This window comes from Nyctereutes procyonoides, unplaced genomic scaffold (genome assembly GCF_905146905.1).
Source record: "Nyctereutes procyonoides isolate TBG_1078 unplaced genomic scaffold, NYPRO_anot_genome, whole genome shotgun sequence".
NCBI classification, from domain to species: domain Eukaryota; kingdom Metazoa; phylum Chordata; class Mammalia; order Carnivora; family Canidae; genus Nyctereutes; species Nyctereutes procyonoides.
Genome location: NW_026575142.1, coordinates 49,909,143 through 50,197,500, shown reverse-complemented (window position 1 = coordinate 50,197,500; position 288,358 = coordinate 49,909,143). Strand labels below are relative to the sequence as shown.

The following is a 288,358-nucleotide window of genomic DNA, read 5'->3' as shown; positions in this document are numbered from 1 at the left end:
AAAAAGATTATATAGGAATCTTTTATATTTTTCTTATAACTTTTCTGTAAGTGTAAAATTATTTTTTTAGAAAAAGATTAGAAAAACATTTGAGGGCGCCTGGATGGCTCAGTTGGTTAAGTGTCTGACTCTTGGTTTCAGCTCAGGTCATGATCTCTGTCTGGGTCCTGGGATTGAGCCTGTGTTGGGCTCCCTGCTCAGCGGGGAGCCTGCTTCCTCCCTGCTCATGCTCATCTCTCTCTCTCTTTCTCTCTTCTCTGTGTCAAATAAATAAAATCTCTTAAAAAATAAAATATATTTAAAATTTAAAAAGCTTAGAAAAACATTTAAAAATCAAATACCCTTTAGGTGGGTAACAGGGTCATCAATCATTCACATCTTAGTGTGAATTCATCCAATAGTATCACTTTCTTCCTGAGGTCTCTGACAGCAACTGCTCTGAGGAAATGGAAGTTTGCAGGGTCGTGGGAAAAGATAGGCTGTTTGAGAACTTGATACACCGGGGAATAGAATAGTCAAGCAAAATAGAGGTACTTCCAGGGGGAACTTAAACATAAGAAAAACACAAAGGACGGAGGGACAAGGAGCCAGCGAGGTAAAAGAGGAATTCAGAAAATGAGGCAAGAGAGGGCAATAGCCCCAAATTCCTCTGGTGCTGAGAAGACTTCCTTTGCTCTGCATCATGGTATTCTCAGCTTGGTTGCACACTAGAATCACCTGGAGTGCCTAAACCCACTTCAGAACAATTAAATCAGGACCTCAGGGGGGAGGACTGAGCACCAGTTTTAAGAAGGTGACTCCGATGTGCAGTGGGAACAGAGCACCTCTGAGCTGCACTGGGCATGAGTAGGGCACTTGGTCATCTCACCAGCCTCCCATATGGCCCTCACACTTCTACCCTCTACCACTTTGATCCTGTCTTCCCTGGGCTGGAGCTTCATCAGGCTGATATTTTTAATGCACATTGCTACACTGGAGCATGCTGGAAAGAGATCTCTCCTCAGAAACTTACCCTAAATTTCTAACATCCTGACCCTGACATACATGGCTTCCTGTTGTCTAGCCCCAACCAGCCTTTCTCCCCCATGACCTTGATGCATAGTCCCACACCATTCTCTTCTTTAAACATTCATTCTTTTATTTTGATTGGTTTTAGTGACATCATATTGTTCTCAGCAATATGACAGGTACTATCTCCTGCCTCCATACCAGCATTCACCTTGCTCCCTTCCCTGACCAGGTCCTCCCTCTGGCTTCTAATCTGAGACCACTGAAATGGTCTCATTCTCCAAGACTCATGTCCAATGTCACTTCCTTCATGAAGTCCCAGATCTCTCCTTCCCTGGAACCTTCCATCAGAGCACACAATTACGGCCTGCTTTGTTTTACTATTACTTATTCCCAGACTATGTCATCAATAAATTGTACAGTTACCCAAGGGTGAGGGCAGGCGTAGAATGATGGACAGGCCAGGACTTTGTAAGTCACCAAACCTCAATTTGCCCTTGGGATAGGTTTAATGATGTGTCCACAAGTTCTTTGATACTCTTTCCTTCAAGAGATAGAGCTTCGGGCCATCTGGGTAGCTCAGTCAGTTAAGCGGGGTACTCTTGATTTTGGCTCAGGTCATGATCTCAGGGTCTGGGAGTCTGCTTGAAGATTCTCTCTCCCTCACCTGCTGCCTCTTCCCCTGCTCACACACATACTCTCTCTCTCTCAAATAAATACATCTTTAATTCCTATTCTACTGGGTCTTGAGTTATCAGTCTCATAAGCCCATGTGCAAGAATGAAAGAATTCTGGAAATCCTGACCCAACCCACTGGTATAGCCTGAAAATTGTCCAACTGATGCATCAGAAGGCTGTACCCAAGAGTCTATTCTTTGGAGTGCTAATACTTGGTAGTACCTGGCATAGTCCTTTTCCATGGGCTCTGAGATTGTTGTTTTTGTTGAAGACACACACTCAGCCTGTAGCTGATAGCAGAGTCTTTAGGTAAGTGTCAGGAAAAACAAAAAGCATCTTAGATCACAGGGAAAATGGCTGTGGCTAATTCATTACAGATAACTTTCAAATGTAAAGGTCTAATGGGAGTTAATAAGAGTAATATAACTGACAAGGAAATTTGATTGCTTCTTTGGCATGCAAAACAAATGATAAAGCCATTCCAAAGCAAATTTTAGACAACTTGTCTCTAAGAATAATGATAAAACCTAGTTTCAGAGAAGTCAGAGAATATCTGATTTATATAAATGGATAAACATAATTTTATAGAGGAAAAACCTAGAGACATAATAACACAATACTCTTGAGACATAATATACATAATATACTAAGATTATACCAAGCAGATACAAGAATATACCAAAAATATAAAGAGCTTCAGTAAATTTGGCATAGGTCCTAGACATCTGTATCTTTATAAAACTATAAAGGCAACTGTGATGTGCATCGTCAAATTGAAAACTAGTAAGGTAAAAGATACTAGATTCAAATTAAAGAAGACTATGACAAAGTTAACATTTTCAATTATAATGGAAATGAAAGCTAACATCAAATTGCTGCTGTCTAACATCGGTTGAGGCACCACCAGGATTCTGACAAATATAAGAAAACCGGGCAGAGTCTAGGCAATGTTTCCTCTGAAGACATATTATGAAAAGACATGTTATGAGAACACTGAAAATATCTAAGGACTTCCATGACTTATATAATTTCTGAAGTTTTTATATTTTTTTAAAGATTTTATTTATTTATCCATGAGAGACACAGAGAGAGAGGCAGAGATACAGGCAGAGGGAGAAGCAGGCTCCATGCAGGGAGTCTGATGTGAGACTCAATCCCAGGACTCCAGGATCTCATCCTGGGCCGAAGGCAAACACTCAACAGCTGAGCCACCCAGAAGTTCCATGAGGTCTTTATATTAATGTTTTACTTACTCAAAATGAAATTCAACTATATCTCTTCTGATTTGATAACATTTCCCATGAAACTACAATAGTGACATATAAGAAAAAAACCCTGATTGGGGCAGCCCCCGTAGCTCAGTGGTTTAGCGCTGCCTTCAGCCCAGGGTGTGATCCTGGAGACCCAGGATTGAGTCCCATGTTGGGCTCCCTGCATGGAGCCTGCTTCTCCCTCTGCCTGTGTCTCTGCCTCTGTCTCTCATGAATAAATAAATAAAATCTTAAAAAAAAAGAAAAAGAAAAAAACCCTGATTATTTCCAGCAACTTTCTTTTTATAAGGTAAAATAATAAATCTTTGTGTTTTTCCAAGGATCCTCTAAGAAATCTCAAGATAGATTTTGGTGTAAAAGATATCCTGAAAAATTCTTTTTTTATCTCCTGTATTTCTGGATTTGGAAGTGATTGGAGAGGGAAAAATCAAAAAACCTGTTAGAGGAGATTTGGACATTTGATTAAAATGGGATCATAGGCACTTGACAACATTTAGTTATCTATTTAATCAAGATAGCTATAAATTAAAATAAAACATAGGCATTAGCATGATCATAAAGAATATATAAGTTCTTTCATAACTAAGATTCTTTTCCTAAAAAATCAGAAATATAAAAAATTAAAATCAAGAATTTTTGCCATGTAGGCAGATTACACAGAAAGTAAAGAATAAACCTTCATATTGTTGGCAAAGGTTTTGATCAGTAAATTAAGAAGGCAAACCCATTAAAGTGGACCAAACTTTACTTAAGTTCTAACATATTTCTCAGTTTCTTTTAAGATTCAAGTATTATAAACCAAGAAAAGTGAAGTTCACTTGTCAAACTTTGATCTTTATCATCCTCCTTTGTATTCTGAAACGTTCTGACACTTTAGGATAGGCTTTAGGATTCCATGAGGTCAAAAGTAATTTCATAATAATTATACTAAGGTGTTATTTCCCTTAATGTCCAATGTGCTCCTCACAACTACCTTCAAATGAAAAGTATTTAAAAAGTTTCTCAGTTTTAATTTCTAATACAATATTGATAGTGATCACCCAAAAAAAAACAAAAGCTCTCTGAGGGTCCTCAATAATTTCTAAGTAAGGTGATCCTGAGAACCAAAATTTGAAAGGCATGAAACAGCTGCCACAACACGGGGCTGTCTCTTCTGTAGGTAGAATACATGAGTCCAGAAACTAAGAGACAAAATTAGGAATTGCCCTGTTCACCATCATTCCTAGTGACCCACTTGTGGAATTTGTGTTTCCCATCCCATAACTCTGAGCCTTACAGGTTTAGAGAGAAAATGCTTCCATCAGGAAGCAAGGTTCCCATTAAACTTTTAGCTATGGCTGTCAGGGGGCCAGTTTTGATTTCTTGTGCTGAGAGAACAGTAGAAAAGTAAAGGAGTCACTATCCTGGCAGGTAATTGGCTCAGGTATAAGGAGGGTTATAAGGAGCTAGTATTACTCAACGGGGACAGGAAGAAAATATTCAGCATCCAATTCTGGTAATAAATAGAAGCCAAGCTTTCTGCCCCTGGACGCCACCGAGTAAGCGTCGTTAAAGTCTCCCCTCCCACCACCATCATGTCTAAGTCAGAGTCTCCCAAAGAGCCTGAGCAGCTGCAGAAGCTCTTCATTGGAGGTTTGAGCTTCAAAACAACCGATGAGAGTCTGATGAGCTATTTTGAGCAATGGGGGACACTTACAGAGACTGTGTGGTAATGAGAGACCCCAACACCAAGTGCCCCAGAGGCTTTGGGTTGGCTGTGTACGCCACTGTGGAGGAGGTGGATGCAGCCATGAACGCAAGGCCACACAAGGTGGATGAAGAGTTGTGGAACCAAAGAGGGCTGTCTCCTGAGAAGATTCTCAAAGACCTGGTGCCCACTTAACTGTGAAAAAGATTTTTGTTGGTGGCATTAAAGAAGACACTGAAGATAATCATCTAAGAGATTATTTTGAACAGTATGGGAAAATTGAAGTGATTGAGGTCATGACTGACCGAGGCAGTGGCAAAAAGAGAGGTTTTGCTTTTGTGACCTTTGACGACCATGACTCCGTAGACAAGGTTGTCATTCAAAAATACCATACTGTGAATGGCCACAACTGTGAAGTAAGGAAAGCCCTATGGAAGCAAGAGATGGCTAGTGCTTCGTCCAGCCAAAGAGGCCGAAGTGGTTCTGGAAACTTTGGTGGTGGTCGTGGAGGCGGTTTTGGTGGGAATGACAACCTTGGTCATGGAGGGATCTTCAGTGGTCGAGGTGGCTTCGGTGGCAGTCAAGGTGGTGGTGGATACGGTGGCAGTAGGGATGTCTATAACAGATTTGGTAATAATGGAAGCAACTTTGGAGGTGGTGGAAGCTATAACGATTTTGGCAATTAAAACAATTAATCCTGAAATTTTGGACCCATGAATGGAGGAAATTTTGGAGGCAGAAGCTCTGGTCCCTATGGTGGTGTAGGCCAATACTTTGCCAAACCACGAAACCAAGGTGGCTATGGCGATTCCAGCAGCAGCAGCAGCTATGGCAGTGGCAGAAGGTTTTAATTACTGCCAGGAAACAAGGCTTAGCAGGAGAGGAGAGCCAGAGAAGTGACAGGGAAGCTACAGGTTACAATAGATTTGTGAACTCAGCCAAGCACAGTGGTGGCAGGGCCTCGCTGCTACAAGTAAGACATGTTATAGACAATACTCATGTGTATGGGCAGAAAACTCGAGGACTATATTAGTGACTAATTGTATAACAGGTTATTTTCATTTCTCTTCTGTGGAAAGTGTACAGCATTCCAACAAAGGATTTTAATGTAGATTTTCTTTTTTTTTTTTTTGCACCCATGCTGTTGATTGCTAAATGTAATAGTCTGATCATGACGCTGAAAATAAATAAATAAATAAATAAATAAATAAATGCCAAGCAGTCATGACTATGAGTCTCAGACCCCTCATGGGGTTTAGTCGCCAAATCAGGCAAACTACCTAGACCAACAGAGTGGCCAGTTTTGGAGAGGGGAGTCTGGAATGATCATCCAAGGAGACAATGAGTATCAGTTGCAACCTCTATATGAGTTTTATCAGTGGGGCTGTTGTTCCTATTTCCTTTCTCCTCTAAGTTTCCCCCAAATAAAAGGACCAACCCAAATTCTGGAGGAGCTGTTTCCAGAACTTACTGCACAAACCAAGTGGTGCAGAATAGGCTGTCATGGATGGTGCAATGCTCCCCCAGTTGCCTCCTTAGATTTGAAACACTCCATCTTCCAATTGCTGTGGATGGTCTAAGAATTGGAGACCCCAGCTGCATCCTTCTCCAAGAATTGCTCTCAACTGAAGAAAGCTGCCCAACCCAGGATCACGCTCCTGCTCACGAGGGGCATGAACACCAACCACCTTGTCTCAAGGTGAGACAACTTTGCGGGACCATCCCAGCTTCAGTGATTCCCTCTGTGATAGCATGAGGCCTTTGTGGTGACTACAAAATGGTTCAACTTCTCCCTCTGCCCATGTCTATGTCTTAACTCCCTAAAGGAGTTGATCCCAAGGACCTCACCCAGTGAACTTCCCACACTCAAGTCCTTGTTTTAGGATTTACTTCCTGAGGTCCTGATTTGAAGCAAGGTCTATATACTATATTCATTCATGAGTCCATTTCAGTCCTACACATTTTTCAAAATTATACCTTTGGCCTAAAGTTCACATAAATCAATATATCCTAACATTAGGATCTGGGGAAGCATGAGGCAAAATAAAAAACGTTTATGTGTTCAGGTAAATCTGGGAAATGCTTAGCTAACCAAAATAAATTTCTTTACAATGGAACTTCTCGGGCTTTAAATATTCTGCTTGGAGAGGGTGTGTCCAAGAGGAGGTGATCATCATACACAAATTCTTCCCAAAGTGTTTTGACCATGAATTTAAATTTTTTAATTTATTACTTATTTTTGCTGTGTGTCTATTAACATTTCCTAGACGTTGTTTTTACAGGGCAAGGTTTGGGAAATACTAGCTTGCATTTATAGATACTTAATTAGTAATCATTCTGTTTGGCACCTTTAAAAGTTAAGATGGCATTGGGGATGCTTTTGACAAGTTATTTACCAAAAGCATCATGAATCTCAGAGCTAATGTCTGCATTTGCTCTCAATTAATTGCTCAGTAACAGAGTTACTAAAAATCAATTCACTGAACTACAAACTGTCTCAAAGTTGGAATTGTTATTTGGGAAGTTAGCCCCACCATGACTTTAGTTGTTAGGGTTTGTAAAAATGTTCTCTGAAAATAACTGTACCAAACCGGTTGAGGGGATTCATTCACGAAGGCCTTCAATGACTGCCTGGCTGACTGGTTCTCTTTAGCAAAAAGGACTGGCACCGGCTCCTGTGCGCATCAGTTGCTGTGGTTCCTGCCAAGTGAATTGAGTGGCACAGTCCTGATGATTTCGCTCCATATGATGGGCCCATGGGCTGACTGATAAGGAAGGCTAAATGCTGTGGGGAGGGTTGGTATGAATCACTTCTCGGTAGAGGCCCTTCATTTGGATGGTGGCCATCTGACTCAGTCAAATTCTCTATTTTAGGAAGTTTCAATGCCAGGGCAGATCTCTCAAGTGAAGGTTGTAGCCCAAACAACCCTGGGCTTTTGTCCTGCTTCTGTATTGGGTGGGGTGGCACTTCTCACTCTCAGGAGCATCTGAACCCCAGTGCTGGGGCTGCCAGGGAGATGATCCCCTGTTGTTCCACCAGTCCCTGTACCAATAGGAATCTTTGCAATCACATAAAAACCTACTGGATACAGAAACTAGTATTGAGAGTGGAGTTGCAAGATGCCTCAGCATTGGCATGGACTGGATTAAAATGTCACTGCGTGGAGGAAAATAAGAATACCCACATTTTGCAGAGGAAGGCTGGCAGGTCTGTGGCTGATGGCAATGAAGCAGTCAATTAAGCTCTCATATTTTGGTCTCAGGATTCAGGTGAGGTGCCCACCAAAGATGAGGCTCTGAGGCAATGACAGAAGCCATTTCACAGACTAGGGAAAAGTTTGTAGGCAAGGACAGGTGGGTTGTTTCTAATGATTTGGAATAATCTCTGTTGGGAAAGGAATTGACTTGCCCCACATCGCACTACTCTAGGCAGAAAAACAAGCTGACCCCATTCAAGAAGTATTGTTTCCTTGTGATTTGTCTTCTTGTAGACAGCTGCAAAAGAATGAGATCAGAAACTGACTAGATTCAGAATTTGAGAAGCTAAATTCCTAGACATAAGTGTCTTAGTCAGTGTTATGGTCCACACTGGCAAAAATAGGAATTGTGAAAACTAGAGTGATATCTGAGAAGTCTTGGGTGACCGAAGAATTAGATTATCACCAACATTGCCGGAGTTACTTCATCCTATGAAGTGATACTCATCATCACTCCCATTTCCACTAGATGTAACAATCTGCCCTAATACGAGGTGTAACTTGTGTGACTATAAAGTAAGTCCAGATTCATCTTCAATGCTGTGTAGACTCAACCTTAGGAGAGAAAGATTAATTTGAAATTCACTGCAGGCCTGGAGAGAGAGAGAGAGAGAACGCACTAGATTTTAGGGAGGGGACCACGTGGAGCTGGGCATTAAGATCAAGGTAGAATGAGTAGATATTGAGCTGATTTTAAATGTCTAACACTGACAGCAAATGTTGACTTTAATGCTTGTTTGTCTGGCCAGAGTTTTGTGTATGTGGTTCATATCTATTAATATTTCCCATATTAGAAATTACTATAAACATGGTTTCAACCTGTGGACTCCAGTACAGGTTTCAGGGAACCCAAGGGATCTGCAGACCACACTTTGAGAACCACTGGGCTAAGGACATTTTGGGGTTTCCTGGAATACCCCCGAGGCTTTGTAAAATTCATATACTCATTTTAATGATAAACTAGAGTATGGGTAGGCAAACACATGGAGCGCCACAGTTGGAACAGAGCCATGTACCTTGGGGCCCATATTTATATTGTGTCCAGCTATGTTGGCACCTCATTTTGAAGTAGTAGTGACCGGAGAGTGCACAGAAGTACAGGGAGCTTGAACTAACTTACGAGAAGCTGGGCCATGGCAATCAGGGTCACATTCGTGGCAGAAGGGATTTATCTCGAGGATCTCAGTTTATAAGCAAGGGTATTTGAAAATAGTCAATGACAAAAATTTCCATTTCCAAATCTAGAAATATAATGGAATTAGCTGCCCATTTCGGTATCAATAATGCTGAAATGCAGCCCTTACCTACTTATAACCAGACAGCTAATGGAGTTAGCAAGAAGCACCTCATTAAAAGTGGTGCTCAAGGGCAGGACTTTGGCTAATCATGAGTCCCGATTCTTCTGAATTAAGAAATCAAATTTGTTTTTAATATGATTTTGCATAGGGCATTCTCTGTAGTATTAAATTTAAAATACAGAAACACAGTAAGTAAAAATCTGACACCAAGATAGAACTTTCTACTTTTGAAGTCAGCATTGGCAACTTAAGTTTCCGTAACACATTATTACATTAAATCAATGATGTTGGGTTTATTTTTATTGATTTTGCAGTTTTGTTTATATTTAATCTAGATAACCTATTTGAGCTTTGCAGTCAAATAAGTACTATAGGCATAAGGAGTTGATACTTTCTTACTTGTACATACCCATGTGAGATGATTATAAAAACAACTCAACTCTGGGAGTCCATGAGAATTTCTCACCCTTGCTAGAGAAAGGAGTGGTTGGTCACTATTTTGAGGGTCAGGACACTCCTGGACAATGCCCCAAGGGTGTTTCTCTTTCACTGACAGCACATACTGGGCAGGTGGGAAGGGTGCCAGCTCACAGTCAACTCTGGGCTTCAGGGGAGTGAAAGAGGGGCAGGCCCAGGTGATGGCTATTACCAGGAGAGGCTAAGCAGGGTAGTGTTCCCGGCGCTTGAGAGCAGTGACCTATGAATGCATGACAGTGCCTCTCTTGCAGGGTCAGGCAGGCCTAGCCCTGACATCTGTGAGAGGTACAGGCGAGTGTTCAAGCACAGGCCTCATATCATATGCCTACACTTAAATGTTATAAATCCCAAACAGTCGAACGACATACTGCACAACATACTTTCCATCTTCCTTTCTTGCCAAATATATCTTCATAATGATTGGATGGAAAAAATATGTGTAAAGCTGGAGGTTTCCATGTTGACAAAACATCAAAGATGACTGGACATAATTATCATCACATATGCTGGGAGTTCTGTTAAAGGGTGTTTGGATGAGGAACAGATAAGACATTCATACTTCATGAATTATTATTTTTAAATAAAATTTATTTTTTGCCTTTATTCTGGCAAACTCATTAATTGTATAGTTTTACTCAAGACTTTTATGTCATTGTCCAGGAGGACAGCCACCAGCTAAGTATATGGCTATTTAAATTTAAATTAATTAAAAGTATATAAAATGAAAAATTCAGTTCCTCAGTTGCACAGTCATATTTTAAGTGCTCACTAGTCACATGTAACTAATGGTTACCATACCAAACAGCAGGGCTATCGAATATTGCACCATTGTATCAAGTTCTATTAGACTGTACTGATCTAAAGGATTAAAGCCTAAAATGTAATCATATTGAAATTATTCAAAATGGAATGTATTTAATAAAATTATAATTAAAAGTAAACGTAAAAGATAAAAAGCTAAAATTACTCTCCATATATTTTTATTAAGTTATGTTTTCTAAATATTCAGAATTATTTAAGTTAAAAGAAAAAATAGGATTATAATCAACAGAATATGTGTTTTGAATACTTAATAAGGTATTTAAAATGTGTTTTCAATATTTAATAAAATAAAGTTGGAATATAGCTTATTTAATTTTAACATTTTAATTAAATATTTTTAAATTTTTTATACAAATAAAACTACTTGCAATTCTAATGTTCAATTTCCATACTGTTGCCAATGTAAAGAATCATTATCACTCTTCATACATATTATGCGCAGACACACAGCTACTTAGCAGTGATACGAAAGGTTTAATATCGCAAAATGTTCCTCAGGCATCTTACGCAATTGTTTTGAAGAGATTATTAACTTGTGGGAAACTCTGAAACTATGAATTGGAACCCAAAAAGAAGAACGAAAATGGGTGCTTAGCACTACTGGAATTAGGTACTTCATTATGCAAGATGCTCCAAAGGAAAAAAATTCACAATCAATGTGTCTTTTCCGCTTATATGAATGCTTCTCCCTTGCAAATGTTTCCCGCATTTCAAAGCAATGCCCATGATAGTGATAGCAATGACACAAGCCACCTCCATACCTTCCCAACATTTCCCCTTTTGTTTGAAGAACATAGGGGAAGAGAAGTAAAGACATGCTTCCTTATGTTAGTCCTTGGAATAGATGTTAAGGTTTTGTGTTATGCTGTGCTGGTAACAGAGGCAGTCATGTGTTTCTTTATGCTTGTGATATATGGGGCCCACTAACCCACGGACCAGGATGAAAGCCCTTTTGCCTGGTGTGAATGGCCAGGGAACTGTGATGGAGAGCTGGGCTTTTCCTTTCACAGTATGCTACTGAGCACTTTCAATGGTCCTCTGGTTCACCATACCCTGGCCCTGCTGGTTTGAAAAGCTTAGTGCCTGAAGAGTGGAAATTGCCTGGAAATCTAGAGTTTCAAAACTTAGTTATTCAATTATTTAAAAAATACTTATATACGGCTTACTAACAGTCAGGCACTGTACTTTATATGTATTAATTTACCTAATCCTCATAATAAGTCTGTGAAGTATGTGCTATTATTTTCCTAGTTGTATATATGAGGAAACCAAAGCACAGAAAGATCAAGGATCAATTATCTTGTTTGTGGTGAAACCAGGATTCAAACCCAAGCAGACCTGTCCTGAGTTCATGATCTTAACCACATTATGAACTTGCTCCTCTTTCTGCAAGGATTATATCCTTTCCACTTAAAAAACTTATTTAATTTTTGATAGTTAATATATTTCTCTAGTTTAAAAAAATCTAAATGATATTAAAAGATCTGCATTCAATGTTGGGACAACTGCACATGCAACTGTCCACATGCAAAAGAATGAACTTGGAAACCCCTACCTCACGCTATGTACAAAAATTAACCCAGAAAAAGAGTACCTGGGTGGCTCAGCGAGTTAAGTGTCTGACTCTTGATTTTGGCTCAGGTCATGATCTCAGGGTTGTGAGATGGAGCACTGTCAGGCTCTGCACTGAGCATGGAACCTCCTTAAGATTCTCTCTCTCTCCCTCTCCCTGTGCTCCCCCAACCCTATGCTCATGCTCTCTCTCTCTCTCAAAAAAAAAAAAAAAAAAAAAAAGAACCCAAAATGGATGAATGAACCAAATAAAAGAGCTAACTCTAAAACTGTTAGAAGAAAACAGAGGAAAATCTTCATGCCCTTGGATTTGGCAATAGATTCTTAGATATGACACAAACGCATGAGTAACAAAAGAAAAACAGACAAATTGAATCTCATCAAAATTAAAAACTTTTGCGTATCCAAAAGGATTATCAAGAAAGTGAAAGAAGTTCCGGTTTCTGAACCAGCATGTAAGAAGCTTGGAGGTCACTACTCTGTCCTAACAAGTAAAAAGTTGAATAAACTGAAAAAATCATCAATTCTTCGTATATCCAAAAGAGAAGTAAGGTCATGGGGCAAATTGCTGCCCCCCAAAACTAGAGGGACAAGCAGATGCAGGGAATTACAACTCACCAAAGCAGGAGCCCTCGAACAGAAACCTCCTTAGGAACCAGTGTGGGAATAGGAAAATCAGAATTGAAATGGACAGATTGCTGGAGGCTCAATGAGAACCATTCTGAGAATCAAAAGCTTCAGGGGTGCCCAGTCATGGAGGAAGCAGTGCCCATATTTTTGTGAGCTTTACCGCCAGGTGATTGACCCGGGTCCTCAAAGTGAATATTGGGAGAAAAATTCCCACATGCTTCTGGCAGGGGGAAAGGAAAGGAAGCATTTTGAAATACGCTAGTGCATTCTGTTTCTAACAAGACTCTTTTCTTAAGAAGATGCTCACTCATCACTTCCTGGCATCAAGGAAGACTACATTTCCCAGTCTCCCTTGCAGTTAGGTTGGGGCCATGTGACTAATCTGGTTGATATAATCGGGTGGATGTGATGAATAACAATTTCAGGCCTGGCCATAAGGCCCCAGTGTGAAGTCCATCTCCTTTCTACCCCTGGTCACATGGCTGGGTCAGTTCTGGTTTATGCCATAGTCCCGGGATCCTACCCAGTTAGCACCCTCTCTCTTCAGAGAGTGTCCTGGTTTGGATGATAACTTATATGGCTACCTATTTCTAAATTTAAAATGTGTACTATTATGTGTAATATTATTTTCCTCAAGTTATTTACTTTACATTGATGAACTGGTCTTGACTTAATCTCTGAACCATCGATCTTACTCTACAGCATGTTTTCCTGTTGACTAAAGATAGAATCATCGGAGGATAGAAGTTTAAAGGAGTAGAGGCTAGAGGATGAATAGTCACCAACAAAAAAAGAGATAAAGAGTAGATGAGTAGATATTTCTCACCCTACCCCACACATATCTCTAGAGGCTGCCATCTCTGTATTTACTGGTAGCTTATCTAAACCCATAGTGCAAATAGACAGGATGAGGATTCTGTATTTGGATGACTGGCACATTTTTCCAAATTCCTTTTTCCCCAGTTTTATTGAGACATAATTGATATACATTACTGTGTATGTTTAAGGTATACAGCATGATGATTTTATTTACATACATTGCGAAATGATTATCACAGTAGGTTCAGCTAACATCCATCATCTCAAATAGATATAATAAAAAGAATAAAAGAGAAAAATAATTTTTCTCCTCAGGATGAGAACTCTTATAATTTATCCTCTTAACAACTTTACTGAAGAAAAAAAAAACTTTCCTGTATATCATACAGCCTTAGCTGTAGTCCTCATGCTGTATATTATATCCCTACTACTCAATTTATCTTATAACTCCCAGTTTGTATCTTTTGACCATTTTTGTCCTATTCCTCCCTCCCTCTATCCTGTGACCCTAGTACCACATGTCTGATCTCTTTTTCTATGAGTTTGTTTGTTTTTGGTTCCACATATAAGCAAGATAATCCCTGTTTGACTTATTTCACTTAGCATAATGCCCTCAAAGCCCATTCAGGTTGTCACAAATGATAGATTTCCTCATTTTTTATGACTGAGTAACATTCTATTACACATATCTTTCTCACAACTTCTTTATCGATTCATCCATTGATGGACACTGAGGTTCTCTCCACGTCTTTGCTGTTGTAAATAGTGCTGCTATGAACATGGTGGGAGCAGATATCTTTTCAAGTTAGTGTTTCATTTCCTTTGGACATAGTCCCAGAAGAGGATTGCTGGATCATATGGTAAATTTATTTTCAATTTTGTGACAGTTTTCCATATTGTTTTCCCTTGTGGCTGTACCAAGTTACCATCCATGCCAGCATTTGTTACCTCGTCTTTTTGATGATGGTCATTCTAACGGGCATGAGGTGGCATCTCATTGTGTTTTTAAAATGTCTCCTCAGGTTCCTTTATCCATTTTTAAATTGAGTTATTTGGGGTTTTTTGTTTGTTTTCACTATTGAGTTATATGAATTCTTTATATATTTTGAATTTTAACCCCTTATCAGATATATGGTTTGGAAATATTTTTTTTCCCATTTCATAGGTAATGTTTTCATTTTGTTGATGGTTTCTTTTGCTATCCAGAGGTTTTAGTTTGGCGTGGTCCCACTCATTTATTTATTTATTTTTAAGATTTATTTATTTATTTTACAGAGAGTGTGAGTGGGGGGAAGGGCACAGGGAGACAGAAAAAGAGAGAATCTCCAGCAGACTCCTTACTGAATAACACAGACTCCAATGCAGGGCTCAGTCCCATGACCCTGAGATCATGATCTGAGCCAAAACCAAGAGGTGGACCCTTAAGTGACTGAGTCACCCAGGTGCCCCCCACTTGTTTTTTATTCTGTTGCTTGTACTTTATGTGTCATAACCAAAAAATCATTACCATGACCCATGTCAAGGGGCTTTATTCCTATGCTTTCTATTAGGAATTTCATGGTTTCAAGTCTTACTTTTAAGTCTTTAACCCATTTCTAGTTATTTTTTGTGAGTGGTATAAGATAAGGCTCTTTTTTCATTCTTTTATATATGTATATCCAATTGTCCCAGAACCACCTATGGAAGACTACCCTTTCTCCATTGAGTGTTCTTGGCTCTCTTGTCAAATATTAGTTGTCCATATATGCTTGGATTTATTTCTGGACTCTCAGTTCTGTTCTAGTGGTCTGTCTGTTTTTATGCCACTACCATAGTGTTTTGGTTACTATAGCTTTATAATATTGCTTGAAATCAGGTAGTGTGATGCCTCCCAGCTTGTTCTTTTTTTAGGATTTATTTGGCTATTTTGGAGTCTTTTGTGATTCCATATAAATTTTAGGAGCGTTTTTTCTGCTTCTGAAAAATGCCTATCTAATAGATAGGGATTGCATTGAATTCATAGATAGCTTTTGGTAGTATTGATATTTAAACAATATCAATTTTCACAATACATAGACACATTTATTTGTGTCTTTGATTTATTTCATCACTGTCTTATAGTTTTCAGAGTAGAGATCTTTCACAGCCTTGGTTAAATTTATTCCTAAGTATTTTATTGTTCTTGATGCTATTGTAAGTGGGATTAATTCTGTATTCTTCAGAAAATTTGTTGTTAGGGTATAGAAACACTACTGATTTTTGTATCCTGATTTTTTTTGTATCCTGATTTTTAAATTTTGTATCCTGCACCTTTACTGAACCCATTGATTACATCTAGCAGTTTTTTGGTTGAGTCTTTAGGATTTTCTACATATAAGATCATGTCATCTGAAAATAGAGATAATTTTACTTCTTTCCTTTCCAAGTCTGGTACCTTTTATTTCTTTTTCTTGTCTGATTGTTCTAGCTAGCTAGTACTTCCCATACTATGTTGAATAGGAGTGGCAAGAGTGGCATCTGTGAGCTGTTCCTTATCTTAGAGGAAAAGCTCCCAACCTTTCATCATTGAGTATGATGGTAGCTGTGGGCTTGTCATGAAAAATATGCTCTTGTGTTTTAAAAGTGTCAAAAGTAATTTGTTGGGGAAGCCCAGAATTCCATTTCTGTCTCCATGGAGATAACTGCCAAGTGCTCTCCTACGTAAAAAGTTGGGCTGAGCTCAACCTCCTTAGTCACAGGCTGAGGAAATATCAGGGCTGGGAATAAGGCTGCATGAAGAAAGGGCCAGTGGTAGCCAGGGGTTTGCTCTTAGGACAAAAATGCTTTTGCCTTCATGGGAAAAGAGAGAGGTAGGAACACAGTAAGACTCCAAATCCAAGGGTTGATTGACTTTGCCAAAATTTTCATTTTAGGTAGCTAGAAACAATGTAACAACTACATTCAACAGACATTTATTGAGGACTCCGTGTGTTCTTACTGAGCTAAGCTTTGTCTAGGATACAAAGGTGATCTTTGTCTCCAGGTGGCTTTTATGATTTCAGAAATTGGAAACTCAGTGGCTTCTAAGGATCAGACAGGTGGCATGAATAAAAAAGATTTGATGTATGAAAAATTATGAGGGCAACTTCCATTCAGCCTCAGAGTCTTAGAGATGGTAGGAAATGACGGGACTGTGAGCATCTGGAGAGACCGTGTCTTTCAAGAGGGATAGCCACTATTCAGATCCAGCAGGTTATTGCCAGGATGACCCAGTGCTGCCAGAATTTATGCTTTTCTAAGATAATCCAGAAATATAGGTTTTTATTCCAAATATGACTATTTTTAATTTTTTTTTTAAGTTTTTGCCCTTATAGCACTGTGAGCCAAACCATCTCTACAAGCTGGATACGGTCCTTGGGCCTCTGGCATGTGCTTGGATCCTAGATTTGAAGTTAATACTATGGTGAAGATTTCAGTGGGCAAGCAACTCTAAAATCCTAGAGCCAGAGGAGTCTTAGAGTTCATCAAGATTATTCTTCATTTTACAGGAAAAGTTGATGAAGTCAAAGCACAGAGAGTAGGTACTAAGGACCAGCCCAAGTGTTGAAATTTTGTTATCCAAGTCAAAGTCACCGTATGTAGTCAGAAGACACATAAGGCAATGAAGGCAGTCCAATGGCCGTCCACCTTGGTACACCTCAGCAGTACCATGTCCCGGCACCCTGGATACAGTGTCCATCTGGGCTTCTGATAGGGGAATGCCTGGCTATGGGGCCCTTGTTCATCCCTGAGCCCACTAGGAATGCTTTGCAGGCTAGTGTGGAGAGATTGGGTTTAAATGTGAAGAAGTTTTGACTGATGACAAGACCAGATCATAGAGAAGGTTCTGAGTAGCTCCCTCTGGGAAGTTTTTGAGCAAGTTGCCATTTAGTAGCGATTTGAATTTAGGAGCTAGGAAAGTCATTTGGTCTATCCCTCTGCCTCTAAAGAGACTTGCCTTTGATCTACATTCTCTGGGAATTTCCAAGGCTAAGGGAAGGCCACTTCTACCACTGGATTATTTTTCTGTCTTTATATGGATGTATCTAAGGGAAGAGCATACAACTTTCTCACCTTGGTAACAGGGACTTTTTAAAAATCACATTAGGACTTTTTAAAGCCCCTTATAGAAAACATGAAATATAAAGAAAAGCATAAAGGAGAAAAAAATTATTATAGTTGAACCATCCAGAAACAATCTGATACCATATTTGTATTTCTATATACATAGATAGTTATATATGTATATATTATTATGATATACATGTAATACATAAAGATATAATAGTTATATACATATATCTCATAACTTTAAAAATTAATATTTGCATACTCTTTGGTGACCTGTTTTTTACATTTTTATATGTTTTTAATTATTCTTTCATGATTTTTTTTTTATAGCTTTACCATATCCCACGAAGTAGAGTACCATAACTCATTTTGGTGGCATTTCTGAGGGGTCATAACTGCTTAACAAGGAAGTTTCTCACAGAGTTCCATGCAAGGGTCTTGAATCTTTTCCTGAAAAAGAACTGCTTTTGATTTATCCCAAAGCCTGGTAATGGTGAGGTACAGTTTCTTAAGCGGAGAAGGGAGAAATGTAGAAAAATCTAAACGATAGGAGCTTTCCGAGACACCCATCAAGTAATTTTTAAAATCAGTAGGTCAGTTTATTGGGACACTTGGCCTCAAACACTCATATGGAATAGGAAAAAGTTCATAAAGTTGGTCTAGCATCTACCTGGGGGTTTTGGCTGGGATTACCCCACATGGGGCATTTATGTATACATGGGGCAGCTCTTTTATGTTGACACCAAAAATGGGGATTCCTCTTGTGAAAAGATAATGAGGAAGTCACTGGCCTCAAGGTCAACAGTCTCATGTTCCTTCCACTGTAAATGGCCCTTCCCCTTAGAACTACTGTATCCACAAAGCCTGGTTTGCAAAAGCCTCCCTCCTCATGCAGGCAGAATGGTTGTCTGAACTTGAACACAGAGGCTTTCTTCTGCAGACTGTCAGTGTCCTCCTGGCTGCTGGCCCAAGGAGTAAACAGGGCCTTCTCCAGATGCAGCTGCATCCTTCCCAGAAAGAGCCCGTAGCAGACCTCGTGCAAAAAGGTTGTCCTCAAGGCAAGAAGCATAGTCAACCCAAGAGACGCTCCCAGTCCAGATCAAGCAGGATTCATTGCCTGTAGTTTTCCTGCAAAAGGCCACTGATCTTCATTCTTTCCCTGTACCACTCCCCCCCCCCCCCCCCCGCCTTATTTGGCTGCAGAAGCTATTTTTAAATCGCCCTAGCAACCAGAGGACATAGGCAGGGCCTCCTGTGATGCTGTAGTCACCAGACACTGATCAGAAACCTGGTGGCACATAAGACTGTTTCTTTCCTCTCCTGCCAGGAGTGATGCCCTCAGAGTATAGTATGCCCTGCCCTACCTCTGCCCCTTTTCCTAACTTGGCCATCATCAATTTATTCTGAGAAGACTTCTCAGGCTTTAGCTTTCAGAACAACGGTGATAGGTATCCAGAAACTTAAGACTCTGGTGAAGGGCTTAGCTGGACAGAGGACTGAGGGTAACCAGCTATGGGAGCGGCCCAATCCATGCAGTCAATAAAGATGCATGCTGTCTGCAGAGAATGTAGAATCAGTAATGAAAGCAATTTACAGCTGATCTTTTTCCTCTCATCATGGACCAGCAATTCTTTTGTCAGTGATAAATACTCCTTGATGGTCCCCCTCTCTTCCATACCCTGCTGCTTCGCTGGCTTCCCGGCCCTGGTGCTCCCCCTTTACTCATGTCCCATGATGACCCAGCTCACAGTGCCAATGCCTAGGAAAGCAAGACATTACTCAGTTGAAATTTTATCCAGTCCTGCTCTGGACTGAACAATTGTGCTCCCCTAAACTTCATATGTTGAAGGCCTAATCCTCACTGTGATGATGTTTGGAGATGGGGCCTAATATGTTTAGATGGGGTAATATGTCGTGATGAGATTAGTACCCTGATAGGAAGAAACTAGAGCTCGCTCTCTCTCCTTCCCCCCCTTCTCCCCCATATGAGGACCCAGCAGGAAGGCAGACATCTAAAGCCAGCAGGAAGACTCTCAGAAGAACCCAACCAAGCAGGCACCCTGATTCAGACTGCGAGCCCCCAGAACTGTGAGAAGTAAAGATATGTATTTAAGCCACCCACCTATGTATTTTTGTTACAGCAGCCCAAACTGATTAAGACCAATTCCTCATGCTGGTGCTTGGCTATGAGACGCAGAGACTTCCTGGCTGCCTGAATAACCACAATCACACCCCTAAAACAGAAAGTGTCCACTGGCTCAGAGCCTTTTCATGACAAACTCAGAAAAAATGAATTACAGTGAGCTGAACACCTCCAGTGCCCTCTCCCACACCTCAGGATGGTGCCCCAAAGCCTTCTGGTAGAGTTTCACTCCTCTGGGACCTGAATGGAATGTGAACTTCCTAATGTCTTTGTGAAAGGGATTACCCCTTAAACAAAAAAGCACTTGTCCCCCAGAAGGGCTTAGATGAATCACAGAAGGGAAAACAAGTAGAAAGGGGCAGGTGGAAGAAGTGATCACAATAAGGAAATCATGTGCTTGAAAGTTTTTTTTTTTGGGGGGGGGGATACTCCTGCATTTTTCAGTTCTGAAACCAAATTGTAAATACAATAAATACATGCTAAGTGAAATCTTGCATGGCCAAATTTTATACCATATTCCAAAGGGACATCTTGTGAGTGCAGTGGGCCCTGAGAGTGCATGTGCATGCACTGAACGGGGGCCTTTGGTACGAATTATATCTTCTTTCTGCATTTTTATCCTATGCTATCTAGAATTGTTCCCTTAACCTCCCTTATATGTCCCTCAGTCGAGCTAAATTCTCTCTTGCTTTGGTAAGAGCACCATTCACAACGAGGTACAGAAGAAACAGGCGTTCAGGACCTTGGCAGGCCGAAAATACACTTGTGGTTTGGATTAATTTTCTTTTTCTATTTTTAATCATCTTGCCTATTTACGTAGGACTTTCCTCCTCTGGGGTTCCTCCTGCTTCTCAACAGCGATTTGTTCTTCTTCCCAGCATCTCTTCAAGGCCGCAAATGGGTCCTGTTGTAACACTCAGGATGGAGGGAATCCTTCTCCTAGTCGACCCAAGAGCTCTCAGAACTAAGAGCCCCTTCTCACCGTGCCCAGGTGATCTCCCATCTCCACCCATCTCACTTGTCATCCTGCACTCAGTTACTTTTTAATAACGCCCTGGTTGGGTAGCCAGAGTCACTTATGACCACCACCTGAGAACAGACAGGGTCATTGAAATCTGTCACACTCAGTAGGGAGTGGGCGCTTGCATTGCTAGAGAAGCCCTTTCCTAGCCAAGCAGTCATCCTTTAGATGCTGCAGGGGGCAGGAGACTGGGTCCTCAGGGAAGAGCCAGGACGACTAGGGGAGCTGGCGGCGCCCAAGGTCACGCAGCAGTTCTGTGCCTAAGGGGTAAGAGATATTTCCAATACTTTTAACGAGGACAGCTTTGCCCATGTCTGGTGGCTGAATATCAGCCCCACCGAAGAATAAAGACTGGAATTCTCAGTAGATATCGCTTGAGGGAGAACAAAGCTAATTCAGTTCGTCGGTTTGCTGGGTATTATGCAGGTTGCGAGCAAATTAAAGGAATCTTACATAAGTTTCCCCCTTCAAAGAGGATCACAGCAGCCCTTCTTGCTCTCTCTGCCGTTGGCCCCAAAGTTATGTTAACCCTCCTGTGTCCTCTTTAGTGGAGCTCAGGGTGGATCTGCCTCCCCTGTCTTTTCTTCCTCTTCCCTGGGAACATAAGTAGCCAACCGAGAGTTAGACTCAGACATAGAACGGATAGTGTGGTGAGCAGACCTCCAGGAACTGAGCACATGCCAACAATGAAGACCCACTGAAGAACATACTTCGCTTCAGAAACTTCATTTTTTGAGAAAAATTATATAGAGACAGCTCTCAGGACAGCTGTATGTTGGGGTATAGACTTAAGGAAAACCAGCTGAGCAGAGCCACCAAGACGGCACCCCAGAGACCTCCTCTGCAGCCATTCCCACCACTGACCAACCATTGCCCACCCACCAATTCCTCAAGCCCTTCTGGGACCATCAGGGTTTTCTTAGGATTCCAGAGAAGGATTAGTTCGAAGACTAAACTCATTCAGTGAATCTAATCACACTAATCACGATTATGTTGCAGTAGCCTAATTATGCTGTGGGGTATTGTTACCATGTTTTAAGTGATTATACCACCAAACTGTTGGCATCTGGTGTCTTCTGTCCATGTAGCTTCATCATTACCTCACAGCATTTTTAAAAGTGAAATTTCAGGGGTGCCTGTGCAGCACAGTTGGTTGAGCATCAGACTCTCGGTTTCAGCTCCGCTTGTGATCTCAGAGTCACGAGATTGCACCCCACATCAGGCTCTGCACTCAGCACGGAGCCTGCTTGATATTCCCTCTCCATCTCTAAAATAGATGGATAAATCTATTTTAAAAAGATGAAATTTCAAATTTTACTTTTATTGTTAGTTACTTTTATTTCAGAACCTGAAACAATAATGATTCGCTTGGGTGCTTATTATGATTATATAAATATTGCAGAGGGGTCAAGAGGGTGATTAACACAGAAATGTCCAGCTACTGAACAGGATGCTTTAGATTTCCTTTTTTTCTAGAGAGATAGCCAAAACCACGACTGCAAGGGTAGGGTATTGTCTTGGGGAGCTGATTGCCTATTTTGTTAAGAGATTGGCATGGAAAAAGTCAATCTGCAGCAAGTTGTTTCCTCCAAATGTAAATTTTAGACTTGATAAACTGTAGCTGCTTTGATAGTATGAGATTCCTCAGACCCTAACATAAAATTTTGTACATTTTATGATCTGGTAAAATGTGAAAGAAATTTTGTTTGGCTCTTGACTTCCTGAGATCAAGATGACAAATAGCCCTTCTGTGATATCATTTCGAAATTATTTGAATCCTTAAAATCAATGGGTGATTGAGCCCAAAACTTATTAGCTAATACATGAAATTTTTGGAATTATCATCTTTAATCTCTTCTTGGGATAATGAGATTCATGGCATTGGGATCTACTCTGTTTATACTTTTAAGCTTCCCTGGTCTTCCTCTACATTCTGGCATTTTGCAAAAAGCACCAGCACATTCTCTTCAGAATGTTAACACTTCTCTCACTGATCATATTCTATGTCAAGCCTTTTTATTTCTAGATTGAGCCTCCTTTTTTTGTTTTTGTTCTTTGTTTTTTCAATCTGGCCTCCTGTGGCAGCATTTCTACCCCCTACATAAATCCTTCAGCTCAATTATATCTTCCTTAATAGAGCAGTCAGGATTTGGCTTACAGTTTCCTAGTCTGGAGGCCCCCATGGTTTTATAATGACAGGATAATGTTTCTGATCCATACTCCATTCAGAGGTAATCCACACCCCATCAGGGAGAAGTGATGTTGCCTGGCCTGTGTATTTTTTAACCGTACAAGCTTTTAGAATCTAAAGATCACTAGACTGTCCCACTGCATTTTGTGGGACGACCAAAGTCACTGTCTTTGGTCTTAACTTGTCCCTTAGCTACCCACCACCTTATAAATATAATTTTACTTACCTAAAACCTCCAGTTCTGTAAGGTTGCATGAGTTTGCTTCATTTGGATCAGCACTCACAAATCAGAGATGTTCGATATCAATTTCACTCTTTTCTGCATGACATATAAAAATGTTAACTAAGTCTAATCCCTGAATTGTATACTACTTTTTCTAATTTGTCATCCAGGAAAATGTCTTTTTTTCATGCCTTTTATGGTCTATATCTTATGCAAGTCCTTGGACATAATCAGGGAAAACTGATTTATCAGTGATATGGGAAAAATACTGCCATAACCTTTTTACAGAATCGTATTACAGTGTTATTGAAAATATCAATAATATCCACTAATTCATTTTCTCATGATTGCTCTTACACCTCTAAAAAATATGGTGTATAAGCTTGTCTTCATTTTATGAGTAATATCCATTTATTCCTTTACCACCCATATATTTTATTTGCCTAAGGGTTCATTATTTAATATTTTAGTCTAGCATCCACCAACCTACCTGATCTGATTACAGCCTTCCATGATTCAGTGCTGTAACACCAAACTTGCAATTTTTGCATTTTTTTCTCCCTGGAAGGAATACACAGAAAACTTGGTCCAACTACCTCACTTTAAAGATGTGGAAACTGAGGCCCGGAATACTGAAGTGGCTTGATTAAAGGTGCAGAATGAGTTGTCTCCAAGATCAGGTTTCTTACTAGCTCTCCAGTGCTTCAGTATGCCCATTTAGATTTAGATGCCTTTCATTTATAAGGAAGCATTCAAGCATTCTGACTTGTCATCTCTGCCATGTCCCTCATGGGCCAGTGTTCAAAAAGATGGGTCAGTTATTTGGCCATGTTCAAACTTATGACTTATAAGTCATAACTTATGACAGGTTATAACTTAACCTGTCATTTAGCTTCTTCCTGATATTCTAGTAGGCCCTTGGCAATGAATGATGAAATGATTCGGATTTTATGCTTGGGTAAGTGATATCCAGCTGTTTCTTTCTGCATCTTATCGTAGTTCTCATTTACCTGTGTTTCTCCTACACTAGATAATAAAAACTTTAAGGGCAGTAGTCATTCCTGATTAGTATCTTGGATTATGGCAGGTATTTGACAAAGACTTGAATGACTCAATGGTTAAAGGACTTACCAAGGACCCGTAGGTAAATAAATTATAATTAACTCTGTGTGTCCAATAACCTCTGTTACAGACCACTCAAAAGTGATTTTGGCAATCAGACAGCCAAATGTGAGACACTTGATCCATGCCTGGCATCATCTATGGAAAAAAAAAACCACCTCAAAATAGATCAGAGACCTAAATATAAAAATAAAACTACTAGAAAATATAGGATAAACCTTTGTGGCCTTAGGTTAGAGGAAGATTTCTTAAGTATGACACCAAAAGTAGCATTCATAAGAGAAATTCATAAGAAGCATTCATAATGATTAAATTGGACCTTAACCAAAATCAAAATATCTGTTCTTCAAAATTTTAAAAGAGAAGCCAGAGTGGAGAATATATCTGCAAAGCATTAGCTGTTAAAGTCCTTGATTCCGGAATATATAAAGAACTCTTCAAACAATAATTAAAAAGCAAACAATCTAATCTTTTTAATTGTCAGAAGATTTAGCAGACTGTTCGGCAGAGAAGAATGTGGCTAAAAGATAAGCACATGCAAACATGCTCAGTATCATTAGGTATGAGGGAAATACAAATGATGTGCACTTGAATAACCACAGGCTTGGTGTGTAAGCCTATTCCAATGAAGGAAAAACCCCGCCAACAATAGATCTCTTCTACATTTCAGGTGAGCATACAAAATGGTACAGCCACTTTTGAAAACAATTTGACTTTTTATAAATAAAGCTAAATATATACTAACCACATGACTCAGCAAATCCCAATCTCAAGCATAAGAGAGAGAGAGAGAAAACCTATGTTCACACAATAACCTGTACTGGAATGTGTATAGTAGCTTCATTCATAATTGCCAAAAACTAGAAACAATGTCCTTCAAGTGTTCTTCCATCAGTGATTGGATAAACAAAGCATGGTACATGCACCCAATTGCAGTACCCATCAGCAATGCCAAAGTACTGACACATGCAACAAAGTGGATGGATCTCAGATGGATTCTGGTAGGTGAAAGCATTCAGACTCAAAAGACCACTCAATAAGTGCTAGATGACATTAAGGAAAAGGTAAAACTTAGTAGAGAACTGATCAGTGTTTGACAAGGGCTGAGAATGGAGGCAGAGGCAGATTATAACGAGGCATGAAAGTATTCTGGGGGTAATAGAAATGGTTTGTTTCTTACTGTGAAGGTAGTTACATATTGTATGCATGTGTTAAAATTCACAGAACTGTACTCCCAAAAGGTGAATTTTACTCTAAATGACATCTCAGTAAACTTGACATTAAATACAGTATTTTGGAGTCTTCTTTTCTTTCCAGGTTCCTAAATTTTGAGAAGTTCACTTAGGTGTTGATGTGGGAAACAAAGGCAGAAAAAAATTATCCAAAGTCCTTACTACCTACAGTCTATTGACAAGTCCCTGAAAAAAGCAGAGTGGCCTTCCTCTAGGGACGCAACTGCCTCAATGTTGATACTTTGCTAAGGGCCAAAGGCAGCATTAGCCCGACCCTCAGGATCCTTGTAAGTCTCTTTTAACTTAACAAAAATTCCTTTGGAAATTTTCCTTTATCTCGAAACCCCACAAGATACGTGTTGGCAATCATCCCCCAAGCATATGACCCGTTGATATACATCTGAAAGGTCTCATGACTCAGGTTTTATTAGACAGTAAATAAATGACCTTTTCCCAGCAATAGCAGGTCCCTCGAGGTCCTGGAAACCTTGTTTCCAAATTCCTTAGAGACTTACCCTATCCCTAACCCCCTTCCCAACTTGAAGGTATATAATGGGCCACCCCTCATGACCCTGGTGCAGCTCTTCCTGCCCACGGGTCCTGTCCCTGTGCTTTACTAATGCCACCTTTTTGGACCAAAGATGTCCCAGGAATTCTTTCTTGGCTTTTGGCTTCGAACCCTAACATCTTTCCTACATCACATGTTATTACAACTGAGTGGATGTTCCTCCACACCCCACTGACTACCTACTTCAGACTTTGACAAGACCCTTCACCAGGCTCATAGTTATCCAAATATCTGTTAAATAATCCATACAGGAACTGTTTATGGTTTGGATAAGGCCAGGTAGTCTAGTCTTTAGTAGGAATGTAAATTATTGTAAAACATTTTGGTGGCACAATATCCTAAAACACTTCACAGCACACATTATCCTTAGCTTACAAAGACAAAACTGTTAAAGCTACTATCCGATACTGGTTGTGAACACAAAATGTAGCAAAAATACAGATATCCCTTATATGTCTAATAAGCTTTTTTTTGAAGATTTTATTTGAGACAGCATGAGAGAGAGAGAGAGAGAGAGAGAGAGAGAGACCAAGCAGGTGTGAGGAGCAGAGAGAGAAGCAGGCTCCCCAGTGAGCAGAGAGCCCTATGCGGGGCTCAATCTCAGGACTTTGGGATCATGACCTGAGCCACAGGCAGAAACCTAACTGACTAAGCCACCCAGGTGCCCTCTAATAAGCTTTTTGAATATAGTATGAACTTATGTTAATTTAAGGGTACAATAACGTTGTTATATGCAACTTTGAAAATGTTAATGTTTATGTCAAAGTGGTGAAATTATAGATGAACTTTTAAATATATGAAAACTATAAACATACATAAAAGAAAATTGTCTAATGAACTGTTAAAACTGCAATGGTTTCTATTTTGGTGTCTTTTATTACTTTTAATTTCCAGAAGTATAAATGTTTTTCATCTATTCCCCAAAATAATACACATTGGTCGTAGAGAGTATTTAAAATTATCGGAAAACCTATGCGGGCGCACACATAATGTATTTTCAAGCTGATCAATATCACCAGTTTAAACATTTGTGGCATCAAGTTCCACTTCTTTAAAAAAATGCATGGTATATAAATATTTTTTCACATTCTTTTACAAACACGAACTCATCCTACTTTACAACAAGCACTTTTCCACTTAATGATATTTTATTATCCCAGATTCCTCCCGGTGTGCACCCGCTGAAATGGACCCGGCCGCAGGAGACTAATGTTCACTGCTACAGCCTGATTTGATAAGTGGCCTGCACGCTAAGCAGACTGTCTTTTTCCAGCGAAAGTTTTCTAGGCTAATGCAGGGAAAATGTGTAATTGAGATAAATGCCCCCTAATGTTTTCCCAGAATGTCATAAAGCTTCCCAAAGGCTTGTTTGTGTGCCTGGGGTAAAGGGAGGGAGGCGGCTCCGTGCAGCCCGAGGCTTACCTTTACTGCCCCTGCTTCTTTTCTTATGGAAACCCAGGAGTTGAAGTTCTTGGAGACATTTGGGAACCTCCTGGCAAAGCTCCCTTCATTAAGGGAGGCTCTTCTATCTATATCCCTAAGTCACTGTGGGAGCCTCTGGGACATGACCAAAGGGAGCTATTCATAAAACTGCCACACTGAAAGGATGACCCAGGCCACCAGACTCCTGGGTACTCAGAACCGGCAGGGGAGCAGTGACTACAGAAACCCCCAGCATCACATACCTGCCTTTTGGGATTCCTGACCTCTCCCACCTGAGAAGTCAGCCTAGCACTGTGGCCCTGGAGAGGACCTGCCTGGGAAGGAGCTAGCTTGGGCAGTGACCTGATCAGATGGGTCTCTAAGCAGGTACATGATCTGAGCTATGCTTTAACCTAGCAGCTGTGTGCAGGACACACTGGAGCTGAAAGGGCTTCGAGGAAAGGGATTCCTGGGCAGGTACCAGAACAGTCCATTAGGGGTTTAGCACAGACTACCTAGGAAAAGAATGATGACAATGTGGTGACCGAAGGTAGAACCTTGGCTCCCTCTAGGACCTCAAGGTCTGGTAGAGGCAGGAGGGGCAGCAGAGGACACTGAGAAGGCAGAGCCAGCAATCTGAGGGATGGGGGAAATGTCAGGTGAGTGTGGGGCTCAAATAATCACCCCTATTTCAAGAAGGAGGCCATGGATTGCTGCATCCAAAGTTGCAGAGTGATTGAGTTTAAGAGGAGTTTTCTCTGGAGGGCTCACTAGAGGAGCCCCCGAACTGTTGAGTTGTTCAAGACCTTTAAAACATGATTCAACCTACAAAAATACAAAAATTCAATTTACCCACAACTTCTTGGTAACAAATCAACTCAGCACATATTGAGTTACTACCATGACTCACTTATTTGCTTAGAAATCATTGGAACAAAGGCAATTTTGTAAAGTGTCTTAAATTCAGCAGCCTATGCATGGGGGAGGGGATAGGGGAGCCAGACAATAATTTTCCCTTCCAGAACTGCAGAGATGGGGGGAGAAGCCAGTTTTTGATGCTCCGTGCCAATCAGAAACACATGGGCTAGGGATAATAGAACCTATCAATAACTACAAAATCCACAGATGAGGTCTTTCTAGGCAATGGTTTTCATCTCTTCCATCATTTAGATTTGAAATAAGAAATGATAAGAAAACTGCCTTAAATTGAGCTAATCTCCTTTTTTCCTTACTGCTCTTTGGAAGGGGAGATAATAGGAAAGAAAATGACCTCAGGGTACGGGGAAAGGAAATATGAGAGCAGAGGGCTTCTAGATGGTCAGCAGTCTGGTTCACAAGAACTGTCGGAAGTGAGGCCTCCCACTGCGCCCTGCAGGGCTGGGAAGGTACCCACCAGGTGTGCACCTGGCCCTGCTAAGACAGCTTTTCACATTTCCTGATTTGCATTCAAAAGACCGCTCTTTCTGACCTAATTTGGCTATGGGCACAGTCATCACTGCCTCTTGCCATGTCCCAGCTTCCCTTTCTTATTTTAATCCCCTCCCTTCCCTGAGTTCTCCATCCTGACCTGTGAAAAGCAGTTGGGCCTCCAGAGGCTGGCAGGTGCAGTGGGGAAGGGAGTACCCGTTCTATGAGAAGGATTATAAAGCCTTCCCCAGCTTTTGCCTCCAACAGTGAGCACAGTAAGGACCCTCAGGGATCAATGAGCTAAAAATAGCCCGAGGCTTGTAAATGAACTGGAACTGTTTCTGCTGCCTTCTTAGTCCTTCACAGTCCTGGGGACACAGGGGAGGCACACAGCTCAAGCACTGTTTATTTTCCCTGCCATGCCCAGTTGAGGCCTGCACCCCCGCCCCCTGCAGCTTGTGGATTAATGATGGCATTTCCACCCTCTGGCTTCCCGGTCTCCTGTGGAGGTACAACTTGTCCTGTTCTGGGAGCCACTTTGGCATTCCTTCTGGAGGAAGTGGATTCTGAGTTGCGTTTCAAACAATATGTAATGCCACACTGATGTGCTATAAATTAGCCATCCTGCCTGGCTGTCAGGGTAAGTCCCATTTCCCACAGCTCTGGCTCTTTCTCCCTCAGGGCTCTCCTTGCCTGGCATGGCACACCCAGGAGGCAGGGTATCCATCCATCCGTCCCCTAATATTTTTTGAACGCCTGCTGGGTGTTATGTACTATGCAAAATATTGCTGGGTACTAAGCCAGATGCTCAAAATCCACGGATGAATAAATGCAGTTCACTGGTAATCCCTCATTTGCCCTCGGAGGTATGGAGCAGAAAGCACGTTCTCAGGGTCTTGCAATACAGCAGAGAGCAGACAAGGTCAGAGCTACCTCCAGGGACTGGGGGAGGGAGACTATTGTCCTTAGGCTGGAAGCCCCTAGACATGGCCTTGGCTGCCATAATTATAGGGTGGTCTTATGCTCCATTTTGGCACCTAGTAGGCATGCAGCAAATAGGGAGAGTGGTTAAGACTGTGAGTTTGGGGATTAAACAGACCTACCTTAAGCCACTTACAGGCCACTTGTCACCTCTCCAGGCCTCAGTCTCCCCACCCAGAAAACAGGGATAATGATAAACTCTTCCCCTTAGGATGCTTTTGAGGCTTGAATGATGCAATGAGTCGAAATCAGTTGTCTTCCTGGCTGGCACAGAATAAATAAAGACTAAATAATATTGTTTTAAAATATAGAGTATTTGTACAAAAGTGAGGTCCAGTAAGGTCAACAGACCAGGAGGTGAGGGCCATTGGAAAGATTGTTTGTTACAATTCCTAAGAGGAAGGGGTACACTAGGCCATGGGGGCCACACAAGGAAGCACCAGGATGGAGCAGGAGGCAGAGGGAATGAGGGGGAAATGCAGACAAGAGCCTTTATTGTGGTTTCCACAGGAAGAAACAGGCAAGCCAGAGTTTAGGATGCACATGTTTGAGTAATTTCAGGGGCTCTAGGGCCCTGTTTAGTGCCCTGTTTTAGGGCCCTAATTGTCTGGTACCTAGCCCTGAGGTGATTAGGGCAAGTGGGTGGTGATGACCTAGAGTATGAGGACCAGGTAAAGGAGGTGGTGGGGTTGTGGTCTCTGATTGGTTGGTTTGCATTTGAAAGGTAAACTCTTGGGCAAGTTGTGGACTCTCTCAAGGAACTGACTAACCCTGGGAGGGCCAATTGCTCCAGTTCAACAAGGTTCCAGATGTCAAAACGTGTGAATACAGAAAATAAAATGCATGGTTAATACAGGTATATCTGGCATTTTCCTATACATACGTAGAGAGTATGAAGCTCAGTCCACAAAATGGGGAGAGTCATATTACTTTTCTTCTAATTAAATTAAGCCTAGGGATGCCTGGCTGGCTCCATGGGTAGCGCATGCAACTCTTGATCTCAGGATGGTGAGTCCAAGCCCCGGTTGGGCATGAAGCCTACTTAAAATAAATAAATAAATAAATAAATAAATAAATAAATAAATAAATAAATAAATAAAATTAGTTAATTAAGTCTGACTTGGAGACTTAATTCTTCTGGGTTGCAATGATCCATCCTGTTCCTGTTAGGGCTCTCTTCTGAACCCTACCTCCTGGAGATACAGCAGAAACCTCTGGATTCTTCAGCAGAGCAAAAAGTTCTGAGAGGTCTCCCTCTCCATCAAGCCACAGTGGTTCCTGCTAAAGTCCAGGAAGTCCAATGGGACAGCAGCTTTTGTGCCACTCGGGAATGAGTGCCATTGCCAAGACCAGGAGCCTCCCAAATGTACCATATGGTCATTAGTCCAAGGTCGGGAAAATGTAGGCAACTGAGTGATAGAAGCTCCCCAGAGGCAGAACCTAGATGGAGGTTTCAGCTCAAATGCACACATGGCTTGGCTTTGCCTTTTTTGGCTGCATCTTTCTCAACAGCTCTCAGAGTTGCTCCTCATTCTTCCATCTTCAACCCCTTTTACTTCTCTAGGTGGACAATGATGTTTTAGCCCTCCTCATTGTTCTCTTTGCCTAGAACTCACTTTTGTCTCTTCTTTGTTCTGAAAAAAATGTGCCACGCTGCCTCTTGCCAGTGTTAGCTCATCCAGGAAGCATTCCCAGATCTCTCTGTCAAGTTTGAACTAAAAGTCTATGAGGAAAGGCCAAATAGCTGCTCACTAAACTGTCTCCTCTTTTTTTTTTTTAAATATATATATTTATTTATTTTGGAGAGAGAGTGAAAGTAAGCACGAGGAGGGGGAGGGGCTAAGGGGCAGGAGAGAAGCAGACTCCCCTCTGAGCTCAGAGCCAGTCCTGGGGCTCAAGGTGGGGCCTGAGATGATGACCTGAGCCTAAGTCAAGAGTCAGACACTCAGCCGACTGAGCCACACAGGTGCACCTATCTCCTCTTTTATCTGTTCATGTAGCTAAACAATATTTATTCCCCAGCCTCCCTTGCAGTTAGGTGTGGTCATGTGACTAGGTTCTAGCTGCTGGAATATTAGAATGGTGAGGCCAGGCTCCCAGGCCTGGCTCATAAAAACCTCCCTTATGTATTCCACATGTGCTGGCTGGACGCCCCTTGCCCAGAGCAACCTTCAAGGCCACATAGTAAAGATGGCAGAGCATTGGTAGCCTGGGGTCACAAAGGACTGTGTGGATCAGATCACCCCTTTGCCAACCCTACCCCCACCAAGCATTGAACTACTGTGTGTGAGAAAAAACAACTCCTATTGTGTTAAGCCCCAGAGTTTAAGTTTATTTCCTCCTGAAGCTGGTGTTACCTTCACCAATAGCTTCCTTTGAGGCTTTCTTTTATCCACATGCTTCATAATGATCAATTTACACGGGACTTCATAGAAGTGAACTTAAGTAGATTCCACTGAATACAAAAGGCAGTTTTGAAGGGGAAAAACATTACAGAAGGCAGCCTGCAGGATGTATGTGTGGAGAGAAGAGAGGAGACTTTATAGGTGGATCAAATTTGTCCATTACACACCTTTGGCTTGTTGATGGCCTGATGGCCTCTGCTAGTCACAGCCTAACCCCACTCCCATTCCCATACCCACCCCCTGGCTGCTCTGGGGGCTGCCAAGCCACTACAGAATTCTAGAATATATCCAAATTACCTGGGGGCCTTGTTGTAAAACAGATTGCGGAGACCCCCTATCTCCAGATTCTAAATTATCCAGTTGCATGAGGAGGCTAGCCATCTACATTGGTGATAGTCTTCCACATGAGGCAAGTGGCTCACACACAGCCTGGACACTTGGATAAATGCTTCCCTAAGAGCCCCAGGTCTCCAACTCCTGCCAGGTAGCCTGGCTGGCAGTCAGGTCCCATGGGCATGGCTCATGGAACCAGGGGCTTAGACTACTATTTCAATTCTGGGCAGCTACTTTGGTGGGTGATGTGGCATTCCATATACTGGTCTGGAATTTAATTACCTTATATCCACGTGTTTAGAAAATGAGCTCCAGTTTAATTACAAACTAATTTTGGAAGTAAAACCCACTCTTAAGGAGAAATTCTCTACACTGATGAACAAGATGTAGTTGTTGGGACCTGGAGGCAAGTGTGAGACTTTCCTCAAGAACCTGAAATAAGAGGGTCCTCTAAGTGGCCACTCTAAAATCAGCACATGACAGATTCTCTGATGGGCAACAGGAAAATCCACTCGTAAGAGACAGTCCAGCACGTGGGTCTGCAGATTTAACTGGTATTCATTCACTACTCCCCAAGCTTCCATCCTTGTCTCATCTTCTCAATTCTTGAAATATCTGCCCACCCTCTGTACTATCATTATGTAATATTTCCCTTTAAATTGACAGCCACCTCCTGCATACTGTTTTAAAATTTGAAATATTGAAAAGGAAACCCCAGTGCAAGTGGGAAAGTCTGTATATGAAAATTAGGACAGATCCTGGATCCGGAAAAAAGGTGGCACCCTCCCACCCCCGAGCAGATGATGAGGACCTAGAGCCAGGAGGGCCTGCAGCTGGTGGAGGAGACAGGGAAAGGGTAGGGCGGTATAAGGCCTGGAGAGGAAGAAAGAACTCCAGCAGCAGAAGGAACACCACCAGCTCTGATTCAGGAAGACAGGGTGGGGAGGAGGGCTGGTGGAGGAAGGGACAGGTCAGCATGCCTGCATCTGGAGAAGGAACCTCAGGGACTGGTAGGGATGTGGGGCTTAGGGAGGGGGAGCCATGGGACCACCAAGGCCAGAGGAGGCATAGGTGGGTAGCGGAGATTTCACAACTTGGGGTTTACAGGGAGAGGATAAGATGGAGCACAGGGGCAAGCGAGGCCCAGGATGGGACACTGAGTGGGCGGGGGGGGGGTGTTAAGAAAAGGGACGCTGAGTTGGGGAGACACGGAGATGAGAAAGTCAGAGAGGCCACAGCAGGGCAATGTGGGCAGAAGTATTGGGGAACAGGAAGCTGAGTGCATCCTCAAAACACTGGGCTGCAGGGGTTGTAGCTTCCTGGGACGGGACTGGGGCGAGGTGGTGCTGCCCACAGCCAGGGACCTGGATTTGACCTTGCTGTCTAGAATTTGCTGATTATGTAGTTTTGGGCAAATCACCCCACTTCTTTGAGCCTCATTTTATTCAACTGTAAAATAATTGTAGCCACGTTTGCTCAACGAATGAATGAATCTTCTACCTCAACCTCCTTGCAGAAGTTAAGTCAAACAGTATAGACATCGACACTTTACAAAATATAAGGCACAGGATTATAATTATATCATAGTTCTGTGGCCTCACATTGCTGTTGAGATTGTTCAGACTGTAAGAGCACAGCACTGTCTTCTGGTTCTCTAAGCCCTGACTCGGGGCTTACCTTTCAAACAAGTGCCTGAGGGCAGTGGCTTTGTTTCAGTGAGGACTCCACCAGGGACCTGAGCCAAGCCTGATAAACAGGGAGGGACAGACTAGGGACAGGGAGGCAAGGAAGAAAGAGACGTCCGTTCTTCATCTAAAGCAAAGGTGAAGAAATCAAAAATCCTCTGAGAGGAGGAAATTCTTCAAGTATTTATGGGTGGCTGAGTGCCCTGGGGAGGCCTCTCCCTCACCTGACCTTAGCTCCAGATAAACCCACCTGCCTGGGTTAGGGGTCTTTCTGCTAAAGATATGGGCCATTCTGATTCCTCCTGCCTATAGTTGCTGGCTGAATAAGAGACCAAGCTGCTGCCTCCCCCTAGAACATCTCAGACCTGTTCTAGGTTCCTGGAGATGCTAAGGCTCAGAGTTGGATCTCAGATCCTGGCAACTTTTCCCAAGCTGGAAGCCTGTCCAGCCTCTGCTCAGCTCTTTTACATGCCCTCAGGGCCAGGGGAATCTGCACTGCTCCCTGAAAATCCCCAGGTCCTGATCCTTCTCTTTAGGGGGAAAGCCTCCTAGTGGGGTAGACATGGTCACCACCCCAGAGTGACACCTCGTGGGTTTGAGCAAAAACTTCAGGCTTCTTAGAAGCTTAATTTCAGCTAGTGACCTCTCTGTTTTTCTTTTTCCATTTAAAGGGCAAAGAAGTCTATTGCCAGGCTATTTTAGGTGAACTCACTGGAAAAAAAAAAAAAAGAAGGGAAAGAAGAAAATCAGTGTTGGGACGTCATGGCTATTTTTAGCTGGATCTTCTCTCCCTCCAGGACTCAGGCTCTATTTGGGAACCTTGTGTCTTGGTGGGCAGCCAACCTTGTGCTTTTTCACAGAGTAATCCCCTGGCATATGGCAAAGGCTCCTGGTCCTTGTCACTGTTTTTATGGGGAGGAGTTTATGGGGGACAACCTCCCCTCCTTCTGGCTCCTCACTCATGGGCCCTGCCTCCCACAGCTCAGGGTCTTTTACACCAGGCAAAGCACTTTGCAGTCAGGACCATTGTTTTGCCTTTCTGGGCTTCAGACATATCAGAATAGGGCAACTTTGAGTACATTAATGAATCTGTGTTCAGGTCCCATGTTGTTATGAAGAATGGTTCATTATTTGCTAGCTTAAGAATCCATATTAATCTAAGAACTAAAGTCAGGTGGAAATGTCTGATCTGGAATCCTTGCTCCGAAATACAAACCCAAAGAGTCACATGTACCTTTAATTCAAGTAGACGAAGCTTCTTTGGTTCTGGGACAGGTCACCATGAAAACTGGAGAAAACAAACATAAATAAACAGGATTGAAACCCCAGGCCAGGGACCAGATCTAGGAGTGTTGAGCTCCAGCACTGGCCAGGATGAAGTTCAGTGTTGGGGAACAACCAGGCATGACACAGAGCCCCAAAAAGTGGACCATAGGGAAACTTGATGCCTGGTTTCTCATCACCTAATCTCATTCCCAGAAAGAGCCATCAAGGATGATGAAGTCTTGGTTCCCAGTTTCTAGTTAGAGCTGTTAGAATTAGAAATGCCAGAGAATCAGATCTCCTTTATCAGGTGTGGGGGGCAGGGGAGAGTACTCGGAAGTGCTGAGTATTTAGCCAGAAGGGACGATATTTCTTGGGATACATGGACCATTTATTTTTCTTTTCCAAAACAGGAATGGCTTTGTGCTTTAAATATAAAAATAATTTACTTGCATTGTGAAAGTGAAAAGCATCCCAAACTCCACCACTCAGAAATAACCACAGTTACCATTTCAGGGAATATGCTCTTAGAAGCACACATATTCACTTGCATCCAAACAAGTTCATGCAATCCTTGAGGAATGGCCTTATTTTGACTATAGGAGACCCAGTTATCTGCTTTTAACTAAATAAAACAGAGCGAGGGACCTATGTTACCAGCAAGAGGCAGAGGAACAAGTTGCTTTTTCCTGACACATCTATCACAGTGCAGTCCTTGGGAAACTAGCCTGTTTATCTGCAGGGGGTCACTTGCCTTTGGAAACACACTATTTCCTTCTCAGGCCCTCTCAGAGTCCTGTACTCTTCAGCTGGGTGGAAGGTAGAACTTTTATCTAACTTTTCCAGTGGTGGCTCAGAATCCTCCCCTTACTCAGATGCTGCAACACGAGGTGGGTGCCACGCCAGAACTGGCCTGACGGGGCCAAGGACTTTGGAGCCAAGGAACCTAGGAGCAGCCATGATTTAAGGGGCTTATTTACCTCTTATTCTGCTGGCCCTAGTGATGGAGTGGCATTCCTGCTCCTAAGCAATGTTATGCTGGCTGCCTCAGCGGTGATGGAAATTATGGTTTACATAAGCAAATGCTTCTGGTTGACAAAAGTTGTATGCCTGCATGTGCCATTGTTCTCCCTTCATGACCACATCGCCTTGTCTGAACTGTTGGCTCTTGGGATAGGAGTCCTCTGATTTTAATGTTAGTTACTTTTACACACAGGCTCCTTTCTCCCATTTATTGACTGCCATTGGGTAAATAGATAAATTCCCTCTTTTCCTTAAATGATTATAACTTTACATTTTGTTTTTTTCAACCAGGATCCAGATGAAATTCATATGTGGCAATTAATTGATATTGTCTCTTAAGTTCCTTTTAATTTATAGATTTGTTTACTCCCTCACCCTCTTCTTGTTTGTTTGTTTTATTTTCTGTCAACTTACTTGTTGAAGAATCTGGTAGCATTCCTGTAGTCTGGGATTTGCTCACTGTCTGTGGTGTCATTATGCTATATTTCAATCTATTGAGTTAGTATCCTGCTGATGCTCACATTGGTTTTATCTTTTGTCAGTGAGAGTTTCTTCAGTTTGGCTCCTGAATCCTTCTGATACAACTTCAGTGGGTCTTTATTAGCTTCCTTGTTCTCTATATGGTAAGACATTGTAGGCTCCTCTTACATCATTCCTTCCGTAGACCTGTAATCAGTTATTTCTCCAAGAAGCCCTAGTCCCTTGTCAAGGGAACTAGGATTTAGGGGCCACAATTTGGGCATTAGGGATGCTCATTGAACCGATGGTCATTGTCTCTAGTCCTTTCGAATAGACTAGGAAATATGCATTTATACTGTGATGTGATAAACATCATGAATTCATACAGATACTTCAATTCAAATTCAAGGTTTTTACTTAATATAACTGTTCTTATATCTGTACTTCTTTCTCCCATGTCAAAATGCCCAGTTCTTAACAATATCCACACAACTATTCATTTCCTTTATCTCACATACAACAATCTTGAAATAATAATACCATCAGTACCACCAACAATACGATTACTGAGAATAGTTTAAGATATGAGTGTGTAGATTCTATGTAGATTCTATCTCTGTTCCTTCTTCATACCATAGGTAGCTTTACTATTACTATTATTATTATTTTAATGGCTCATCCATGCATATTTTTAATATAATCAAGTAGGTAAAATTGAATTGAGCTATATGATTGTAACATTTTTAAGTCAAAAATAGTCCATTTATGGGTAATTTCATTTGGTTCTACCTAATACCCTGGTATTCCTCTTCTTAAATAAATAGTAGTATACAATATATACTTTTCTCCACCTTGCCTCTTTTCACTTAATGTATCCTACAGGTCATTCTATAATATCAATACCATTTCTTGCTTTAAAACATTCGAAAGTACCTGGCTGGCTCAGTCGGAAGAGCTTGTGATTCTTAATTTCGGGGTTGTGAGTTCAAGCCCCACATTGGTTATAGAGATTCCCTAAAAATAAATTTTTTAAAAGATTAATAAATAGGGGTGCCTGGGGACTCAGTTGGTTAAGTATGAGACTTCTACTAGGGTTATGATCTCAGGGTCTTGGGATCCAGTCCAGGGTCAGGATTTCTGCTCAGCAAGGAGTCTGCTTCTCCCTCTCTCTGCCTCTCCCCACAACTCATGCTCTCTCTTTCTCTCTCTCTCTCTCAAATAAATAAAAATCTAAAAAAATAATAAAACACTCAGTAAAATTTATTTACTGGAAACTTCCCTAATATGATGAAATACAACAATTTGAGCCCGAGCCTACTACTTAAATGGCATTAGACATTTCCCATAAAGTTATGAAGAAGACAAGTCCATGTTTGCTACTACTTTTCTTTCTTTCTTTTTAAAATTTTATTGAGAGAGAGAGAGAGAGAGAATGTGTGTGTGTGTGTGTGTGTGTGTGTGTGTGGAGGGGAGGGGCAGAGGGAGATGGAGAGCACAGAGCCTGATGTGGGGCTCCATCTCATGGCCCTGAGATCATGACCTGGGCTGAAACTGAGAGTTGGAGGCACAACTGATTCAGCCACCCAGATACCCCACTACTGCTTTTCTTTAAATATTGTACTAGCCTAAGTCATGAGAAAAACACAAAGAAGTTAGAGCTATAAAAATTGGAAAGGATGAAACAATATTTATAAAATTTTCATTCTGTGTTCCGAGATAGAAAAATATTCAAGATGTATGAGATGAAAGCAAGAAGTTTCAAACTATAAGCGTACTCTAAAAACTTTTGTGTGAAAAATGGGGTAGGAGATAGAATATATATTTGAATTTGTTCATGTATGCTGAGGAAACTGGAAGGCTGTCCAAGAAATTGTCAGTGATTACCTGGAGCAGGAATGGGAACTGTGCAGATGAGGGACGAGGTACATAAGTGACATTTGACTGCATATACTTATACATTTTAAAACTTATAAACCATGTGAGTGTATTACATATTCAAAACTAGAAAACTTTTTAAAAGGTGAATTAAGAAGTTGAAAAAATAGAAGTCCCAACCCAGCTTCATTCCCACAGGCCTGTCATCATTGCCAGTCTCCAGTGGCCACCTCGTGAACGAAGCGCTGAGCTCCACAAACACCAGGCAACAAGCCATGCCATACCTAACTGACAGAAATAAATTTAGCTTGTAGCAAATAATAATGTAATTAGGAATGTGGAGGACCTGAAGCAGGTTTTTCCAAGGGAAACTTATAAGCTTATTAATTTTCACAAGTTATTAGAGTGTTAATTAAATATCCTGTTATTGAAATAAAGTTTATTTTTTGAAAGATAATTGACAAGTGGAGGAGAATAATGTTAGCCCAGCATTTTTCTCTGAACAGAACTCTCTGTGAAAATTTTCTTTTTCACTCTTTTTTTTTTTGAGAGTCAGAGAGAGTGTGTGTGGGGTGGGAGGGCAGACAGAGGCAGTGAGTCTCAAGCAGGCTCCATGCCTAGCAAGGAGCCCAACATGGGGCTAGATCCCATGACCCTGAGATCATGACCTGAACTGAAATCAAGAGTCAGACACCCGACAACAGCCACCCAGGCACCCCTTCCTTTTTTTTTTTTTAACTTTTTTGATATTCTATATTTTGATGAGCTCCAGGTAAGTCTCCAGCCTTTCTGCATAGCTTCAGACTCACAAGTTGTCTAGTTGCCTAATGGACAATTTCCCCAGATACCCCACGGGCACCTCAGCTCAACCTGTCCAAAGCTACACTCAGTACACAGCTCCAAAGCCTGTTCTACTTTACTGTGGGTGACACTGCTGTCTACCCAGTTCCCTTGTTAGGCAGCTGAGTGGGGGTCATTCATTCTTCCCTCTTCCCTTTCTTCACCAATTATAAAATCCTGAAGCTCTTTCCTCCTCAGTATGCTTTCATTCCTTGAGAAATATCTTTCTTCTTACCTTTCTCTACCACCAACCCATCCCCACTTCCTCTTACCCTAGTACAAGGCTCCTAAGTGGTCCTCCTCCTCCAGCATGGTCCCCTTCCAATCCATCCTCCATTTCTGTGTCCCAGTGGCCCTTAAAGAAAGTAGGTCTGATTTTGCCACCTCCCTATTAAAACCTTCAATGTGTCCTCATTGTGCATAGGCTGAGATCCAAATTCTGCAGCGTGGACTACAGATAAGAATGACTATACACCCCATGGGCCTCAGGACAGGTCTAGGTTCTTTCTCCTGTCTTGAGGTCCCAGCAGACTAGTGCTCTCTCTGCCTCTCAGAGTATCTTGGTTTAGACAACATGTTATTTGGTCTCCCTAGCCATAGGGCCTTCCACAGTCCAACTCCTGACTACCTCTCCAGCTTCGTCTCATACATAGGTCCCAGCAACACCAAACTGCTGGTCACCCACATCATAGATACATATCACTGTCTCTCCCCTTTATGTGCTTCCTTCCATCCATTGTCTCCTCTGCCTGGAATGTTCCAGGAATGTTCCCGTCCTGGAACATCACGACCTCTCCTCTCCTGAATACTCTTGTTCACTCCTGTTTGTTCTTTGCTTAGCATCAGCTTTCCATAAAGTATTTCCTGGCTATCTTCTTCTGTCTGTCTGTCTGTCTCTCTCTCATGCGCGCACACACACACACACACACGCAGCCAGTTGCATGTCCCTGTATTTCTATGTCTTTAGAGAGCTCTAGAAATGCATTTAGTCAGACTGTGTTATAATTATCTATCTGTGGTTGTGCCTAGATTGCAGATTCTTTATTTTTATGTATGTATGTATTTATGTATTTATTTATTTATTTATTTATTTAGAGCAGGGGGAGGAGCAGTGGAAGAGGGAGAGAGAGAACCTCAAGCAGACTCCCTGCTGAGAATGCAAAGCCCAATGTGAGGTTCCATCTCATGACCCTGAGATCATGACCTGAGCTGAAATCAAGAGTCAGACACTTAACCGACTGAGCCATCCAGGCACCCCTAGATTGCAGATTCTTAAGGGTAGGGATTGTCTCTTAAATATCTGCACACCCCCAGACCTAGCAGAGTTCTTACCTTCCTGGCACATCAGGCAACAAGAGCAAAAGCACATTCTCAGAAACAATCTGGGTGCATTTAAGGAACAGAAAGGAGGTCTGCATGGCTGGAGCACAGTGAGGTGGGAAGAGTAAAGTACAGGATGAAGCCACATGGGAGGCAGCCGCCAGAACATGTCAGGTCCCCAGAGCACTGTTAGGTGCCTTGGCCACCAGGACTGTCAAGCAGGGAAGATGGGGTTTGAAGTTCAACAGACTTGAGTTTGGCAATTGGCTTTCTTACTGGCTGGGTTGATGTGGATAATTTTTAAAAATATCCAAGCCTCGGGTGCCTGGGTGGCTCAGCCAGTGAAGCATCTGACTCTTGATTTCGGCTCAGGTCATGATCTCAGCATCTTGGGATCGAGCCCCGCATCAGACTCCGTGCTCAGTGGGAAGTCAACTTGAGATTCTCTCTCTCCCTCTCCCTCCTCTCCTCCCCCTGCTGGCGCATGCGTGCTCTCTCTCAATCACTCTAAAATAAATGATCTTTTTAAAAAAAATCCAAGCCTCAGTTTCCTTGTCTATAAAATGGTCATAATAATCTGTGGTGAAGAATAAATGAGATAAGGGATGTTAAACATTTGCCACGGTGTGAGGCATGTCAGAGTGATTTGTTAAATAGGAGATATTAGGGTTATTTCACAGCAGAAAGAAGGAAGGGAGCCAGTTTCCAGAAGTCTTGAGTGTGGAATCAATACCCCAGGCACTACAGAACTCCCTGTGTTCTGAGAAGGGCTGAGAGTTGGCAGCAGACAGTGACTCCCAAGGTCAGTAAAGTGTTGTAAGTTCACAAAGTCCTAGAAAAGCAATTCCTTTTTTTTAATGTATATTTTTTAATTGGAGTTCAATTTGCCAACATATAGCATGACACCCAGTGCTCATCCTGTCAAGTGCCCCCTCAGTGCCCGTCACCCAGTCGCCCCAACCCCCGCCCACCTCCCCTTCCACTACCCCTTGTTCGTTTCTCAGAGTTAGGAGTCTCTCATGTTCTGTCTCCCTCTCTATTTCCCACTCATTTTCTCTCCTTTCCCCTTTATTCCCTTTCACTGTTTTTTATATTCCCCAAATGAATGAGACCACATAGTGTTTGTCCAAAAGCAATTCCTTATTCCAACAATCAGCGTGTTCAGGCACGGTCTACCTCAAGCCCTGGCTCATCAGAAATGTGTCCTTCTGTCAATAATGGGCTAACTATTCTAGTGTAATTTTGATTTTTATCATGAAAATCAATAAGACAAAAGGGTTCATTTGAAGAATCTAATCACTTGTCCACTTTTGCAGGCCCCCATTTTCTCTGAATCACGAGGCACACTTGAGCAAAATTTCACTGGTGCTCAGAGCCTCTCACTCTGGTCACAAGTTATCAAGATACCTCTGAAGCTTTTAAGGCTTAAGCCAGAATCCAACTAGGCATTTCAGATATTGCTGGGTGTCCAAGAGTCTCCACTCCACAGCTTTCATTGGGTCAGAAAGGAGTGATGCTAACATTTACAACAATCAGTACAACATGGGCACAGATGGCCGGTCAGAATGGACAGTGACCACAGCCCTGGGGTGACCATGGTCCTGAGGTCCCTGAGATTCAAGCAATAATAACCCTTTAGCAACTGAACTATGAGGAAGTCCTGAGGGACCAGTCAGGGTGGCTGGGGTGCTGCAGAGTCACTCAGATGGCAATTTACCAACTGGTCAACATTTAAACAGTCAGCTCAGCCTTACCAGTGTGTATCTGCTGCACACCAGCGAGGCACAAGTGAGTTTGTTCACCTACAGAAACCCTATTCAGCAGTTATCATTGCCCTCTTTCCCATACATCCATGCCGTCTCCATCCAGAGTGGGCAAAATGAGCCCCCAAAGCAACATTGGTGTGGTTGCAAGGTGTCTGGAGTGGGTAGCAGGACCTCAGGTCCCGATCTGGGCTTTGCTTATTGCCACCTGTGTGACACTGGGCAAGTTAAGCTCCTCACCCATAAAATGGGATGGCCATGCTGCCTCAGAGACAGTATGAGAATCAAATAAAATAATGCATATAAAGTGCCAGGCATACGGCCTGGCACCTAGTAGGTGCTCAATAATGCCATCAGACCTCTGAAGGGAAGCAGAGACACCGAAGCTGCCCTCAGTGACTTTTATTCTGGAATGTCCAGTGCCATCTACTCCAAAGTTGATTGCCGGGTGGGTGGCTCTGGGGAGGGGTGATGGGTCAGGGCAGCTACTGGGATCTGGCTGGAGCAGTCTCCTGTGCCCCCCCCCCAGCCCCTCACCCCACCCCGTGCTCATAAAATCCAGCCTTTGCAGCCCATCTTGAAGAGGGATTGCAGATCAGGGGTGTCGAAGGAGGGAGAGCGATATGTGATGACTCTCATCAGGACCACAGGCACTAGGGAAACAGGGAAGGGTGGCAGGAGTTGGTACCCACCTTTCTCCATCCTGGTTTTCTTTCCTTCCTGCTCAGCACCCTTTGGGCAGTTTGGTAGGGTTGCCATGGGAACAACCTGCAAAAACCCTCAGGCTGAAGACAGTGGGTTTGACTCCTGGCTCTGCTGTTTCCTGGCTATATGACCTTGCCTGAGCTATTTCATGCCCACTACCCACCATCCATGACCTTTGTTCCCTGCAAAATAGAGGTCCTGTGCCTTCCCGCCCACCGCATAGAGTTGTTTTGTGCTTTGCAAAATATGTTGATGACAGCAATTGGTGTAATGTACTCTCCAAACACGATGTTCTGTAATGTGATTGTGTTTGCTTAATGTAAGTTGAATTTCCCCAGGCCTGCCAGCCAGTGAAGTGCCTGTAGAGCAGTTAGCAGTCACTACCCATGCTCCACTGGCCAATCCCTTTGCAGTGCAAGTTACGCCCTGGTGCCCACAAAGAGCCCCCCTGCTTTTTTGTAAGATTTTATTTATTTATTCATGAGAGACACACAGAGAGAGGCAGAGACACAGGCAGAGGGAGAAGCAGGCTCCATGCAGGGAACCTGACGTGGGACTCGATCCCAGGACTCCAGGATCACACCCTGGGCCGAAGGCAGATGCTCATCCGCTGAGCCACCCAGGCGTCCCTACAAAGAGCCCCTTGAGGACTTGTCCCATTCCCCAGGGGCATCCAGCAGGCACCCCAGACAATGTGATTCCACAGGCACAGCTTCCCCACGGCAGTTTCACCTGGGCATGCCTTGTTCCTCTCCTGCTCTGGGGCTGCCCCTGGGGGCATACTGCCAATGGCCAAGGACCCCCCCCCGCCCCCCACCCCCACCCCATGTCACATATAGTCCCTTGGGTGCCGACAGAGCCCCAAACAGGAGCAGCCCCTGCAGCCTACCCCCCACCCCCGCCACTCTCAAGGCCGGACAGGTGACAGTCACCACGTCTCTTCCTGTATCAAACCTGCCTTCTCACCCACCCGAGCCGAAAGGCCTTGGGCAAGTTACTTCACAGAAATGAACTCTTCTGGGACAGTCTACAAGTTAACCAGATATGCTTGGAGAAAGTTGGATCTCCTTTGGGGCTGTAGGTGGTATGCTTGCTACAATATTTATTACAAATCACCTTTTTTTTTTTTTCTGCAAGTAGCAACATCCCCATCTGTGATTCTTGAATTTGGGTGGAATTTTCCTGGTGCTGTGCTCACCGTATTCCCACACCCCAAACTACACACATGGCCCAGGAGGCAGCCCTTCCAGATACCTCTGAGGAGAATCCTCTGGCCAAAACAATGATGAAGAAGGATGTTTGTGTCTGAAAGCTCAACACAAGGGACTTAAACTGAAATTTAAAGGGAGCGAGAGAAACACTCCAGAGAAGCTCAGGTGCCAGAATGGTTTTGTGGAGGTCGTGCTTTCTCAGACCACAGGTCACGTCTCCTTAGTGTGTCATGAAATCAGCTTAGTCCGTTGTGATTAGCACTTGAAGAGATGGAGTAGAACAGAATGGAATTACCTGGGTGCATGATACATACTAAGGATGAGCATTGCTTTGTGATATTTTTGCATCTGTCACATTGTATGTGGAGATTGAACTGCAGGAACATGCCGTTGTAGGTCACAGCAGTCAGGCACCTGCAGTGCCATACGGTTCACCATAACAGGATACATACGTATTTGGCCACACATAAAAATTTCTTTGTGTAAACCACAATCTTAAACATTTGAAAAAAGACAATTGGATTTGGAGCTCGAGAATTTGCAACTAGATTCCAGCAGAGGTCTTTACTAGCTGTGCACTATTTTAGGCTTGTTTCCTTTCTGTGATCTCCCTAGTTGATGGGACTGATGTCGAGAACCATGGAAGAGAATGCATGTACTATGCAGTAAGTACCGTGTCAGTGAAATGTGGGGAGAACTGTGGATACCAAGGTGTGTTGTTCAGGACTCTTGAACTGCAAAGGCAAAAGCTAACACAGATCACCTAAAGTATCCCCCCTAAAAAATGGAAATCCAGATGTGGGGTGGCCACAGGCATAACTGGATAGAGGGACTCAAATGATGTCACAGGGTCTCTTGGTCTCTCCTTCCACTCCTCAGTTCTACTTGCCTTTAAGAATGGGGTTCTTTCAGCAGCAGGAGGAAAAAAAGCGCTGTTCCCCACAGTTCAGGCCTGTATCACCCCACCAATGATTTCATAGATGCTCCCAGAGGAAGACTGACACAGATTGGAACATGTGCCGTGTCTGTGATAGGGAGATGGGTTGAAACCACTGGGAGAGGATGGGGGAACTGCTCTCCCTTCCCTGTGACTGGAGGTAGGATGTTGCAGTTGATGGTTCCAGCAGATAGGAGGGGACCAGGGGACAGGAGGTGAGGGGGTGGAGGGCTTCAATTCCCAAAGTTAAGAGCAAGTCGTTATCTTCAGGAGAAGGAAAAGAAGCCTGAGTAGACTCCCACGGTGACAAGATGAGTAAGACGATCTGAGTTGCCTGCACTGGGCACCTGAATTCCTATTTCTCCTTACAGAGGTCCCAAGTGTCTATTCACACAACATAGAGAGGGCAGGGGCGGTGAACAAAGTGAAGCAGGTTGCCCACAGGGCAGCCCACATGCTCTCGTATGACTCTCTGGGTCACAGCAATATGGGCCTCGAGGCTGAAGCAGGACATTTGAAGGATGACAATCATAAAGAACATACCCACTACTGAGAGGCTAAAGAAACAATGGGAGCCAAGATGACTTAGTGCTCCAAAGCGTAGCACCAGCCAAAGGAGCAAGCGGGGAAGGTCAAGACAGGAACCCACAGAGTAGCACCTGGTTAGAGGAAATGGAGGCTGCCTTTCTGATACAGATCACGAAACTGGTTCCAGAGAAAATATACTCAGCTGGGGACTCAGACCATTCATATCTGTGGAAACATTATTTGGCTAAAAGCAGAGCATCTGACACACTCATAATTTGCCTCACTATTTTATCTCCCACTAAGTAGAGGAAATAGCAGATAAACGTTCCTAAACCAAATTCCAACCAATAAGGAAACTGTGAGGGTGCCGGGGGCGGGGGGGGCGGGTATCCTGGAGAGGAACTTTGAGGGAAAGCATCCAAGTAGTCTCACCGAGTTCACAATGACAGGGGGGAGACAGCTGGCCGCAGTCAAGGATCTACCCTGGACCCAGGACATGCAGATGTCAGAGCCTTCATGGACTAGGTGTCATTTTATGGTGAGAGGGAGGCTGGAGAGGATTGGTGAGCTCTCATAAGCCAGTTCTGCTGCTGTGAGTGCACAAGGTCCTAGTGAGGAAGACAGGGTGGGATCTCAAAAAAAAAAAAAAAAACAGAAATGGTGGAAAATTCACATAAATGGCTAGTTTTCTGTTTACAACGGAACCAAGTTTTTAAAAAATCATTTTTATCTTCCTGTGAGTTCCCTAGTTGTCATCAGCCAGTGACAGTGCCACCAGTTTCATATCTTTCCCTCCCTCACTCCCTGTCTCCCCCACCCCGCCCTCTCCTGTCCGGCTGGATCAGGGGCGCATGTGCAGACGCCTCTGCTGTGCAGGTTCTCCAACCACTAGAGTTCCCTATTTCCCTAACTTCCGCTTTTTCTATTATTGACAGAAAACTTGGGCAGTTACCCATTTTGTCATCATAGGCTTGCCATGCAATATTCGGAACATATCTACACTAAAAAATGGATTTCTCTGAAATTCAAATTTAACTGGTCCTCTGGTTTTCGTGGTTTTTTATCTATTTATTTTTTTTAGGAGGTGCTGCATCTGCAACCCAACCCCCTCTCACACCACCCCCTTCCTCTGGGAGCCTCTGGGCTGGAGAGGACACTTAGTGGGTAGGGTAATGGGCAGGAGCCTGCCTCCAGTTCCTTGGTTCACCAGCCAAGTAGGGGGTGCCCTGGCCTCCACCCTTTCTTCCCCACTGGCGGTTCCTCCCGTGTGCTAAGTGCAGCCACCCTGGGGAGGGAGTGCTCCTTGGTGCCACCTTTTAGCTACCCCATCCCAGTGGGGTTAATTTCCATGTTCATAAACAAATGAAAGCCGTGCATTTGCTCAGCTCACAGAGCAGAGCACCCTTCATCTCCCACCTGGAGCTATGTTCTCTGGGACCAACTGCCTCTTTCATTTCATAGAGCCTCTCAGGATTGTCCATGTCACACCTCACACCCATCTTTGCCTGATTGTGTGAATGCGTGTCACCTCACCCCTTCTACTGTCTCTAGGGGCTTACCATGGAGCCACTGTCTCCTTCATTTAGGCTTTTCTTATGGCCCTTCAAATAGTTATCATAGCTGCCCTCTGAACACACCCTAGTTTGCTGTGGCTTTCTGGAAATGACCTGTGCTCTACTGGACCTAGCATTCTAAGCTGCGCCTTTGCAGAGGGGGACCTCCAGGCAAATAGGGACAGGGACTACTGTTGACAATGAAGAGATTTTCCTAGTGGATAAAATACACTTCCTGACCTTGCTTTTAGGCTGCTGCTACTCTCTTTCACCCAGTATATCAACAGACTGATATTCTTTTATTTAAATTCTATCTCCTCCTTCCCCCAGTCAAATATCCCTTGATGAGAGTTGGTAGTTATCACTCTTTTCTGGGTATCTATGAGATTCTCATATACAAGTCCCATATTTGCATGGGCAGTTTTCCATTTCCTTCCTAAAACGAGTTTTTCTTATTCAGATCTAATCTAAATAAGAAAGAATTGATCCCATAAAAAAAGTCAAGGAGATTTCATTATATACCAGCTTAATGAAATTGAGAAAGTCATTTATTCTTAGAGAAAGCATTTTATATGTCTGGAAGAAATACTTTGATGATAATAAGTAAGGTTGGTGAAGTAGTGAGGATGGACTGGCTTATTTTAAGGCCTTTTCAAGCATCAAACAATTTGTCACTAAACTGCCTTCTACAGAAGGTAGGTGGGTCCAGGTGTTCAGAGACCCTTTGCTTCCCCAAGTCCCAAGAGGAGGATAAGGCTGTGAAGTTGAAGCTTTTATAACAACAGTTTAAAAAATATGATGGTGTTGGGGGAGTGTTATCTAGGAAGAAGGAAGGAAAAAACAAAAACAAGAAAACTGCTGGCTCTCTGGCCACATAGGGGCTTAGTATAAATCAGAAGTGTTTAAGGGATATGTTTGTTAAAATCATTTGCTGTAGGATATACAATGTAAAATCTTTCTTCTGTCTTCTCTGTGAAATCTTCAGTGAATGTTTATATTGCTCATGTTCATTGTGGCTCTGGAATGAACAAATCCTTCTTAGAGAGCTCGAAGAGATGCTGCTGAGTCCTGCAAATGGATTGTCCAGGGAACAAAGAAAATGAGATGGAGTTAAAGCACCAAGGGAAAGCCAACTCTGGATTATGCCTGTAAATCATTATTAATATTGGACTGAAGTGTGTTATGTAGCCACTAAAAATGATATTTATGGAGCATTTTTGGTGATATGAAAAATGGTTTATGCTAAATATTACATTTAGAAAGCAAGGTTTAAATTGCATATATTCTGTGATCTAAATTATGTAAGAATTATAGAAAAGTGACCGAATAGAAATATACCAGAATGTTAATGGTGACTGACCCTAAAAGGTGGAATTACGATGACTTTTTTTCTGATACTTTGTGCTTTTATGTACTTTCCAAGTTCTATGCAATGAGCATAGATGACTGTAGCAACCAATATAAAAGAAAAAAATCAGGCTTCTCAGATTCTGTTCCATCTATAGAAATGTTCGGTCCTCCCCTCCTCTCCCAAGCATATTTCTATTGGAATCTGGGGAAACCATGATGGGACCCCGGCAGCCCAGGTGAAAGAGGTAAGACCTGGTAGGAGGGGAGCCAGGGGACCCTAATTCTGTGCTGCTGGCCCGAGGTACAGATGGGCAGAGGAGTCTGTCAGAGTATAGGACAAAGAGGGTACTACCCTCTGGATGACCAGGACTGGCTGCTGCTGTACCTCTAGGACCTAATGCAGTGTTGGAAACCCATTACAGATAAGCAGGAGATCCAGGGGAGCACCATAGACTGCTTATTTATATTGGAAGCTCTTTGATGGGAGACTTGCAAGGATGTGTCCCAGCCAAGCTCAGAACAGAGATCCACATAGACAGTGTGAGACAGTGGAACTGAGGTTAAAACCCAATAGACAGGGATATAGACAGGGATAGTATTAGTGGACATGAGAATTTTGTGACTTGAAGGTTTTGTGGATGTTTAAGATTCATTTCCTTTCATTCACTCGTTCTTTCATTCATGCATGTATCCACTCATATATCAGTCCATTCCTTCATTCACCAGCAAACATTTACTGGGTCTTCCATGCTAGGCACTGGAGACATAAAGCAAATAAGACATTGTCCACAAGTTATCAGACTCATGCCAGGTCCTTTCACCTGGGTAGTGCAAAACTCATGAACACACCTAGGATTTTTATAGTCTTGACCAATCTGTGGATAAAGCACACCAGTGACTCTAGGTTAGGGGAGCTGGGAAAGGGTTTGCATCCATAAACCTTCCCTAGGATCATTCACACATTCTCCACTGTTTCCTGTCACACAGAATCAGGGAATAAGCATTGGGAAAGTTAGTCTGAACTAATAAGGGCCACAGAAGATTCTATCAACCTGACTCTTAGTTGTATTTCCTAAGGATTATGTATTGCTATTGCTAGAGGTCTTCCCAGGATTGTGCCCAGGAAGCAAGATTTAATGAAAAAACAAGAAGAGTACATGGATGGAGTTTTAAAGATGACACCTGTCTTTTAATTCATTCTATCTCATAGTCTTACCACGATGGAAGTGAGTAGTTAGGGATTACCATTTGAATTTTACAGACAAAAAAAAAAAAAACAAACACTAAAAAACAAAAAAAAAACAGGCTCAGAGAGGTGAAGACCTCTCCTACCATAAAGAGGTAACGAACTGGATCTCCATCTCAGGTCTCTCCATACCTCCCAGTCCGTGGCTTTTTCATTACAGCTCATCCAGAGAGTCCAGATGGCTCTATCACTCTGAGGGAACAGCAGGCCCAGGGCACACTCAGAACGCAGGGCATCCAAGCAGAACGTGTAGGGTTGGGGGAAGGAGGCGGCTGGGTGCATTTGTTTTCTATGGTTGATGTAATAAATTACCCCAAGTTTAATGCTTTAAAAAAAAACCAGAAATTAATTCCCTCAGTTTCGGAGGCCAGAAGTCCAAAATCAGTATTACTGGGCAGAAATGAATGTATTGAAGGGGCTGCACTCCCTCTTGAGGCTCTAGGGAAGAGAATCTGTTCTTGCCTCTTCCAGCTCCTGGTGGCTGCCGGCACTCCTTAGCTTGTGGTTCTTTTATTCACCTCAGTCTTCAAGGCCAGCATCTTCAAATGTACTTCTCTGTGTCAAATCTCCCCATCTCTCATTTCTAAGGATATATGTGATTGCATTTAGATCCTACCTGGATAATACAGGATAATCACCTCATCTCAAAAGCCTTAACTTAATCATAGCTGCAAAAACTTCTTCACCCCCCCCACCACCCGGTTAGGTAACTTTTCAGGTTCTAGTCTTCTGGACCTGGTATCTTCGAAGGATATAATTCAGCCTACTACCCTGGGGTAGAGGCTTACATATTAGTAACCTCTTCTGCCTCTGGGCTATTGCTCAGTAAAAGCTACAGCTACATGGGGAAAAGGAAACATGGGTAGGATGACAAAATAATTTTGAGAAAGCTATATGGATGAAGGTAGGACTAAGATTGCCTTCTTGATGTAGCAGTTTGTTTATTGATTCTGTCTTAAAGCTGCTGCTTCTTCCCATGCTCCTGCAGAGTTGGCTCAAGTCCCCAGGCTCTTAGTGTCCTCCCTCTCTAGCCAAGTTCAGGGAAGATGGGCTGGTCCTGAAATCCTGGAATGTCAGAGCTGGAAAGATCACCTCGCTGATTCCCGCACCCGTCCTTTACTGACGGAGAGCCTGAGGTTTGAGTGAAAACAGGCCTGCTGAGTTTCTTCCCCCAGAAACCAGTACTTCCAATACGTGAGTCTATATTTTTAAGGAGCCAGCACAGTGTCCCCCAAAGAGGCTGGGATACAAGGATGGAGGCAGGGGGAACTGGGATTGACCATGTGGACATCCTGCTTTTGTGTCCTTTTGAACCTGGCTATGGTTCTTCCTTCTCAACCTCTTTGGATCTTTCAACCATCTGCTCTTTCCTCTCTGTATCCTCTTGTTCCCAATTGATACTCTGCCTCCACTTCCCCTCTCTGCTCATCTGCTTATCCACTCACCTGTTAGGCCTAGGTCCTCACAGCCCCTGCAGGACTTCCTCCTGTCCCCTCTCCTCCATAGTCCCCAGTTATTCCTCCTTTCTCAGCCCACCCTCCTCCCTCCTCCTTGGGAGTAGGCTCTTTGTCAATTTCAAGGCCAACATGATGAAATCGAGAAGCACAGTGGCTTCTGGAGGCAAAAAAAAATTTTTTTGGTCAAGTTTTAAGACTTCTAAAACTGAGAAAGACAATGAGGAAGGAAGTGGGGATATGAAGGAGGAGGGTTCACCTTAGCTTCTCTGTTTGTGGGTTTCACTTGCATGAATTTTCCTGTCACCAGAATGATGCGTAGATATCCAGGCATCTACTCATATAATTGCACAGTTGAAGCTTGTGTGCATCAGCAAACTAGACCCTCAAAGGTAGGCCATCCAGGGTGGTCAGAGAGTTCTAATTGTACCAAAGCTCCAATATCGTTTATTAGCATGTGGCCTTTGGTCTTATATTTCCTCATCTTTGAAAATCACAGGGATGATACTATCTGCTTCACAGGGTTTTCGTAAAGTATAAATGAGATAATGCCTGTGAAATCCTTGAGCCCAGAAATTTGTGCCAGTTGATAGTAAATATTTGTGTGACTGATATCTGGGTCACTTCCTCTGTGACTCCTACTCCAAGGAGGACTGACCGCTCCTTTTTTAGTATGCCATTTATACCCTATTTGTACCCCTGTCTTAGAACCTGTCTTACTTTATTACCCTACTCAGCCTCCATCTGGTCCCCTTTCACCACTCTTTCCAGCTCTATGCATCTCCAAGACAGAGATACCTCTTCCTCATCTTTGCAACCCCAGTGCCTGGTCCATGCTGGCTCCTGGGAGATGCCCTGGGAATATTGGTTGTATTGATATGAAATGGTGAGGATTTTTGAACCTAAGCCTTCCAGGCCAGGATTGCTTTGGATTTCTCATGCCAGTTGCTGCCTCCTTGTATTTATTAAGATCAATGGCAAAACCTGTTGAAAGGCATCTGGTTCTAGTAGCCCTAGGAGATTCCATCGGCTCTGGTCCACCACAGGCAGATGGACCTTATGAAGAGAGATCAGACTGTTTGCTGTGCTGGCAGTGCCCAGACTTGCTTCTCTCCCAAGCTAGCATGACTTGCCATTCAATGCCGTCATATCAATGAATGGTGAAGGCTCGAGTGAGAGCCATGGGGATCTGCTTCATGGGTTCATTTGCCTGGGGACAGTCTTCTCTATCTCCAGAGTCTTTCAAAGGCTTTGGGATTGGTCCTATTAGATGTGATGGATAGGAGTGCAGCCCAGGGAGACACAGCTAGACAGGAAGGGTTCTGGGCCTGGCAGTGCCAGAGGCCAATCTTCAAGAATGTCTGTAGGACATTATCAGGGTGGAGTAACTCAGGAAAGAATGAGCTGTGTGTCAAATCTGAGAGTGACCTGGAAGCCCAACAGAAGAAAGAGCTGTAAAGACATAGTCAGGCATCTCTAAAAGGTAACAGAAGGAAGTGCCAAACTGGCCAAAGGGTTACTCATAACTAAAACTATCATGTATTGGGAAACTACTCTCGGGCACGGACTGTACTTCCTTAGCCTGACTGAAACATTTTCCACATGCCAACACCTGGACCAGTAACAGATGCCAGTGGAAGACCATGAGCTGGTAATGGGTGGGTGACTGAATAAAATCAGGACTCCATTGGGAAGTTCATTTGGCAACCAATACTATCTGTTGCAGAGAGCCTAGGTACTATTTTTATCAAGGAAAGTGACAGTTTCCTTAAAACTGGCCTTTGCTTCTGTAGCTGGCTAGGATTTGGGGGCCTATCCTTGCATTTGGGCTGGGAGCCAGGTGGGATGGCAGGGACATTGCTGCCAGGTACACACAGTGCCCCAGCCGATGTCCACAGATGAATTGTTGTTTAGGGCTAATCTATGAGTCACTGTCCAGAGTTTCAAGGGGGCTATAGCCAGCAAAGACTGACCCTGTCCTCACAGAGGTAACCAAGAAACAGAAGAAACCCTAAAAATTGGGCCTCTGGAGAACTGCCAGGTACCAGTGTGTGCCATTGTCTTGTATAAACCCATCCAGGAAGAGACTTTGCCTGCCAGCTGTCCTCACAGCCTGTGGCCCTAGGAAGTCCTGGGAAGCTGTTTGTGGTCTGGTGACGTTCAGTTGAGCCCTCTGCTTTCTGAAGGCTGTTGAAGCTTTGAGCGGACTCTTCCCTGCATGGCAGTTACCATGGCCTTGAAAAACTGAAGAGCTTCCACATCTGTGCCCCTCAGCCCTTCTTCCCACCAGTGAATGCTCATTTTCTAAGCACCTCCCACGAACGAGGCACCAAGAAGGAATGGTATTTGCATGTCCTCCCACAGCCTTGCCCTCGCAATTATTACTCACCCATGTGAGGAAGTAAGGGATCATATTAGAAGAGGCAATTTAGTGAGTCTGTGATTGGGATGGTACTGCTGGGAGAATGGGGGTGATGGATAGAGGAGCGCACAGAATGTGAACTGCACCTGCTTTTGTGGGGAAGTAGTGCTATGAAGCACGATAATGATGGGAGTCATTGTGGGTCAAGGCTACACTGAATCAGCCTTAAAAATATTTACTCACCAATAAATCACATCAGTTAATCTAGACAATACAGAGTGGGGACTTCCTCTGTCAAGTACCACTATGTCCCTCCTGATAGGTGAGAGAGATGCTAAAACTCACCAGAAGCCATTTGGGGACCATGGATAGCTGCTGTCAGGGCCACCCTTTGTGACTCTTCATCTGGTGCGCTCTCATTTCAGAGAGGGAAACAACATATTGGTTTTCTTCACTAGTGGTGTCTCAGTGACTGAGTCAGTAGCAAAGCTGCCAGCACTGTGAAACCAGCCCTGATCAGGATGGTGGAGGTGGGCATGTGGCACACTCCATTCTGTATCTGCTGGCTTTTGAAGATAAATAGCAGGAGCTTCTGCAGAGACTGTGTATGAGTGTGAGTGTGGGTGAGTATGTGTGGTGTGTATGAGTGTGTATGTACTTATCAGAGGACCTAATGATGGCTCCATCATAACCAATTCTCCAGAGGCCATGAACTCTGCTAGGCCTCAGAGCCCCGTTGTCTGGCTGCCTGGGAATGGAGGACACTGGTTACATCCAGGCAGGTTCAAGTCTGAGCAGCCACCAGAGCCAGATAGATAGCACCCTGAGTTGGACAGGCCAGGTGAGAGCTGTGGAATTTTCATTCTCCTCACAGCAATGAGCCACATGGAGGCAATTGAGGCAGTTGTTTGGTGTCCTGGGAAGGAGCTGGCCCTCTACCAATGCTGGGTCCACAGCTCCCCCTCTGTGCACTCGCTCCTCAGGCTTTGGGGAGCTCAACTTACCCTAAATCTTAGAGGGCAGAACACTGTTCCCTCCAAGACCACTACCACTAGCACTTCCACCTGTATCCTTGTCTTTTCCTCTAGAGATACTTTCCCTCCATTTGTAACCGCCATCGCTACTGCCACCACCACCCTATCACCTCCACCTCTCCTCCGCCACCACCTTCAGCTCCAACCACATTCCACCAATTCCTCCATCACTGGGCACCATCACTGCTTCGGCCAACATTGCTTCAACCACCACCCTTACTGCTACCACTTCCACTGCCACCATCAATGCCACCAAGGCTATTACCACCACCTCCTCTGCCACTACAGTCATCAGCACTGCCACCACCTGCATCACAACCACCATCACTGCCACCACTATTACTGACACCACATCATCTCCATCATGACCACTACCACCACAGAATCTGAGTGCTTACAACATAAGCCTGTGTATTGTTGGGGCCACACATCTCTTGTTACTATTTCTTATAATAGTTTCCCCTTTTGTAAAAACTCTTAGTCCATAAATCTCCAAGCATAGACTAGAAAACTAGCTAGTTTCATTCCTGGAATTTTAGTTCATGAGTCAGGGATTTGCATTAGATGACCTACAAATTCTCTTCCAGTTCCAAGATTCCTTGGTAGGTGCGTGTGTTTGTGTCTGATTATGCTCACACCTGTCCATGCCCATAGGCATGGAGGCTGCCAATTAGGTCTGGGATTCATCTGACTTTCCATAAAATTTCTGATAGAATCTAGATCCAGAGTGCATAGAAGGAGACAAGGCACAATGACCCACTATGCGTGTGTGAGCCCCTCCAAGCACACACTATTCATCATTGCTTTATAAATCAGTGGTGCTTCCCAGAAACCCTGGCTTTCACATGGATTGTAGGTGTACAACATTAGGAAGAGTTATCATAGAGAATTAGAAGACTGGTATAAAGGATCATTTAGGCCTCTATCCATTGAGTGACCTTAGGTGAGTCTCTTTGATCTCTCTTAGCTTCAATTTCATCTCCCTAGAAATGGGACAATTTTACCCACTTCCTAGTATTACTGAGGAGATGAAAAGAAAAGACAGTATGTGACAATACCTGATCCCAGGCCTGGAGCACAAAGGGCGTTGGTTCCTTCCTTCCTCTCCCTCACTGCCCTGAGATCCTGCAGCCTTCAGGTACTTGGGGAGCACCATTGTTGATCCAGTCCTCTGAGACAGTGGGCTTCCTGTTCCCAGTTCTATCTCAAATGGCTCTGAAGAAAGAACACAGTGATCCTGTAAAATGTCACTGAATCAGAAGCTCAGTGGCTTTGCCAACAATCTGGGGAAGAGGACTCTAGAGCAGCTATAGGGAGAGAAGGAGAGGACACGGTCTTGGGCTTGAACTCCTAGATGAGGATGGACCCTAGGACTTCCATCTTTTTTGCCTCTTCAATATGGAAATGCCACACACACACACACACACACACACACACAGGCACACGCACCAATCCCATTGTTGGGGCAGAAGACAGAGACAAGTAGGGAGTGGTATCAGAGCCCCCAGAAGTCCAGAACTGGTACCCATGAGCTTTGATTGATTCATGGCCCACATCCAAATGACTGCCCAGACAGTGCCCTCTGCCACAGAACATACAGATGAAAAGGGGGTGGCCGCCCTGCCAGCCCCTTGTAGCAGGTTTCCTTGCTCCAAATTTCTTGCTTCTAACTGTATGAGTCTCTTACTAGCCTTAGCCCAGGTCCCTTTCTCCATACCATTGGCCTCAGCAAGACTAGCAGGGTCTCTGGATAAGGACTGGCTGGTAAGGAGACAATGGACTTGCAGGCTGGGGTTGGTGACAGTAACCTCACCTCTGTCCCAGATGTAGCACTGTCCTAGAAAGGCCAGGGTCAGTTCTGGAATCAGAGCAGGAGGCCAACTGGGTCTGCCTCTTCAGTAGTCATTATGCTTCCTGGAAGGTGCCTTCTTATTTCCATCTTGGCTCATAATATTTTTTGAGATGGGAAGAGATTCCAACAGACCATAGGGTTCATGTGTAGGCATTCACTGGGGGTGGAGACTTCATTAAGCCCTGAGGCCTAGATTTCACCCCTATTATTCCACATACCAGTTAGATGACTTTGGACAAGTGACTTATCCTCTTTCTTTTTGCCTTGCTATCTTAATCTGTAAAAATGGAAATAAATAATGATATCTATTTAAGAGGCTTGTGAATTTAAATGAGATTATTTAAATGAGTTATTTCTGGCACTTGAAGACTTTCTAGTGTTCTAAAAATGTTAGTGAATGCTGCTTTTACTACAACTACCTCCACCACTACAACAATCACTGCCACTATCAGCAAAGCCAGTTGGAAGAGTTAACACCACAACTCAAACTTACAATCAGCTTTAGTTACCATTTTAATCAGTGCCACCTATGTGAGCACTCTGCTGGGTACCTTCCTGACACTGACTAGTCTAGTTCTAACAATTAGCCTCTCCCTATAGCTGCTCTGTCAGATATGTAATTTTATAGCCATTTATAGATGGGAAATGGGGAGGCTTTCCTCAGGTCCCAAGGAAAATGGGGTTAACAAGGGAACCTTGCATATCCTTGATTTGGTATTTATCTAATTATTTCTGCCTTGCTTCATTCAAAAAGAGTTGAGGGCATCTGCAAGCCATCCATGTACCAGGTAACAAAATACCCTAAAAATTACAAAGGCAACAGAATCAATGAGCCCTGGGTTGGAATCCAGCCCCATCACTTACTAGCCAAGTGACTTGGAAGTGTTTCATAAAACCTCTGAGAACTCCAGCTTCCTCCACCCACAGACTAGCTAGGCAAACTGAAAGATATTCGTCATTATCCCCATTTTTCTGCTGAGTAAATCAAGATTCAAAGATATTGCAACTTTACAAGTTTCCAAAGCTATCAGGTAAGTTAATAACAGAGGCAGGCAGACATTGGCCCCAGGTTGATGTGATTTCAAATTCCAGAGCTCTTCCCAGTGCTCTGAGCTATCTCAGTGGTGCCCTTCCCAAGTGCAAAGCCGGGATGTGAACACAGCACAGTGCTTCCTGTCACGTGGTGGTGCTGTCCATTTTCCTAGGGGCACTGAACTCAAGGAGGAAAAACAGACATTCTGACTCCCCCGTTGGTGCTTGCCCTGTCCCAAGTGACTAAATATCTCGACTCTGTCTTTCAAAAGTAATTAAAAATCATACCTCCTTCAAGGTAAGGAGGGAGAGGATGGGCTAGTGGAAAGTGAGGCAAGCCAGACTGGGCTGAGATCACTGGTTTGTTTTCCCTTTGTCCCCTATTCTGTGCACTGTTGCAGCCTGGCATTGGCCTCAACACACCACGGGAAGGTGCTCTCCTAAGGACCTCTGTGATCTCCTGGTGCTGAGACCCTGGGCCTTTAAAAACTTTTCCATCACTCGTACCAGATATATACTAACAATCTGCTACACAAAGGCTTGGTGGTAGATGATTCAACATTTATAAAGGTTCCAGGCCTCAAAGGGATTTCAGTCTGAGGCAAGGAATGACAAGACGAAATAAAATACAACGCAAGGCCGAGGAGGAGACACAGAGGCAGAGACAGCTCTGAGCACCATCCTCACCCACCATCTCTCCCTCCTCCTTCTCCACACCTTACCCTTCTTCTCTTGTGGTCTCCATTTCTATGACTGAAGCTACCTCCCGCTTTGGTGTCTCTGGCCCAGGCCTCCCTCTCTCCTGATCAAGTCCTAATCATTCAGCTGCCATTTTGATGGCCTTTGGAGACCAACATGGTCAAAGTTCTAGTCACCGTCTTCCTGCCACCAGCAGTCCCTTCCTGAGGAAAGGCATTGTTGTTCACCCTTAACACCTTTCTCTCCCTCATCCCCCCAATTTAATCAGTCTCCACATATTTTCGGAGCTTCTTCCTGCACAGTCCTTGAACATACCTGCTTTTCTCCATCTATAGTCACCTGGTTTGACTCAGGCCTCCACATCTCGTGCCTCCACCTCAGCACACTGCTCAGCCGCCATCCACGCTGCATCTGAATGATCTTGTAAAAAGCCAAACCTGATCTTGTACTTTCCTTTGCCTTTAGCATAAAATCAGAACTCCTCAGCCTGACCCACAAGGCTCTTCAAGGCCTGCCCCCAGTCTTCTCTCTCCTCCCTTACCTTCCCCGCCTTCACATCCCATTATGATCCATAATTAGAGTGACTATTTTTTTCATCCAAACCAGAATACTTGTGAGAGTGAAAGGAGGCCCTATTCATAAGGATACTGGGATAAACTGGGATTCCCCGGGACACACTCAGATGTAGGGTCCTCTAATCCGTAACGGCCATCCCAGACCCCAAATGTATATGAGTTTTTCTCTGTCTTCCCCAGAACCTAACTAGCAACTTCCCTCTGTGCCTCCAGGCTCAGGTTTTCAGAGATTATGTTTGTCCCAGCTCCCCTTTACAAGGGTAAACCCAAGTTGTAGCCTCTGGCCAGCCTCCAGATTGGTTGGCTGCCGTTATGTCAGGTGACTGGGATCGGCTGGTGTCAATATGGCTATCCCAGGCTGCTCACTGAAGCAAGGCCCGTGAATGGGGACTCTCTTGGTGGGATAAGGGGCACTGGTCTCTAAGTCACCCTGTCTTTATCAATACTTCAAAAACCTCCTCCCTTCCTTGGGATCATCTGCTAGGAGGTGATAGACTGGGCCCAGGCTCCACCAAAGTCCCAGTTCCTCTGCCATTTCCTAGCTACTCTGCCCCACCTCCCCCAGTACAGCCAATCCTTCTAGCTGGCTAACTTGGAGGATGTCCTTTTCCCCCAGCTGAATTTTCTTCTTTCTCCCTTTCAAATCCTGCTGTGCTATTACCCAGTAATGGAAACAGCAGAAATCACTTTAGAAAGGAAGCCAGCTGGTTCATTAGTCTGATTAAACTCAAGCAATGGAATCTGAGCACAGTTCACATGATGAATGGTATGCCTTCTCCTTGGCCACAGTGAATTTTGCAGTGATTTTTAATCATGGGGCTCAGTCACCCCTCACCTCTGCAAAATCGTGTGAGGCAGAGAGACAGGACAGGGTTACAGTTAGAAAATGTCAGGGCTTTCTGAGCAGAAGTGGTCCAACCTCCCCCTTTTCCCTCATGGCAGGCCTGGTGGACTCCACAAGGTATGTCAGGCTACCTGAGTCTGTCAGGAAGACCCTGGTCTTCAGAGACAGCAAGATTCATCTTTAAACTCAGGTTTTGTCACTTACCAGCTGTGTGTTTCAAGGCTCACATTTTTCACCTAAAAGAGGGTGTAAAAATATATATCGCAGAGTACTGTATTATAAGGACTTAAAGCTCCAAATGCAGTGGTTCAGAATGTCTGAAGGATAGGCAGGAATGGGGAAAAGTGAAAAATGAGTCAGGGCCAAGTCACAAAAGGTTGGGCAAAGAAGTTTATGGTTTTATATAGAAAGAATGGGGCAGGTTGTAAAAAGATAAAATTGTAGAACAGTGGTAAGATCAACTCTACATCTGGGGAAGCTGATTCTGGCTATAGGGCAGAAGGTATGGATTAGACTGGAAGGGAGAATGATCTGGACAGTTACCCCACAAGAGTCTAAATGAAGGCCCAGAGTGGAGTAACAAAGAACCTGCCTCTCGCAGCAGATTTGGAAATCAGTGAGGAAGCAAACCAAATTGTCCTTGCTGAGGATCTGAAAAGCAACACGAGGAGACAAGTTGAGTGTGGGACACATTGAATTGGAGGTAATATTGCCAATGTTCCTTTTGATGGCATAGAATCCAACTGTTGGGGTGCACAATTAGACAGACCCTGTCTGAAGGGGTCATCTCCCCAGGCTCTATTTCCAGGAAGATGAACAGCCACACTAGCTAACACCCAGCTGAAATTTTCCCTGGAAATTCCTTTTGGAAGCTGTAAGCAACCAGGGCTGGGTCTGAAAATGCTTCTAAGTTTTCTAGCAAGAAATCTCACTCGCTCTGCAGAACACCAAAACCTACTATTTATTTTGCCTTCTTTGTGAATATGCCTTTTCTCTGCTGGTTCCCTGTATGGGAGAGATATGGCAGCTGCTTCAATTAGAGGATATAGCAACAGGTTTGTGGTCCTAAGAAACTGGTCAAAAATGACTCAGAGGATTGCTACCACCTCGGGGGAAAGTCACAGTGGTGGGAGGACTGGCAGGAAAAAGCAGAAGGATCAATAGAAAGAATGAGACAGGACAAAAGATGAACAACCTGTATATAAAGGAGGCCCCAGAGGGATCTACAATGGGAGAGAAAAAGAAAGTAGAGCTCATGGTTGCCTGCAGAAGACGGCCTGGTGTAAAAGAAAGCACGTGGGTTTGGTTTTGGAACTCCACTGCCTTAGGTTCGAATTTTAGGTGTAAGCCTGGCTTTGTGACATTGGCCAGGTCATGGAAGCTCTCTTAGGCTCAGTTTTTTAATCTGTAGAATTTTTGGGATAATACCTTCCTTGCAGGGTCAGGCTGAGGATTGGCCCAGCAAAGAGACAGTGGTGGGGAGGTACTGGGTTAATTTCAGTAGTTCTTACCTGGTACCGTCACTGCCACCCCAGCCCTGTGACCTTGGGCAACTCACCTCATGCCCATAAACTTCTGGATCCTTGTCCCTTCCTTGATGGGTATTGTAAGAGTGAAGTGCCATAACCTAGAAGAGAGTGCTGTCACATGTGGCACTCCTCCTTTCTCTTCTTCTCTCAAGATCCTTGAGATCCTAGAGAAGATTAGAAATTAAGTAGGAAACTGCACAGGGCTAAATGATACGGATCATTCTCTTAAATTACTATTAAATGTAAGTGTCAGCAGAGAGAACAGAAAAACAAGCATCCAGAATCCAACAAAATAAGCTGACTCTGATTTTGGAGATTGATGGCAAACTGGCCCAGTTCCTGCTCCTCCCTTTTTCTGAGGCTGCAGAGATGAGGTAACACCAATGCCCAGGCTGCAGAAGAAAATGTCTCCATGTATTTATGTTTTGAGTGTGATCTTTTAAAATATAAGAAGCAGACGGTCTTCTAGAACAAAGTAGCCCAATGATGCTTCCCACTTATATAGTAACTCAGCTTCTGCAGCTCAGTTGAGGACTCTTCTCTATCCTCCCTGACTGTCCAAAAGCCAGGGGATAAACAGCATATTTCTGTTTATTTATGCATTAAATATCATGAAGGGGCACTGGGTGGCTCAGTCAGTTAAGCGCCTGACTCTTGATTTTGGCTCAGGTCACTATCTTAGGACTGTGAGATTGGGCCCTGCATCTGGGCTCCATACTCAGCAAGGAATTTCTCTCTCTCTCTCTCTCACTCTCTCTCTCTCAAATAAAGAAATAAATCTTTTTAAAAATCATGAAAAGGTCATGGAGGGAGCTGAAGTCCAAGTTTATATATATTTTAATGACCAAACATGGGGACAGTGAAGAAATCCAAAGCTTGCAGTGATGTGTTTCAGGCTTTGCCTTGGGACCTGAGGAGAAAGACACAAGTCTACACTCCAACAACAGTGATATTTCTGGGGGAAATGTTTGCCAAGAATTGTGTGGCCTAGAGTCTCTACCTTCTTCATTACCCTTAGACCCACCGTCAAAAACCAGCTCATGGATTTGCATCACAGTGGTACAGTCCATGACTCCCAGAGACTCAGTTGGGCTCCTGTTGAGGGATCCAGTGAAGGGAAGTGGTCACTGTGAGTGTCCCCAGGAAATGTTTACCTGGGAGCCAGGGAGAGATAGGAGTGGGCAGGCAGGCAGACCATTCACTTATTAGAACCAGAGACTAAGTTAATATCGCTTCCTTTTTTCTGTGACAGTTTCTCCCACGACATGAGGTATGGGGTGGTATGATAGGACTAATGACATGCTAGTAAATATTTGGCAACCAGCTCTAATGGGAGTAGAGTGGGGAGACCTGATTTATAGCATTTGCACATTGCAGTGGTGTAAATGCTCCCACCATGCCTGATTTCAAACTGCCAACATGATGTCATGCAATGCAGAATTGGGAAGAGATGCACACCATTGTATCTAGCACCTCACTGGGTAGGGTTCTGAGACCGCCACTGCCTGCAGTGTCAATAGGCCCCACGTGGAAGGCCCTGACTACCTTTGAAATACAGATAAGGGATTGTCACTGCCTCTGAGAAGTCTCTTGCAGTTCCCCTCCACCGACCCGCCCCAGCTGGATCCCCTGTGCCTCTCTCTCCCAGATCACTTGTAAAGCCCTAGTGTCATCATTTGTCCACACACCAGTCCTCCAATTAAACACAGGACCCCATCTTCATTGCTATATCCCCAGCACGAAGCCGAGTGCCTGAGACAAGTAGTTTCCTTAAGAACTCTTGGTAAATAAATGTTTATTGGATGGAGAGCAGAATGAATAAGTGGATGTTCTAAGGAGGAAAGAAGGAAGAATGCAGGAGCTGCCATCAGGCAGCTGCAGAGATGTGCCATAATAATTTTAAAAAAGATGTATTATGTAATCTTATGGATACCAGTGGTCAAAAGCCAGAACCAACAAGAAGTGTCAGGAAATCAGGTTTAGGGTGTCTTTGAAAAAAACATCAATAGAGCTCATCACCCCTAGAAAGTGATAGAGTGCAGGGCTCTTCCTATCTTCCACCTCTAAGTTAGCATCTCCTGCCTCTCACTACTTGAAAACTAGCTCCAGTCTATCCCCCCTGCTTCTAACCCTGCACCCACACCCCAGCACGGGGCAAGGAGCTTTTGCTACTGCCACAGACATTGAGGGGACGTGGCGGGGTGTGTGTGCCAAGCCCAGAAGAGGTTGGGATCACTCAAAGGAACAAAGTCACGGTCCTGAGTATCTCCTCCCAGTATATAAATGAATAAAAAGAACTCCTGGTGGGTGTTGTGGGTTTCTCCCTCAGCCTCCCTCCACTGAATGCTTGACTCTCTCCCCTTTAGAGTTTAACTCCACAGCAGCACCCTTCTCACCACCAACTCCTCTCCCTGTGTGGTCTATAATTTTTGCTCCACCTACTAGACTCTGAGCATCTTAGGAATGAGATTACTGTCTGAATCCCCTAGCACAGCATCTGGTACATTGGAGGTGCCCAAGAAGCATTTGTTAAATGAACAAATTCACAAATGAGAAAAAAATAATCCGCTTCCTACACCTTCAATGTATATGTCCCGAATTGGCAAAACTCCCAGAATCGCACAGAAACAATTTGCAGATCAAGTAAGCTACCAAGCTATAGTCAGAATTCTGTGAGAAGTCAATTTGGAAAAACTCTGAGTCCCCCAACCCACATCCTTCTAGGGCCAATTGAAAAAAATCTTTTTCTTAGAGACAAATAACTACAAAAACTTTAAAATACAGACAGTTCCCTAGTTAGGAACATGCTGTGTTCCAAAAGTCTATTTATGAAATTGTTGTTTGAAATTCAGAATACACTCTCTCATAGAACCATGTTAAGAAGAATAACTGACAATGTAGCTCTAACTGGAGACATTTGAAAAGGAAAATAATAGGAAGCAATAAAGGGATACGGAGAGGCAACTTTTCTTTTAAATATCATAAAATAGACATAGACTGTATCAAGCTACACAGTAGCCTTTGGACAAGAGGTGACACTGGGAAGCAATCAAGAGAAATTATAAATGGTCTCTTTTTATTTATTATGGATGTTGATACTTGAGAAAAAGCCAATTTTCTCTACAGTTGTAGAGGTTAGAAGGGATCCCTCAGGGGAGCAGCGTAGGCTGTGGTGAGTCACCTGCTAGTCTCGTTTAAAATGCAGACTTCATAATACCTATTCAGTCCCGGTTTTTGTGGATTATTTCTTTAAGCTCCCTTTTTCTTTTATAGGGTCCCCCTTAATATTTCTTGCAGAGCTGGTTTGATGGTCACATATTCTTTCAGTTTCTGCCTATCTTGGAAGCTCTTTATCTCTCCTATTCTGAATGAGAGCCTTGCTGGATCTAGTATTCTTGGCTGCATGTTCTTCTCATTTAGTACCCTGAATATATCCTGCCAGCCCTTTCTGGCCTGCCAGGTCTCTGTGGAGAGGTCTGCTGTTAATCTAATATTTCTCCCCATATAAGTTAGGGATCTCTTGTCTCTTGCTGCTTTAGGAATTTTCTCGTTATCTTTGGAATTTGCAAGTTTCACTATTAAATGTCGAGGGGTTGAGGGGTTTTTATTGATTTTGGGAGCAATGTCCACAATAGCCAAACTGTGGAAGGAGCCTCAGCGTCCATCAAAAGATAAATGGATAAAGAAGCTGTGGTCTATGTATACAATGGAATATTACTCAGCCATTAGAAACGACAAACACCCACCATTTGCTTCGACGTGGATGGAACTGGAGGGTATTATGCTGAGTGAAATAAGTCAATCGGAGAAGGACAAACATTATATGGTCTCATTCATTTGGGGAATATAAAAAATAGTGAAAGGGAATAAAGGAGAAAGGAGAAAAAATGAGTGGGAAATATCAGAGAGGGAGACAGAACATGAGAGACTCCTAACTCTGGGAAACGAACAAGGGGTGATGGAAAGGGAGGTGGGCAGGGGGTTGGGGTGACTGGGTGACGGGCACTGAGGGGGGCACTTGACAGGATGAGCACTGGGTGTTATATGTTGGCGAATCGAACTCCAATAAAAAATATACAAAAAATAAATAAAATAAATTTTAAAAAATAAATAAGTATTTTCAGATCTTTAGGTGTGGTTCTCTCTCCTTTCTTAACATTTATTGTAGTATAATTGAATACAATAAAACTGCAAATTTGAATTTAAAAAATGAAATAAAATAAAATGCAGGCTTCTGGCCTCTGCCTCCAGGGAGGCAGATTCAGTGGGTCCTAGAAAGAGAGAATCCAGGGATGTGGGTTTTTTTTTTTTAAGATTTTATTTATTTATTTGAGAGAGAGCGAGAGAGAGAGAATGCGCATGAGCCAGGGGAGAGAGAGGTGGAGAGAGGGAGGAGCAGAAGGACAGGGAGAAGCAGACTCCTTGCTGAGCTGAGAGCCCCATGCCATGGGGGGGGGGGCTCAATCCCAAGACCCTGAGATCAGATCGTGAGCTGAGCCGAAGGCAGATGCTTAACCCTCAACTCAGCCACCCAGGCACTCCCAGAGATGTGTTTTTTTAACAAGCATCCAGGAGAGACTGACCCAGGGGATAAGAGGACCACACCTCGGCCCTTCTGGAGGCAATGCCATATCACCTCAACTGGACTGATATGTCATCACCTGATGACACCTGATGACACCTGATATGTCATCATCATTTCTCTGTTTGGTCTAGTGCCATGCCCGTCCTTCCTCCATCCATTTCTTTCAGTGGTGGGGGAAGGCAGCAGTGACTACCTGTCACTCCACAGGATATGTTGGCATCAGGAATTTAGGGTTAAGAGCATAGGTTAAAGAGATGAAAGAAACCCCGTCACTCATTCACCTACATTTAGGGCTAAGATTCAGCTGGTATGCTGGTGAACAAAATAGCAAAACAAACAAACACAAAACCACTTTGTACCTCTTGGAAAATAGCCTCTGCCCTGAGTACTCCCCACCCCCAGCACTCCCCTGCCAGCAGCTGCCTCAGTTAAACTCTGCAGAATGAGATTAATAACATCTTCTTTGTAGAATTAGCATGTGTATGTAGAGTACTAAATACATATGTGCTTAATAAACGGTTATTTATTTCTATAATGATATTGCTTTGCAACTACTTGGAGAATCAAGACAAAAACATCAAGAAATACAGCCAGGCAGCAATAAACCAGTTTTATATAATACAGTTCAATTTGTTCACAAGTGCTATAGAATGAGAATTAAGGCAAGCTCAGAGCGGGAGAGTCTCTCTTAGAGGAAGTGGAGACTGCAGGCTGAGGTTTCTGGTTTCAAGTACCAGTTCCTCCACCCACCCATCCCTACCCCTTACTGGCTGGGAGACCTTGAGCAATCAATGCCAGTGTAAAGTGAGGCTGATGGTGCTCTTTTCACACAGCTCTTGGGAGGGTCAAGAAGCCAGGTGCCTGGCACATGGGAGGTGCTCAGTTGAGTAGTAGCTCTTTAGAAAATTTGGAAGTGGAATAAACATTCCCTTGATGGTAGACTCGTAGGGCCAACAGGGACATTTAATTGCCTTCTTTAAGTTCAATCCAATATTATTGATCTCCCATTATGTACAATACTCTGTGGGTGATAGGAAGATGACGAAGATGTAGTCTTATGGAAGGAAGATCAATTGCAGCCACAGGAGGAGGGTGAGGTAGCTGGTTGTAAGGACCAGAGCAAATTATAAACAAATTTCAATAGACAGGAGAGAGGATAATTAATTAATAATCAGGGTAGGTGTGAGAGGTGGCCTGACAGAAGGAGCCAGAGAGAAAAAAGGCAGTTCTCAGAGAGGGATGAGTGTAAGGTAGGGTTGGATGATGAAGCCAGTCACCTTGTATACTGCTGGGTCCTTGAAAGGCTTGACTGGAGGTATGAGTAGATGAGTAAACTGAGGCCACTTAATGGAGGGCCTTGGATGCCATTTTAGGGAATATGAATTTTATTCTAAAGCAGTAATAACAATTCCATTTATCTGGAGCTAACTGGAATGATATTGTGCTAAACTTTTTATAGACATTTCTTCTAAACCCCACCAAAATGTATGCATAAATATCATTAGTGCATTTTATGGATGAAGAATTTGAAGCCTCGAAGGCTTTTAAGTGAAGGGAGGGCTCTGGGGTTTGAAAGTAATTCTGGGAGCAGTAAATGGGAAGGATGGATGAGGTAGGTGACAGCACTTAGGGGCCTCCCCTCACTTCTGACATATTGTGACATGTGGTCCCCCAAACTGGTTAACAAGAGATGAAGAAGTGACTGCTATTTCTAAAAATGGACTGATGCTCTCAAAAGTTTTGAGTTGGGCAGGCTTTGAAGCATATGGTCATTTATGGAATGAGAACCTTTTCTTCCCCGTGGCTTTTCCCAGGGGACCCCATGAAAGCTTCCCCTCCAGGGAACACAGTGAAGAACACAGCAGTATCCTTGACCAGGGCAATGGGAATGAACCAAAATTAGCCTCTTTACAGAAGAGGTAACTGCAGCTTAGAGACACAGACTCGGGTCTTCAGCTCCATCTCAATGGTCTGTGTCTCTTAAACTGATGGCCTCTCGCTTTTGGAGGAGCTGGCGGGGCGGGGGGGGGGGTCCCTACCCTGGTGTTGGGGCAGGACTTTAAAGGTCATGAAGTTAAAAGTACTTAGTATCAGAGCCAGAAGGGCTGTAGAGACCGTTTCCAAACTCCTTATCTTACTAGTAAGAAAGCTGAGGCCGACAGAGGGGGCCAACCTGACTGCATTCCCAGGGCTGGATCCAGGAATCCCATTCATGATAAACTGACCAGGAGCAGAGTCTCTTCCGCACCCTCATGCCCACCCCTACCCACCCCTCACCCCGCCTGATCTCACAATGTCTCTTGAGTACAGCCCTCACCATCAAAGCAAAGAGGAAGGTGAAGTTCAGGACTTGGCTAATATCTGTTCCCAGCCTGTGCTTGTTTGATAAGATGGAAAGATCCCATTAATTGTGGAATCATGAAATAGCAGGTGGAAGGCAGCATGGAAATAATCTGGTATTTGTAGGTGAGAAAAGTGAGGCCCAGAAAGGCAAACTGAGCCCTCTGAGCAGAGACTTGAACCTATGTCTCCCCATCCCCAGTCACTGACCCCCCTGCATGACCTCAGCTGCATGGGGTGTCATGTGCTATTCACTCAGTTGTTAGAGACAGTCCGATTTAAAAATTTCCAGACCCAGGTACCTGACTCAGCCCTGGTTTTGCCTTGGCAGGGGAGATCGGGCATCAGCTGCCGGCTTGAATGATGTGTTCCCCAAGCAACATGGTGAGTGTGAGCTGCCAACACTGAAGTCTCAGGGAACGTTAAGTGTTGAGCCAGTTAAACATCCAAAAATGCCCTGTCTCTCAGAAACAAGGGTGACTCATCGGAGTGCTTGGGCTATGACTGGGAATGGCATTACAGTGGCCAGAGGAGCTAAAAACTCACACTCACAACCCTCCAGCTTCTCTGCCTCTGGCCTCCTGCTCTCAGCTCTCTTCTCCAACCTAGAGCCAAAACACGGCCACCAGGAAGCCCACGGAGAACCCAGCCCTCCTCTACCCTGAAGACTTGACGGTTCCAGCCTGGAGAAGCTTTCCCTTCTCAAGCCCTGTGAATCCATCTATTCTATATAACTGAGCACTTGATTTTATACTGTCTTTTACTCCTTCTTAATCATTTTGAGTGTTTGTTTTATAGCTGCATGGATGGCAAATGCTCGGAGGGGGAAGAAGTAGGCTTCCTTCTCCATACCCTATAGCACATCTTGGAGCATCACTGCAAGGCAGAGACATGCTCAGGCTCACAGCTACTCCCAGCTTCAAGACCCTTTCCACTCTACCTTGCATTTATACACACAGCAAATGGTCGTTAAATCCTCACCTGTTTCCCTGTGGCTTCAGCTTTTTCTCTGTCAGCCTATGTCAAGCCTCTGTGCAAATTAGGGAAAGGCACTCCTTCCTCCAGGCAGAGCCCCGCCAGGCTGCGTGGCTGGGCCAGTGGAGCACGGCTGGACTTTAGCCCCTCAGCTAGGTGTCCTGTGCAGTGAGCCCCCTGCACCCACCCCAGGGTCTGGTTCCTCAGGAGGGCAGCAACCAGATCTCACTCGCCCAGGCCCTCCCCTGCTCTGCATTCTGACAGGGACGGCCTTTCTTGGGAAAGCTGGCATCAGAGGCTTCCCAGCTTGTTTCCCAGCCCCTTCTCTGTCCAAACCAAACAACAACAGAAAATGTCCCCCTTTGAGAGCTCCTCAGTATTCATGGCCTGAAATCTACACTAAGGGCAGGGCACTTGGGGGCCCTCTACAATAGGATCCCAACGTTCCTTCCCTGTACCGAAGGCCCAGAACTCACCATGGAGTGTGCTCCTACCATGCCATCGGCCAAGAATGCCCTCATCCTGCTGATCTTTGTGTCAGATCCCCACCCCCCCTTTCAAACACAAACCTTACCACTTCCCTGATGTCTCAAATAACCATTCTCCTTGGTGCTTCTCCCTACCCCCAACCTTCCCTGCCCGCCACATTGCTCTGACCTCTGTTACAACCCTACCTCCACATTTCAGTAGCGTGCAACCCAGTGGCCAGCTGTCTTCCAGCCCTCTGTCTGCACAGGCTTCTCTGGGCTCATCCTGAATCAGCCCAGATGCTAGACTCAGCCCCACCCTGAGTTCCCCAGAGGAGCCCCCTTACAAACAAACTAGGGAACACTGTTGCCTTTACAAATGATTGTGTTATAGGAAGGGTGGAGAGCTGAGACTTCACAGCCGCACATCGCGCACCCGGCCCCTCCCCCCACGGCCACCCCGCCCTTCCCAGCAAACTATTTACGAATCTCTGCAAGCACTCCTGTTCTCTAAGTCTTTGGAGAGTTTTTCTCCTTAGTCCTCCTCAGTAAGCTTCAGATCAAGTCAAGCTTCCATACTCCATCTCTGCATTCCTCCCATCTGATGTATTCCCTTCCTGCTCCAACAGGGAGAACCCCCTACCTGCGAGCATGCACCCCCAAATCCATCAGGATGCTCAGCCCAAAGGAGGCTCCCCCTCCGTTTTGCCTTCTTTAGAAAGTCAAGAATAGAGCAAGAATATTTTTCTTACGACACGGACGTGAGTGTGTTTTCCTCCACCGATAATGCAGTTCAGAAGGCAAGGACCGTGTCTTTCACACCCATCCGACCTAGCACAGTGAGAATAGACACAATAAGCCTGCGACCAGCCTTCTCCTCTACCGGGGACAGGGACAGGTCTAAGCTCCTTCTGTCTTTCTTTCGCTTCTTCTTTCTCCCAAGGAAAGCCCAGGACTAGAGTCAAGGGAAAGTGTCTGAAGACACAGTAGGAGCGTAACAGATGGTTGTGAAATGAATGAGTCAGTGCGTGAAAGGGAAACAAGATAAAAGAGAAACTTCAAGAGCACCCTCACTCGGGTGATAGCAGGCTAGCTAAAGGGAGCACGGAGAGCCAACCAGCATCATAGAATGAAATGTGAATGGTGAGTGATAGGGTGAAGTGTGAACACAGGGTTCTGGTGTCGGCTCTGCCTTCACTGCCGTGTGGAAGCTCGGGGAAATCTCTGAACCTTGGTTCATCTGTCCCATCAGCCTGCGTGCAGATGGTCTACAATGGACACTGATCATCAGGGTCCTCAGAGCTGTCTGACATTCATGTTTGAGTCTCCTACCCCGGACGCCCAGACACCCAAGGCCCCTTGGCGCCTCTGCATCTGCAGAAAGCTTTTCTTGGCTGCAGTCCTGACCCGGGGACCTTCACTGCCTGCTGGCGGGAAAGAATTCTCAGCTGTGGAAAATGGTAAACTCTACATATTTTACAAATGAAGAGTCCAAACTCCCGAAGACTCTGAATGTGGTGTGAAATGGACCGAAGCCATCCTGCTGGTGCGACATGCCTGAGATAGTGTCACTACCCACCACCACCAACCCATGCGGACAGGCACGTCATGGAAAAAGAAGGAATAAGTCAGGGTGCCCCGGCCAGTGTTGGCCTGCCTCTGTTACCCCTGTGCGCCAGCCCCTTTTCTGTGCTTTTCTACATTTTTAAAAGAAGGAGTCTGTTTGCTCTGCGGGGGGGTGGGGTGGGGTGAGGCGACAGTCCACTGTCCCCTAAAAGCAAAGGAGAGAGGAATTAACAGCCCTCGGTCCCGAGGCTTGATCCGGCCAGCACCTGCGGGCTGCGGCGGTCCCCACCTTACCTGCGGAGGGGGAAATCTTTTCAGATTGAAGAGTCACGCATCTCCTGCCACCAGGGCCAGAGCTGTCAGAAAATGTGCCCTGCGCGGGGGCAGCGATTTGGGGGTTAGAGACAATGGAGTTCCCAGGAAACGGAGAGAACTTGTTGATTTTTAATTTGCATTTTTTTCCCTGTGCTTTGGTGGGGATAGGAAGGCGGCCTCGACTTGGGTGCACAAGTGGACATGCCCAGGGGGTATTCGATATGCCGGACCGTCGCGCTCCGTCCCCCTGCGGGGCGCACCACGGCCACATCCTCCCCGAACCCCTAAGCCGCACGGAGCCTCTGACTCCTCCCCGGGCCCGCAGCCCGTCAGGGAGAAGCGGCCGCGGGGGCGCTCCAGCCGATCCGCAGTCACGCGTGTGCGGGGCGCGTGCGCGCGCGGGGGTGCGGGGCGGGCCCTGCGCCCGGGGGCAGGGCTCCGCGGGGGAGCGGCGGGCGGCGGGCGGCGGGCGGCGAGGGGCGGGGCGCCGCAGTGCCGTAGTAGCGGGCGGCCGGGGCGCGCCGCTCCGGAGCCGCGGCTACGCGGGCAGGCGCAGGACCCCGGCGCTGCCGGACCCGGCGGGGTCCCCGAGCTCCGCGGCGCCCGCTCCGGCTGCCCCCCTCCTGGAGAGGGCTGCCCCGGCGGGAGGGCGCGCAGACCACAGCCTCGGTGCCCCTCTGTGTCTCGGTTCCTCTTTCCTCCCCAAGTAAGGGAATAAGCCCCGAGGAAGGAGCGCCCCGGGGAACCGCGCAACCAAGTGTTGCTTGGCGAGGTAAGACGGCCGGCGGCGCGGCGGAGGGGGCGCGGGCGGGAGGGGAACCGCGGGCGAGGCCGCTGCGCCCACCCTGCTGGGGCCACCTGCCGCAAAGCCCCGGGGGACGGGATGCCCCGTTGGCAGGCTGAGGGCGCGGGAGCCGCACGGGGGGCGGGGGCATCGGCTCCCTCTTCGACTGGGAAGCTCTTCCACACCCCAGAGGTGTGCGGGCGGGAGGCAGCCGGGTTCGGGGCGCTTGGCGCCAGCCACTGGCCCGATTCTCCCCTTCTGGACGTACCTGGCTTCCTTGGTGGCCGGCTCGCGCGCCAGGGTGCCCAGGGGCGGCGAAGAGCGGGGACGCTTCCCCTAACATCTGGCCGTCCCACGGGTTCCAGGACTTCGGGACAGTCCGCAGAGCCGCTGGGCTGGGGCGCTCGAAGGGACGCCGGAGAGAACAAGACGCCTTGACGGACACCAGCGAGGCAGGGCCGGGAGAGTATACATAGCCGACCTGTTTAGTGACCCGACACACAGCATGTGCATGTGCGTGTGTGTGTGCGTGCGCCTCGCAGGGCGCGCAGCGAGTATCACCTGTGGGGCGTCCCCAAACTCCACCAGTCCACCTGACCCTGCACATGCCGACGTTTTCTTCCTCCGGGTGGGTGGACTAGGATTTTCGGAGGGGGGCCGCGGAGTTCCGGAAAGCCCTACAGGTGACTGATGCGCCGCCCCCACCCTCGCCATCACTGCAGTGGAAAGCCGGGGACGGGAGCGAGGAGGCGGCTCCAGATGTGAGCGATCCAGCTGCGGAGCTCTGAGTGCCCCCTGCCCACCCCCCCCCCGCGCCCCGGGGCCGAGGGGCTGCGGCAGCGCGCGGTGGTCCCGGGGCTGCGCCGCAGTGGCGCGGGAGAGCGGAGAACCCGCCGCCCAGGCCCGCTCCTCTGGCTTCATTAGCATACGATGACCTCGCTGTCCCGGGAGGGCCCGGTGGCACCGTTTGTCATTCTTTGATTTCCGGGGGGGGGGAGGCGGTACCCGCTTTGGGTCTGGAGGTGTGGACCGGGGCGCGGCGGGGGGCTACTCACTGATGAGGGCAGTGGTCAGGACTCAGGGCTGGGAACTGGCCCTCAGGTTGGGGGAGGGGGGCGGGGAGGATGAACCCATGATTTCGGTGCTTTGTGTAAAATACAGCCCCGAGAACCACTTGCTGGAGCACAGGGCACCCTCATCGACAGTGAAGGACGTTAGCTCGCGAGGGTAGTTGTCATCACAGTTTGGTCACGTACACTCGCACACACCCTTACCTTATGATTCTCTGATTCCAGCGATGTGTCCTAATTAACGTGGGAAGGGACTTCGTCGTGTTAAGAAGGGCTGTATTGGCCAGAGATTCCGTTCTGAATATAAATTATGCTCATTAAATAAAGCAGGTGCAACTAAGCCAACATCCCTGTCTTACCCCGGTCCAAGTCTTCTCTTTAAGTCACCCTTACTGTTTCCGGGTAGCACTGTAGGCATTATCGCAGGTATTCTTCTTGGAGGGGTCCGGGCATGGGGTGCAAATAGATGAGTCTTTCTCATCTTACAATTTTAGTTCAGTGTTTGATTCAGATCAATCAAGACATGGGATGAAAATGATAAATATCAGAGCATTTGCAGAGACTTGCAGAGATAGGAGAAACTACCAAGGACACCAGTTGGGACTCCCCCTACAGCTTTCCACAGAGCGCTTTCAACAAGTGGCACCCGGAGGTCCCAGCTGTGCACACTGAAGCAGTAGCTCTTCCTTTTCCTGCTGTTCCCTGGGGAAGAGGCTGCCCCCAGCTCCTGCTTTGGAAGGGAAGGGAGAAGAGAGGAGTACAGGTTTGTTGTGGTAAAATTCTTTAAAAAAAAATCTTATTGTATTACATCATTGCATATACCTTTTTAGTGTGAACGTAATTGGTGTTGAGTGGCAAATATTTGGGAAGTTGGAAAGTGTACAGAGAATCAAACTACCCACAATTCCATCACCCAGTTTCCATACTGTTACTATAGTGGCATATTTCTTTTCTATCCATTTTTTATGCCTTGAAATCATATAATCTATAGGAAGCCTACATTGATTATCTACTAAATATACATTTTAGATGATAAATATTTTATATTCATTGTGTCATTTAATCCTCAGAAAACTCTCTGAGACAGGTATTATAATCAACCCCACAGAATTCAGGTGACTTGCCAACGCCACAGAGCTAGTAAGTGGCAGACCCAGGATTTAAACCCAAGCTGTCTGAGTCCAGAGTGGTTGCCTAGCCTCTGTAACTATTGCTTCTCTGCCCCCCACACACGTCCCCTCTATTAGTGTTGTAGCGGAAGTCCTTCATGAACATCATTTTCATGGCTGTATAATAATAACTATTAATAATATACTATTAGTCATTTAGCAGCTACAAATAACTCTGTACAACATCTCTGTTGCATACATTTCCAAATACTTTCTTTGGATCGATTCCCAGAAGCAGAACCATTGGGCCAAAGGGCATGAATGTTCCAAGACTCCGAGGTATAGGACAAGCTGATTTTTGAAAAGGCTCCACCAGTTTACACTTCCATCCATCAGAGGCAACTCTCTCACAGTCAAAGCAGATGACCTCTAGAGACTCGAATAGACCAGGGCCTCGTGTGACCAAACCACACCACCCAAGCATATTCCTGGCCTCCTGGGAGAAGGAATCACACATATCATCATCCAGCTTTATACACACACCCGTGATTATGGAAACCATACAGTATAAAGTTGGACCTGCTTTATATAGTGAGCAACTGTCAGTTGCAGAATTCTCTGGCTAGATGTCACGTACTAGCTTTGGGCAAATCAAACATTGTGTAAAATACACGAATGTGCAGAGGATCCCACTTCAGCGTATAAGTAATTAGAACAATCATTACTCCTGTTAATGTGCATCACTGTCATAGCCAGATGGATTCAGCCTCCAACCAATCCATAACAGCGTCTTCACGTACTGGCTGTATCACAGAGCCGTTTGTTTATACCAAGTAAAAGAATTCCACAACAAAACCATAGTGGGAGTTGATGTCACCTTATATGTAACAGAATTCATCTGCCTCCCCATGCCCTACCAAATCAGTTATGGTTAGTGACTACTAATAAAGTGATAAAAAAAATAAGGTTATATACATCATCCCCCCAAAATGCCCTCAGGTGAAGAAGATGTGGCTGCAGAAGAGAAATGAAATTAGACAATTCAAAAAGACAAAAAAGGGAAATGTTCGAAAGCAATAAATTGGCCCTAGCTACGAGTTTTCCCGAAGCCCATGTTTGCCCCATAGCCACCTCTGCCACCAGCACTGGGTCTCATAGTCCTGGAATAGAATCTTTGTTGTAAATTGAATAAGTATTAATTGAGTCCCTTCTGTGAAATCTATTTATTCAAGACTCTGCTCAGATCTTGAATCATCCTTCTGGAAAGCCCTTCCTGACTGCTCATCTGGGTTAGAGACCTCGCTCTGCTTCACCTATAGCACCTGTGCACACACTTACCTCACTATGGTGAGATCACTTCTCTGCATATCCCCTACTAAACTGTGAGCTCATTGAAGGTACAGCTCTCCCCATACCCACAGTACCTGAGATAGAACTTATGCACCATAGACAAATGTGATGGAGGAACAAATAAGAGAATTTTCCAGGTCCTGTACATAAGCGCTTTATGTGCATTTCTCTTTCCATGCATCTTTATTTACTCAGACTAGGCAGTCTCAGAAATGTACCAGGAAACTATCTAGAACTGTGCTATTTCCACATGGGACTATTTCCATTTTCATCTAATTCATTAAAATGAAATAAAACTTAAAATTCCATTCTCTAGTCACGTCAGTAACATTTGTAGTACTTAAATGCCACACACAGCTTCTGGCTACCTCATTAGAAAATGCACACATAGAACATTTCCATCGAGGCGGAAAGTTGATACCCACAATGCTGGTTTGGATTGTGAGCTTGGCAGAGGCAGGCAATGTGAATCTACCATATTCTCTGCAACCAGCACAGTACCTGGCCTGGAGGAGGATGGGAGCAGGGAAAAAGAAAGGCGAGGGATGCTGGAAGTACATGGAGCAATAATATTAGGTACGCTATTGATTGGCACCTACTTTGTGCTCTGCATTGTGCTATATTTTGTACGTGCATTGTCCCACTTGATCTTCACATCACGATGAGCCTGGCATTCACCCTGTTGTACAGACAGGAAAACTGAGTCTCGGAAAGGCTACGTTAAGTGCTCATGAAGCTAGTAGGAGAGGCCGAGTTTTAACTCAGAATCCTGTGTTTTCAGAGTCTGTTCTCTTAGGCCTTTTTCTTTACCGCCTCACTACATGTCATATGTAGTTATTATAGATGTGAACTGCCATCAGCTTGACTTCCCGGGGAGCCCAAGAAAGGGTATTTTTGAAGGCTTCCCAAGGGAAATAATTGGTATAATTTGCGAATGTTAATGGCATTTCAAGAGTGCAAATTTTTCCTGGGAGCCCAAGAGGCCTTGTCTCTGGATGAGTGACAAGGGAGAAAGGAACCTGCCCATAGTGTGGTCGGACCAGAGGGCCAAAACCAGCCACCACCACCCATGCTTCTCTTCAGGGAGGCCTGTCACCAGCTCTGAGGGAAATACTGGCTTGGCTAGGACCTCACAGCGGATTCATGGCACAACCCCGCTCCTGCCTCGCTAGCCAGGACCCTTTCCACTGCTCCACCCTCCCTCTAGGTTGTTGGCTTCAGTGTCTTCAGTATGATTATCCTTCTCGCTCCAGTTTTCCCTGTCTTTGTTCTTAAAGAATACAACACAAAATTTCAAGGGAGGCTTAATTAGTACCAGATAGAGATTATTACCTCCTTCATTTTACCTTCGTATTTCTGTTAAAACTCTGTAAGGCTGAATTGGGAATCTGTACCAGGCATACCTGTTGAGCTTCATACCAACTGAAAAAGAAAAACAAAACAAACAAAACAATTCTCTTAAACCTACTCTTGAAGTGTATCAGCTGCCCCACACCCCCATGCTTGTACAGATGCTGCCTGAGACCTGAAGATAGAGCCCCTGCATTTATTACTCATTTTATCTTGTTCAATTTAGTCTTTTTTGCCAACTTGCCCAAATATTTATAGCTTTGATTCTGTTATCCAATGTATTTACTGTCCCTTCCAGCTGGCTTCCTGTCATCCCCAAATCTGATGAGCATGACCTCTTCAACTCAGTCATCAATAAAAATGACGAGCATTACAGGATTCTGAGGCATGCCACGATTTGCTCCCTAAAGATAGATGTTAATTCGATAAGTAAACAGTACTCTTTCAGAAAACTTATTCAACTTTTTATACTATTACCCAGCCCATATTTCTTCATCTTTTTCAAAAGGTTATCAGATGAATGTTATCTAAAGTTTTGATAAAGTCCAGATACTCTTTATCACTGGTATTTCCCTGATCTGCCTGCCAATAATGTTGTCAAGTTATTTTGTTAGTGTGACATAAGCAACTTTCAGTTAACCCTTGTTGGTTCTTAGAGTTCACAGCTTCAGTCCTGAAATCTCATTCCACATCGTATTCCAGAATGTTCCCTGGGATTAACATCGGCCCCTCAAGTTAAGAAATGTTCGTATATTATTTTTCCCATTAAAAAAAATAGAACTGTCTTTGCCCTGGAGGTGATGATGTTGGTGGTAGTGATGGTGGTAGGAATGATAGTGGTTTGTGGTGATGATGGTGGTGGTGGTAGTGGCTAACTTAACCTGTTCAGAATCATAGACTAAGGAGGGTGGTCCAGTGATATCAGTGGCATGATACCACTTTTAGCACCCTGGGATATTATTCAGTTAGGCCAAAAAGACTTGGATTGGTTTGAGGTAGATCTAAGAGTCTCTAGCATTATAGAAAATGAAATCAAGGGAAGAACCTGGAAAGTACCTGATCCCAGATTTCTTTAAGAAAGTGGGGAATACTCCTCCATCTAAAGATGAAGTGTTCTGCATGGGTTAGGAACTGAGGTCTCCCACTCTTACCCAGGGCATAAATCCTTTACTTCATTTTCATTTCTAAAGAAACATGGCCTGTATTTATTTATTTATTTATTTATTTATTTATTTATTTATTTATTTATTTTTATTTTTTTATAGAAATGTCCACTTTCCTCTTGGAATTAACCTTTGAAGTCATTGATGCCTCAGTGAAAATTAAAGATTCTTTCCTGGCATTGTGATTTAAAAGGAGAAAGTAGGGATGCCTGGGTGGCTCAGTGGTTGAGCCTTTGGCTTGGTTGTGATCCCAGGGTCCTGGGATTGAGTCCCGCATTGGGCTCCCCGCAGGGAGCCTGCTTCTCCCTCTGCCTATGTCTCTGCCTCTTTCTGTGTGTCTCTCATGAATAAATAAATAAAATCTTTTAAAAAATGAAAGGAGAAAGTAAGAGAGCTTAACAGCTCTCATTTTCCAAGTGGGAAATGGAGCCAAGAGGTCTTCAAGGCGGGACGGGGGCACAGACAGTAAAGGTTCATGTAAGAAAAGATTTTTTTTAGATAATAAAAATCAGGGTAATAATAACTGTCCTTTGCATGTAAACCACACTTAGAAGATAACAATGTGCTCATATTCATGAGCTCGCCTGATTCCGATCACAAGTGTGGGAGAGTCAGCACAGGCATCCCCAGCCTTATTTCAGTAGTGTGATTTCACCATAGAAGAGGCCACGGGGGTCTAGAAGAGTCTGCTATGGCAAGGAAAGGGATGACAGGTAAAATTCAGTGGCACACAGCTACCAACACTCCCCAGACCCACCTGCCCACTCGCCATTTGGACCCACCACACTTTTCTGGGTGGTCTTCATGGAGAGTTCTCTCTTCCCTTAAGGCACAAACAGTGTTTCATCCAAACAGAAACCAAGTTTTCACTTCCCTGGTGGCTGATCTGATGTGAAAGTTCCAAGTAGCCAGAGGTCAGCAAGGCCACTTTGACCCTTAGATGCTGAAATGCTTAAAATGTTTGGCCCAAATGCTTTCATTCCCTGCTGTATTTCTCCACTTCTCTGCTCTGGGACAGTGGCCGACAGCACTATACCAACTGCCTCAGTGCCCCTGCCTTTCATTTAAAGTAGAGCTAGACAAAGCTGTTTCAGTCTCTGAGAGGGCCAGAGGATTCCTTCCAGAATCCTTGAGGTCCATGCAAAGTGGGGCGGGTGTTCTAATCCAGTTTCCCACCCTTCTCAACCCAAAGTCTCATCAACAAGTATGTCCATGATCCCCAGAATCCGATCCCGGGATACCCACTGGTGGAAGTTGGTCCCCTCCTTTTTCTCATGCATGGACGTCCAGCAGCTTTCAGCTGATCACAAACTTGTCTTGCTCAACCATTAGGAAGCTGGTAGTTATATGTTCCTATAGCAGGATAAATTCCCTCTTTGCCCCAAAGCTTCCACTGTTCCTAATCTGTAAATTATGCAAATCATGGTAAATGCATTCCTGAGGAGATTCACCCAATCATTTGACTAACATTAAATCAGCAAATATATACTGAACATCCTCTCTGTGCTAGGCATAAGAGCAGTTTCTGGGGATAGGACCCACTGGGTTTCCAGGAGCTAGGTGGAGCAGAGCCAGAAACAGATATCAGGTAGCATTATCTTTAGATGAGATTTGGAGGAGGGTTACCTCCCTAGCCTAGGTATTAGATCAAGGAGGTCAGGCGTTACTTACTCCCTGGAATAAATGAACCTCAGCTGAAATTTGAAAGATGGGTAGAAGTAAAGAAAGAAAGTGTGGGTAATAGAGGAAACGGTGTCAGCAAAGGCTCAGAGGCAGTTCTTGTCTACAGTTCAGTGTTGCTGGACCAAAAACTGATTTGAGAAGTAATGGGAGATGAGCCTGGAAATGTAGGCGTGAGGGTCTTGTCTGTCAAATGAAAGCCTGTGGATCTTTTCTTGTAGACAGTGGAGGGCCACTGGGAAATTTTAAGCGGGAACTGACATGGCCAGATTTTAACATTAGAGAAATTCTTCCAGCTGCAGTGTTGGGAGGGGAAAAGACAGGAAGCACGAGCCTCCCAATGGGCTTCCATGAGAATTTACATAATATGAGGACTGAATAAGGTGGTATAGATGGAGGGACAGAATCAGGAAAGAACTTGTAATTAAGTGAATGTGAGTGGGCTGTGGACTGTGGGCCGCCAGGGTTGGTGAAGGATCTCAAGATGGCTGGGCGAAAACTTGCTCTAAAAACCATTGACTGGGTAGCTTTTGGGGAGATCATACCCCGAAAACAGAAGGCCTTTGCCAACTCCCTGAAATCCTGGAATGAGATGCTTACCTCCAGGTTGGCTACTCTTCCTGAGAAACCACCTGCTATCGACTGGGCTTACTACAAGGCCAATGTGGCAAAGGCTGGCTTGGTAGATGACTTTAAGAAGAAGTTCAATGCCCTGAAGGTTCCTGTGCCAGAGGATAAATACACTGTCCAGGTGGATGCTGAGGAAAAAGAAGATGTGAAAAGCTGTGCTGAGTTTTTGTCCCTCTCAAAGGCCAGGATTGAAGAATATGAAAAAGAGCTGGAGAAGATGAAGAACATAATTCCATTTGATCAGATGACCATTGAGGACCTGAATGAAGTCTTCCCAGAAACCAAATTAGACAAGAAGAAGTATCCCTATTGGCCTCACAAGCCAATTGAAAATTTATAAACTTGAGGAGAAAGCCCCGGCCCTCATATTATAAACATTGGACATTAAAAATAATGATACGGTGTTGTGTGAAAAAAAAAAAAGTGAATGTGAGTGTAGTGAGGGAGGCAGATGAACCAAAGGTAGCTGCCAGGCTTCCACCTCGTGTACCTGGAAGGGTAGTGGTTCCCAAGGAGCAAGAGTAGGGTTAAATAATGAGTCAGTTCAGGGCATGTTACATGTGAAGTGTCAGAGATCCAGATGGAGATATGGTTGACAGATGAGCTCTGTGGCTGGAAACCCAGATTCGGGAATCATCACTCTTAAGTGGTAGGTGAAACCACAAGAGCTGATGAGATCATGGGAGTTGATTTTCATTTATCTTGATATGTGTATTGCTGGTATCTGAAAGATCCATGTCAAGGATATCCATGCCTCTTTAATAAGGGAAGGAAATTTCTCACAGCATTGAGAGTCTGGGCTTAATAGGCAAGCTGTGCCAGTAGCCATTCGCTGACTTAGACCTTCCGTGTCAGTTTTGCCAGGTGAATGGTCAAGCATGGATTTTTCTTTTTTCCTGAAACACTTATCTTCCTCTTCCACATTTGAGCTTCATAAATTTGTAATCAACGTCCTTTTTTCTAGATCTGTGGTTCTCAACTCTGGTTGAACATTAAATCCCCTGGAGAGCACTGCAGAACTATCAATTCTGGGTTCCACTCCTGGAGATGCTAATTTAATTGGTCTGGGGTCAGGGCCTGGGGCTGAGAATTCTTTTAAGGATCCTCAAGTGACACTTGTGTTCAACAGAGTTACGAACCATTGTTAAACAAGAAGTTCTCTCAGCGATTCCTCTATAGGGTTTCTAATTCCTTAGTTTCTCTGGTAAATCTCCTATGAGTGCATTACATTTTCTCTAAAAACCCACGTTAGCATGTCAGAACCTACAGTGGACATCGAACTTACAGTGGACATTGCACTCCAGTCATGATCTTGTCTGCACATCATCCCTGTCTTTGCATCCGATAGTTAGTTATTTCTCCCTCATGCCTTGTCAAATATCCTGTCTCTGAGTTGCATAACTAATACACCTGTCAAAAAGACTTAAGAATTACCTGCTATGACTTCTGAGTGAACCTTGATTAGTTCCAGGGAATCATTGCTTTCTCTTCCAAGTGTTCACAAGGCAGCATTCAAGCTAACAGTTCTTACATTTTTATTTTTGCCTGGAGACTTTCTTGTTAGAGATTCTGATTCAGAGATGTGCAATGATAGCCCAGAATCCGCATTTTTCACCAGCGCTCAAAGTGATTCTGGTACCTTTAAGAAATACTGCCTTAAAATGGGAAATGAAGAATACACATTTAACTCATACCTACTCCTCTAATTTTTTATTGAAATGATTGGATTAATATGTAAATATTTGAGTATAGGGGGATCCCTGGGTGGCTCAGCGGTTTAGCGCCTGCCTTCGGCCCAGGGTGTGATCCTGGGGTCCTGGGATTGAGTTCCACCTTGGGCTCCCTGCATGGAGCCTGCTTTTCACTCTGCCTGTGTCTCTGCCTCTCTCTCTCTATCTCTCATGAATAAATAAACATAATCTTTAAAAAAATATTTGAGTATATTATAGTACTGACAGCCAGAAAAGGATACCAATGTAATCCACATGTCAGAAATTTTGACAACAGTCCATGATAAAGAGTATACGTGAGTGAAACAAAGGAAAGCTCAACTAACCCATAAGTCACCAGAGTGGAATGGAAAGTTGGCCTGCAGATGAAAAGGAAGGAACTCCCAGAAGAATTTCACTAGGAACTCTAAGGGTAAAGTGTCAGGGGCTACAAAAAAAAAAAAAAAAAAAAAAACGGGAGAAAATTATTTGCAAATCGTATGTCTGAAAGTGGGTTGATATTCAGAATATATAGAGAACTTCCCAAACTCAACAATAACAAAAACAATCCAATTTAAAAATGGGCAAAAAATTTGAAAAACATTTCTCCAAAGAATATGTACAAATGGCCAGTAAGTACACGAAAAGATGCCCAACATCACTAATCATTAGGGAAATGCAAATCAAAACCACAATGAGATATACTGGCTTCATATGCATTAGGATAGCAATTGTCAAAAAAAACCCACAAATGTTGTCAAGGATGTAAGAAATTGGAACCCTCTTGCACTATTGTTAAGAATGTAAAATGGTACAACCACTATGGAAACAATATGGTGATTCTTCAAAAACTAAAGATAGTAATACCACATGAGCCATCAGTTCCACTTCTGGATATATACCCAAAAGAATTGAAAGCAAGGACACAAAGTGATATTCATACACCTAAATTTATAGCAGCATTATTCACAACGGCCAAAAGTTAGAAGTAACTGAGTATCTATCAATGAACAAAGGGATAAATAAAATATTATATAGACCTACAATGGAATGTTATTCAACCTTAAAAAGGAATGAAATTCTGATACATGCTACAACATGGTTGAACTTTGATGACATTATACTAAATGAAATAAACCAGTCACGAAAAGACAAATACTATGGTTCCTAATACTCCTAGGAAGTATTTAGTATAGTCAAACTCAGAGACTGAAGGTAGAATGGAAGGGGAGAATTAGATCTTATCATTTAATAATACAGAGTTTTAGTTTTATAAGATGAAAAACGTTTTGTGAATGGATGGTGGTGGTAGTTGTACAAAAGTGTAAAGGTACTTAATGCCACTCAACTGTATCTTTAAAAATGGTTAAATGACAAATTTTATGTCATGTACATTTTACCACCACAAACATAAATTGTATATTATGTGTATTTTACCACCATTTAAAAATGTATATGTATAATATTATAATATGTATCTCAATATATTTTATATATTATATGTGTTACATATATACATAAATACTGTGTGTGTTGGGGAAGGCAGGGGACTATAGCTGTGCTAGGCATGTTGGTGATGGGAAACACCACCTCAGCAATTCAATCATGTTAGTGCTTCCTCAGACACAGATTGGGCAGCACACATATTGATGGGCCACTCGTAATCAACACATGGTCAAAGCTCATGGAAACAGTAGTTAACAGTTCAGAAGAAGGGAGATATCTAAGAACATTAATTTCTCTATAAAATAGACATTCTTAAAAAAAAAGAAGAAAACTTTTTTTAAAAAAGTTCCAAGTTCTATTTACAGAGATTCAAAAGAATGTAACAGGAACTATCAAAAGAAACCAATCTGAGATCAAAAAACTTTCCCTCCTTTAAAATGAAAAATATTTTGCAGAATTAAAATTGTGCAATGGAAGCATGAACATTAGAACAATGCAGAACACTGCAGAATTCTCATGGTTCTGATAGAAAACACATAAAAGCAAACCAAAAGGGGCTTCTGGGTGGCTCAGTCAGTTAAACAGCTGACTCTTGGTTTTGGCTCAAGGGCATGGGCTGGACCAGAGCCATGCTCAGCAAGGAGTCTGCTTCTCTCCCTCTCTCTCTCTCTCTGTCCCTCCCCCACTCACATGCACTCTCTCTCTCTAAGTAAATAATCTTAAAAAAAAGAAAAAGAAACTAATGATAGAAAAAAGTGGAACCTGTAATTCAACACATTAAATATTAAAATACAGAATTTTTTGGAAGAGGAGTTATAAAAAGTATAGGGAAATATTTTATGATTTCAATTCAAAATATTCATTGTGGGGGGCACGTGGGTGGCTCAATGGTTAAGTGTCTGCCTTTGGCTCAGGTCATGATCCCAGGGTCCTGGGATCAGTCCTGCATCAGGCTACCCACAGGAAGCCTGCTTCTCCCTCTGCCTATATCTCTGCCTCTTTCTGTGTGTCTCTCATGAATGAATAAATAAAATCTTAAAGATATATTCTGGTGGAAGTTGCTAATTTATAAGATTTAGAAGAATCTATTGGTATGCAATTAGGAAAAAAATAGTATTTTTAATAAGCATGTGTCAGACATTTTGTAGCACTAAATGTCAGAAGGAAGTTGTGGCTATACAGTTTTGAGGCAATAAGATTGTGACCCAGAACTGTATTCAGTAGAACGTGAGGGGAAAAAAAGATATTGTCAGACCAAAGAAGTACACAGAAAGTAGACCCCACCAAAATCTTTTAGTGGAAAAACTATTTATTCAAAATATTCTGATCAATCAATCAATCAATCAATAAATAAATAAATATTCTGATCAACAGGGAAATTAATGTATATTAAAATTGGGGGGGAAGCCCGGGTGGCTCAGCAGTTTAGCGCCACCTTCAGCCCAGGGCATGATCCTGGAGACCCAGGATCGAGTCCCATGTCGGGCTCCCTGCCTGGAGCCTGTTTCTCCCTCTGCCTGTGTCTCTGCCTCTCTCTCTCTCTCTCTCTCTCTCTCTCTGTGTGTGTGTGTCTCTCATGAATAAATAAATAAAATCTTTAAAAAAAATTGGGGATGGAGATGATGTGATATAAAAGGTGAACAATGAAATCGGAGCAGATGTAATGTTTAAACTTTATTAATATGGTTATGAAACAATTCAAGTGTCAAAAATAATTATTAATTGAAAAGATAAAAAACTAAATGATAATAACTTGGGTCTTAAAACTCAGATTACTCCAGAAAACAAAATGCTTCAAGTACTAAAGCTCTCATTTTGTGTGAGATATTGAATACTAAATATATTTTTAAATAGGAGAGAGTAGATTAATATAAGACTGGAAATGCCATGTTTAACTTCAAAATTAGGAAAGATTTGGAGTGATATAGCCAAAATTAACTAATAAGGAAAATAGCAAGGGGACATAAAAAAAGAAAGTATAAAATAAGACGATAGAAGTGAGGTCAAACATGTTATCACATTAAGTGTGAATGGCTTAATTGTTTCTATTAAAAGACAAAGAGACATGGATCAGGCAAAAACTCATTCTAAATATATGGCTGTTTAAAACAAAGTGGGGCAGAAAGGAGAGAAAACAGGAAATAGTATAAATATATCAGGAAAATGCAAACCAAAGAAAGAAAGAGCAAAATTAATATTAGACAAAGCAGAATGGTGCTTTATTGCTAAAAGATATAATCCAGTAGAAGGCATACCATCCATGAATATTTTTATTCGAAATAATATAAATATTAAAATATATAAAATAAAATTGGCAAAGCAATCACAGTAGGAAACAACATATTTCTATCAATCTTCAATATACTGAATGACAAAAACAAATGAATATGTAAAGAATTTTAAGGATATAAGCAATTTGATGCAATGGATATATACTGGATATCACATTCAAGAATGAAAGAGCATATATATCCATTAAAACGTTTATGAAATATTGAGAAATTCTGATCATTTTGTAAAGTCTTGTGGTACATTCCAAAAAGTAGAAATTATTCTGGCACCAAGAGGAAAATAAAATTCAAGTACAATTACTCTAGGATAATATAATCTAGAAACTTGATGTAGCCTAGGACCCCTGCACATCCACCTGCCACTGTTAATTCAGCATTCAGTGAGAAGAAGACTCAAGACCTGTTATTTGGGCAGCGCAGGCGGCTCAGCGGTTTAGCGCCGGCTTCAGCCCAGGGCCTGATCCTGGAGACCCAGGATGGAGTCCCACGTCGGGCTCCCTGCATGGAGCCTGCTTCTCCCTCTGCCTGTGTCTCTGCCTCTCTCACTCTGTGTATCTCATGAATAAATAAATAAAATCTTAAAAAAAAAAGACCGGTTATTTGACAAGTATCAAATCTGTAGAATTCTTCCTTCTCTAAGAATGGGTAAAGACTAAAACAGATAGGAACTAAGGAAAACACAAGATGAGGGAGCAGAGAATAGCATACAGAATGAAAATAAATGAGCTTCTCCAGCTGGACCTAACAGTATATTTTAGGAGACTGGAATGCTCTTAAGAGGGCAGGAAACCATGGCCTTCACAAATCAGAAGAGAATGAGAGCAGGCAGAGATGAAAATGAAATATGTTATGCAAAGATGCAAATGAGATGTGGCAGGATTGCAAGGAAACTAAAACACAACAGAATTAAAATCTATTGGGTGCAACTAATGAGCAGAGTTTGTTTTATAGAAAATCAAGTACGTGGTGAAAGCAATGTTATAAAAGACAGGATTAGTAATGAAGCCAACTTAAAAAGATATGTCTAAATCATTGTTGTGGATCCAGTTTTAAAATTATATGCAGGGGGCCCCTGGCTGGCTCAGTTGGTAGAGCACGTGACTCTTGATCTCAGGGTCATGAGTTTAAGCCCCAACATTTGTTGGGGAGCCTACTTAAAATTTTAAAAAATGCTTTAATTTAAAAAAAATTGTATGCAAAAGTAAAATATATTCAAAGTGAAGATATGCATTGTTATAAAAACTTATGAAAAAGCAAGTTGGGATTTAAAGCCCCAGATTACATTTTTAAAAGCCTGAAAAAACTGGTGTTTGTCTGGAGAATATGGGAAAGGATGGGACAGCAAAAATAAAATGTTCTGAATTCCTTGGTTCAATTATGAACGAGTCATTCTGTTCTTGACGTTTAATTTTAGAAAATAATAGTTATAGAATTTTTTTCCCACTAATCCATCTTCCAAACCCAGGGGTCTAAGAAAACATATTTCATATGAAACAAAACAGAAAATAAAGGAGATGGCGAGGAAGCATTAAAAAAAAATTGAAAGGACCGTGAAACTGATGAGCTCAAATACCTCAGTTGCAACAGCTCACATTAATGAATTAAGTGACACGTTTTTTAATAAAGGTCTTCATCTTATATCAGAAAATAAAATTCAACCATATGTTGTTAATCATATTCATTCTTGAAACAAAATGATGTGCAAAGATTAAAGTGCTGAGAAAAGGGGTGCCTGGGTGGCTTAGGCTGTTGGTCTGCCTTCAGTTCAGGTTATGATTCCTGAGTCCTGGGATCAAGCCTCACATTGGGATTCCTGTTCTGTGGGTAGTCTGCTTCTCCCTACCCCTCTGCTCCTCCCCCAGCTCATGCTTGCACGCTCTCTCTCTCTACTAAATGAATAAATAAATAATCCTTAAAAAAAAAAAACACTGAGACCAAGTATAGCAGGCTGATGCAGCAAACACTAAAGCAGAAGTCATGACGTCGATATAAGACAAAATGCAGCTTAAGACGAGTATCATTGAACAAGGCAAAACTAATGTTGCACCCAAAACACAGTAGTGGTGAAAGATTTTAAAATGCCACTCTGGGGCTTTCATATACCAAGTAAACAAACAAGAAATAATATAATACAGGAATTATATATTATAATCAAGATTGGATATTATGCAGCATTGCATAATATCCAAATTATAGAGAATGAATTTTGTTTTCATTTTTCAGGGTTCAGAGAACATTTACAAATATTAATGATTAGGTTACAAATAAAACCTTAGGAAATTCCTCAAAGCAGAAATACTAAAGGTCACAGTCTCTGAATATTAGAAATGAGTAATAAGAAATAAACAACAATATGGGGGACGAGTCATAAGTTACAGTTCATTTATATAATAAATATGTATAAAATGTACTATGTAGCCATGGAAAACAATATTGTATGTAAGAGAATGTTTAATAACACCAAATGATAGTCACCATACGCTGTTACATAGAAGTCAAAAAGAGATAAAAAGGAGTTCAAAACCAAAAAAAAAAGAAAAAAGAAAAATACATGAATCTATTCATGGAAAATTCTAGAAAGAATTTACAACAACATGTTAATTGTGGCTGTAGTTGGTAGTGGCATCATATATGATTTTTATTTTAAAAATCATTTTAAAATGTGATTTGGATTCTTGGCTAAGATTAGTATTATGCTCACACTGTTTAGTAGAATCTATATGCTTTCACTTTTTTTGCTAATGAAAATAAGATAAGCTTATATCTAGACCTTTGGCTTTTTGTTGCTGCTGCTGCTGTTCTCCAAAATTCCTCAAAAATCAATAAAAGTGGTTCAATAACCAGTGGAAGTTCTCTTGGTCAAACTTGTTTCCAAGCGATAGACCAAACTGTTCTTTGCTCTTCTTACTCTGAAACTAACCAGCCCACTTGCCAAACTTTTTAGGGCAAATATAGTTGTTGTTTCGTACTAGTATTTTCAGATCATTCTGAGCTATTTTTCATGATGTAATTCATATAGGCCCATGCCATCTTCCTCTGTATTCGTGTGCCCTTGCCTTTATTTGTAAATATCCTTTTTAGATATGAAACATGCATTAGTCTTGAAGCTCCCCGCCCTTTTTATGAATCTTTCCTTTTTCCTCTGGTATCTGCCTAACTCTAGAGTCCTTGGCTATTTTTTACAACCAGATTTCTCCTTGACGATCATGACCTCTGAGTTGGAGTGAATTCTCTCTCTCAAGATGTCTCTTATGTCTGCTTCACTTAGCAAGGTAGTTTCTGGAGGAAGAAGGTCAAAGGTAAATAATACCAATTACCACACCTGTTGAACATGGAGAATGACATTTCCATTGAAAAATGAGGAAGGGACGCCTGGGAGGCTCAGCAGTTGAGCGTCTGCCTTCGACTCAGGGTGTAATCCTGGAGCTCCGGGATGGAGTCCCACAGTGGGCTCCTGCAGAGATCCTGCTTCTCCCTCAGGCTATGTCTCTGCCTCTCTCTCTCTCTCTCTGTGTATGTCTCAAATGAATGAATGAATGAATGAGTGAATGAATAAGTATTAAAAAAAAGAAAGAAAAAGTGAGGAAAATCTGTTAGAATAAGGTCCAGAGGACTTTATTAGATTAAGTTTGTTTATTCCATATCAACAAGGGAAATAAAAACACTAGTCGGATTCTCTACTTTTAGCCAAATGAGGCCTTCTGGACACATTCAGCCAGTACAAACTCCCTTGTACTTTTTCTGTTCCAGCTTCCCTTGTGCCAGACCAGTAGTGGCTAGGAAGGCACCCCTCCATTTCCTTCTTGTGGCCAAAGTGGCCTGTAGAAAATCCTCACAATGATATAGTACATGTTCCCCATCCTTTTCTGCTCAGTCACGAATATTCTAGGTGCTCTATCTTCAGAGACCCGAATCCCCATTATAAGCCAATTTTGGATCCAAAGCCACATGGCCATATAGACATGTGAGTTCATACATAAAGCTTCTATTACTCTTTGTAGCCACATATACATGCATTGTATATGTGTGTGTGATGTGTCACCAGGCACCTGCTCTCTTATGTTTGTCTTTGTTTTACCAGTAGTACTAAAATTCAGAAATATTCATGGCAGTTTCCCAGCACTTTGATCCTCTTCCCCATCAGCCTCTGGGGAAATACATACCCCCATGCTCAAGAGGTACAAGCCTCTCATTACTAGACCTGAATTTCCCCTTTCGGGATATGGTGAATTGTGGCTCAGAAAGCAATAGCTATTGTGAACACTGTTTGCTTCGTTTTTGTCCCAGAATCCCAACTGAAAGAGTCGGTGACAACACCATCCCTATACCCAAGTTTTTCATGGTCTTGCCCTAAACTAGTGGGAGATCATGGCCTTGAAAGCCTAGAAGAGGAATTGAACACCAGCTGATAGTCAATAAAAGACAAGTATTGATTCCTTAGAAAGAGAGTAAGTGAAACTGATGGGTTTTGTAGGGTAAAGTCCTCATGCATAGAGAGGACTAAAATGGAGGGAGGCAATTCTAGAGATCGGAGGCAGAAGCTGGAGCCAATGACTGAGAAATTGGGGGTACTATCTGGCACAAGAAAGGGACATTGCTGAGAGATAATATAAAACAATTGCTAGACTGTTTCTGACTTGGTATTGAGATTGGGGGGAGGAAGAAGGAGGTCGAAGGTAAATAATACTGATTTTCAAGCCCACTGAATGTGGAAAATGACATTTCCATTGAAAAAGTGAGGAAAATCTGTGTTATTTCATTTTGGAGGTGGAGGTAGGAGGAAGATAAGTTTGAGAGTAGATCTATTTATATATTTAAAAGTCACACCTAGGAAATGGTTGGAGGACTGAATAAATGCATGTGATTTCACCAGCAGCAGGATGTCTCTCTGACCAAACTAAGCTCAGTATGTTATTTCACGCTCTGTTCAAAACAATGTCAGTCAATCAAATCAAATTATTTTTTTTCTTTCTTCTTCTTCTTTAGTGGGAGCTGATTTCTGCGGCTATTTTTGTCTAGTTGAAAGTGATTCACCCAGGGAGGCCTCGCCAATTGAATGATAATTTATTAAATACATTCAGCCAAAGGACTAACTCTGTTCTCTTTCCAAACCCCCCAGTGTCCTAGCTCATGTATCCAGCCACTCAACCACTGCAAGCAGAAGTTGCCACAAAGTTCCCATATAATAGTTTTCTGCTTTATTCATTGTTTCTGGGGTGATGGTAAAAATTGCCCTGTTTCATCTTTTAAAACTGCTGGCTCTGAAACACATAGTCTTTCCCTTCCATCCCTAAATTCATACATTCTCTCATATTAAACCCCTTTCTCCATTATATGAGGGCCCTCATCAAGGTATCAGGGAATATCACAGTTACCTGCATTCAACAAAGAAGGAAAGGCAGTTGGCCTTTATTGAGCCCTATGTGCCAGACACTATGCTAGGAAATCTGCATTCATGATATTTAATCCTACTCTGTAAGGTGATACCACTATTCCCATTTTCCAGCTGGGAAAACTTGGGCTCAGAGAGATTAAGTAAGAATAACTGATGTGCTCAACACCACAGATCTAGGAAATGTCACAGGTGAGATGCAAACTTGGGTTTGTTGGACTCCAGAGTGATACTCTTTTCTGTTTTGACCGATGGAGATTTCCATACATAGGATTACTGTTAGTATGTTGTTCTCCTCATCAGAAACCAGTAGTGTGAAGAAGCAGTGGAGGAGAAGCCCTTTACAGCACAGAGGCTCCAGGGCCCTGGCCGTTTGAATCTCACCCACTACCAACCTGTCCAAACCCATGAATGAATAGAAGTTTGGAAGATTTGGGGGAAATGAAATGGCATACTCCTAATTAGTTTGGACTGAGGAATCCATTAACTGTAATTTTTATTGAAATTCAAAATATAAGACATAATCTCATAGCATAGGGGTGCCTGGGTGGCTCAGTGGGTTAAGCATTAATTCTTGATCTCAGCTCAGATCTTGATCTCATGGTCATGATTTGAGCCTTGGGTTGGGCTCCATGCTGGGTGTGGAGCCTACTTAAAAAAAATAATCTCAGTAGTATGAAGAAACTCCTAAATTAGACTGGGTTTAGGATTCTTGAGGTTTTGATGTCATCTGTTCCTCTCCCCAAGGTAAGGATGTTGGGAACACTTAGTAAGTGAGTCTTTCCTTCCATCCTTTCTTCTCAGTCAACCACATGAGCATCCTCGTGCACTAAGCTCTTCTATCTCTGAACTCCACAGCTTTGAACTCACACAGCTAAGCTTTTATGGTGACTTTGTGGCATCCCCCTTGGACTGTCAGTTCGCTTAGGACGAGATCATTTCTTGTTCCTATTCATCCATGAAACCCTCAAAGCTCCTAGCAGAGTATTTTACTAAGGGATGGATGAATGTACACGTTTAATTGCCTTTTGAACATCATTATTTTAACTAAAGGTTATAGAGAACATAAATAGAATAGGATTTCAAGTTGCAAAACAATCACTTTGATATACAGAATAACAGTTCTGGTATAGGAGAACTTCAGGGGTAGTATACATTTATGCATAGTTTACAAACACTGAAATTCACACATATGCATAGAATACTAGTAAAGTACAAAAAAAAATGTGGTGTACCTTGTTCATACTATAAATGCCCACACATACACATCCATATGTACTATGAATACCTTCAAGTACTTCTACCTTCAAGTCAGTATTCTTCAATCTCTAACCAATGCAGGTAAACTTTGAGAAGATTGATTTGGTTTGTGCCACAAAAAAAAGAAAGAAGCAGACCAGAATGGCGGGAAAAAGAAGAATCTCCTTTATATTTAAAAAATTAGATAAAAATAACCTATCTCCCTTTTTAAAAGAATTAACACATTACAGATAATGAAAACAATTTCTAATTTCCATGTGTTCCTTGGAGGTATTAATTATGATGTTTTATGTGAATCCTTTCACGTATTCTTTTTTGAGGTTACATATGTACATTTTCTAGCCTAATTGGCTGTTGCTTGTGTAAAGGAGAGCAATTCATTTTTCATATTGATTTTATATGCAGTCACTTTGTTGAAATTCCTTAGTCGTTTATTTCATTCTCTTAGTTTTTCTAGGTATACTATCATATCATTTAAAAATTGTGACAGCTAAAAAATTTTTTTAAAAATTGTGACAGCTTCATTTTTTTCTATTCTAATATGTCCACCTCTTATTGCTTCTTATTTAATTGCATTGGTTAGGAGCTCTGGTAGTATGGTGAATAGTGACATCATAATATGCTTCCTTATCTTGTCCTAGATTTTAATGGCAGTGCTTCTAATACTTCACCATTTAAGTGTGAAGTTTGCTGTGGGGTTTTGGTAGATAGCTATTGTAAGGTACATACTGGGTGTTTCATTTCCCTTCTAGTGAGCTTAGAAATGTGTTTGCTTTTTCATCATATTTGGGTCTTGAATTTTATTAAAAATTTTTTGAACTTATTGAGATGTCATATGAATTTCTCTTTTATTCTGTTAATATAGTGAATTATATAAGTTTTATAATTTTGTTCCATCCTTGATTTCCTAGAATAAACTCTATGTATTGTCCTTTTATACTATACCAAATTTAGAGGGTTTATGGGGGGGGGTTGCTTAATTTAGTAAGGAGATTGGTCTATAATTTATTTTTATTTGTGCTCTCCTTACTCCATTTTTGTAACCGGGTTATACTGGCCTGATAAAATAAACTGTAACTTAACATCTTTTTCTGTGCTCTGGAAAAACTTATATAAGAGAATTATCTGTTCCTTGATGATTCTTAGAACTTGCCTAGACCAGGAGGGTGGGGCAAGTAGAGTTTTGAATATCGATCCAGTTTCATCTGTCATTATTGGACTAGTCAGGCTTTTATACTTCTTGAGTCACTTTTGAAAATTTATATTTTCTCAAAATGTTGTCATCTAATTTTTCCGATGTAACGCTATAAAGTTGATTATCTTATTTTTTCATCATTTAATAAAATCTCTTGCATTTGTAGCTATGCCTCCTTTTTCATTCCTAATATTGCTGGTTTTCCTCCTCCCCCTCCTTTCCCCTTTCTTTTCCTTCCTCCTCCTCTATCTCTCTACCCCAAAGAAATGTCTGTTTAACTGATTTTTTCCCCAAAACAATCAAAAGAGCATTTACTCTTATTTACTAATCATCCAGGTGTTTTGTTTTGGGTGCTAGCTCATCACTTTGGGCCTTTATCTTTAGTACTGCCTCCTTAGTTTTATTTAGATTTCTCTTCTTCCTTTTTCTGGCTTCCTGAGTTGAGGTTTACTTCATTTTTTTTTCCATCTTTCTTGTTTCCTAAGAAATTCATTTAAGGCTATACAGCATGTCCTTTAAGCATTGTTATAACCAAATTGTACATTTCCTAAATTGATATGTAATGTTTCCATGTTTTCATTTTCTTTTTTTTTAAGAATTTTTTAATTATTTATTTATTCATGAGTGACACAGAGAGAGAGGCTGAGACCTAGGCAGAGGGAGAAGCAAGCTCCCTCCAGGGAGCCCCATGGGGGATGGCGGGAGACCTGATCCCAGGACCTCAGGATCATGCCCTGAGCCAAAGGCAGATGCTCAATCACTGAGCGACCCAGGTGCCCCTTCATTTCCTTTTTGAACAAGTATTTAAGAATATGTGGGTTTTTCCCCCCTTAATTTGCATATTGTTGCAGATCCAGTTTCCTGGGGAGTGGCTTCTGAGATGGGGTTGGCTGTGGAGGAGGGTTCTTAGTTTTAAAGAGTGCTCTTGGGATCATAACTTGTGGAAGGGAAGGGACAGAGCAGGATTTGGCAAAGTGAGAAGTTGGACTGGGATGGCCCTGCTGAGTTGTTTTCAGTTGGCTGAGAGGACTGAGCCTTTATAAGCAGGCCCCCTCCCTCCACCTTGTATCATTCAGGAATTGTGCCTGGGTTACTCAGAGAGGGGGGAGGCCTGACCTTGAGCGAGGCAGCTCTTTCCAGCTAAGGCAATTCCTAAAAAGGGTTGACAGCCAAGAGCTGTCTGCCAGTAGCACTCCCCAGCAGCTAGGGGAATAAATCCTTCTTTCCAAAAGGAGGTCTGGTTGGCATAGTTCAGCACCTGGTACAAATATAGTTTTAATAGTTTAACTGACTTCTGACTGTTGATGTTTAATCTGTATGAGACATTTCTCCATGGATATTTTTTTTTAACTAAGTATCACCAACTTCAGAGTATTTACTTAGAAGCATGTAACCAAAATGTATTTAGCAATCCCATACTGTGTGACATTTAAATTATTTGGAATTTCTGCTCTTATGAACAGTGCTGCCACAAATGTCCTTAGAGTTGAAATCTTGTAGTGGTAGTGATGGTAATTGCAGGCATAGTGCTGTTATTGTTGGGCAGACAGAGGTAGGGCCTCTCCAAAATGGCTAAGGCTAATAGGTGGGGTCACCCTTCCCCCAGATGTCACCCCGGATAAGTTCCTAAAACATCAAGTCTCAAACAACTCGCAACCTACGGAGACCTGCCTAAAAGAACACCAGAATCAGCCAAAAACAAGAACAGGCACCCTGCCTCACCTTATCACATAAAACCACATGTTCCTAACCACCCCATTTTTCTTTCTTAACTTGCACAGGCATAAAAAAACATACACCCTTCCCCTCCTGGGCGCGACTTCCCTGACTCGGGCCTCCTCTCCGAATCACGAGTCACTGAACCTTGCCCAGGAGTGCTCCCCATTAAAGCACTCTCGAATCTACCGCCTGGCTCTGCTGTCTTTAATTTTCTCTGCTGATCATTAAAAGAAAACCTAACAGTTATTATTATTGTCTTTAGTTAATTTCTAAAGACAAACATACAGAAGTAAAATCCCATGGAAATGTACATTGTGAGGCTATTGGTATAGCGTGCTATTTTGGCTAGCATACTTCCATACCAGCAGTACTGGAGAGTTTCCATTCTCTTGCTTTCTTACCAGTAAGGATATTATGTATTTTGAAATTGTTAACAATTTGATAATGTAACAGTAGTATCTTACTATTGTGTCTACCAACGAAGTATGATTTAAATGATTATAAAAATAAATGAAAAATGAAAAAAATAAAAATAAAAACAAATGACATTTCCCAGGCTACAATGAGAGTACCAGGTACTGTGTGTCAAAAGCAAAGAGTTGATGTCTACCATTTCTGGAAGGAAAATGGAGTTACTGTTAGAAGGAACCTTAATATTACTATTCCACTCTCTGCAAATATCAGTTGAGGAAATTGAGGTCTAAAGAGTAGATGTTACCTGTTCAGAGTCACCAGCTACTAAATGTCAGAACCAACATTAGACCGAAGGGCTCCAGGCCATGTCATTCCAACTTCTCCTGATTTGCTTGAGAAATGAATGTATCTTTCTTCCCAGTTTCCAAAACTCCATTAAACTGTGGCATTTCTGAAACTGGAATTCATGAGCCTCCTATGAAATGTTTTAGATTTTGTGTTTTATTCCAATAAGACTTTTATTTTATTTTATTTATTTTTATTTTTTTAGAGAGGGAGAGGGAGAATCTTAAGCAGGCTCCATGCTCAGCGTGCAGCCCAATGCAGGGCTCTATCTCATGACCCTGCGATCATGACCTGAGCTGAAATCAAAAGTCAGACGTTTAACGGAGCCACCTAGGTACCCTCAAATAAGACTGTTTTGTATTTGTATTTTCCTGATGACTGTCTTACACTGTGTACTGCTGTGTGATTTCAGTGCTACATGGCCTAGGACCAGCTACTCAAACCTTTGTGGTTCAGTTTCCTCATCTTTAAAACGGGCAAAATATTTGTATCTACCTCATACAGGTGTTATGACTAGTCAGCCAGATAATTCATGTAAATTAATTAGGATAGTCTGGCATGTTGAATGTTATTATTAATGAGATGTTTTCCAGGCTGGTGCCTACACACCTCTGGGGTGAAGAGGGCCATCCAGGGATTTGTTGTCTGGAGTCAGAATGAGGTGTAAACACCCCTGGGTGCCGTTGTCCATGGTACTTAATTATTATTGCATGATTACTCATAAGGACATTGTTATTCCATGAAGTTGGTGGAGGACGAGACACCTGACAGCTCAGAGCCTTTTATAAGCTAAGTACTGGGCTCCTCAGATGATCCAGTGAGTCGATCCTCGGGCAGTTTACAATCTGGAAATGGTATTAATGATCTTCCGAGATGTGAAAACCAGGATGGATGCTGGAAGATGTAGGGGCTTCAGCCTGTGTTCAGGCTGACTTGGGTTTGAATGATGGCTCAGCTGCCTGCAGGAGGTGTGATGCTAGGTGTGATGGCATAATAATTCTTACTTCAAAAGATTCTTCTGAGGACTCTGTTCATGCAGAACAGGCAGTAGATTCTCAATAAATGGTAGCTGTTGTTTAGGTTGTTATGGGAAGCAGAGAATGGGAGGAAAGCAAAAGAAAGGAGAATTAGAGACTGGGAGGCAGGAGGCAGCAGAGAAGGGAGAAGGGAGAGAAGAGAAGGAGAGAGAATGCTCACAGGACAGCTCACCACAAGTTCCTCCTGGTGTGCGGGGCCTCTCCAAGCTAAACGTGATTTCACACGCTGTTCAAAATGTGAATGTCGTCTCTTTGGTGTGGTTTTGTGGTGATGTTGTTAACACATGCACCATCCCAAGCACGTCCCACACCATGGTGTGTTTTTGCAGTGCTCTCTTTTCCTAGACCTGCCAAGCCCCGTACTCGTGCCTTGCTGTGTCCCTTCCCTGACAGTTCCATTTCTGAGCTGTGGTGAGAATGGACTTGTCACTTTCTTACTCCTTCAGGCTTTTCTGTTTGTTGGGTTTTGCCCTCCACTTTATGGTAGGAAACTCCTGTCATCTGTGCCCCCTTCAGATGATACATGTGGCCCAAAATGTCATGGGAGGAATTTGAAACACAGATCCAGATTGTAAAGAAGGGAAAATTCTGCAGGGAATATAAATCATAACATGAGAATTTTAGTAACTAGGCAGGATAACAGGCATCTGGCAGTCATGGGGCTCTGGCTTCCCCATAATGTTTTCCTGCCTCAGGAAAGTGGAACTGAGAAATCTGGAATCTGTCTGCTTTAGGGCCCCCTTAAGGAGAAGGAATCACTCCAAGTATTCCAAGCTTCTCTTCTTAGTCCCGTCTATTGCATTAAGGTAAAGCAGTGGTTACAAAACACGGGCATGAGATCAGAGTCTCCAGAGCTCTGTAAAACAAAGATTGCCCATCCTAAATTTCTGTAGGTCTATGGTATGTTCCAAGAATTTGCTTTTCTTACATGTTCCCGGCAATGCCAGGAACTGCTGGTGTGAGGACCATACTTTAAGGACCACTGTTAGGAAATTTTACTTGCTAAAGCTCTCCTAAACATTGTACAAATCATTCTCATACCGATCCCTGTGAAACATGTGTTACTATTATTATTATTATTATCTTCGTCTAGAGATGAAGAACAACTTGTTTAATGTCACATGGTTGTAAGTGGCAGAGCCAAGATTTAAATTCTGGTCTAATTTCAACACCAGGCTTGTGCTTAATGCTTTGGGAAGAAGGCTCCCTGACACTGGATAGGAGTCATTTTCCCCAAGTAGTAATTTCCTGAAGGAGGCTTCCCCTCACTTTCCTTTGCCTGCATCAGCCCAGCACCCTCTCACCCACCACCTTGCTCCAGCCCTGGAACTAAATCAGGCCATGGTGTTGCTATTTGCAACCCCATTTCCTTAGCATCTCCACTGTAGCGCCCCTAGTGGCAAAGCCAAGACTACAGTCTCCCATGTAGAGAGAACAGAGGTGACTCAAGTGCAAAAGTAAGTTTCTTTGAAGTCTCCTGTTTCACCTCAAACTTCCTGCATATTTTACATTATTCTGTTCCATTCTGTGTTCATGTTTAATGTAATAGAGTTATTTTCCTCAAATACTATTATTAGCTTTCCAGGAGCATGCCACGGGTTTTCCACTGGCTTCCAATTCACCTTGCAGTTTGAGGATGACGGTTTAGGTCCTCTCTAGTTGGTTTATTGATGGCCTCAGCACCTAACAAGGGCCTGGCACTTATTCATTGTAGTGTATTATAATAAAAGGAAAGACCATGGGTTTTGGCACCAAATAGACTTGGGTTCAAATACCAGTTCTGTCACTTACTGATAGGCAAACTCTGGGACTGTTTTTACTGCTGTAACATGGGCATAAAAAGTACCTTTCTCACGGGGTTTGGCAACTTTAAGATGAAGTATACAAAGCACCAGATGTGGGGTAGTCCGTAAGTGGAGGTTGTTGCTATGGCTCATTATTAGAGTGATATGTTGAATGGGTGAATGATTAAATGAATGAGTGACCCACACTCAAGCTAGGATGCCCCTGGGCTGTAAATGTTATCCAGCCTGACACTGCCTGCTTGTGCCAAAGGCAGCCCCCCTCAAGTGGCTTCTCCACACAGACTGTGCGCCTCTCCTGGGTTGCAGACCCCTGCACCTGGGAGCTTGGTTTAGCCTGACTTTTTCACACCACCCCCAGAGCAGGGATTCTTGGGTTCAGTCTGAGGCTGCTAATCAGATGCAAAGTCCTTAATTGCAAGTCCTCTAAACTGTTATGGGTAGCACACAATCCCAAGACTTTTTATTTTTATGTTTGTGTAAGGACTATACATTGGTAATTTATTAAATGAGTTATTAGGGATTACTCATATTTGCTATTCATACACTCAAATTAGCTCATTACTAAATTCCCCAGGGGGTGCTAATTCAGTTATCTGTGGAGTCCGGCTGCTTCTAAATACTCAGCTGCTACTGCCTCCTCACTCAGCTGGATGGTTAGAACCCTGAGACCTGTGGGAAAAGTCACGTTGTTGTCTTGCAGTGTCAGACTTGCTTTGAGTTGGTTGTAGTGTTCAGCTAACTGCTATTCTTGCCTTTTAATTAGAAATTAGAGTCATTTAGCTACATCATTATCGTATTAGCTTGTGGAGGATATTTGGTTAACCTAACAGCATGTAGTAACACATATTTGCCTCAAAATTATTTTAGGCCTGTAATTTTCCAATTACTAGATTTTAAGACATGAACAAGTTGTAGTTCCAACATTAATCATGCATATTCTTTTGCTAAACAGGTACATATGTATTCTGAACCCAAAAGTGCTTATATAGTTGTTTTGATTATCTATGACTGCATAACTAACTGCCCTGAAATCTAGTGGCTCAACAACCATTTTATTACTCTGAATTATTCTGTGCGTGAAGCATTCAGACAGGGCCCCACAGGGACAGCTTATCTCTGCTCCATATTATGCCTTCCAAGGTGGTAAAATCCAAAATAGCTTCTTGTCTTCCATGTCCAGCAGCACAGCAAGAAAACATAAGTGACTGCAAGCTGGCTGGAATGGCTTAAGTAGGATCACACAGCAGAGCCTTCAGTTTTCCCCATCAGCTGGGTTTCTCACTTCTCTCTCACTTCTCCTCCAGAAAGGTGGCTGAGCTCTTGACATGGCAATTCAGTGTTCCCAAGAACACAAAAGTGGAGGCTGCCAGGACATCTTCAGGCTTAGGCCTGACTCTGGCACAGTGTCACTTCCACTGCATTCCTTTGGTTAAAGCAAGTCACAGGCATAGTCCAGACTCAAGGGCAAAGGACCAACATGGGCATGAGTATCAGGAGACATGGTTTGGGAGGGACCCCCAGGGTGATAAAGTACTATAATATTGACAATTCATTAATAAATTCAAACTCGTAACATACTGTCAAATTAAGCCAAGTAAAGTGACTATTATAAGTTTATAGATTATAGTTTATAGTTACAGATTTACAGGTCATTATTTTCATGTTAAAATGTGTACATTATTTAATATTTTTTAAAGATTTTTTTATTTATTCATTCGTGAGAGACATAGAGAGGCAGAGTCATAGGCTGAGGGAGAAGCAAGTTCTCTGCAAGGAGCCCAATGCGGGACTCGATCCCAGGACCCCAGGATTATGCCCTTGAGCCAAAGGGAGATGCTCAACCACTGAGCCACCCAGGTGTCCTTACATTATTTAATATTAAAATGATAATTTTAATATTAAATTCTTTTCCCACTGGAAAGTGCAAACAGGTATGGTAAGATCTTTTGCTCCATGAAAATGGTCTCAGTCACAAAAGATTGAGAACTGCTTTTCTACTAGTCAAGAAATGAGCCCTTAGAAATCTTGTAGTAGGTGGACACAAAGTGTGCAGGATAACTCTGTTTCCACCTTGAAGGAGCTCAGAGTCTCACGGGGAAGAGGTGGCATGCGTATTGCAGTGTGGCAAGTGCCATGATGGAGAAAAGCCCAAGGAGCTATTAGAAGAAGAGTGGAGAAGACATGCCCAGCCCAGGCCAGGCAGTTAAAGGAAGCTTCTTGGAGTACATGACACTGGAACTGAACTCCAAAGGCAGCATAGGAGTCATAGGAGCTTCAGAAGGATCAACGGGAGCACAAGCCTGGAGATAGGACAGTTATCAAGATGGGACTCATCACAAGTTTGGGAAGAGAGAGGGGTTATCTTTCTAGCTCTTAGTCATTTTTCCTTTAGAAAAAAGTACTCATTATGGGTACTTTCATAAATCATTGGGTGCATATAAATAAGCTCCCCCAATCTGATGCCATATTCATGAATTAGTGTTTTTATGAGAGCAAGAGGAGATGAAGAGGTGTTTGTTCTGGGTAATTGGCTATGGCTGATTCATTCAGATGAATAGAGACCTGGGGCTCAAGTCAATACCCATTGAATATGTCATCTTCCTTCTGACTTGTGATTTCCATGCTGTCATTTGTACAGAACAAATGGAGTTTGATCTGGGATATGAAATTGCAGAGAGAGAAAACACGTTAGCAACCATTATTCCCACCCCCTCATTTGACAGACAAGGTCACTGAGGCCTAGGGAGCTGAAGCAAGTGCTCAGAGTAGAGTAGCAGAGCCGTCGGGACATAGAACCCTCTTCTCCCATCCAAGCCTGACAATACCCAATCTGAGTGTTATTTAGAAAACCCTATTACCTTTTTTTTTTCTGCCAGGAAAGATATTCAGGATGGTAATAAGAAGACTGTGCATACTCTAAAGAGCCACGGAGAGGGGCGTGTAGGGCGGGCTGCTGAAAGGGATATGCTAAGCAATGTCGGCAGAAGCAAGCTTCTTGTGTGGTGGCGGCCAGCTCTGTCAAAGGCAGAAAACCAGAGGGGCTGTCATGAGGGAGTGTGGTCAGCAGTGACCATCTGATGGTCAGACTGTCTTTCAGGCCCCTAACTTCTCCCAATGGAGAGTCTATACCACCACACTTCCCATCCTGTGTGTTAATTATCTGTTGGGGGATCCCTGGGTGGCGCAGCTGTTTAGCGCCTGCCTTTGGCCCAGGGCGCGATCCTGGAGACCCGGGATCGAATCCCACATCAGGCTCCCTGCATGGAGCCTGCTTCTCCCTCTGTCTATGTCTCTGCCTCTATCTCTGTGTGTGTGTGTGTGTGACTATAAAAAAAAAATTATCTGTTGGGACGTCTGTCTCCTGCATGGGACTGCCAGCCACCACAAGAGAGAAGAAAGAGGACCTGTGTGTTCTATGGGAACAGCTAGGGGAACAGCTTAGTTTGCTCCAAGAGTTGGAAAAAAAAAAAAAACTATAGAAGAGAAATCATCTTTGAATCTGGAACCAGATATGAGTTTGGTATAGAAAGGAAAGAGTAAGGGACATTCTAGGTAGATTAAAGGCAACGTGTGTTTGTCAGTCCACTAACTAATGTTCTGGAGGTGCTGCCTTGTGCCATGTACTTTGGTGCTAGGAGGAGACGGTAGGATGATTTGGCTGGAACATGGAGCATGTGGGCAGGAGATAATTGGAGTGAAGATGGGGAGGTGAGCTGTACCACAGGTAAAGGATTTTCTGGAACTGGCTAAAAAAACCTGCCCAAAAGGGTCCAAGAGAAACCGCCAAATGTTTTCAGGCAAGTAAGCGTTGGGGGTCGACTTTGGTTCTAAATGAGGAAAATCTATGAACAAATATGGAATGATTCATGGGATAATGTTAAGAAAAAAAATACACAATGTGCAAAAGACTGCCTTTTGTGTCATAAGGAAGGGGAAATTTTTTGAAAATCCAATAATCTGCTCACTGGTGCAAAAGAAAAACCCCAGGAAGAGGGGCGCCTGGGTGGCTCAGTGGTTGAGCAACTGCCTTCGACTCAGATTGTGATCCTGGGGTCCTGGGATCAAGTCCCACATCAGGTTCACCTTTGCCTGTGTCTCTGCCTTTCTCTGTGTGTTTCTCATGGATAAATAAGTAAAATCTTAAAAAAGAAAAAAGCACAGAAAGGATAAACCAGAAACTATAAGGGGTGAATGGGAATAAGATGGGAAGGAGAGGCACGGGCACAGAGTAAGAGGAATGGGGTAGCAAGGCTTCACTGAAGAAACCATATTAAAAAAAGAATCTTTGGGAATGGAGGAAGAAACTGGAGAGTCAAATACAAACAAATGAATAGGAGTGTGAAAGAACAAATCTAAGTAACTTTTGAAAATAGTACTTTGAGGACATGCTCTGTTGGCTCAAGACAAAAGAACTGTCAACAAATCTTGAACTTTTTTGTTTTTCACAGAGTTGTAGTTAGCAATTCTGAAACTACTTTCTATATAGTTTAGGATTGAGCAAATAAATATATTATAGATAATGGAAGCAAGGTTTGCTGGAGAAGGGAGCTTAAAAATATGGAATGAGAGGATGGCTACAGTTGACACTGTAATATTGGGCTATAGTTGGAGTCTGAGTATGAACATGGGGTTTTTAACATAGATGGACAGATGGATGAATGGATGGATGGACGAATAGCCAGCCAGCCAGCCAGCCAGCCAGAGATGAGATGTGTGTTTATGTCTACATATATTTCCTGGCCCTGGCCCTGATAAAGCCTAGAAGCAATGACACCCCAGTAGCAATGTGCATACCCAGTGCCAAGGTTTGGCTTCAAATACCATTCTTCACTAAAAGGAATCTGCACTTTGGAGAAATGACTGGTTTCAAGACTAAAATTGAGGACATATAGGGTGAGACTGAAATATTTTGTAGTACTAGAAAATACAGATATACTCAAAGGATGATGGGAAGATGTCTGAAGAACAAGAAAGCAATTTGAATGACATTCCACTGGCCAAATCTGGGACAATTTGAATCAAAACAAATAACGATAGTGATGGGTATAATAACCCTCTGAATAAAATAAGCATTCATTAATATAAATAAATGTATATATTATATGTAAACATAGCATAAATTCATATTTATATAGATATTTATACATGTATCATGTTTATTTATATGCTATAAATATAAATAAATATAAGTAAAGCAATATAAAGAAATAAAACTCTTCCTTACAGGAGAATCTGAAATAATAAATATAGAAGGAATGATAGAATTAGACGTTCTTTATCATAATAATAATTAATCCAGAGGTGCCTGGGTGGCTCATTTGGTTAAGCATCAGACTCTTGAATTCAGCTCAGGTCATGATCTCAGGGTTGGACTCTGCGCTAGACCTAAGATCCTCTCTCTCCCTCTGCCCCCCGCCCCTTGCTCACACATTCTCCCTCTCTCTAAAAAAATAAATAAATAAAAAAGTAAAATAATCCAGGCAAGAATCATCAGTGGATGCTAAAACTCATGGATAAAAATTTGGTGAGTAATTATAACAACTTGGAGAAGGAAAAGATCAAGTTCAGAAATCTATGGCACAACACAAAGACTGCACCTGACTGCATCAGCTGAGTGATTGGTCAAGTCATATTGCTAAGTGTTGTATTTGCAATTGGGATGATAACGATAATTATTTATTGAGTGCCCACTGCATGTTAGGCATTATGTTGGGTGACATTTGGGAGTTTTCTGTTTGTTTGGTTTTTCCATATATTAGCTCACTTCTAACACTAGCTCAGTGAGATTTTTATTAGTATCCCCATTTTTGAGGTGAGGAAACCAAACGGTCAAGAAACACAAAATTTGTCTAATGTCAAAGAGGTAGAGCAGGATTCAATGTTCTTGTCTTCTGACTTGGAGTTCTATGGTGTTCTCAGGCAGTGGTCTCTCGGTCCCCTCAGAGCTAGCTCTGTGTTTCTGGAAGTGTACAGAATGATATGGCCAGAGAGGCTTTCTTAAACAAAAGCTTTGGAGGTTCCTTCTTTCTCTGCACCATATTTACTGAACACCTTGCCTCATTTTCCTCATCTAAAAATGGGGAAGTCAATGCTAAATTAACGTGGTCATTAGGAGAACTAAATGGGTTAATCTATGTAAAGCATTTAGGATAAAGTAAGTGTCCTCTAAGTGACAGCCACAGCCATAATAACACCAGCGGTAATGTGAATTCCCTGGTATGATGGAAAGTGTTTCTAAAGGTCACCCCTCACTTTTGGAATGAATTGATCATCAGGGGGTAGATCATAAAGAGCTTTGTGTATCATAAAAAGAAGATAACATTTTATTCTATAGGCAATAGAAAACCACTGAGGAATTTTATTACCGGGAGAGATGTGAACTGGTTGGCAATTTAGAGCAGACCAAGGACAGGAGAGTAGAACCCAGGGCAGGGAGTCCATCAGGAGACTGTTGATAGAGACTGGGTACAAGAAGATGAGGGTCTGAGCTAATAAAGCTGGCATGATGGAAAGGAGGGGACACACAATGGAAAGTCACTCTTGAGAGTGGTGCCTGGGTTTGGCAGGAGAGGAAGGGGAACAAGCTGAGGCTGAGCCTCAGGCTTCTGGCCTGTGCACTCTCTTCTCTTAGGGCATGACCCGAATGTAGAGGAGGGCATGAGGGCTTGGGAATGTGCTGATTTAGGGTGGTTTGGGACACATAAGGGAGTCACAATGGACAGGGGATATTCAGATCTGGATTGAGGAGAGAGTTCAGGGCTGGGGCAGCATGCCTGGGGTCGCTGAAGCTTGGCAGTGGACCCCTCAGGGAAGGGATACCCCTAATAGGGGTACACCTAGGTGGGATACACCTAGGTGGGACATAGGTGTGCCTCCACAATGGGAGGTAGGGTTCTTCTAGCTCGTGTGACACAAGGAGTAAAATCCGGTACTCCCCTTCTTCCCTCTGGATCGCCCAACTGTGGCCATGGCCCAGTTTTCTTTGTTGTCACTCTGTTAGTATCGCTCGTTCCTCCTGTGTCCATGGCAGGGTCACCAGCCGGTGCAGATTCGGTTGGCATCATTCTGATTCGCTGCAGGGGCTAGAATGTGTGTGGCACATGTGTGGCTGTCATTCTTTCTGCATCCCCCTGCTCCCTTTGGTTTATCTGTTGTGTCTTCTACCCTGCCTTTCTTTTCAGTTCCAACTCTGCTCTGTCCTATAGCTTTATTAAAACAGAGTGTGTGGGACTGAGGTCAGGAGTATAAGTAACCTGCCTTAGGCGCTATTCCTTATACAACAAAAATATTAAATATTTTTTTCCTCCTCAGTAAAAGGATTAAAAAAAAAAAGAGTGAGGAGAGGGCCGGGGTGGGATTTGAGAAATGCCAGTATTTAACAGTGGCAAAAGAAGTGGAAGGAGACTGAAAGGGAACACTCAGAAAAATAAGATTGCTTCCAGTGAACTATTTCCTGCCATGGCAGAGGCTGCAAAGAGAAGCAAACAAAGCAAGGAAGGCCTTAAAAATGCCTAGTGGATATGACAATTGTGTCACTGGGGACCCTGGCAAGAGCAGGTACCAAGGAACAGAATCCAGTCAGGCAGTGGATTAAGGAGAAAATTGGATGTTTCAAGGAGAGAAACTAGAACTTGGATGCTCCTGGGGATGCAGGCATCTCACTCCCTCGCCCTGTACTTCCACCTACGGGAGGAGAGCTCTGATTGGTGGAAGATCCTCCTTCCAGAGCCGGAATCTCCTTCCAGCATCTTCCCTTAGCTCCTGGCCAGCCCTCCAGGTCCACAGTGACCAAGTCCATGTGCTCCTCCAGATAGCTGCTGCACAAACCCACCTTCTCACTGGGTCCATCTCATCGAGCCCCTCCACCATCCCTTATGGGCTCCAGGCCCCCATACTGAACTTGATGTCTGGCCCTCCAACATAGATCCTGTTTTATTAAAACTGAGCTTCTTTGGTAACATCAGTGTGTGTTTATCCCCCTATTAGGTTGGTGGCTTTCCATCATTTCTAAAAACCTCAACCCAGAATACGAAATACATTTTATGTTAAACATGTATGTATAACTGAGAGGAGATACACTCTTATTTTCAATTCCATTTCATGCCTTTCCACTCTGTCCTTTTCTGTTTCGGGTTTATAAATGCTGGCGGTGGTGGACTTCGTGGCTGATGGTATGACTGCGGCACCACCGTGCTGGGAGGGACTCAAAGGAAAAGATGCTAAGCATCTGTCTGAATCTGTCTCCTTTCCCTCCCACGAGTTCTGGCGAGTTCTGGCCCTTCTTCCCTCTAATCCTTTTGTATGGTTCTGAGAGGAAAGCAAACCACTTCACTCACCAGGTGTTAGCCAGCCTTGGGGGTATTTGAATGTCCAGAGTAATGGTGGAATTTAGAAACCCGTGGAGGAGAGACTGGCTTACCTTTCAAATCAAGCAGATAAGTACTGTCCCTACTTACTCATGAGGCATCTGACAGCCTGAGGCATTTTCATGCCTTGAGGATGCCCTCAGGTGGTTTACTGTCACCTCTGCTGTGAGGCATTTAAAATTTCCTGAGTTGGGGAGTATAACTACCTATTCAGACTGGCCACCCAGCGGGAGGTGTGCTGGTCTGGTCTGCATGCCCTCTTTAGACTTCCCTGAGGAGACATCCACCCCCACTCTGGGAACCACTGCCTCCCATAGGTCTTTCCCCAGTGATCAGTTGAGTTTTTTGTCTTTGTTTTTGTTTTGTTTTGTTTTATAAGAAAGGGTGAATTATGGTATTCTTATGCTCTCATTCACAACATCTTTTCTACTTCTGCCCAGGAGGAGCAAGGATTTCCGGCTACTGTGACTACGGATAGAAGCATGCTGTTGGAGTAAGGCACAGGCCTTCTCTCATCTGCTGAGAGGTGCCCACTACCGCCATAGACGCGTGGGTCCTCAAAGTCTCCCAAAGGGCCTGTCCATCACGTACCTGCAATGAGCCAGGCCCTGGGCTGGGCCTCAGCTTCATCCTGGTGAACAAAACTCCATCTCTGGCCTCAAGCACTCACACCCAGCTTAAAGATGAGTGATGAACGGTGGGTCTCCCTTACTCCAGAAGAATTTGACCAACTCCAGAAATATTCAGAATGTGAGTAAATGGATTGACCCACCTAGGGCAGGATTTCCTCTGGGCAGGGGAGAACATTTCTGGAGAGCAGAGTGGTGTGATCGTTGCAAAGCCACAGAGAGTAAGGTTGGGCCTGACAGATTAAATTTCCTCATAAACACGGAATCGGTGTCTTTAAACATAAAAACAATTATCTTTACACTCTATAAATGATACACGCTCACCATGGAAATTTGGAATATACAGGGGAAAAAATAAAGAGTAGGTTAAAAATCACAGCCAAACTCATGAACATTTTGGAACACTCCCCTCCTGTGCATATTGCTTTGCATGGTTGAGTTCCTGAGTATACAGTAACTTTTTTTTTAGCCTGCATTTTCTACTTAACATAAAAACTACTTTCTTAAATCATGAAAATCTGTTTATAGCATAATTTTTGAAAGACCAAAGGCTGCATGATTGTAAAGTTACTCAGTCATTGGCTTTAATATACTCTTGTGTTTGGACTCAGTGCCCTTTCTTCAGTAAGATACAGAGTTTTGATGTGTGTCTGTTTCTTGACTCTGTTCTGAATAAGCCTGGCCTTTCAGCTGGGGCTCTCGGTTTCCCTTTAGTTATACCCAGGGACAATTGCAGTGCATTAAGACACATTGGTGGCAAAGCCAGTGCTCACATGTGGGCACACAGGTGTGCCCTCCACAGGCTACTCCTAATCCTGTCATGACAGGAATTTGCCGAGGCTGGAACAGCAACTGAACACTGCATTCTGCACACACCTGGTGACCATGGTGATTGTGCAGTGGTACCAGCGTTTCATAGAGTCCTTTGCTTTGCAGACCTCTCAGGTACATTATCTGCCCTGCCCCTTTGTTCTAATCACCTCTCCCTTCCTGTGAATTATACTGGCAGCTTTGTAAATCACTAGGCCAATGGCAATTTGACCTGCCCTACAAAACTTGCCCAGGTAGCCCTTGTATGCCCTTTTGGCAACCTGCCCTGCTCCCAGAGGGCAGGCAGCCCTTGTCCATAGTACTGGTCTGGGAGTCTAAAGATTGGGCTTCAGTGCCAGCTATGGCTCTTGCTCTCTGCAAATATGACAGCTCTTAACCCCCAGAGCCTGTGTCCTCTTCTGCAAAATGAGGGAGTTGGATTAGATGATCTCTTCTTGTGATTCCTCCCAGGCCTAACACTCATGACTCCATATGTTCCCCACAGTCAACAGGAGCCCCCCCACACACATACACACACCGACACACCATGGGACTTCTGGTCAGTCTCCGTCTTCGCTCCCTGGAGCCCATGGCCTCTTGTCTGATCTTGATGGGTCTAGAGAAATTCTATGATCTATTGACAAGGAGCAAGGCATCACCTTCCAGGGTAAATTGCTTTTAATTCAGCATGCTCTCTAGGGCAGCAAAGTACTAGCCCTGTCAGGGATGAAAAAGAAGCAAAAGAAAAGGCTTGCTCTTGAGGAATCAGAATCTTGTTAAGGAATCAGAAATGTGCTCATAACACAAGCAAAGAGCAGGCTTAAGGCAGCCGGCAGATACCTCTGGCAGAGCTGTCTAACTTGAGTGCGTAAGTGAGAAAGGAATTTAAAGCTAGAGGAAATTGGTATGGAGGGAGTATTTTCATTTGCTAGGCTACTGTGACAAAGTACCCACAATCCAGGTGGCTTAGAACAACAGAGAGTATCTAACAGTTCTGGAGGCTAGAAGTGCAAAATCAGGGTATCAGCAGGGTGCTTCCTCCTGAGGACTGACTATAAGGGAAGAATGTATTCTAGGCTTCTCTCTTTGGCTTGTAGGTGGCTGTCTTCTCCCTGTCTCTCCATGACATTCCCCTGTGTGTGTCTCTCCGTATCCAGACTTCTCTTTGTGTATGAACACAGTCATACTAGACTAGACCCACCCTATTCCAGTATGACTCTATTTTAACTAACTACTTCTGTAATGACACTATTTCCAAATAAGGTCATATTCTGAGACTCTGGGGGGTTAAGACTTCAAATTAGGGGGGGAGAGGATACAATTACCCCACAGCGTAGCATTTAATTGGGTGAACTCTGTGGAGGAAGAAATTTAAAATGTGAGTAGCAGATAGTCAAGGAGGGGTAGAAATAGTGGAAACAAAGGGAGAGAGGGATGCGTATGGGTAGTGAGGAGAACGTCAGGGCTCTAGGAAAACAAGGAGAGCAGGGTGGGGGAACATAGGAGGGATGAGGATAGTAGAAGGCCTTGGGTCAAAGGTGGCCAAGTATAAAGCCATGAATCTGGTGGCTATGTTTAGGGTGGCCTGAATATAGAAACTGCCAGATCAGGGTGGTAGCGCAGGGTCCATTGGATGAAATCTAGTCTGGGCTAAGTATCAGGCTGAGGATGGACTGTGGCAAAGAACAAATGCTGATCTGTGGAAAACTGGTGGAAGTATCACCAAAATTTACAGAATGAAAGGAAGCCAGCAAAGATATCCCTGAAGACTGTAAATCTATGGCAAATGCCGACATTAGTATTCAAGGCTGGTGGGGACAGCTTGGAAATGTTGATTTGGGGATAGTGATGATACATCTACTTCTGCGTTCATATGCGCCAAGTTGGAGGCAACCAGAAATGAGTGAGACACAATCCCTGCCCTCGAAGAGCTGCCAGTCTAGTAGGAAAAGATAGATAGGGCTCAAACAATGATGTTCAGTATGACAGGTGCTAAGGAGTTGGGGAAGAAACCTAGCCTAGACTGGTGGGAGGCTTCCTGGTGCAGGTGTGGTTTCCAGATGCCAGAAACACTAGTAGGAGGGAGGCAAGAGCATTACAGGCAGAAGAAGTGGCTTGGGAAAGCAGGGAGGGGAGAAAGTCATCATGGTTGCTTCGAAAAATGTCAAGGAGGTCACAGACTTGGGGCCTAGAGTGTTTGGTGGTGGTGGGCAAGAACTGGAATGATAAAAAGACCCTATCATGGAGGACATTGCTTCCCAAGTGAGGCCTGGAAGGGGGGTGGTGGGAGGAGAGTGGGAAGGAGAGCTAGGCTACAGCTCTGACATGAGAATCATTATGTGGAGGCAGCAAGGAGAGGGCAACAACAGGAATGAAAGCAGTTCAGATAGAACATGAGGAGAGAGATGAGAAGATGGAAAACAGGGCCACGGTCTGCCTACAACTAGAGGTCAGAGAAGGGAAAGAAGTCAGAAGAAGGCAGAAGAAAGATGGCCAGGCAAAAAGAGGAGTGGGTGGAGGGAGCTGAGGGACAGAGGGGTAGGCATATAGCAAAGCAGTAGGTGAGACAGGGGTTGAAAAGAAACCAGAGTATTTGGTAGGAAGGGGTTCCTTTGTGGCTTGGTTCTTTTTTTTAACCATCAGCTTTGTCCTTCTGTGACCCCTCCTCATCCTATTCATGTCCCAGGACTGGATAAGGTGCTCTGGTATTGTTGTTGTTAACAGGAGAGGGGAAAAAAAGCTACAGTTCTTGGAAAATGATTAATCCTCAGAGGAAACCCTGAAAAAGGCACGTCTACCAATTTTAGACACATGCTGGTATTCAGTCAGATTGCATTGCCATAGCAACTTCTCTTCCATAACTGCATAAACAGGAACTTTGCAGTAGTGGAATAGCCTAAGTGTATGGCCTGAGAATTGAGAACTTTCCCCGGTGGGGTTACCGGGTAGGAGAGGCCAAGAATTTCAGGAGAAGAGGCTCTTGGTGTATTTGGTGTATATAATAAAAACCCTATACCTTCTCTAGTGGCCTTCTAGTTTTCTGGGGGAAAACTGTGTTAAAACTGCCCTTGGGATCCCTGGGTGGCGCGGCGGTTTGGCGCCTGTCTTTGGCCCGGGGCGCGATCCTGGAGACCCGGGATCGAGTCCCACATCGGGCTCCTGGTGCATGGAGCCTGCTTCTCCCTCTGCCTGTGTCTTTGCCTCTCTCTCTCTGTGACTATCATGAGTAAATTAAAAAAAAAAAAAACTGCCCTTGGGGATGTATATATTTATTTTATATGTACACACGCACACAGTTGATACATATATATATGGTAAGTTTCATGTGAGTCAGTAGTTTAAAGTGCTTGCAAAAAACATGAGGTGATATTAAGAATATTTTTGTTATAAAAATAACACAAGTATAAAAATGAAAAGTGGATGAAATTTAAAGCTACCTATAATTCTGTCTTCTGGTGATAACTATGATGTGTGTGTGTGTGTGTGTGTGTGTGTGTGTGTATAAAACAGACATGCAAGGCTATTTTGTATGCTGTTCTTCACCCTAACAGTTATCTGTTCAATTTAGTTATCAACTACTGCATCAAAACAACTTCAGACTTGTGAGTTAAAACAGCTATTTTGTTTTTTCCCATGATTCTGTGGCTCTGGAATCTGGCAGGGGGCACAGCTGGGATGGCTGGTCCCTGCTCCACGGTGTTTGGCGCTTCGGGTGGGATGCCTGACATGACATAGCAGGACTTATTCACTCCCATGCTGTTACCTCAGTGTTCCTCCATGGGATTGCTTTCTCCAAGCACTTTGTCATCTCCTGGGGCCTCTCCATGTGGTCTCTCTCTCTCCGGCTGGCTGGCCTGGACTTCTTACATGCGGGCCTCAGACTCTAAGAGCATAAAAGCAGGGCTTTTTAACACCTGGACTCAGAGGTCCCTAAACAGAACTGTCTCCACATTCCACTGGTCAGAGCAGTGCCAGGCCTGACCCAGATGCAATGGGCCTGGGGAATGGACCTCACACTTCATGGGACAGTGGCTCACACAGGGAGCAGGGAGATTGTTGACAGCTATCTTTGGAGGCTAGCTAGCACACAATATATCATGAGGTGTTCCTGTGTTGTTCATTACTTTCCATAAGCCTGATTTTTAGGAGATACAGAGATTTCTTTTGATATTTTATTTAACCAAACCACTGATTTGTGGCTATGATAGATCATAGGATGTATTAATAGATTTACAGTGTCTAGTAAGGCACACTGATACCCACATTCTGACCTACCCTGATCAGACCTCTTTGAGAGCTGAATTTATTCCTGGGCACCACAGTTCACTATGGATATGGACAAACCAGGAACTTGTTTGAGAAGTGCTGCCAGCATAGCAAGGGGCCTCACAGCAGGCTTTTGAAGAAGTGCCTGAAAGTCCTATGCCTGTTTGCTGGAGAAGGGAAGACCCAGAGAAAGGATCCAAATAAATAAATAATTAAATTAAATTAAATTAAATTAAATTAAATTAAATTAAATTAAATTAAATAAAAAGTGGGGAGAAGGTGTTTATTTAATTTTGGTTGGCTTCCAGAAGTAGCCCTAGGACTAATGGGAGGAAATCATCAAAGAAAGACCTACAGCAAGGAATTTGTTGGTGCCTAATGGTCAGACCTGCCCAAGATAGAGGACTGACTTAAAAGCAATTGAGTTTTCTTTCCCTGGATGTCCAGTTGATTAAATGACCATCATTAGCCCTTCTAATACTTAGTTTCTGTGTCCAAACAGGTTTCTTTTCAACCTCAGAGGGCATGATCTTGTGGAGAGGCCTCCTACTGACCCTCCCTTAACAGCTTCAAATAGACATATAATAGGTTTATTGCTCTTATAATCCTGATACTTGGGGAGAGGCAATTATTTTTCCATGATTTGTCAAGGACAAAAACTATCAGCTTTTTCAGAAAGTGAAAAAAGGAAAAAAGTGATAAATCATCAATTTTAACTTTTAATTCTCCAAGAAATTAAACCAAACATTTTTGGCATCAACCCACAGTTGCTAGATTTTGTAGACCTTTTACACCTGGAAGAAATTGTAAGCCATCATCAAATCCAACTCCTACCCATTTTATAAATGAGAGTACTGAGTCCAGAAGAGCTCAGTGACTTCCTCAAGGTCAATGGCAGAATGAGAATTAGAACCAAAATTCTCAGTCCCAGGTCAAATTCAATTTGCTTCAATCCAGTTCCAACAGATTATACAAAAAGTACCCATTGGAGCTCAACCTTCAGTAATACAGTTGAAAAAAATATATGTATATATGCATATAGATATGTATGTATGTCAATTAAACTATAACAGAGCAAAATTTTAAAGTGCATTTAAAGAGAATGAATCAGTAAGTTATGCTATTCAGAAATATATTTCATTAGAATCAGATCAATGCAAAATCTCTTTTAGATGTGGATAAATTACAGCTCAAAATTCAAACCTGTCAATGTTAATATGGGAGTCAGAGAAAATGTTTAGGGCTGGTTTATAGAACAATGTAAGGCTCTAAGTAAGCTTCATTGAAACCTTACTATTTATATGGGCCAATGAAATGACAGTTAATGAAACGTTCTTGGAGGCCTGGGTCTATAAAGGGTCATGCCTCATTGCTTCCATCCCAGAAGGAAACCACATCTATTTCTCACCCACATCTCTTGCAGCATAACTGGCCTTCTTTTCTCTATGATGACCGGGACTCTACCCACAAGCAGTCACAGAATCTATGGATAGGGATAGAATTCAATGGAACAATAGGTCTCAGAATTGAATACGCACATGAATCTCCTGGAGATCTTGTTAAACTACCGAGTCTGACTCAGTAGGCCTGGGATGGTTCCAAGATGCTGCATTTCTGACAAGCTTCCAGCTGTTGCTGATGCTGCTGGTCCAGGGCCACACTTTTAGTCACAAGAAGGTACAGGTTGTCTGATCCATTCTTCCACCTTCATTTGGGCTATGACTGATGAGACCAAATTGTTTGAAGAAAAAGTGGGAAGTTTTGCTAACAATGCCGATTTTACTTATACAAATAAGCCATACCAGTCATTCAGAGCATTTATGATGAATCAGAAAGTCTCAGTATCCTAAAGAAGGTTCTCTTATATGAGCCCCAAACCCTGCTGCTTTTAATGTAAAGTCTTTTTCTCTTATTCTATTAGAGGTAACAATGTAGCAGGATTATTACTTCCAGTGGTTCCCCTCCATAGTTATCTTGGTAGACCTCAGTGGTCCTCAGCATTGGCTGCACACCTGAAACACTTGGGAGGCTTTGAGCCCTTCCAGTGCATACCCCAGTTCACACATACATCCAGTTCACACATACCCCCACCTGGGATCATTTAATTATAATCTATAGGTGCAGGATCCAGGCATGAGTAGTGTTTAAAACTCTCCAGGTTGTTCCACCATGCAGCCACGGTTGACAACCAGTGGTCCAGCTTTTCTCCCTATGCCCCTAGAAATATAGGATCTATAGGACAAGCACAATAACTACAATCTCGGGATCCCTGGGTGGCGCAGCGGTTTGGCGCCTGCCTTTGGCCCAGGGCGCGATCCTGGAGACCCGGGATCGAATCCCACATCAGGCTCCCGGTGCATGGAGCCTGCTTCTCCCTCTGCCTGTGTCTATGCCTCTCTCTCTCTCTCTCTCTGTGACTATCATAAATAAAAAAAATTAAAAAAAATTAAAAAAAAATAACTCCAATCTCTTTTCTAGTCCTCCTTTATTCCATGAGTCTTTATTGAACATTGATTTTGTGCCAGGCATAGGTTATATGCTGGAGAGAAACAGTGCACAGGAAAAGAAGTGTAGCTGGGAGAATGTGTCAATGTTTATGAAGCTGGGCTTCTTACACATGCTTTCCATCTTCCACTTTGGGGCCTGATTCCTCCTGGGCTGAAAAAGAAGGCCTTTTGATGCAGTGCTCCTGGATCTGGCATCTCTATTATGACATCATTATCCATCTTTCCAGAGCCGTTGGGAAACTCCACTCTTGCTTTTTTGCACCTTGCTGTGTTCTTGACTCCCTGGAATACTTAGAAAACTTATTTATACATCCCAGCTGTCATCAAAAGAAGGAAAATCTAGGGGTTTTTTTTCTTCCCTTTCATGTGCCAACTTTCCCTTTTCCCCTCTTTGTGTCTTTCCCTCCCAGGGTTGAGTCATTTATGCACTTCTCAGTCTATGGAATATGTTCCTGTAGCCTCAGCATCATGGTTTTGTCTGTGTTGTGACAGGCAAGTCTTACCTAGTCAGCCACAAATATACAAGCATGTTACTTAAGTCCTTCTCATCAAAAATGAGGTCCATGCACCTACATGATTGGTGTCACCTACGGTCTTATTTGAAATGCAGAATTTCAGGCCCTGACCCAGACCCTGCTGAATCAGAATCTGCATTTAAACCTGATCCTCAGGCAGTTCCTATGCATGTTCAGTTTGAGATGCTCTTGGGGAACTTTGAGGAATGGAGAGTTATTACGCATCTAAAATTTCACCCTCATCTATGGATTTTCATGTTCACATTTGAAAATGTTGATTTATAGTTATTTCAAAGTTTAATGGTCCAACTACTGTTCATATACTCAGTGTTCTTAACTAGAAGATGGCCCATAAACTTTGGGTTCTAGTTCAGGCAGCACAGCTGACATGCTGCAGTAAACACTGCATCTCCTGATTTGTCTGCTTGTTCAGTTGGAGGGCATCCCTCTCCTACACAAGCGTGGCAGTGAAGGTGCTTGTGAGTTGGGCCAAATTTTCTCCTTAAAAAGGCTTTGAATGTGCTCAAACACTAGGAACAAATGTTTGGTTAAGGTCCCAGAATTCTTGGCACATAAAGCATAAGGAGACGATTTTGGATTGAAGCTTCTTAGGGTAGTTGTTACTACTAGAGACCTTGATCGCAGAAAAGAGCCTCCTTAATCCTTGGTTTGGGGGAGAGCTGCACACTGGTGGTTCTGCCAGTGGGAGTTAATGCAGAACGTATCCCTGCCTTGCCACAAAGCTGAATAAGTCGACCTGTTGAATAAAGTTCCTTAGTATTGTCCACTTAAGCAATGGAGAATGTCTACCAAGCATGGTGATTTCAGATTTAGCAGAGTTATAAACTTTTTCTCCTTTTGCAATAATTCTCTGACAAGTTTAGCTGCTTCTTAAGATACTCTTCATTTCTTTTTTTTTTAAAGATTCTATTTATTTATTCATGAGAGAGAGAGACAGACAGACAGAGGGAGAAGCAGGCTCCATGCAGGGAGCCTGACGTGTGACTTGATCCCAGGACTCCAGGATCATGCCCTGGGCTGAAGGCAATGCTAAACTGCTGAGCCACCCAGGGATCCCCGATACTTTTCATTTCTAACAGTAAAATTACATTCTCGGAATAATAGTTCTTAACCTTGACTGTACATTTGAATCCCCACAAAGCTTTAAAATATTTTGAATTCCTGAGTTTCCAGAGAGATACTGACTTCACTGGTCTCAGATGAGGTGTGGGTTTCAATGTATATATAGGGCTCCTCAGGTGGTTCTGACATGTAGCCAGGTTTAGAGAGGTACTGCCATAGAGGAAGGGCCTTGTCTTCTGATTTACCCATGTTCATATATCCAGTGAATCTAATAGCTATGTCACATCATTAGGTATACCAAAAATTAGTCACCCACTCACTAGCTGTGTGCTCTTGAAAGAATTATCTATATTTCATAAGCCTCGGTTTTTAATTCTCTTAAATGAGGACCATTAGGGGCACCTGGGTGGCTCAGTGGTTGAGCATCTGCCTTTGGCTCAGGTCCTGATCCCAAGGATCTGGGATGGAGTCCTGCATCAGGCTCCCCACAAGGAGCCTGCTTCTCCCACTGCCTGTGTCTCTGCCTCTCTCTCTGTGTCTCTGATGAATACATAAAATCTTTAAAAAGAAAATAAAGAACACTATTACATTAGAAGGCAGTTGTGGCGATTTAAATAAAATCTGTAAGACGACTAGGACAATGCCTAGCATACAATAAGCACTCAACAAAATAGGAGTTCTAGCAAAGACCTGCAGGCATGGCAGAGGTACCTATAAAGACACTCAGGAATATAACTGGATCTCCCACGAGTCTGGTGGTAGTGCTACTGTATAGGCTTCTGCTCTCTATTAAGGCTGAGCAGTTGGACCCACAGACAGTGCCTGAGGTAAGATCATGGAATGCTCTGTAGAGGTCCCTCATTGTTCTTAGGTGTCTTAAGATGAAACAGAATGGAGCAGTATGGGCAGCCCAGGTGGCTCAGCAGTTTAGCACCGCCTTCAGCCCAGGGATCAAGTCCCACATCAGGCTCCCTGCATGGAGCCTGCTTCTCCCTCTGCCAGTGTCTCTGCTTCTCTCTCTCTCTGTCTCTCATAAATCAGTCAATCAATCAATCAATCTTAAAAAAAAAAAAAAAGAATGGAGCAGTACTCACTCCTTGGGCAAATAGAAATCCAGTCCAGAAACCTGTCGAAAATAAAACTAATAAAATATCAAATGACATCCCAGGAGAGAGTAATGGGTCTCAACTTTGAAAATTAGATTTTCTCCCATTTTTAAAAAGGACAGGTGTTGACACTATAAGCTCATTAAGGTCCATGAAATAAATTGAAGTAAATGTGTGGTGAATCCCCTCATGGAAATCTAGGAACATGCAATCTCTTGGATTGTTTTTTCCTATTTAATTTTAGGCTATTAATCAGAGATTTTATCTCTGTTTTTCTTTTTAAGACCTGTTTATTTGAATGTGAACATAGGATAAACATATTTGTGTATGTTTATATACATATATGGGCATGTGTGTGTGGAGATGCATTTATAGCATACATTTAAATATAAATGAGGATTTTGCAAATATATAGCCTTTTAGAACTAAAAGATTTCTGCTAGGATCAACTGTGGAATTTCCAAAATGTGACAATAATATCAAGGGTATGAATTCAAGTGAAATCACCCCCTGGTTCTCAAAATGCTCACTTTTTATTATTCTTGCAGAAGCCACACCTAGGGTACTCATGCTTCCAAATGTGTACTTTTTAGTGCAGTACAGATTTGGCCATTCTAGCTGGCCTGAAAATCTCCCATGAAATTCTAAAATGTAGCATTTTCTAAAGAATTGGGCTGCCCATAGAATGATTTGAATATAATTTATGTGTAATGTTAACTACACTCTGGCCTAATTCTAAGCTCCCTTCCATTCTGTTGCCAGAGTGGCCTTTAGAAAACAGACACTTGATTATGGTACTCAACTATTCAGAAAATCTTTTAACAATTTCAAATCAATATCCTTAGCTTGGCACTCAAGACTCCTGCAAATCTGGCCCCAAACTACTCTGGTTCTGACCTTTCCTAGATATCTTATAATGCCCATCTCTGCAACTTGGCTTAGAATACTTTTTTCCATTTCATGTCAGCCTTTCAAACCCCACTCATTCTTTACACCTCAGCTCAAATGCTACCTCTGTATAGGACATCCCTGGTCCCCACCCAAGCATTACTGTCATCCTGCTCTTTTATGTCTTTCCTGCTCATTCTATTTCTCTGCTGTGTGCTTCCTAGAGCTTCATATTATTGTTATATAGCTTTAATTACACTTTCCCTTGTGTTAGCAAGTGTTAGCAAGCACAATGAACAGTGCTTAAGGGAGAGTAATATAGACTTTGAGTCAAACTAAACACGAATTAAAACTCTCTTAGGCAAGTTGCTTAATTTTTCTGAATTTCAGCTTCTTCACCTGTAAACTGAAGAAAATATAACCAAATGTGCATATGAGAATATGCAGTAAAGGCCCCCAGTAAGAAGTAGCCATCATTATCACAATTATTCAGATCACCTCCCTAGCTAGTTCATCAATAGTACCTCGCAGCATCTCACCCTCCATAGTGTTTTCTGAATTGAGTGGAAGCAGCCCAAATTGATGACATTTGCTGCCTGGATCTCACTGAGCTATTAGTTTTTCAGTATCTGTTTTGAATTTCAGAAAGAAATGTCCATTTTTAGGCAACATCAACATTTTCCTGTGGCATTTCAGTAGTCTTAATCCTGAAATTATTATAACTTGTGTTTAATTGAATCCAAGTCAGCAGAACTATGGAGAATAGCTCAACTCATGAGCACATCTACTTTACATAGACCTGTGAAAGTGTACCCCTCTGTGCAAAGAACCTGAACACCAAGGAACACTATTTCTATTTTTAATAACATTACCCTTTTCTCAGATGTTCAAATAATGGCAGAAATGGAGCTTGGGAAGCTCATAATTATCCACAGTACTGTGAGACCAAGAGAGCACAGAGACCCTGGTTTTCTCTGATATCTAGAGTTCTAGTAACTACACAGGATACACTCAAGTGTTATAATGACAATTATTGACTCCCTTTTCTAGATTACCAATTTCCTCATAAAACTCAAAAGAAGAAGAAGAAGAAGCCACCATTTTCTCTGGTAGTTTCCAAATTATTTCCTACGGAAAGGGGAATTTTCTAAATCACCATGTTTCATGAATCCCAATCTCTCTTTCAGCACCAAGGACAGAGCATCACTGGGCTTAATGCCCATTCATCCTATTTAATCAACAAAATTTTAAATATTTTGAAATTTCTGCTCAGATTTTATGCAGTCATCTAGTACATTGGTTTCCTGAACACTAGCTATGTGTTGGACCATGATATGATATACAAAGACTCACAAAAAAAAAAAAAGACTCACAAGCCAATTACAGCTCTCAAGGTAGAACTGAGGAAGTGAGGCAAGTTAATAAATAACTATAACACCATATGACAAGTGGTATTACAGAGTTATGTATAAGCCATGTGGGAGCCAGGAGAGGGAACTCTAATTGTTAAAGGAAGACCTTACAAAGGAGTTGACATTTGAACTGGATACCAAGAATTGAGTGAAGCTTACAACATAGAGAAGAGACTCCATTGGAAGAATGAATGAGTGAATACACAGTGTATTCAGGGATTTATGGAAATGCAATTTGATGTGGCTGAAAAGCGGGGTAAGTGGAAAGTTAAAGTAAGAGATAAGGAATGAGCTAGGTCAAATTATCACAATATTTATATAGCAAGCTAAGGGAGTTAAACTTTATATTGGGAAAATTAGAGCCATTGAAGTGTATTGAGTAGGAACACAATCGGATCACATTTGTGTTTTAGAAAGATAGTTCATACAGCAGGGGAGACACTATACTGAAAATAAGAAATAAGAGGGCAGAAGGGCAGATAAGGGTGACATTTTTCCATATAGCCCTGGGAATAAGGAGTTGCTCTATCATAACCAAGGTTAGATAGAATTTACTTGGCCCAGCTCCCATTTGCTGTTCACCAATATTTTACATGTGGATTATGTCTCTCCAGATTCTTCCAAGAAGATAAAGGATGTCTTGGCTGAGTTTAATGAGGGTGGGAGCCTCAAACAATATGACCCACATGAGGTAAGAACATTTCCATTTCAAGCCTTTAAAAAGGATGTTCTATGTCCTAGCCTTTCCATAATTTGTCCCACCCTTAGAAGTTTAGCTCATCTTAAAGAACTTGCTTCTCAACATATTTTCTCTAAGTCTCAAGTGAACCATTTATACATTTGCCAAGTTTAATCACCCTCTCACTGTCCTAGAAGACTACATCAGACCTTCCTCTCTTCAAATCTTTCTGTCTTCCTGTCTTCATTCTCAGTTATCAACCATGCTTTCTACTTCGCTGAGAAAATAACAATCAGAAGTGATCTTCCACAAGATCCTCACCTACCTCTGTACCTTTTCTCCTGTAACTAGGAATGAACTCTCCATGTTCCTAGTAGGTTTAGTCCCTCACTCATTCCCATTCTCTTCTAGTCTATTGACAGGAATTGCTTTCTCTCTCTCTCTCTCTCTCTCTCTCTATATATATATATATATATATATATATATATATATATATATACATATATATCCTTCACATCAGCTTTCCACTATTTGTTAGATTTTTCTCATCAACATATAAGCATACTGTTATTTGTCCTATATTAAAATTGTTCTCCTGGGGATCCCTGGGTGGCTCAGCGGTTCAGCACCTGCCTTTGGCCCAGGGCGTGATCCTGGAGTCCCGGGATCAAGTCCCGTGTCAGGCTCCCTGTATGGAGTCTGCTTCTCCCTCTGCCTGTGTCTCTGGCTCTCTCTCTCTCCTTCTCTATGTCTATCATGAATGAATAAATAAAAATCTTTAAAAATATATAAATAAATTAAATAAATAAATAAAATAAAATTGTTCTCCTGACAACACTTCTCCAGTCACCTCACTTCTTTCCTGTTCTGTATAGCAAAACTGTGTAAAAGATTTGTCTATAGTCATTGCCTCTAATTTCTCTTCTTCCCTCTTTCTTGAAAGCCCTTCAATCAGAGCATAACCCCCACTCCTCCACTAAAACCACTAGTGAAGATAGCCAAGGATTTCCATGTGGCTAAACTCAGTAGGCATTTTACTCAACAGCATTGGTCAGATTTTACTCAACTCACAGTTGGTCAGATCCTTCTCCATTGTCTGTCTTCATGTGGATTTCAGGACACTGCCCTCTCCTGGTTTTCCTTTTATCCCTCTAATTTGACATTTCCGCTAAAAACTCAAATCACTATCTCAAACTTAACATAAGCTAAACTGAGCTCCTTGATCTTCCCCTGTAAAGTATTTTTCCAGCAATCTTCCCCATTTCAGTAAATGACAATGCCATTCTTCAAGTTTTTCAGTCTAAAACTATGGAGTCAGCATTGTGTTTTCCTCTCACACCCCATGTCCAGTTCATCAGCAAACCCTGTCACTTCCACCTTCAAAATATATCCAAAATCTAGTCACATATCACCACTGGCACTGCTTCCACCCTTATCCGAGGCACCACCATATTTTGTAATAATCACCTAACTGTGCTCCCTAACTGTGTTTTTGCTCTTGACTTTTAAAGTGTATTCTTCACACACATTCTGGCAATTTGTTAAAACTTAAGTCAGATCATGTCACTGCTCTGCTCTGTAATCCATCATGGTGCCCCCACTCCCTACTCAGAGTTAAAATCAAGGTCATTACCATCTGTACTTTTCTCTACTCTCTAACCTCATCTCTTGCTACCCTCCTCATTCCTTGCCAGCTATTATTAGCCTTCTGATGCTGTCAAACAAGACAATATTGCTCTAACCTCAATATCTTTGCATCTGCCTTTGCCTCTTCCTGAAATGTTTCTCCCACGTATATCCACTTTGGTTTTTTCATCATCTCCTTCAAGTATTTGTTCAAATCACCTTCTCAATCAATGTCACCTTTTCTAGTTAAAAATTTAAGCCCTCTTTCCTGATGCTTCTTATCCCTCTCTTCTGCCTTATTGTCCTCTTTAGTATTCCTCACCATCTGTCATGCTATGTAACTATTTACATTGTCTATCTCTCCTACAGGAGTATTTTGTTCATGTCGGTATCCCCAATGACCAGAGGAATATCTGGTTCATAGCAGACACCCAAGAAATATTTGTCGAATGAGTAAATGAATGCAAGACTCCCCTACTTTCAAACTCAACTCATCTAATGTTTCTTGAGCTTTCAGGTACTGTTCTGGGCACTGTAGAAGATATAAAGATGAGGAAGCACGGTTCTGGCCCTCCAGAACTTACTTCCTATTGTCAGGCTCTACAGTTACATGGTCTTAGGTTAGACTTCTACCTTTGCTGCCAACCGGCAATGTGGCCTGAGATAATATTTCACCTCTCGGAGCCTCACTTTCCTCACGTGACCTGAAGATAACAATAAGCAGAGACATTGAAGTTTGCAGATGAGTGGATTGAATGAGATAATTTTTGCAAAATGTCTAGCACTTTATGGGACACTGCCCATAAGGAAATGGTACCCTTTATTATTCCCCTTCTGGCTCCTTTCCCCAGAATGTTTTTTTTTTTTTTATTTATTTATGATAGTCACACACAGAGAGAGAGAGAGAGGCAGAGACACAGGCAGAGGGAGAACCAGGCTCCATGCACCGGGAGCCCGACGTGGGATTCGATCCCGGGTCTCCAGGATCGCACCCTGGGCCAAAGGCAGGCGCCAAACCGCTGCGCCACCCAGGGATCCCTCCCCAGAGTGTTTTAAACTCAACTTCTTTTTCCCTGCTCCTGAGTCCTTTCATGAGAGCTAATTGCAGAAAAATGACTGATCAGCAGGACAGACTCGGGACAAGGCTGGCCACTTATTTATTCATATTGTCATCCTTTCAACACACCTTGACTCAAAACTCCTTCTCTGCGGGGCAATGGCAGGGTAACCAACAAAGCACATGTCTTCGAGGTGTACCTGAGCAGGGGCTTTGGATAAAATGCACCAATCATGGGGAGAATCAAGCAGGAGGAGGATTGCCAGTACAGGAGTCAGATTGAGAATGAACCATTTCAAAGAACATTCCTGAGGAGAAGCCATGCAGAGAAGATAGTGGAGCCAGCAAAAAACTCCCTGCCCCTCCCACCTCCCACCCCCAGCTCCAAAAACACAAGAACAAAGAAGGGTGGGGGCTACTAATCAGTCCTGTCAGCCCTGAGGCTGAAGAGTGGGAGGGGAACAATTTAGTCAGGGCCACTGAGGGTGTGAAGGCCACAGGAGCTCTCAAAAGCAGAGAGCAGCTTGGCTGTTATGAGCCTGCTGCCACCCCCGCCTCCATCAGGCTGGCCCCCACTCTTTGTACGCCTGGCGCTGCCGTGTCCCAGGGAAGCTCTGTCACTCTGATTTTATTCTCTCTCACAGTGTGGCTGGCTTCTAGTAGGTGTAATGTCCCAGCACAGGGTTGGGGAAACAAAAAGAATTTAATTTCTCTTGAGTTTGATGGCTTACTGCTGGTAAAATGTCTCAAGGAGGAATGAGTTAGTTGTGGGAAGGGGCAAGTAGCTACAAAAGTGAGGCCAGGAATGAAAGTTTACATCTGGCCATGACAAGCATGCCCTTGCCCATTAGCACTGTGGGATTTTCTGGAGAGCTGACTACAGCAGCAAGTGGACAAGAGCACAGTGGAACAAAAGGGGCAAATGGCTTGGTGGCCCTACGATCTTAGACTGAGACACACCAAAGCACAGAGCCTAGCTCTGCCACCTGCTTTATGACTTTGAGCAAGTTATTTATGTTTTCAGGATTTTTTTCATCCACAAAATGGCAGTAATCATCCCACCTCACACTATTGTTTAAACACTTAAATGAAACCATGTATGTAAGCTGCCTAATGCACAGTAAGCTGTCCATCTAGTTCACCTCCCTTCTTGACCTGTGCAAGAATCAATACTTTAAGCAGATTGCAGAAACAGAAATTGCCCAGTTAGTTCTTAGATGAAAGTTGCAGTTTTTGGGAAAGAACAGGCCTGTCCATGACCATGCCTCATATGTTATTCCAGAGCTCAGAGAGTTGCCAACATGCCTCATAGTGTTTGTTGATCTGGTTTGGGCCTAGTAAACCACCTTCTACTCATCACACTTTCACTAGCAGCTACTCTGAGCCTGGCTTATGCTGACAAAGAACTTAGTCTCTCATAACCCACATATAAATTTTAGAATGGCAGCTAGTCACATGTTTTTGCATACTATACTTGAAGTTCTTGGAGAGGGTGACAGGGAGCCATATGTTAGCGCTGGGACGATCACTTCTCGGCCTTTTGGCTAAGATCAAGTATATGTTAGCGCTGGGACCTGGAACAGATATAGTAGCAGGAGCACTGGAGTGGGAGTCAGAAGATCGGGCTTCTGGTTTTACTCTGCTGCTGGGGCATGTCACTGAACTTTCAGAGCCTCAGTGACCTGAGGAGATCTGGGGTCTTCTGGTGTGAATGACCTTTGATTCTGGGCTTACTCTATGTGATCCTGTTTCCCAGAATAGGGTCATGAATGGTTGGATGTGTGTTCAATCATCGTTTTCTAAGTTCTCATAATAGTTTGTCAGTACTTTTCCTATACTCACCACTATTGATCCTGTATTGGAATTATTTCACTACCCAAGTCTCTTGAAGGTATAGACCTATGTGTATGTCACTGGTGTGTTCCCCAAGATGTTTGTTGTACCTAGGAGGCTCAGTACATATATATTGACTGAATAGACCCCACAATAATTGATGACAGCCAAGTGTATAAGAAGAAACCCAGCATCCATTAAGATACCTATCAGGAAACACTGTGATAGGTGATGTGGGGGGATACTTAGGTAAAATAAGATATTTCACTACCTTCCCAGAACTCTAGATCTAGTTGAAGAACTAAGGATATATTTGTCATAAACAACTATATTAATAGAGAGCAGACAATAAAAGTGTCGTAGGACACAAGTTGAAGTGGAAAAGTACAGAAATTCAGGTACAGGAGATCATACCAGGCTTCCTGGAGGAGGTGACATCTGGGCTGGGCCTTAAAGGATAGCTAGAATTTTAAGAGATAGAGAAGGAAGCAGTTTATGTGATATGTATGGGGGCTTGACCAGGAAAGAACATGGAAACCAATGTGGACAGAGAGTAGAGATACACATAGGGAATAATAGGAGAAAAGACCAGAATGATCTCAGAACCTGAAGTAGCTATAAATCTAGGTTGGCATGGGATTTTAGGAGAGCTGTGAATCCCAGAGGACCCAAGGAATACACAGGATGATCCACTGGAGTGTGGGAACACTACAAATTAGACCTTCTATATACATTGATTTTTATCTCATATAACTTCTATTCTTTAATTTATTCTTAAGTATGTTTTATAGTGCATAATAGAGGAGCACAATAGTGCATGTCTGTAATTTATAAATAAGGATAAATGGGAATGCATGCTCAAGAATGTTACGGAGGGACATATGATTTTAAAACTGATCTCACCTCTTCCATGGGCAATTAGGAACCATGGAAAGTTTTTGAGTAGGGAAGCAATCTGTTCAGAATTGCACTTTGGGAAAACCAATCTGGCAAGGATGGATAAGATGGGAGGACTGACAGATGGGGATAGAGGCAAATCGAGAAGTATTGCAGTGGTCCAGGTAGGAGGCACAGAAGTCTGAAACCAGGAACAATGGGCCTTCAATAGCCTTCTCGTCAGAGTGGAGGTAGATGAGCAGTGGACACACAGAAAGGACTTGGATGTGACAGATGTGGCAAAACAACAGTAACAAGAAGGAAGAGACAAGACCTAGTCTCACTTGACTGGGAGTTCAAGACTGAGCCTGATCTTGTCAGCTTTAACAGAAACTGCAGGGTCAGGATGAGAAGCTGGTTTAAGGAGGGAGCTAATAGAAGATTAGAACTTGAGATCTTCTAATTCAGCACTCACCATCTGCTGAAGAAGACACTGAGGCTCACAAAGATGAGGAAATGTGGTCAAGCTGAGACTAGTCACAAGGTCTCCTGAATGCCACACTGCTCTTGTTTGATGATCTTCCAGCTTTGGTTTTGTTTTGTTTTGTTTTTTTAAGTGTTATATTAGGCTTTGTTTAAACTTTCTCTTTTTAAAAATAATTTAGTCTGTTTTCCAGACATTTTAAAAATATTTTATTTACTTATTCATGAGAGACACAGAGAGAGACAGAAACATAGGCAGAGGGAGAGGCAGGCTGCCTGCAGGGAGCTCGATGCAGGACTCGATCCCAGGACCCCGGGATCATGACCTGAGTGAGCCGAAGGCAGATGCTCAACCACTGAGCCACCCAGGTGTCCCTTCCAGAAATATTTTAATGCTGATAGTTCCCAATTTGATAAAAAGATTAACAGGCCACTTTGGTGCTCAAAGCTACAGTTGACCCTTGAATAATGTGGGGGTGAAGATTGCCAACCCCCAACACAGTCAGAAATCCACATATAACTTTTGACTCCCTAAAAGCTTAATTACTAATAACCTACTGTTGACTGGAAGCCTTACTTTTAACATAAATAGTTGATTAACATGGATTTAGTATGCTGTATGTAATGGATATGCTGTATTATATTCTACAATAAAGGAAGCTAGAGAAAGGAAAATGTCATCAAGGAAATCATAAGGAAGAGAAAATACATTTACAATACTGTACTATATTTATTTAAAAACATTCCACATGTAAATGGCTGGCACAGCTCAAACCCATATTGTTCAAGGGTCAGCTGTACATTGTAAACAGTACTTGTCAGTTTAAATAGCATGAAGGAGGAATGCCTGGGTGGCTCAGCGGCTGAGTGTCTGACTTTGACTCAGGGCGTGATCCTGGAGCCCCGGAATTGAGTCCCACATCAGGCTCCCTGCATGGAGTCTGCTTCTCTCTCTGCCTATGTCTCTGCCTCTGTGTGTGTGTGTGTGTGTGTGTGTGTGCGCGCTTTTCACGAATAGATAGTCTTTCTAAATAAATAAATAAATAAGGTGAAGGAAAAGACAATGCAAAAAATAGACTTTTAAAATAATGACAGTGCCATCAGCAAATACTCAAATCAAAGCAAATCAAAGTAGAGAATGAAGAGAACCAAAATAGCACAAACAACACCATGGAAAACAAAGTTTCAAGAAGAAAGGATGGAATGCTACAGAGAAGCCAAATATGAGCAAGTCAGAAGAGAAACAATTGAATTGATGGCCTTCAAGAGAATGGGTTTAGAGGTGATGGTTTCAGAACCTAAACCAAATGGGACTAAGGAGGTAATAAGGCTAGTGTGGTCTGGCCAGGGAACATAGAAGGGGAAGAGAAAAAGGACACGGCTAGTAACTCGAGTATCCTTCCATTTCTTTGGAACAATGACCTTGAACATGCTTGCAGGTAGAGAAGCAGAAGCTGGGAGATGCCTTCAGATGGAGGGAGGGTAGATCAAGGGGCATAGTGGGTGGGTTCCACTTGTAAAGTGGGAGGAAAAGATTTTCCTTTTGCAGACTAGTAAAAAAGAGGAGGATATGTGAGGAAGAGCACTTGGATGAGGCTATGGAGACAGGGTCAGAAAGAGAGACACAGACTCAGGGGCAGGAAGGACAGAGGGATAGAGACAGATTGGTAATTGTCACAAGAAATAGGAATCCACCATTTGCTTAGAGATCCCTTAATCTGCTAAGAGCCTGCAATGTCCTCTGTCCAACCAAATCAGGCTTCCTCCACTCTACAAAGGACAGCTTGGGGTAATTAGAAATGGCCCTGTGAGCTCCTTCCCAATGGGGTCAGGAGGGCATTACTTGTTTTTAGGGCCAAAACTTTGTGCACTAGACCTGACTGTATATATTGAAGCCTCCTCTCAGTTCTGGGAAGGCTCAGATCTTCTAGATGAGACAAGGGGTTAAATGCTATCAACATTTTGGAAAGAGCCAAGTAGGCTCCCAAAAAGGGATTTTATTCTCATGGCTGTTATTATTTACAAAAGCCTGCACAGCAGATCTTAGAGTAGAGCTTCCTCAGTGATTTCCAGGAGCATCTGCCGATTTGATGAAGAATCTGATGCCATCCGAGCACGAGCCAGTGATGACTCACTGCAAACTGTCTTTGTTGAGTGTTTGCTGAGTACAGCAGCCCTTTCTGGCACGGTTGCTCCCAGCCTGGGACCAGAAGCCAGGCAGTAGTGGGAGAGATACAACAGGGAGAGGTTCTAGTTTTTTTGGCACATTTCTTGATTCTACCTTCTGTCCCTGGCTTCCTGTTCTTCTCCCAGTGCCTAAAACCTTCACAAGGACATGTTTTGAGAGCAGCTGAGCCAGACACATACCCTCTCCTGTTCTCTTGAGGTTCATCCAGGGAAGATCAGTTATGAAAGTAATGAAGGATGGAGCTTGTCTTTTCATATTTTCTGAGACCTGAACACTCAGGAATCACATCCCTCAAGCAGAACATGGAGACATCACAGAACCATCTTTCCTTCCTGTTTTCTACTATATCCTTCTTCGTCTTAACTAGGATTCCAGGGCACTGATCAGATCCTCATGAGAGGGCAGTCTGGCTTGTGGGCCTCGATTCAGGCAGAGCCCTCCTCTGTGGTCTCAACTGGCAGTGCCCGCTTCCCATTACCCCCTTTCTACCTGGTTTTGGATTCGTCTTGTTACAGAATCCTCCTGCAAGCCCCAACACGCAACCACCAGGGTCTTCTTTTTCTTGCATCCAGTCCTCTGCTCCCTGTGCCTGCCAGTCTCCATCACCTCCTGCCTGGCCTTTTCATTCCTGCACCCACCAATCCCCCCACTTCCGTTTTCCTTTCATTTCTCTTCACCTGCCTGCCCCCCACCACCACCATCAGTTTCTCATCTCTCCTTTTTCTCTCTTTGCTTCGTTACACTGACTTTTCCCTCTTTGTTTCTCCTTAGCCAATTAGCTATGATGTCTTTAAGCTGTTCATGAGGGCTTACCTGGAGGTGGACCTTCCTCAGCCACTGAGCATGCACCTCTTCCTGGCCTTCAGCCAGAAGCCCAGACAGGAGACCCCCGACCACCCAATGGAGGGGGCCAGCAATGAGGCCAGTGGCCCAGGTATGTAGACCAGTGTTCCCCAAGATGAAAGGTAGATTTTGCAGCTCTAATGCATTTGCAACAGGCACAGGCTGCATTTCTGGGGGGTTCCCTGTGCATAGAAACTTCCCTATGGGGTGGGAATGAGGACCAGGGGAACAGGACTCCTTTCCCCAGAGGCTTCACAAGAAGCGCTGTCTGATGGCTCTCTCAGAAGAACAAAGAGGCAAAAATCCCCAAAAGAGGATGGGGAGAAAAGGAGCACAAACTAACATATGGCAAGGGGAAGAGAACCTTCTGCAGAGATTGCAAGAAGCCTTTGGATGGAGCACATTCAGTTCATGCACCCAGGCTGGAGTGAGCCTAAGAGTGTCAGGAGAAGGGGAAGGTGTGGTCACTGTCTTCCTGAAGCTTGGGCTATAATGGGGGAGACACAAACAACCCCAACAAGTCTACATGAACCCAGATGACGCTCAGAGACACACAACTCAAGTGATCCAGACCCCATAGGACGGTCGCCTCCCTGTCTTTTTAGGAAGCTAGAGAGCATAGGCTGGTCCTCAAATCTTCTTTTTATTCCCCAGATACCAACATACAGAATGTGGATAATGCTGCCAAAGCAGATGAGGCCTGTGCCCCCGATACAGGTAAGTCTTTGTAATCGAAGATTAGCATGGTAGGGTGCAGTGGGGAATACCTCATCCTTGGGAGGAGGGGGAATTCTAACCAGCAATTTGTCTCCATGTCTTTGTATATCCTTTAAGCAGCTCTTGTCCGCCTCCATCTTTGGGGCCTCCACCACTCTAATGTGCTGGGATTCTGAGGCTTGATGCAGGTTCTTTATTCACTTGCCCTGAAACAGGGCAGCTTGTTAACTATTTACTTCTAATGTGTCTTCTAATGGTTTACTTCTAATGGGTCTGCTGGGCCAGAAAGGGGAGAAGGGGAGAAAAGTGTTTGATGGGGGTTTGAGTGAATGTGTGCGTGTGTGTCTGAGAGGTGTATAAAGAGGGCGCTAGCACTGAGCAGATGACTCTGCCTGTGGATGGTTGGAGGTGGGTAGGGCAAGAAAGTAAGGCTATGCTCAGGTGGATAAAATTGTATGAGCTGTACTACAAGAAAGGTAAAGGAAATCTTTTTAGTTGAATTAAACCACATGTAAACCTAGGTTTACACATGAGAATGAAGAGCACTGAAACTGGTAACCACATGGGGAAATACAAAGAATATTTTTCTTATTAGTTAAATCTCTTTGAAAGGTAATTAACTGCTAAAGCAAAAAAAAATGACATTGTGTTGCGCAGTTTATAAAATATGTAGGAGTGAAATGTATAGCAATAGCACAAAGGCCTCGATGGGAGAATTGGAGGTATTTACATGCACTGGTTTAGTAAGTCAGGAGGAAGAGCAAGGCCACTGACTAACATTATTTTGGTCTATTTGCCAGGGACCTGGTAGGATGGGAGAAATTCTTCAAGCGGATACTAGATGTAGTTCTAATCTTTTTTTCTAGTCCTGGCAAAAAGGGCAATTGAAAGGATTATAGAGTTTTTGGTGTGTAACTGAAGGACTAGTGAGATGAAATCTGTGGATGAAAAGCAGAACATGGTTGGGAAAGGAGAGTTGCCTCCGGACCATAAGCTCAGCAAATTTCAGCCTTCTTATAGAGCCCTGCAAAGCAAGGATTATGAGCGTTGGTACCTTTCTGAGGCCTTCAGGGGCAGCATCAGGGCAAGACTACAAGGTATGGCTCACCCACCTGCCCTCCCCAGCATCCTACCCAGCCATGCTACGTCTGTGGCCTCTTGGTTAAATGGATTTAAGTTATAAATAAGTCTTAAATCTTATATGGGATAGAAGAAGCATGTTACGACATAAATTACTCCCATGATAGGAAGAGAAGGGTGGAACTGGGATCCTTGAGATTCTAAACTCTGAGCAAGAAAATCAGTCTTGAAGAGCATTTGGACCCAAATTCTTTACCCAGAGACTTTCTTGGTCCAGGTATCTGGAACTTTAAGAGGAACCTGAGAGAAATTATACTTTATTCCTTGAGGTTCTAAATTGAGCATTATTTGTTTTAGTGGCTGAATTTTCCAAGGAACCAAGGGGATGCTGTCATTATATGATATTTGAGAAATATAATCAATGATGATAATGGAACTTCGCTGGCTTATTTGACCACCATGTTTATTTGCAATATTTGTATTGTTCTGAGTCTGAGAACAACTTCCAAAGACTTCCTCCTGGAGGAGTGATTTGTGATGTACCATTTTCCTTGTCTAGGGAGAGTATCAATCTCCTGCGGTCACATAATGAAAGGGTAGTGATCTGACTGCTGGCCCAGGGAGTTATACAGCATTTTTTTCTTCTTTTGTGACTTGAGATTTAAAGCAGAAAATCCTTTTCCTGTTAGGCCACCTTCCATGGATGTCTTAATTAGATGCCCCTGTTCACCAGAAACAGGAAGATAGGGACAGACGGATACCACAGAGAGGGACCTCTGCCAGTAAGGAAGAGCCAAGTTCTGGTATCACCTTAGATCAGGCCATCTGTTAAAAATCCCAGCCTTTTCTTGTCACCCAAGCAGAAGCCAGAGGAAACTAGATTCTCATTTGATAATGCCTATTTAGGCCTATCAGAGCAATCTCCAGGCTGGAATCTAGAACAGCCCACTTCAAGTTATTCATTTCCAAAACCAGGTGAATGATTGGGTTCATAAGCACAACAGAGGGGCTTTCACTGAGTCCAGACATTGACTCAGAGCCTTGAGCAACATGTCATTGTCAGGATGTCAGCTGGGAAAGCCTGAATACACCTCCCCCGAGTGCCCAAGACTAAATGGGATAAAGAATGTGAACGTCAGCCTCATGGTTTTTATTTAGTTTCTCAGGCTCTTGAGATGTTTCAGCACCTTGGAATATTGGACTCTAAGAAAGTCCTTCCATTTTTTTCTCAGTTTTTCCCAATTATAATAAGTAACACATTTACATTGTAAAAATTGTGAAGGGTACCAAAAAAGAAGGAAACATCAAAACTACCCATAAGTTACCAAGGCAGTTACATACATGCACACACACACACACACACACACACACACACACACGTCCTTGCAGGTTTTTTCTATAAATTTTTTACCGAATTGGAATCAGTCTACACATATAATTTTGGAACCAGCTTTGGTTTTCACTTAACATTATACTCACAAACATTTTTCATGTCATTCAAGGTTTTTGGTAAACATCAATTTTTATACAAGCCCCTTTTTCAACAGATGAAAAATCTTGAGGTTAGATGTAGGAATAAGCCCACTTGTGCAAAATCACACATCATTTAGCACAAACACAGAGCTAGAAACTCAGGCCTCTGCCTCTAGCTTGGTATTCTTTCCACTATGCAACATTCCTTAGCTGGAAGGCAACGAATAATACAGAGACTAAGAGAGAAAGTGGAATAAGTCAGGTCTGCCTAAGAACCCTCAAGGAAAAGAGTTTATGAACATGGCACCTACACAGAACTTCTGTAATCTGGAAGAGGGTGTTAGTCTTTTATTACTTATGATCCCTGAGGGGATTTAGATGGCTCAGGTTGAAGGTGTTTCATATAAGGTAGCTTGAGGAGGGAAAACACTAGTAGGACTATGTGCGCCTTCTCCTTCAGCACACCAGCATTTCCCTGACTGGAATGAACAGTACACCGCAGTGTAGACTAGAACAGTGGTTCAAGACCCAGTCATAATTCTGGTAATCTAAGGGTCTTTGGAAAAGGCTGTAATAGTGTTTTAAAACAGCTTTGGTGAGGTATAATTGGTATTAAATGAGTTTCACATGTTTAAAGTATATAATTAATAAGTTTCTGCATATGTGTACGCCTATAAACCAGTACCTCATCAATATCATGAAGATATCTATCATCCCTAAAGTTACCTTATTATCCTTCTCCCACCCTCCCTAACCCCCACTCCTCTGTACTATTACTCATCTGCTTGCTGTCACCATAGATTAGATGGCATTTTCTGTATTTTTATACATAGAATCATACAGCATGTATACTTTCTAGTGTAGCTTCTTTCATTCAGCATAATTTTAAAATTTATCCATGTGGTTGGGTGTATCAATAATTAACATATTTTTAATGCTGATTAGTATTCTGATATATAGGTAGATATTCCACAGTTTATTTATCCATTCACTTAGTGATGGACATTTGGGTTGTTTCCAGGTTGGGGCTATTACATATAAAATGTGAATATTTTTGTGTAAATCTTTGCATGGACAGCTTTCATTCCTTTTAGGTAAAGATCTAGGAGTAGAATGTTTAGGATTATTATGTTCTTGTGATGATTTGATCTCTTTGTTATGAATGACCCTCTTTGTTTCTGGTAATACTCTTTGCTTTGAAATCTACTTTATTATGATTATGTTCATAATAAATGATACCATTTTAATTAACTGGAGTTATAATGGTATCTTTCTTGATTCTTTTAATATGTTTGTGTCTTTATATTGAAACTGACTTTCTTATAGGAAGCATGTAGTTGGGTCTTCTCTTTTTAATCTAACCTGACAATCTCTGCCTTGTAGTTAGGATTTTGAACATTTACATTTCCTGTGATAATTGATATGGTTAGGTTTAAAAGTATCATTTTGCTATTAGTTTTTTATTCCTCATCTGTTCTTTCTTTCCCTTTTTCTCTTTTTCTGTCTTCTTTTAATTAGTTGAATTATTTATGATTTCATCTTATCTCCTTTTTTATCTTATTGACTATAACTCATTATTATATAATTTTAGTGACTTTTAACTATCACAGTCTATGTTCAAGTAATATTTCCCTTTGCATATGCTATAAGAAATTTACCGCAATATACCCCTATTTCTTCCATCTAGGCCTTTGTGCTATTTTTATCATATATTTTACTTCTATTTATGTTAAATTATAAACCACACAACACATTGTTATTACGTTTGCTTCAATAGTTAATTATCTTTTAGAGAGATTTAACTAATAAAAATATTTTTTTATATTTACCCATGTGGTTACCAGTTTTAGTGCTCTTTATTCTTGTGTGTAAATCTAGGTTTCCATATGGTATAATTCTATTAAAAATATTCTTTATCATTTCTTGTATTGCAGTTTTATATAGTTTTGTACATCTGAAAAATTCTTTATTTTGCCTTTTTTTTCCCTAAAGATATTTCACCAAGTAAAGAACTCTAGATTGATGGGGGCATCTGGGTGGCCCAGTTGGTTAAGCATATGCCTTCAACTCAGGTCATGATCCTGGGGTCCTGGAATTGAGCCCCACATCAGGCTCCCCGCTCAGTGGGGAGTCTGCTTCTCCCTCTGCCCCTGCCTCCCTGCTCATATTCTCTCTCTCTCTTTCTCTCAAATAAGTAAATAAATTTTTTTAAAAAGAATTCTAGATTGACAGATTTTTTTCCATTAGTACTTTAAAGATGTTGTTCCACTAGCTTTCAGCTTGTTTTCTTTCCAGTGAAAAAACTAGAGTCATTATCATCTTTGTTTCTCTCTATATAAGGTATCTTTTTTCCTCTGGCTTCTTTTATTATTTCTTTATCATTGCTTTTAATCAGTTTGTCTTTAATGTTCCTTGGTGTAGTTTTATTCATGTTTCTTATGTTTGAGGTTCATTGAGCATCTTGGACCTGAGGTTCTATAGCTTTTATCAAATATTAACAAATTTGGAAAAATTTCAGCCATTATTTCTTCCATTTTTTTCTACTTCTTTCTCTCTTCATCAGGTATTTCAGTTTCATGTCTATTTGAAGTTGTCCCACAGCTCACTGATACGATATTCTTTTTTTTTAAGACTTTTTGGATAGTTTCTATTGCTGTCATTCAAATTCACTAATCTTTTCTTCTGCAATGTTTAATCCACTGCTAATCCTATTCAATGCATTTTTTCATTTCACACACGTCAAAGTTAGACAACTGATGTGGGCATTTCTTAAATATCTTTTAGGCCTCCACTTAACATGTGCAATCTTTTCTTCTAGCTCCTTGGACATATGGAATACACTTGTAATCATTATCTTAAAGTTTTTACCTATTATATCATCTGTGTCATTTCTGGCTCCATGTCAATTGCTTTTTCTCATTATTATTCATATTTTCTTGCTTCTTTGCTTACTTTTCAGTTTTTTATTAAATGCCAGACTTTGAAAATTTTACATCATTGGGTATTGGATATTCTTGTATTCTTATAAAAATTCTTGACCTTTGCTTTGGGGCACAGTTAGGTTACTTGGAAATAGTTTGACCTTTTTTGGATCAAGCTTTTAAAGCTTTGTTAGGCAGGACCAGATAAGCATTTATTAATTTCACTCAACTACCAAAGCAAAACTCTTCTAAGTACTCTATCTAATGCCTCATGAGTTATGAGAGTTTTCTACCTTGGTTGGTGAGAATAGACACTATTCCTGCATTCCATGGATTGTTCCCTCCAATACTGATTCTTTCCCCAGCCTCAGGTGATCTCACACATCTGTGCTAATTGTTACTCAGCTGAATAATGGAGGGAAACTCTCCACTGATACAGGGGACCCTCTAATCTCTGAAATTCTCTCTGAGCAGCTTCCTCTTGTTTGGTGCTGTGCTCTGTGAACTCTAGCCACCTTGGACTCCCCCAGACCCTAAACTCTGCTTCCTCAACTCAGAGAGACTTCTAGGATCTTCCTAGGTTCCACTTCCCTGTGCTATAGCCTAGAAACTATTTCTGGACGGTATGATGTGGCAATTTCAGGGATCATCTCATTTTTTATCTCTTGGGATCACCGTTGGTGCTACCACATTCAGGGACCTATGAACCATTATTCTCATATCTTTTGTCCAGTTTTTTAGTTGTTTCAATAGAAGGATAAATATGGGACATTATTCCAATTTGGTCAAAATAGAATTCATTGTAATAAAGTTTCCATGGATGGATAATCTGAGGGTATAACAGTAACTTGAAGTATAATGGGCTATCCAACAAAGGATTTCTCACATTTGTCTTATATACTATTATGTTTTTCTCCTAACTTTCCCTCCAGTAATGATTTTACTACTTCTGTTCCATATGTAATTTTGTTGCAATTTCCCTATATCATTATCCTTATTTTTATCTCATCCTATTGTATTTTTATCTCAACTTGCTCACCCCTGCTCAAGTAGGGCTTTCTGCCCTTACTTAATAGAGGTTATAGCTTCCTGAAACCTCCTGAGGGTCTGGTCCAGTAGGAAATTGTTTCCAAAGATCTGGTTTTTGGAGACTTCAGGATGGAGCTTCCTTTCCTTCTTTGCAGCTCTGTTTCATAAGCTCTGTCATCTCTTCACAGGGCCCCTTGCAACATACAGAGTGTGTCAGTGAGACAGTGGTCTCACTCACTGTCCATCTGGATCATGGTTAACTCCTTTCTCAGATCACAACCCAACTCCTAGGACCCAGTAGGCTTTCATGTAGCACAGCTCTACTAGCCTGATGTGAACTGCTTGCCTTTGCCTGGCACTTTGGCTCTCTGAACAAAAAAGTGTACTGGTAGCATGGCCTTCCCTAGCAGGCATTACTGTTGGGGTTGTCTCTTCCTCTGCTTATGCCTTCAGTACTCCATTACTTAGTGGTTCAATACCTAAGTGGATTTGCCACTGCCAGTCTTCCTCTTACTTTTCCCTGTGTTTTCTGTGAGTTGCACTCTCTTACTGGATACTAAGAGATCATTTCTGTTGGGCATGGGTCTAGAGAGACTGTGAGAAGAGAGATAACCCTTAAAGTGCCTCAAGAAATTATAATTCCACAGTAAAATATAGGTGCCCAGTTTTCTAATTAGGAATAACCTCATGTTTCTGAAATAGAGGACAAAGAGTAGAAGAGAGACAGTATTTTCCTCCCTAAGAGAAAGAAATCTCCAGAGGGAAAACTTCCTCTGTTCCTGTGGTATGATCAACCACCTTCTGTATTTTCTTAATCCAAATGATTAAGCTTGCAGCTAGTCAAAATTCTTCCTAATTTCTGTAAACTCATTGATTGTTGATTCCAGTTTTCTCTTTTGAATATTCATCTTTTTATTTATCTTTAAATGTATTTGAGAAGAAAATTGCGAGAGAGTATATTGGTGAATTACCAATAGTCTGGATTTTGGAATCCTAGCCAAAACGCTACAAACTGAGTGTGTTCCCCAACAATTAGGCTAAATGGCACTTACGTGTTGGCTATTGATATTATTAAAAATTATTATTAATCTTTTCTGAAAATTCATTGGATATAGGTAAATTTCTTACAAGGATATAGATTCTAAAAGGGTCAGGATGGGGTCCATTCAGAGTATGAACTCTACAAACTAGATTTCTAGGGCCACTGATTTGATCATGTTTAAGTAACCAACACTTTTGAGGACACTTGTATAAAATTCTTTCCTCTATCAAAAAAAAAATGATGGAGCAGCAAAGGGGTTTGATATTTGCTAAACATTGAGTGCCTTTGGATGGTTTCCTTTTGCCTATCACAGAATCAAAGATCACTGAGAAGCAAGTGCCAGCTAAAGACCAAGTGGCTGCAACCCTCCTAGGAAACCCTGTTGCTCCATCTCCAGGCTCAGAATCCCCAATAGTATACCTGAAGGATGTCGTGTGTTACCTGTCCCTACTGGAGACTGGGAGACCGCAGGATAAGCTGGAATGTAAGTGCTCACCCTGTCAAGGGGCTTCAACTTTTTCCTAGAAGAAGATATTGATTTCATTCTAAACATGCTGGAGATTGATCTGGGATCATGGGTATTGGTGACATCTGCTTGGGGAAGGTGTTTCTGTCCTGTCTCCAGGAGTGAAATCAACATTTCTTGCAATCCATATTGGGATATAATACCAGTTGTATAGAGAGTAGGAAGTGCATCTGAGACCTTGGTATTAAGAATCAGGATTTGAAAAGGAGAGAAGTCTCTACAAGGGGTCAAGACCCCCTTCCTTTGCTGGCAGGACTTCCCAAAAGCCTCCAGCCAGAAATCTCCTTCCTTCTCATATTTTTCAAGGGAGGCTATTCAACACCTATCTTCCTTCTCCTATTCTATGCCCAAGCAGCTCTTTAAGTTTGAGGAATTCCTTTTTCTTGATCAACCTCTATCTTGTTAAAGCTTATTTCTATTTCTTCACCTACCCTTACCCCAAGTTTTTTTGACCTCTAGAGAAAAGGGACTAGTTAAGTAAGGGAGTTGAGCTTGGTTTCATAATATTACTGAAGTTGGTTTCAAAAACACATCTTCAGAGAGAGAGTAATGGCTGGTGGCAGAAAGGAAATCCCACAGCAGCTGAAACAGCCTGTAGTCTTGTAGAAGACTCAGTGCGGGGATGGCCTCCCCTACCTCCATGAGCCTACAGGCAGACTTTTAAAATAGGAGATAATAGGATCTTGTTAAAAAAGGAACATTGTTTTGGCTCCACTTGGGACCTTAGTAGATATTAAGGGAAAAAACACACATCATGGCAAAAGTCAAAATTCCAGTTAATAATAAGACTCATCAATAAAACTTAAACATTAACAAGGAAATGTCTGGCGAAGGTTAACCCTTGCCAAAATGAATGAAAATGAAAGTTATCTCATTAGCTGAGCTTAAAATCTCCCCCGTAGTTTTGAGGTGTTAACAATGTAAGTCTGAAGTGCTAATTTAGTGGCAAATATAGCAGACTTCTGTTTCTTTTGGTTAATATTAAAAGTGAATGTCAAATTATTCCCAATATTCAGCTGGATTATGAGTTATAAGCATTGTATTTGTCCATAATTACCGGAGAGGATATGGCAGATTTTTTCATATTAGTGACTTCCAGGCTGAGTCTTGTAATGGCAATAAAAAGAAACTGTATTTTAAAAAAATTTTTGTTACAAAAAATTTCCAACATAGATAAAAGTAGGAAGCACGATGGACTTCCATATACCCATAAGCCACCTTCAGTAATTACCTGCTTAACATGTTTTATTTATACTTCCCATGCATTCCCTCTGCCCTACAATATTTTGAAGCAAATTCCAGACATCATATAATTTCCCTGTAAATATTTCAGTAGGTACCTCTAAAATATGACTTTTTCTTAAATATAACCACAGCACCATTATCACATTGAAAGGCAATGATTCCTTACTATTGCCTATCCAGAGAGAAAAGAGGCAGAGCTAAAATAAGAACAAAAGCATTTGTGTAGGGCCTCAGAATAGCAATTAGGGGAACACAGATTTGGGCAGCAACCCAAATAGTGCCCTTCCCAAGGAATAAAAGTCAAGGGTTTTTAAAGACAAAAGGGAATGCTTGTATATGTTCTTTACAGAGAGCTTTGATTGGTGTTGATGGCAGAAAACTAATTGGTGACTAAGGCCATCACTAAACAAAGTCTCTTTTCTGTAGCCAGTTGCAGGTGTTCGGGCTAAGTCCTTGGAATATTTGCAGTTTGGTCCAATTCAGAGTTCACAGTTCCACCCAATGAGGAAGTGCATAAAGCCTATACCTCCTTAATGGCCTCCCAGCATGATTTTAAAACCCTTTGACATAAATGACATTTAATTTCACCTTTTATATATCAAATATTCAGATAATTTCCCCAATTCTATATTTCCAATAGTTTGTTTGAATCAGGATCCAAATATGGCCCATACATTGCCATTGCTTCTTAGGTTTCTTCTATTTTAGTTTTCTGCATATTTTTTTCCTTGTAATTTTTTGTTGTAGAAACTTGGTCATTTGTCATCTAGAGTTTTTCATCTTGTTTGCTTGTTTTTTTAATTAAAGCAGATGAATTCAGATCCTTTTCTAATTTTAATGATTGAAAGCAACTTAAGCTTTTCTTTTTTAATAACCAAACACATATCTTTTTGGAAATAATAGCCTGAAATCCTACCTCTCATTAGTACATTAATAACAATAACCCTCATTATTGAATACCTTTTATTTACTAATCATTTTAAATGAGTTATCTCATTTTAACCCCACAATAACCCTAGAAGGTCAAGGTGAATATTCTCATTTTATGTCAGAAAGCACAGAAAGTGTAAATGACTTGCCCAAGGCGCCATGCTGCTAAAAAAAAAAAAAAAAGCTTTCTTTTAGTTCTTTCTAGCTCTACTGTCCATGCATAGTAGGACCAAGAGAAAGAAAGCTCCGTGTTGAGTTGCCCAGACCCAGGGTCTGGGAACAGCAGTAGTGGGAAGGTCTGTCCTTTATGTCATTCAGCCATCTGTTTGGCAAGTCAGCCTCATATGCTGAATGCCTCTGACCAGGACGTTCTGAAGACTCATGGAGAATCAGAAGACTGTGATCCTACTTTGAAAGAATCTCGACTCCCACTACAATCACACCACTGAGCAAACACAAGGTGCAGGGATATTAAAACATGTAGAAAGATATGACAACACATGGGCCACCTAGCAGGATTGTTGTGACCTGTAGGGACAACACTGAAAGGTCCTGAGTGGGTATGTGGGGGAAGGGTCAGCCAAGGGAGGACCCATCGAGAAAAGTCTGTTGAAGGATTTCAAGAATGGGAAGAAAACGAAGATGTATTCAGCTCTGCTCCCCCACTCTGCTTACTTCTGAGGTCACAGACAGGATCTCTACCTTTTAGATGAATTGAAGTTCCCATGTCCTGAAAATGAAAATTTAGTCCTTTGCCCAAATTTCTCTCCCAGATCTTCCTTATCCTGGATCACCTCCCTACAGCTAGAACATGATAGCAGATATTTCTGAGTAGCATGTTGATATTTTAGAAAAACAAATACAATAGCTTCTATAATGGTAACTACTTCATACCTTTATTGAGAATTTGATAAGTAGTAATGATAAAGCATATAGGATAGTGCATTATACTTATTAAATGTCATATAAAAATATTCACTGATGAGAGAAAATAACAATAAATAACATTTGTTGAGTGCTCTCTACATTCCAAGCACTTACTAAGGAGTAAGACACCTAAATAGAAATCTGTATCATATAAGCTCAATCTTTCTGAAATCTTTAATGAGGCCAAAAACATTTAGATGTCACAGTATCGATTTTTAGAATGATCATGGCTGGCATTAAATCCTGAGGTGAATGAAATGTAGTTGAACTTCTTTGCTTGCTATGGGCATGTTAAGAGAAAGAACACATCAATTTAAACTTCTCTAGATATCTTTTTAAAGAGAACAAGATTGTCAAAATCTTCTCCTAAAGCCTTTCTAAGTATTAAAAAGATCAGCAAAAATAATTACTATTTATGTAATCTTACTTGGCATGTTTTATGAACATTTTAAAGGTTTAGTGTATTTATTTTATATATATCTTATAATACATTTTATGCTTGTTTTTATCTCATATAGAACAATTAAAATTATGGCAGAGGAAAAAATTGGCCTATCATTTACATATTAATCTTCATTAAAAAAAAAAAACTTAGGAGAAAGAAACCGTTGGAATCTCCATCTTGCAAGTAAAGAAACATGGTCCAATGAAGTTAAATGACTTGTTTGATGCCCTGGAGGTAGGACCAAGGCAGGACAAGGCCCAGATGTGAGTCTGCCTAAATCCACACCCTTTCTGTGTGCAATAGAAGCAATGTCCCAATTATAATTCTGGTGTCTCTGCCCACCACCAGTGGGCATTTGCTTTGAGCTATGTTTCAGTGATGCTACAAGGTATGCATGCTCTACCAGGAATCATGCTATGACCTGGATCTCATCAGCCACAGGGTAATTGCTTAGACAGGTCTAAAAGCCAGACAACTGGGTTTTCCTCTCTTTTCCCACCCTCTGTGTGAGAAGTCAGACTCTGCACCTTGGAGGGTGGACGAGTTGGCTGCAGGGACCTTTGGCCCCGTGACAGAACTGATCTAAAGACCAGCAGCATCAAAGCCGCAGCCCCTCCTTGGTGCCCGGAGTACACCTCAAGCCTCACCTCTGTGTTTCTTGCAGTCATGTTTCGTCTCTATGATTCGGATGAGAACGGTCTCCTGGACCAAGCGGTAAGCTCTTACTCCAAATGTCCTTCCTGAAATCAAAAAAACCTGGGGGAGAGGGGAGCAGGTAGCAGAAGAGGCTAAAACCTTCCAGTTCCATCCTTATAGAAATAGCAATGTCTCAGAATAGGCTGCAGAAATCCTGGTAAACCGTCACTACTACTTCCAAGAGGGCCGGCCTGGGGCAGAATGAACACTACCTTGGCCTTTTCATTCTAGAAGCCCTGGATCATAAAATTTCAGAAGGGGAGATCCTCTGAACTCCTACTTACCTAGGAGTAACTCCTACTTACCATCTGAACTATCTTACCTAGTTTAACTTCCCAGTCTTCCTCTCATACCCAGGGCACTTGTTCAACAGGTCTGGTTCTTTCTGCTCTGAGCTCATGGTCCCATCCCATTGCGCCTCGGAAAGCCTGAGATTCGCCCCCACTCTCCCTCGGGGATAGGACATGGATCATGGAGTGAAAGGAGATATGCAAAGGAAGAAGGCAGAAAGGGGGGAAAGGCAAACAGACTCAGGCCCTGTGCTCATAACTCCCAGTGTCAGAGATGGGACTCCTTAACAGAAAGGCTGTGAGGTTGAGGGGCATGGGACTGAGTCAGACCAGCCCCACAGGGAAGGAAGGAAACACATCCACTAGACCAACTAAGTCCCAATGTCCTCTAAACCCCAGGGCTCCTTTTAGGGATCCATATAGCCACATTGCAGTGCTTTGGATTGCATCATGCCAGGGAATAACCAGAGGACTGACTCTCAAGCATTTGATTGGCGCATGTTGATTGAGTGTCTGTCACATGTCGAGCACTGCTCTGAGCACTGGGGCTACAGCAGTGAAGCCACTGGACAAAAATCCATGCCCTCATGAAGCTTTCATTCTAGTGCAAGCACACACCCTATAAAGCATAGCAAGATATGTCAGAGAGAGGTGCGTGCTGGAAGAAAAATAAAGGAGGGAAAGGAAGTGCTGGTGGGAGGAGCTGCAGGTTTAACTAGAGGAGCTAAGGAAGGTCTCCCTCAGGAGACATCTGAATAGGGACTGGAAGGAAATGAGGGAGTGAGTCATGAGGACATGTAGAAGAAGCACCTTCCATGCAGAGGGAACCACAAATGTGAGGGTCCTGAAGGGTGCTTGCAATGTCAACCAATTTTTTTAAAAGAATTTATTTTTATTTATTCATGAGAGACACACAGAGAGAAGCAGAGACATAGGCAGAGGGAGGAGCTCTCCCCACAGGGGGCCTGATGTGGGACTCAATCCCAGGACCTCAGGATCACACCCTGAGCCAAACGTAGATGCTCAACCACTGAGCCACCCAGGTGCCCCGCAATGTCAGCCGATTAATGAGGAAGCTAGAGTGATGGAGCAGAGTCATGAAGAGGTCAAAGTGAGAAGTAATAGATGAGATCAGAGAAATAATGACCTGGGGTGGTTGCGAAGAGAGTTCGCCAAATATAGCAAGCCATATCAGTGATTGGAAGAGTTTGTTTCTCTAGAGAAATGGAGATCCATTGGAGATTTTGAGTGGAAGGATGACAGGACTTGGGTTTAAAAGGATCACTCCAGCTGCTGTGTTGATACTAGACTTTAGGGACTCCAGCAGGGATACCAATTAGGAGGCTATTGGGAAAATAAGACAAGAAATGATGGTAAGTTACACCAGGATAGAAACATTGCAGATGGTAAGAAGTGGTTAAATTCCAGATCTATTTGGAAGACAACATGGGTGGATGGAAGTGAGTCCTCAGTAAAAATATCTGATTCAACTTCCCATGGATGATCTCTGGCAGATGGAGCCCAGGCTCTATGTGAACACTCACAGGAATGGAGAGTTCGCTCTCTACCTTAAGACAGCCATTCCACTGCTGGGGGGACTGTTGGAGAGAGCTGCCTTCCTGCACAAAAGGCACCTCTAGTCTGCCAGAGAAATTCTGAACACAAAATAGGATTCTGTTCTCTCCTCCCCCTCCCCAACCCAGCAAAGACAGCAAAATAGGCCAGCCTTCGGCTCCTCCTTCCCTACATCCCTCGGCTTACTTCTGCCTTGTGTAGGACCAGGGCAGCTGACCAGTGGAATACTGGCCCTATATAATAGGCCTTTAAGGTTCAGAAGGTCTTGTCACATCTATCCCCATGATCTTCTCTAAGCTCAAATTCTCCCAATGTCTACACTGTTTCTCACAAGGTAGGCTTAAATAACCACTCTGACCGAGCTCTGGTTTGTCAATGCCGTTCTTAAAATATGGCACAGAACTGAACCCACTCCTCCATGACTCTATACATATCCACACGTGGCCTGACCATGGTAGATGTCCAGAGAACAAGTTCCCCCTAAATCTGCCTTCTCTGCTTCCTGAAAATGCCCACCCATTCGCACAGACCAAGACCGAGTCTGATTCTCACTTCCTGAATCACGTTGCTTTACTCAATGAATTTTGGACCTGCCTAGATGCACAAGCTCTTTTTTGTTGCACATTCTGCTGTGCCCCGTCCCCACTGTTCTGCCCGCTATGTTACCTGCATTTACTCCCTCATCTGCGGTTTGGCAATGCATTTTTAAAAATTTCAAATAAAATACAATTTTTTAAATCCCTGCTGGGTTTTAGCTGGCTTATTTTGATCCAGCAATCTACCTGGTGGAGGTAACACTCTAGAACTTTGCTTCAGTTCACCAGCGTGTCTCCCCTGATCAATCTCACTATGAACATCCTCAGTGGTGCCCCAGAGACACAAATGCCTCTCAGTCCAGTGTGTTTCCATGTGACTCTTGGTGCATGGATTCATTAGCAATCCAACGATTCTGTAAGGGTTTTTTTTTTAAAGATATTATTTATTTTTTCATGGGAGACACACAGAGAGAGGCAGAGACAGAAGCAGAGGGAAAAGCAGGCTGCCTGCAGGGAGCCCAATGCAGGACTTGATCCCAGGACCCCAGGATCATGACTTGAGCCAAAGGCACCACTGAGCCACCCCAGCATCCCACAATTCTGCGAGGTTTTAAATAAAGCCTGACCTCAGTACCAAACAGAAGTCTCACTCACCAGGCAAAGGTAGCCCTTAACAATTTCCTGTCCACAGAGTCCTGGCCTCATGGCTGGAGAAGATGCAAAGGGAAGAGAGATACCCAAAGGAATCTGAGTCATAGTGCCAATGGCCTTACCCCTCGCCCCCTCCCACACACACTGACTCCTGAGGAATATAGATGGAGCTTATGTTGCTAAAGCTGCAGGAATGAGAAGAGATAAAAGAGGGAGGAGGGAACTGCCTTGGTTTATAAGTGTTTAGGAGACAAGAATCCACAAAGGAGAAAACAGGGGTGCCTTCAATGCTGAGTCCAAGTGCAGAATTGAAGGAAGGTGAGTCCAGGGGGATCCAAGAAGAGCTCAGTGTTCAGTGAGTTTTCTTCATACCTCTGGTTTATCCATGTTCTGTGCTTCTTGTGAGCATCTCCTCTGCACAGAGCTTTGTGGTCAAGGCTGAAATAATAAGCAGAAACAAATGGTGAGCTCCTTAGGAAACACCAGTAACGTTACACTGCTGCTCCTCGCGTTCTGCCCTGCCCATCTTCCCATGGGGTTTGATTTTGAGTCTTGCTCTTGAAAACACATCTTCAATGGTTCTCTCCTCTTGATGTTTTCTAGGAGATGGATCGTATTGTCAACCAGATGCTTCATATCGCCCAGTATCTGGAATGGGATCCCACTGAACTAAGGCCTGTAAGTTTCCAGGAGTAAGAGGAGATGTCCAATAAGCTTTCAAGATGAAAATAGGACACTCAGGATACAAATGTTTACTGTGTATGCTTTCCCAAACTCACCTCCTTCTAGGCAGCTTCTCTGGGGTCTTATAACCCCCACTTCTCTGATATTAAAAATGAAAGACATAATTCAAATTATAATACCTAATAATACTCCCTAACCTTTCCACTAGAACCAAGTTTTCATAACAGGAGTTCAGGGAATTTTGAGCTAGAATAAATTTTAAAGATTTTCTCAATTACCAGATAATATTATTAATAATAATTACATTTGGGGGCTCCTGTGAGTCAGGTATTAGAATTTATCCCCTATCACATTTTCTCTTACTGTCACTACATTGCTACACACGTAGCAATATTATTTTCATCTTGTAGATGAGAAAAGCAGAACCCAGAGAGTAGAGGTGGCTGGCTGAAGGCCGCACAGGCAGGGCAGGGCGTGGAACCCTGGCCTCCTCAACCCAGTTTGCTCCCTCACTGCTCTGCTCACTGGGAATCAGAGGACAAAAGAGGTAAAACACAGACCAGATCACACAGAGCAAAAGAGAAAGAAGGGGACAGAGGGAGGCAGGGAAGCACAAGATAAAAGTGTACAATTGTTGCTCTTTGGGTTCTGCAGATACTGAAGGAGATGTTGCAAGGGATGGACTATGACCAGGACGGCTTTGTGTCGCTAGAGGAATGGGTCCATGGAGGGATGACCACCATCCCACTGCTGGTCCTGCTGGGCATGGATGACTCTGTAAGTCAGCAAGCCTGAGCTCAAAGAGTTCTTGCCTTTCAGAAGCATCAGGTTCCACTTAGAAACTTAGATAACTTAAGGAAGTTATGTCTATATATGGCCCTGGCTCCTACCTCAACTTCCCCATGGACACACCATGTGCTCTAGACCAGCCCCAAAGTCTTCTCTTTCTACCTGTTGGTGCCTGGCATATAGTCATTCATTTGACAGAGGACGTTTACTAAATTAAATAAAGCTACTGTTCTGAGCACTGCAAGGGGACGCAAATACAATACTCCCCTATCAGAAGCTTAGACTCAACCAGGCAGGGGGAGAAAAAAGTCAAGGGAGAATTTCATCTTTTCAACAAATTAGGTTAAAGTATGCTAAGAGTGTTGACGAAGGAAGGAAGGGAAGGAGAGATACTGATCTATCATAAGGTAGAGGGCGTTCAGTGACGCTGTCTTATTTAACCATCAAAATAACCAGATTAGATATATTTCCCCCCAATGTATACAGATGGAAAGCTGAGATTCTGGGCCTAAAGGGTAAAGGAGGAGCCAGAATTTATTTGCACTGGACTCCAAAGATCCCAAGCTTTCTGAAACCTCCCACACTGAGGAGTGAGAAAGAGGGAAGACGCTTTGGAGGTCCTTTGACCTGGCCGGAAGTACATGTGGGAGTCTGATATCTCCTTCTTGAGTGTAAAGTTCAGGTAGAAAGCCCTTAGAGGATGTTGGATCTGGTTCTCAAGGATGAGTATGATCTGGCCGATGGAAGATGATAGAAGAAAGAGTTTATGGCTGGGAGAAAAGCTTGGTCAAAGACCTACATGAAAGAAAGTTCAGAGTGTATTAGAAAAACCTCCCAGGTTTGTCAGAGTAGGGGGTATGTAGGAGGCTTAAGGTGAAATTAGTGGTAATATATGCCTGCATCTGACCTAGTCTGCTTATCTTACAAGGGAAATAACTTCCATATATGAGGTAGGAAAGATAAGAACTAGAAGTACAAATGGTGACATTAAGCACATTCCAGGACTGTTGCACAGGTTGTGCAATCTCTTTGAGATTGCTAAAATGCGGTAGAGAGGAAGTTCAGCTGGGCTAGCCTCTAGCTGGCTATCATTACCCGTAATGTCTCTGTCTGACAGTTGCATAATTCAGAACCGCAATTCATAAGCTGAGCCTCCATTCCCAACACTCAAGAACGAAGAATCCTACAATCATCCTAGCATGTCCAGTTCTTCCCAAGTGCTAAGTAGAAATCCAGGAGCCAGGAGCTAGCTATACAACTTCTGCTTCTTATTCCTTAAGACCCATGAAGTCGGAGCTGGAAAAGATCTTGGTGATTCATGCTCTAGCCTCTTCATTTTACAAACTGAGAGCCACAAAGATAAAGACTTGCCTTAGGACACACACCTAGTTAGTACCAGAGGCAGATCTCCATATTCCGGAAGAGCACACCCTTTATTCAGTGATTCCTTATCAAGAACCTACCAAGTGTAAGAACCCACAGGAGCTAGGACATGGGGTGGTCAGATAAGGAGGGCATATTTTCTGCTCCAATACTTGAATCAAAGTGGAAGTTCCAGCATATCTGTTTTTTTTTTTTCTCTAAAACATGGGAATGGAGATGAGACATTTTAATCACGAGGAAGCAATTTCTATTTTCTTTTCTGTTTTGGACTTGCTAAGTCCAAGGTGTCATGCAATTCTTTGCATGGAGGGGATCCACTATCATATGGCTGGAGGAGGGAGAGAGAGCATTACCCCCAAAGTAGCATTACCCCCAAAGCCCCCCCACCAGATGCCAGACCAGCCTTGCAGAAGACCATAATTTACACCAGTAAAGTGGCAAGCAAAAGCAAATGTGAATGTAGTTTTTATTAATAAAAGCTTTATGCATTTATTTTTAAATATGCACTAAATTGTAGTTTTTACATTTTATAGTCAAGATTCTGAAGAAAGCATCCCTCAGTGTCTTAAAAATCACATGGTTCCTTTGGCTTTTTCAAAACCCACACGTGGCCACTAAAAAGTCTGAGATCTCTGAATGGCACAGTTGCATAGGAGAAGAATTCTGCCTCCTGGGGAAATTGTGACAGCACCATAGTCCCTGGCTGGCACCGGGGAGGTGCCGCCCTCACCCTGTAGCCTCCGATGTGCAGAAATGAAAGGGCCACATGATGGTGCTATAACCCAGGCAGAAATATTACTTTAGCCTTCATCTGGGTCTTTCTACTTCTAACTAACCCTGTGTCCATAAAAATAGTACCTGAGGAAAGGAAAGTCAGCTGATTTAGTTAATAAAGGGATTTTCAGATAAAATGACAGTCCTTCGGGCTATATGAAGAAGCAGTGCTGAAGAATGTGCAACTTCACTCCTGTCCATAAAAGAAAACCCTAGATTGTATAGGTAGGGGAGAAGGATGAAAGGAACATGGGCTCAAGCCAGCAAGACTCCCAATTATTAAAATCAGTCGCTAGTTATTTTATAGTGTTGGACTATTTATAAAACTTCTCCAGGACCCCTCTTCTTCATTTCTGGCATAGGTAAATACCTACCTCCTTATACATAAGGAAACACTCTGCTTATTTTGCCTTTCCTAGTGTCTAACATGGAGAGAAATTTAATAAAAGCTGTAGTTCACAATGTGGTAAGCACCAGATTAGAAGCTTTACTCACATTATTTCATTTAATTCTTATAAAAATCCTCTGAGTTAGATGTTTATCAAATGAAGAGATGAATCAATATTTTCATGAATCATTTAATCAACTAGTAAATCTGTTTGCTAAAGTGGAAACCATTAAATAAAAAGACTTTAATTCTGTAAAACTCAGATCTTGAAAGAAGTAGGGTTTTGAGGTGGTGAGAAGAAAAATGCTTAGCCTTCCCCAGGGAGGAGACCAGCATTTGGAAAAACAGATGGGCTTCTCCAAAGACCATAAGGAGCACAATCTGGGCACAGGAATGGAGCTGGCTGCTGTGGGCAGCCCAAGCCAGAGGTGCCCAGAAGTAGGAACTGGGTGGGAGTTCGGCACGCTGGACCCTATGTACCTGTCAATCCTCCTTACCTTATTGCCACAGTTCTTATTGCCCATAAGACCAGCCCAAGGGTATTAGTTTTTTGATGGAAGCCATTAGAAAAGTTTAGGGACAGCATACATGGAAGCATGTTCCTACAGCCACAGCCTCTAGTGACACTGCACTCCCAGAGCTAGAAGTGGGAAGTTCTGGTATTCCAGGGAAGGTGTGTGATTGTGTGAGGCTTGGCTCATCTAGTTGGATAGGATGAATTGGCTTCCGGGCCAAGTCTGGAGGAAGTAGTTTAACCCTCTCTCCGTCTTTGTCTCTTTGCCATTTTATCTGTGCACAGAAAGTTGAGGGAAGTACATTGCTTTTGCTAAATTGCTTTTTCTTGCTTATAAAACCAGCACATGCTCACTGTAGAAAATTTGGAAAACACCAAAGATAGGAGAAATTCGAAATTAAAGTAAATCTGTAGGGCTGCTAACCCCTGTTAATATTTAGTGACATTTCTTCCCATCAAAGATCTTATTATATAAAACTGAGGCTATAATATATCATCAGATTTGCAATCTACTGTTTTCACTTAGCATTGTACCGTGAGCACATTCCCACGCCAATAGATATTCTTACTAATATCTTTTTGATGGTCACTTAAAAATAAATCATATGGATGTACCACAACTAACCTTTGGACAATTTTGAGATCTTCAGGATATTTCCAGTTTTTCACTATTTTAAACAATGGTGGATTTAAACATCTGGCAGAGCACCAAAATGTTCATCTTACTTTCAAATATTATTTCTTTGTGTGTGGGGGGGGAGGTGCCTGGGTGGCTCAGTCGGTTAAGCAGCCGGCTTTTGATTTCAGTTCAGGTCATGATCTCAGCATTCTGGGATCAAACCCCACATCAGACTCCGTGCTCAGGGACGAATCTGCTGAAAGATTCTCTCTCTTCTTCTTCCTCTTCCCCTCCCTCTGCTCATGTTCTCTTTTTCACAAATAAATAAATAAATAGTAAAAAAAAATGTATTTCTTTAGGACAGAATCCAAGAAGGGGAATTTTAAGTCAAAAGTTACAAGTAGTTAAAAATGATGACAATGGATGGGTGGATGGATGGATGATGGATGGGTTCATGGGTGGGTGGATGGATGGATGGGTTCATGGATGGATGGATGGATGGATGGGTGGATTTATAGTAGAAGATAGATTAAAAGTTTGTGACTTACCTTCTGCCAGCCATATAGGAGAGGTCTTATTTTATCCCCCATATATACATTCCCACTCAGGAATATCTGAATTTTTAATATTTGCTAATTTTAGAAACAAAGGACTTTGTTTTGATTTGTGCTTTTTTTTTAAAGGAACCCCTAAAACAGTTAAATAAATGAGTATTTTGTCTTCTGTATATGAGAGGTCTTTTCCGAAAGAAGGAAGAGACCTATGGGAGACGCTCCCTGGCTTCTGCTAGCAGGGGGCTACCGTTCAGCAGCTCATTGCACTTATCCCTGCAGGGCTCCAAGGGGGACGGGAGGCACGCCTGGACCATGAAGCATTTCAAGAAGCCCACCTACTGCAACTTCTGCCACATTATGCTGATGGGTGTTCGGAAGCAAGGCCTGTGCTGCGTTTGTGAGTAAACTCCCTTCAAACCCCCTTCCCAGGAACCACCTTGCTCTGCACATACTGAGGGAGAGGTTGGGTGTTTCTGCTTCCTAGCTTGAGGGACCAACAGCAGGGAATAAAGCAAGAGCTCTCTGTCCTACTTTTGTTTTGCCCCAGTCAAATGGACACTGTCCTGTTGTCGAAATCCTGCCATGGGCCCTAGAGCCCTAGAAACAAATTGTTAATGGCCACACATGATTTTAAAACATCTCATGATGGGGATCCCTGGGTGGCTCAGCAGTTTAGCACCTGCCTTCAGCCCACAGCGTGATCCTGGAGTCCCGAGATCGAGTCCCACATCGGGCTCCCTGCATGGGGCCTGCTTCTCCCTCTGCCTGTGTCTCTGCCTCTCTCTCTCTCTGTGTCTCTCATGAATAAATAAATAAAATCTTTAAAAAAATTAAAATTAAAATTAAAATAAATAAAACATCTCATGCTAATTTTAGTTGGGTCTTGCTAGCAAATGTTTATTTTGCTGAAGCCAGGGGTTGGTTATTAATAAACAATATAAAACTGTATTGTGTAAGCACGATGGAATTTAAAACCCTCCATTTGTTTCTCTTTGTAATCCATTTAGTAAAGTCAGACAGGAAAGGAGTCAAAAAAAAAAAAAAAACAGGTGAGAAAGGAGGGGAGGAGACCAGAGAAAGGAGGACCACGGGAGAAAGATGGAGGGGAAGGAAGGAGAAGGGGTGATGTTGGAAGGAGAATGGAGATGGGAGGAGGAGAGAGGGGGAGAGACTACAGCACAAAGGCTTTATAGCGCCCAGGGCCTGCAATGCAGAGTCCTGCCAGCCACCTTACCATATAGGCAGCAGACACTCCGCCTGGACCCACTGGAGCCTAGCAAACTACTACTATAGGAGAGCCCTTGGGTGAGGTTCAGGCTGCAGAACCATTTCATCTGAGCATGCTCACATGAGCTAGGCAGCGCGTGACCTGGCCACAAAAGTCACCTTGGCAGAGCTGGACCACCAGTATGCCAAGAGCCAGCATCAGTGGGCTAGTGCAGGGGCCACCAGTCCTTCTAGCACCCAGTCACCTCCAGCTCCCACACTCTTCTTAGGGAAGAGCCCAATCTCATTCCTAGTGGGTTCCAGGCCTCTGGGCCTCTGCTGTTCTCATGGTAGCAAGGAGTGGTAACAGCCACAATGATCACGTGTGGAATAGCTGTTTGGACACAGAGACACAGTGAGTGCTGTCTACAGACGATCTCATCTAATGCTGTGAAAGCCTTGCAAACAGAAAGAGAGGCAAGTTTATCCGGAATTTTATAGAAGTCCCTGAATTTCAGAGAAGTGAGGAAAGCTACCCAAGGTTATGTGTGTGGTGGCCAATGGCAGAGCCAGAGTTCAGGCCCAGGCCTGCCTGACACCCAAGTGAGCAACACCCCCAGTCATTCTGTTTCCTCCTCCTCCTTTCTGCATGGCATGGGCATATGAGAGGAGGACTCCTCATGTTTCTTTAAGCAGAAAATGCTTTTCTGGGGATGTTTTCTTCCTGCATTTGTGTTCCTCGGTGGAAAGCAGTGTGGTGGGGGAGAAGGTATAAAACCACGTCTGGGAGAGAAGTGAGGACTGTCTTCTCACTGAGCAACTGTTGACTATTTTAAATTTCCACTAGGAAAGCCAGCTCCATATGTCCCTTGCCTCTGACTGGCCTCTCAGAGGGAGGCATGGGACTCAGCTGGAGTGGAGGTGGGCAGATGGCTGGACCTACCTGGGAGGCAACTTAAAAGCACTTTCCTTTTTTTTTTTCCAGACTGCAAATATACTGTCCATGAACGCTGTGTATCCAAAAACATTCCTGGATGTGTCAAAACATGCTCAAAAACCAAAAGGGGCGGTGAGGTTAGTGCTACCTATTGCCATGGTCTACTGCATGCAGCATCCCAGGCAACATGTCCATCACCACAGATTCCTGGGCAGAAAGTTTTATCCAGTCCCTTCTCTGCCTCAAGGACCCCCCTTAAATCATCCTGTTCATCCATCAATCCATCAGCATCACCCTGGTGCCCACTGTGTGCCAAGCACTGTGTTAGGGGGTATGCAAGTTACAAGATGGTCCCCAGCCTGTTCCAGAACTGTGCAGTCTCTTGAGAGAGAGACAGACAAAGCAATACTACATACAAAGTGAGATGTATGATGACAAGAGGGCTATGTGGGACAGAGTGGAGGCACCAAGGAGGAGGCCAGGGAAGGTCCCACATAGGAAGTGGCATTTGAGTTGTGTCTTGAATCCAAATCAGGAGGACTTCACAAGGCGTCAAGGAGGCCAGGGCACCCCAGGCAGAAGCAGCCTTGAGTGCAAGGCATGGAGACATGGTGTATTCGAGGATCTGTACTTAGGTTGGTGTGACTGGGACAGAAGATGCTTAGAGGGAAGTGACAGGCGATGAAAAAAGTGCTAGGTCCAGCCTGGGGAAGTTGTCACGAGGCCAGCTCTGGAGTCAGAAGGGGACCCCCTACGTAGCAAAGAGGCCTCTGAAGAGCTTTAAGCACGTGATGTGATGACTGAGTTTGTGAATCAGGTTAACTCCTCTGACCATGGGGCAGGAGAAAGATCAGAGGGGGCCACAGAGCTCCTCCAACAGTTTAGGCAACAGGCGGTGCCTTGTTGAGGGCCGGCCTGGGGTGGGGTCTGCACTTGCTACACTCAATACACTCATGTTCACACTATAACACCATGGTGGCTGTCTCTACTGAGGGTCCCCTGGCCATGCTGGTTGTCGCATATTTTGATTGTCATTCTGGCTGAGGTAGAGGAGATGAAGGGAGAGTTTGAGACATAATTTAGAGGTAGCACCACCAGTACTTGGTGATGGGGACATAGGGGATGAGAGCGAGGAACAGGTCAGGAATGGCTCCCTGGTTTTACTTAGCCATTGGGTGATGCCATTTATAGAGTCTGGAAGTAGACTCTCCTTAAATTTAGCAGGGAAAGGACACTCTTAGATCCTGCAGAGGGAAGAGTCCATTCAACCTGAGTCAGGAGATGATTAGCAGCAGGAAGTAGCATCCAGCTCTCCACAAAAGAACTCCTGAGAAAGAAGGGCACCTCCACAACACACATGCATGCCCCATGAGACACCGCATGGTCCCGTGTCTACTCCTGCAGCACGCCCATACACACCTCTTTTCATGTCCATACCTTTCACCAGGATGCACCGTGTACCTCCTGGGCTCAGGCCCTAAACCTACACTCTGGCCATTTGCACACACACAACAGAGGAAGGCCACTGACGGACGAGTAGAGCACATTCACAACCTTCTGAATCTCCAGGGGCAACCCAGGTCCTTCACCATCCTCTTCTGGGATCAGAAGAGGATGGAGAAGGCAACGTGGTGGTGGGACACAGCCATGGACTTGGAGTCAGAAAACCTGGCCATGAGTCCCTACTTGGCCACTTACCAGCCTTGGAACCTAGGGCTGGTCACTCAACCTCTCTGAAGCTTCATTTTTATCTCTGCAAAATGGAGATAACCAGAATCTCAAAGCAAATTCAGTACAACCGTATAGATGACAGGTTGATCACCAAACGGGGTATTTTATACCAGCGGGGATGTGCAGCAGAAGGTGAGAAGCTGCAAAATAAACATGACACATCTTCTAGAGCAACAGTTTTACCAAAAAACTTTAGTGGGGAGGGCATAGTAATTTAATTGATAAGTAATTTAAAAACTTTTATTTAATACAGATAAGGATGGTATCATGCAAATATTTGATGTGTTTTTAATATTGTGTTTGGAGTAGGCACTTCAGGCTATATCCTCACATTCCTGTGGAGTCCATATTCTCTTTATTCTGTTGTTTGGAGTGCCCTGCTAGAAAATTTTGAGAAGTTCTGTAGAAATCCTAGATGGACCTAACTGAGGGCTTAGGCTCCCAGAATTTGGTGTCATGGGGCAGTTTGGCTCCACTTACACACACACACACACACACACACACACACACACACACACACACTGATTTTCCCACCTGCTTCTCAAATTCCTGGGTTGTCCTGGTGGCATTTCCGGGTTAGGAGCAGGTACAGCCAGCCCTCCAGGAAACAGATATGCAAGCCACTGGCTGCTGAACCACACTAATTTCTTTGGATTTTTGTTCTGTTTTCCTTCTAGAATGCCTCTCAACCTTAGCTGCACATTATAATCATAATCATACAGAGTGCTTTAAAATAAACTGATGATGAATCCTGTCTCCAGAGACTGGTTCATCTGGTCTGGAGTGAGGGCTGGGCATTAAGACTTCTAGAAGTTCCCAGGTGGTTCTAACAGGCTGAGGGCCACTGGTCTATAGAAGACGGGAGGGGAAAGGGAATTATCTCTCAGTGGACACCTCTCAAGGGCCAGAACTGTGCCAGAGAGGCTCTTCAAAGGGCACTATCTTTTTTAATCCTCCCAGAAAACCCAGAGGTGGGGCTTATCATGCCAGTTTCTACAGATGAGGGACCTGAGACTTAGAGAGGTCCAGGAACTGGCAAGGTCACCCTGCTGCAAAGTGGAAGATCAGTGACTCCAACCAGCTCTGTCCGGGTCCCAAGCCCTCTAGTGCTTCCCTGCATCGTGCTGCCTTCCAGAAGAGGGCGCACACAAGCACATCACTCTGCAAGGAGTTCTGCAAGACAGACAGATGGACTGCCAGACAAGATGCTGTTCAGAGGCTTGCTTGCCAGGGTGAATGAGCTATTCAAAGTGCAGGCCTAGTGGCTTTTCGTCTACTTTGATTAGCGTGATGGTGGTTAGGCAGGGAGGGACCAAGTCAGTGCAATTCAGCAAAGCAGCCCCGTGCCCACTAAGTACATCCTCTGAACAGAAAGCGGCCCCTCTGCACCCCCCCAACCCTGTGCTCCTCCCAGACCTTTCTCCTCCCAGGGCCCTGGGCCCTGGGCTGTGGCTCTGCAGCCTTCCCTGGCATCCTTCCCTTCCCTCCTGCAGGTGATGCAGCACGCGTGGGTAGAAGGGAACTCTTCCGTCAAGTGTGACCGGTGCCACAAAAGTATCAAGTGCTACCAGAGCGTCACCGCGCGGCACTGCGTGTGGTGCCGGATGACGGTGGGTTGGCGCGCAGGGTGGCCCTCTTTCTTTTCAGTGTGTTTTTGCTCAAGCTGCAGCCAGGGAGCAGTGGACATCCTGGCAGAGGGCGTGAGCGGAGCTCAGGGAGCAAGACTGGGGGGCACAGAGCCCCCATTCAGTGCTCTAACGGTGGCTCCAGTGAATCTCCAGGCCGTCCAGAGGGAGGGCAGCCCCGGATCCCGGGGAGTGAGAGCTGCTGGAAAAGAAGCAGACCAGTCCACTGCCTGTGTGGCCAGGCAGCTGTGAGCAGCAAGCCAGACCAGTAACTTTTCCACCTGGGTGTCATCTGGGGCCAAGGGCACAGAGTAGGAGCAGAATTAGACACCAGAGCCCTTGTTCCTCAAGGCATCAGCAGAAGGCACACCCCTTACAGCAGCCCCACTGCCGAGGCCAGAGGCCTGCATCTGCCGCTGTCACCACAACAAAGATCCATGTCCCCCCAGGACACCTGAAGCTGCCCATCCTGCCTGCCAAAGCAAACTCTGTGTCATGTCTTGTCCCCTCAACCAGGTATCAGCCTCAAAAAGGATGTGCCTCCACATCAGCCTGTGGAGATCAGATCTCTTAGAATGCACAGGTGGAGTTTTGGATTTTACTTCCAGCCTCTTGCAAGTTTGTTCAACAAGATCTCCTTCCTTACAGAGTCTCAGAGCCTAGGGAGCAAATGTCCAAGGGGGTTTCTGGAATCCACATGGCGGTGCCACGCTGCAGGGACCCAGGCCTGCCCATTGCCCATTTCACTCCAGCAGTTGTGGACAGCACTCTGTCTCCTTTCTCTGCCTGCAGCCAACGTGGAGCCCCTGACCACATGTGCTCATGTGTACGCACACACTCACACACACACATACACACATGCACCTGTACTGCCAAAGCCAGCAGTGCATAAGAATTTGGGGGAGCATTGCACAGTTGCCTCCCCAGCAAACCTCTGAACCCTCACACCTGACATTGCCTTGGTCAGTTTCACTCACTGTCATCTTCATTTTTCCTCTAGTTTCACCGCAAATGTGAATTATCAACACTGTGTGATGGTGGGGAACTGAGAGATCATATTTTGCTGCCTACTTCAATATGCCCTGTGACCCGGGTAAGTGCTGCCATCCAGAAGACTCTGGGGCTCTGGTCTCTCCGGGCTCACGTTTCAGATGTAGGCAGCATTCAGAGGCTCACATCCCTCCCTCTGTGGGACTCCTCACAACTCCTAGGGCCTCCTCACAACTCCTAGGGTTTGTGTTCTCACTGCAAGTTTGAAAGGTTCTCGCACTCATCAGATTGTGAGAGAAAACTCCTCTGACTGGGCCCCCCTGCTGGCCACCTAGCATGCTCTGAAATGGCCCATTGAGGAAAGCAGGTACCTTCCTTCTAGGCACCTTGCCAACGGAGCACAGCTGCAGGAATTTATCACCACCTGCATGTGGCTAGGCCTCCTGGGCCTCCCTTGTCCCTATCAGCCTGCCTCTTCTGTCTAAACATGAACCTCTCTCTGCCTTGGGGATTCCCACCTAGGTGTCCCCACCCTGTTTGGAGATGAAAGCAGGAAAATTAAAATCCCTTTATCTCCAACTGAAACTTTTTGCCTCTTGTGTTGGAGACACCTCTGACCAAATACCAAACACCTTAACTGTCCCCTTCTGTCTCCAAGATGTGGCCAAGTCCCATTGATCTCTCCTATCTCACCCTTGACTTGACCAGCTACCTTTTTGTCATGAAAAAAATTGAAGGAAAAACACTACTTTGGAAAACCAGTTGGCAGTATCTACTGGGTCGGAAATACACTCATTCTGTGACCCAATATGCTCTCCTGTGTATCTGCCTGAGAAATATGAGCACTTTTTTACCAAAAGACCTGCATAAGAATGTTCATATTGGTTTTGTTCAGAACAGTCAAAAACTAGAAACCAACTAAATTAAATAACTGCTGACAGCAGGGGTTTGAGGCATCTCCATGCAATGGAATGCTGCATTGTAGTGGGAAAGAGCCATGCTCAGCTGAAAAAGCATGGACAGGCTCAAAGACACAATGTTGAACAAAAGAGGCAAGACTCAAAAAAAAAAAAAAAAGACATTCCCTATGATTTCACTTGTGAAATTCAAAAGCCAGGAGTTATGTACTTGAAGAGACCATAGTTATAAGGGTATATATATATTCATCAAGCTGGAGATTGAGATTTGAGCCATATTATATGAAATAAAAATTTAAAAATAAATATTGAAACAAAATAGGACAAACAAAACCAAGAAAAATGACTTATTCACTATCACATCCTTTAGACCGTGCTTACCAGAAAAGCCAGATGTAAGACCATGCTTCCCCCAGTTCTAGCTTCTAAATCAACAAAGTAGATTTCTGCCAGTTTCAGAATTTCTTCTCACTAGGTCTGTTCCAGGGGCTTGAAGTTAAAGTCAGAGCAAATAATGACAGAGGCCTGGGGAGTCCTAGAGAAACCCAGAGGAGAGCATGGGTTTGTTTTTTTTTTTTTTTTAGGCTCAAAGCCCCATTTTAAAAAACTCTTCCCCACTCTACACTGGTTTTGTATTGTCTTTCTTTATATTAACTCTTTGTTTTTCTTCTGATCTCTCTCTCTTTTTTTAATTAGGGCATTTAAAAAAATATGTTTGTCTTTCGTCTCTTGTCACAGGACAGGCAAGGTGGAAAGTCTGATGGCAGCGCATCAGCCAAGGGTGAACTTGTAATGCAGGTACCTCAGCAAGCCCTAAGTCTGGTCTCTCATTCTAAGTGTGTCCAAGCCTGCAGAGAGGACAGGGTTTGGGTTCTAGAGAAATAGATCTCAACATTTGCTTTCTCATATGATTGATTACATAATTACATCACACAAGAGGGACACTTTATTTCCAGCTTGTGGAATTATCTTTGACCACTACACTGTTGGCAAGTGGTGAAATGGGAGGTTGGCCGATCCCATTGCTGGTCAAGTTAACTTTATCACCCTTTTAGGAACAAATTATATAAAACTTACTGAAAATATACAATGGTTTTTCCAAGACTATCAGGCTGTCTCTAGAATGAGATCTGCCAAAACAAAATTAGCCAGATCCAAAAGTTCTTCTTCATCCTTAAATGTCTACTTAGGAATGTATACTTAAGAATTTTTTTAAAGATCTTATTTATTTATTTGAGAGACAGAGCATGAACGGGGCGGGGGGGAGGTACAGAGGAAGAGGGAGAGGAATGATACACTCCCCACCAAGCAAGGAGCCTGATGCAGGGCTCCACTCGAGGCCCAGTCCCAGGATCCTGAGATCATGACCTGAGCTGAAGTCACACACTTAACCAACCGAGCCACCCAGGCACCCCTTAACTATTCATTTTTTCACTTGAGTTCACCAAATAAGAGTATTAGAAAAGGAAATAGAGAACTAGAGTCTCCTCCTCTGCCTCTGATCTCATGTTTTCTTGTTTGAAAACATGAGAAGTATCACAATCCCTGCACTGCCCACCTACCAGAGGTGCTCTAAGATTAAATGAGAACATGCAGATTCGTGTGTCTTGAAAATTAAAACATAAGCAATAATGATGGAGAAACCATAGTAATATGAAAAAGCTCTAGATACCTATAGAGGCAAAAAGTCAGGTGTAGCGCACGCGCACACACACACAGGCACGCGCGATGCAGGTATACCTGTTATTTATAGCTCTCGTCCATCTGGCTATCCTGCATCTATTTTGATTGGGAGTGTGCTCATGCCAAGTGGATTGTTAAATATTTTGATTGTCATTCCCAGAGGTAAAGAATTACCCCTCAGGCTCCAAGGTGCTTCTGGGTGTCACACAGTCAGTCACCCTGTGCAGATGAGAAAAATTCTTAAAAAAATCATAAAGAATGCTGTTGTCCTATTCAAACAACATGGTGCTGTGTTTGCTGAAATTTTAGCTTGAGATCTGGAAAGGCAGGCATCATATATTGAATATGGAATACAGCTGCATCTCCATATTGGCCTGTGCTTCAGCTGGATTCACAAGTGTTTCTTAAGTACCCACTCCTAGATCTGGTGTCATGGGGCATTGGATAGGAGGGCTATACGCACACCTGCCCTGCTCCTGGGGCACTTAAAATCCAATTGATATTTTGAGACATTTACCTAAGAAAACATAAAACAAAATCCACACGAATGGACAACAAAAGAAACCCAGAAGATATTCCATGCTTTACGTGCAATGGTTTCAGTTGCAATGACCCAGGAAAGCTTAGAGGAAGTAGGTCTTGAGTTGGGCCCTGAAAATGAGACATCCTTTTTAAGAGATTGCGGAGAAGGAAGTGGACTCTTCGGGGCATAAAGGAGGACAAGAAACCACTGTGAGCAGTCTCCCAGGGTGGAAAGGCAGGGGACACACTCAGTGGAGGGTTGGAACCAGGCTTGTCTGGGACTGCCACTGAGGGATAGCATTTAAGAGGCAACCAGAGATTGGGGCTATGCTAAAATGCCTTGGAAGCCAGGTTAGGAGATTTAGATTTATCCTCTGGGCAACAAGGTATCATTAAAGGTTTCTGAGTGGAAGTGGCATGACTGATGTCCTGGGAAGGAACTGCACACAGGCCTTAACCGAGGCGGGAAAGGCCCGAGTGCTGTGGGTACCATGGCAAGTGCCAGAGATAAAGGGACATCCAGGGAGATATTTGGCAGGACGGGGTCTTCCCCTAGATGACTAGCCAAAGGATAATAGTGTGTTTAAAAGAAGCAGTGAACCAGGACAGAAGACCAGTTCTGTGGGGACAGAAGGGGTCAGGTTTGGGCATGTGAGTTTGCAGTGATGGTAAGATGTCTGGTTGAAGGTATCCATTGAACAGTGAGAATGTGGAACCAGGGCTCAAGAGATAAACTAGGGCTGGAAATGTGGATTTAGAAGGTGCTGTGGAAGTGCTGGTTAGCTCCATGAGTATTATTTTATTCGCATATATGACCTGAAGAAGTGGACTTATTCCAAAAGTATATTCAGTTGTATCCTCACAAAGCATAATCTTGTGCTTATAGTGGATGCCTGGCCGGCTCAGTGGGTGAACATGCGACTCTTGATCTAGGGGATCATGAGTTCAAGCCCGGTGGTGGGCATTGTGCTTACTTAAAAAAATTATATATATATAACCTTGTGCTTATAGCTACAGTACCACACCATTGTTGAATGATTTGATTTGAAGCTATGGTACCATCTCTGATTCCAGACTCTTCTTTTACCTTTTAAGTATAAGATCATCCCCACCCCGGGTACCCACCCCCTGCTGGTCTTGGTGAACCCCAAGAGTGGAGGGAGACAAGGAGAAAGGTATGTTCTTTTCTTTTTCAAAATGAAGAGGCTGAGACAAGTTTACTCAGGTTTTTTCTTCCCCTCCACAGGGTGGACAGCAGAGATAGGCAGATCGGGGTTCCAGCCCAGCCCTACCCCCTTACCACTTTATGACCTGGTTCTACAGACTGCTTAACATCCTTGTGCTATGGTTTCCTTTGCTCCTCTCATAGCTCCATTGTGAGGATTAAAGCAGACACGTGCTTAGCCCAGGGCCCATCTATTATGGCTCCCAAGGTTGGACCAGGTTCTGAGACACCAATTTCTTTCCCAGCCTCGAGCATCCTTTCTTGATTTAAGAGGTCTGGCAGGACTCATCTGATTGGGACCTCCTGGCCTGCCCAGCTCCTGAAAAAGCAGGGCACTACTTCATCAGTGAAGGAAATGCCCAGTCTCCTGGAAACATTGGGGGAGTGGGAGGAGAGAGGGAGAACTGGTGAAGCAGCTCTGCCTCCCCATCCTGTTCAGCTCAGGGTAATGGACAGACAATGCAGTATTCTGGAATCCAGGTTTACAAAATAATAAGTAGGGTCAAAGCGAGAACTATGAGACCCCCCCACACCAACCCTTATCAAAGAGGCAGGGCGCCCCTCATGAACTGACCTGATGAGCCTCAAGCCAGAACCTTGAAACCAAGCTTAGAGGTGGTCACTGCCCCCAGCCTTCCCCTGCCCAGCCCCACCTCCTGCAATTACCTCCTGATCCCAGGATTTGGCGGGTCTTTCCGTAGAGGGTTCCTTGATACCTTTGTGTAGTCCACAAAGAGCAGAATCATACTACTTAGAACATATGGAATGTTTAGGAGAAGGACAAAGCTTTAGGAGAATAGAAGCTTTATTCTCTGCAAGGGAGGAGAGTCCTGGGGTCGAATTCTACAGTCTTGGATGGTGGGGAGGCCTTGAGCCGGGGCATGAGGGTGTGAATGATGCCAACTGGACCCAGGACTTTAGGTCTGCAGGGCCTGTGTGCAGTCTTTTCCCCTCTTGGGTTTAAAGGGACCCAGATTCCCACCACTGGTGGGCTCCAGAGGGGTTTGTCCTACTGTGACTTCTCACAATGACATTCTCCTTCTCTGTCTCTTTCTCTCCCTCTTCCTTTTTTTTTTTCCCCATAGAATTCTTCGGAAATTCCACTATCTGCTCAACCCCAAACAAGTTTTCAACCTGGACAATGGGGGTCCTACTCCAGGGTATGGAGAAATAATCGTTATTTATCTCTCCTCCTGCCACTTTTATCTGAAGAAGATAACCTTTCATTGGTCACCCTTCTTGTCTCTTTCATCTATGGACTTATCCTTCCTGCCATTTTACTCTCTCTGTCTTCTTTTCCTCACATCTACTCTTACTCGCTCCTGGAGATATTCAAGAACACCCCTTGTGGCTAACTCTGGGAAGTAGTCTCCTGGATCTCACCCCGGAAAAAGTTGTCGTTTTTTTGTAAAAGAGAAAAAACACATATGTGCCATCCATTTGATTGACAGGAAGAGCGGGCTGGTAAATTATGTGAACTTGTCTGCAAGGCTGTATTAGCCGGTATCTTTATACTGAGTCATCAGAGAGCAGGAAAGAGTCTTCCTATCGCTGTCAGCAGTTCGGAAATCTATAACAGCTGACTCAGAGTTCTGCTTCGTGTTCTGTTGGGGAGCATTTTAGGTTGGAGGCAATTGGTTATTTAATGACGTCGCTTTTTTTTCCCAGGATTATCCAATTTAGAGGTTGTTAAGCTGCCCCTGGCCCTTCTGCACTGGACCTATTAGCTGTTCCACTGCCTATTAGAGCAGGAGAGTGAGGGGAGGAGGCAGGCAGCCCCTCTGCAGCCTGCCTGCCGGTCCGGTGGGAGGAGCTGGGCCCGGTGGTAGCATTAATGGGATGGCTGTGAGTCCCTGTAATCAGAGGCCACTTCAGCACTGGGGCTGGAAGGCACCCAGACTGGGCTTCTTACCAGACAGAGCTGGTGCGCTAGAGACATCTGCTGGCCAGCCCGCGCCTGGCTGTCTGCAGGCCAGGTTTTCAGATCTGTGCACACTGGGCTGGGCTTCCCAGCACCTATCTACTTTGCCCAGCCTCCTAATCTGCAGTTTCTGGGCTCAGTTCAGCAAGACCTTTGGTGGGTGGGGGCAGGGGAAGGGACTGTGGTAAGAAGTACAAAAAGGCATTATGTCCCAGTCCGTTGTTTGACACAAAGCTGTTATGTATATGGCTGCGATGGTGCAAGACCCAGTGAAAAAGAGAAACATGAGTGCAGGACCAGCACGCCTGCCATGACCTCTGAGTTCAAAACAGAGCCCACCTCTGCTGCTCTGGGTGTCATCAAAGTCACCATGATTACAGTTACTTCCCTGTTAGGACCCGTGACTGAATGGCGACCTGCAAGTACCTTTACCAGCCCCCTCTCTTTCAGGGCGTTGAGATACTTGAATGCCATTCTCTAGCTTAACCTCATTCATCCTAAATTGTTTTTGTCCTATAGGGCAAGCCTGGTGGCTACTTCCAGGACTGCTGAGCCTTGAGTGTCTTTGCTGTCTCAGTCTATAACCAGGCAGCCTGTCTAGTGGAAAGGAATCTCCATTCAGAATTCACTTCCTATAGGAGAGTAGAGTTCTGCAAGAGTCCGGGAGAGGAGGAAATGTTACTTTGCCCACGTGTGCATCAGTGACTCAGAAAGCCCCAGGGGTCTTCTCAGACCACCAGGCTGGACAAAGGCGAACCCCAGAGCTTCAGCTTCCTATGTCCCAAACCAGGGTGTTGACAGGTCACATTTGTTCTACAGCAGAGATTTTTGTCCTTTTTGTACCGGAAACCCATTTGTCAGCTTGATGAAGCTGATGGGGCACTTCTCAGAATTTTTCTCAATGTGTAAAGGGAAATATATAGGATCACCAGGGAAACTAATTATATTGAAAAGACAGTTAACAAAATATTAAAAACACAAACATTGTGAGATAGGAATATATGTGATTTACTAACCATGTTTGGTAAGATCCAGAGGCAGGTCTGATAACTACTGTTAATTAATAGCAGTGATGGGCATCAGTGATAATATGGGGCAGCTGCCACAATTGTGATAAAACATGAAAATACCTGTGATTTTGATTTCTAACAAAGTCGTAGGAATTGTTCATGCCTCTGTGATGTGTTGCCCAGTTCCATAATTGGAGAGGCCAAATCTCACTTAGAGCTGAGAGAAGAGAAGAATGTAACATCTTCTCCTCCCAGGTTCTTGGTCCTCTGCATTCTGTTTAGCGATCCCTTAGAGATTTGTCCGGCCCCTGGCTAAGTAAGAACCTTGCTCTAAAGGGTGAAGGCTTCGGAGGGGAGATGATGCTTCCTCTGCTCAGGTCTGGACTTACAGGACAGTGGGATGAAGATCTGGCTAGTTCACCGCATCTGACTTAAAAGGAGAGTTTGTGAAGACAGAGCAGGGGAGCCAGGGAGGAGTCAGAACGTGGGGGGTTAGTTGTATTGGTGCCCAGAGAGGCTCACTGTGGCCTCCTCTGCACAAATAGTGGAGAATTTCTAGAAAACCATTTTCTGTTTGTGTTGAATGTTGAGTCAGCTTCTCCTTGTACAAGGATGGCTCCTCGGGATTCTTCTCTGTACTCTAGTGGCACTGCTTCCTTAGTAAGTTCCACTTTTAGAACACTTGTGATCCTTTCAACCCCAAAAGGAGTCAGGGCTGTAACATACTCCCAGGGAATAGGGGGGACACTGACTCAAACAGTATCAAATGTCAGCCACAACCTAGTCAATGAGACCATTTTGGCCTTTTACTTCCCAGATTGAACTTTTTCCGTGATACTCCAGACTTCCGTGTTTTAGCCTGCGGAGGAGATGGGACAGTTGGCTGGATTTTGGATTGCATTGGTAAGAATGGGCTGGGAGGGGCTTTAGGGTTTATTTATAATAAGTATATTTAAAGTCAGAGGAAGGCAATCACAAGAAAGAGAAATGGAGCCATGTCTTGTTCATCCTTGTTTCCATGCTTGGACCATTGCTTGACTACATATCTACTTTGAGTGGAAAAAAGAAATGGAAGGATTCCCACAGGTACAGGTATAACTGTTTAATTTTTTAAAGATTTTATTTATTTGAGGGAGAGAGAGATGGTGTGGAGGGGGGAGGGGGAGAAGCAGATTCCCTGCTGAGCCCCTGGGCCTGGGCCTGGGATCATGACCCCAGCAGAAGGCAGAAGGCAGATGCTTAACTGACTGAGCCACCCAGGCACCCCAGGTGTAACAGTTTAGTCTCAGGCTTTGCCTCATAATTATCTGTTATGGCCAGGGTTTGGGCAGTGGCTGGACAGGCCAGTTTGGGGAGCTGCAGGGGAGAAGGGCAGGACCTGGATCCAAGCAGATCCAGGGTAGTGGATAAACGCCGGAGAATTAAGCATAGGTGCAAGTCATCGCCTTGAGTTGAGTCCCTGAGCCTGAGTCCAGAAAGCACATCTAGAAAGTGCAGATCAGTACACGTGAAGAAGGATCACACTGGGCTGTGTCTAGTAGGCTTAGATCAGAAGAGCAGTGGAGAGGGCCCAGGCGGGAATCAGGAGGCCTGGGTTTCATTCTAGCTCTGCTTGGATCTGTGGGTCCTTGGACATCTCATCCCCCATAAATGATGGAGACTAATTCTGGAATTGCCTGTCACTACTCCCACAAATACTACCTGTAAACATCCATGTGCCATGCCCTCCTCCAGGCACTGGAGATGCTGTGGGGAACAAACACAGAAATCCCACCCTCAAGGAGCTTCCTTTTTAGAGGCAGGAGACAGGCAATCAACAACAACAACAACAAAAAAGGGAAACATAAAACATAATAAAGGTACAGCAGGGAAGGAGCAGGGTGGGTAGGGCTGGGGGTGGTCTATACCCAGGGTTTGGGGAAGACCTCACAGAGCGGATGATGTTTGTGTGGAGACCTGGAAGGGAGGTGAGCCATGTGATACCCGAGGAAAGAGGAGTTCTGGCAGAAGGAGGAGCAGATACAAAGGCCCTGAGGTAGGAGCAGACCAGGCTGCTGAAGGCAGCAGGAGGGCTGCAGAGTGCGCTTGGAGCAAGGTGCAGGAGTGGAGGGAGAGACAGAGGATGAAGCAGAGAGTGCAGGGCCAGGTCACAGGAGACAGTGTGGCTTCCATACAGGAAAGGTCCCGAGGTGCTGCATAGTTTGGAGCGGAGGAAGGACACAACGGATCGTGAGCAAAGGGCAGAAGGCTCCTGCAGTAATCCAAGTGACAGGTGACCAAGGCATGGACAACAGGAGGCTCAGAGGAGGTGATAAGGAGTAATCGGCTTCTGGATATTGGTCGAAGGTGGAGTCAAGGATGAGAGGAAGAGAGGAGTCAGGGTGGTCATGGGCAGACCCTGACCAGAGCGGGGCAGGCTGCGCCCATGGGAGTCGTAAGCAGCCCGTCACGAGGGGTGGGACCACGCCCAGCACACCTGCCACCTTCTGCTCCACAGGCACTTCGGTTGCCATGGACACAGCCCTGCCAGGCAGCCACCCACACTCTCCTGTCACCTCCAGCTCAGGAGTTGTTTGTGGGCGGAGGGGAGGCATCCTCTGGGAGCCCAGAGGAAGAGCTGATCAGCAGAGGCTGGGTGGCTGCAGGCCTGGGAGGTGCTCACGTGGTTCCCTCTCCATCACGAAGGAGAATGTAGGCTTTGGTGGTTTTATAAAATTCATCTGCAGAAAACACAGGGGAAAGGAAATGCCCAAAACTGAAAGAAGAAAGGTCACGTGACAGGCTGGCAGCCTGAGAGAGAAAACAGCAGTGAAAGGAATAACTGCATGATGTTCATTCATTCATTTGGGAATGTTTATTATTTTTTTAAAAGATTTTATTTATTTATTCATGAGAGACACAGAGAGGCAGAGACACAGGCAGAGGAAGAAGGAGGCTCCCCGTGGGGAGCCCAATGTGGGACTCGATCCCAGGATTATGCCCTGAGCCAAAGGCAGATGCTCAACTGCTGAGCCACCCTGGCGTCCCCATTCGGGAATGTTTAAAGCAATTATTCAGTGTCCTCTGGCACCCCATTTTGGTCCCCTCACTGATCTGTTTATGCTGTACAACCAGAGCAGTCTTTCCTGAATGTCAGTGCATTCATGGTGTGCATAAAGCATATCCATGGCTTCCCATTATTCTTAGGATATAGACAGAAATCTTTCAAATGACCTATAAGATACTGGTGCTCTAGGAGCTAGAGCTGGTGCTCTAGCCCACCCTTCTAGCCCTACTTCATTCCTCCAGTCCTCTCCAGACTCTTAAGAGGAGGGACTCTCCTCTCCCTCTAAACTCTGGCCACCCAGTCCCTCTCTCAGACTCTTAAATATACCAGTTGCCCTTCTGCCACAGGGCCTTTGCACAAGTGGTTCCTCCTGTCTGGTATGCTCCCTGGCCATTCCCTTGGTCAACTTCTACATCAGATCTCTGCCAAAGCGTGGCTTCCTCAGAGGAGCCTTCCCTGACACCCAGCCTCAGTCACTTTATTATATGATCCCACTTCTTGCCTTTCCAGTAGGAATTTGAAATTATGCATCATTTATAGAAGACTTTATTGATATCTGTCTCTCCCTCACATTTGTAAGCACCATGAGAGCCTGTGTCATGGCGCTTTGACCCACTATTAAATGAGTCACAGTACCTAACACAGCACCTGGCACATAGTAGGCCTTCAGCAAATGTGTACAGAGACACTGGGGTGAATGAGATATAGTTCCCCCAGGGAGGTTACAGTGCATTCAGAGAACAAACGAGCCATCAATTCCAAGAGTCAATGATAACATCGTCCCTGGTGCTAAAAAGAAACACACTGGAGGGGCACCTGGGTGGCTCAGTGGTTGAGCATCTGCCTTTGGCTCAGGTCGTGATCCTGGAGTCCTGAGATCGAGTCCCACATCAGGCTCCCTGCATGGAGCCTGCTTCTCCCTCTGCTTAAAAAAAAAAAAAAAAAGAAAGAAAGAAACACACTGGAAAGGAACCTGGCCTAGACTCGGGCAACCAGGGAGGGCCTCCCAGAGGCAGCACCTAAGCAACTGAGAACTTGTGACTTAAGGCACTGAAAATACTTCAGCATGGTTGACATGTCAAGCCGTGGGAGGCTAGAGCAGAAGACAGTGCCCACTGCCATGCTAGAGATGATGGGAGCCAAGACAGAGGGAAAGGGACCACCCGCCTTGGAAGGTGAAGGACCATTAGGGGGAACTGAGGCTGGGAAGGCAAGGAGGAGGCGGTGGCTTCAATATCAGGGGGAGGGAATCATGTACCTGAGCTCGGGCATCGCCACTGGAATAGCTAGAAGAGGTTGCTGAGAGATCAACTACGGAAACAGCACGTGGAAACTGATGTGTGAATGGATGCGGGGTGCGGGAGAGGCAGCAACCTAGGACGACGTCCAGGTCTCCGGCCTCAACGCCATGAAGATGGCCTGCGTGTTGAGATGGAGACCACGGAAGGAGCGGACTTAAGGCAACAAGTGCCTTCCAGGCAAAGGGAGCCCCGTGCACAAAGGCAGGGAGGCAGAAATGCAGACCACACGTACTGGGAACAGTGACGGAGCCCATTGCCTTGCTCTGTCCACCATCATCGTAAACCTCCAGGTGGTGATCTCAGCCCTGGGCCTTGCCTGAGCTCAGCCACCTGTGGCACCAGCCAGACAACCCCGGGGGCGTGTGAGTGCCCCTTCAGCTGGGGCAGCCCTCGTTCTCACTCTGGGATTCCTGCATCACCCCTCCGCCCACCAGCCCGCCTGAGTCAGCATCACTCCCCTCCCAGGCACCAGCTGTGCTGCAGGGTGTGTCAGTGGCGCCCCCTGGAGCCCAGCGGGTGCCCGTACTGGTCCCACCTTTCTCCGTGCGGCCAGACCAGCGTGTCACTGGAGATGCGCAACCAGGTGACCCCATGCATGTTCTGCTGCGCTTTCTGCAGTGCTTCAGTCTGATGCTTCTTCACAAGCCACATGGGAGATGAGGTTGAGAATTGTGGATTTGCGAGCCTAGGGGGTGGGGGGAGTGACGAACTGGTACCTGGGTGCCAAATAACACCTTGAGGTTTTGTTTGCTCGACACAGTATTATTTTTAAGCTTTGAATCTGAATGACAATTAGTCGAGACAGCTCCAGTTTCCCAAATGCCCCACTGTGCCCTGATTTCTCGGGCCCACCTGTGCTACCCGCCGTGCAACTGCCTGCCCCTGAGGCAAGGAGGAGCCTGGGCCTGGGACCACAGATCTGGATTTGGATCCTGACTCCAGACTTACTTTCCCCCCGGGGAAACTCACTTTTGTCATCTATGAGGGGAATAATCATAACCCTGCAGAGTTGGTGTGAGGGACAAAGGGAGAAAGCGTTAGCTATGATCACAAACTAATGCTTTCAGGGTGTATGCCATCACCCCTAAGGAAAGAATTTGGATGAAATGAGGATAAGCAGGTGCAAGTTATGGGGAGAGAGAGCTCAATATGAAAGAAGCCTTCGTCCCCACAGTGGAAGGTTCAGCTGTAGGAGATAGTGTGCTCTCCATCACGGGAGCTCTTCAAACTAAGAATGCTGTGAAGGGGTTTTAAGCATCAGATCAGGGATAATTAAGTAACCCACAGGTTCCGTAATCTGGTGCCATATGGTTTTCTCTTCTTCCGCATGGGTTACAGATAAGGCCAACTTTGCAAAGCATCCGCCAGTGGCTGTCCTGCCTCTCGGAACAGGAAATGACCTGGCCCGCTGTCTCCGCTGGGGAGGAGGTGAGTCCACATGCCAGGGGCACTGCCCTGGGGGGCAGGCACACCAGTCTCCAGCGATGCTCTGCAGGACCAGGCTGAACTTCCCTTTTATGAATTACATTGCAGAGTCTTATCTACTTGCTTTGACGAATTACATTCCAGAGTTCTATGACCATTCATTCCCCTGCCCTCCCAATCTTGCTATTTCCTATGATCCTCAAACTAGCAGCCTAGAGCCTACCTACCCCAGCAGAACATAGCACTAGGGTAGTCTCTCTCTCCCCCCACAGTGCTCACTCTAGGAGGGGCTCACTTAGGTGTTTTCTGAATAAAATTCTCTCCTCTCCAACTTACTGCTCTTCTTCTGAATTAGGACTCAGAGTACAAACTGAAAAGCTACACTGCCAGCTAGTAGAGGCATCCAAGCCATCATAGGCCCCCATGGCCATTGGCCCTCATGTTGAAATCCCCCTGTGGGGGATCTCCCAGTGGTGACCAGCTTACAGGACAAGGGGCAGGAGCTAAGGAGAGCTCTGCAAACTGCAACTGCTCCCATGGAGCTGGGAATGCTCCAGAGAGTAGAAGAGGTCGGGGCAGCACATGGAAGGGACAGAGAAGTCTGGCAGGCAGAACTGGGATGGGATTCCAGATGGCTGATCGATTCAGAGAAGATTCAAGACCAGCTCAGGCAGTGGTCAGTATTCAGAGATGGGTTCATGCCTGGTGGCAGGAGCAGAGGGAGCAGGAGCCAGCCCCAGAAGGAAGCTGGCAGGAACAGATGTCCTCGGCCCCACACTGATGCTAGGGAAGCGCCCTGTGTTCAAGAGGAACAAGCAGAGTGCAGCCCCATGCGCTGCGCATGTAGGAAGCATGGCTGGACACGAGTTTCATGCAGGAAGCCCAGGCCTGTGCTCCCAGAGAGCCTCAAGGCTCTCAGCTACACAGTTGCTACCACTGCTATCTTGTGAGGCATCCCCAAGGAGCTGACCAGACTAACTCGAAAGTACTCTTCAAGGTTGCCCTAAAGGTAAGCAGGAACGTGGGAGTGTTGTCGGAAAGAAAAGACGGTCTCTCCCACTAACCTCTCATGGCTTACGGTTCACTTTCTCTGCTGCTCTTCTGTTGCTGAAGAGAAGCAACAAATTATCATAACAAATTATCATAAATGTCGAGGCTTATGACATCCATTTGTTCGCTCACAGTCCCGTCACGCAGGAGGCCTGAAACAGTGTGGCTGGGTTCTCTGCTCTGGGCCTCACAGCCTGAAATGAGGTTGTTGGACAGGCTGTGCTCTTCTCTGTGCTCTTCTCTGGAGTCTCTGGAGGCAGAATTTGCTACGACGCCCATTCAGCTTGTTGGCAAAATTCAGGCCTTTGTGGTTTTGGGCCTGAAGTCCCTGTTTCCTCACTGGGACCACTGTCAAATCCTCGAGCCTTCCTTTTTCCTTGACAGATGGATCCCTCCATCTTCAAAGCCAGCAGTAGAGAATCTCCCTCACCTGAAATCCCTCTCAAGCTTTGAATTTAATTCTTAAGGAAAAGCCCAGTCCTTTCCAAGGACTCAGCCGATTAGGTCAGATCCACTCAGATGACCGTCCTTGCTTAAAGTCAGCTGTGCCATATAGTATAGCCAGTCATGACAGTGATGGGGCTATCTTATTTATAAGTCCTGGGAATTGCAGGGTGTATGCCCCCGGGGGTTGGGGCACAGATAGTGAGACCATCCTAAAATTCCGCCTACCACACTGTCCATCTCCGACATGACACAGTCCTGGAACGGATCTTTTGTTCCGCGGCATGGAACTTTCAAGCCACCCAGCCCACCTATTCTCTAGGGCTTGCTTTGGCTACATAGGCCTGCTCACCTTTGGCCAGCCCCCCCAACCCTATCTCCCACTACTTTGGCTTCCAAGTCTCCCAGCTTTTTTCTGATTACACCCTAATGTCCTCTCCTTCTCCATGGCTCAGGGAACCTAAGTGTCTGTGGCCCCCCAGACACACTGGGGTGTCTTGTGGTCACAGATGCCCACAGAGTTCCTGTCCCCAATAGCTGACTGTACATCAGAAACAACTTAGCCTTTCTGCCCTGAGGTCAAATGTAATGCCGTGTTCCACAGGTTATGAAGGGGGCAGCTTGACAAAAATCCTGAAGGACATCGAGCAGAGCCCCTTGGTGATGCTAGACCGCTGGCATCTGGAAGTCATCCCTAGAGAGGAAGTGGAGAATGGGGACCAGGTCCCGTACAACATCATGAACAACTATTTCTCCATTGGTGTGGTGAGTCGGTCAAGGATTGCCTTTCTGCATGGAAGAGAAATGTCTGAGTGGGCAGAAAAGTTCTGGTCCTTCATTGTCCCCCCTCCCCGGGTCCCTACTCTTCACCTCTCCCAGCTGCCCCCAGTCTTGACTTGGGTCCGAACATCCTTGCATCCGGCCTGGGCATGGCCACCCTGAATGTACCCAACCCTGTCCTTAGGTTATGGAGCAAATTCCTTCCCCTATAATTTTAACTGACACAAGAAAATAAGAATTTAAAAAAAAAAAAACTGATTTCCCCTTTGGGTAATTTGAAACAGTTTAAAAGAAGTAACACCAAGAAATAACCACAGGGCAAAGTCAGGAAAAGACTATCATGTGAGCTTCCAGAGTTGAGAATTCCTATCCTCCAAGGAGGGCCCCTCCATGTCTGAGGGGTCTAAGCCAGCTAAGTTAGTTGTCAGAACTCCTTGTCTCCTGTTCTCTCCCCTCATGTCATCTGGATTCCCTACAATCCAGGTGTTCATGAACCTCTGGGGGTGTCTCCTCTCAGCTGACCCCTTAGCTGAGTGCCATGCTCATCAGTGGTGCTTCCACAGCCTTCTTCATTCACTTCATCAGTGTACTCTCTGTATTTGATTGAAGACATTGGTTCACTGTGCCCATTTAACACCCCCAACACACACACACTCATCACACATCCAACACACATATACCCAACACACACACATATAACACACACCCTTAACACATATCCTCTACACACATATATCCAACACACAACACACACACACACACACACACACACAAAGCAAAAGGTCAGTGCCACATTCCTGTTTCTTCCTCCAGGCCACAGCACATTGAGCACAACTCAGTTTTACTGAACTCAGCTTCTGATCCAAAGAGGACTGTGTGGACACTCTCTCAAACTGTTGAGAATGGAATCAGGGAGAAATCCATCCACTCCATAGATAGAGCTGGGGTTCAGGAGGGGGATGCAACAAAGGCACTAGCATTTATTGAGCATCAACTGTGTGCTCTCCACTATGCTAGACCTTACATATTGCAATCCTCATTGCAGTCTTGCAGGAATCATTGTCCCCACAGTCTCCATTTTATAGACAGGACCTCAGGACCCTTGATGAGTGAGGGCAGGAACTGCCACAGGCACAATGTGCCTTACAGTCTTTCCTCTCTCTTTCCCTGTCTTTAGAATTATGCTGTCCAGTTTCAGATCCATAAGAGTCCCTGCAAACCAACCATCCAGACCCAGATTGTGTGATAGCTGCTCTTGTCAACCATCCTCACCTGTGCCTCTTTTGAAAATTTTGGTGACTTAAAAAGAAAAATGAAATAGGAGGGGAATTGATAGGTAGCTTAAGGGAAGAGCGGGTTTGAGGAAAGGTTGTTTTTTAATAAAAAGACTAGAGGAATATCTGGTGGCTCAGTCGGTGGGGTGTCCAACCCTGAGTTTCAATTCAGGTCATGATCTTGGGGTCGTAAGATCAAGCCCTGAGTCAGCTCCATACTCAGTGCAGAGTCTGCTTGAGATTCTCTTCTTCCTCTCCCTCTGCCCCTCCCCGCTGTCCTTGCTCAGGTACGCGTGCTCTCTCTCTGAAACCAATAAAATCTTTAATAAAACCTTTAATAAGAAGACTAGAAGAAGAACCATGGAAGAGGGAAGGATGTTTTAAAATACCATAAATTGGGATCCCTGGGTGGCGCAGCGGTTTGGTGCCTGCCTTTGGCCTGGGGCGCGATCCTGGAGACCCGGGATTGAATCCCACGTCGGGCTCCCCGCATGGAGCCTGCTTCTCCCTCTGCCTGTGTCTCTGCCTCTCTGTCTCTCTCTGTGTGACTATCATGAATAAATAAATAAAATCTTTTAAAAATGTATTTAAAATACCGTAAATTTACAAAATTTAAAACTTACCGTATTTGTAGGTATTTTCTTGATTCTTACAACAACATCAAAGGGCAGTATTCTCTCCATTTTGTAGGTGAGGAAACAAAGAGTCAGAAGGAGGGATTTGCCATCATTTTTCTGGCTCCTGAGCCGGCACTGTTTTTCTATTACTGCAGCGGAAGACAGAAGCATCGCTGAGCCAACAGTCAGGGTCTGACAGGATGGGGGATTAGACTAGCAGCATATTTAGGGTCCCTGTGCCTTATCTGGTTTATCCCACCCAGCTCACCTGGCCTCCACTAAGGGAGACCCCTCTCCCTAGCTTCTTCCAGCTGCCCCCCTCCAGAGGGGAGATAAACCATAGTATAGCTTGCTAGCATGTATTGAGTACCTGCTGTACACTAGACACAGGTGCCCTATTGGTAGGTATAGACCTTATCCTTTTGTATTTTGTCAGGAGGAACTGTAGCTCAGAACAGTACAGAGCCGGGTCTCAGCTGGTGAGGGGTGGAGCTGAGAACCACTAGTGTTCAGCTCCAGAAGCCCCTGAGCTGTGGACTCTGAGCCACGTGGCCTCTGCACAGCCCCTCCGTCTTCAAATGCTTTCCTTCCTAGCAGCACTGATGGGGGGAGGGGAAAGGGAGGGAATCTCAACATTTAGTGTGTGATGGCTCACCTATGCCCTTTGTGAGAGATGCAAATTCCACCCCCATGACAGATCTTGGTTTGTATTCTGATTCAGTTGGTCTGGGAAAGGTCTGGGAGTTTGCACTTTTAACAGGCCTCTGAGATCATTCTGATGTGGATGACCCCAACCAATTCTTCAGCAAATGATAGCCCATCAGAACAGTAAAGAATGGTCAAAGGAGATGGTCCTACACAGGAGCAGAAGCCAAAACTGAACTAGATGAAGGAGAAAAATGATAGAGAGGAGAGGATGAAGACCCCATAAGCAGCCAGAAGGAAGGGAGAGCTGATAGCAGGGCTGGGTGCCCTGTCTGGGAACTTCTAGATGGCAGCTTACAGCCACGGCTGCCTTCAGAGACTTTAGCCCCACATCTTCTCTTTCTTGACACCCTCAGCTCTGGCTGCCAGAACGTGATTCTTGTTACCTCTCGTCTGTCTCTACACAGTGCCATATGCAAAAAATTTCACTCACTTTGCATTTCCTGACCAGAGAGGTAAACACACCAAAAAGGAATAAACAGCCTCACCTTACACAGACCATACCCAAGAGCTGGGATGATCGTGGTTTTAATTCATGCGCACAAATGTGCAGGTAGGAAGGAAGTTGGGGGACAGGAGGAAGTAAAGGAGACCACCTCATTGTCCCCCAAGGAAAGGCATCCAAACATTCTCCATCACACTTAGTGGTCAGGGTGTTTCTGTACCTGGAGCTGACTTCGAATAATCCAATCTGTTCATCTTTCAACTTAGAACTTCACAATATCTTTTGCATGATTTTTTTCATACACCTTTCACTTGTGCGTGTTTAATATTTTATTGCAAAGCAGTGAGGAACCAGGACAGGTTTTTATCTCCTCGGTGTACCCTTAGCCTTCTCTCAATAAAAATGTTTGCAGGGTTTGTATGCTCGCTCTTTAAAAGTTGGAAAGGGAAATTCTTGAGAAAACAAGTAGTCAATACGCAACTCTCACACAATCTGGGGCTGACATTTGCAGAAGCTCTTCCTCCCTATTTGACCTCCCAGACTTTGTAAGAGGAGAAGTAGGTATGTAAACCAACCAACAGTTTTACTTCCTTGGGATAATTAGAGTCAGACTCCTTTGGCAAAGAGAGCCTTGCAAAGTCTTTGCCTCTTTTTTGGAAGGACCTGGACTATCTTACTGATGTCAGATGTCCGTGGCCTTTCGCATGTGTAAAGGTGATGACAGGGACTGCTACTGTGGTGGCGCTTGGTGGTAACGCGTTTGCCCTGACAAGTTCACCTGGTCCCCTTGGTGCCAGCAGCACTCATGTAATACATGGAGGGATAAACAGGGCAGACCCTCCTGGCCCACTCAGAGAGTGACTGTGGCCCTGCTGTTACCACATTTCCATCACCTACATACATGCTGGCCCTCCACCACTGAAGAGTTGAGAGTTGGCCTTCTCAGTGCCCTATTGGCAGGAGATTTTAAACATAGTCATTCAGGCCGCTACTTCCTCTGGCTTCTCTGGCCTCCTTGTCCCTGCTCTTTATTTTTGGATTTGCAGAAATGTCAGGATGGCCAGGTATCAGTGACAGGAAGTTTGGGACCATGAAATAATTTCTGGGGTATGTGTAACTCCAAATGCCTCAAAGGCTCTGCTTTCACTGAGCCTCCACAGGAGGAGTGAACAGCTAATCCCTTGATTCAATGAAATCTATTTCTGATACTAGGGGAACCCAGGGGCCAGGGAGAGGCCACAGTCACATTAAGCTGCACACCATTCTCCACCTTCTGATTGTACTTCTCAGGCTTTTCCAGCTAAGTGTCCACGGTGATGAGCCCCCTACTGATAGGGAATTTACCAAAAAGTTAACCATTTTCGCTGCAACTTTTTGGATTCCCTCTGGGTCAAGTTCTTGTCTGTCATCTGTGAAAGCCATGGAGGCCCTAAGACAATGGAACTCACTGAGTAGTGTCTGGGAAAAGGGGTCTACATCTCTTTTTCATCCTCCAATCTGTCATAATGTTTCAGAAAAATCCAAATTCCAAATGATCTGTTTTATTGTCTCCTTTGTCTTTTTACCTCCATAAGTTGGTAACGTGGCTTAGACCTACCTTGTCCAATATGGTAGCCATTAGCCACATGTAGCGATTGTGTACTTGCAATGGGACTAGTCTAAATTGAGAGATGCTGTTAAGTATAAAATAAATATACACCAAATTTCAAAAATGTAGTATAAAATGATTGTAAACATCACAATAATTTTTATATTAACTCCATGCTATAGCAATAATATTTGTCAAGGAAAATATATTATTCAAGTTAATCTCACTTTTTTCCTTTCCCTTTTTTAAATGTGGCTACTAGAAAATTTTAAATTTATTCCCATCGGACAGCACTGGCCTAGACCTCCAAAAAGCTCAGAGTCCAAATAACAGCTGCTTATATTTGGAAGGGACACAGAAGTCTTTTGGACTTCTAGTTTTAATTCAGGAAAGAGCAGCCCATCATCTCCTCCGTTCCTCACATCACACAGAAGGGCCCCGGAGAGTGAAGCCTTCAGAAATGTCATCACTTCCAAGGCTTTGCAATTCCCATCTCTATCCCCCTGCGCCTTCAAAATGGAAGTCTTATTTTGCTGTAATTATTACCAAGAAAGGGTTTGAACTGTCGCAGCACTGGTTTCGAGAATTTAAAGAAATTACTGTTGAATGTAAAATACACCCAGCTCAGTACCTGACACAGAGCTCAATGGAGGGCGAAGATGAATCTAGACTCTTTTGAATCCCCAGGTAGAGAACTGTGGTCAGAGTTGAAGTATTTATCAGCATCGCCTTTTCAAGACCAAACAGCAAAGGACCTGCTCAGCTCTCCCTTGCTACTTTATGTATTTGTGGGGAGATTACATTGGAACCCCATGCTTAACTAGCAATATTGTAAAGGCTGGTCTTTGTGAAAAGAAGCTTGGCAAAACCTAGTTTAAAAAAACAACAACGAGGATAATCAGAACTGTATGGAGGGAGGGAGCCTGTGCCCATAGCCCCGAAAATAAGAAAACCAGGAGCCAGTCACAACAGTCCTGGAGGTGGGGGGAGGTCGCAAAGCAAAAATCATGCCAGGCAACGTGATGGCTTTTTGCTTTCCTCCTCTTTCTTTCTTTTCTTTTCTCCTGACAGAAGAAAATTAGTGCTTCCAAGGAACACAAGTAGATGGAATGTTTTCTTGAATTCTAGAGAAGCATTTGACAGATGTCACATGAATCTTTTTCAGAGTGTTCACTGAAACTTGCTCAGAGTGAGGGAGGGAAAATGAAGGCCTGCTGCCTGGAGAAGCCACCCGGGGTGAGGCCTCGGGGAGATGCTGCAAGTCTCCCACCATGTGTCCACAGGGGGCCCTGACCAAGACCTTCAACTCTCCATGTGTCTTAAAGAAAAAACAAAGCAATCAATAACTAGAATTTAAATGTCAAATTCCCAAAAGGCTATTTCAGCAAGGAGTGTTCGCCAATCACAAAAAAAGCTCATAGCCTCGGCTTGCCTCTGCAGTGGGCTGCTCGCTGGGTTTACTCCTCTGCCAAGTTCAAGTATGATAGAAGCCCCCCTTTGCTCCCTAACTTGCACCTGGACTTTCTATCTCCCACCACTAGCCTGATTTTCCTCACCGTACACAGCACATGCTCAATAAAAGCTGCTCCACTGAACTCTACCTCCTAATGTTAAAAAAGTAATAATGATAACATTCAGAAAATTTCTTTTGTGAGTCCATACCGAGAAACAGAATTAATAAGCATTCACTGAAATGGAATGTCAGTTCTCTCTTAGCCACATAGTCTAGTAAATGAGTTTCTGTAGCTTTTTTCCTGCACATTTCTGACTCAGCTCCCTTGTTTCTGTGTCATCTCCCCCCATCCCCGACCCCCCCAGCCCAATTCTCCTGTCTCTTTCTAAAACCCACCACCTGCACCCAACGCGTTGACATGAGGCCTGAGCAGTGAAGGGACGCAACTCATTCTTCTGCTGGAAAATGAGACCATTAATGAGGGTGAAAGACCAAGTGTGAGGAAGAAAGATGAGTAGATGAGCTCAGTGTTAGGTCTGAAGCTCAGGGATGATTCTAGAGATCAACATTATAGAGACATGACACACTAGGAGTAAGTATGAGAACTCGAGATGGTCCATGACATGGAGTGTAGGCTGCAGATGGAACTCAGGGCGGAGAAGTTCTGGTCAGAGGATGCAAAACTCAGAAGCATGGTGTCCTGGAAGCCTTCCCAATCGTGAGTTCTGAGGAGCAGGTGGTCAATAGTGCAGCTAGGGGTGTGCAAATAAGAGGACAGCAGAGTGTCCATAGAAGGTAGCAGTGAGATTCTTCTTGACTTTGGGGAAAGTCCTTTCTGTGGAGATCAGGGAAAAGAAGCCAGGAGTTTAAATATATTTTTAATACCTACTAAGCCTGTTATTCAATGCTACTAATAATTTCTATTGCTATGGATTATTAGAATTAATATATAACCGCATCTACCAAAGTCAGTGTTCTGGTTTTGACAGTGTAGCATAGTTACGTAAGATGTTATTGGGGGAAGCTGGGTGAAAGGGATACAGGAACTCTCTGTACTATTTTTGCAACTTCTTGTGAGTCTTAAAATATTCCAAAATAAAAAGTATTTTTTTAAAAAAGAGTTAATATGGCAAGGCATTTCCAGAAATTCACACTCAGCCCCACGCACGGGCTTCTGTACTATAACTGCCCCCACACCCAGACACCCTCTTGCTCCTCAAAGGGCAGTGGCTTGTCCCCTTCATTCACCCTGAACTGTGGTCGAGAGTGAAAACTGCGAAGGGTGGACTGGTCTAGGCTCTACAATCTCTGTAGCCCATGACCTTGGACCTAGCGTTGCCCCTTTGTGGGAACCTCCCCTGTGACATGGATTCTCAAGGTCTGGGGGATTGCAGTGGGAGCCCGTGTGCTGCTTTTCTGTACGCACTGCATGGTCATGACCACTCATCCGGCGGCCGCTTTCTTCTCCTTCCCTTTCAGGATGCTTCCATCGCACACAGATTCCACGTGATGAGAGAGAAACACCCTGAAAAATTCAACAGCAGGTAAGAGTGCCATGAAGCTGCAGCCCCCCTCCAGCCCTGCACTGCCCTCCACCCCCCCCACCCCCCCACCCCCAGCCAACCACACCGCAGCCTCCACCTGCTCTCACCCGAACGTTCTTGGCCCGGCCACCCAGGGACTTGGCTTTCCTGCCACGTTGCCGGAAGGAGGGTTTCCATTTCCAAGCAGAAAAACGGTGTCAGAAACCTGCAGCAGCCTGGCCGCCTGTCCCCTCGCAGAGGATGCTGTGAAGAGGGAGGGACTGCGGGCGGGCAGGGAGGGCGCGCTGTGCCCGCCTCGTGGGGTGGGGACCTGCGCCTGGCTAGCTGGAACCCCCTCCTGGGGCTTGGCCGCATTCTCCAGATGGAAAGCTGCTGCAGCCTCGGCCCCCTGGAATTTCTGTGGGGAGGAGCAGGCTGCATGGCTGGGGCCTCAGCCTCTCTGGAAGGGAGGGGGTGGCAGCAGGGGAGGGGGGGTGGAGGGAGTAGGCCGGGCCAGGAGGGCAGAGAGGGCGTCGCCTCTGTGTCCTGCCCCCTAACAGCAGAGGGCAGCAGAGGGAGGCCCCTGCAGGGGCTGGGACACCAGGAGCCCCCCAAGTCCCAGCCTCAGCCCCTGTGTGAAGCCTGGATGTTAGGTCCAAAAACACGAGAGAGAAAACCAGATTTTTTGCAAGCAAAACTAAATCCTTCTTGCTGGTGGGAGGGGATATGCGAGAAGTGAGTTGTGACTGGCATATAGCTACCCCGGGACTGCTAAAATACCTTTCTCCATTCTTCTTTCCTTTTTTTTTTTCCTTCTCTTTGATTTCCATCCCTTTTCCTCTGTGTTGTACCATTTCAAGATGACCATTGGATCCCACCCCACCCTCCAGCAGGTGGGGGGGAGGAATGCAGACTTAGCCTGAGGGAGTGACTTATATAGCCCATAGGATTCTCTTCCGAGCAGAGGTCCAGTATTGTCGGAAGACATTTATTTAAAGCCTCACACCCCCCCAAAGAGTGCCATCATTTTCATTCCTACTCCTTTCCCCTGACAATATCCACCACCCCCCACCGCCACCTAGGAGGTTAACAGGGGTAAAAAGTCCTATCGTAACATTCTTCAGTTTCAGGAAAAGCGATCTGAGATCTGTGGAATCTACTAGCTAAACTCATCTTCTTAGGGTGGGTCTTCTGTGCCAGGCATATTCCGTCAGGCTCGCACACACAGCCCATGCACACTCACAAATCACTATTAACAGGTATGTGTTCACCCCCCACTCTTACTGTAATCAGCTGACCCTTCTTGTACATCCTTTGTCACTCTCACATACACGCTAAATTATTTCTTCTCTTCCACCCATTGTAGACCTTTTAGGCACTCTTTTCACAGGGGGGCCCTTATGCATACTCATGCACACATACTTGTTAAGATGCCATATGCTTGTGAAATCCATAAGGGTTCTGCTCATTCATTCATTCAACACTAGCTTTTGAAAACATACTCTGTGCCAGGCACTGTTCTGTAGGTGTTTTGGACAGACATGTGTAGGGGCTCGCAGTCCGGTGGTGCAGACCAGAAGGAAGATATGCAGAGTGACTTGTGTTCAATGGTACGAATCAAGCTGACTTATGGGAACACAAAGCAAGGACATGGAATTTGGTATGGAAGGGCTTCTATCTATAGAGATGCCGAGACATGGAAAACAAGTATGTATTTTTCAGGTTGACAAAAAGAGAAGGGCAGCCCAGAGAGAAGGAACCAACTATAAAAGGATAACAATGAGTGAGAGAAAGCAGGATGCTTGGGGAAGAGCAAGCCGTGCTGGTCTTTTGGCAGGGAAGAAGCAAAACCTCTATAGTAGGTAGAGAATGAGAAAGCAGAAGGAGGGAGAAATTTCTCCATATTCCAAAGATCAATAGACGGGTCAACATATGACATGAAGAGAGTAATTGTCAACTGTCCACATGATTAAATATAATTAGAAAGATACCTCCCTCTGTGAGAAGAAGAGTTGCAATTGTGCATTTCACTATGATCTGGTGACTGTTTTTCCTTCCACTTTCCTAGTTCTATTAATAAGACTATTCTGCAGTTCAGGGCCCACCCTTCCCCTGGTCGAGGTCAAGGTAGTACGGTCGCCTGGCATGGCAGGCACACGGATTTGTGTGTAAATCCAGATTTACACACAAATCCATGTGCCTGCAAGTAAGTGGAGACCTAGTGACATAGAAATGGGTCCTGTTTCACAAGGTCCTAGACCCCTTCCTAGTAAGAACTTTGAGTCCATGCTGCTTCCACCCTGCCTGCTTGCTCATGTTGAAAATACTCATGAGTGCCCAGTTTGTCCACTGAGAGGCAGGCGAGCAGCCATTTTTTCCAGGCTTCCTTATTTAGCTTTGGAGATGGTTTTAAATAGGCAGGTGGTTGTTGCCATGGTTACACCATTACACCAACGGCTAAACTTAGGAAGGGCCACAAGGGATAGGAAGAAAGCTTGATACCCGGGATTTGGAAATGTAAACGATATTATTAAACAAGGCTTCGTTTTACTCGGCTGCACTTAGGTTTTCCAGAGAGTAGTCACTGCTTGGCTGGATGTTCTTACAGTTAAGGTGCCACACTGGGCCCTCTGGGATAATTCTGAGGTTAAATCTAGGGAGTTGTAACTGTTTTGTTTTGCTTTGCTTTGAACAAGGGAGTGTAACTACTCAGGGCTAGAATTTATCAGGAAACTTGAATCTTTCACATGGCTCATTCAGTTTTCTGGGCTAGTCTAACAAGAATTCTTAACCTAAGGTACAAGGGCTGCAGAAACTCTGAGAACACCTTGAAATTGAATAGAAGACATTGACTATCTTTTTCTGGAGAGAAAGTCCATAACGATCAGAAGGCTCTTGCAGGGACCCAAAGCCCTCTCAGTTAAAGGTCACAATTCTGAGGCCGCCTTGAATCCTAAAAGGGACCTTGGGGTTTGGTTGGGCTTTTAGGAAATTCTTCCTCCAGTGGCTTCTCTACACAGGTTGTTGCCAGAGAAGGTGATTGGTTGTTCGAAACCGAGTTCTGTTCCCTAGTGGAATAGCTTTGCTAATAGATTAAGAATCACACCCAAGAATGCAGGAACATGAGCCAAGTGTGATGGGCAAGGACAAAAAGGCCTTTAATAGCAGAGATAGGGCTATTTTGGGTACATTCTACTTCATAATCATTGACAGGCTAATAATTGCTAATTTAGAAATATTATGAAAAATTATCATCTTGTTGTTGGCATAAACAGCAGAAGACAGATTTAACTCAGCTGCGAGTCTAACATGTGTTAGAAGGTGTTCCAGGCTACAAGGATAAATAAGACCTGATTCCTGCCTTCAGGGAATTCACAGTCAAGCAAAGAAGGAAGAATAATCTTCAAATATTTTTTACAAAGTGATCTGCACATATGAGGGGGTTCCATTTTCTAGGTCATACAGCGTAAAAGAAGTTGGATAGTATAAGACACTTATTAATGGCTGTATCCCTACATCACTTATAAATGAATTGTTTAGAAATAATGTTACAAAGGAACCATCCTGAGAACTGTTATTTTTTGAGCTCTTCTAGGTGCCAGGGGATAAACTAGGTTCGTTAAATACATTATAGTTTCGAAATCTCAAGATCACTCTACAAGATAAATATTAGATAAAAGCATTTTATAGATAAAGACGCTGAGGCTGCGAGAAGCCAAGTCACTTAACTGAAGTCATACATCTTTTCAAACACCAGAGCTGATATGATTCTAAGCTAGCTCCGAACTCCTCCAGAGTTCAAACTCAGTTTTCTGCCCCTGCTGTCTCCCATGGATTTCATTTATCAAATGCCTATTGTGTATCAAACACTCTGATGGGTACTACATACATGGGCCGCTGCAATGCTCACAATCACATGCAAGGGCAAGTGCTGCTGTCTCCATTTTGGAGATGAAAATATTGAGGCTAAGAAGAGTAGAGCTTTTATCAAGTCTGCCCATCTTTATGGATTATCTCTGTGGGAAAGTGCCTGCTGAGTTCCAAAGGGAGACCACAGGTACACTACCCACTCTTAACTTATGTGGTATGACTCTTCTCCCTATCCTAGTGTCTAAGCACAGAGCAGGACCGAATATCTGATTTGTGCAATGTTAAAATGTAGGGCCCTTTGAACAAAACTATTAAGAATTTCAAGTCTACGACAGTAGAGCATTAATTAAACCAAGTACAGGGCCCTCCTAAGGGGGGGGGGGTCTCCTTGCATCTATGCATGTTTCTTCCATAAGCTGGCCCTGGCAAAGAGGAAGGAATTTATTTAAAAAAAAAAAAAAAAAAAAAAAAAAAAACCTCACATTCACCAGGGCTCGCAGGGGGGAAGTTTGCAATAAAGATAAGATTATGGAGGAAAGAGGGCTTTAGCTCGGGAGGAGGAAAGGGATGATCAGTCCCTCAAACAGGCAGTCGTCAGTATTAGCAGATGAGCTGATGACACCACTGAAGTCTTCCAGCTAGCTAAGAACCAGTCCTCTGTGGAGTTTCTGGATTAACTCTCTGTGAAGAACTTTTTTAATATACGGAATATATACATGGAAGCTACCAAATTCCAAAGTCACTGTGGTTGAATGTCCAGAAAGAGAAGCCTAACTATGGAATTTTTTCGTTGTTGCTCAGAAGCTCAGAGCACTTGAGGAATGTGTTATTCCAAACCTGTTGAGTGCCATCCACTTGAATATGTCCCTCAGCAGTTTAGGCTGAGGCAAGATACTTCCTGTTAGGCACTTCAAAGGGACCGAAACCGTACCTCATTCCTACCAAAAGCTGACCACCTTTCCCCAAAGCTCTTGGGTAATTAATAGACTCTGGAGTGTTAGCTTTCTTGGAATCAGGCCCGTGAAGTAATTGATGAGGGGTTCCCCCAGAAGCCCTAATGTAGCATGAGACCTTAAGAGGTTGGAAATACATCTTGCAAATAACTAAGCACTTAACAGTTATTTATAGAATGAGGCAGCAGGGTATAGTCTAAGTTGGCATTCAAAGTTGGCTCTGCCACTTACTAGCTGTGTGACCTTGGGCAAGTTACTTAATCTCTTTAATCCTTTGCTTCCTCCCCTGAAAATCCTGCAAGGTTGCTATAAGTATAATGAGATCATGTATAAGTTCATGGCACACAGTAGGCAATCAATAAACATCTGTTGTTGAGTGTTGCTGAATAACTAGCATGAGGAAAGCATTGCCTTAAATTGCCAGTGACAGGCTTTTCTGATAGAGTGGCTAGTGGGATTCGGTCATCATGAAGTCTTTGCTTTATTGGCATGGCCCTGGAACTGAAAAGTTGGAGAACAACTAAAAGTTGGAAGCAACCCCATCTGTGATACACTGAATCTATCTAAATCCCTCTCCGAAGGGGTGAGAGTATGGCATCAATTAGCTGGGATGGATTTGGATTCCATAGAACTGGAGCTACAGAGAAAATGCCCATTAAAGCCAGAGGCAGAGATCTGGGGTCTGAATACCTGAGATTCTAAGTCCAAATGCCAAGCCAAGGCTAGAGATAGGATCAAGGCTGGGGTCCCAGACCCCAGCTGACATGGTAGCAGGAGGAACAGATAAGAGTGAGTAAGGTGGAGTCACAGGACAGGAGCCACGGGCTCGACGGATACCTAGGGGCTTACCAGCTGGAGGCAAGGAGTGTACTGTTGGTGGGTAGGGGGATGGTCAAGGTCAGTCAGACACATGATGTAACGACTCTTCATTCATATTGACTCTACCCTCACCCACCGAGCACCTCTTCTCTTACTTTAGATGAACACAGCAATGTTCTGTGGGAGGCAAAATAGAAGCCGGTAAAGCTCAAATCATACAATTCTGGAAATCAAAGGGCCTCCCCTCTTGAATGCCTGTACTATGTTCTGCAGTCACAAGCATAGACTTTATCACCATTTACATAAGATTTTCTTTCTTTTTTATAATCTAAAAAGGAAACCATTCTAAGTTATTCTTTCCAGGAGCCCTTTGAGGTAGCCTAGTGTTACAGCCCAGACGTTTGACTTTCCCAAAGCATAAAGATACAATAGCAGCAGACGAACGAAGCAGGGTTAAAATCCTCACCATTGGAGGTGTCATTCTGTGCCCTGAGTTGAGTTTTGCTCCTCCCTAATACTTGGCACCCTCGAGAGACCTGCCCTCAGTACCCAGAGGGTCCAAACTGTCTGCACCTGTTTCCCTCAATATATCAAACTATTTTTTCAAACATTTGGGATTCAGAAAAGCCCCAAATGAAGTTGATTGTGGCATTTCTATTTTTATTCTTACTCCTGTAGGTATTTAAAAAGGAAATGCAAACCTCATGTTTTGTGTTCAAGTACCTTTGACTCTTCAAGTCAGTTCTGACAGAGCAGCCTACTTAATTACTGGAATGTTTATATACTAGCCCACACAAATGTTTATCTGCCACCCTCCCTACCCCTTCTTGGAAGAGATTCATGGAGTTAAATGAATGAAATATGGGTTCATGTTTTTTTCACCAAACATTCATCATTATGCAACTGCATAAGTTCAGGGGTTTTTCTTGGCTGTCTTCTTTGTTTACAGTCAGCCCTTGATTATTTGCAGAAACAAGGGAACAGCAACATGGATCATTTAGATTGAAAATTTTAGGAGGCTGTTACTAATATTTGTGTGCAGGTCTCTCTATCCTAAAGATTCATAGTATTTTAATAATATGATAAAATCACATTGACTTTTTTTTTAAAGATTTATTTATTTGAGAAAGAGGGGGGGGGGGATAGAGGGAGAAGAGGAGAGAATCTCTGGCAGACTTAGCACTGAGCACAGAGCCGAATGCAGGGCTTGATCTTGTGACCCTGACATCATGACCTGAGCCAAAATTAGGAGTCAGGTGCTTAACCGACTGAGCCATCCAGGTGCTCCAAAATCACATTGGCTCTTGACATTTGCTTTATTTTCCTTCTGGCCCCCCAGTCCATTAGAACAGTAGCACAGCTTCTCAGACTGGTACACACAAGGAGCCTATGATAATCTCGAGGCTCCTTACAAAGTTGCTCGTTTGCCAAAACAGCTCCTTATTGTAGCTTAGCAGGCCTTTTCTTCTAGCCCCTGCCGGACTAAAACAAGAAAGGTAGGATTCCTGTCGATAAAGAGTGAAATTAGTTTGTGATAATATCAAAAGGAACTTGAAAACAAGCTATATTTTCACGTATTTAGGACAGATAATCCAGGGGCACCTGCGTGGCTCAGGGGTTGAGCATCTATCTGCTTTTGGCTCAGGGTGTGATCCCGGGGTCCTGGGATTGAGTCCTGCATCGGCTCCCCACAGGGAGCCTGCTTCTCCCTCTGCCTGTGTCTCTGCCTCTCTCTGTGTCTCTCATGAATAAATAAATAAAACCTTTAAAAAAAAACAGATAATCCAAAAATTATCAGTATTTACTGATTTTTAGAAATATTTCCGTCAAAGAGCTCAAGGTGTAATATATAATCAAGTTCAGAAGGGTTTAGGTCAGCATGATAAGCTCATGGAAGAAACTCAAAGTAAGGTTAAGAACTGGCTGGTCCTCAAATGGGTGTGACACTGTGGATGCTTTCCAGAAGGAAGAGGTCAAGAAAGTGCTGGAATTTAATGTCTTCTTTTAAGGAAAAGACTGAATCAGGGATTGTTTCACCCAGAGAAGAAAAGACTTAGGGAGAAGTGATTACTGACCTCAAATATTTAAAAAGTATTTCTCATTAAGGAGGAATTAAGTAATTTGGTCTGACAAATCAATGAGGAAAATGGCTGGAAGGACCACTAAATACAGGACATCAGTTCTACTACTTAGAGCCATCTTAAGTATAGGGGGCTACTTATGAGAGCATTTTCAGATTTTAATATTCTGGCCGATGCTGGACAAACATCTGGGGCTCCAGTGAGGCCAGGTGCCCTAGGGTACAGGTGCTATCACCAGACAACCTGGATTCAAATGCTGATGTTGTCATAACCACTTATATGTGACCTTAATCAAGTTACTTTTCTAAGCCTTAGTCTGCTCACCTGTAAAATTGGGATATAATAACTTTTTTGTTGTTGTTGTTTCCTATGGATGCTATAGCACATTACTACACTAATTTATTATATTGTAGTTCTGGGGGTCAGAAATCTGAAATAGGTCTCACTGGGTTAAAAATCAGCGTATCCTCAGGGCTGCATTCCTTTCTGGGGGCTCCAGGGGGAAATCCATTTCCTTACCTTTTCTTGCATCTAGGGGTTGTCTGGGGCCCCCTTCTTTCTTTAAAGCCAGCAATGGCCTATCGAGTCTTTCTCTACATGGCATCCTTCTCACAATCTCCTTCTGCCTCCCTCTTCCACTTAAATAGACCCTTGTGATTATACTGGACCCACTCAGATAATTCAGGATCATCTCCCTATCTCAAGGTCAGCTGACTGACCATTTCAATTCCACCTTCAACTTTAATTGCCTTTTGCCATATAAATGATCATATTCACAGCTCCCAAGCATTCGAACACGGACATTTTCAGGACATTATTCTCCCTACTACAAGTACCTTACCTAAGTACCATAGAATTATCTCGAACCTTCAATGAAGCAATGCATTCAAAGTGCTTATTGCAAAGGCTTGGCACATTGATATTAATTATTATTATTATTTTTAATATTTACATATTACAAAGATAGATCCTACATCAAATAATAGTCATCTTAGGTGACTCAGAAGCCTTAAAAACACTGAGATTTGGTGATGCTCTGAAAGGGATAGATAAATATCTATTGGTCATAGGACATGAGTCATCAATACAGCAATAGACAATGTGCTTTTTTTTCCTCTTCATTTATCTTGATAAAATTTTTTCGATGCATTTATCATTATATAACTTAGTACTGTATCATAAAGTATGATTACATAATACATTGAAATATCATTGTAAATAATTTGTAAACTTCAGAAAAGTTAAAGAAGAGGAATGCCTGGGTTGCTCAATGGTTGAGCATAGATGTGATCCTGGGGTCCTAGGATCGAGTCCCACATTGGGCTCCCTGCATGGAGCCTGCTTCTCCCTCTGCCTATGTCTCTGCCTCTCTCTATGTATTTCTCATGAATGAATAAATAAAATCTAAAAAAAAAAAAAAGTTAAAGAAGAAACCAATCACACATAGTGCCATCACTCAGAAACACAATATTACCTTTCTGGTATATTTCAGCAGTTTACTTGATACACATATTTTTAAATATTTGTGATAATATGTTTTTATAAAAATAGATGTACAACTTATTTAAAAACTTTTCTTTATACAAGTAATTAAGACTTATTGTGGACAATCATAGTATCCTCCAGGAAATAAACACTGTTAGATTTATAACATATTTAATAGCAGGAAAGCTGTTATTAAAACCTAGGTCTGACTCTGCAGTCTCCATTTATCCTGCTATACTTCCCTTTATCTCTCAATGCCCAGTTTGGTACTTCATGGCCAAGGAAACACCCAAGAAAGAGACTAGGGAAGAACCACAGAGATAATTAATGGCCCCATGAGAAAACCTTAAATAAACCAAAATCTTTGTTTTGTTTTGTTTTGTTTTGTTGGAGAGGAGAAGCAGGGACTGGGAACTAGTCCTCCCGTGTATGAAGGATTCACAACAGGAAATAGTAACCACACCTTACTCTGAATTCATCTCAGCTCAGGAAAGAATGAGGGGGGGGCGGGGGAATGTGCTTCTCAAGTGAGGAATTGCTGTTTTGGATGGGAGGAGGATTCTCCTGGCCTGGAGACCCATTAAAGGCTAAAATGAGTTATTGAGGGAAGTTGTAGAATATATTCCAAAGGTTTCTAAAAACAGAAGCCAGACTCATTCATCAGGGATGACAAACACATCATCTTCCCTGAGCCCAGGGGTAAGCGGATGGTGCACACTGAGTGACAGCCCTCTCCCTCCCACACAACAACCAACTGCAGTGCCCCGTAGGACACTTTACCTCCTGTGTTCCTCAGCTCCCTGCTGGTCCCCACGATGTCCCTTCCTCGAGATATCCTTAGCAGGGCCCTGGCCATCTTGATGCTCTTTCTTCTCAGGCCTTCAGTTTGGCAGCTGCCCATGTTTTTGTCCTGTTTCTGCCACATAAGGACTTGCTATTTTATAAAATCCTTGTCACATTTTATAAAATTTAAACTCACGTGGTTTGCCTTCGGGATCATTTATTATCATCTCCCCCCAAACGCCAATCTAGCCTTATCGTTGGCTTGCTCTGTTGGTCTCCTCTTCCCCACTCTACCCTTAACTCCTCAGTCTAGTACAGCATCGCCTTCCGGGGCCTAATCATCACCCATTGTTTCAAAATGCAGTCCAAGATATTCAAAACACTCCCTCCCTGACCAACCCCAGCCTTGGCCTCCACTTTTTCTTACAATCCACCTACAGGGTTTTTGACACATCTTTTCCAACTTCGATTTTACCCTTTGTCTTCCCTAAGTCATTATTTTGATGCAAAACCGCTCTCACTCCACCTCATTCCTAAGCTTGATCACTCAGAGAAGTGAACCCTTCTTGGGATCCACTGACCTAAAAGCAAAAGAAGGTCGATTCCCAAGTATGTTCCCTCATTTGGCCAAAACATGTTGAGCATCTATTCTGTGTTAATATTGTGCTGGGGCCAAGGAAATCAGGATTACCACAGGCCCTACTTCTAGGAGCCCATCTAGTTGGGAAGATGAGCATATCCAGAATCTATCACCAACTGTATTCGTTTCCTAAGGCCACCTGACATTATCACCACAAACTAGGTGACTTGCAACAACAGAAATTAATTCTTCCACAATTCTGGAGGCTAAAAGTCTGAAATCAAGGTGTCAGCAGGATTGGTTCCTTCCCAGGCTCTGAGGGAGAATCTGTTCCATCCATGCCTCTCTTCTTGCTTCCAGTGGTTGCCAGCAATTCTTGGCTTAGAGCTGCAAAACTCCAAACTCTGCATTCATCTTCACATGCATTCTCCCTCTGTGTCTCTGTGTCTCTCTGTCCAAATTTCTCTTTTCTTATAAGGACACTAGTCATTGGATTTGGCCCACCCTCATCCAGTGTGACATCACCTTAGCTTGAGGACATCTGCAGAGACCCTATTTCCAAATACAGTTGCATTCACAAGTATGGGGCTAGGCCTTCAACATAGCTTCTTGGAAAACACAGTTTAACCAACCATACCTACCCTCCCTGAAGCCCTCACAAAAGAAGGAAATACAATATAATACGGTGGGCTTTGTCTTAACAAGGAGCCATGAATAGTTGAGTGTGTTGTGGGAGCACCTAACTGAGAAAGTAGGATTAGACTTCAGAAAGAAAGTTGCATTTGAGCCTGAGAAAGAAATGGGAATGCCCGAAGAAAGTAGGAGCCAGGTGTGTGCTAGGAGGGGAGAAGTAGGCTGGGCAAAGGGCAGACATGCTGGAGGACACTGGATGTGAAGAGAGAGGCAAATGGTTCTGAGACGGCATGGGAAGGCAGGTGGGAGGCAGCCACAGCAGGATCTCCATGCTGTTCCCAGGAGTTGCACTTTTTCCTACAGGTGAGGGAGTGGACGGGGAGGTAGTCAATCAGCAGATATGTTTTGAACAGGTCAGTGAAGGAATGCATTGTCTTTAAAAATCTTTCCAGAGCCCAAATTTCAGAGTTCTAGGAACACAGGGACCTTTATCCTGAAATGTATGGGTGTACAGGGTGTTAGGTCAGAGAGGGACCCAGAGAGACTGGAGAGGAGGTAACCCTCAGGGAGCCGGAAAGAGGGCTGTCAGGAGAGAACCAGCTCTGCTAACCTGGGGGAGTTCGTGCATATCAGGGCCAGAAAAACCGTGGAAACCAAGCATTGGGCTTTTTTCACAAGGCCGGAACTGTGAAGTGTGCTGTTTGATTGTGGAAGTAGAAATTCACATTGAACAAAATTCCACACGTCATTCTCTCTTCCTCACTACCACGATTTCATATTCTCTCATCCAGAAGTTGACTTAGGTGGTCTCTAAACTTAGCTTAACATGGTTTTGTTTACTTGGTTTTTTACGTCCAAAGGAAAGAGTATCAGAGTTAATTATCCCTCTGTTATTCTCTACTAATTAGAACTTTGGAGAATTATCATCCTTCTGCATTAGGGGCATTTCTGTGATACACCAGAGTCCATCTTTATATTTAGAGCTGATGTGATTAGCATATGCAGTATGATATATTTTCCTTAAACTGTTCATACTTGCACATGTTTTATGAAAAAAGAGATTGAAAAACAATAGATATTCTCAAGAAAGATTCAAGTGACGATTAATTTTAATTCTTCACTTAAATCAACATTTACTCAAGAAAATGTTAATGGATTTGTTATTTGGCCAAAGATTTTGAAAGCAGCCTTTTGCTGTACTTATCAGGAAACTCAGTAACTCTCCTGTGAAATAAGTAAATTATCTCTCCAGAAACCCTGGGCAAATGGCTTTACAACTCCATATGTTAGGCTGCGTTTCCCTTTACATGAAATGTAGATACTAATCCCTGGGTTTTGCTGCATCCAAAAATCAGCGCTGAGTTTCAGCTTCCACTCTGCCTCTTTCTTACTCTCTGCCCTTGGGAAAGTTACTCACTTCTCTGATTCTTCATTTTCTGGTATGTAAAATGGAAATTACAGCTATCTCACAGGATGCTTATGAGAATGAGAGTGGATAAATGAGTGGAATTGAAATGTTTCAGATGTTGGTATGATACTATTGATTATTATGGGCATCTGTAAGAAGAACATGCAGTAGTATATAAGCAACTACATTGTATAGGCTCTCTCATTTAGACATATAGTGTTGTGGTTCTTAACTGTAATAATAACTTGCAGACTCCAAGCTTTGGGCAGGCCTTTAGGTTTCCCCTCCCAATGTAAGCATCCTTCTGTAAACACCTCTCTGAGAGGGATCATCAAATCTCCACTTTGAAGATTATAGAGCTCTACTTTGAAGATTGTATGAGTGTTTAAATTTCTTTTTTCTTTTGGCCCTGCCACTTCACCTTTCACTCAGAAAGCAGTTTCCCTATCTTCTAATGCTCTTCAATGAGAGAGAGGCTCTCTTCATTCCAAGAATGCACTTATACCCTCCAATTGCTAAAGCGTCAGGGACTTACATAAATGCTGCACAGTCATGTTTATTGAGCCTACACTTAGATTGAAACTACCCACTGTCTAGTAACAAGATGTTTTCTATTCTATTGAATGAAGGGTCCCTTTAATCTCAAAAGTGGACCTTTTTTGGAGAGTGTTCCAAAGTGCCAATCAAGCCAAGTACCCTACCTTGCCTTTGAACTCAGGGGGCTGAAAGTGTGTCTGTAATCTCCAGTTTGGGATTACCACAGGGCAAGAGGTGGGTAGGAACATTGGGGGTAAATTAAAACCCCCAACTGTTAGTCTCAGTGAAGCTTTTATTGGAGCTATCAATACATTCCCATTAATTAGCATTCTCATTCATCAGGTTCTCCCTTTCCTCTTCCGTATTACCTTGTCCCTGAACTTGGGCAGGGAGAGGAATGGAGGGTGCTCATAATCAGGGTTTCTGCAGACATGTGCAGGGTTGAGGCAAAGAGAATCAAACAAGATGCCCTCTGATTTGAGCTGATTGGCTGCTTCATGATTTGTACTTTTAATTTTGCTCTCCACCAAGCTAGAGATAACTATACTAAAGAAAAATGAAACAGCAATAAGTCAATGAGTTAGAAGAGATTTGAGGACTGGATAATCATTTGTCCTTTAATAATCAAGACTTGATAGCATAATGTTAGCATTCATAATAATCATCGTTTGTGCCAAGTGGAAAATTCGGGGGAAAGGTAAACATGAGCTTAAGCTACTTCTTCAGTAAAGGACAAGTTCGTTACTTAGTGTTCTGTGATCGTCAGTTGATAGCCTACCATGTTGTATCTGACCTGTAAACACAGGGTGACTGAAATTTTTTTTTTTCTCAGAAGAAGTGGACTTGGGATGATATTCTATTTCTGAGTATATGATCAGTGCAATGCCAACAGCTTCAGTTCTTACTCTGACACAGCTGGTCAGCCCTTGATGTTAGACACATATTAGGACTTGTGACTGAAAACACTGGCAGCTCAAATGGGAAGAATCAGATGGGGAAGGAGAGAGAGGAGACGCTTTTGAGGCAGGTGCTAGGAAAATTCCTAGGAGGGAACTACAAAGGTCTCTGTGAGGGATCCCAAATCCAAATGGCAGCAGAGGCTAGGTAGTTAATATAAGTGAGGTAAGTGAGAGGATGTGGGGTTCGGGGGGTGGGGGGGTGTGCTCTAGCAAACAGGAGAGCACCTGCCCTATGTCATGGGAACAGCCAGCACTCAGCTTGAGCCAATTGCTCCCATGATGGAGAGCAACCCAGTATTAACAAATCCCATTTCTCAAGAGAAGCTGGCCTCCAGGAGTGTATATAAAATCTTCCAACTTAAAAAACCATGGTGCAAGTCAAATAAACACAATTCCAGGCCCCATAAGATCAGGCCTCCAAGTTGTCACATTGAAGACACTGAGAAATAGAACCTCAGGGATGTGATAGGGGCCAATTATTTATTTTTCTTACTTGACCTTGATGACAAATTTACTGGTACTGCCCAGATAAACGGGTCTCCTAGCAGAGGAGTGAATGAATGGGCTTCAGGAAGCTTTAGAGATCTGTGTATTTGCATTGATGAAGGGTTTCTTGATGCCCTAAAAGAAATGATCTAAAAAGAAAACAAATTCAGAAGGTCAAGGGAACATAAAGCAAGGTCAGAGTCTCACGAATAAATAGATATAACATGGAAATGCCCCATCCCTGTTTGGGGAGAAAAATATAAAAGTCTGATACTGTATTCAAGGAGAACAGACGTAGACCTTCTGGAGAAGAGAAGGCAGGTTTAATGAGAGCCAGTGAAGGTAGCTTCTCAAGTTGTCCACTTCAGGCGTGTATCAAAGTAGCATTGGTTAAAGCGCATTCTATGAGAAGTTACAAGAAAACTCACAAGAGGAAATCATCAAATCCACTTGGGAAATCCCATGTTATGTATATTTCTTTTTGGTAGGATCTTTTAGAGCCTTTGGTATGGATTCTAACCTATTGAAACCATGCAAAAGCAAGATATTTAGTTTCTCAAATTTATTTGGCCATAGAATTCGCCTACCCCAGAGCATCTTATGAAATCAGTATTTTGCTGAATTGACTTTGGTGAAAACCCTTGCACTAGAGACAAGAAAGGGGTGCGTATACATGCTCATATATAACCCCTCGACTATTTCTCCCTCCTGTGGGTGTGGGGGCAAGTAACACATCCAGAAGAATCCTCATTAGTATCTCTAGTGACTCTGATGCCTTACATAGGAAACTAAGGGATGTGGGGCAGAGGTGATGCTCAAGTCTCTTCCTCTGCCATGAGTCATGATTTTAGAAGCAATAAGCATGTATGGGGAACACAGAGCTGCTCTGTAGCTGATCTGAGAATGACTATTCTTCTGGACCATGGATCTCAGTGCTGGAGTGACAGGCCCCTGGCAAGAAATCAGGAGCTTGTCACATAAACCAAGAGGAATATTTTTGGCCAGAGACTTGAAGACCAAACAGGAGAGCTTTAAAATGAGATTTAAAGGGGATAAAGTAGAATGTTCAAATGAAACTCTAAAATCACAGCCCACGGAGGGGCAGCAGGTGTGAGCTAGAAATAAGAAGCCTGGCAGAGGAGGTGCCAAGCAGTTCTCCCGAGGAACTGGCAGGGAGGAGCAGCGGGGTCACATCCACAGTGGCGACACGTTTGCCAACTGCACAGTGAGGGGGCAAAGTAAACGGGTTGGGTTTCTTAGGGGAGTGAACAAGACCTCCAAGACAGCGGAGATTTGGTGGGCTTGAACGCACAACCAGAATGCCGTGCTGGTGAGGGTGGCAAGTTCACATGATCACAGTCCCTGCAGTGGGTGTTGGGAGTGCATACACAAGTATCAGAAGTCACAAACATCAGAGTGGAAGCAAAGCCGAGAGCATATGGATGAGATTTTCTAAAGGGCAAAATAGAAAGGATTTTGCTGGCAGTGTATACTCCAGTCTTCTCAGGCAGAGTGAGGCTCTGGCTGATGCTTTCCTAGTTAAGATTTTTAAAACTGGCACAGGAAGAAGATGGAATAGGGATGGGAAAGGGGGTATTTATCCAGGCATCTGCCCCATCTCATGAATCGTTGGCTCGCCTTGCTAACAATTTCTTGACTTAAAAGGTAGAGGAAGCAAGGAGGGAACTAGTCTGTATTTAACTCTGACCAGGAGGTGTCCAGCTGGTTGGTGGTGTGGAAGGCACGGAAACTTAAGAAAAAGTAACCAGATCTTTGTGTAGTTTTATGATAGCAAAAGGAAGAGAGAGGACGCATACCTACGTTGCGCTCTGACTCGCCTTCCTGCCTCTGCTACTTCCCACTTCCCTCTGGCACCTCCAGTCCCATTCTGATAAGAACTCCAGCCCAGACTTCAGGGTCGCCAGCAGGGATCTGAGGGCATGAGAGTCGCCATGTCCCTTTCCCAAGGAAAGCAAAGATTCTCCAATCCAAATTCAGCAAGCACGGTGCGCCGCTCATATTGCATGTTGGAACTCAGAATCCATGAGGCCACAAAGCCAGTTTTTATACAGGGCCATGGAATTCTGTTGTGCCATTATTCGAGGGTATATCATAGAACCCATTCCCAATATTCCCAACAACCCTGCAAGGTACATAAAATATCATCCCAATACAAGATAAAGAAACTAAGGCACAGAGACTCAACGACTTGCCCAAGACTTCATGGCAAGTAAGTGACTGAGCCGTGGCTGGAACTCATGCCTCTCTGGCTTCCAACTAGAGCAGCTTCAGCTCCACCAAGCTGTTCCCAAAGCTAGACACATAATGGGTTAATTGGCTTGTATAGGTTAGCCTGGGAACCCAACCTCAACATAACATTGTTTCTATGGGGAAATGTGCTCAGAGTGACAAACAACTGGCTTAACCAGGAACTTTTGTAACCTGACCTATCATAAATCTGGCACAGCTCATGTTCAGAAAGGCTTTTTGTGGGAGAGAGAAAAGAGAGCAGGCTCATTCATCACGTCAGATACTATGATACCATTCCTGTCTAGCTTTGCATTTTGAAGGAACTACAGTCTCAAATGCATCTATAGACTAACCCTCGGCGTGTAGATGTGAGAAGCACGTGAGGGGGACCCTTGGGCTTGTAAAACAGCCAGTGCAGTTACAGCACACAATAAACATTGGGTAAGTGGGGACTGGGATGATTCTCAACAGCTGGAGGGTGAGCTGGAGACAAAAAAGTGCAGAGGGAAGGCAAAGCTCTGCCGTCTCTCTCAGAAGTCCACCTGGCAATCAAAGTAGGGTGTGAGTGTAGACCTGCTTCTGGGGTTGCCTCTACTCACCCAGATGGTTTCTAGTTTCTAGTCTTCATTGGTCGGGACCCAGGAAGCAGCCTTCCTGGACATGAGCTCAGTTGCAGCCAGGTGGCCTGCCTTAGTTTCTAGGCATTTGGGACTTGTTCTAATCAGCCATCTTGCCCACCTGGGCCTTAACTGTCCTCACCTGCCTTCAAAGACCAGCCTCCCGGGCTGATGGATGTGTGAATGCTGGTAAAGCATAGTCCAGAATCAAAAACGGTACCCAACGGGGGTGCCCAGCTGGCTCACTTGGTAAAGGATGTGACTCTTGACCTCAGGGTGGTGAGTTCAAGTCCCACATTGGGCATCCTACTTAGAAAAGAAAAAAAAAAAAAAGATACACAACAGCTAAGCAATCATTACAGAACCTTAGAGACACACATCCCCCACCTGCCTTTGCCCCTTTTCCTCCAGGTGCAGGATTTCTTCTTGTCCTGGTATTTGACTTTGCTCCCTGAGAACTAGGAGAGCAAGCTTACTCAGAGCCCTCCTAGCATCAGCCAAATCGGCCTGAGGGGGATTTTCATTCCATGAATAAATCTTCAAAGGAAGAAAAGATTGCTAAAAGCAGCCAAACTCTGTGAGATTTTTAAATTTTTATTTTATTTTATTTTATTTTTGGATGGGGGAAGGGAGCAATTTTCTCTTGGCAAGGACAGATACTGACTGGAAAAACACTCCAGACACTCAGGCCCTCAGGAGAGGAAAACCCTAGCTGCCTCACCAGCTGTCACTCCTGAGGGTCACCCCCAAAGTGGCAGGACCATGTGGTGGCATTCACATCACTGCGGCAGTTCTCAGGTTGGGCTGTGGGGCTTCGAGAGACCCTGTCACCTCAGAGAGGCCACGTCTGTGACTGTGCTTAGTAGCAGAGTATTAGAGAAGCCTCCCTGTTTTGGCCCGTGTGTGTGCCTGCACACACACACACACACACACACACACACACACACGTGTCCTCGGATGCTACAGAGAGGGAGGATCAGATTTCAGACTTTGGCAGGCTTCTTGCTGGAGTCCTGCCCTTAGGAGGAGATTTTGTCAGGTGCCAGACAGAAATGGGGAGAGCTTACCAAAGGAGAATATGTCCGTAGTCCACAGAAACAAACTGTCTTGCGGGAAACAGAAGGGTCATTGTTCAGAGGGGGCAGGTTCTCTGGACCCCAGTCTCCATCGAAGCAGTGGAAAGAGTGCCAAGTGGGTTTGGCTCTTTGTTTCCTTGGGAGAAGAGTGGAGACCAGAGGCCAATAAGGAGGCCCAGACCACAGGCTCTGTGGAGAAGAGTGCCACAGCGCCCTGAGCAACCAGAGCCAGCCAACCTAGAGCTGCAATCTCTAAATTGTGACAAAGCCAGCCCACAAGCACATCTGAGGATGGCCAACAGTTTTGCAGTCCCTAGCTCCTGTGACTCTGGCTGACGTTTCCAATTCTCAGATACATCCTAGGCACAGCAACAGGAGCCAGGGCAGGAGGAAAGGTAAGGGACATGGACTAAAAGTTGGGAGCTGGGCCTTGGATTCCAGCCAGTGCATCACCAAGGACTGGTCTCAGCTTCTTAATCTGTACCATGAGAAGGCTGCTCTGGCTTAGAAGAAAACCACCTTCCAGAGCTGGTATGACTAGCAGTTCTGCATGTACCCTTTTGCCATCAAATAGTGCACTATTTTTCATCATCCCTCATCACTCACCACCATGGGTGCCATATTAAATAAGATTTCTATCAGCCATAAAGCTGTTCTAAGCAAGAACTTGTTTTCCCATTTTTTTAATTGCACAACATCCATTTACTGTACAATCAGTGCCTCTGGTTACCAGGAGGTGACCAACCAATGTAATTGGTTTAATTCCATCCCATGGCAAAAAAAATTTAACCCACTAGTTAGCCTGTGCAGTCTTTATTATGAGTAAATGCACAAATACTGTTTCACATTAAGAGATGTTGACAGCAACTCATGGACTCCTTTCATACTTTGGAAGATCCCTGGGAACCTGTGATCTTCTGGCTGGGAATCCCTGGACCCCAAAGGCCCCTTAAGTGCAAACGATCTGTCATCTGTGATTTTACAGGTAATTTTTCACACATGAAAATGAGCTAAGAAGTTATTAAAGTTGTTATAACATAGGCTATTAAGAGGATTCCATATTGATATTGTAAAATACATGCTAGGTACGTTCTTGGCCTTTTTGTTTCCTTTAGCTCCTTCTTGAGGTCTTCCCTCTTGTTTTGTTCCCCTTGTTTCCACCCACCCCCTCCTGGTCTCTGGTCTCCAGCCCTCCAATCTATTCACCGCCCCCCCCCACCAGATTTTCCCCAGTGCCGTGAACACCAGTCTGTCCCCAGTATGGAAAACAGCCAGCAAATACCTTGCCCCTTAAAGCCGAAATACACTGAGCCAAGACAAATCTGTTGGCAGGACTAGTGGGCACAAGAGTCACACTCAGAGAACAAAAACAGCTATTTATAAAGCCTCCTTCCTGATTGCGGGGGGCTCACTTTCCCTTATAGCAGAGGGGCCACTGCCCCCTCTTGGAAAAGATTCTTGCATCCATAGCTCCGTGCCTGAGGGTCATGGAGTGCCCATTCCAGCGAGCAGTGAGAACAGGGGACAGCATGCAGGGTGGATTAGATGTGGTGACAAGCTCTCTGATGGGCCAGGGCAGCTGCATGTGCGGGTGACACAGATGGCCTCTGCAGCACCTGTGAAGTGATGCTCATGGGCCCCTACAGGACTTAATATTCTGGCCTTAGAACCAAGCCCACCTGCCTCAGCCCACTTTTTTTTTAAACCTTTGATCTAAACTTCAGTTAACCCAACTATTTAACTCCCAGAGGCACTTGGGATTCAAACAGTGTAAAATGTTAACAAAGTATTCTATTATTATTAACCTTCATCCTTCATGTCACTTCAACTCCAGTTGTTTTTGCTTTCTGTGTTATCACATCCGTGTGATTTTGCTGGATTATTATTCACCTTAGTAAACTGGCACTAGTCTACTGTCTCCGGGAGTAGTAGCAACATCACTGCCAATAACTCAACAAACCTTAAAAGCATTAACTGAAACTCTTCGCTTTGTTTTTTAATTGAGATGAAACTTATGAAAATTTATAATTAGTGTACCAAAATAGCCTGTTGGCTAGCTATAATTTTCCCCAGATGTGTAGATTTTAGCCCTTTAAAAAATTGTATTTGGGGGCTCCTGGGTGGCTCAGTCAGTTGAATGTCTGACTCTTGGTTTTGGCTTAGGTCATGCTCTCGGGATCCTGAGATTGAGCCCCACATCTGGCTCTGCACTGGGCGTGGAACTTCTTGAGATTCTTTCTCCCTCTCCATCTGCCCCTCCTGTCCCTCACTCTCCCACCCCCACCCCCCCCCAAAAAAAAACAACAAAAAATGAATTTGTTGCTAACTCTAATAATCAGAGATATTACATAAAAACATATTTCTGGCTTTTCTTTAAAAAATGGCACTTCTGGCCGTAGTGGGGCCCACATCCCTCTGCGGTGGCAGTGGAGCACATGACTCTCCCACCCTATCCTGTGTTGCATTATCTCGCATTGTTCAGGGAGCTTAGAGAAACCTTAGAAATCAGCTGTTCCATGGCCTTCTTTGTGATGAGGAAACTGAGGCCAGGACACCCTGGGTAAGTCATGGTGTCACATGCGCATGTGTATGAGAGCTAGGGCTACCAGGCTGGCCGATCTCCCGCCTGCTGGCCCAGCAGGCCCTCCACCACAGCAGTCCACCCCCTCCACACAGCACAGAACGCCATCTTGCGGGGAGCATCTGCTTGGCGAGGCTGACAAGAAGGCCTGATTGACCGACTGAGTCATGACCCACTCAGGGAACCTGATTATCAAAGTCCATACCACAAAGAGGAATACCATCACTTCAAGGGCTCCTATTTCTAGAAATAGCCGTAGTGTCCTCTTTGTAGCCTTCTAAGCCCAAAGAAATGTTTTCATGTTTTCACGACTTCAAAAGTCTATTGCCCTTAAAACTTCCTAGAATATCAGAAAAGGGCCATCAGAAGCTCCATGGCCTTTGTTGGTAAAAATGCCCAGCAGCTAGCTTGGTTTTAACTTGTGGACATTCTTGAAAACGAGCTATTCATAGGCTGTGGAGATGATGACTGAATCCAGCCCTAAATCGCTGACAAATACAAAAGAACATTTTTAATTAGTCTCATTTTGCCCTCATCTGTCAAATGAGAAGATCCAGCTCACTAGTGTGCAATCGATGTTATTTTCTTATAAAGCTGGGGGAAGTTAAGAAAACCCAGAAATAGACTCGGCCCACGGTGTCACTGCTGCTGTTTGCCTCTCCTCCATGTGACTGAAGTCCTTGAGGAGCCCAGTGGGGGTCTTCTGCCTCAAGGATGGGCTCACCTGGGTAGTAGCTTCGAGCCTGACAGTGTATCTAGGAGTTTCGTGGACATGGAAACCTGCCCCAGGACAACTGGTTAAGGATTAGTCCTCTCCAGCTAAAAGGTGATTATGAGAAGGAAAGACATGGTGAGCCAAAAAAGAACTCTGGAAGAGAGACACAGAAAAGAGCACTCCAGAAGTCACTAAAACATTGTTAGCTTTATTTTCTTCAAATACATTGGCTACCTGGGATAGACCCCTGACCCAACCCTACTCCTACCCCTAAAGGAATGAGTCTCCCAGTGATTGCATCTCCTAGTGACTAGAAAGAACAATTAGTGAGTACTTGCCATGCATTAAATGCTGCTTGGTGCTCTGTATTTGCCGCAGCAGCTTCACAGCTTTGTGGGACAGAAAATAATATTCCTGGGCGCCTGGGTGGCTCCATGGGTTGTATGTCAGACTCTTGATTTCGGCTGAGGTAATGATCTCAGGGTTGTAGGTTGAGCCCCATATCAAGGCTCTGCGCTCAGCACAGAGTCTGCTTGTCCCTCTCCCACCCTCTTCCCCTTCCAAAATAAAATAAATAAAATCTTTTTTTTAAAAAAAAATTCCCATTTTGTAGAAGAAATGGAGCTTTAAAGAACTCATATCACCACCTAGCCAGCTAGTGGCAGAAAACCATAGCCTCTCAGATCCCAAATGCCATGTTGTTGTACAACTGAAGGTGAAACACACAGACACCAGTGCCATAGGCAGCAGCAGCAGCAGCAGCAGCAGCAGCAGCAGCAGCAGCAGCAACCCTCCAACAAGGGCTAACCACGTGTCTGGGGAGCCGTCTTCAAAAGAGAAGAAACACAGGCGTTCAGGCTCTGGTTGGCAGGGTAGGGTAGGGGCTACATCTCCCACTGCAAACTGTAGAGTATCATATGCTTTATAGACTTTTACCAAAGACTTGGGAAAGGTGCTGGTGCTGGTCTAGGAAACGGTAAAAAGGGAAGGTGAGGCAGAGAAGAACACACTTGAATGTGTGAATTCTTTATTGGTAGCAGCGGTACCTATTCGTCGACTTCTCCTGAGACTAAAAAGAGAGAATAATGTATGTTCAGCAGAGTACAAAATCAAGAGGCCAAAGTCTAGTTCCAGATCAACAAAAAACCTGTCAGCATTCCATTCCATGCTATACAGATTTGCTCTGGCAGTGTAGACAGAGCCTAGGAGTCCTGGCTACTGCGCCCCTGGTGTCTTGGTGTGCAGTGATGGTAGGCTGGGAGTTTGGCTTCCTTCCTGATGTGAAGGGGCTGCGAGAGGGGGCAGCCCGAAACCTGCATGGAGCCCTGCCTTAGATTCGCCTACCAGTGAAATCCTTGGCAACAACACCCCAACATATATAAAGAAAGGTTCTACCTTATCTTCTCTTACATCACTTGGCTTGAAGCCAACCTCCACCTCATGGCCCACCATTAATGACTGACCTCAGTCGGGCGGGATTCTGGGAACCATCTTTCCCTGAACCAGCTTTAGCCCTGTAGGGGTCCCTTCCTTTCTCTATCTCTGTCCCCATGGCCCCTGCCTTCATACATTCAAACATTTCGGTGGTTAGGACAGAGACAACCTAAAAATCCCCCCTCTATATTATCTCAAATAAAGGCTAGTGGCCTTTTTTTTTTTTTCTGATTAGCCACATAAGTGACCTTCTTCATTATGAAAAGAGTACTTTGATTACTGACAGGGCATCAGCAACATTCAATCAACAAACTTAATGTGTAGGGGATAAGGGCCTTCTGTGGACCAAGACCTATCTGTAGATGATTTCACGTGTCTCCTAAGCTGGTTTGTTTTCCAGCTTTCCCTGTTCTTTGTCCCTGTGTTGGGACACTGCCCCTGCCCCATTTCTGGGTGAGCTGAGAGAAGGCAAAGTGCAGGGTGTCCTGGAAGCATCTGGCTTTACCAGGGTCCATTCTGGTCTCCCTGACTCTCTGAGAGACTGGGTAGATTCAAAACCAGGAGGTTCCTGTGACAAATCCAATTCCAACTCCTCTTGAACTCCCCTGGTCACTGGGAGCTGGGAGGGCTGACACTCTGCATCAGACAGTATCTCCTAGGACGCAAGGTAACCTGACACCCCAGGTCCTTGAGTACATCCACTTAACAACCTGGAGAAGGAGAACCACAACTCACAGTCTAGTGAGCACAGTAGGAACACAACAGCACCACACCACAGAGCACGCTCAGATCAGTGGCAGAGCAGCAAAGCCTACACAGGGTTGGGCACCACTCTGTGCTCGCTCGCTTTGCAACCTTAGACAAGTTACTTATCCTCCCAAGTCTCAGTTTCCTTATTTGTCGCAACAGTATCTACCTCATAGTGTTCTTCTGAGACTTGAAAGAGAGCGTATGTAAAATGTTTCACGGTCATGGCTATAGGCCATAGAAATAGAAAGTATTCACTTCTAACTAAAACGTCCCTGAGTTAGAAGAAGAAGTAAAAGCTCTTAAATGTGGGCTGCATATAGTCTTCTGTGGGTCAAAGGTCAAATGTTAGTGTCTTGGTGAAGTTCTTAAAAGTGTGTAAGCTCTGTGAGGCCAGAGACCCTTACTCATCACCATCTCCAAGCCCTACACGGTGCCTGGCCCATAGGACGGCTTATCAGATGTTCTATGGACAGATGCATGGATGTATGGTCAGATAGGCCCAAACACCAAAGTTCTATCCTTCAGTTACAAGGAGGACCACCACTGGAGAATTGATTTCCTGTGTCCCTCTCTCAGCGAATGGCACCTGCCATTCTCATGCTACAACAAAACCTTGGGTGTTACCGCAATGACTCTTTCTTATTTGTTCCTCACAACCAACCAGCTCGTCAATTCCACCTCCCGAAATTTTAGCTTGTGAATGAATTCTCTTCTCTGTAACTCTACTGTCACTACCTTCATTCGAGCCCCTCCCAGTTTGTTCTGGATTTCTACACCACCTCCAAACTACTCTCTAGGCTTCCAGTCTGTACCCACTCTCCACACTTGGGACAGAGTGATTTTTAAAAAGCACAGATTTTATCAGGTCATTACTATCACCCCAACCCCTTACCTTCAGGTAAGGATGGTCATGATACACTATAGACTTAAAACCCAAACACCTAAGCGTAACGTCCCCAGCCTTTACAATCGTGCTCCTGTCTGCCTCTCCAGCCTTACCTGCCCGATCACCAGTCCACCCACCTTGAATTCAGGACACCTGCAGCAAGTTTATGCTCTCTCTTGCCCTGTGCCATTGCCTGAGCTTCTTTATCTGCCTGAAATGCTCCACTGTCTCTGTTCCCTTTCACGCTCTTCAGAACTCAACCTTGACATTCCCCACCCCTCACCCCCCAGGTTGCTGTCTCTGATTGCCCCTGGCCTCACTACGAATTGGATATCCCTTCTCCTAGGTATCCTCAGTGCTTAGGGCTTAGCTCACAACTCTATGATCTTTTCCCTTGTCCATCCTTCCTCATGCGGTACTGTGTTTTGTTCTTCAGTTATACCTAGCACAACCCCCTCTAGTTCCGGCACAATTAATTTCTTGAACTGAAATGCTTTGTCTCACACCAAACAAACACTTTCTCAGAAGCATATTCCTAATCAACATCACGTCTTTGGACAATTGTGTGACCAGTCAAGATAATTAGCCAAGGACTAGGGTGCGGTAATGATCTGGAGTAAGCTATTAGAACAAACATGTGGGGAACATATGTTTCTAACCACAAGTCAAGACACATGATTCAACAAATAGGATCACATATTTTCCTATACTAGAAACTTTTCACATTTAATGTCTATAGCCACCCAACCTGATCTGTCATTTTTGCCCTATGTCATCCAAATATGTCAACGCAAGACATTGAAATAAAAACCAATTTTGAAGTAGGTAACATTCTTGGTGAGCTGACTTTGCAGCAAGCCTTATGTAAAGTGCTTTGCAAATGCCACGTTTAATCTTCTCACTTACCCTTTGAAGCAGGTCTTTGTATCAACTCCATTTTACAGATGAGGAAACTAAGGCTTAACACTTGCCAAAGATTACACAGGCAACAACTTACCAGCAATGGATGAGTAGTCTGTTTGAGCCTCTCTGTCATTCTGTTGCACTGACCTAACCATGACCTCTTAACCTTATTAGATTATCAGAAGAGCCACTTCTGGACAAAAATAGCAGGTGGCTTCCGGAAATTTTTATTAAAACTCTAAATCTCCTGGCAATAACTTTCAAGTCATGATTCAGACCAGAAGTGATATTTGAAAATGGAATCACAATGCAGGTCTCTTGGCTATAGAGATGCTTTCGCTGCCAGAGAGGAATGCTCAACCTTGACATTTATGACGGTCTGTGTTTTTCCTGTCCCTGGGTCTTTTGCCATCATTGTCTATGGAGAGGGATTGACCCTCATTTTATCCTCCCTGAGGAATCCTCTCTGTCAGGTTTAATCAGTCCATTCTGTTCCTTGGTTGTCACTTCATTGGTATCTAGAGGAATGTTTCTTAAAGTCACGACACCTGACCACCTGCGTAATGATCCCCTGGGCACTCCTGCCTCTTCCTGGGCCCTATCCCAAAACTATCACAGACTCTCTACAGATCGAAGCCCAGGAAGGAAGATTTTAATCACATTCTCCAGGCAGTTCTTATGAATACTAATGTTTCAGAACCATACTTGTGGTCTCCACACCCTCATGGCACCAGGTGTGATCCCTGGACCAGCATCCGCAACTTGTTAAAAAACACAGAATTCTCAGGCCCCAGTCCTGAATGGCTGAATCAGAACCCGTATTTTAATGAAGTCCCCAGGTGATCGTATTCCCATTACTGTGCCTACAGAGAACCAGTGATCTAAAACAGTGTTTCCCAATATTTTTCACTTCAGGGCAGGTGTAGAAAACAAAAGCACTTTTTTGGCATACAGATGAGAGTCCCCACTATGACAGCAGGGCTCAGCCTGCCCCAGGCCCCAACCTGGCTACCCCAAAGACTGAGGGGATGGACATTCCAGGCATGCCCTGTTGGAGCACACTTGTTGAGAAGCACCGGTCTGCTTAAAAGTATACCCAGTTCTGCTAACTTTCTTCATTAGGTATAACTCCCTAAATCTTACCTGTTCTTATTTTCCTCGTTATTTATTATTTCTCTTCATACATACACAAAGTCAAAAAGGCGACTTTCCAGTCAAGTAGGTCTTAGAAACCATCATGGAAGAACAGTCTCATCATCTTCACATTCCAGGCAGACTCTTTGAGAAATGCAGAGATAAAAGTTGCCTTTTGTTCTGAAGACTCATCTAATATGGCCCAAGGACTACTGGAAAGAAATAAGAGCCCTCTTGCCTCCAAAGAATGCTTTGTTCCTTCTAGTCCATGAATCTGAGGATGGAGGATCAGCAGTGCATGTTGGCTTCCCCTCTCCTGAAGAATGTGCCAAGAAAAATGTGATTTTGTTTAATCCTTCCTTAGCAAAATCTGCCAGCTTATAAACTGGACAGGTGTCTCTTCTCTTAGCCAGCCCCTCATAATGGGACAACAGTTGGGATGGAAGGAATGGGATACCATCAGACACACTTCTTGGTGAGACCATCTGATCAAAGTGACCAAGTGTCAGGAGACACCATCTGACTTTGCAAAGCCCCCAGCCACATGGGAATCCCTTTCTTTTCCTCCCACTAAAGAAAATGTCGAAAACTTCTAAAGCTCAAAGTGGTGAGCTCTTACTTTGAAGCAAATGACCAGGCCTCCCCCTAAATGAAGTATTGCCATGACCTAAGCCAAATGCAATCAAAGAAGAGGTGTGTGGTGGGGGGGGGAGCCTCTTGCTACCAAATAACTCACTTTTTTCTTCTCTTTCTACCTTGTCTGGCAAATCTGTCTCTCATTCTCTCCACTCTGCGTCCCTCAGGCAGAGCATAGAGCGGCACGTGTTTTGGCTGGTTTAGTGTGGAACTCTCTCTTCTCTGCCCCGAGACGATCTGTACCTCAAGTCTCAAAAGTCTGTCTCTTCTTCCCTTTGTACCCCAGCGATACCCAAGAGAGGCCTGTCGCTGAAGTTCCTGGGCATTATCAGTAGAAAGGACCACGATAGAGATGATGTCACTTGCCACCTCTGGTTGATTTTCATAAGACTCTTCCCTTGATCCAGATACAGGGGCCAGTGCACCTTTCCCCCCTGCTCTGTCCAGGAAGTTCAGAGCAGGTGGAGGTTCAGCCAAGTAGCCATGATGTCTAAGAAATGAATGGGTTTTTCTCTAAGTTCGTAGCCAGAACAGCCGGTGAAAATTTCTACAGGTGATTGTCTGATAAAGAAGTGCTGAAAATATAGGAATGCAGGATGCTAAGGGCTTGGGCCTCACAGCCCCACTGGCATAGCTATTTTGCACGACCATTTCAAATACAGAATATTGAGTCAGCTCTCTGCTTCATTGTGCAGGATGAAAAATAAACTGTGGTATTTTGAATTTGGCACCTCGGAGACCTTTGCAGCTACCTGCAAGAAGCTCCATGACCACATAGAGTTGGAGGTAAGTCCCCAGGAGAGAATAAGGCTTCCCAGACCTTGGTTCTGCTCCTGGACTGTCACACACACCCTCAGGACATGTCCACTGGGTCCTTAAGAGGGGATCCAGAGTGGAGTCCATTGGTTGTATCTCCATCCTGTTCCCAGACACCTCTGCAACCTCACTCTGATGGGGCTCCAGCCACTGGACCTGCCTTTCTTGGCGCATCCGGGGAGTCCTTGGAGCTCTGGGCCTAGAGGTCCATTCCAGTCCTCAGCCCTGTCCCCACCACGACATTGCAATTCCCCCTTTCCTGAGAGGCAAAGACTTAGTTGGTGCCAGCGCAGGGAGACCGGCTGTTGGTGGGGAGAGGCAGCGTCTCAGGGCTGGTAAAGGTCTGGGAGCTGACGGCCAAGAGGCAGATACCCCCCAGCTCACTCCACCTCTGCTGTCAAAGCTGCTCCAGGAGCCCACTCATAGGTACCCAGGGTCAGCTTTGTGGGTGAGCAACCTATGCGGTTGCTCAGAGGGTCCTCGGGTTCATGCTTGAAATTCTTGGTAGATTTTAACAAAGGGCCCTGCCTTTTCATCTTGAACTGGGCCCCTCCAATTATGTAGCCAATCCCGTTGGCACACTTGTGTTTTCCTAACTCTTCCGGCACTTGTAGCAGCCTGCCTCACACAGTTTGCCGGACGCTTCCCTCCCCTGGTTGATAAGCTGCCCTCTTCCTACCGCTCACCCACTCCTGCCGGGTTCCCCCCAGAAGTCTCTTCGGCGCTCTGAGAAGCCGTCCTTGGTCTCTGGCCACCGGAGAGCCCTGCTGTCTATGCACCCCAGCCTGCCTCTGCTCTGCGGAGGCCTCAGGCCGCTGGTTCCCTTGCCCATACTTCTCAGCTACCACGCCACCTTCCCGTGGGACTCAGGCCTGTAGCCTTGTTTTCACTTGAGAAAAACAAGTGAAAGAGGCAGCCAAAGAGTTCAGCCAAGATGGGCTCCCCCTGGCCCACCAGCTTTGTCCCTAAGCCCGCATTAGCAGTCAAGTGGGGCCTGGGCACCCCTTTGAGGAGGAACATTTGGCCTGAAGCAGTGTGGGAAAGCCCCGCCATCCCCTGTCGAAGGCAGCCTGTGTGCACAGGGAGTTTTCACAAACAAAACACAAAGCCAGAGATTCTGTGCTTCCATTTGACTCATCTGCCTGCCTCTCCCCTTTGGTTGCTGGGTTACCAGCCCCAGGGTGGGAGGAGCCGGCCAGGGCTAATCCCTGGAACTTTTGCCCAGCTCTGTCTGAAGGTAGGAAGGCCCAGGAGCCAGGGCTGTGTGTTCCCGGGTGGGACCAGCTACACCTGGGAGAGGCCAGGGAGCTGGCCCACCTCTCTCTCTCTCTCTCTTTCTCTCTCTCTCTCTCTCTCTCTCTCTCATCCACTGCCTGGGAGCTGCAGTGAAGGCGGAGGGGGCTGAGCTTGGAAGCTGAACCAGGCCAGCAGAGATGTGTGTGCATTTTTCCTGTTGGCATGATCGTCTGGTGGGGTCTCTTTAAATATACCCCAAGTGAGGGACAGCCCTGGCCTAACCACTGCCAGCTGCAGGCGCACAGCAACTGCTTGTTCTCCTTGCAGCTGGCCTTGAAACTGCGCCCAGAATAGAGCAGCTCGGCTCCCCTGCGCCTGCCTCTGCAGCTCGCCCTCCCAACGGTTCCCTTTGGGTCTAGGACACAGGGCTCTTCCTCAACCCCAGAGGGGGCTAGTGGCTTCCTTGCATAAGACGCTGGGGACCTCTGTAGGGGGTGGGATTGTTCAAATTGAGGGTTGTAGGGGGCTTTAGGGAGCATTTCCTGTTTTCCTTATCTACCCATAATGAGTCTTTTTAGTACTTATTCATGAGGGTAGGGGGGTCATGTGCAGGCGGTTTCTAACAGCCTGCGGGATTGGAGCAGGCACCATTTTTGCATCCAGAGAGCAGTGAGTGGGTGGTCCTGTGCCTTGTGATCCAGAGAGGCAGATGGGGGTGAGGCATGGGAGGGACAGGGATTAGGAGGCCGCAGAGCACCACAGGTAGATGTGAGAGCATTAGGAGCCTCCAGAGAGCAGAGAGCAGTAGGAGAACCTGGTGAAGGGAGCTACTAAAGGTGGCCGCTACACAAAACAGCCCAGGCCTTTGAGGACCAGCACACTCATCAGTTCGAGGTCAGTGACCCCAAGAATAACCCCATACAGGTATTTCTACTACACATATCCTTTCCAAAGCCCTACCTCAGCTGATTGGGCAGTCACACAGTGATCCTGTGAGTGTGTTGGCCAGGTAGTGTTATCCCCATTTCCTGGAAAAGAAAGCTGAGACATAGTTTAGAAGGGTAAATGAAGAGAAAAGTACAAAGGAGAGAAAAAGTCAGGTGTGGTGACTGCCTACCATCATGTGTCCTCATTTGACACAAGAATCCAGTGAGGCAAGTATCTTCACATTTTTTACGGAAACTGAGGCTCAGATGCATTAAGTAACTAGACCAAGATTCTCTCACTGGGAACTGCTAAGAGAGAAGATTTTGGTCTCCTGGAATGAGGTTAGTTTAGAACTCAACAGAGATTTACCTTGAAAGTGCTAGGAACTCTGAATTCTTTAGCAAGGATGCAGTTCCTTCCTGCTTTATTGAATGAGGGCCCCTGTGGTTCCCTCTCAGTGAAGGCAGCTGGGGGGGGGTCTGCTGAGAAATGCGTTAAAAGAACAGAAGACACTATTCCCCTAAAGGGCTCCTTTGGGAAAGGAATGGGTTCATGCTGGACCACAGGAAAGTGGTAGTTATGTCTTAAAAAGTTTACAAAAGGCTTTCCCGTGCAGCAGTTCATGTTGTTTTGATCCTCGGAACATCCAGGGCAGTTACTCACATCCTTACTTTATGGGTGAGGAAGCTGAGGTCGAGGGGTTCAGCAACTTGAGAAAGAGCACAAAGGTTACAGGTTGAGGGGAACAGATAGCAAAGTCTGAATAGTTGCTGTGTGCGTCATGCTGGTGAAACTCTGAGTGGTAAGACTAAAAGCTAACCTGAGATCATCCAGGGAAGCTCTCCATTAAAAGTCTCTCATAGGAAACACAGTCTATTTCTGAGGCCAGTGGCTTGTTGAGAAGAACCAGGAGACCTGGTCACTTCTCTGAGAGCTTACAGCCCCACTGACACGTACAACAGCTGGTTAATATAGCATCTTCACTTAACTAGTGCTAAGGAAATTGGATCCAGGGGTCCTGGGGAGTCACATGAGCCAGATCACTCTAGATGCTCTTTTGAGCTGCTCAGAGAGACTCAGGCAGGGGAGAAGGTAATTCTAGATCTCCTGCTCACCTGCAGAGACTCTGTGAGGGCAGGCACCATAAAAGGTGCCTGACCCAGGAACACAGGACCAGCAGGTGAGCCCTGTTCTGCAGTTAGATCAAGTCTCGTGCTGAACAGGGTGTCTGGGCCTCAGTATTCTCATCCAAAAAATAGAAGGAAAAAAATTAAGTTAAATTAATTAAAATTTTCATATTTGGTTTTTGAAAAACTAGCAAAGGAGCCAAGTGCCTTGCAGAAGCTGCAAAGCAGCCCCAAGTGGCAGGTGTCACAATCAGCTTCCCAGAGCTGGCAAGGAGCTCCCCTGAAGTCTACAGCCTACAAATGGTCAGGCCAGGCTTCGAATCCAGATTTGCCCCCAAGCCCCAGAGTTACGGGACAGTACTGGCACTTCAGTTTAGAATCTAGATTCTCAACTAGGTATGGGGCATATGTAATCTTTTATTCACATGCTTGTATTTAACATTTCAGATAGCATTAAAAGTAGGCATGAGATTTTTATGTTTATCCAAAAGAAAGCATAAAATAACATTGCACGTGCTCACTCTGGATGCTTCCTTCCCAGTAACACGGAGGAAAGCCTATGAAAGCTAGTGTTGTTCTGAAAAATGGGTGCTCCGTAAATTGTGGTTGACGCTAATTAAGAAGCTAGCAATGTCACCCACATAACTCTCATCATCCTTGGTCTAAGGCTTCTCCCAGGATCTCTTTGTCTCTGACTTCCCTTCCAAAGCTACCATTAAGGTTCATTTTAATCTGATTTCACCTGAATAAACAGATAGGGGCTGGGGTGAGGGAGGGACACAGTGAGTCACCTCCCCCACCCCAGGCCCAGAATAGCTTTGGAAAGGTTCTTAGACGTGATCATAGTTAGGTGGAGCCAACCAGGCAGGCTTCGACTAGAGCACTGTATTTTACATACTGTGGAAATTTTTCATTTTACTGGCTAAAAATAAGAACTTCCAAAATTCCTTGATATTTTATCTACTTTAAAACAATGTTCACAAGGGGAGGCTAGTTGGCTCCACTAATATGAATTTCTGCATGGGGGAAAGTGAATCCAAATTTGGAAGCTGCTCAAAAAAAATCTGTTATCCTGTATATTTTGGGAATCTGCGCATCGGTTTTCCCCTCCCCCTCTCCCCATTTAATTGAGGAATTTTTTAAAAATACAACAAAGTCTCAAGAACAATATATCAAATACTCCTATTTCCCTCTCACTAAGAAATGATATTTGTCAATATTTGCTTTATTCCCTTCAAGTATTTCTTTTTATAGATTTCATTTATTTATTCATGAGCCACCCAGGCATCCCTATCTGTACTATTTTCTTCCTTTGATTAAAAAAAATACTTAAGGGATGCCTGAGTGGTTCAGTGGTTGAGCATCTGCCTTTGGCTCAGGTTGTGATCCCGGGTCCAGGGATCGAGTTCCACATCGGGCTCCCCGCAGGGAGCCTGCTTCTCTCTCTGCCTATGTCTCTGCCTCTCTATGTCTCTCATGAATAAATAAATGAAATCTTTAAAAAAAAAAAAGAGTATAGATAGAACTGAGTTGCCCCACAATCCTTTTGTGCCCTGCAACCTGCCTTTTTCACTCACCATGATGTTCTCGGGATCTCTCCATGCTGATGCTGATAGAGCTAGTTCAGGACTTCATCACTCTTTGGTCTTCCCTACATCCAGCCCCATGGTGGTCAGGAGACACAGAAGTGGGAACTTCAGCCGCTGCCATGGAAATGCAAGTGGTGGCCATTTCACAGAACAGTTTAGCAATATACGCTGAACTGAAAATGCGTTTGTAGATCCTATGACCCAGTAGATTCTTTGCGACTCAGACCTAGAGAATTTCTCAAGTGCAGGCTCACAAGAAGGGACGCATGGAGGTGCAGTGCAGCATTTTGTTATTACAACAAAATGGAACCAACCCAACCGACTGTGTTATTCTAACACTTTAAGAAGACAGTGTGAGTGGAAGTACTAAATGCCACCGAATTCTACATTTTAAAATGGTTAATTCTGTTATGTGAATTTCATCTCAGTTTTTAAAAATGTACTTTTACAAAAGGGAGTGTCCCGACACAGTGCTAGGGACCGTTGATCTTCCTTCCTCAAGATATGGGCCTTGTCTATGAGAATCCTAAATTCTTAAACTAACATTTAGCACAGCCATGTGCATGTAAAGACGTTAATAAATAATGCATCGGATTATTTTAAGATTTGGGCAGATACCTTTAGCCACTTCAATCAAGTGCTGTTATTTTTTTTCAAAAGAGAGAAATTGAGGACTTTACGGCTTAAGTAGCCTGGCCAAGTTCACCCAGCCAGAATAAGGCATCCTCTTGTTCTGCCTCAGTATAACCACCTGCAGTAGTGCACGCCCTTAAATGGAAGGGGAAGAAATCTTCTCAGCTTGGGCAGGTACAGCCTTTCAGAGCTTGGAGTAATGAAGATGGGAACTGGCCAAACAGTCCATCAACCCAGACGCAAATCCAAGGAACATGGAATGAAAACAGCCTCCTGGGAAAGGGAGAGGTGAGAAGAGCATTCATAGGGGTTTTCAGTTCCTGGAAAATAAAAAGGTGGCAACCTGATTATGCATTAAAGCCTAGAGTCCAGGGAAGGCAGGAATGGGCCTTAGAGAGACATCCTCTTCTGATCTATTCCCTTCCTCCGTCAAGGCCAGTGGTTCCATCACTGGAGCACCATCCTCATGATGAGACCCCCGCCCCAAAGCAGCTCTGGCCAGGTCACAATCCTCCCTGCCCATGGCCCAGCGCTCCCTGCTGGGCTCCCACCTCAGTTCCCTTCTCGCTCCCTCCTACTATGCAGGCTACTCATTTCCTGATTATAACAGTACCCCCAATTCATTGTAGAACACTTTAAACTATAGAGGGGCAGAGAGGAAAAGGAACCCATGATCTCAGCACTGCTCTAACACAGGCCTTATTTCAACCCCATAAAAAAAGACTATTAGCCCCTGTGTCTTTAAAATCACGTCTCTAGGAGGACCTCTGTGATTCTTCAATTTCTTGTAACTTTACCCATTTTTCACCACAGCTCCATCCTCCCTCTTTACCTCTTTCAGCCACGTACTGGCTACACGTTTCCTCCACTGATCCTTAAAATCTTCCAGCCAAATAAAGAGAAACGGTTTCTGTCGATTTTCTCTTACAAAAATGCCACTGTCTGCTTGCAGTTTCAGCCACATAACTTTTTCCCTCTCTTATACGACCCTTCTTTTTTTACTTCCCACAAATGTGAACCCTGTATTCCACTTCAAGCCTCCATTCATCCATATGCTTTTATTTTCTCCTTCTTTTCCATTTCCTTTGTTCTTTTTGAATTGCTTTGATTTTCTTTGTCTGCAGACTCCTGGCTATCTATACTTTGTGTCTTCCAAGGACCTTGGAACAACTTTTAAGGATGAATTCTCACGTGCACATTGTCACAAAGCAGCAGGGAGATACGTGGTGCAGAGGCTAGATGAGGCTGTAGGCGGTCTCAGATAACCCAGGTTGGGGTCATGTGACAGCATGTCCGGCTAGGAAGCACCCCCACAATGGGTTCGTGGAAGATCGCTAAGCTAACCTCTGCCCCGATGAGTTTAACTTTTCTACCCCCAAGGTCCCTTAGTGAAAGAATAACTTCCCTAAGCACTGTCTACCAAACAAATACATCATCCTAAGTAATGATAAACTGTGAGGTTCTAGCAGTGGGAAGTATATCATTTCTCTTAGACTTTTTAGAGTATTGAAAAGAATTCATCATCTTCATTTCCACATTCAAGAGATTCAGGAATCTCAGGGAATAGAAGCATTCCAACCCTTTACAACTGGGTTATATAACAGAGAATATTATATACAAATATGACTTGTTGGCTCTAGTGGGTAGGCCTTCGTTTATCTTAGTGAGGTCATAAATTTGCTGATCCTAGTCTTTTACAGAAGAGGAATTAAGGTAGAAGAATGGACTCTTTAGGGAAGAGTATCTAATCTAACAAAGGATCAGATAAATACCACTGTGCACACATACTTGTTATATCTCAAGTCCATTTGGACCAACAGATTCATAGTAGCAGTAATCATTTACCCAGCGATGGGCTCTGTCCAGGCATCTTCATACATGTCTTATTCAATCCTTATAACAACTCTGCATGGTGTGTATTATTCTCATTATTTATACAAGGAAACTGAGTCTCCTAAACATAAGTAGGAACCCTAAGATCAGATGAGCGTCCAGCCCATGTGCCCCCACAGTGCTGCAGCACTCCCAGGAGGAGACGACCTCTGCATTACACTCTGCTTTCTACCTAAGGCACATGTCTCTGAGTTGATGGTGAGGGTCCCTTGTGGGATTTGGCAGTTAGCTGTCTGAAGCAAGAGCTCTAGCTTATTCGTTCTGGATCCCCAGGTCTAGCATAGTGCCTGAAATGAAATAATTGCTCTATAGTTATTAGGTATAAAATTGAACCAAAGTGTGAAAAATCCCATAATTACTGGCGTAAACACTAATAGAAATTACCACTTGACCAGCCCCAAGTGATACCTTTTTGTGGGAAGCCATCCAGGTAAAAGGGACCCACCTTGCTCCATTTAAAGCACAAAGGGGGAGGTGGCCATGCTTGCAGCCTGGTACTTGGACCTTCTAACTGCCAGAGTGGGAAGTCCTCCCACACCCATCCCTGAGCCGTTGCTAGGACCTCTGAAAGTAGTAGAGGGTCTGGGACAACTGTCAACCAGGGCAGGAAATGCCAGAGTTCTCCCACTTCTTTCCCACCAGAGAGAGTTAAGACAGTGAGTGGGAAGAGCCGATGGGACAGCAAAGGTGCCCGGAGGCTGTGGGGAAGTGACCCCGAAAGGCAGAAAAAGGGGGTCTCCATTCTGAGCCCTCTCTTATGGCCCAGAAGCCTACCTGCCCCTGAACCCTGCCAGTTCCCATGGCAATCAGCCTGCCAAAAACGCTGGACCCCTCAGAAAGCCCTGTCCACCCCAAGTTGGCCTGAGCAACCCAGACAGACAGCAAAACCTGTTAATCTGCTTCCAAAGCAAGAATACCTCAATACACCAGTTTTGTGTTGGGTTTTTCTTTTTTCTTTCTTTCTTTTCTTTCTTTCTTTTTTTTTTTTTTAACTTGGGGAGGGTGGAGCAGTATATAGGAAATGGCTTTGCCTTCTGTCCAACTCTGAGGCAACCCACCACCATGAGCTCTGAGAAACAGCAGTTTTGTTTTGGAAACTGGCACCCAGAGCAGGTTTGCTCCTGGAAATGAATTTGGGTCCTCCCCCAGCTGCAATGTTCTACTTCCAGCCTCCCTGCCAACACCCCCTTCCAGCTGCCCCTCTCAAAGGCACCATTGTGCCTGCCTGGCACAGCAACAGAGGAGGGCTGAAGAGGAAGAAAACATTTTCTGCCCATGGGATGTTCTTAAGCAGGTTGTGTGTACATGGCTTCAATGCTGCATTCCTTGAGCCCACACAAACCCGCCAAAACTCCATCATCCCTGCCACAGATGGCCACCACTTTCCAGTCTATCTGGCCCACCACGACTCACAGTCAGAGAATATAGAGTATGCAGCTGGGTGGGCAAAGCTGGTGGGAGGGGGTCATGATGACACATTTTCAGTACAGCACAGCAGCCTGCCAAAGCAAGGCTGAACGTAGACTCCGAATCTCTGAACTGGGGAGGGATTTAGTCCCATTTACTACTCAACAAGGAGATTCATTCTGGCACATTCTGATAAGTGCACATCCAGCTTCTTCCTGGATACTCCAAGGATAGGAAGCTCACTACTTTTCCAGAATCCTATTCCATTATGGGACAGGTCTGACTTCCAGAAAGTTCTTCCCGATGTTGAACAAGGATATATGTCCTGTTCATCATCATATCCTTCCCCTGTCAGCACTTAGCACAATGCTTGGAACAAAATTGGTGCATAGTATGTGTTTGTGAGGTGCATGACTGAGTTGCCCATTCATCTCCATCCATTTGGCCTATTTTCACCCTCGGAGAGCACCTAGAACATGCCTTCTTGCTCCTTATGTGACCATCCTTCAGAGGGCTGAAGATCTGTCTTCCACATCATACCCTATTATCTCACTGAGCTAACCATCCCCAGTTCCTTATGTGACTCAGCGTACAGACCCATGACCATCCTGACCACTCTTCTCTTGATAGACTCCATTTTTTCTGGCATCCTCTGTAAAATGAAGACTCAAATCTCTAATATCTAGAATACTCAAAAAGCAGTCTCATAGGTAACAAAGCACAAGATTAACAGGCATCCCCAAACATGCCATGTAAGTTGGATTGTCTTCTGGAGGTTGTCGTTTCCATCTCAAGCAGGAAACCTTCAGGTTCATGAAACCTTAGTTTCACTGAGTTGATGTTTCCTCATCTGTAAAAATGAGGATACAAATAGCAACACTGAAGGGGTATAAGGATTAGACATAAAATATATGAAGTACCAGGTAAAATTAATTATTACCTGGAATATATAGTAGTTAATACATGATGTACATTAATATTATCATATAACACATGTACGTATTGGTATCTAGCTGCCCATGACAGATATTAGCTCCTAAAATGGCATAAAACCACCCCTCTGGGATGTAGGGGAAGCCATTTCTTATAAGATTTACCTATGCCAAGCTAATTTTTTTTCAGTGTAGATAATACTGGACTATCTTTCCAATAATGCTATCACCATTCATCAACACCACTCAATTTATCACCTTTTCTTCCCTCAGGATACACATCAGATTATTGACACTAAAAACATTCTCTTTGGTTCTTCTCTAGGGAAAACAGACATCATTGTTTGCCCTGGCTGCTTTTCTTTCACTCCCAATAAATGTCTCTCTTCTGGCCACAGGCCCTGCAGATATGCAGATAGCTACTTCCTCCCCAGTGATGTGCTAGAGCCAGCTTGCTTGCTGGCACATCAGTTCCAGCCCCACTTTCAGTGATGTCACATTGGTAGCTTGAAATTGGCCATAGTGGGAGTATTTATACCACGGAACACCACAATCAGAGCAACTGCTGCTTTTTTTTCTCCCCTGGAGATTCTGCTGTTAGGCAGTTAGCAGCACACCATTGCCTCTAGCATTGACCTGCTGTGAGCACCTTGAAGACAAGGACTGTGTCCCATTTCTACTCCATCCCCAGGGTCTAGCACAGAGTAAGTAGGTTTTCATCATTCTTGATAGATGAGTAAATGCTTTTGTCTCCTGTCTCTTAATGTCTCTCTCATATAAATCATGCCCCATGTGCCCTATTCCTGTTACAATCTGTTCAGCTATAGATTTCCCTTAGCTGTGATCAGAGGACTACTTCTTACAGACTTGGATTAACCTTTCTTATCTCTCCCTAACCTGGACATTCAGTCCACTTTATTTGGTCAATATATTCATCCTTGGAAGTTGTGGGAATTCACCTAGAAGGAAAGAAACCTTGTGAGGTTTCTTTTTTTTTTTTTTTTTAATTTATTTATGATAGTCACAGAGAGAGAGAGAGAGGCAGAGACACAGGCAGAAGGAGAAGCAGGCTCCATGCACCGGGAGCCCGATATGGGATTCGATCCCGGGTCTCCAGGATCGCGCCCTGGGCCAAAGGCAGGCGCCAAACCGCTGCGCCACCCAGAGATCCCCTTGTGAAGTTTCTTTAAAGAACACTTTGGTATTCTTTCTTTCAATTAACTAACAGTTATATTGGACATTTAATGTGGAAAGTTAATTATTACCTGGAATATATACCAGGTATAGGTATATATACCGGGAAGATATACCAGGTACCATAAAAGGACAGGGCTGTGTAACACATGGTCCCTATCCTCTGGGAGCTTAAAGTCTCCTGGGGACAGGCAAATAATACATAGCAAAATAGTCATTCCATATTGGAGAGAGAAGCAAGGCAATGAAAATTCAGAAAAGGAAGAGATGCAGTTTCTATCTAGAGCATTGGGAAAAGCCTTATAGAGGAGACAGCTTTTGAGCTGGAAGAGTAGGATTCTAATAGGCATAAAAGAAGCGATTGGCAGTTTAAAGAGTGAGTACGAAATAAGAGCGGGTAGGCCCAAGTCTGTGGCCTATATGCAGACCAGTCTGGGCTAGCATGACTGAAAGCCAGAGCCCAGCTCACCCTCTTCCTCAGCTACTCTCCTCTTTCCAAACCAAAGGATATCTTGGACCGGTGCCCAGCCTTCCTTCCCCGTACTCTAACTTACATTCCTACCTGCCGGGCCAAGTCACCGAGAGAACACCCTCCCCACCTACCAAAGTAGAAATGTTGCCGCTGTAAATGAGTACCTCACCCCCATTCTCACCTGGGCCCTACAGGACCCTGGGATTGTATAGGACAGTACCGCTGCTTTCCCTCTTCCTAATCACTATTGGGATACTGTTCCCTCAAAAAAGGGGAATGGGAGGATCTTGGAAGGGAGGATCAGGTCTTATGTTAGCTCTCCCTCTGCCCTTTAGTATATATCTGAGCCCAGGCATCAAGTGAGGCCTCCCTCTCTTCCTGCCCATCCCCCTCTCAGCCCATCAGAACCCTGATTTAAGTGTGTCTGGATATTGTTTACCTCTTCCTGGTCCTCTCTCTTCCTTCCCACTGTAAGTGAAGTGTTATTTTCCCTAGACATCACCCACTACTTCCCTACTTCATTCTTCAAAAGACACACCACCCCCATTTCTCACTCACCAGGGTAGGAAAGGACTCCACTATCGTCCCCAGACCAATGTTCACCACTATCTTCCACATCTTCTCTTCCATTCTATCTACTTCCATCCTAGGCATCCCCAGCATCCTCCTCCCTCTGTGCATTTATCTAACATGTATTCATTGAGTATCTTCTCTGACTCAAACATCCATGAAAACCCTTTTTCTCAATCACATTATCCTTTAGTTCCTATCTTAGGTCTCCAGCCCCATATACTCCCAAAACACATGGCTGTTCTGATTCTGTCCTTCACTACTACCCCTATTCACCCTACAGTCCCTAGTTAAGCCCTAGCTCTTCCAAGAGTTACTTGTGTGATCTAGGAAGGTCACTTACCAATTCTAGTCCTCCTTGTTCTCATCCTGGTAATTAGATATTGCCAAACCTAATATTCCATCTGGCTTTACCATTCTAAGATTCTATGCTTCAACCCTCATCCAGTGGCCAAAATCCTTCTTTACAAAATCACTTATGACCTGTTGGTTGCCAGTCCAAATGACCAAAAGTCTCATTTCAGACCTGCTGATTCTGATTAGCTCTGTGACACTGGACCATTCTAATTTAACTTCCATTTTTCTCATCTATGAAATGAAGTTATTGGATAGAATGACCTTTTAAAACTTTGATTACGGGGCACCTGGGTGGCTCAGTGGATGAGCATCTGCCTTTGGCTCAAGTTGTGATCCCAGGGTCCTGGGATCAAGTCCCGCATCAGGCTCCCCACAGGGAACCCGCTTCTGCCTATGTCTCTGCCTCTCTCTCTGTATCTCTCATGAATAAATAAAATCTTTAAAAAATAAAATAAAACTTTGATTCCATGAGAACACAGAGAAGAGAGGGAGATCCTTTTTGGAAAGTGAACAAAGAACTCATGGAGAAAATGACATTTGTAGAGATTCCAAAGAAAGGCACAGAAAGAGTACTAGGGTGTCCTCAAGGGTATCCTTCCACTAGGGGACTGTAATAATGGGTCTAGACAAGGATCATCATCTACTAATTAAGAGCTCCATAATGGAAGAGTCAGGTTGACCACACTGGAACCCACTAACCAATCTGAACATAACAACAACAAAAAAATGAGACAAGCAAACTATAACCACCTTATGAGATGCAGTAGGAAATACACACCACCACTGATAAAGTAGTCTTGCCAAAAAGTCAACCCAGGTGTCAACTATACTCAAATTTTTAAAATTTAAATGAATTAATTAAATTTGATTTAAAATGTCAACCCTGAATTTGATCAAACCTCTAGATCTATAAGTACCAGCTTAGTGAACATACAGCAGACAGACTGGGAATTTGTTTAAAAGACACCTCAGATACACAACCTGCAAAATCCAGAATCCTGGAAATGTTATACAGCCTTACTTCTGGAAGTATGGTCCCTCACACACAGCACATAGAAATCCAGAGTCCGAGGCCCTACCTAAGATCTCCCGAATCACAATCTGCATTTTAATAATCCCGAAGTGACTTGTATGCCCAGTTGACCCATTTCCTTTGATAAATGTTAAATTATAAGGAAAAAAGGACAGGGAATTTATAGGTCAAAAGAAACCTAAGAAACATCTCAAACAAATCTGTAGACCTTTCAGACAAACGAATTATTTTTAACAGTGAGATTATCAAGGAAATTTGAACAATTACTGGATATACATTGCTACTAAGGAATTGTTACTTTTGAAAGGTGATGATACTATTGCATAATTCTTTTTTTAAAGACTTGTCATCTAAAGATACACAGAAGTATTTGTAGAGGAAATGATAGAATATCAAAAACTTTCTATAAAATACATCAGTATGGAGATGGGGAAACAAACTGGGGCAGAGTTAAAACAAGATGTAACTGTGAGTGCTAGTTGCTTAAGCTGAGAGGTGGGGTACATGGGATTTATTATTCTCTCTACTTTCCTATGTACTTAGAAATACCCATGATAAAAAGATTCAGGGACGCCTGGGTGGCTCAGCAGTTGAGGGTCTATCTGTGGCCCAAGTCTGATCCCGGGGTCCTGGGATCGAGTCCCGCATTGGGCTCCCCACAAGAGGCCTGCTTCTCCCTCTGCCTTAGTCTCTCTCTGTGTGTCTCTCATGAATAAATAAATAAAATCTAAAAAAAAATTCAAAAAGAAAAACTAAGAAGGAATCATCAAGGAAGGGGGAGGGGGAGACAAGCTAAGGCAGTTCAGGGAACCCACGAAAGGAAAGAAGAAGTCACGCCGAAAGGGGATGAATGCCCAGAGCCACTGAGGCCTGGGTGACACCCCGCTGCGGCCTGGGAGGGGTCACCCCAGAGGGCAGACCCGCCCAGCCCGAGAGGATGGAGCAAAACACCCCGTGTTCTACACCAGAAAAAAAAAAATCAACGTAATCCGTGGCCCCATGAATCGAGGTTAGAAGGGAGAATTTCCTAGTTGCTAAAAACTGAAACAGGTCATCAAGTAAATTATGGGATCTCCTTCTCTGAGGACCTTCAGAAATAGGAGCGACGGGGCTGAAGTGGAGGCGGCCTCGCTGGGGGGGTGGGGGGGAGGCAGGTTCGGGCCCGCGGCCCTTCTCAGGTCGCCGAGGCCGAGGGGCAGGGAAGCCCCCGCGCCTCCCTCGCTTCCTCTGCTCGCTGCCCCGTCGGCCCCGGTTCTGCCCAGAGTTCTGGGGGTTTCAGGGATCCCAGAGGCGGAGGCCCTGCAGGGCGGGGTGGGGGGTGGGGAGGTAGCTGGGGGGTGGGGTGGTGGTGGCTGGGGTGGGTGGGGGGTGGGGGTGGTGGCTGGCGTGGGGTGGGTGGGGTGGTGACTGGGGTGGGGGGTGCGGGGGTGGGGAGGGAGGACAAGAACACGCGGTCCCAGGGCTTTGCATTTGCACTGGGCGCGCTCGGCTCCCTAACCTAGTCTCTGGTTACAGACGCGCTAGCCCTGCGCCAGACCAACCAAGCCTCCCCGGCTCCCCAAGAAACCAAAACCACCGGCATGGGCCTCGCCAGGGGGGGGGGGGCAGTGCGAACGTGGCCGGCGGGGCCCCCGAGGGCGCGGGCCGCTTCCAGGGGCGCCGGAGCCGAGCCCCCCACCCCCCACCCCGAGGGTGCAGCGCTCGCTGCTGCCGGGGACAAGGGCCCCCAGTCAGGGCCCCACGGCCGGCGGTAAATACCTGGGTTCCGCGCAGCCTCGGCTTGGAAGAGAGCCCGGGGCGCAGTCCTAGGTCAGGGAAGGAAGGCCGCCGCGCCCCTTGCGCTCCCCCCTGCAGCCCCCCTGGGCCGGGGCAGGGGCACCGGGCCCGATGACGTCATGGAACTGGTGGAGGATTTAGCTCCGAACCCACCCGGGAGCAGCCCTGGGGCCGATGTTCTATTTCACCCTCTGCTTTCCCAAATCCAGCTTTCCACCTTCCCGGGATCGCAGCAGGGTTCTGAAAGACCTCAGCGTGTCATGCCTGGGCCGAGAAGCCCCGGGAACAGGCCTGCAGGTGTGGGCTGGCAAGGCTCTCCAAGCGAGGGTGGGGCCAGGCCGTTAAAACTTTTCCAGCCAGGTCTCAGGCAGTGGGCCTGACTTCAGGCTGAAATATGCCTCTGGCACAGGTAATATCATAATTAACGATAATAACGCTGTAGACAGTTCTAGAATGCTACTGCCTTCCAGAGACCAATCAGATCCTCGAAGCAGACATTCTACTACCCTACCCCCATTTTACAGATGACAAACTAAAGCTCCAAAAGGTTAAGGAGCTTTAATGAAGGATCACACAACCACCAGCGTCAGAACTAAGATCTGAACCCATATCTCTCTGTCTTCAGGCCTAAGCGTGCTCTTTTCAAGACACTGCGTTGCTTCTCAATTTTCAAATAGGTGCATTCCAAAGGTGAGGGCACCCACTGTCCAACAGCCCCCCCGGGCTTTCCCATCTCTTTTCTGTCTGCCCCAGTTCTGCCGATGACCCAAGACATAATGGGGGAAGGGGACAATCCATCAGAAGGCAGAGGGAGGACTGTTTGCTCTTCAGGAGAGACCTTAACAACTTACCACGTTAATAGCTACCACTCCTAAATGGCTATGACTGGAGATGGAGGGGACAGGGTATATTTAAAATAGCAGTAGAGAAGAAAGATGACTTTGTGGGACATGATGTGCCAAGGGCTGTGCTGTGCTAGTAGTATACTTTTTTTTTTTTTAAATCAAAGCTGGCAACAAGGCAAGATATGATACTAATATCTAACATTGATGTGCCGGGCATTGCTCTAAGTACTCTGCAAGACAGAGTAGTGGTGGGAAGATTTCAATTATTCAGACAACAGCTGGAGTTTAATTTTGCTATAAGTCTAGCATCAGCAAAAGTCCCCATTTGCCTCATTGACTCTTTCATCTCCAGGGTAGGACCAGGCATCTGACTGTCTGGGTTGGCATCCTAGCTGTGTCAGCTTGTAGGGGAGCCAGTTATGTATATTTGAGGAAGCACCTTAGCCCCTGTGAGACCCTGTCATTTGGGGGGGGGGTAGCAGTGGTGTCACGAGGATCCCAAAAGAGACTGCAGAGGAAGGACCAGCATGTTGCCCAAGGAAGCTCTTACCAAACGTGAACTGCTCATACTGTTATTATGACCTCTAGCAGGGAAGGGGCATTTTGACCAACAATAAATAAGTTGAGATGATGTGGAGGTAACTCCAGCCAAGAAGGAAAGTGACCCTTTTGTCTCAGAGGGGATAAGGGTACAGGAAGTCAGCGCTAGGCACAGAGTTAAAGCAAGCGAATTTCCGAGAGTTTGGAGAAAAGTCTGACTCAGTGGGATTCTAGCCTAAATCCTTAAATAAGAATTCATGTATAAAGGATGGGAAGTATAGAAGATATTCCAAAATAAAATTTTAACAATTCATTAATTCCCCTGGGAAGAAAAAGGAAAAGAGTTATAAAATTCAGCATGACAGCAACAGGGAGCTCTGGGTTGAGCCCATGCTTTCAGGAGACTGTACGCATACATCCGAAAGCAGGGTGTGGGCATGAAACCAGGTGTGAATGCACAAAGGCAACTCAGACCTGATGCTGGAGCCAAGCAGAATGTTAAACAATGAAGCAAAAAAAGAACATGGAAAGAACAGCTCATTAGGACTTTGCCCTACAAAAGAATTTTTATCTTTCCTAAAGAGAGTAGCCCTAACCAAAAAAAAAAAAAAAAAGAGGAGATGCTCTTCCTTTAAAGGGGGGTACCAGAGCCCAGGGTAGGTCAGTAGAGAACTAACTAACTGGCCTTGGAAAATACACATTAGAATCCAAGTTGCTGGACAAACCTACAGGTGTCCTTAGGGAGCCACTTTATATTTGCCTCATTCATCCCATGAAGCAAATGGACAAATGTCCCAGTTTTCAAAAAATTAGAAAAGGAGACATCCCAATTCCGGCAGGTATAAAATTATTCAAGTATTTGCCCTTAGCACACAGATATCAGTGAGTTAATATGAGTTCCCTTCTTTTCTGACAGGTTGTATGGTGGTCATTTAGAAAATGCCATTTGATCTAGCCTTGCATTGTAATGGAGAGAATGAAGGGTTAAGGTCTGGACACCTGGATACTAGTCTGGTTCCACCATTAGTAAGTTAAGTGACTGCAGGCAAATTTTTAAACCCCTCTGGGCGTCATTTATGAAAGATAGGGCATGTTCTTTTAAGGCGTTCTCATTTTTAATTTCCATGATTCCACATTGTACTGAAAAGCAGACCTAGTGACAGTCCAGTCCAGAGGATGTAGCCCCGGGAAGGCAGCCACACCTTGAGAGCTTTTTAATGTCCAGTGTCTGCTGTGTTACACTGACCAAGGAGACGGCCTTGGTCCCAGTATTTGCCCTTTATATACACACGTGTTAATGATTTAATCCCAAAATGAAAGGAAGGCTATGGCAAGGGGTTGTAGAATGAAGATTTAAAATGAACTAGATGGATGGAGGGGGCTTGGGCTAAGAACCAGATGAAATTGATTGATATAAATGTAAAGCCCTACGTCTATGTTATTTTTAAAACATACCTATACAAGTTCATGATAGGGAAGAGCTGGCTGAGAAGTAGATAATGGGATGAGGGTCTGTGATGACCACTCATTCAAGCTGAAGTGATTCAGCTGTCATCTAGCTGCTAACAAAAGAGCTAGTACAACTGTGATCATATTTAACAATAAGGATAATGATAATGGGGGACATGTGTTGCACCCTTACACGGGCTTCCCACAGTATCTGATTTCTGGGGGAATGACAGTGTGAGAGGAGCCCAGCCCCAGGAGGTGCTCCTACCATGGCCACCTATGCCATCAGATCCTGTGGCTGGTGTTATTTTCAGTGCTGGAGGCCTTACAGAATAGGAGAGTAACCAACAGTAGTCTGTGCAGACCAGGGCAACCAGGACAGGGAAGTCTGAAAACCAAGTCCCACGGGAGCGGCTGAGAGCGCTGACAGTGTTCAACCCAGAGGAGGCACAACCAAATGGTAGTGTGAGAGGGAGGAGAATGAAGGAGCCCTTCGGACTTAGGCTCTGACTGTCTGCCATCAAGTCTGTGTACTTCCATTTGTATGTTGTGTGACTTTGGGCAAGTTACTTAACCATTTGTGTGTCTCAGTTTCCCCAAATACAAAGAGGAGATAGTCACAGTATCTGAATTACAAGATTATCACAAAGGTAATAAATGAGATGTATACAAGAGCTTACCTGGCAGATGGCAATGCTGAATACATATGAACAGTGATGATGATGATTGTCATCATGTATTGGATGGACTGTCCCCATGGAGGAGGAAGGAGGGTCATTCTGTCTGGCTTCAGAAGGGAGAATTGGACCAAGAGGCAGAAGCAGGAAGAAAGAGAATCTGTTTCAGTGTAAAGAGACAACCTTTCAAGTAATCAGAATCTCCCAGTGAAGAAATGAGTTTCCAAGACTCCATTGGAAGCTCACTCCATTCCATTTTGTAGTTGAGAGATAAGCCATGGGCATGATAAGGTACCATAAGTTAAGAGAGTTGAAGAAATTAAGAGGTAAGCAAATATGAATGGCAACAAGCCCTAACTTCCTGCTCCTCTTCTGTTGAGAAATCTCTGGAAGTTTGGATTTGTAGGTAACCCCAAAGACAGTGAATTTTTGTTGCATACTTTTCATTTTTCCTGCCTCACAATAAGTAAAATAAAGAACTTGGGCTTTACAGTCAAATTACATAACTTGGAATCCTTACTCTTTAATATATCAGCTGTACAACCCTGAATAACATGGCTCACCTCTCTGAGTCCAGTTTTTTCCTTCTGTAAATGAAGTAAACTACCTACAATCATAAGGAACAAAAACCAGAATGAATATATTCCTTGCTGCATGGGTAAACTGTATGCCAAAAGTAGGTTGACCTTACAGATATTTGAGACAAACAGATTCAAGCATTCTGGCCTTTTGTACCTGGCAGGGGATGCGGGTGGCAGAGATTGGATAAATAAACTCTGCTACATCAGCAAGCACATATGCCAAAACTGCACTTAAAATGCAGATACAGGAGACAGGCAAATTCTGAAAGCCTTCCAGATCTTTTTTTCTTTGTTATTGAAGCACGGTTGACACACAATTTACATTAGTTTCAGGTGTACAACATAGTGATTCAACAACTCTATACCTTATGCTGTGCTCACCACAAGTGTAGCTACCATCTGTCACCATACGACACTATTACAATACCATTGACTCTATTCCCTATGCTGTATCTGAAAGCCTTCCAAGCCTTAAGTCATGTACTTATTACAGGAGGGATAAACTAAGAGGGGTGAAGTGAAGTGAAACTTTTCTGTCCTTTGTTCAGAATGTACTACATGTTAGGTGCAGGGCTCAGTGTCCCACTATATGGGACGTCTTCACAATGGTTATGCAGGGACAGAATTGATGATAACGAGGTTAGACCAGAGAACAGGTGTGCAATTGTCTCGAATTCCATCCCTGAAGCCCTTCTAGATCTGTAGAGGACCTCTGAAGCCTTGTATTGCCATCCTCAGAGATGACCAGGATTTCATCTCCCCAATCCACCACAGTAGCCAAAGCATTAAGCCTTCTGCAACTTTGCCCAAGATCGAGCATCTGACAGAGGCAGGCTGCTGGCTGAGGGCCCATCACACACACACTCAGCACCGTGGGGTGGGGAACACGGAGAACACCAACAAATGACCTTTTCTCTCTGCCCTTCAGTGTGATGGGGTCGAGGTAGACCTGAGCAACATCTTCCTGGAGGGCATTGCCATTCTCAACATTCCCAGCATGTACGGTGGCACCAATCTCTGGGGAGAGACCAAGAAGAGCCGGGCTGTGATCCGGGAAAGTAGGAGAGTCGTCACTGACCCCAAGGAACTGAAATTCTGTGTCCAAGGTAAGCGAAGCATTAGGAAAACTGGGATTCCACATGTTACTGTTTTTTCCTATTCCCCCTTCCCTGTCTCTTTCCCGATTCCCCGTCTCTCTAATCTCTTGGTGCTGGTGGCCCACAGGCAAGGGCCTCAACCCTCTTTTCTGTCTGTACTCACTCTTTTGATGACCTCATCCAGGCGTGAGACTATTTAAAATGCCACGTGAGTGTCAGTGACTCAGCATGCCCCAAACCGAACTCCTGTTGTCCCTCCCACAGACCTTCTCCACCCATAGCCTTCTCCATTTTGGTTGATGTTAACTCCAGCCTGCCCGTTGCTCGAGCCAAAACACTTGGCACCATCCTTGACTCCTTTTTATCTCACACCTCCCATCCAACCCATCAGAAAATCTGTTAGCTCTACTTTTAAAGAACAGCCGGGATCCAGTTACTTCTCACCGCTGCATTTCTGCCACCTTGATCTGAGTGAGCCGCCTTCCTCTGTCCCCTGGATTACTACAAATCCTCCTAACTGGATTCCTTGCTTCTGTCCCTGCCCTGTAGAGTCTGTTCTCACCACTGTATCCAAGTACCCCTGGGAAAATATGTCAGATCATGCCACTCTCTGTCTCAAAATCCTGTAGTGGCTCAGAGTAAAAGTCAAAGATCGTATGTGGCCCAGAAGGCCCTAGATGGTCTGGCCTCACCGTTACCTTAGCGACTTCACCTTCTAGGACTCTCCCCTTTATGCCCCTGCCTCTGCCAATCTTGGCTCCTCCAATACAGCAGGTTGCTTCTGTGGACTAACTATTCTTTATGACCGGAGTAACTGGGAGTATGCCTTAGAACCGTCAGCGAGACCTCCCCTTTTAACCCATCAGGATACAGAACACAATTTGATCCCTACCCCTTACCAGCCATTTCCACCCACGAACCAAATGGGAATGCAATCAGCGTACCTGGGCAGCTCCGATTCCTCCGTGGATTGGGTGAATGGTTCTCAGTGGGCTGGTGGGCTGAGGGAGGAAAGCCATGTATGAGGGTACTGGCAAAGATACCACATCAAGAGGCAAGAGACTAGGTTCAAGTACAAGTACTAGCACTAACCTATTTTTGGCATTTCAGTTTTCTTTGCTGTAGACCGAAATCTCATATAAAATTTTGATAGCAGAATGAATGGCGTTGAACTAGATCTTTGGTTCTTATACCTGCTTATTGAAAATGAAGATTCCTGGGCCCTAGCCCAGATCTACCTAATAATCACCGAGTTGGTTCCTGGGAATCTAAATTTGTAATGAACTCCCCAGACAACTCTGATGGGCTGCCAGGTTTGAGAACCACTAATAGACAAAGTATCCGTGGATCTGGATCTCTGTTCTTTGATGTCTCTGGCTGACAAGTGCGAAGACTGGATGTGATCCTACCATAGCAGGAGACAAAACTTGGCTGACCATCAAAGGGAGGGGGTAACTTGCTTATTTCAGACTCATCTGTTAGACAGTCAGATTGTTTCATTCCAAGGCAAGGTCATCAAGAGGCGTTAGCTCCACACCTCTAGCCTTTAAGAGAGGACTCAGGAATTTTTATTTCTCTGTTGCCCTCTTAAGTCCTCTTTATTTCACACAGTAAACTTTTCAATTTGTATAAATTATTAAACTGAATAATGTGTTCCTCCTTCCTCCCTTGGCAGGGGAAGTTGTGGGTGCTAGCAGAGGGTGGGGGAAGCATTGAGGTTGTATAAAGTTTATGCAAACTTTCCCAGCCCAGTGCTCCTATCCCAACCCCCATCCTGACATCCAGTTCCAGCAGAACAGAACTGAGGGAGAATCATCCCCCTACCTCCACCCAGGGTGTGGGGAAGCTCTTCTGAGGACATGTACTGGTTAGGACTCAAGGCTTTGTCTTATATCTGACCATGTATTTTCCCCTTCAAGTAAGAGTAATATGTCTGCTGATCACTTCTAACCATCATCTACATGAACTCTCTTCCCCAAATCCCCCTTTCCCACCCCTAGAATGTGCTTTCAGAGCTAAAAACAAAGCTACTTCCTGTTCTTTAGATGAGGACATGAGCTGATCAGAGCAGAGGCAGAAGAGAGACCTGGCTTCTGGGTTTTACAGAGACAGTGTCATTGAGCTTTCTTTTGAAAGGACCATGATCTCATTTGGGATGTTAATGGAGGAAAGCTAAAGAGACCAGCTATTTTAGTGGAAAAGCATTGACCTGGGAGTCAAGAGACCTGAATTCCAGTCCATACTCTGCCTCTCACGAGTGTGATATTGGGCAAGTCTTTCACCCTGTTGGGTTTCAGTTTTCATTATCTGTAAAGTAGGCAAGTGTGACAATCACATAGGCTCCTGTAGATCGTCATGGATCTACAAAATAAAGGCATGGCCAGGTTTCAGTCTAGGTGGGCTCCTTGAGCAAAATCAGATGACAGGTTCCTTTGTCTTTCAGTGCATTTTGTTTCACAGTTTCTAGACCAGCTACTGAGAAGCCAGGAATCTCTCTCTACAGGCTCTTCATTTGCTGGGATTCTTTACTCTTGAGCAATTTTGTTGGGCATGGGGGTGAGGAAGAAGTCAGCAGAGAGCAGTGGGAAGGAAGAGATTTATCTGAGAGGTAGAAGAGGAAATGACAACAGAAAGGGTTACTGTCAAACCTCCTCATCACAGATCAATCTTTCTCCTTAGAAAAAACAATCCAAGAAATAAAGTTGTTCAAGATGAGCATGGAATGAGTTCTCTAAAACACTGCCTAGTTAGAACACAATGAGGGCTGGGAAAAGCACCAAACTTGCAATTGAATGACTTAAGTTTACATTTAGGCTTTACGCTTTCCAGTTTTATAAACTTCCTGGAGTCTCAGCTTCCTCATCTGTAAAATGGGCATAATCATATCTAACTTGTACTAAAGATGATGGATGTGAAAGTGCATGGAACATAGAATAAGCTCAAACTTTTTTAAAGAAATTTCCCCTCACCTTTAATCTTAGCTTATTCTGGAGCATACCAGTTGAATTTCTGATTTTGAAGTTCTTATCTTTAGCATTGCCATCTACCTATACTATCAATAAAAAGGAGCAGAGCTCCTGCCAAAGTCCAGCCTAGCCTTTGTCCTAGTACATTAAACTTGTATCATCAGTTGTACCGACATCTCCTTTCCTAGACCTTTCATGTTCCAAGCATGGAGGCTGGGGGTTATTCATCTTTGAATCCCCAATGCCTGACCCAGTGTAGTTAGTCCAAAAAAGGTTGTTGGATAATGAGCAGTACATGACATTGGTTCCTTCTCATTTTTATGACACCAAGAAGAATAGTGACAGGTAGTCTCTTATATTTGCATTTCATTTTGGCTTACAAATAGTTTTGCATATATTAACTTAATGTGATCCTAACCAGAAACCCACTCCCTTCCATACCTCTGTTTCATAGTTGGGGAAAAACAGAGGCCCAGAAAAGGGGGCCTCATGCATAATTTATGTCTGGTGTGATGGCACCAGAAGCAAGTCCATGATTCCTAGCTAGCCAGCCCCAAGTGGCTAGTGTCCAACCAGAAAATTTATTTGAGGCCCTACTGTGTGTGTTGTACAAGCCAGGCACTTAGTAAACAGGAGATGCCAGTCCAAGGCAAGGCTCCCCAGAGACTTGTGGAAATTCTGCTCCTCCTTTAAGGCTTAAGTCTCCTTTCTGGAGCCTGTGGTGGTGCCTCTGGAAGTGGATCCAACCTCTGAATTCCTAGAGTACTTGATTTTGCTATCTTGAGATAGTACACTGATTATGGGTTGTCCTATCTCATAGGTATGTGTATCCTAGTCATTTCTTTCTCCTGCCAGTACCTGGAAAATGGGGAGCACATGGTCTTCATCTTTGTGTTCCCTTCAAAGCCCAACATCTTACCTACCTGGCTTATTATGTTGTTCTACAGACGTGTTTTTTGGAAGAAGGGAAAACAGGAGGGAATTTTGCCTTTGGTCTTCCAGCACAGTGGGCAGTAGATTCTGGAGCTGGACAGGAACAGGAACTCAGTGGAAAGTCTTTTTTTTTTTAAAAAAAGTATTTTAAAGAGTTATATGTGAGTATTTATGAGGCTGAGGGTTTCATCTTGTGATACCATTAGACTCAGTTGATAAGTAAGATGTGCCAGCTATCTGCAAATAGGTAACTCAGATCTATCTTGAAGACTTAGAATCAATGCAGAATGAGGGACTAAACATTGAGGTAGAAGTTGAAAGGCCTAGGCCTTCCCACCACCAACCATGTGACATTGGTTAAGTCATTAACCCTCCACAAGCCTCCATTTCAACCCATACAAGATGGAAACAATTAGAGTCTCTCTCACTCAGCATTGTTTTGAGGGTTAAATGAGACCATCCACGTAGAGCATTTAGCAGAGTGCCTGGAACATGGTGAATTCTTGATCAATAGTAATCAGAATTACTGTTAAGTGGTAAATGGAGGGTGATAAATATTTAGTATATGATAAGAAATGGGCCAACTTTAGGGTTTCAGTCTCAACCTCTGCTTCAGAATTTTAGTCTAGATTATTTCTAAATTACCTGCGGCTCTAGGGTTATTTGTTGGCACTGGGTGAGTTAGTTTGGCTGTTGCTTCCAATATAGGAGTTACCCCTGAGCTGACTCTCCAGTGAAGCAAGATAAGGGTAAGAGTGCGAAGTCTTGAATCCAGGTGAAGCACCAAGGGCATGATACAAAGCTGGACCAATCTCTGCAAGGTTGGGCAATGAAGCCTTGAAAAGCTCTGCCGTTGTTTCTCTCTAGGCCTACCCTAGGTATGAATGAGGGGACTTCCTATACACATATTCTCACATTCTTCACTGAGCCTCATATCTGTCCCAATCTTGCCTTTTAGCCTTGAACCAGCAATAGCTTTAAGCTATGTCATCCACACCTAAGCCTCTCTATCTGTTATTAAAGCAATACTCTTCTCAGTGATTTCTTAGTCAATCCCATTTGGTTTTTTTTTAAGACTTATTTTATTAATGAGAGATACAGAGAGAGAGAAAGAGAGAGAAAGAAAGAGAGAGAGAGAGAGAGAGAGGCAGGCAGAGACACAGGCAGAGGGAGAAGCAGGCTCCATGCAGGGAGCCCGATGTGGGACTTGATCCCGGGTCTCCAGGATCAGGTCCTGGACTGAAGGTGGTGCTAAACCGCTGAGCCACTGGGGCTGCCCTTGGTCAATCCCATTTGAACTGCAAACTGCAAACCTCCTACACAAGGTTCTAAACAGAGAGGGCAAATCTCCCCATACTTTCATTGGTGATAATTTTTGCAATACCTGGTAAATGAAGACAGGGAGACAGACCATCGTCGGTAGGGTATACACTTCATGTCAGTTTTCCAGCAGTGGGGACAAGCTTTCTGTCATCTGTTCAACACACATTTAGAAGGTACCTATCAAGTGCCAGGCACTAGGGAACAATGATGAACAAAAACAGACATAGTTCCAGTAGCCATTTAGGGAGCATGGGAGCCAGGCCTCAATAAAATAATCCAACAGATAAACATATAATTAGGTTCTGCGATAAGTGTCAAAGAAGGAGAGTTACATGTCTACCCGGAGCCCTAGCAAGGCCGGCCAGCCAGTGTGTGGCTCACAGGGAAGCCTCCATAGCCTGGTACTCAGACCATCCAAGCAGGCATCACACAGGTACCCTCCTAGCAAACACAGAGTTGTAAATGTGCCCAGATGGAGATGTCCTGCCTGGGAAGGGGAAACCTTGCCACTTAAACTGACCCTGCTACTTTGCAGGCACATGTGGTTCTATGTGTCTCTGTGCCCATGTAGATTTTCATAGATTGTGAAAGACCATACCCTATACCTCAAAGCAAGGGAATGGGCTGCCAGGCAGCCATCTCAGGCTCACATTCCCAAGTGAGGAGCTGGAGCTCAGATGAGCCAACAAAATAATTGTGAGCTTGTGAATTCCTTGCTTCTCAGGGCTTTCTTTTTACTGGCATGAAACCATAACAGAAAGTGGTCTTTTGGGTTTAGGAGCTGTACTTAGTTGCAGGTTCCCGATTTTCCCATTCGATGGGGAGCTGACCAGAAAGATAGTCATAATGAACAGTAGTCAGCCACTTACTGCTCATTGGGGTTGAAAGAAAGTAGAAATCTTCCTAACAAGTGTGCATTCCATAGAAGTCTCTCGAGCCAGGGTCTCTCCTGGGAGACTGAGGTAGAACAAGGCAAGTGATCCCTAGGGAGCCTGGGGGTACTTGGGTGTGCACTGGGACTCCCCTCAGTGCTGGGGAGTAACCATGGCAACATACATGTCATTCCTCTTAACCCACTGCAGGCCTACAAAGAGACTGCATTGCTTTTCACAGGAAATCACCACATTGTCGTTCAGTCCTTTGGGCACCTACCTTGGAAGCAGTGTGCCCCAAATGAGGCATTATCTTCTTTTTTACACACCCTCCCCCCTCTCCTAAAGCCCACTGCCCCCGTCCTTGCCTGGTTAATAGCATCACTTGCAGCCCAAGCTAGAGACCCAGAGTCATGCATTCCCCTTCACAGCTGGCTTTATTTCCTTACGTGGTGTCTCCCATCCAACTGGGGAGCTCCTTAGCTCCAGATGTCATACTTCTTTCTTTATTCTTGTGCCTGGCACAATGTCTGAGACCTTAAAAGGGCTTATTAATATTGGTTGACCTAAAGCATTGAGGGGCATCTGGAGAAGTGAGATAGGGAATTGTGCTTGAGTTGCTCTCAGCAAAGTGGAATTTGTGGGTGTGGTGCTGGGGCGCAATGTCCCAGGGCCCTGTGCCAGCATCAGCCTGTACCGGAGGCTAGAAGGTCCGCCTCCCGATTCTCACTCTTTCCTTCTCCAAACCCCTGTCTGTTCCCAGCTGACCCTACATCAGGTGTGGTTCTCAGGGCACCTATCAGAGCTGCCTGCAGGATCTGCAGGGTAGGCCAGGTATGCTTTTTGCAGCTTCCAAATGAAGGCCACACAACCTGGTTCTCAGAAGTCTGTTTCTATAGAAACTATGATGTTTCCTATGTAGCACTGAAATCCCAGAATCACACAAGTCTCTTAGAAATTCATTGTGTCCTCTAGATAAGGCAAGTAAGAACCAGCAAGGTGAAGTGGCTTGGCCTTGGCCAAACCCAGACTGAAGTGCAGGTCTTTTGGCTCACATGGGCCAGTTCTCGATACACTAGAGCAGGCATTGGCAAACTTTTCCTGTAAAGAGTCACATAGGAACCATTAAAATAGTTGGGTTTTGTGAGCTATACGGTCTGTTATGCAACTTCCTAGCTCTGTCCACTTAAGGTGAAAACAGCCATAGACAACACACAAATGAAGGGGCATGACAGTGTTGCAACACAACTTTACTTACACAACCAGCAGGCTGGATTTGGCTGTCGAGCCATGGTTTGCCCAGCTCTGCTCTAGCACCTCATGTGGTCCACAGCCAGCAGCAAGAGCATCACCTGACAGTGTCAGAAATGCAGATGTTCAGGTCCTGGGACAGACCTGATGAAGCTGAATCTGCATTTCTACAAGATGCCCTGGTGATCATATGTGTATTGAGGTTTGAGAAGCATGGCCCCAGTAAGCCTGGCTGCTCCCCCTAAGAATGCAAAGAAGAAACTTTATAGATTAGAAAAATGAGACTCAGGGAAATTCATGGACCTTCCCATGGTCACACGAATTAGTGGATATGGGATAGATCCCAAGTCCTACTATTTCAACATAGAATTCTTTCTGCACACACAGCAGACTAGTGGCCCCAGCCTCCTCATTTCTGGCTGTCCCCAACCCAACTAAATTCACTGGAAATTTGAGAGCAGCAGTCCCTCATCCTTCCTCAGCTGACTTCTGAATCAAGAGGGCTCTGACTCTAGCTGTGACTCCTCCTCTTCCCCATCTCATCCGCAACCAAGACCTGGGAATTGTACCTCTGGAGGCTGCTCAGCATTGGCAGGGGGGAGACTTGCTCACACAGGTTCAAGCTGGAGTTAAACTTCAACTTAATTCCTGCCTTAGGAGGTTTGCTGCTCAAAATAGAACCACAGAGCCAATGAACCCTTCATTCTTCACATGCAGAAGAAACTTCGAGACTAGCTCTTTGGCAGGCCTAGATACCTTAGATTTTTCCCTCTTCTGCTTACCTCACCTTGGCCCACACACCAGTCCCTGTTTCTCTGTAGCAGCTTCTTAGCCATTTGATACCAGGTGTCTGCTAAGACCCAGCACACAGCAAAACTCCACGCTGGCCACACGCTCCATACAGCCTGAACGTTGTTCTTCATCTGATCCTAATTTGGGTAAGAAGTATTTCATGTTCTTAATCAATTAATATGTATTGGGCTGCTTTTTACTGAGCACTGACTTATGGGCCAAGCCTGTTGCATATTTAATTATAGATCTTCCTTGACTTAAATGGGGTTACATCCCAGTAACCCCATTGTAAATTGAAAATACTGAAAGTTGGAAGTGTATATATACGACCCCTAACCTACGGAACATCGTAGTTTAGCATAGCCTACTTTCCATTACCCACAGTTGGGCAAAATCATCTAACACAAAGCCTGTTTTATAAAATGCTAAATATCTCAACCAATAAATGAATCCTGTGCTGAAACTGGGTACAGAATGGTTGTCAGCATATCCGTCATTTACCCTGTGATTGTGTGGCTGACTAGGAGCTGTGGTTTGCTGCCCCTGCCTGGCATCAGAGACAGTATGGTACTGCATATCACTGGCCTGGGAAAAGACCAAAATTCAAAATGTGAAGTGTGGTTTCTACTGAGTATATTGCTTTCGCATCACTGTAAAGTCAAAAGACTGTAAGTCGGAAACCTTTTGTGTTTAATACACTTTATGGCCAAGGACACTGAGGTTAATTGGGTTAAGTGGCCCAAGAACACAGACAGTACACGATACAGCATGAATCAGATCTACTTTCAAGTACCGTAGTGCTCCACGTGCTGTGGAGGATGCAAGCAAGTGTGAGGTATCCAGACCTCCAGGAGCGCACAGTCTACCCGTATGAAATATATGGAGAACATTCCTGTTACCACTGATATGATAGGCGAGCACCATGGGATGGTAGAAACAGAGTATCATAGGAGTGGTGGGGGGTGGAGCAGATAAGGAGGGCTTTCCTTAGGAACTTGACCCCAGCTGCCAGTACTCTATGCCCTGGGCCCAGGAGGTGATCAGGAAATATTTGATGTAAGAATGAATGAATGAGCCAGATGGAATGTGTATATGCTGACACAGGAAGCTGCAAGGACTTGACAAGACACTGAGTGAGAGAAGGGGAATGGGGGCTAGAACATTAGCATGCAGAGGTAGCAAAAGGGAAGGCTAGAAAGATAGAGACCCTTGAGTAATGTGCCGTGGAATTTGTCCACAATCCTCGAATAATTGGAAGAGAAGAAGAGGTGAAGGTATTTAAGCTCAGAGCAATAAGATGGGAGAGTAGTGTCCATGGAGAGTAGAGGACAGAGAGGGGGACTGGCAGCAGGAGGACCAGTTCAGAGGCTAATGCAGAATGCAGGCTGAGAGCAGTAGGGCCCGGGACTGAGACTCAGTGGCCCAAAGGAAGAATGAAAAAGGAACAGAGGGACAGGTGAAGGGGACGCTGGCATGTGGGTGGTTCCTCCCTCCCCACAAACCACCCAACAGCATCCCAGCTTCTTCCCACACATTCCCACCCTCCTGTCTGCCTTCACACCAAACCATTCCCCATGCTCGCAGAATGGACGCCTCATACCGGAGCCTGGGTCTTTTCCACCTCCAGTGCACTGCCAGCACCCACCTCTTCCCATTTTTAGGCCGATCCGTCCAATACTTGTTAAGCATCTACTTGAATTTAGCACTAGATGCTCGAAATATTTTATACTCATCATCTCACTTTAATCCCCTACAGCACCCTTGAGAAACACTTTATAATTAGAAAAATGAGGCCCAGGGAGGTTAATTGACCTGTCCAAGGCCACAGTAATTGGTGGATCTGGGACTAGAGCCAAGTCCTAGTATTCCAAACATGGCATTCTCTCCATATCCACCACAAAACCCTCCCCCAACTCTCCCTCCCTGGCCAATCCTGACCCAACAACCAGAAAAAGTCCCTCCTGATCACAACTCTCTACTTTTGCATTTCTGGGGCAGGTGGGTGGTGTGCACATCTCTCTGAGCTGTGATTAGCTTGGTGGGTGTAGATGTCTGCAATGTACCTTATTATATGTGTCATGCCTGAGAATCAGGTTTGAGTTGAACTGGAAAATCTCACCACTAATTGATTTATTTTATTATATACACCGTACCTGGAACTGAAGCTTCTCAAGCTCTATGAGCAAAATAAAGCCAGATAATATACCAACAAAATACCAACAATAGCATTTTACATTCAAGCCGAGAAAGCCTTCCATTTAATAAGATTGTGCAGCCAAGAAGTCTTCCCTGAGAGGAGCCGAGAAGAGGCTCGCTCCCTCCATGCTCACTTCCCTGCCATCAGACACCCTATCACCCTATCCAAGGTATTTTGTCTCTGCCTTGAGTTCTTTATTCAGAGCTTATTTTTGGAGTCAAACAAGCCTTGGTTTGAATTCCAGCTATACCACATGGCAGTTTGATGACATTAGGCAAACTCCTCAAGCCCTCTGAGCCTCAAGAGGGTTTTTTTATTTTATTTTATGTTGAGATAATAGTTTCTATCTAACAGAATTGCCATGAGGGTTAAAAGCAATAACCTTTGTAAAGCTCTAGGCCTGGCCTACAGTCTGGGGTCAGTAATGGTCATTCTCTTCATGTCTTCGTTGGGAACACCCAGTCAAGATTCCCTGTTCCTCCACTGCCTTCCAGACTATAGAGACATTCTTATTCTTGGTTTTCCTTAGAGACATGATAGTGTCAGACCCTCACTTCAGAGCCATTTCCAGGAGATCATTTCTTCCTGGAAACTTCCCCAGCACACTGCCTCTCCTCTTCTCAAGCACTTCACCCTTGTGCATAGAGGAGCTTAGAAGCCCCCCTTCCACAAAATACAGAGCTTTTGTCAGAGCCCTGCCCAACCCAGGAAGAGAAAGCCACACAGGATGGAGGCCCCACTCTTTCTTCCCCACCCCACCACACAGCAGGCTTTCAGGAACCAACAACAATGGCCATTGTGAGCCTGAGCTTGGTCTTTCTCTTGCCTCAACATTTAGAGTTGCACAGAATGTTCTGTCAGAATTGTTAAGGAATGGTAAGGAGTGCTGCCAATCTCTTGATCCAGACATGGAATGCTACTTTTGTTGGAACAGCTCAAACAGACTTGAAGGATAGATTGCCCCCACCATAAATCAGGGAGAACAGAGGCCGGAGGAAGAAAGTGACTTCCCCAAGGTCACACAACTAGACAGCCAGAGCAGAGACAAAACTCCCAGCTCCTGTCTGCTAGATCAACACATTCCCCTTGCCTCCAACCCTAAGGCCTCTCCTCTTCAGAAAGCAGAGACTCTGGGCTGTTTCTCCATCCTACCTGTTTCCCTCTGAATTATCCAGAGGCAAAGTTCACTCAATAGCCACTCTTATGGGGCTTTACAGACCCTGGGAGTAGAAGAAATCCGCAAGCAAGTATGACAACAGCAGGGCACAAAGGAAACTGCCTTCAAAGGAGGTGCCTAGCTAGACCACGGGCGGCAAACTATGCCTGAAGTATCTCCAGATCCTCCTCGACTCCTTGCTCAGCCCAGAAACAATGGATGACTGTGGGATTCTCTCTTTCTCTCTCTCTCTCTCTCTCTCTCTCTCTCTCTCTCTCTCTCACACACACACACACACACACACACACACACACACGAATGCAGGAAAAGGAAAGGAACTAAAGAAACTCATTTCTAAATAAAATGCTGAGCCTCCTCCTTGCTTTAAAGAAGTAGAAATAGGGGTGCTTCATTTGCCAGGAGGGGCAGTCATCCCAAAAGCTCAAGGTCACAGTATCTCTGGCTGTCATGGTATGTCTGCTTTTCTTCTCACCATTTCATTCTTCCCTTACCTTCCCCCTCCCTCTTTTCCTACCCCTGCCTTCCCTACCTTCCATCTCCTCATCACCTTCTTTTTTTTCCCCTCCTGTACTGCCTTCTCTGGGTTACATTAATGACCATCTGCAGAGGACCACTGGCTTACCATGTAGCAAAGATAGGATGTTCTGAAGACACCCCTTTCTAAGGAAACATAAAATCACAATAATTGCCACTGTTTCTTGAGGGCTTTCTGTGTGGCCTCTGTGCAGGGCTCCTGATTGCTTCACTTCTAAACCTCACCACGCACAGCCCTGCCAGTGAATTATTAAATCAACGTTTGCCAGATAAAAGACAGAATTGGAGGGGGCACCTGGGTGGCTCAGTCCATTGGGCATCTGACTCTTGATCTCAGCTCAGGGTCACAGATTCAAGCTCTGCTTTGGGCTCCATGCTGGGCATGCAGCCCACTTTAAGAAAAAAAAAAAAGAAGAAGAAGATGACAGAGCCAAGGAAGCAAAGTGATTTCTCCCAAAGTAATAACACTAGTGGGTGCCAAGCAGTAGTAATTGATGTAAGTCTGTCCAGAACCCATGCTCTGTACCCACAGTTTGTCTCAGGGGCACATTCTTCATGTTGGGTTTTCAGAATGCTGGGGAATGAGCCCTCCTGCCTGCTTGGTTTGCTGGCAAAGGCCCCTCTGCCTCTATCTGGTGTCTGAGCAAGGATCTCTAGGAAAAGCATTGATCCTAGACTATTTTTCAGGGCTGGTGTGGTTGGGATCCCTAAAGGCCTGGTGCTTGGAGAGGCCTGATGGGAATGTGTCTGTCAGTTACAGCCTTCCTTCCTTAGCCCTTTGTGCCCTAGGAAACCCCACAGCCCCTCCCCTCCAGAAAATCAAGGAACAGCCTTGTGGGGTTCTCCATCTCCCCGCCCCTGGGCTATTTTCAGGCTGCCAGGCTTCTAAGTTGGCTTTGAAGCTTTTCAGCCCAGAGCAGTCTTTCATCCGCACAGACCAGACCCAGTGGGAAGCTGAGGCCGTCTGATCAGTGCCTGGCTTTGTGGGGCTCTGGGTGCCTGAGCTGCCAAGGGCACGTGGCCCATCTCCATGGAAATTTGGAGGCAGGAGAGGAGCCCAAGGTGATACCTGCCACAGCTTTGGCAGGCCGAGTCTGAGAGAGGCCTGCCAGCTACCACTCACTTCTCTAGACTGTGGGGACTGAACCTGGCCCGCCCACAAGGTGAGCTCTGCTTGCATCCTTCCTTCTGAGGAGAGCAAGAGGATTCCCCCACCCCCCTCCAGTGCGTGTCAGCTTCTCCCTAGCACCATGATAAGGAACATTTCTTATTGCTGTTTATAGAGCACCTTCACATTCTTTAAGTCATTTGCCCTCAAAATAACTCATGAAGTAGGCTTTATTATTGTGCCTATTATGGGCAGAGACCTGGGGGGAGTTTTGCCACCCTCCAAATTCATATGTTGCAGCCCTAATCCTCTACCTCAGAATGTGACTGTATCGAGAGATAGGGCCTTTAAAGCAGTGATTAAGATGAAATGAAGGCAGTTAGGGGGGACCCTAATCTAATCTCACTGGTCTTTATAACAAGAGGAGATTTGGACGCTCAGGGAGAAACACCCAGGATATGCAAGCTCAGAGGAAAAGTGTGTGAAGAGGCGGCCAGAGGGTGGCCATCTGCAGGCCAAGGAGAGAGGCCTCAGGGGAAACCAGCCCTGCCAGCACCTTGATCTGAGCTGTCCAGCCAATACAACTGTGAGAAAATAAATTTGTGTTGTTTTAAGCCACCTGGCCTCATGGGATTTTCTTATGGCAGGCTTAGCAAACTAACAGCCTCAGAAAGGACAAGTAACCTGCCCCTTATGGACACAGAGCTGAAGCTGTTAGCCCCAAAAGCAAGACCTTGTGCAGTGTTTCTCAGCATTCTCTGTCAACTCCTTGTCTACCAGAGGCCATTTATCAAGTAGGGACAAATTCCTTTTTGCATTTTTAATTAGTCAGACACATACTCCTGCCAGTAAGAGCTTCAGATGAGCATTAGCTAAGCTGCGTTACCCAGTGAGCTGATAGGACTCCAGCCCAAAGCAATGACACCTAATATCTCAGCTCCCCTGTGCTGCTATAACCCAGGTAAAGGGACAGTGCCTACAGGTGTTATTCTATTACACAGATGCCTGAAGGATAGGGGGCAGGCTTCCTTTCCAATATGGTAGGATGGTTCAGAAACTCTGTGGGCGCCATCACATAGGGTTTCAGCACCTCCACTCAGGATTTCTTGGTTCCCTGGGCTGGCCCATTGCAACTCTCAGACCTAAATCTGTAGTATGACTGAAGGGGAAATGGGTAGGAATGGGGTTGAGCGTAGCAAGGCATCCTTTTAAGCTAAGGATCTCCCGTGGTATAGCAAGCAAGAGCCTCAAATCATGCCACTCATATGTCCTGAGCTTCCCTTGAATCTTAAATGACTGAATTTTCATTAATGTGAACCAGAAGCCAAGATGAGAATGATCATAAAAATTATGTATCAAGAGAGAGAGGTAAAAACCAGACTGGGTCATCATTACCTATTATATGCAGATTAAATAAGTTAAGTCATGGAAAGCCTGCTACCTAGTTCAATCTAGGCAAGTTAGTATTATTATTATTATTATTATTATTATTATTCACTATCTTTTTCCTCTTTTGGGTCAAACCTGTTAAAGTCTTTGGCACTAAAGCATGTATCTTATTCAGTTTATTCAACAAACATTTATTGGGAGACCTTCTATGTGCCACAGGCTGGGCTAGTTACTAGGGTTACAAAGATAAACAAAACAGGAAAACATCCGCACTTTCAACTCTCACTGGAGTTGGGAGAGTGATATGTCCAGAAACAGTTGTCGTTGGGTGAGATCCATTATCTGAGCACAGGAGAAGGAAGAAGCACGGTGCCTGGGGAATCCAGGAGAGTAAACAGGAGTTCTCCAAGCAGAGGGACACCTGTGCAGGAGAACAGGGCCAGCTATCAAATGACCGCGTATGCCTGGCTAAGGAGCCTCCAGAGCCATGGAAGGTTCTGAAGAAGGGAGTGGACATATCAGACGTGCCCCTTAACTTGAATGCTCCAACCCCTCCTGCCGACAGTGGGCAGGCCCAAGAAAATAAAAGCAAGATGAGACTGTTGAGATCAATGAAGTGGGAAAAGAAGCAGAGGGAAGGAAGAGATAAGAGGAAGGAGAAAGACTGAGCGGATGCTCACTTAAGGTAGAGCTTCCCTGAGTTCACGGCCTCTGTGTGGAGGTGGGAAACTATGAGGACCATTGAAGATTTTGAAAAAAATTTAGCCTGAATACTAGGATTTCGGGACACTTGTGCACAGCTCTAAGAAGGTAGATAAACAGATAATGAATGGGGAGTTGTCAGGCTGAATCTGGCAGATAAGGAAAGTGAAACCAGGAGACTTTTAGTGCCAGACACGTTCACATGCAGTTCTTCCATTTCAATCTCATAACTGTATGTGAGGTCAGTATTATTCCTAACTCGTAATTTTCAAGAGAAAAAGCTCCAGATCACAGTAGTCAGGAAGTAACTTGTTTCTATTCTTTTTCACTCTAACTCCTGCATATATTTTGGGAAGTTTTATTGCTTAAGGCTCAGGTTCTCAATCTTGAGCATGCCCCAGAATCTTCCAGAGGGCTTGTCAGAACACAGACCATTGGGCCTAACCCCGGGCATTTTGGATTCAGTAGGTCTGGGGTGGGGCCTGACGATTCATGTTTCTAATAAGTTCCTGGGTGACACTAATGCTGTTGCTACAAGACCACACCTTGAGAAACACTAGCCTCTGGGGATGATCTACCCAAAGACCCAGCCCAATGGTTCCCAAATGGTGCTACTTTTGGAATCCCCTGGGGATCTTTTTTTTTTTTTTTAAGGTTTTTATTTATTTATTCATGAGAGACAGACAGGCACAGAGACACAGGCAGAGGGAGAAGCAGGCCCCATGCAGGGAGCCCGACATGGGACCTGATCCCAGGTCTCCAGGATCACGCCCTGGGCCGAAGGCAAGTGCTAAACAGCTGAGCCACCAGGGCTGTCCCCCTGGGGATCTTTAAAAACAAACACTGATCCCTAGCTCTTGGGCCCACACATTCTGATTTAAGTGGTATAGGTGCAATCTGGGCATCATTATTTGTAAAAACTCTCCAGGCAACCCTAACATGCAGCAAAGTATGGCAACCATTGACCTAGCCTCTTTGCCTTGATGCTAATGTTCATTGCCACCCTCTTCTTCAGCTGCCTAGCACTGAGGCCACAGTAGGAACCTGGTATGTACTAGCACTGCTCACAGCACCTCTTTCTAACTCTCCTTCTCCCACCTTCTCCTAGAACTCATAACACCTCTCACTGCCTTCTCCCCTTCCTCCAGTCCTTCATCTCCCTGCCTGTTCAAAGTAGATCCTCTGCTATAGTATTACAACCGTCTCTTGCCCACTGCCAGCACATCAACCCGTTGTTCTGTCTTTGACCACACCTACCTGGAAAAGTTTGAGGAGGAGGATCTAAACCAGACTGCAGGCATGTGAATGCAGGGAGGCTTCTTGAAGTTGATAGTACTTGAGTAAAGTTTTGATGAAGAAGTAAAAATAGAAATGGACGTTTCAAGCAAGGGTACAGCATACAAAGAGGCACAAAGGAGGAAAACCAGAGAGTTTACCTAGAAAACTACACGGTGTTGTGTACGTCTAGAGCAGGTACCTAGCCCTACAGGTGTCAAGGAACAAAACTGCAGAGGCAGCCTCTTGCCAGATGGGGACAGGCCTTGGGCATCAAGCCAGGAAGTTCACATCATGCTTACAAGTATGAAAAGCAGTCAGTTGATAGCTTTCTCTAAATGGCTTTTAAATTATAACATTAATACATACTTAGAGAAAAATAGAAAAATGTAGAAAAGAACAATGTTCTTTAATCTAATTATCCAGAACTCCCCACTGTTAAGATTTGAAGGGAATTTGTCCTTTTCTCCTATGCATATTCTGATGGAGCTGAGAGCATGCTGTGTATAAATAAGTGCATATCTCACCTTCACACTTAACATGATATACATATTTAATGTTTCTGAAATTTTGTAAATATCTTAATGGCAGCACAAAAGTCTATCATCGTAGATACCATATACTTTATCTAACTCTTCTCGCACAGACGGAAATTGGGGAAGGAGCGGGGGATGTCACCATTATAAATGATACAACAGTGTTCATGTTTGTGTGAACTTAGATCCTGTCAATGAGTTCTTGTGATTGGTACCAAAAAAAGAATTAATGAATCAACAGTATGAAAATTGTAGACTCCCATTGTCAAATTTCTTTCTGAAAAGTTTTTCCCAATTTACACTTTCATCATAGGTGTGAAAGAATGCACATTTCGTCTCTTCTTGCCAGCACTTGGTGTTGTGATTGGTGCCACTGAAGGATTTTTGGTATGAGGATGACATGAGCAGATTTGCATTTATAAAATCACATGCTGGAGGCTGAGTCAAGAGGGCCAGATTGGAGCTGCTGCTATTGACGTCCTTGCTGTTCTTGCTTTGCTTTCACATTCTCCTTTTTCCATTTCCCCATTCTTCATCTTTTTTTCCTGCTCAGAGAGCATATATTGTTCCCTGCACACAAGCACAAGGCTTTGTTACCAAAAGCAGAGCTGAAGGGCCTCATGCTGTGGTTGCAACAAACTTGTGCCTAGTTCAGTGACCTTCTTCTTATAGTTCTGTCAAATGAATAAATAAATAAATAAATCTATTTCTAGGCAGTAATTCTCTTTAGGTAGAAATTTTTTTTATATTTTTCGAAGAAATTGCCAAGTGAATTTATTACTAAATTAATTTCTTTCGGCATCCTGTGACCATCCAACCCTACATATGATCATCTCTGTCCCTGGAACATCTTTGCTCTTCTTCCTTCTTAACCCAGCAAATTACCTGTCATTCATGAGTCAAGACCTTCTTAAAAAAAAAAAAAAAAAGACCTTCTTAAACATCTGTGACACCTCCTTCCCATACTTAGTCCAGTAGGAATCAGTTACTCAGGCCTCCTGGTCCCTATGGTTCAATTATAGCATTTTTTACACCCAATACATTTTCTCCCACTTGGCCAAGAGCCCTTCAAGAGTAGAACATTTTGTATTCCCAATTCTTGTCTGGCATTCAGTTGCTACTCAGTAACTTATGAATGAATGAATGAATGAATGAATGAATGAATTCCTGTTTTAGTAAGGTGCATGGACATTCCAGCTTAAACACTAATGAGTTGAAAAGTGTAAAGACAATATGGAGGTGATGTAAATTGCCAAAGCCACACTCTGAATCATTGGTACCAGGTAAAACAGACACCTGGTATACCAGATGTCTTGATCCTGGATTCTGAGTTCCCAACACTAATTGTTCTGAGTGCTTGGATATTGAGTTGCATTCTATTCTGTTTCATTTTAACTCTAAATTTAATTTGTGCATATGTATCTCTGTGTTAAAGAAAGTAAAGGGAATTAAGTGATGCCAGATGATCCCAAAGTATGTATCAAAGAAAACTACCATGGACTGTTTATAGATATCACACAAAAGAAGAACCCTGTGGTCCCCATAGGTTTAGAGAACAACATTAAATAGATTTCTTTGTCTCAGAACTTCCTGGTAGGCATTGTAGGAAACTGAAAGAAAGATCACCTAGGCAATGGTGGAGAAATAGAAGAGCAGTCAAGTCTCCCTTCAGTGGTAGACAGGAGTCATCCTAGCCTCTTTACGCCAGAAAAGATTTATTAGAGTACAAATTCAAAAGCAGAATGGTGAAAAGTATACCAAGATCCTAGCCCCTTACCCTGCATTTATCTCCTCAGTCCCACATGTGTGTAAGCCTCTGCCCCCCACCCACCCACCATGTGGATGAGATCAGCCTTCATTACTTCTCTTCTAGAGCCAGGAAGCAAGGTAATGTGTGGGAAGTGATAGCTGCAAGGTAATGTGTGGGAAGTGATAACAACTTAAAGCCATTCAACAGGAAAATTTGTTAAAAGACCAAGACATTGTAAAAGCTGAAACACTTGAGTCTATTAAGTCCCCTGCTTCTTAGAACATTTTGTTACCAGAGAATGTTTCAAGGAGGGAAAACACTGAACTATCACAGCACTGTCAGATCCTGAAGCCTGCTACAAAGAGCAACATTTTACAAGACATCTGTCTTTCTGCCATTAGAGGAACCTCTGAAAAGTTCTACTGCTTTTTTTCTCCTACCCCAGTATAACTCCCCCACCCTCCTCACCCTTAGACACACTCCTCTATTTCTCCTCCTGCCTCCTCGTTCCTCCCTTCCTTTCCCCCTCTCTCATTCATAACCCATGCTGATTTCGCAGACACTGTTAAAATGACACAGTAAGCTAAGACTATCCAGTGGTTATTTAATGCTCTTTGGTAAGAAGGGCGCTAATTAAATGACTAGAGGCTTAGACATTTGTTGTTTATTGGATCCAAACTCCTTAAGAGAGCCTGGAGCATTCTCCTAAACAAACATTGCTCTTTCATGGCTTCTTGTTCCAAGCCCAAATGAGATGGAGAGTTTAAGGAGACAGCATCTCTTCACAGATATGGGGGTAGGGGAGGGCAAGAGCCAGAGAAGAAGAATGGGAGTGTGGATTGAAATAGAGGGGAAGGCTTATGGGCCTATCATAGAAAGATGAACAAACACAGTTTGTGTATCTGTTGGCCCCTCGGTGAGCATCAGTAGGTTGGACTGGAGCAATACTGACACATTTGTGGTCAGCTCAGTGGTTTGCTTAACTCTTCATTAGAAATATATCCATCAAGAGAGTGTTTTAAGACAATAGTCTCCCAAACAAAAAAGTAAAGACAAACCCAAATATCTCCTTGGCAATCTTTTTTTTTTTTTTTTATTCTCCTTGGCAATCTTAACACTGTTACACTATACCAGGAGGCACCTTAGACAAAAGCCATCCATTAAGTAAATAAAAGCATTCACTTTCTAGTTTGGGGGTAATAATAGGATGTTAGTGACTAGATGCAATCTGTGAGAAAAGTACCTTTGCCTTCATAGGCAAAAAAAAGAAAGAAAGAAAGAAAGAAAGAAAGAAAGAAAGAAAGAAAGAAAGAAAGAAAGAAAGAAAGAAAGAAAGAAATATTTTAAAGAATCTGCCTTTTGTTTTGCTTCTGTTTTAAGTACGAAAGTTGTGTTGTAAAAGTGAGTCTCATTCCCAACATCAATCCTTGATCCTGCCATTGCTTTTCTAAGAAATTGGGCAGGCACAGATCAGGCCTCAGGAACTCTGTAAAAAAAAAAAAAATGTCTTCCAGGTGCCAAATCAGAAGTAACTGTCATTGTGAGAGGCCATTGATCCAGTGCCTGAGACTCATATTTTCTGTCTTGCTTTTTTCTACGTGGACTCAAAATAATGTGGTATGGGTGAAATACTCTTTTCCTTGGCACAGATGAGGTACCTGGTGTCCTGAAAGAGGTCATTGATTTCCCCAAGGATGTCCAAGGAGGCTGGCTCACCACTGGCTTACCACAGGCCAAATTTGAGGTTAATTAACCATCAGTCATCATCATAGGGCCGTGATGTTATTCGAACATTCAGAGAAAAGAAACTTGAACCAGCTATGGATAAGGACTTTCATCATCATTCCTTTCCTATCCTGATCCCAAACCAATGTGTCTTTAGCTGCACTGAGGGTGAGTGTGTGTTGAGGGGGAGGAAGATTGAAAATCAGTTTGGAAATAGCTGGTTCATCATTTGTTACTCTCCATTTGAAGAGGCTTCCTGAAATGTCAGCCTGTTCATTGGATGCATTTAATGTTCTGAATCAAAACCTTTTTTCACTGGAATTGGGTTTCTGTTCATGAAAAGGTATATTTATTGACCTTTGGGGAAATCCTCTATTCAGAATGAGTATGAAAATGCTGTTTGGTGGGAGATCAAAGGATATGGACAGATCTGGGTTTCTGACCAAAACTGGCCTGAGGAACAGAGAGATGTGTATGCACTGCTTCTGCTTGTCTTACTCTGCAGACCTCAGTGACCAGCTCCTTGAAGTGGTGGGGCTGGAGGGAGCCATGGAGATGGGGCAGATCTACACCGGCCTGAAGAGTGCGGGCAGGAGGCTGGCCCAGTGCTCCTCTGTCATCATCAGGTATGCTTCCTCTTACCCAGTGGCCTCTGAGTCTTTCACCCCCTCAGTATTCATACACACAAGGACTAGGAAGCCATCTTTGGATTTCAGTGCAGGGAGAGTGAGGTACAGAAGATAACATTTATACAGGATTTCTTTAGGGGCACCTGGGTGGCTCAGTAGTTGAGCATCTGCCTTTGGCTCAGGGTGTGATCCCAGGGTCCTGGGATCAAGTCCCACCTTGGGCTCCCCACAGGAGCCTGCTTCTCCATAGGCAGAGGGACCTGCCTATGTCTCTACTTCTTTCTCTGTGTCTCTCATGAGTGAATAAATAAAATCTTAAAAAAAAAAATAATGTCTTTAGAGACCATTTCCCAAACGAGGTATAATGCAACCATCCAGGACATCAACTGAAGGGTCACCCATGACCTGTTGGCTATTATTTTTACAGTGAATTAGTGAAATTCTCTAGCCACATAAGATTATGAGGTCAGAGGACCAGAGGTCCAACTCCTTGCCTTTTTTTTTATGATTTGGCCAACATATAGTACATCACAGTTTCAGAAGTAGAGTTCAGTGATTCATCAGTTGCATATAACACCCAGTGCTCATTACATCACATGCCCTCCTTGATGCCCATCCCCCAGTTTCCCCATCCCCCCACCCTCCTCCCCTCTAGCCACCCTCAGTTTGTTTCCTATGGTTAATAGTCTCTCATGGTTTGTCTCCCTCTTTGATTTCTTCCTTTTCAGTTTTCCTTCCAGTCCCCTATGATCCTCTGCTCAGTGCTGCCTTTTCTTATCTTTACAAATTAAGATGCCAGATGCATGCTAGAGGGCACACTGTGACAAAAACCAGGTTCAGGTTCTCTGCTTGCTCTTTCTTTGATAGTGGCCTTCGAAATACTGTTTCCTCTCTGCCTTTGTAAAGCCAAACCATCAACATGAGCAAATCGGTCCCAATTGCCTAAGAGGGTGATGCTTCAGGAGGATGTGGACCCCACAGGTCAGTCACTGCAGGCTGCTGGAGGAAATCAAGTCTAATAGAGGGGATCCTCTGATTTCAGTTGCTTCTGTTGAGTCAGTAAAACTCATCAGATTCTTCTCCACCTGATTATTTGAGAAGTCTTTATTCCCTTCCTTTTCCCATCTAATTTTTTCAGCTCAAATCTTTTAGCGTGCCTTAAGGATCTCCTGGAGGAGCCACAGTATGTGGGTTTCCCAGAGATATTTGACCAGAACCCTTTTGTCCCAAAACCTCTTGGGTGAGTGTCCTCAGCACACTTTTGGGGAAATGCTACTCTTGGCACTACCTTGCCTCCCTCAGAAAGAACCCCAAAGCTGGTTCCCTGACATCTCTTAGCTGAAGGTCTATCCTACTAAACCCTGTTCTTCAGTGCTTCCCTGGATCTTCTTTTTCTTTTCTGTTATTATCCAAAGCTTTGCTTGCATTCTTTCTGGGCTCTTGTCATGCTGGGGCCCCTAATTTCCACATTAATCTCCGTACTTCTTTCCTTGTCCATCCTCCATGACTCTAGCACTGAGTAGGTCCAGGGCTGATACAGACCGCAGAGAGTGTAACATCTCAGTCCCAGGGGAATAAAAAAAAAAAAGCCACATGTAAGAGGAAGGACTTTTTCTTCATATTCAGTAGACCTATTTTAAGGTAGAACAGAGATGGTGAGCCAGGATCCCCATCCTCCTGGGCATTTCCCAGACACGCTTCTCAGCCCCAAGAACCAAAATGCCACTCTCTCCTTTCCTGATTCATTTTATTATATTTTACTATTAAATATTCTCAGGATCAGTCAGACAATCATCTACATCAACACATAGCCTGTGTCCCTCATTTTTTTTTATTTCAAAAGTAGGGCAGATGCCAAACCCAGGTGAGAGCTTCCCAGCCAGTGGGTGGCTACTGTTCCCTGCTCACCCGACCAGAGACTTCCAAAAGGGCTTCCCTTTTTCTCCTGAAGGCAATCCAGTAAGAGTGCATATCTCTTCCACAGAAAGAAGTCAAAAGACCTCCTCTCTCTCCTTTTCAGAATCCATATGCCAAAGAAGCCTTGTCCCAAAAAAGAAAGCAACACTGTCTTCTCTCCAACTACCCATAGGGACAGTATTCAAAATGACCCCACTTGCCAGCTAGGCCAGGTTCTCAATCCATGGAACTACAAAATGCCCTGGTGTTTGAGACATAAAAGAGAGGATAGTTAGGAGCAGGGGCAAGGCAAGACACAGTCAGACCTGAGCTGTACCTTGTATACGTTGAAGACGTTACCTCATTGACATGATGCAACCTCTCACTCAACATAGAAACCAGGCCTTTTCCCATTTCATAACCTTTCCCATTTCACTGTGGAGTTTCTGGCACAGTCCATAGGCCCTCCGGCTGGTTGTTGACTGAGGGTCTGCTCAGCAGCGGTGCTGCCATACTTGTTGGCCACTGTTTCCCAGACTTCCGTGGACTTCACTGCTCACTCAAATCTTTTAGCATGCCTGAAGGATCTCCTGGAGGAGCCACAGTATGCAGGTTTCTCAGACTAGAGTCTGAGCACCAAAGCAACAGAATCACCCATAGCCTTGAGTCAGAATTCCTGAGGTGGGCTCAGAAACCTATTTTTAATAAGCCCTCCAGGAGAGTCTTTGGGAACCACTCCTAGGTAGGCAGATAAGGTCTTCCCACTCCTGTTTCCTTTGGGGGGACCACCCTCATTCTTTGACTCCAGAAGAGTCAAAGCTCACTGTGTTTTCTTGGAATTCCAGGACAAACAAGCTGCTGCCCATGCAAGTGGATGGAGAGCCCTGGATGCAGCCACCTTGCACGGTGAGTTTTGCCAATCTTGGAGCTGAGGGTGAGAAGCTTTATCCTGGGCCCCTTTTAGGCACTGACAATATGAAATCCTTGACTCTCAGAGTTGCAGGGGCTTGGGGAAATCACCTACTGCAGCCTGTCTTCCACTTTATTCATCCACCCTTTCACGTACCTGCTAAGCCTTTATCGAACGTCCACCCTGGGCCAGGCACTGTGAGGTACCAGTTCCAAAACTGAATGAGACAAAGACCTGTCTCCAAAGCACTCACACTTATAGTTGGTGAATTCTAAGTCTTCATCAGCAGTGTCCTTGAGCATCTCCTCTTGAGTCGTTGCAATGGCCAAGAACTTGCCACCCCAAAAGGAAAGCTTGTACTGTTGATAAATAAGTATAATTGTGAGAAAGCATCTCCTTGTGTAGAAGCCAAATATGTACCCTTGCCCTGGAACTTCTGCCCAGTGGCTATGACCACTGGGGCCTCTGGAGGAGAATCCCCATGGCCCACACACTTTGCCATAGGTGCACCTGCCTGAAATCCCCACTGCAAGGGAAACACCAAGTTCTCACTCAGCACCCAGCACTGTGCCTGGTTTGTAACAGTTGCACAATGATATTCGTTGAACGATGAGTAAAGTGTTAAACAAATGAGCAAACAAAATAAAGGGAGCATCCTCATTCCCTGACTTAACCATGCCTATGTTTGCCCTCCATTGAGCTCTACTACAGGGGCCATGCATCCTTCAATCTCAAGAACCTGCTATTTTGAGCCCTCAAACATCAAATTTTCTTCTACTAGGGAAAGGGTTTGCATGAGATTTCTACCAGGCCTGAGTTGTAGATGTGTTTCCATCACTCTTTGTTCCGTGTGACTTCTACAGATTATAAAACTGGCCCCTGGAGATAGACTCTAGGGATGGCAACTTCTATAAAGGGTATCAGAAGCAGAAATTTTTCTGCAAAACCTTACCTCAGTCTTCTGGCTTCTATGAAGACTAAGAAAAAAAAATGAAAACACACTACAGCAAAAACTAATAATAGCTTACCACTTTGTTAGAATTAGAAAGGATGGAGGAAATTTCTACTACTTATAATTTTGATGGAGCTAAATTGAGAAAAATCTATCCAAACTCCTCTTGTCTTCTAAAAAAAGGCTGAAGAAATCAAATCCTCTCCCACCTGGCTCAGCGAAATCTGAACACTGGATTGCCATTTCTTTTACTGCAGGGACTTAGTTTTGGAAAGAGCCAAATCTTTCCAAAGATCTTCTCCTGTCCCACTCTGACCCTCTCTCCATGCCACCCTTCGGAGATTTCAACTCACTGTGAAAACACTCATGATCCAATGATCTTAAGATGTACAGTCTATGGATAGCCATGTGTAAAGATGTACGAGTCTGCTCGGGCTGCCATCACAAAATACCACAGACAGGGCAGCTTAAACGACAGAAATTTATTGTCTCATGGTTCTGGAGGCTGGAAGTTTAAGACCAGGAGCTGGCAGGGTTGTTCTCGTGGCTTCTCTTCTTGACTTGCAAACAACCGCCTTCTCACTGTGTCCTCACGTGGCTTTTTCTCTGTGTGTGCACAGTCCTGCTGTCTTTTCTTCTTATTTTAAGGATGCCAGCCCTTGTGAATGAAGGCCTCACCCTTCTGACTTTGTCAAAACTTAATTACCCCCTTAAAGGTCCTCTGTCCAAATATAGTCACAATGGGGGTTAAGGCTTCAACATATGAATTTGGGGGAGACATAATTCAGTTCATTTGAGAAAGTCATCTTAAGCTTGCAAGAGTGAAAACAGAAGTACCATTGTTGAAACGTTTTCCTGAAGGCACACACCGATTAGGAGGTAGTGCCCAAAGGTTATATTAACCAAGGCTGAAAGCGCATTTCAGGGAGGCCTGAAAGGAGGGAGGCCTCATTAAAGGCAATAGTAAAACTATGCCCAATTTTTTTCATTGCCTCTTTTCACTTTGATAATGAAAAAGTATAAATCAGAAGAAAATTTGAATAATTAGATAATCACGAGTGAAATCAAAAACAGGGTGCACACCTTTCAAATCTGGGAAGGTTTAAATTTCATGAACCCAATCAATGTTGAACTCTGACAGAAAGCAAATAATAAGCAAACATTTAAGTTTTCATTTTAATTCCAGTTAGTTAATATGCAGTGTTATATGAGTCTCATCTATACACTATAGTGATTCAACAACTCCATACATCAACCTAACAATAACAAGCAAACATTTAAAAACTTTTCAAGGCAAAATGAAAGAAGTTAAGGCTAAATATATCAATAATGACCTTAAAAATGTGCTAAAGTCTCCTATTAAAAGAACAGTACTCTCATATTTGGTTAAAAAATAAAATCCAATGATGTGCTTCTTGGAAGAGATATGCCTAAAACAAAAGGACAGATATCTTTTATTTTATCCTTTATCAGACATAGAGAAATTAAAAGTAAAAAATTATATTACTAATTATATTAATTTTAAGCAAACTAACCTTCCAACATGCCAAAAGCACAAAGTGGAATAAAGAAGGTCACTTTTTATTTGATAAAAGGCACATTCATTTCTGAGATGTAATTATGACTGAATTGTAGGTGTGCAATAACAGAATCAAAATACATACTGTAAAAAACAGGATGAATATATGTTCTGAGAAGAAAATTGATATAAAAGAAGAAGCCGACAGAGATACAAGTATTGAGAGACTTTAAAATATTTGTTTCTGCCTTTGAGGTCAAGCAGCAAAAATAAATATCACAATCCTCAGATGAAATAACTATAACCTATAAACAAATTAAATATCTCATTTCTTTCAAGGATCCAGAGAGTATTTACTAAAATAGATCTTAAACTAGTTCACAAAGAAAAAAAACTATATAAAACCAGGCGGAAAAATCATAAAGGTTATTTTATTTTACCGTAAGGCAACGAACTCAGGAATTTTTTTTTTGAACTCAGGAATTAATAAGAGAAGGTTAAATGAATAAACAAGCAAAATCCAATCACTTGGAGATTTTTAAATTATCCTAAAGAACAGTAGACTCAAAAGGAGATCAAAACCACCACCATAGATTTCCAAAATTATATTATTTCCAAAAATAATAAAAATCAGAAGGTTCTCATGCAAAAACTGTAGAATGTAGCCTGAACTATATTTGGAAGTAAATTCAAAGTGACATATACTTCTATCATTTAAAAAGAAAAAACATATAATGAATAATTGCAAAATTAGAAGAACAACAGTAAAACAAACTGAAGAGAAGCAGAAGGAAGAAAATAATAAGGATAAAAGTAGAAATTACATAATTAGAAAGCAGGAAAATTGACAACTACTTCTTTAAACATGTGAAATATTTGAAAGTCTAATTTTAAAAAGAGAAAAATAGATCAGAGATATTAACATATAAAATAATAAAATATAAATGTAATGGCTTCATTTTAATATATGACATATTTAATATATAATCATCTTGATTCTGATAAACTTAAAACACCTCATGAAAAATCTAGGTAACCTCTAATGAAGGAGAAAATGTGTTCAAAGAATTACATCCAAAATGATCTTAAAACAGAGGGTCTTACTAGGAGTCCTTCCATACTATGAGGAAATAAATATTCCTGTAAACTGTTCCACATTATAAACAAAAGAGAAAGTCACCTGATCCATTTCATGAAATTAGGACAGATACAAAACCCGAACAAACATTGTGATTTTTATTTTTTTAAGATTTTATTTATTTTAGAAAGAAATAGAGATGAATAGGGGAAGGGGCAGAAGGAGAGGGAGAGAGAGAATCTCAAGGAGACTTCATGCTGAGTGTGGAGCCCGATGTGGAGCTTGATCTCAAGACCCTGAGATCATGACCTGAGCTGAAACCAAGAGTCAGATGCTTAATGGACTGAGCTACCCAGGTGCCCCAAAATTGCGATTTTTAAAGAAAAAACTCTTAGGAAACTAAAACCAGAAAAATACTCCCCCAAGATAATAAAGAATATTTATCTTAAACCAATAATGAATATTTTACTTAATGGTAAAACACCAGAAGAATTCTCATTAAAATCCTGGACAAGACATGGATATTAATACTGTTTTGAAGTTTTAGCCAATGCAACATAAATGACACAGAAAAGAAATGTAATATTTGGAAGAGTCAAAACTGTCATTATTTGCAGATATGATGATTATGTATATAGGAAGCTAATAGAATCAAGTTGAAAAACCCCAAAGACTAAATTATTTCAGTGAAGCTCTATAAAAAGATAGATAGACAAAAGTTAATATAGCTTTTGTATATCCCAACACTAACTAGTCAGAAGAATATAATAGAAAAAAATTAAAATATCATAATAATAATAACCAAAACCAAAATATTAAACTGAATTGTGAAGAAAAGATGAAAACTAATAAGACTTAATCAGTATATATATATATATTTGAATTTTAAAACATCCATGTTTCTAAACAGGGATCCCAACATAATTATTTTTTTTAGCTTGACAAAACAATGCAGTAGCTAAAGTGTTTTATGAAACAGCTATGAGAAAGGACATCCCACAAGGTGTTAAATTAGTTCTAGAGCCACAATAATTGGCATGATATTGAATGGATAAATCAGTAGTACAGAAGAGAGCCCTAAGAAACTGTAGTATACATAAAATCTATTTAAAAAAGAAGAAAGAAAGATCATAAATTAATTTGTAAAGAATGAACTGTTTAACATATAGTATCCAAGAAATTGCCTGTTTGGGAAAATATTATTATATATTGAAACATCTGACCTCAAACTATACTCCAAAAACAAGACCAGAAAAACTCCAGTTTGGTTAAAATTTAGTACTACCGAGGGGAAGCATGGATGACTCTAGTCACACTGTGAGCATGGACTTTCTGAGAACTTGACCATTAGCACATTTAAAATTCTGCAAGTCAAAAATCAATGTAGACATTTTAAAGGACAAGGACAAGATGTTTGCAATAACTGTCTCCAAGAACAGGTTCATTCCCATAATGTCAAAAGAGCTCTTAGAAACCAAGAGGGGGGGATGCCTGGGTGGCTCAGTGGTTTAGTGCCTGCCTTTGGCCCAGGGCGTGACCCCAGAGTCCCGGGATGGAGTCCCACGTTGGGCTCCCTGCATGGAGCCTGCTTCTCCCTCTTCCTGTGTCTCTGCCTCTTTCTCTCTCTGTCTCTCATGAATAAATAAAATCTTTAAAAAAAAAAAAGAAAAGAAAAGAAACCAAGAGGGGATGCTAACAGTGCAATAATGAGCAGACAGTTCACAGAAGTAATGCCATGGGCTACCAAAGCTGTGAAATAATATCATAAGTTAAGAAAAAAGGGGGAAAGACTTTCAAATAGAAATAGTGAGAAAAACCATGCCATGTTTCACTCATCAAATAGCACAATTTGTTTTCTTTTTAAGATAGTATTCATTACGGTGGAGATGTGTTGAGGCCAACCCATACCAGCAGTAAGATAAGAGTATAAACCAGAGGGGCACCTGGGTGACTCAGTCGGTTGAGCTTCTCAGTCTTGATTTTGGCTTTGGTTATGACCTCAGGTCATGATCTCAGAGTCCTGAGATCCAGTCAAACGTGGGGCTCTGGGCTCAGCAGGAAGTCTACTTGGGATTCTTTCCTTCTGCCCCCTCCCAACTTGTGTATGGGCACACATGCGTCCTCTCCCTCAAATAAATATATAAATCTTAAAAAAAAAAAAATATATATATATATATATATATATATAACACTGGTAGCCATGTATCAAGAAGAGCCTTACAAATATTAATATACATTGAGCCAGTTCATTTCCTTTGACCCTTAAAATTGTGTTCATTTTACTTTTAGGAATTGTTTTAAGTAAAATAGAGGTTGTCAGTGGGCAAAAATGGGGGGGAAGCCTAACATTTAAGGAATGGGTTAAGTAAGCTATGTGAGATTCATCAAATAGAATAATTTTTAGCCATTGAAAAATGTTAATGAATACCTAATGACATCAGAAATGCTTATGAAATAATACTAAGTGAAAACAGATTTAGAGGCTGATTTCAGTATATATTTTTTTAAGATTTTATTTTATTTATTCATGAGAGAGAGAGAGAGAAAGAGAGGCAGTGACACAGGCAGAGGGAGAAGCAGGCTCCATGCGGGGAGCCTGACGTGGGACTCGATCCCGGGTCTCCAGGATCAGGCCCTGGGCTAAAGGTGGCGCTAAACTGCTGATCCACCCAGGTTGCCCCTGATTTCAGTATATTAAAAACATATAAGCATACAAATAAACTGAAAAAACCATACCCAAAAATTAACAGCAATTACCTCTAGGTGATTATTTAATTTTTCCACATTTTCTGAATTCTCAAAAGTGAGCATATGTTTGTTTATGCACATAAATATATGTATATAAAATACATATTATTAAGAAAACTTGTCTTGTGCTTGCAGCAGGGTAAGATGACCTCTCATGTCTTATCATCAGTTAGGCAGCATATAATCTGAGCCTTAAAATTAAAAATATTCCCCCGCAGATATGATCTCAAAGTGAAAAGGGATTCTGGTTATCTAGTTAGTGATTCTCAAACTTAAGTGTGTGTCCAAATAACCTGGAAGGCTTTTAAAATATGGATTGCTGGATTTCTAGTTCAGTAATTCTGGATGCCTGAGAATTTGCATTTCTGACAAGTTCCTAGGAGATGCTGATGCTGCTGGTGTAGGGACCACACTTGGAGAACCAATAATCTAGTTGAACTTCCTGACTTATCAATATAGCCCAGACTTCTCCTCCACTACTAGCAAAACCTAATTGTCCAGCTACATTTGAAAGCCTCTGATGACGAGAAACCCTCTCGTGAAGCAGGGCATCCTAAGAACTTAGAGGACCATTAACAGCTAAGACCTGAAAGATTGTGCAAGCCCCCTCGCATCTCCCCTAGCTTCTCTTTAAGCAGGAGATACTCCATAAATGATTTGAGATGGGTCCACACTTACTGGTATTGGCCATTTTGAGGGGTGTCGTCTGAATTATTGGCCCAGAGGGGGCAATATGCAAGAAGGAGTCCCACAGTTTATTGCATCTCTTGAAGTAATAAAAGTGTGTTGATTTGCAGGAAATGGCCCCCAAAACAAAGTCAACACCCAGCACTAGTAAAATTTTAAAATTTACTCCACTTTAAAGGGAAATTACATATTGCAATGGTTTTGTGAATTTTGAGCTATCACACAAGAGCCTACTGTATGGTTCTCTCCCTAATACAGTAGAGAACTAAGATAATGAGGCTGCTGTACTTAGTGCTTGTCAGATGTTGTAAATCTCATGAAAGGTTTTTAAGAAAATTGTAAAGACTTTAGTTAATTGCCTGACCAGCCAGATTAGCAGAGAAATTTGAGTTCTAACTACAGAGATATGGGATGCTGGGGTCTTTCCATCGGGGATTGAAAAGGCAAGCTTCACAATGTCCACCTACCTCCTGCAATGGACTCTGAACTACTTAGCCCACCAGCCTCTCCCAAATGAGGGAGAAGAGAATAAAAGACTGATACCGCTTTGACTCAAAATGAGAGTCTGGTCTCCCACTTCAGTGCATGTACGTACAGTGAACTCTCAGTTACCTATGGCACTGGAATCCGCAAGCCACATCAAAATCTCATGTTAGCCAGGATCTCCAAACTCCTACCCCATCAAGACCTTTGTCAAAACTGCTGAAAAGCCAAATGGGAGGGATCTGAGTTTCACTTCCTCCTCTTTGCCCTGGAGGTGCTAACAAGCAAATAAATTGCTCAGCTAGAGAAAGAAAAAGGAGAAGTAAGGGTCTTCCATCATCTAAAAAAATGGGCTCTATCAGCGGGAAATATAGGCAGTGCATCAGCTGCCACTGTCTGCCCCAAACATAGCCATCTCCACTGCCAGGATATTCTCTCTCTCTCTCTCTCTCTCTCTCTCTCTCTCTCTCTCCTGGGTTGTGCTCATCTGTCAGTACTTCCAGGCCATGCTCTGTCAAAGGGAGATATGCTGGGTCAGGGAGGAGCGTGGTGAATAAGACCAAGTTTTTCCGGCATAGGGGGCTCTGGTGCTCAGGAATGAGAAAGGCTTGCCACAACACAAGGACATGTGCCACAAGTCACTCTGATCAGTTGGGGCTAAATTACGTGCCACAGACAAGTTGTGTCAGAGTCCCTAGGCTTTGCCTCACTTCCACGAATTCTGGAATAAACATAATAAAGCCCATAACATTAAATGGTACTTGATGTATTCTTGGTTTGCTCTTCTGGGGCCTGCCCCAAAACAGAAAGATGACCTCCCCTCCTGGAGCTCCTGGGGGGTGAAAACCAACGTTAAAAGTCATCTGCAGCTTCTGTCACCCAAGTTATGCTAATTCTCCACAATGTCTTTTGGTTTCATCTTTGTCTTTCCATATCCTGGGGACTTATAAATTTAAACCTGGCTCGCAGTAGTACCCTTTTAGCCAGAGTCTTCCCTACTCCAGCTTGCCCTGACAACAGCTGTGGAGTAATTTCCCTGGAACTCTTCTCTTCATCATGGTGTTATTCTGCAGCTTAAAAGTTATGGTGCTTCCTCATTACCTCACATTAAACCCAGCCTCTGCCACATCCCCTTTAAAGCCTTAGGCCAACTGCCCCACCTGCCTCCCTGACCTCATCGCTCATTCTGTGCCTCACACTCAACCAGGTCATACGTGGTGGCCCTTCCACCCAGTGCCTTTCCTTTCTCTTTTCACCAATACATGTCCTTCCCTTTCTTTCAGAGCTTAAAACTCTTCCTTAATTTCTCCACTCAGACTCTTCTCCTTCCTTACCTAACTTCTTTTTGATACCACTTGGTCTATCCTTGCATTAATTTAAACTTGTTGATGGGTCTCTGTCTTCAAGAGTTTTTCTGTGTTCTCTGTGACCACACTGACATTTCCAATAATGCAGAAACCATGAGAATGAGCTCATGGATTGCTTCTTTGACATACATCTTTCTCCTTCACCTCCACTGTAAGATAACAATTATTTAACTAACTGTTGCATCCCATTTTAGAGTTTACAGCGGGCTTTCACTGACAGTCTCCCATTTGAACTTCACAACAACTTTGTGAGGAAAACAGGACAAATGTTATTATCCTCATTTTACAGTTCAGCAAGCATGGCTTTGAAGGTTAAATGATTCGTCCAGAGTCTCAGAGAAAAGAAGCAGGAGATCGGAGACCCAAACCTAGGCCCTTGATACCTAAGTGCCTCTTGTTCCCACATCATCTTCGTACTCTGGACATGTGTCACACTTGATAAATGCTGATGGACTGATAATGCAGATTAGTGACGTGCAGTGTCATCAGGCCACATTGAAATAGTGATTTAGCGTTCTGAAGTCATGCCCTGAGGATAAGGTTGGGAAGAAAGGCAAAAGTGAGAATTCACCAGTGCCTTTCACTTCCAACTGACTTAAAGTCTGTAGGAGAAAAAAACTCATAGACCCTAAAATTAAAAAAAGAAGAAGCTTTCAAAAAGAAAGTTGGTTTTTTCCTGGAAAGCTAAGAAAAGAGGAAACACCTAAGGGACTCACTTGAAACTTTCCACAAGATGTGGCTTGGGTCAGATGTTGGACTGAAGGCTCTAGGTTGACTTTGAGTTGACCGGCTGATGTCTCTGCACTGCCTAGACAAGAGCAGCCAGGAGCCCTGGAAGCTCACAATCCAAAGAACTGGACTCCAGCCCTCCCTGTGTGACCTTAGGCTAATCCAAGGCTCAACAGACCCTTGGGTCTCCATTCCTTTATCTGTCCTGCAGAGGGGTCGAATGAGATGGCTCCTGAGGTCTGCTCTGGCTGTGACATTTTGAGAATCTATGAATAGCAAGGACACAAGACAGGTGCGAGCTGATCACCACGTGGGAAGCTCACACCTGTCTCTCCCCAGTGTTTCCGCCCCTCACTTCCAGCAGTGCCAAACTCCAGGCCCAGTGAGGGTCCAGTTGCCAATTTTGAAGCTGTTCAAGGACAGTCGTCCTTCTGCATGGGGCTCCTTCCAACCCGAAGCTGGCCCGCCTTCCTCCCTCTACAACTCCCTCTCTCATAGGTTAGTGGGATCTGCATACCACTAATTCACTTATGCCTCTTTGCTTTTAGATTAAAATTACCCACAAGAATCAAGCGCCTATGATGATGGGGCCTCCGCAGAAGAGCAGCTTCTTTTCACTGAGGAGGAAGAGCCGTTCAAAAGACTAAATAATATGCCAAACGCCAGTTAAACCAAGAGAGAAAACAAGAGACTATAACACACACACACACACATGCACACACAACGCACACACATGCACACTCATCTCTAACCGGTGGAAGCAAAGCCACCCATCAGGAAGAAATCTTCATCTTGCTGTACATTCTGTCTACTTCAATAATGGGCACACCCCAGCAGAGCCAGTACCAATGAAAATTTTGAATGGACTTAGGGCCTGCCAGGGTGTGGTTGGCTCATATGGCAACCTCCACATTCCCAGAAGGCCCTGAGACTGAAGGAGAAATCCCTCTCTCTTCCCACCAGTCCTGTAAGTTCCCTCATGGACGCTCACAAGAAGCAGGCTGCAGGTTTCCTGCCTGGTGAGATCGGATGTGGCCAGGGAAAAGAGCTCCCATTCCAGAGAATTTACACAAAGGTCCCTCTGTACAGAGACAAACGGCCTCCAACTCTCAGAGCAGAGCCCTTGGCAGGGCTCAGCAAGCGCACGTTGGTTTCTTAGTTGTCCTTCAAGCAGCAGCGTCTCCCTGAACTTGCTGAGGAGGCAGAAAGGCTGTGGAAAGCTGTGTTTCCATTCTTGGTTCTCCACACACTGTCAGTGGGCACTTGTTATTTTCCCAAAGTCTTCTTCTGGTGGCTGTGTGTTTGTTTAGAGACGGCTCCAAGAGCCCCCAGAGCTGCCTGCACAGCACACCTTAGATGTGGTATTTATTTTCTTAGTTCTGTGAACACCTGGGAGGGAAAGCAGAGAAACTGGGATTTATTTTTCAAATTGGTGTCATAATATTGTGTAAAAAGGGAAGAAAAAAAAAACCACCCCCAGTTTCTTTCTTTTTCAAGCCAAAGCGTGTTTCCTGTTTGAGTTCCAAGCCCTGGTGGCAGACTATTCCTGAAGGCAGAGAAGATGAGAAGGAAGGGCCTCTTGCTGAGAAGACCAGGAGACAAACCATCAGGTGGTTCCCACCTGCCTCTTTGCACCTACTACTCCCAAAGTGTGACCTGAGGGCCCTTCTGATGGTCTTATGTGTGTGTGTACATATATGTAGCATATATATTTATATATACATGTATATATAAATATTTATTTACTGATGGACTTTTCCTGATTTTGGGAAAAAAATATGTAGAATAGGAACAGAAAGTGGGAAAGAAAAAGAAGGTTCTTACTCCCCCATTCCACCATTTCATTGTCAAGACACATTTCCCCGTGGTGATCATGAGATTTAAGGGAAATGAAAGTAGCTTCTTATTGTAAAGAGACTAAGAATTCCTATTCTGGATTCTCAAAAGAGCCGTGAAAGATATACTGGACAGAATTTACTCTCTCATTTGCCAGATAGAGACGATGAGTCTCAGAAAAGTTAGGAGACCTGTCCATGGCATCTTAACTAATGTGGTTTGGGAATAGGTGCCATTAAGAGGATATTTATTAGAAAAAAGAACCCACGCGTCTTACAATAGGGTCATTTCTGGTCACTGAGAAATTGTTCCATTCGAATCCAGGTTTCCAGGGAAGAATGAATGTGTAGCACATGTGTGGATGGGACAGGCCCACACAAGAAAATGAGGGCCTCATGATGCTTCCAGAGATTCTTTCTGGCCTGAACTGGTAAGAAGTTGGTCGGGGTTAAAGGCACCAGACAGATCACCAGATTAAATTCTCCACATGTCAACTCATCATGGTCATCATGGCCGCTTAGCTTGGAAACACCTCTGGCTGCAGGGATGACCTCAGTGGAGACTCACAAGGACCAAGGCACATTCTGCAAGGTGCTGCCACCCAGCACCTGGAGGGGTCTTGGCAGAGCCCAGTGGGCTTTATGCAGCTGGTGCCAGCATTACCCTCCTTTCCCGAGGGCAAGTCTGTGTAGAGCTTCATTAGTAGGCAGAAACATTTGCCTTGGCACCTTTGCTCCATTGGACCTCCATCCCCTCTGAGATTTCTTGAAAGGAAACTTGGGCCCACTCGACATTACTCCACTGAGCCCTCTCTAATCTTGCACTGAGTCAGGAGTTTTGCACAAGGAAGGGAAATTAAGATTGTGTGTACACATTGATCCTGACTCTGAAGGAAGCAGTCATCTAGGACCATCCTGCTGGACCTAACGGTGCGAAACCGGTGGGTGAGGGGAAATCCAGGCCACCTGAAGAATGTCCTGAATGATGAGATCCTTGGTGATGGGACGGACCAACAAGCTCCAGAATAACAACAGGTACTATCTTGGAAGCCACTTGATTTTGAAACAAAGGCAGGTTCAGATTTGAGGTCACTGGTTCTGAGACATTGACAGAAGTTTTGGCATATGTTTTGACCCCGATTGCCCAAGATTGAGGCTCTTGGGATGTGACCCTATGCCCAGGTGAAACTGAGTCTCAGAGATCCACAAGGCAGAGTGGCCGCTGCCTGTTCTAGTCTGGTGCATAGGACTTGCAGTGTTGCTTGAGAGACATAATCCTAGAGCCACCGAGTATAACAAAGCAGTGGAATTGCACTTCCAATTTGGTAACCTCAGTAAGTCTAGTGTTGTTGTGTAGTGTGATAATTGCAACTCATTCCTTAGCTCTTGTGACCAGGAGAGTCTTCTTCCTGTAGAGTACCTCACCATAGTGGGCCTTCCAGCAATTTCAGAGGTTGATGGAGAAGGTATTAATATCCCAATCTTAATAATGAGACAGTGAGGCTTAATGAGGGTTCGAGGACTTCCCAACGTCCACACAGTTAGGCAATCAGAGCAGAATCCCATCCCTTAGTTATCCTTCATCCTATTCTGATTGTGACCGTGCCACAGACATGTTCTCACCTGCCCCCACAGTTCTACCCCACCAGCAATAAAAATAATTAAAAACAGAAAATCTTCAATACGCTGTGTTGTCCCTGGACTATTGAGCTGAGAGTTGCATCTCATTATGGCTTGGTCTTTGTGGATTTCCTCCAGTGAGTTGAGAATGGAGATAGGCTTAGTAGAATGATTATATTTCAGGTCAGAGACCAGCTCCTCTCAAGATAGTTCTTTCCACAGATGGAAAAGATATGTTAAAATTGCCAAATAAATTAGGAAATACTTGGCAGAATCTGGAAGAGCCTCCAGACTGGCGTTACATAACATGCATATACATTATACATATGCACATTATATAAGGTGACATAGTACTTAATGTGCTGTATATATTATGCAAATTACATATTTGTGAGTAATCATGATAAATATAGAGACCCACTAATCACTTTTTTACACATACTCAGTGACAGATTAGGAAGTTACTTTGCCAGAGAGTCTTAAAACTTACTCTCTCCTGCTGCTTTGGTTCCAATTCCTGACAAAAATAATTGCATCAACTTTTCCCATCCCTAGCCCCCTCTCCTCTTGGCCAAAACCCTCTGTTACCTCCTGTCCCAGCTAGGCTGTACCTTCCGTGGAACACACCACAATTGGGTCCATAAAAATAGAATCATGGGAATGGGAAGGATCTAGACTTCCAGATTCCCCTATGTCCCAGGCCTACACCTCAACATTCCCAGGCAAGTGGGTACCTAATGTTAATATCAAAGGGAGAGAGGAAGGGAAGGAGGAAGAGTCTACCAACCCTCCGAGGAAGGAAACTTCATAGTGCTCCGTAGCCACCAGTTCCAGGATCCAACAATAACCAATCAGGAAGTTATTTCAAATGTCTAAGTCCCCACAGCATATCTGAGACCATAATTTCCTAAGATGTGTTTCACAAAATGTTAGTAGTCATAAAATGCTACATGAAAACAGAGTTCTGTGATCAAGTACTAGCTCCCTTTCTAGGAGAGACATTGAAAGGCTTAACTCTGAGAATTCACCTTAAAGAATCATAGTGTCTTTTATTTGTCTGTCAACATCCGTAGATTAGCAACACTGCCTTATGCCCACCATTTCTTCTTTTTGTTCTCAGTGGAGATAGGAACACGCAAGTAAACGTCTTCAGCAATAATATTCCAAAAAGTACTTCTCTAGGACAAGGAGTCTCCATTCTTAAGACCCTCTTTAATTTCTTCTATGTGACTATTTAACTATTTTTAATGTTCCCCTCTACATGTCTTCAAGCAAGAATCAAGGATCTGGACTCTCTGCTTCCTCGGGGGTCAGGGGCAAGGGACTAGAATACGTGATAGCTGCCAGGGGTCAGACTTCATCTCTGTAGCTCCAGAGAACAGAACCAGGTCTGAACAGCACAGTTATAGAGAGGTTGATTTATATTCAATTTAATGACTGCTTTTGGAACTGGCCAAATATGGAAGAGGCTGCCTTCTGGGGGAATGAAAAGTTACCCACTCTTACAGGATGAGCCTCGACCTGGTTGGGTGGGGAACAAGCAATGATAGATCTACCTTGTCCAAGAAGCTGTTGAAATAATTCAGAATCTGTTACTTTCTTTTGAATAGCATACCTCAGTGTCCCTTGTTTTCTGAAAGAATGAAAATGACTCCCAGAGAAATTTCTGGATCAGTGGGTACTAGACAATTAGACCCCATCTAATACATGGCAGGATTGACCAGAATCAATCATTGATATCCTCTGAGGACAGCTAGTGGTGGTGATCTCCCCTCAGTAGCTTGGAGAGTTAAAGGAATGAGGTACAGTATTCAGACCAAAAGAGTTTCTGCCTTTCTGTCAGGGTCCATATTGACAGTGTGGAACTCATCTAGTCACAAACATCAGACCTGCAGCTGACTTGTGATAACATGGAAAAAGAAACCATCACACATCTCAAATATTAATCAAGTTTTAGATAAAACAAGAGAGCAGAATTGTCTAGAATTTCCCATGGAGCCATTGTTTGTATCTCACCTTGATGTCCTATCATGTTAGAGTACATCTTTCAACTTTCTACTATAGAGAGAAAACAGGAAAAGGAGAGAGGAAAGGGAATTCCCATTTATTGCTTACTGGATACAAGGCACCATGTCAAGGTCTTTTCATGCGGTGTCCCATTAATCCTCAGAACAGCCTATGATACAGGCATTGTACTTATGTCACAGATAAAGGAATTAGTGCATAGAAAGGTGAAGTACCTTGTCCAAGGTCAAACATAGTAAGTAGTAACAGCGAACACTTGACATGGATCTGTCTCACCAAAATGTATGCTTTTTCTACTAGACTTTAGTGCTTTTAACATTCTTGTCTGTTTCCAACCCTACCACCATTCTGGGTGAGATTACACAGCATTGGCAAATGGATCTATCAGGTCCACCTCTGTTTAGCCATCTCATCATGTTCCTACTGAAGAACTTCCAGTGCTTGTTCACAGTTAAAGTCAACAGACTCCTTGGACAGCTGGAACCCCAAACCTCAACTTTGAAATCAAATTGGCAGCCAAAACTTCATCTTCAATGTTTCAGATTCTAGCTGAATGGGAGTCATTCCCCCGGGCTACCTAATAGATTTTCTGTTCAACTCTGTGAGTGGGAGAGCAGCAAGCAGCCTTCTCAGATATAAATGCCACGGTCAACGGTGCCTGGCCTGCATGGGAAAGGAGGGCTGGGGTTGTTGAAGGGAGCCTCCCGGCAAGAAGGCTCTGCATGTGATCCTCATTAGTGATAGGCGTGGGCTGGGCCATCTGTATTCCACGGGAGAACAGAATGGCAGGCTGCCTTTCAGATGCCAAGAGAAGCTATCTAATGGGAAGATCCAGAGAGCTCAAAAAGCAGACAGGCATCTTTCCTCACGGGAATCTCTGTGGGAAGCCAGGGACACAGAAAACCAAGGGTTTGGGGAAATTAATGGCTCAACTTGCTGGGCACCCACCCTGGCTACCACTTCATTCTTTAAGACCATGGCGCAGGCAAGTGTAGCCCTGCAGCCTCATTTGCTAGCTGAACTCTCTTAGATGGAGCCCACAATGAACTGATGTTATCCTGAAATCTGTGGCCACAATGGCAGGTGCATTAGAGCAAGGCACCAGAGTTTTCAGGTAAGCCTTCGAGCCTCCCAAGGGTCAGGAAACACTGCAGCTAGGAGAGACCATGTGATTGGATACTCAAGGCAGATTCTAGAGAAATAATCAGAAAACATGAGGACAACTCTAAATGCTCCAAATTAGGAAAATGCAAGTTGGACACAAAGAAGAGAACATAGAACCCAGCATCATGCATGTAGTAGGTAATGAATAAATATTTGTTAAATGAATGAATAGCTAAAGTGGGTATCTGTCCTTCTGTCCTGGAATGAGTAGGGGAAGGGGAGGTAGAGGCGATGAAAGCTTTTTAACTAACAACTCAGGAACTTGAAACCACAGGATATAGAGGGAGCTCATGGGGGCCTCTAACTACCCAGACATCTGTTGAATGATGGACACAGCTAAATATGGATCATCAGAGGGCTTTCTAGGTCACATGGAGGGCAGTTTCATGATTCAGAAAATATGAAATTCAACTTGGATAGAAAGAAATATTTGCAATCTACTTCTTAGCCATCAGGTCAGAATGGGCAAAAGAATAAAAAGGCGGCACAGAAGTAGAGTTACAACACAGTAAGAGATCGGCATAATAAGGTACAGATTCAAGAGATGAAAAGACATGGAGAACTGGATTTTTTTTTAGCAGATTTATTTGGGCAAGGGAGCTGAGCACTGTAGTTCAAAAATGAAAGAAAGGACAAGTCTTTTTTATTTTTAAGCAGCTTAAAGTTGAGTTAATGTAATATGGATGTGTCCAGGCATTAATGAAACTGTTAGTAAATAACTATCATTTATTGTGTGGTCCAAAACCTATTACTTTTATGACCACCGTTAAACCTCACAGGAAACCTTATGAAGTTGGCAGTATACAGTTCCCTACCTGACAAACAAGGAAACTGAGAAAAAGAGCAGATCTCACAGCGGCAGATCCAGGATTCAGATCTATCAGAATTTGCCTTCAAAGCCACGCCTGTACCTGCAGTGCCATTGTGGATTCCTCTGAGCTTCAGGCACAGTGGCAGGCCTTATTACCCCCAATCGATCCCATGTGCACAACTCCCTGACTTCCTTCTCGAAGTGGAAACCCAAGTCCACAAAGCTGGAGAGGTAAACAGTGCTCATCCGGAGGACCGTAGAGGCCCATTGAGAAGGAGCCCATCTGGGCTGCAGAAGGCACACGCACACCTTACCCTCCCCTTTTCTAAGGCCCTCTCCCCAAGGTGCCAGCTGGGCCTCGTTTTAGGACCTCACTCAGATGGCAGGCAGTCAACCATAGACAGCTGGCAAAGACTTCACCTGATTAGGGTGTTCACATAATATGAAAGATCTGTCTTAAAGGATACAAAGACCATATTAAGGATGAGGAGCAAGTGAAATGAGGTCAGGTAGTCAAACATCAGAATTCAGCAAAGGATACATAAAGGTGGAACAGAGATCCGAAATATCCTTTTAAAAATCTGTTGGATAAATCTGAATTTGGGATAAAAAGACTGCTTCTAGAATGATGCAAAAAATTTTTTGAACTTTTTCCTTTCCCCAAAAAAACACAAAAAATCCTTTTAAAAATGGAATCTTAGCAAGAATTACAAGGTGAGGAATCATAAAATGGTAATTTATTTTTTCCTTAGGACAAAAGGAAACGAATTTCTAAACCTCACAATATAAATGACAATCCAGAAAAAGACTCCAGGAAGTGTTTGTTTTTTGTTGAGGGAATAAATACCAGTACTTTCAAAGTAATTAATGAAAATTTTTTTTGGTCTTTTTAATTTATTTTTTAAAGATTTTGTTTATTTGAGAGAGCATGGGTGGGGAGGAGCAGAGGGAGATGAGAAGCAGGCTCCTCACTGAGCAGAGAGCCTCATGGGGCACTTGATCCCAGGACTCCATGATCATGACCTGAGCTGAAGGCAGACACTTAACCAACTGAGCCACCAGGCACCCTTTTTTTTTTTTTTTTGAGAAAACTGATACTGATTGGTTACCAGAAAATGGCATGATCTTCAAGAAAAGAAAAATTTTCCTGGTGAATATTTCCTCTCTCTCCAACCTCTTTGAGGCAAAAGGATTGAGAACTAACTAGATCTTTTGACTCAGAGGAACATACATCCATGGAAGGTGTTAATAATAGAGGATATCATTAAATTGCTGTTTGGGGTTTGCTATCATCCTACTCTCCTACCACCAGGCATGAAAGTAATGATAATAAGCCTAAAAGGATTAAGTAATCTCCACCTCCCTCCCTCTCTGTCAGCCTCCTAAAGCTTCCCACCATGGCCAGCCAGGTTAAATACATTTCCTTGAATTAGAATATCTGGGAATAATGTTTTTATTATGGAAATTTTCAAACACACAGAAAAGTAGACCCACGAGTATAATGAGAACACATATACCTATCACTTTGATTCAACAATTATTATTTTGCCATATTTGAATCTTTTTTTTATTTTTACTGAAGGTATTTTAAATTACAGATGTCATGACGTCTCACACCAAAATACTTACACACATTATAGGGGATCCTTCCTTATGTGTGAAAGGCTGTGTACATCAAACACAGTGCTGTTGGAAGATGTCCGGGTGCTCTGGTACATTCAGTCATTCCTCAATCACAAATAGAAGTTAATCAGGACATTACTCTAACACTAATGAGGAGAAAGTTCTGGGTGGAACCCAAGGAAGGTCTTAGCTGTATTCAGAACGTTCCTGATTGATCTAGAGAGAGGGAAGTAAACAGTACATTAAATAAATTCTCAAAAGATATGAAGTAGAGAAGTGTTACAAGCATTAATGGTGCCAGAGAGAAAACACAAAGCATTTGCAGGAGGTAGAAATTTATCTAAACAGTGCATGTTCTTATTTTTTTAATAAAAATTATTTAAAACATTGGTAATTACAGAAAGACCAGGCACAGTATTATTTGGGACAGCAAAAGAGTGAAACATTATATCTGCAGATTCATTTAATCATATACAAGACAGCTATGGTTATTGCCCCCACCACGTGATGAACATGGTGCTAGACTTGGCGGGGGTAAGCTGCTGAGATGGACAGACAGGTCTTCCCCCTCCACTGGGGCATAATTGAACTGGAAGTGCGTTAACTCCTGAGAGAACGTCTGAGAAACTTGGTTGAGAAGCCTCAGCTCACTTATGCAGGGCAAGATACCGTTTTTGATAGGCAAAGATATCATTCCACTTGCTCTTTGCTTAGCTTCTGGGGTCAGGGCAAGCTAATGTTCTGGGCAACATCTGCAGATGTTCTGGGCAAGATGGTGGGCAAGGTGGTTCGGTAGTTTGCTTACAAAAGTCTGATGGTTCAGTGGTTCTGCCAAACGAGAGAAGCAGGCAAAATGAGTGACAGCAGCTTCCAGAATGTTCAGCCTGTCTCAGTCAATAAGTTTCCTATTCAAAACAGCCTGGGTGGTATCAACAACCAGAAACCAAGGCCTAATATACTCAGTCTCTGGCTGGTGGACCTAACTGAGCACCCATCTGGCTTTCCACCATGCCAGGAGGAAAAGCTTCCTTATCCATACTCCCAGTGCACATCTACATCTGTTTGACTTAGGAAACACCCCACCCCTTCCCCCACACCATGGGGGTCATAGAAACAAACACCATCATCTCTTTTTGTGACATTGCTGCTGTAAGGAATGCGAGTCTATGTTGGCTGACTCGGCAATGATAATTGTTTTCATCCTCCTGAGAGTAGGACCGTGTTTTCTTCTCAGAGCACCCCCTCTTTGGAAGAACACAGTCTCTCTTCGGCTCCCTCCTCCAGCCTAACCCCTGGCCCTGAAGCCCAGGATCTGCTGATGGGCGAGAAAACATATGAGCTCACTGGAGCTTATATAAGAGCTCTTGGCAGGCCTCCCCGGGAGCATGCTCGCATTTGCCTTGCCTAGGCAATGTGATTTTTCTCTCCTCTATCTCCTCAGAACAGAGAGGCCTATTTGTACTACTGTTCATTAGTCGTTTTGGAGCGGGGGAAGGAAGCACAGTGTTCCCTCCTATATCCCAATGATTCAATTTGGCACAACTATCCTGAGGGGGAGAAATAGTATCTAAAAGATAGAACTCACCTGCGTGTGTTGAGCACCTTCACACTGGCACTGGTCTTTCTCTCAGCTCTTTTCCATGAGCAGGCCATACGGCTTTGGTCACTCCAGAGGAGCATGGAGGGCCATTAGGGCCAAAGCCTCCTTGACATGTCAGAGGACTCCCACTCGGATGTCCCTTCCAAGATGTTTGTGAACAAGGTCGAGGGAAGAAAGACACAAAATAAATGGACACCTCCCTATTCCTTCAAAGCAAAAAAAACAAAAACAAAAACAAAAACAACAACAAAAAACAACAACAACAAAAAAACACATTTAGGGAGATCTTTCAGGTGTTCTCAATGGCAGGAAGTTGAACCTGCCTCCCAATGACTTGGTGAAGACTCCCATCCTCTCCCAGACCCCATTGTCTTGAGGGAGGAAAGAAACTTCTGGAAATTTTGGGGGGACTGCGCTCTGGAAACTCAAAGAGAAGTGAGGAGAGAAGGAAAGAAAGAGAAGGCCTGGAACCCAACCTCCAAAATCAGTGGATGTTTTACATAGCTCCCGACAGAAGAAAGGATTCAGTTCTTCTCCTGCCCCTGAGGGAAGAGAGGAGGGGGAGGAGCCATGGGCCCTTGGCCGAGATGGGCTCCACTCTGCCATCCTGGTGGCTCCAGGCCTGGGCAGTGCAGGGCAGTGCCACACAAGAGGGAGGGGCTCAGCCTGTTCCTTCCCATTCTCCTTCCTGAGCTACACAGGCCGAGACCCCAGGGCGCTGCGTACCCACAGGCAGGTGGGGAGATGCACGCTTCTCCCTCCACTCCTCTCCTGGGGCCAACGCTGCTTCCCACCTCACACCAAGGAGCAGTAGGGAGACTTGGACTAGTGTCCAATTATGCCTCAGTTTTCCCACCCACCAGATGGGGCTGGAGAGGGTGGTTTGTACATTTGTTCATTTACCCACCAATAAATACTGTGTTATTAACCAACATCTATTTGCCAGGCACTGGATCCTAACTTCTTACCATGTTTCAACGTGGTTCTCTTGCTTTTTCTCCAGCATTTCCCATCACATTCTGCTTTTCCTAATCTCCACCCACCCCCAATACCTGCTTTTTCCACTTTCTTTCTTTTATTCTCATGGTATTTCTCTTCCTTTTTCTCCCATGATTCTATTTTTAGAGCTTTCATACATAAAATCAGAGGATCACAGGGATCTGAAAGGGACATTTGCCCACTTTGTTATCTCTGGGCAAGTCTGTGCTGAAAAGGCTCAGGAAAGATCAGAGAACATAGTCCAGAGCCCAATTTCAGGATGTATCTGAGTGTCTCGCAACTTTTCCCATCAAGAAATTATCTCCAGTGTCTAACTGAAACCCCTCTGTTCAATACTACTCTCCTTTATCTCTTTACCTTTTGAGTCACATATTAGGCATAGAGCACCTTTGTGGGTATAGAACCTTTGGGGAGTTTAATGCAAAACAATATAGCTGAACATCCCAGACCAGAAGGTATTAGCTTCAGTATGGAAACAACAGAATCAGGAGCAAAGAAGGGACCAAAGGGACCAGAGGCCCTGGCAGTGAAGTGGGTTTGACTTCTATGAAATCAACAAAAACAGAATAAGCAATAACCCACAAGCATAATCCTACTGGAGTCACAATTTCTGATTGACTACCTCATTTAATACAAAAAGTCCATTGAGCAAGGAGTTCTGGAATCAGCCCCCTATTGTTGGAAAGGCCCTTCCTTAGATGTCATCGAGTTCAGCCTGGCACGCTGAGTTGGAAGCCAGTGTAGCACAAAATCAGTGGTTTGTTGATTGTAGTTGAGTTACAAATGGTGGTCATTCAGCTTTGGTTCCAAGGCGACCACATACAGAATTCCTCTCCAAAGTTATTTTTCCAAGCCTCTGGGGAGGAGGCAAGCCAGGTCTACACTTGGACAGGGCCTGATGCTCTAAATGTTGCCTTTTTTGATCTGTGTGAACCTGCCAAGGTGGCTCACAGTCCTGATAGAGGCAATGTGCCTGCCTAGTGAGTAGGTTACCTGACAAGGAGGCAAACTTACACCGTTTTCTCTCTTGCTTTCTCCTTCAGATGGCAAGAGGCAGGAGATCCAACTAGAGAGATGAGGGTCCTGCAGCAAGTTGCTGAGCCAGCTTATAGCACAGCTGCCCTCTTGCACAGAATGGGAAGAAGTAGCCTTTTGTGCCTCTCTGTGCCATCATCCTCAATACTCGGTAGATATCTCTGAGAAAGTGTTGTTGTTAGCAAGTAATCATAATCCCAAAGAAGCCACTGCTAAAGGTCCTGATGGATGTTTTCTCCCTCTCTCTGCAGAAAACAAATAAGACCCTTCTATCTTGGAAAAGTCTGGCAACTGTTCCACAGAGGCTGCTGGGGAAGGGAGCCATTCCATGTGCCAGGATGATATGAGGGATGAAACCCTGCCTGGGAAACCAGAGCAACATGGGGAGTGGGGCTACCATCCTATCTCAGCCACAGGGCCTTGGACATGTCCTTTAGCCTTCTGGGACCTCTCTTTCTCTGTCTATCAGACAAGGGGGCTCTAAGGACTTTCCCTCTTCCACGATCTTGCCTTTACCTGGAGTACGTGCTGCGGCCATTGGAGAAGGGGCATGGTCCTCATTCCACCAGGCCCAAGGCTTACCCCAGCCCTGCTACCCTGGAGGGCTACTCCTGCTCCTTAAAGAATCTGCCCTTCCCTCTCAAGGATAGATCATGCTCAGAAATCAGCTGATTTGGGGGACCAACCTGAAAAAAAACCCTCCAAGGAAGTTCTTGGATAAGCCCTCCACCTTTACACACACACACAACACACACACACATGCACACGCACACACACATGCACACACACACACACAAACACATATACTCGATCCCTGGAGTGTAAACATTTTCCCTTCTGTGTATCTAACCTATTTTACCCTTTCTCATTGCCAGGATGTTAGGGGAGAGTTCATTCCCACCAGTGGAAAAGCACTGCGTCCTTTTAGAGCACTTAGCCAAACCTTGGTGTTTGGGGGTGACCCTGGGCATAGGTTGAAGCTGATGGTCCCAATGCACCTCAGCTGCAGCCCATGAGTGCAGACTGAGGCAGTGACTAGTTGCCAGGGTCCAGATCCTTCGCTCCTTGCTCGCCCAGCCCCAGTGCCTCCTCCACCCATAGACACGCTATTCCGTAATGGTAGTTGCCTGCACCAGCCTGCCCGTCTGCCTGCACCGAGTGCCCTGGCCTCGTTCTGTAACGTACCGTGTGTGTGTGTGTGTGTGTGTGTGTGTGTGTGTGTGTGTCCTGACACTATGGTTTACTACAAATAAAAATGACAGCGGATGGCTGACCTCTGACCTCCTGGTGGTTTCTTTTCAAGCCATCGCTGGAAAAATCTGGATTGTGTGATCAGCCGCAGAGCACTGGAGACGAGCCTGCACCTTTAGACTATGCTGTAGCCTTGTCACAGGTGCCCATGGCCTGGGGCCCGCTGAAGAATGGAAATTCTCTGTTGCCACTTTCCTGTTGTTGGAGGACGGGGAGAGGAAGCCAAAATTCCTATTCAATAAGCCTTTACTGAACAGCTCGTAGATGTCATTTCATAGATATCATTTCGTTGATATCTGAAAACTCCCCTATGATGTGATTAGCATTTTCTAGATAAGGAAACAAAGGCCCTAGGGCGTCTGGGTGGCTCAGTCGGTTAAGATAAGGAAACAAAGGCCCTGGGCGCCTGGGTGGTTCAGTCGGTTAAGCGCCTGCCTTTAGATCGGGTCCTGAGCCCAGGGGCCTGGGATCCAGCCTCGTGTTGGGCTCCCTGCTCAGCATGGAGTCTGCTTCTCCCTCTCCCTGCACCCCTCCCCGCACTTGTGCTTGCTCTCAAATAAATGAGATCTTAAAAAAAAAAAGGAAACAAAGGCTCAGAAATGATAATTAACTTGCTCAAGTAACATAATAAGTAACCCAGCTCTTTTCTCCTATTCCAATATTCTTGTTCTTCCCTCTAAACCAGCATTTCTCCAGGGTGGCGGGGGAGGGGGCATAGACTGCTCACATCAGAAATACCTGACGTCCAGATTCTCACGGTCTCTGAGAATAGGACCCTCAAATCCGGTATGTTAGAAGCCGGGTTGGCACATAGATCCCTGCGCCCACCACACCGCACCCTGCTGGGGGGTGCGGTGCAGGACCACCCTGGGAGGACAGAGACAAGCCCGGGCTTCAGAACAACTCAGAATTGGAGCATATGGAAGAGCATCATTAAACAGAAGAGACCCGGAGGCGAAATGTGTCTGGGAAGAAGCAAGGCTGTGGACTTCACATCAGAGTTGGCTGGCCCCTCGCCCCAGAACGTAGACTCCAAGAACAAGCCCGTCAGCTAGTCTCCAGGCTGAGCTGTCTGGAGCCAAGGGTTCAAAGTCACACCCAGGTGCAGCTGGGCAGGGAGCTGTGGGCTCAACCCAGCAGCCTCCAGGACAGGGGCCTCCACTGGTGCGACAGCCTCCAGAGGAGGCCATGGGTGCGTTGAGGCTGCTTGTGGCCTCTGCTGCCTTTTCAGTCCTCATTGCCCTGCCCAGCCTGGCCCAACTGGCCTGTCCCCAGACCCGAAGAGCCATCATCATTGCTTCTCCAGGTTCTTCCTGCCACAACTGGCCGACAGTGTTCCAAAAGACCCAGAGCTCATGCCTTGAAGTCTGTCTTCTCCAGGTCCCTGCTGTCATCCTTAGGGCTGGGCAAGGACTCTGGCTCAGAGAACCTCACCAAAAATGTTACTCTTACCCATTCTCTGCCACCACCACCACCCCCACCACCTTCCACCTGGATCTGCCGAGTTCTATTTTGTGCCTTAAGAGTCTAGGTGGAGGTTTCTGAAATGATGGTGGGGATGTTTGAGGTGGGGCGCTGTGAGACAGGTGCATAATTGGTGCTGGGGGCAGGGCAAAATACTGGAAATAGCTCCAGGGCAGCTCAACTGGGGACATTTGGCTAGTTCTCGCCCACCCTGCTTGCTGCCACACTAACTATGTGGGGGGGGGGGGATATTTTCCTTAAGGAAATGGCTTTTCTGGAGTCAAGAAATCAAGAAAACACCTCCTGTACAGAATGTGATGCAACCAAATCAGCAAAACATTTAAACTGTGAAAGCAGAAAGTGGTCTAGGATACAGAGCTCTTATAGTTAGAATTCTCTCTAATCTCTGTAGCTAGGGAAAGAATTGGATAAACAAGGAAAATTCTGGTCCATTCAAGAACAAAGGGCCTTAGCAGTTGTGTTTGCATTTTAAACAATAGCGGAGAATAAGCGATTTGCTATAGCTTTTACAAGATTTTCTAACACACGTGCCCATGTTCCTGCTCCTTCCTCCACTTAACAGGTTACTGTGTGCCTTTAAAAGTAACAAAACTGCCTTTGTTTCTCAATGTTTTTCCCTCCTCCTTTCCATTAAAGCACACTATTAATTATTGCAGAAATATTTCTGAGTCAAAAACCTTCATGCCATTCCCAGACAGAGCGGAAAGTCAAAGAGCGCCAACGTGGCAAAGAAGATCAGAAAGAGAGCTCGGAGAGAGGAGCAGGAGAAGTGCTGGTCTCAGAAGGGAGGGCTGGTGGAGGACCTCTCAGCAGGAGGGAGACTGGCATGCCACCCCCTCCCCTGGCCCCCCCACCCTGGCCTTTGCCCGGCCACCTCTGCCTGCAGACTTCTGTTGATGGGCAGCCCACTGCCTTTCCAGGGAAGCTCTCCAGGAGAAGTTCCCTGAGCCTTACGTAGGCTCCCATTGCACCCAGGTTTGTGTCCTATCCATTGGGTCCCCGGCTTGGCCACCAGCACCCCAAAATACATCTCACCTCTGCTGCAGGACCACGTGCAGGTATCTGAGAACAGTGACCTAATCCTAAACTCTTTTTTTCTTCCCCCTCCAGACTAAACACCCCCTGAATCCTTCAATCATCTCTTATGACCCTGAGCTGTTCTTACAGCTCTCTCTGGAATAGCAACAGTTTGCCAAGGTCCCTCTTAAAATGCAATTCCCAAAACCGAACACAGCACAGTGCCCCCCAAATGAGTGGACAAGTGCGGGGCCATATCCCTCCCTCTGGACTCTGCACTCGCATCCCTTGGCAGCCGTGCGGCTCTGCTAATGTATCCCGCTCTCACAGCTGGCATCTCCTCCTCCCCTGAATGCTGGGCACTCCGTTGGGGCGGTGCCTCACAGATCACGAGGCCCCTTCAGAGACACCGGCTCTTTTTACTCCTCGCCACAGCTCGGGGAGGGTGATTAAAGATGAGGAAGCTAAGGTTTTTCCAAGGCCTCATGGCCAGGCCTCATGCCCTGAGCCTGTGGTTCCAAGCCCTTGCTTCTCCACATACACCCATGTTGCCTTGTTTCACTTGAACTTCTGTTAAGGCCAAGAAAGTCTCCCTGGCTTCGTTTGTTAGTGTCTACTCAAAATCTTTTTCTCTTTTCTGCTCCATTTTGTCTTGTTAATTTCTGCCCATCCTTGAACCTCTCTAGATCTTTCTGGCTCTCATTTCTGCCGCCCCGTATATTCAGCGGAAGACACTAGGTCAAAGAGAGAAGGCAGCAGAAGAGGATGAAGAACCAAGGAGGAAGGAGCTGGAAAGGGAGCATCTCAGAGAAGAATGGGCAGCATGGTGTGGCAGGTGTGTGTTGAAGGGGGTGGGGAGACTGGGTTCCAGGGCCCACCCACCTCCTCGGGCTCTACTACCCTAAGCAAGCCCCTTAGCCTCTCAGAGCCCCACTTTCCAAGGAAGGGGCATCTGAGTGGGACCAGTCCATTCCCAAGATTTTTCCCAGTTTCATAAATCTAATGCAGAAAAAGACGTTCTCTTTAATACAATGGGTCATCTTCTTTTTTAATCCAATGACTATGTTGAAACACCAGATTTCACTCCAAATATTTCACTTTTTTTTTTTTTTTGCCATAATAAAGAAAAACAAAGACGGTCAGGGGCCATGGCTTTAAGCAACATATATTTCATTTGATTGCCAGCCCTGCATTTTGAGGGGTGGGGGAGGATTACAGCAGTTACATCTCAAGATGTTAGACCCAAAGGCTAAGGAATACTCAAGGAGACCAAGCCAGAAGCTCTGCAGTTGTCACCAGACATCTTCCCCATATTGTAAGAGGGCCATGAGTCCCGCAATAAACAGTGGCCACTGAAATGTCATGAGAAGGAAGAGAACATGTTATGTATGCATCTCTTGTGAGCCTTCCTGGGGAGGTCACATGGCAAATGTTTCCAGATCATTGAGCTAAGATAGGAAATAACATCCCCGGTTTTTATTCTTCTGGAGCAAAGCTGTTCAATAGAAAGATAATGTGAGTCACATATGTAAGTTTACATTTTCTAGCAGCCATGTAAAAAAGAATAAAAAGGAACAGGTGCAATTAACTTTAATAAAATATTTTATTTAACTCACAATTTCCCAGATCTTCTCATTTTCACATGTCATCAATATAAAAAGTATTAATCACTTAATAATCAACTAAATACTTAAAATCATCTTAAACAACTTTAAATAATAATTCGAATACTTTGAAAGGGTTGATTGAATACTTAAATACTCAACATCATTTTTTGGTACAAAGTCTTCAAAACCCAGTATTTATTTGACATGATGGTGCTAGCCTGGGGCAACCGGCTGCCATACCAGACAGAGAAGCTCCGGTACTTGCTCCCACCGCATCTGGCATGTCCTCCCCATGGCCCATCTCAAACTCCATCGTTACCACATACATATACACTTACTCCCTTGCACATGTACACAGCACCCCAGAAACCACAAATACTTGTACCTAGCAGAGCCCTCACACACACAGGCACATACACAACACCCCAACTGTGTCATACACCTTCCACTGGTCCCCCCACCCTTAGGCAAACCCAACCAGCAGATGGAAGAGGACAGGAGGGCTGGCCCCGGGGAGTTCACTGGCATCTTCCCAGCTCCTGGCCCCGTGTTTGACAGGGACATCACAGGCCCTTGATGGACATTTGACAAGGAAGCAAAGAAGGAAGGGATGCAAGCTCGCCTACAAGCCACACAGGGAAGAGCTCGGGTTTGAACCTAAAATAAAACACGTCATCATTCCACTGCATCATGCTTCCTCCTACACTTCCAGAAGCAGTATGAAAAGAGCACAGGTTCAGCGCCCAGCAGACTCGGGTTCAAATTTCAGCTAGGTGACCAATTAGGGGGAGCTCACTGCAGAGGTTTGGGAGTGACTTTGGCTAGTGACCTTCTCTCTCTTAGCCCTGATTTCCTCATCTATAAAATGGGGATGATAATATTTACCTCATAGGTAACTATGAAGATGACATGTATCTCGCAAACGTCAGACTTTCTGTAAATGTTAGTTTGCTTTCTTGTCTAATAAAATGGAAATAAATCATTCTTATCTGGCCAAGTTTTAATCATGCAGCAGCTTTGTCCCTATCGAGAGAGGGAAAAGTAATGAAAAGCAAACCAAAATTTGAGAAAAGGAGCCAGCTCCTACCATCTGCCTCCTTGTTTGTTCTTTAAAAAGCTCCACAAAATGCAGATCTAGCCAGGGTAGCCCGTGAATTATGAGCAAGCTAGCAATACCCTTGCTTTTCCAGCAGGTAGATACACACTGTCCTTTCTTCTGACCTTTGCCTCAGGGATTCCAGCCTTTAAACCTCCTCAGCCCCAAGCCCAGTAGAATCTGCTTTTGCTATTCTGAGCTCTGGAGGCTGGATGCACTTTGAACCACGCCTGGTGCCCCCGCCCAGGTGGGAAAGGGGCCCAGTAATGGCTCAGCGATTCAGCCCTGAGGCCTGAGCCTTAGCTGGCCTTGATCCTCAGGGAAGGAAATGGCTCCCTTAACCAAGAATCTCACATGAGCCCAGGAAAAGGGACAGCTGGGGAAAGCAAAACTGCCATTGTCTGGATAAGAAAGCAGTTATCAAAATTAAACACTCCCTCCTAGCTTATTTCTGACTGTGCACCCTCCCCTCACACACCCCCTCGAGAGTCTTCTCATCTCCAGGCCCTTTCTGGCACAGCCCCTCTGCCCGCGGGGCCCTCCCTCTCCCCTGCCCCACCTTCACTTGTCAATAGGTCTCCCCTCTCTCAATCCTCCCACCGCCATGGCCAAGAAGTACACCGCATACACACACACACACACACACACACACACACACACACACACACCATACACACTACCCTAAAAATCTTCCTTTGCCTAGAAGTCATCCCTTCCTCCCTTCTACCATCACCATGATCAACACACACCACACACACACGACATACACATGCACATATATACACAGCATCATCACACGCGTCCATGGCACCACCACTACCACACGCTCATACCCATATTCCATCACCATGTACCATCGCCAACTGCATCCATATACACTTACTCCCTTGCACATAGACACAGCACCCCCCACACCACAAACACACGTGCCTACGCAGAGCCTTCACACACACAGGCACATACACAACACCCCAAATGTGTCATACACCTTCCACTGGTCCCCCCCCCACCCTTATACAAACCCAACACAGAAACCAAACATGTATCCACCTGGGAACATTTGATCTCCTGAGTTCTAAGGACTTACCTCTTTCACCTTGATGAGAGACATCTTGCCTCCCCTACTTGACTACAAGACCCCTGCAGACAGAGTCTGTTTCTCTTTTAATTTTTGCAAACTGCATGGTTCTTGGTCCCTTGGTTGGGACTCAATAATTATTTCTCTCTTTTTTTAAGATGTTATCTATTTATTTGAGAGAGAGCGTGCATGAGTGAGCATGAGTCGGGGGGAGGGGCAGAGGGAGCATCTTCAGCAGTCTGTGTGCTCAGTGGAGACCCTAACGTGGGACTCGATCCTGGGACCCTGAGATCATGACCTGAGCCGAAATCAGATGCTTAACCCACTGAGCCACCCAGGTGCCCCTCAAGGATTATTTCTGAATGAGTAAATGACTCCATTAAACCATCACTATGGGTCTATAGGGCCCAAATGAGGTGATGGGGAGAACCAATGGTGTGGCCCTGAGTCCTGGCCGCAGGGGGTGGGTGGGGGGGTGTTGTCTTTCGTGGCTAGTCCTGCCTCATCCTGCTTCGCTGCCTCGGTTTCATTCCAAGGGAAATATTTGTTCTGTGAGCAAATAAAATGTGAATATGTTCTAATCTGTTGCAAAGATACACAGAGCTGCCTTGGGCCTGATGCTTAGCTCTCTGAGGGCACTTCAAAGAACTGCAAAAATAAAATGTCCCGGTGGGGGTAGGAGGCGTAACTCTTTCCTTCCCAGAGACCAGGCCAGATGAAGACTGGGTATTCAGATTCCCCTCAAACATTTCTAAATAAAACCTCCTCCTCCAGGGACGTGCCTGGCCGGCTCAGCCAGTGCCGAATGCAGCTCTCGTGTCCGGGTTGTGAGTTCGAGCCCCGCATTGGGTGGGGGGATTACTTAAAAATAAAATCTTTAAAGAAGCAAAGCCTCTTGCGGACCTGTCGGGATCCCAGAAATGATAGGTCCACATAAGGTTGTCTTTCCCATGGTGCCCCTGACTCAGAAGAGCCAAACATGTGAAAACACATAGATGCACACTCATCCCAGAAAACTTCACTTGGTGTCCACAGTTAAGTAATGGAGGGGATACCTCCCAGAATCGGGTGAGGTACACGGAACTTGTCCACCTCCCCTGCCCTCCGAAGCCAGCCTTCTGCCCACCCCCCATCCCCCGGGGTGGCACACACGGTGGATCTATGTGCCTACATTCGGACAGAGGGACAGAATGGTGGGAGAAGTCAGAAAGAAAAACAATTCCTAGCAGCAGAAAATTAGGAAAAGATCTTTGTATTTTGTTTGTTTCCTGCTAAGGAATTCTTAGAAGTTCAGAACCTTCCATAATAAGCTGTCATCGGATACAGTTGTTTCCGAATATGGCCTGGGGTTTGATTGCAGGGTTTTTAAGCATCTGACCCAGGGATGCAATGTTTCTTTCCGCTGTCCCCTTGGTCCAGCCCTGTCCCCGCTTACAGGCTGGGACAAAAAAACACAGCGTCCAACTATCAGTTACAGAAAGCCAGGATGCAAAAGTGCAACCGTTTAGTAAACGCCTGAAGAGGGATGACTTAAGTCCTTGCAGTAGATTCTGAAAATATAACCCAGGACTCCCCCCGCAGCTCCATGTTCTGGAAGCCTGGGGCTTCCAAGTTGAGCTGTCCTGAGGTCAAGCACACCTATCTATAATTCCATTTCAAAAACAAGCCACAGCACTTCGTAGGGTACAGCCTTAGCTGCCATTTGCAGATCCTTATTTGGTGCTTGAAGCCTCTCAATAAACTGCAGGTGAAAAATATTAATGTCATCCTCTGCTTCATTTCACAAGTGGGGACCCTAAGGCTCAGAGAGGCCAAGCGACTTGCCCAACGTAGCCCAGCAAGAGTGAGAATTCTGACTTGCTGACCCCAAAACTCCTCCCCAGGGGACTGCTTCACCGAGGAAGCCAGCCTGCACAGAAGAACTTCAGGAAGCCAACGTCTGCTTATTCCTACTAGTTTGTTATTCAAAGCAACTGCTATTCTCTCCCTCATTAGATCCTCTATTTTTTAACACATGTAATTTTAAAAATTTAACACATGTAAAAGCAACACAATACTAACCCAATCAATTCAAAAGGCTTTTTGAAAACCTCTATGTTTCCTTGGAGAATGAATTATCTTGTAGATTCCCCCATTGCAAAGTGGAATTGGAAGACCTCTGTGGTGTGTTTACAACAGCCCTGTGCTCTGGATGTTACTTGTCTCTTCCAGAGGCCAGGTGGATGCCTCCAGAGCAGCCCTTCCTCCAGCTGACAGCTGCCATTCACAGCAGGAAGGGGGGCAGTGGACCCTCATCTGATACAGGCAACAGGGTCTGGCCCAATCTCCAGCAGGCATACCTATACTAAAACTAAAACACACACACACACCTACACAGAGATTATCATGGTAGTGTTGTTTTTAACCTCAAAAAATTGGAAACAGCCTAATAGCCAACAGCAGGGAAACAAGTAAGTGATATTATAGCTATAAGAAGGGTACTAGGCAAACCTTAAAAATGGAGTTTATGAAGAGTGCTTAACGCCCTGGGGACATGCCTGTGACATAATCTTAGGCAAAATGCAAAGTTATATATTAAAAAATATATCTCTATTATGTAAAACAGTGAAGAAAAAAGCCAGGGAAGAAATATGTTTAAATGTTAACAGTATTCATTTCTAGAATTATGGGTGCCTGTTAATTCTGAATCATTTTTGTATTTTCCTAATTGTACACAATGAGTATATAATGACTTTCTAACTCAAAATGTTTTTTAAACTTTTCAAAGACCAAGTCCCCAGCACTGATGAATTAAGAAGACTGACATAGAAAAAATTGACAGAAACAAACAATTTGGGAGGGAACTGGGAAAAAATGAGACTATTAAATATCTGATTGCAATTTGGCCATAAATTTAAAGTTTTTTAAAGTATCATGATAGATATGTACGCCTGCCAGTTGAAAGAACAATTTCTACTTCCAATCCTACTCCCTGACAAGTAATAATGTACCAAATCTTTTAAAATAACAAATGTAGCAGCCTTCAGAATTCTGTTCCTTGTCAGTCCTGGACTTGAGCTCAGAATGGCTTGAGTTGACCTCTACCATTCAGAGTCAGGCTTTATGAGGGGCTCTTGGATGAAATCCCTGGTGTTTGGGGGGAAGGGAGACAGGGGTATAAGCAAATATGAGCCTCCTCCCCAGGCTGGTGTGAGCTTAGTCACTTGCTGGAGGAATTTAGAACTCTGTTCTCCCTCTACTATGCAAGCTAGCAGAGGCAGAGAGTAGCAGCAGAAGGACATGCTGGGTTGATTCCAATCATTCTGAGGCACGCAGAGTGCCAATAGCCCATAGCCAGCCTTCCTCATTCTTCTTGTAGACCCAAACCTGTTCATTTCCACTTGGGAACATCCTGGGCCAGGACAAGGAGGCATCTAGAATGAATGCTTTTTTTGATTACCCACCCTCACCTCTTCATCTGACATCTGAGCCCTTTTTCTCTTTCTTCTCTGTTCTGATGTACTTCAAGCCACCCTTCACACCCATTAGATGCGGCTTTCCCAAATTGCCCCTTTCCACATGTGACTCCCGTACTCCAGAATTTACCTAGCTCCCTCTTGCTCGAGAAATCAGATCTAGACTCCTCGATCTCCACTACAGTCCCTACCCTGCTCTCCCAAAACTCACCTTCCTCTGCCCTACTTCCCCTCCACACTCCCTGCCCCCCTCCCTCT

The 288,358-nt window shown here is 44.1% G+C and overlaps 1 protein-coding gene and 1 long non-coding RNA gene across 9 annotated transcripts; one reads left to right on the top strand and one right to left on the bottom strand.

The window, feature by feature from the left end:
- Positions 1 to 72,564: 72,564 nt before the first annotated feature.
- On the top strand, positions 72,565 to 278,400 carry DGKG (diacylglycerol kinase gamma). Of its 5 annotated transcripts, XR_008662173.1 has the most exons (27): positions 72,565 to 72,794; positions 108,578 to 108,887; positions 121,968 to 122,044; positions 130,867 to 131,029; positions 131,593 to 131,655; positions 139,514 to 139,684; positions 143,938 to 143,987; positions 147,625 to 147,699; positions 148,360 to 148,482; positions 153,006 to 153,123; positions 154,918 to 155,006; positions 158,094 to 158,210; positions 159,226 to 159,318; positions 160,871 to 160,930; positions 163,433 to 163,512; positions 164,648 to 164,722; positions 167,311 to 167,396; positions 172,179 to 172,268; positions 174,364 to 174,524; positions 182,101 to 182,165; positions 210,416 to 210,506; positions 230,703 to 230,880; positions 251,907 to 252,027; positions 254,772 to 254,832; positions 264,948 to 267,269; positions 277,120 to 277,262; positions 277,363 to 278,400. XR_008662173.1 is itself a non-coding variant. In XM_055308224.1 (25 exons), the coding sequence occupies exons 2-25, from the start codon at positions 108,821 to 108,823 to the stop codon at positions 265,044 to 265,046; spliced, it is 2,373 nt and encodes a 790-aa protein (XP_055164199.1). In that variant the 5' UTR covers positions 72,565 to 72,794; positions 108,578 to 108,820; the 3' UTR covers positions 265,047 to 267,955. The 5 variants fall into 5 exon arrangements, 2 of the variants coding, with proteins under 2 accessions (XP_055164199.1, XP_055164200.1); XR_008662175.1 differs by lacking the exon at positions 158,094 to 158,210; XR_008662174.1 differs by lacking the exon at positions 160,871 to 160,930.
- LOC129498686 (uncharacterized) lies at positions 181,000 to 225,936 on the bottom strand. Of its 4 annotated transcripts, none has more exons than XR_008662177.1 (4): positions 225,665 to 225,936; positions 182,273 to 200,870; positions 182,048 to 182,146; positions 181,000 to 181,456 (listed from the first exon to the last, which is right to left on the bottom strand). It is a non-coding gene; the product is annotated as an uncharacterized LOC129498686 (long non-coding RNA). The 4 variants fall into 4 exon arrangements; XR_008662179.1 differs by lacking the exon at positions 225,665 to 225,936 and having other exon boundaries at positions 182,273 to 199,914; positions 200,673 to 201,809; XR_008662178.1 differs by lacking the exon at positions 225,665 to 225,936 and having other exon boundaries at positions 182,273 to 199,911; positions 200,673 to 201,809.
- Positions 278,401 to 288,358: the final 9,958 nt, after the last annotated feature.

Bases quoted from the DNA above. Each gene is read 5' to 3' on its own strand.
- DGKG (XM_055308224.1), top strand. From the start codon at position 108,821: ATGAGTGATGAACGGTGGGTCTCCCTTACTCCAGAAGAATTTGACCAA. The intron at 131,656-139,513 runs GTAAGTCTTTGT...TGCCTATCACAG, and splicing joins GGCCTGTGCCCCCGATACAG to AATCAAAGATCACTGAGAAG. The intron at 174,525-182,100 runs GTGAGTCGGTCA...CTTCCCTTTCAG, and splicing joins ACTATTTCTCCATTGGTGTG to GATGCTTCCATCGCACACAG.